Source organism: Thunnus maccoyii, chromosome 17, assembly GCF_910596095.1.
Source record: "Thunnus maccoyii chromosome 17, fThuMac1.1, whole genome shotgun sequence".
Classification (NCBI taxonomy): Eukaryota; Metazoa; Chordata; class Actinopteri; order Scombriformes; family Scombridae; genus Thunnus; species Thunnus maccoyii.
The window spans coordinates 6,323,191-6,610,820 of NC_056549.1; the positions used below are offsets into that span (position 1 = coordinate 6,323,191).

At 38.9% G+C, this 287,630-nt stretch overlaps 4 protein-coding genes and 4 long non-coding RNA genes across 17 annotated transcripts; 4 read left to right on the forward strand and 4 right to left on the reverse strand.

Moving 5' to 3' along the window:
• Positions 1 to 4,412: 4,412 nt before the first annotated feature.
• On the reverse strand, positions 4,413 to 82,123 carry vta1 (vesicle (multivesicular body) trafficking 1). 2 transcript variants are annotated; one of them, XM_042389613.1, is made up of 8 exons: positions 81,912 to 82,123; positions 60,713 to 60,807; positions 48,824 to 48,951; positions 40,712 to 40,787; positions 36,471 to 36,585; positions 24,673 to 24,921; positions 21,938 to 22,012; positions 4,413 to 6,317 (listed from the first exon to the last, which is right to left on the reverse strand). In XM_042389613.1, exons 1-8 carry the CDS (start codon positions 82,000 to 82,002, stop codon positions 6,172 to 6,174), a joined length of 975 nt encoding a protein of 324 aa, XP_042245547.1. In that variant the 5' UTR covers positions 82,003 to 82,123; the 3' UTR covers positions 4,413 to 6,171. The 2 variants fall into 2 exon arrangements, with proteins under 2 accessions (XP_042245547.1, XP_042245546.1); XM_042389612.1 differs by having other exon boundaries at positions 21,938 to 22,015; positions 81,912 to 82,122.
• A 9,910-nt stretch (positions 82,124 to 92,033) lies between these two features.
• Positions 92,034 to 99,041, reverse strand: gje1 (gap junction protein epsilon 1). 2 transcript variants are annotated; one of them, XM_042389617.1, is made up of 5 exons: positions 98,716 to 99,041; positions 98,543 to 98,614; positions 96,947 to 97,129; positions 95,022 to 95,219; positions 92,034 to 93,695 (listed from the first exon to the last, which is right to left on the reverse strand). In XM_042389617.1, the coding sequence occupies exons 2-5, from the start codon at positions 98,570 to 98,572 to the stop codon at positions 93,498 to 93,500; spliced, it is 609 nt and encodes a 202-aa protein (XP_042245551.1). In that variant the 5' UTR covers positions 98,573 to 98,614; positions 98,716 to 99,041; the 3' UTR covers positions 92,034 to 93,497. The 2 variants fall into 2 exon arrangements, with proteins under 2 accessions (XP_042245551.1, XP_042245550.1); XM_042389616.1 differs by lacking the exon at positions 98,543 to 98,614 and having other exon boundaries at positions 98,716 to 99,039.
• A 5,904-nt stretch (positions 99,042 to 104,945) lies between these two features.
• Positions 104,946 to 180,444, forward strand: nmbr (neuromedin B receptor). The gene is made up of 5 exons (XM_042389611.1): positions 104,946 to 105,676; positions 143,692 to 143,833; positions 146,006 to 146,221; positions 175,554 to 175,792; positions 180,189 to 180,444. Exons 1-5 carry the CDS (start codon positions 105,249 to 105,251, stop codon positions 180,352 to 180,354), a joined length of 1,191 nt encoding a protein of 396 aa, XP_042245545.1. The 5' UTR covers positions 104,946 to 105,248; the 3' UTR covers positions 180,355 to 180,444.
• On the forward strand, positions 113,301 to 116,267 carry LOC121881864. Its single transcript, XR_006091944.1, has 3 exons — positions 113,301 to 114,124; positions 114,816 to 114,966; positions 115,725 to 116,267. It is a non-coding gene; the product is annotated as an uncharacterized LOC121881864 (long non-coding RNA).
• Positions 180,445 to 191,306: 10,862 nt separating the features above from the next.
• Positions 191,307 to 201,198, forward strand: LOC121881857. Of its 4 annotated transcripts, XM_042389615.1 has the most exons (5): positions 192,243 to 192,655; positions 197,500 to 197,540; positions 198,391 to 198,477; positions 198,917 to 199,034; positions 200,520 to 201,198. In XM_042389615.1, the coding sequence occupies exons 1-5, from the start codon at positions 192,613 to 192,615 to the stop codon at positions 200,657 to 200,659; spliced, it is 429 nt and encodes a 142-aa protein (XP_042245549.1). In that variant the 5' UTR covers positions 192,243 to 192,612; the 3' UTR covers positions 200,660 to 201,198. The 4 variants fall into 4 exon arrangements, 2 of the variants coding, with proteins under 2 accessions (XP_042245549.1, XP_042245548.1); XR_006091933.1 differs by lacking the exons at positions 192,243 to 192,655; positions 200,520 to 201,198 and adding an exon at positions 191,307 to 191,420 and having other exon boundaries at positions 197,500 to 198,477; positions 198,917 to 199,490; XR_006091932.1 differs by lacking the exons at positions 192,243 to 192,655; positions 200,520 to 201,198 and adding an exon at positions 199,430 to 199,495 and having other exon boundaries at positions 196,488 to 198,477.
• A 10,891-nt stretch (positions 201,199 to 212,089) lies between these two features.
• LOC121881863 lies at positions 212,090 to 216,628 on the reverse strand. 3 transcript variants are annotated; one of them, XR_006091943.1, is made up of 5 exons: positions 215,004 to 216,628; positions 214,444 to 214,492; positions 214,077 to 214,307; positions 213,263 to 213,428; positions 212,090 to 213,120 (listed from the first exon to the last, which is right to left on the reverse strand). It is a non-coding gene; the product is annotated as an uncharacterized LOC121881863 (long non-coding RNA). The 3 variants fall into 3 exon arrangements; XR_006091942.1 differs by having other exon boundaries at positions 212,090 to 213,174; XR_006091941.1 differs by having other exon boundaries at positions 212,090 to 213,428.
• Positions 216,629 to 217,334: 706 nt separating this feature from the next.
• On the reverse strand, positions 217,335 to 232,533 carry LOC121881860. 3 transcript variants are annotated; one of them, XR_006091934.1, is made up of 7 exons: positions 232,442 to 232,533; positions 232,205 to 232,326; positions 230,151 to 230,406; positions 224,942 to 225,199; positions 218,831 to 219,276; positions 218,469 to 218,601; positions 217,335 to 218,153 (listed from the first exon to the last, which is right to left on the reverse strand). It is a non-coding gene; the product is annotated as an uncharacterized LOC121881860 (long non-coding RNA). The 3 variants fall into 3 exon arrangements; XR_006091935.1 differs by lacking the exon at positions 232,442 to 232,533 and having other exon boundaries at positions 230,151 to 230,338; positions 232,205 to 232,292; XR_006091936.1 differs by lacking the exon at positions 232,442 to 232,533 and having other exon boundaries at positions 218,469 to 218,562; positions 232,205 to 232,281.
• A 25,251-nt stretch (positions 232,534 to 257,784) lies between these two features.
• On the forward strand, positions 257,785 to 265,120 carry LOC121881862. The gene is made up of 4 exons (XR_006091940.1): positions 257,785 to 257,875; positions 258,184 to 258,342; positions 263,222 to 263,348; positions 263,534 to 265,120. It is a non-coding gene; the product is annotated as an uncharacterized LOC121881862 (long non-coding RNA).
• The last annotated feature ends 22,510 nt before the right edge of the window (positions 265,121 to 287,630 follow it).

Here is a 287,630-nt window from a genome sequence, read left to right on the forward strand (position 1 = left end):
TTTCTTTTTTCTTTTTTTTTTTTTTTTTTGGGTGAAATCGGCGCTCACAACAACAACAACGTCACACGGTTCAGTGTCCACTCTGCAGATGTTGATTTAGAAACGTGCGCGCGCTTTTTTTTTTGCAGATTATCACGTAGACGTCCGAGCTGCGTGAAGACAGGTTTTTATATGAAAACACAGCTGCTGTTGCGTCAGAGAGAGAGAGAGAGAGAGAGAGAGAGAGAGAGAGAGAGAGAGAGAGGAGCTTCTTCAGGTGATGCTCACATTGGAAGTGACAGTTATTTACATTTCAAATTAGAAAGCCAGTCAGAGGTAGAAAACGTCCTGATCTCATCTCTGATGGGGCTTTTTTTTAAACTCAGGCTTCAGTAAACCTACATTAGAATGAGTAAAGCTGTTTAAACATGTGTGATAGTAGAGAGACAGAGTGATATTTTGTGTAGTAAGCTGCAATATTGAGTGTTTTCAGAATGTTAGCAGTCAAAAAAACCCACCAGAAAGATGCAGAATGAGTGAGTGATGTGCGGTAAAGGGGCCTTTACATGTTTATTGTGCCCCCGGGGGCCCATTATCTCACAAGCCACCGTGTCTTGAGTGTCACAGACGCTCCAGCTGACTCAAAAAGTCTCAACTTCTCCCTAGAAACACTGAGTCATCACTGTTTTTTAATGAGTCATTCTGGTCTTAATCTCTGATGAATGTGTTGGTGGTCATTTTGGAAGTTATTGCTCCGTTAGCTCCATACGGAAAAGATGGACACCGACCATAAGGAAGTTAGCAATCATGCAAAGTTAGCAAATGAAACTTTACAGGAAAAAAACAGACAGATTGAAAAGTAGATTTACTGTTACAAACACAAAAAACCTAGAAGTTATTTTAAAAAAATGTCATTAAAATGCTTTTAACTGACGTCTAACTTAATGATGATGAAAAAATGTGTCATATTTCTCTCCAGATAATAAACCTGCAGTCTGTTATTGAACAATGATGTAAATGTTTTCTGGACTGTGACGCTGCCACTAACTGTGAGTCTGCTGCAGGTTTTTATATGTGATCACCTCACATTCATGACTTAAATCAACCCCCTTTTATAAATAAATAAATAAATAAGGGATTAAGGGATAGAAGATTGCATAATATGCATAAAAAAAAGAAAACTTTTTGTTCCTGGCAGATTTTCTCACAAACAAAATCAGTTTTTTTTTTGTTTTTTTTTGACAGAGGAGGAGAGGAGGACTGAACACGACGTACAGCGACCAGAGTCAGAGCACAAAAATGTCCCCGAGGTAGAAAAATCTGTAAAAGGACTGTGTGTGTGTGTGTGTGTGTGTGTGTGTGTGTGTGTGTGTGTGTGTTTAAAATCTAAAAATAGAAGAAAAAAAAGAAAACTGACCAAGAGACACAGAGAACACTACTCTGAAACAGAAAAAGCAGATAATGGAAAAGACAGACAGGTGAGGAATTTGGACGACGGACTCTTACTCCTTACTAATAAATCTTCATCTGAGGATAAAAAAAAAAAAAAAAACATATTTCAGATTCAGAAGAAGAGTTTCACAAAGTCACATTGTTTTGTTTTGTTTTGTTTTCAAAGAAATCTGCTGATGATCTGAAACATTTCTCTGATTTAACTCTCTCTATGGGAATAGATGTTTTTATATTTTTCAGGAAAATGTTTTTTATGCTTAAAAAGCCATTATGACTTCAACATTAGAATCTGAACAATCATGTCATTAAATATCATTCAACTACAGTATTTTTGTCCTTAACCTTCAATCTGAACTTTGATTATACATTTACTTTAAGACTTTCATCAAAGAAGAAACACTGGAAAAAAAACAGATGAAGAAGAATCTTTGGACAAAAGAAACTGTTCCTGATGTCAAATATATTATTATAATGAGACAGTTTACTCTCTATAAGAAGATGTTTGTTCATGTTCAAACATTGTCTTGTTATAATATAATAAGAGAAAGATGTTGGTTTTGTTTCATGCATGTGATTTATGTATATGTGCTCATTGCTGGGATATGATTAGAAGTGTGTTTTTCTGTTCTGCAGGGAAAGAAAGAAAGATGTTTGAAACGTTCGTCTGTATCTCATAAAAACTGCTGCTGAAATGATCTGACTTTCTTTTAGTGTGAAGACATAATGACGTTCTGCTCTTATTAAGCAGCCTGGATGTTATCAGCATGCAGACAGTATGAAGGATGTTGTCACTCGGTATCTCCTACTGAAGCAGCCTATAGGATGTTTGTCACAACAAGCACCGACTATCAGCTGTTAACTTTATCAGTATGATCAGAAAGTTATTTTGTAATAATGACGACAGCTTTCTGAATAATGAAATACTTTTCCCGTTATAGTTTTCTCAATTTGATGAATTTCATTCCACAGATGGAGAACCAAACAATGAGGATTTGTGTTCTTGATGATCTGATATCTGTCACAACTTGAGAGACTCTTCACGTCTTGGTTCACCATCACATGACTGCAGGTGTTTTTACGGATTTGTGTCTGAAGCTCAAAGTGTTGATGTGTTTAAAGAGAAGTTGAGACACTTTGAACTTTAAGTTCCTAACTTCCTCTTCCTCCTCTCACCACCGCCGGCTGCTTCATCATTACGAAACAAACTGGAACCACATGTCCCTCCTGCACTGTTTCTACTCTCCTATCAGATATATGACGCTGGCTACAGGCCCGTTCTCTTATTTGCTCCTCGTTCAGCCTGGAAATCGTTCCGCTCCGCCGTCATGAAGGATGTTCCAACGCTCTTATTTCTTGTTTGGAGGATCTCGATGTATATGTGCAGATATAAACTGCATCCAAAGTCTCTCCAGAGCTGTTAAAGCAACAGCTGCCGTCATCAGAAACCGACGTCTCCATGACAGTTCACACAAAACAACGTGTCATTTCTCGTTTCCTCTCTTCTGATTTTTGGGAAGTATTATAATAACTCCATCAACTTCTCAAATCAAACGTCAATGTATTAAAGGGAGGGTTCACAATTTTTCAAGTGTGTCTTATAATAATAACAGTCAAGTGTCCACACAGTTATTTTGGGCATAAATGTAAAAGTTGATGTGAAGCTTATATGAGGCTTCATCAGTCTGAGTTAGTCATATCAAGTGGATATCTGACACATTTACAGTCTTTATAGCATCAGATTCTCTCTTTGTGTTTCCCTGTTGAGCTGCGGTGGAAGTATAGAAACAAAAAGAGGAACTTTGACACTAAACTGACTCATTTGGGCGACTGAAGCTTCATTTTAGCCTCAGATAAACTTTTGAATACATTTTTGCACAGAAGGACTGTGGATTTTGTCTCCCATCACTTACATTGTAAGTGCATTATGAAGAGATCTTCTAATGGTCAGTATGAACAGGAGGAATGATTACAGCAAGAAAAACATGTTTCAGTGTTCATTTGGGCTCCTGACTGTTGTTTTAAAACAGACTTTAAGGTGCTTCGGTAGCCTCTGGGACTGAAAAATGAAGCCAACGCCAAAATACCAAAAACTGCACTTCCTAAATGGCCTCTTGAGGCTTTCTCCAAAAGCGAGTCAATCCCCATAGACCTCCATGTTAAAATGCCAACTTTACAGCAGAAATAATCATGTTAACAGCCTGGTACAAAAAATGGTTTTGGTCTTTATAGCTAATTTCTCCGTTCATGACAACTGTAATGTCATTAAGGCTTAAAGTTATGCATAATTAAGGGCGTGGCTGCTTTGAGTGACAGGTGGAAGCTTCATATTAGCTTCAGATAAACTTTTAAAAACATTTCTGCACAGAAGGAGGACTGTGGATTTTGTCCCCCATCACTTACATTGTAAGTGCGTCATGAAGGGATCTTCTAATGGTCAGTATGAAAAGGAGGAATGATTACAGCAAGAAAAACAGGTTTCAATGTTTATTTGGGCTCCTGACTGTTTTTTTAACTGAACCCGTCCTTTAAAAGCCAGTTTTAGTATGTATTTAGACACCTTGAAACTTAATCAGAACAGTAAAGCCATAAAAACTATATCTAAATGTGAAAAACTGTGTTTCATATGAGCTAAAACCTCAAGCACCAATTTGTTTTTTACTTTTTGTGGCATCTGAATCAGCTTTTATCCTGATTTCTCTGCATCCTTGTTAATTCAGTTTTGTCAATAAATTTATATATTTAAAAAAAAAAATCTTCTCCTCACATCTTTTCCTGCATCTGTCAGTACACATGACTCCATGTAACAGCTACAGGACCGTGACGACACACTGATCACTCCGTCTGTGTTTCTGAAGCTCAAAAGACTCGGTCGTCACTATCGTTTTAAATATCGCCACAGCAATGACAAAAATAAACCTCCCAGCTGCAGATATCATCAAGTTACAGCCCAAAAACAAAAAAAAAACACACATCAGTCAACATCGTTTCAAATATTTTATTCAAACCGAATCATTCTGGCGGATTATGAGATCTTCTTCTTCTTCTACGTGCAACTTTGTGAAAACCTTTAAAGCCCCGCTAAAACAAGTTCTGAGAAACAATAAAGTTAAATAACCAGAAAGAATCACTGCCCCTCCCCATCATCATCATCATCATCATCATCATCATCATCATCCTCACATACAGAGAAAGTGATATGTTAAAGCCATTAAAATAAATGTTTTCAAGAAACAAAAAGAGGACAGTCAGAGTATAATATCGCCCCCTGTTGACACTCCAACAGCAGTTTATTTACTCTCATCTGTCTGTGTACGTGCGACACAAACAAGACGCACTTTTATCTCCTAAAACAGTAAACATGTAGTTCAATGAGTTATGACTGTAACAAAAAAAAAAAGGTATAAGTTTAGATGGTCAAATACATTCTGAGTTTTAGTTTCACACGTGACAAAAGACAGAAAAAAGGTTTAAATGATTATTATAGAAGAGACTCGGCTGTCAGCTGTTAGCTGGAGAGAAAATCATCTGGAGAATATTCAGCGCTTGTTAACAAACCGATTAATCGACGAGTCGCACAGTGAACGATTTAAACCTTCGGTAGGCAGCGAGTAGTGAGTCCGTCTGTTGTCGTTTAGTCTCCTGGTTAGTTATTAATCACGTCAGCTGAGCAGTTATTATCCCGTTATTTCATTATCGATGATTCTGATCATTATTTTCTTGATTAATTATTAATTAGGTTTATCAAATTTCAGAAAACTGCAAATGCGCATCACAATTTCTAGAAGTTCAAGGTGATGTCATCGGATGTGTTGTTTTGTTTAACAAACAGTCCAAAAGAAATTATATTTACTAAAAGATAAGACGAGGAAAAACAGGAAGCAGGAACCTGAGAACAGTTTTACATTTTTGTTTGAACAATTATTTTTCTGTTAATCACTTTACTGACGGTCGGAGCTCTATTTACATCGCGCAGGTTCTCAGTGGTGACTTGAAGACAAAATATAATCTGAGCTGTAATTAGAGCCTGAATATTTAGGGCTTAAATCCAGTATTTGTCAGTATTAAAAGCAATAATAATGATAAACTGTAAATTCTCTTATAAAAGTCAATATTCAGATAATAGCCAAGTCTTAATAAAGTGGCTAATAGAGGTCGGGTGAAAGAAAACGTTTATTTTCACTATTTTTAAAGCAAAAAATGACAAACTTGCTGCTTTTCTTTTGTCATATATGAAAGCAAACTGCATATTTTTGTGTTCTGGACTGTTTGTCGGACAAAATAAAACATCTGAATACGTCTGTCTGAGCTGTGTGAAGCTACAGTGAAGCATTTTTCACCACTTTACGACAATTTCAGTGATAAAATGATTGATTTACTAACCGAGAAAATAACAGGCAGATAAATCGATAATGTCAATAACCGCTAGTCGCGGCCGTGAGACAGTGAACATGTTCTGCAGTCAGTCGGTCGGTTATCCAGTCAATCAGTGGACACAGTGTCGGACACAGGCAGCCATTGTTGCGACTGATTTCCATCATGTCCTCGTCTGACGGCGAGCTGAACGGCTCTCTTCACAGGGCGGCCTCAGTGTGTGTGTGTGTGTGTGTGTGTGTGTGTGTGTGTGTGTGTGAACTGCATCCTCAGCTCGCTGTGGGCCAGATCAGTGACAGATAGAGCGGAGCTGCTGCGGAGAGCAAAAAAAGGGGGGATGGAGGGATTTGAAGGAGGAGGACAAAGGCTTCATTCTTTGCCTGTGGTGAGGAGTTTGAGGGCTTTCTGGAGGTTCTGGACGGCGGTGGAGACGTCCTCGTACTGCAGCGCGCTGCCGGCGTACTTGCAGTACTTCTGGGCCTTGGTGTAGTCCTCCGGGGTGAGATGGACACCGCCTGCAGGGAGGGAAGGAAGGAGGGAGGAGGCAGATTGGAAGATAATGAAAGGAGACAGCAGAAGAGAGAGAGAGAGGAAACACAAAGACAAGAAAGAGTCAGATATCAGTTAATGTGGATCAACTATGAGCCACTTAGAGGAACAAAGAAGACGAATCAGTCTGGATTACTGACTCAATGAGGCTGTAAAGAGACACACAAAGACGTGAAATGATGCTCAAGTCACAGCACTGAACCGCAGACACACGTCAGCGAATCTTTAAAACTTTCAGACACAGAGAACAACATTTATCTGTTAAAGGAGACTTTAACGTCAGTTTTCCTTTACAGCTTTATGCAGACATGACACCCATTTATTTTTCTATGCAGTTTGGAAAAGCAGCTTTCTCTGTCTGAGATTTACGACAGACAAGTCGCACGGAAACTCGAATCCAGACCATCCTCTCTTTAAGGAATTTGACTTCCTGCTCTCTGCTCGGTGCAACAGGTTCAACTTTTCATTCATCACCATCGTGTGCGATAAGTGAAACGTTATAAACTCGGTTCCTCGCACAGCCCGGCTCGTTATTTTGCTGGTTTTATTACAGTTTGTCTTGCTTTTAATATTCATCCTTATTGTCTGTATCAGTACCGACACTTTTAATGTCTTTTGTTTGTGTTTTTATGCTTTGCTGCAAAATAATTTCCTCTTGTGGGACAATATTAATCTGAGCTGAACTGTGTAAAGTGCTGCAGTGTGTGTTGGTCAGCTGAAGTACGGAATAAATAATAATTATCTTTACAAGACAAAGTAAGTTATTAAATCCAAAATACACCCAAGAAACTACAAGAGAACTTGTCCGTGTGCTGCGTTGACCTCACAGCTGAGTTCAACGATAGTTTTATCTAATTAGATAAGACTTGTAGTTTATTTTTCCACCTGTTCCTGCCAGGAAAGTCGTGTGTTTTCAAAGCAAACACTCCGACTTCTTCTTCTGGTTATTGATACTCGGCAAATGATGCATCTCTTCATGATGTGGCAGGTGTCGACTACACGTTGAGGTGGCTGAATACTCCTTCAGACATGCTTTTCAGACGTTCAGCCCCATTAAATCCCAACAGCGGATAAATTATTTCTGTAACTTTCTGACACAAATGAGCCGACATTTGTTCCCACTTCACGCAGTGATCGGTCAGCCGTGTGGAGATCTTTCCATTCATGACACAACTATTTATTCAGTGACTGGCTGAAAATATGCGCTATTATCTTTGTATTTAAATGATATCACCCCCCTGTCCCCCTCTCCCTAGAGCGACTATAAAGACATTTATATTCCTGGACAAAATGTTGTAAGAACTCTGTTCTGAGGACCATAAATTGATGCGTCCACCGCTCAACCAGGAGAGAATATCTTTTGTGGTGGAAAATTCAATGTTGATTCTACTTTTCATGAATAATTTAAAGTTTAAAGCCCCACTCCAGCCGCTGTTACTTCCTGTATAACGGTTCATATTCTTTCTCAAACAGAGAACAGGGGGGTGTAGTTAACAGTCGGACGTGATCCGTTACCATGACGTACCCAAACCACTTTCCTATTCACTTGAATGTTAAAGTGGTCTCAGACTTTTGGACTCTACTGTGTGTGAAACCAGACGATGGCTTCTTTATCCTAACCAGTGACATCTTGCTTTGTTTTATAGTGAACGTCTGTACATTTACCTCCTCAGCCGTCGGTTCTACGAGGCTGCAAAAGCATCGATCACACCCTCGGTTTAATATTTTGCACCCTCAGTCGAAATATGAATAATAAATGCCGAGCACAGAGAGGTGCAGAGGACTGTTTGGACGTCTCCATGTGCGCCTGCTATTTTGGTTCATGTGAGTAGCAGTGAAACGTGAAAAAGGGCTGGGTGAAGGTGAATATAGACCAGGACCACGAGATAGAGAATGGAAGAGCTGTCAGGGCTGCTAATTTATAACTACAGATCCTAATAATGTGGAGTAAACGTGGGCTTCTGGGCAGTTGCTGCAGACAACTTCTGGTCCAAAATTCAGAATATTCTGGATAGAAAAGACTTCAGTTCTCCTCCTCGTGAGACGAACAGTATAACTGCAGGAAAACCTCCCGTTAAAACAGCCGAAGGTCCGTTGTGACCTGAGTCATGGAAAGTCATAGCCACCAGCGCATAATCGCCTGTCAGCACTGAGGGGTTGTGGGTAATTTATGATGGAGAACTACCTGCTGCAGAGCTCAGAGGTCGCTGTTATCTGAGCTGTTTAAAGACAGAAGTCTGATGATGGGAGACAGTGTGTGTGTGTGGTTTCCCTTTGATCAACTGTCATAAGTGTAGTGTTTAATAAAGACAGACAAGAGTTATCCCTCTGAGACGAACCGCTCCCTGTGAGCTCATCAGGTCACGTCTCCCCCCCCGTCCCCCTCCCTCCCTTTCTCTCTTCAAACCTACAACTTTAGCAATAAGTCTTTTATTCATGAACGCAATATCTGATTACTGCAACACAAATGAAAAGTGAGCAGATAGTTTTATTTTAAAGCTGCAAATAATGATTATTTTCATTATCATTCATCTGTCAGTCTATAAAATGTCAGAAAATGGTGAAAAATGTTGATCATTGTGTCCCAAAAGACAAGAAGACATCCTCAAATGTCTTTAGTCCCGACTAACCCAAAGATATTCAGTTTACTGTCATAGACGACTAAAGAAACCAGAAAATATTCACATTTGAGAAGCTGAAATCAGACGTTTTTCTTAAAAAAATGACTCAAAACGATTCATAAATGATCAAAATAGTTGACGATTAACTTTCTGTTGATCGACAAATCCATTAACGGTTGCAGCTGTACTTTGGTTTGTTCATCAAACTTGAACTTGACCATCAATGAACTATAAAATCTACTAAAAACAACTATCTTTCTTTCATTAAGACATTAAAGTCTTGAGCCCCGTTCAGACAGAGATAAACATCACAGCAGGAAGGCGGAGAGTGAAATAGTTGAACTGGTTCTTCTGGACGGTATTTTAACTGTGGGGGAAACGACAGGATCTGGTCTGTAACGGACATGAACATTCAGCAGGACGAAGCCAAAAGACTTGAAGGAGGTGAGGCGAAGATCCTGCGTGAGGTGAAGAAGAGTCAGAAACTCTTCTTGGAGTCGTAACTCAGTCAAATCTTCACACACGGACATAAAACACAGATTGATATCGTTCAGCGTGACTTCCCGAGGAAATCATCATCTTTGATGTGCGTCGCCAATAAACCTCCATAAATCCACTTAGAAGGCTGCAGGACTCGCCTGAGTAACCTGATGCATCATCTTAAGAGAAACTTTTCCATCGTGACCTAAATACAACATTTAAGGTCAAGTTGCTACCTTCTCCTGAGAGAGAATAAGATATTTCTGACTTGATTTTCACTACAATGCCTTGGTAAGTACTTGTTTCGTCTTGCTTTTTTCAAAGATTTGGGTAAAACCGGTAGATCAGCGGCACCTGATGGTTTTATTTTTATGCCGTTGTCATATTGGTTGGTATTATGTTGGTGTTAGCATGTTTCCATCCATCAGATTAGCAAAAATATGTGTAGTAGAAGAAAAAAAACCTCAAAGATCCACTTTAAAATACAAAGACGTCGCTCTGGAAAAACAGTCATTATACTTATTACTGGTTTTTACTGGTTATTACTGGTTTTGGGGGGTGAAAAATGACCAGCGGGTAATCACAACACTTCCCTTACAGACGGAGATCCAGTCCAAAATGGGTCTTTAGTGAAATCCAGACAGTCTCTTTATGCGAGTGATGCAACTCTGACAGATTTTGAAATTCTTATAAATATGATCCTGGCTTTACTTGTTACAAGTCTCCCAGGATACACGGCAAAATATTTATTTATTTATTTTTTTTACATATCAGATAAAACCACCTCGCGCTGCCAAAGAACATCCTCTCCTGTTCTCCGGTTTGTGTTGCTTCCTGGTGTTTAACATCACCGTATCAATGTGTTACATCATGTTTTAAGGTAGATTATTGATTAGCTCGGTTTTCTTTCTCTAATTTTTCATAATCTTTGCACAAATGCATGAACCTAAACTTAAAATATAAGCTGTTTTTTTTTCCCCTCTCTGGGTCTCTGCAGCTTATTACGCTCTCAGCTCTCCACCCATCAGAGTCTCTGGGGGACTACAGCTCAGCCTGAAGGAAACACAACATCTTATAGTGGGTGTAACACTATAGAATACATATCCACCCTCTCTCTCACACATACAGGACTCCAGTGTACGCTTCAGGAATGCAGGACTCGTCAAGTGTGAAGCTCAAGCAAACCCCCCTCGTAAAGATCCATCTTACAGAAAGCCTTCGTCTTCCTTCGTTATCCCTCTGTCATCTACGCTCCGAAAGTATGCGGACGCCTAAACACGTCCTGGTCGAACCTGGCTGCAGGGATTTGCTCCCGTTCAACCACAAAAGCATCAGTGAATTCATTAAAATATTAGTATGATGCATAAAAGTGCAAGTGGGAGATTCTTCTAGGAATTGACGGAACATGATGCAGCACAGACAGTCATCAGCGGCATCACGTCTCTAGTGACCACTCTTGTTGATTAGGCAATCCACATACAAGCGTCACATATGAAACACATCTGCTTCCATTTTGTAAGATGCATCAATACACTGACTCTGAGGATACGCTCTGAATCTATTTCTGTCCCCTCTGCTGCATTTAGTTTAGTGTAATTGCCACAGACAACTGTTTAAAAAATCACACAAAAACTTATTAACAGTTTCTGTGTTGATTGATCACAGCTTAAGGATGCCGTAGCTGGCAGGCGGATTTCTTCCTGTGAATCCTACATGATCAATATTTTTGTTTGGCATATATATCTGCTGTCAGTCACTCGTCAGGAGCTGCAGCTGACAGCTGTTTCTGTGGACAGAGACGCTGTACAAACACAACACTTTAATAGCTGCTCGTGTGCCGCTAGCTCTGGCTTTTGATGTGGTTTCCCAGTAAGAGACCGTGAACGTCTGCGCCGAATTTCATGGCAATCCATCCGACAGCGATCAGAAGTCGAAGCTAGTCACGTTGAAACAGGAAAGGCTCCCCAAACTGTCGATGCAAAGTTGGAAGCACAGGATTATCTAAAATATCACTGTATGCTGTCACGTTAAGATTTCCCTTCGTTAGAACTGAGAGGCCTTGACTAAACCATATGGACAGGTGTGTCCGCATACTTTTGGCCATACGGTGTATCTCTATCCAGCATCTTTCATCCTTCTCTCCTTGTATCCCTTCCTTTGCTGTTTCCTCTTCCCCTCTATATTTTGTCTTCTCTTGTAACCATCCCCCCCCCCCCCATTGTCTGTTTTCTAATGTTTTCTCTTCATCTTTCATTTCTTTCTCTCACATCTCTCTCTTCCTCGCTGCCTCATCTCTCCCCTTTACTACCTCTTATTTCCAGTTCTCGTCACATTTCTCCTCTTTTCTCATCTCATCCTTTTTTAAATTTAATTCTGCTCACACAGCAGCTGCTTTATTGGCCATGTCTGTCAAAGCTGCACAGTAAAAGCTCTAAAATATATATATATATATATATATATATATATATATATATATATATATTCAGGGATTAAAGCAAGAAAAAGATTTGTGAGCCCTGAAAAGTTGTCCAGGAGGAAACGTGTACAATGTATTGAATTAAGTATTATATGAATTTAAAACCGCTCCGTGCCTGAGAACTTTAACCGTTGTATATTAACATGGTAATAAAAACGCTGGAGTCGCTTTAACAGTGTAAATAAAGTGATTGTGAATTGGAAAAGGGGTGAAATGTTTACAGTGGATATTTATCATTTCTTACACTGTATCTTTTCAGGTGTTTCATATTTAAAATGACGAAATGCAACAGTGTCGTCTGAATGACCTGCAACACATTTCTCTTTCTTTTCCCTCTTATTCTCATCCTCCATATAAACCTTTGCTCTTTTTTTCCCCTCCTCTACCTCCCCCCTCCTCTCTAATTGTTCAATCTCTTCCCCTCCCTCGGTCCGTCCTCTCCTCCCCAGAGGACCCTCTTAACTGGAACCAGAACGCCTCCCATCCCACCATGCTCTGCTCTGCAAACAGAACATGAGACCCTCTCCAGGGCAGGGCACGCTCTCCATATCAAACACATTCATTCATACAAGCTGTGGATTCACGTCCGAGCCATGAGAAGACTGACAGCACAAACTCAAAACTTATTACCGCACTTTTCAAAACTTTGCAAATCTGTTTCATGCATGACAAAAGGAGAACGGTTTAACAGAAGTGCTTAGCTTTTCTCTCCCCTCCACGATAAACACGCGTGTCTCTATATATCTGAAAACTACACAGTAAAAATCTCATTTTTAAGTATCTTTCCAGACACAATGCCCAGGTCACTCCGGACGATCCGCAGACGTCGCTGTCAACAGTTTTCATTGGAACTGCGTCCTACTGAAGAAATACTCTGTGGATGTTCGGCCCCACGAATGTGGCCAAGTAAAACCAAAAGCCATTTGCATGGTTCGGTAGCAACAGTGTGAATGAGAAAAAATGTTTTTTTTTCCCCCTTGTAATTTTGGGTGAACCGACCATTTTAAGATTTACAACATCTTTAGTTTGATTTAAAATCGTTAGCAACCACAATTACAACATTTTGAAACCAGTGACATCTGTAGTTAGATGATGATTAGTTTTAGAAAGTCCACCATCGCATGACTGAGGTGTTTATGAATCTGACAAATCAGTGTTTCAGGCCGGTTTTAATGCTCTATCAATGAGCTTAAAGACTCATATGATCAAACACCACACAGCTGATGATGATACTATAACCTCTTTCAGACGTGCACCAGTTCGGACTTTTAATAGATGAGTTAAATTAAATTAAATTAAACACTACAGAAGCACACAGTTAAATAGACACAGAGATTAAAGGCACATCTTGTTGCGGTGCACAGAATAAATACATCATTTAACTATCATCTCTTATGCACAAAGAATATAAAATCTGTTTAATAAAGCAGGAAACACTGAATGAGAATCAGCCTTTACTCCTGATAGTTTTTATACAACGGTCCTGTCATGTTCGAATAAAAAAAGAGCACCTGCATCAGATCAGTACTTGGTATCCGTTAGTACTCTGGGTTTGAGTATTGGAATTCGTATTGGAAGAGAAAAAGTCAAAAGTCTGCATCTCTAGAGGAGAATGAAGTTAAAAGATTCGGGTTAGAAGAGAGGAGTCAAATGAGAATTTGTGTCATTTCAGAATCTGCTAATAATTAAAAAGATGAAGCCAATATGAGTATCTATTAACGGTTAATCCTTTCATTATAAATTAAGAACCAAAATCTTCTCATGTGGACTCTGCAGGACAGAATATTGATTGATGAGATTCAATAGCAAAAAAATCCACTGTGGAAACTTGACATGAAAACCTTTTGATGATGTGGAAACAGGCTATTTTTTTCCATTTACTACCATATTTAAAGGAAGAAGGTATCATTCCTCTTACTGAACTTTCACAATTGAATATTTTATATATTTTATTTAAACACTGGACACCTTGAATGTTGTCTTCATGTAAGACTAGGGGCAAAAGTTCCTCACTTTAAGTGTTTTACAGAATAAATGGTAATCAAAGTTATATTTATCTCCCTTTTCTTTTGCTGATCCAAAAAAAAGATCCATGATTCAAAACCGTGATACGATCCGAACTGCGAGTTTTGTGATCCGATGCACCGCTGACATCTACCCTGCTGGAAACTTACAACACGAATGAGTCACGGCAGCAGACAGCAAATAAAAAACACACCCAGAAGAACCGAGAGGACCCCGGTGCTGACCCGGTACAGTGACCCGGCTGCAGGGAGAGTCTGCTGTTCTGTCGGTCTGCTGCTGGAGCTAACGGAGTTAACTAACGGACAGCAGACTGTCAGCTGTTACCAACCGGGTCTAATGGGCTCAATGACAGGCCGCTGGCTCACTACGCTGCAGTGCAGAGCAGTAATACAGAGGGAAATTCTCTTCTTCCCTTCTGCTGCAGCATGCATGCCTTTTTTCTACTCTGTTTCTACACACAGTTGCATTGAGGCTGAAAACCTGCGTAGGCGTACTTTTTCCAACACAGACAATTCATCTGGAAGCCATAAGGGAATCGATAAAGAATCAGACAATAAAGAGAATCAATAATGGCGTCGGTATCAATAAAATCTTATCAATTCCCTATTTAAGCGTGAAGTCGCTGGTGTATTTTGGGAACTTTTCTTCCACGCAGCAGAGGATATAAATCTGAAGATCCTCCTCTAACGTCTAGCATGTGAAATAATAACAACACCGAATTGTTCATCTACTTTCACGTTAACATGGTGATACCCTGTAAAAGGTCCTCTAAAAAGGTCCCTGGACCCCACTTTGAGAAACTGCCTGCCTGACTGAAGGAAGAGGGCAGCAGATAATGTCTCTTTTGGCTTAGTAACACTCATAAAACATGGTCATCTGCTCTTAAAAATGTCTCAGAGAAGAGGAGGAAAAATGATTGAGTAATGTTGCACCATAAGACTTTAATCCCTGTGCTGATTTCTCTTCTCCTGCAAAGAGCTGGGAAAGACTCGCAAATATGCTGACTGTATACTCCCAAGGATGGGAAGAGTTTGAGAAGAAGAGGAGGAGGAGGAGGAGGGAGGAGGGGGGGATAGCGGAAAAATTAAAGAAAAAAAAAAGAGAGATGAGAGACGGCTAAAAACCACAGTGCTCGACAAAGGGAGAGATTTAGAGTCGGTTAGTAAAAAAGGTGGTAATAATAAAAAATGATTTGAACATTTTACCAAAACCAAACATCATTTAAAAAAAAGAATACAGGATTTATTGAGAGAACTCAATCGGCACAATTAACAGAATGAATTGATAGATTACAGTGACTATTTTAATACAATATCAAATTGAAATACTCAAGTAAAATACCTGAAAATTGTACTTAACTACAGTATTTGAGTAAACGTACTTTCCACCACTGCTCTTGTCTGATTGGTCATTTAAAAAAAAAAGAAAAAAATCCAGTTGTAAAAACAATCCAGGTACAAGTATACAACAGTACAATTTAAAAAGCAGTCTGGCGGACCAATGATCCAACTTAATCATAAGGATCTAACTCTAAATGGTTGTTTTAAAGGGTAAAAGATTGATGGTAGAATTAAATACTTTCTTTCTTTTCAGTTGCTCCGCATTACGTCACACGGGGACGAGAAGAAAAGTAAACAAAAGAGGCTGAGAGAGGGACTGCTGACTGAACGATTTATAAAAAGTTTCGTCCCTTCTTCTCATGAATACAAAACACAGAGGAGAAAAAAACACAGAAAAGTTCACAGAAAATGATTCACCTCTTCTTTTCAGCTGAGAGCAACATTATTCTTCATTTATCCGCTTAAATGTGTCCCTCCGACGGGGCTTTCTTCATTTTCATTGTAACGGCGATCGGACGACGGTGTAATTATCTGAATCACACGGTTTATCGGACATGACTGAACTCACCCTGAGAAGAGAAAAACAGTCCCTTTACCCTTCAATGACTTTGCACTTAAGTCTGAATCGATTCTTGAAAAGAGTTTGAATTATTCGTTTGATGCATTGTGTTTATTCTGTTAAGAGTTCTGCTGAGTGTGCAAACTAATTCTCATAGTAAAATAAATGTTTCTTACTGTATCTGCAATATTCAGTTAAGGAGCAACAATATAATTTTACCATCATTTCTGCATGAAAGGCTGAATGAGCAAACACGCTTAGTCTTTATTAAAAACTCTCTAATCTACTTTATGCAGATAAATACATTCATGATAAATGGACTACATTTACAGAGTGAACACACAGCTCGTCTGGAGCGGTTTGGATTCAATATTTTGCTCAAGGACGCTTCGACATGCGTCCAGGAGGAGCTGGAGGTCAAACCACTACAATTAACAGATGAGCTGAGCCGCTGTTTAACACCTGACTTGTATTTTAATTGAGTTACAGAGGAACTACACACTCAAATTCTTTTAGCTCCCTCCATCCCACCATATTTAAAAAAAATGAACCAGAGGACCACACAGGACGACTGTAGGAGGCGTGGCCTTGTCAGCAAAGGCATGTATAGGTTCACAGTTTTTTTTAAAGGTTTATCTTGAAGCTAATATGAAGCTTCAGTCGTCCAAATGAGTCAAATCAAGTAGATATCTTTCAACGTTACAGTCTTTTTAGTGCTAAAGTCCCTCTTTCTGTTACTATACTTCAGGGAAACACAAAGAGGGAATTTGATGTTAAAAAGACTGTAAATGTGTCAGATATCCACTTGATATGACTAACTCAGACTGCAGAAGCCTCATATAAGCTTCACATCAACTTTTAAATGACTGTGTGGACACATTGTGGATTTTGGCCTCCATCACTTACACTGAAAGCACATTTGAAGGGGATCTTTTAATAGCCAGTATGAACAAGAGGAATGATTACAGGAAGGAGAAAATAAGCAAATTTTGAGCAGAAAGAGCATTTTTTTCCACAAAATATGTGTATTGCATTGTATTCTGACCACACCACAGCACTGAGACTGCTCTTGTTAAAGTCTTCAATGACATACACTTAAACACCAACAGTGGCAGAATTACAGTTTTAGTATTACTAGATCTCAATGCCGCATTTGACACAATCGACCACAACACATTACTAGACAGACTGGAAAACTGGTTGGGACTTTCTGGCACAGCCCTAAACTGGTTTGAATCCTACTTAAAGGACAGGGACTACTTTGTGTCTATAGGTAATTACACATCTGAGTGGATAAATAATGACCTGTGGAGTTCCCCAAGGCTCCATTCTGGGGCCTCTTCTGTTCAACATCTACATGCTCCCACTAGCTCAAATTATGGGAAACAATACAATATGCTACAACAGTTACGCGGATGACACACAAATTTTCATAACTATATCACCAGGGGACTATGGTCCAATACAAGCACTGAGTAAGTGCATTGAACAAATCAATCATTGGATGTGCCAGAATTTTCTTCAGTTAAACAAATACAAAACTGAAGTAATTGTTTATGGAGCCATGGAAGAACGTTTAAGAGTCAGCCCTCAGCGTCAATCAATAATGTTAAAAACCACAAACTGAGCCAGAAATCTTGGTGTAGTCATGGACTCAGACCTGAATTTCAACAGCCACATTAAGACAATTACAAAGTCAGCCTACTATCACCTGAAGAATATATCAAGAATTAACGGACTTATGTCTCAGCAGGATTTGGAAAAACTTGTCCATGCATTTATCTTCAGTAGACTTGACTACTGTAACGCTGTCTTCACAGGTCTCCCTAAAAAATCAATCAGACAGCTGCAGCTGATTCAGAACGCTGCTGCTCGAGTCCTCACTAAGACCAAGAAAGTGGCTCACATCACTCCAGTTCTCAGATCTTTACACTGACTGCCTGTCTGTCAAAGAATTGACTTTAAGATATTGCTGTTGGTTTATAAAGCACTAAATGGTTTAGGGACAAAATACATTTCTGATCTGCTGCTACATTATGAACCATCTAGACCTCTCAGGTCGTCTGGATCAGGTCTGCTTTCTGTCCCCAGAGTAAAAACTAAACATGGAGAAGCAGCGTTCAGTTTTTATGCTCCACATATCTGGAACAAACTCCCAGAAAACTGTAGATCTGCTGCGACTCTCAGCTCTTTTAAATCACAGCTGAAGACTTTTCCAAATCTGACACTTTTTAATTGTTTTTATATGTCTTTTTACTTGTGTTGCTTTTATATTCTGTTTTAATGCCTTTTTTGCTCTATGTAAAGCACTTTGAATTGCCTTGTTGTTGAAATGTGCTATACAAATAAACTTGCTTTGCCTATTGTTGGAAAAATCACATGTATTAATATCATATGCTGATATACAGTAAGCAGCACTTTATTAGGAACACCTGTGCAATCTAATGCAATCCAATACAACAGCTCTGCCATTAATTCTACTTTTAAGAAGCTTAAACATTTTCAGTTTTTGTTGACATTGTCAGAAAGGTGATAATTCCACTTTATGGTTATTGTTGAGGTCGTAGTGGGGTTGGTGGTGTACTGGAGTAATATTTTGCCTCCATCATGTATGTTAATGGGGTGGATAAAATATTAGGAACACTTTTAGCAAAATAGATACTTAATCAGTTCTCTAACTGGGTTTTGACATGTGTGCATGTGTGGTGGGATGAAAGGAAAAATCATTACTATATATTCTTGCATCCAATATTATATTATATTTGGCCGTAACTGAAACTAAAACTAATATAAACAAGCCTGAGTGAGTAACTTGGCTTCTCCTGGTGTTCTTTGCATGTAAATATACTGTGGTGGTTGTCAAAGGGAGGGTGGGGGGGGGGGGGGCACACTTAGCAAAGAGTGAATTATGGGAAAAAGGACCATCGGCTCTGCACAAGTCCTGGCTTTCTTTCTCTCGTTCTCACTCTCTCTGCGGCGAACCACCAGCGGCTAATGATAGTCTAGACAGCGGCGAAGTGGCGGTGGTGTGGCTGTAATGATAGGTTAGATAGCAGACAGACGGCTGGTGCGGGGGACCAAATCACCGCCATCTCCTCCTCTGTCACTTTTTCAGCACCGGTTATTTTATCCTCTGGTGTTCAGAAGAAGGGAGAGAGGAAAGAGCTATTTTCATCAAGACTCCCGCTGTGCTGTGCAGCTTGGTAATGGAAGCCATGTTACCATCATTTCAGTCTTTTCCTCAGACTCACTACTGTCGATCAGTTGCCTTCATCTCCTCTGTGAAGAACACAATCACTAAATCTGGCTCTATAGCAAACCTGACGTATCTTATACCAAATTAAATATTCACTTATTGAACAGTTCAACATTTTGGGAAATACATTTTTTTCTTTCCTAGCATGAGATGTTAAGAAGGATATAAACCTTGTGTGTGTACTAAGTACAACTAAAGCTCACAAATTAACACATTGTATGTTTAATCTCAGAGACGTAAAAACTAGGTGACATCCCGGAACTATTTCTTAAGGAACAACAGCGTATTAATCCGCCGACGTACTTCTATGCAGCACCTCCAGCCACAGAACGGGTAGCAGAGGTTTTAGTATCTGTGTTTCTAGTCATTTTTTCTAGCAAAAATACCAAACATTGATTGTTTTACGGATTTTAAATTGTGAATATTTGTTGCTGTATCTGCGTGATACCTGCTGGACTCACAGGATGTTTTAGAGGAGCAGAAAGAGGCAGAGTTGTGTGTCTTTTCTTTAAAATAACTGATCAGTCATTTATGCATACGGACCTGATACACTGATATCAGTCAGTGTGAAACATGTCCTAGCGGTGATTTTCGCTGTAATTGTATTTACGCTTTTAGCAATTTGTGTTTTGTGCAATTTGTGTGCATGTAACAATATTATATTGTATATATTATACGATAAATTATTATCACACACATTTTGATTTAATATTAGGATTTATAGCTGTGTTATCGAGAGCAATATGATATGACCCACCGCTTGTTTTTGTACATATACGCACAAACACACAACATGAAGACTGAAAAACTGAAAGAAATCTTTGCATTTAGTGATTCATGTTAATGATACAACTGAACACAGATGATGAGCAACACATAGAAAGACAGAGATGATGTGAAGATAATGTATTTAGTAATTTAACTAATAAAAACATGTTTGATAGCTTAGTGTGTAAAGCAGGGTGAAACAGAAACAGAAATAAAAAGAAAACTTAAGAGTAAAAGAAATAAAAATAAAATAGGTTAATGTTTAATGAAGCACAAACGGAAAAATCTGAATCTAAATGCAGACAGAGTTCGGGTTCGGTTCAGTTTTTACTTCTAAGGACAGTTCTTAGTAAACTAGTTTCAAACTAGTGATTTACTAAATCTGGTTGCACCATTAAAACTTAAGAATATCATTTCTAATTTACACGTAAATAATATGTAAATCAGTCTCTAGGAAACGTCTTTGTCGTTATCCAATCAGAAGCAATCAACTATGTAACCAGGAGGTGACTGTTACATCACTTCCCAAAATAACAGTTTTATGGTCCAAAAGATAAAATAAAGTGAACTGCGAATCCTTTGTGAACGTAGGTGTGACTTTGTTTTATTTCTATCTACATACCTGGAGAAATACGCGTGTTTTATGCTAAGCTAACCGACGTTATTTGGTCATTTAGTGTAACGTTTTTGGTTTAGTAATTTGAGGTATACTGTGTTTTTTATGTGAAATGTAAAGTGTCAGGTCAGATATGTCGACCATATTCCATATTACTTCTTTTATTCTTCAATCTAAACAGCTCAGATATTAGCGCGCTAATGTTAGCTTTGTCAGTTGATTCATTCAGCAGTTAGTTGCTGTAAATATTCAGTAACAAATCATCTCTACGTTTGTGGAGCAACCTGTTTTAATTTATGAACAGCTGCTGCAACCAGCTTCTGAGATTTGTATGAAATGTATTTTGGCCCTAAACTACTGAGACATTTTTAAATATGCAGTAGTGTTTTTAAATCAAGTCTTTAACAGACTGGAAACCACTGCAGAACTGAACAGGTGCAGCATGTTAATCTTTTCTACAGCTTCTGTGTTCTGAGTTGTCTTTTCGTTTTTTTGTAGGGATTAAAAACAAAGGGAAGACAAAGAGGAGGAAAGTGAAGGAGAATCCAGTATTTATGTGTACACTGGAGGGTGAGAGGTGAGTGTTGTTAGGCCTGTCACAATAATTACCGTCTTATCGTATGATAACATTATTATCAACATTATCATGTCCATATATCGTCTTATCGTACGACATATGGACATGACCTGGATCCTTTTGGTCACCTCGATACTGCCCATTGTGTTTATACATAAACATTTTAGCCAATATGATGCCAGAATAAACAGCATAAGTTATTGTGTGTCGTCTCTTTGAGGCAAATAATCTGTCTTCCTGTTTCAGCAGGTTGTTTCCAGAAGATTTTGATAAATCGAGTTTTTGCTCCTGCTGTTAATATTAAAAAAAGGGGAAAGTGGTGCGTTGAGGCCCTTTCTTCCTCGGCCTCCACAGGCAGATCTCCCACTCTATGCATTATCAGTCAATCAATTTTAATTTATATAGCACCAAATCACAACAAAACTCATCTCACGGCACTTCTCACATAGAGCAGGTCTAGACTGTACTCTTTAATTTACAGAGACCCAACAATTCCCCCCATGAGCAGCACTTGGCCACAGCGGTAAGGAAAAACTCCCCTTTAATGGGTAGAAACCTCAAGCAGAACCCGGCTCTTGGTGGGCGGCCATCTGCTTTGACCGGTTGGGTTGAGAGAGAGATTAGCGGTTAACAGGCTATTTATGTCACTCTGGCTAAGTAAGTAGTCGCCGCCATTCCTCACTGCGCACGTCCCAAACGGGGAATGTGCAAGCGAGCAGCACCGCTCATATGGCATTAACCGTAAAATGGTCTTAAAATGACAATAATATCATTTATCACAATTATTTCTGGGACAATATATCGTCCAACAAGAGTAGTTATCATGACAGTTTCTATTTAGTCTGTATTGGTGTGTGTGTGTTCTTACCCTGCTGCTGGGCGTTGAGCAGTGTGGGGTCAACAGTGGGCACTGATCGGGGCAAAGGCACTGGTTTAACTGCTTCTGCTGGTCAACAAAAACACTTCAAATTATGATAAATACTCTAAATAATAAATTCTAAAAACTCATGTAGTGAGTCTAAATACTGTATGCCCATTAGCTCGGCCACAGGAACTCAAAATAGTGCACAAAAAAAATAAAAGTAAAATTTCAAAATAGGTGACAAACTTTTTTACAGTGTAAATTTGATTCAGCATCACTTAGACTAGAAGAGTCTGGCATTCACATTATTACTTATTTACTTACTTAAATGACTTTTAATTGCATGTTTTCATCCAGACTTTTTGACATTCTCACACATGATTTACTACTTGAATCGAATTCCAATAAATACCTTTATTTCTTATAATAAAACCCCAAATAACCACATTTTTAAATTGAGTGAATGAAGAGCAGAAATTACAACATTAAAAGTGGGATCAACCACACTGTCTCTGTTTCGGTGTCTTTCCCACACGCTGAAGCCAACAGATATCATGTAGCTCTCGTGTGATTAATAACAGTCCGTTTACTATCAGCAGCGTTCACAGGGAGTGAACTCGCACCTCGTCCGTCAGCGGCGCTTTCAGTGATTGGACGAGCACCAAGGTCAACCTCTGTCGCTCATTTCGTCGAATCACTTCTTCCTCGCGGCCGTGACTAAATGCCAGCCAGAATGTGTTTGTGTTTCTCTCTCTGCCAACTCTTTGTGCAGCTCAGCTTGTGTAATCTATAATCAAGTGTAAATGTCTTCTTTTCTAAGCGTACCAGCACTCTTTGAGTGATTGTTGGGTCCGTCGCTCGAGATGGGAAACAAAAACAAAACGTCCTCTCACCCATGTGCCTTCAGAAACTGTTACATAACCCTTTGTCTTGTACGCACTGATTTGCCACAGGGGTAAAATTAGGTCTTCTTGTGTGAATGTGTACAGACACTCACTCAATATCTTTTTTTATGTCAACCTCCCAATAACTGCAACTCTTGCAGAACTTAAACTCCTCATGGAGGTAGAATCTGGCCACATACTGTAAGATAAGATCCTAAACTGCTCACTTTTTCCTCAACATTATACGCTTCATATGAGTACAACAGCCCAAACACACACACACACACAGCACTTGAGTATGTGAGGGAGTTTCTCCGGGAGGTGTGTTACCAAATGCAGTGCCAGATTATTGTAAGGCTGTCAACCACTCAGTGTTATCAAGGGAAATTAGTGAGAAAGACGGATTACAATTCCCGATGATAAGACTGCTGAGTAAAAGATGATCCAACGCCTCAGTTTAGACAATCAATCATCAGAGAATAATGTGATGCTGTACACACCTTTCCAGTAATACTCATACCGTTATGGCGCATCACCAGGTTCGATAGTGGTATAATTTTTTCCAATAGTTTTCACAGATCCTTCCTTTTTCCAGTAAGTCCAGTAAATGCTTCAGAGCTGGATGTGTAGCTGCTTGGCTTCATTCGCTGAGGAACTGCTGAAGTTGATCCAATTAGGCCAATAGGTAACATCTGAACTACAGAGTCTCCACTCAGCTGGTTTATCTCATTTAAATGAGAGGAACTGCTGTTTTCAATCAATCAGCATCCATTTCTGTGATGACTTTGAGTTAATTCAGGCTGCAAAAGTTCGCAAAAAAGCTGCAAAAGCTCAAAAGATAATTTGAATCAAGTTTTAAATGAATTATGTCTATTTGGAAACCACATGGAAAGCCTGATAATTATTGAAGAGGAACGTTTGGAAGAAAGACGTGACAACTGAAGAAAATTCTGGCTTTTACTCTTTTGAATGTTACTAAAAGTGGGTCCAAGACTCATTTCAGCTTTTCCTTTTTAAAAGAATTTCTTATTAGGTGTTAAGTTAAGTGTTTTGACATCATTGGGACGCTGCAAGAATATCAATGAATAAAAACTGAATCCATGAGTTCAAGATGTAACCCCAAACAAGACTAAGAGTACAACCATGTCAGAAACTGTCAGTCAGTTCTTACTGTGGGTGCAGCGATATTTCTGCAGCATTCGTTGCAACTTGTAGACGTTATGAGTCATTAACTTTCACACCTCTACCATCCATCCCATATGATGTAAATGTGGCATTTCAGTTGAGTGCAAATGTCAGCATGCAACATTTTAACATGCAGATGTTTAGCAGTAATATTATTTGCTATGCTAACCATCTTATTTTAGTGCGTTAGCATGCTAGCATTTCCTAATTTGCATTAAACAGCCATAGATGATGGTACTGTCTTCGGTTTTGCAGGTGTTTGGCCATAAATAAAAGTATTGGACAAATTGGATTAAGATGTGTACCATGTAGTGCCAATCCATCCATTATTTTCTATTTATATATTTTACTCTGAATCGATGTCAACCTGCTAGTGGTGCAAGAAGAAAAGTCTGTAGAAATTTTGTCAGTCCATGTTGTAAATTTTTAGATATTTCGTTTAATATGTGAAACATTTGGACGTGCCAGTGCAGCTCTAGATGCAAAATCAGGATATGATCAAAGTCAGAGTATCTGTACCAAATTTCAGGGCAGTTCATCCAAATTTGTCAAGACGTTTCAGTCTGGATCAACCTAGAAACATCCTTTCAGCATGGCTAATAATATGGAAAAACTCGTGGGTGTTGATTATCTGACAGTGTTGTGGAGATGAATCATCTCTGTGCATCATACCTGAGGGAGGTGGCAGCTCAGCCGGAGTGTTGGCTGGTGCGTGGGCCCCTGGTGGGATGTGGATGTTGTTGTAGTTGGTGGTGGGAGGACCAGTTGGCCCGGTTTCAGGACTCGGGGTAAAGCCAATCCCTGGGGCTGGACCTGGACCCAAACTCGGGTCGTGGTCCTCGAACTGGGAAGGAGGACCTCCCCTGAAGGAACCTCCGTGGGAGAGACCCTGGCCTGAGAAACCTTCAGCTCCGTATTCATCTACCAGAGACACAGTGAGAGAAGAAAAAAAGACAAAGAGCTTGATGAGACTGTTGGACTTCATGTTACTGACTGACAGTATAAATGGTTTGTGTAGTTTCAAACAGCCAAATTTAAGACACTTCAAAACATTAAACACTTCATTAAATGTCTCTGAGTAATGCTCAGAGGGACTATTTCTTTGGTAGAAAGTAGTTCCACCAAAAACTGTTGACAGCGTGTCCTGGAACATCTTTTCTAGAAATCCACATTTCTGTAACTTGGATCCAGACTGCTGAATCATCAGCCACATCTTAAAGTTTTATAGAGAATCAAACAGGTCTTATGTTGTGCTCGTTGACTGCTGTTTCCCCGTTTGGAGAGACAACCGAGCCGATCAGAACTGAAAATGGCCACAAAAATGGTGATGAGTGTGGAGACCAACCAGTTATACACATTGTAGTAAGGCCACATTCAACATTAGCAGGGTCATCCAGCTAAAAGGTTTAACTAGACTCAATTTGTGCCACAACGAAACATAAGAGCACATTCCTTTTAGAGGTGAAATGATTCGTTGATTGACAGAAACTGAATAATCGTTTTAGTAATTTTTGAGCAAAAATACCAAAGATTTGCTGGTTGTAGCTTCTCAAATGTGAGAAACATGATAGTTGATTCATCCAGGAAATAACAAGCATTGTGTGCTTGTGTTGTACACAGTTATACTTCTGCTGCACACACCTGTTTCCTGCAAGATAATCAATACGGTGTTATTCCCGTGTTGTACAACTTCCAGTTCTAGCATTTACTTCCTCCTCTTTCAACAATCACCTCTTAGAATTGGGGTCACCGCGTATCATGAACTTCATATAACCTTTTCTGTTTCTTCTTTGCCAACAAACTAGTCATTAATATTCTTACACAATCAAGGTGCAAGAGATCTTACTTAGAAACAGAACAATGTGATTACAACATATCAAGGTCAAATAGACAGAGTCAAGAGTACATTGTGTTCTTTGAATAGAAAAACTGATCAGTTGAATAAACTTCTACATTGGTTTATAATCATCAAAACATTAATATCATAATACAGTGTTTCCTCCCATAGTACACTTCTAATTATCATAATTTCCACCATAAGTGTTTTTATGTCTCGCCAATACCTGAAGCAACACACGCCCACCAACGCAGCCCCCTACATTGTTGTAATGCAAAAAAACAACTACTCTTAAATCAACACCTGAAATCTATCGTTTAAAAAGAAATATAATCTGGATGGAAAACCTTTCACGAAAAGTGGAATAAACTAACCAACATGAACATAATATCAAAACTAAATGAATGAAGTGAAGCAAAATGGCAATTAAGTCTGATCAGTCTGAGTTTTTACATTACAAGCATTTTTTAAAATCCTTTTAGAAGCAGAAACAAACTTCACTTTCTTGAACCAGAGTGATTACACAATTACATTATAAAAACAGACATTTTACAACTTGGGCATATAAAATTGAAACTTTCTGCATGGCTTAATACCATGAGGGTTAAGTGCATGGATGTATACAGAGAACTGGATACAGGAAGAGCGCCAGGTTTTGAAGCCAATTTGACATAGCGGCCAGACCGTGTAATTACAACGTCACGTGATGCACACTGGCCCAAAAAGACTTTCTCCCATAGACTTACATTGTGAAAGAGAGACGTCACAACCCCCGCAAAATGACTCGTCTCACTATCAGAATTAAATCCGTTCGGTCTGATCACATTTCAAAAGCTTTGAAGAGCTGCATGATTGAACTGTTTTATCCCCATTCAAGTTAGCCAGAGGCCTAAACTGGAAGTAGCCGACTCGGCCAGCGAAAGTCACTAGTGCGCATGCTCTATGGGCCGCACAATGAGGAGGTCTTCCTCATTCCTGGTACTTTCATACCAGGAAGTTGATTTTTTATTGCTTCATGAGCCACTGAGCAACTTTCATAGGAATGAATGGGGCCCCGCCTCTGACGCTGTATCCTTTATACATCTTTATTTTGACATCTTTATACATCCATGGTTAAGTGGGGTAAGATTTTTTTTGTTATGAGGGTAATCATTAACAGTCAATGTTAAATAAACAGTCGATGTAAAGATGATCAAACACAGTTCATATGCTCTGAAACTGACAAATGACAGCAATAAATTAAACTTGTCATGACATTATGTCCGATATGTTGTGATATAACCAAGTTTTGTTGGTCAAATATACACTGAACTACAAGCGTCAGTGATGCAATACATCATAAGAAAATAATATTACAATCTATGCAAATCACATCTCTCAGAGAAACCGCACAATTATAGCATCGCCCTGAAGCATCCATCGCCAATTTTGATGTTTTCATCCAAATTCCTTCACCTTAGCCTACACAAAAGGTGTCTGTGCTCACAAAGAGACCAGATACTAAGCTGTAGAAATGAAATCCTGCTGCTACAGAAGCCTTCGGCAGATTGGTGGTTAATGGAGGGGCTTCGAGCCCTTGGCCCCGCTCGATTTCAATTATCTCACGCTAAAAATTGTTTCTTCATCAAAAGCACATCAGGTGACAGGGCATTTAAAATGGGTTTAGGTGGGATGATGAGAATTCAGGAGAGTGAGATTAAACTGTAGTGCCAGAAAAGTGTGTAAATCACATTCATGGATGCTAAATCCGAAATTGGTTTTGGGTGATGTTGATGACTTTCTCATTGCATCTTAACTGTGTCTAATAGGACTGTAGAGAACTGAATCAGCCCTGCATGACTTTATATGCTTTTGTTGTTACGCTACAGCGTTTCTTTTGAACCTTTTTTTGTGTTCTGGACCTAAAAGTGAAGGCTATATACTTCGTCAAGGTATAAAAGTTAAGAAGTCTTTACACAGCCATCAATGAGTAACAATAAAGTGACTATTTGAATTGGTGAGAGAGAGAGAGAGAGAAAAAAGCAGGCTAAAGAGTTGCACATGCAAACAGCATTTTAAAAATCTGGTCCAAAGCAGCAGGAGGTTGACAACAATGTGTACTGTTTTTTTGGTTTTTTTTGAAAAGGAAATGAATTTTCACAAATGCAAATTTTGTGCAGCAGATTATTTTTACATGTTTGGCAGTAAAATGGTGTTTTGTGAAGCAAGCTGAGATCTACTAAAGCCCAAACCTTTACATCTCTGTCTCTACATACCTATAGCCCAATTTTAGATTAAGTTTTAAATTTAAGGTGAGAATCAAGTTTAAAGCATACGGCTGGTGATTTTCTATATTTTTCTCATGTTTGGATCCAAACCAACGATGAACTGAACTACTAACAAGTACTGTGTATGTATCCAAAGCCTGATATATCTTATTCTTGTGTGCTGTAGACCTCCGTTATTGTCCAAAAAAAACATCAAAAACACATCTGTGAGCCACACCGCTGTACTGGGTGACATGTTCTTTCATCATGAAGAGTTTAGTCACATTAGTGTGTTGAGAAACGGCTCCAAGGACAAACAACAGCGAACACGTTTTCAGTCTCAGCTAGCTTTTTGTGCTACATACTGGAAAGTCTTGACTTTGGACTCAACTCCTTTGAGAAATTCACAATGCCTGAGTCAGTCTGATATGACAAGCGTGAAAAATGATTGTTTACTGGAAAGAGAGCCACGTCCTGGTGCATGCACAGTGGCAACTTCCTGTCACGGAAATTCTAAGTCCACAGACTTAAAAAGTAAGCGCCGTTATGAGTCTTTGGAACCGTTTCTAAACAAACTAACATGACCAAAACTCTTCATGATGAAGGAACATGTGACCCGGTGCAACGGTGTGGCTCACTGATATGTTTTTAATAGTTTTTGGAAAACAACAGAGGTCTACGGCACAGAGGAATGAGATATATCAGGCTTTGGATACACGAACAATACTTTGGATCCAAACATGGGATTTATTGACAATAAGAAAAACATAGAAAAATCACCAGACATATGGTTTAAGATGACAAATTAACTGGTACAATCAATGAAAGATTTCTGATTCAGACTTCCACATGTCCTAATAAACATGAAAGGTAAAAAACCTGTTAAAGAGATTAGTAGAGATAGTAATGCTAAGACACAGAAAAACGGTTCAAAACAAAGATTTGCTTCACAGAAAACACACAACAAAAAGACCAAAATCAACAGATGCTTGCGAAGAGAAAAAAAAAAAAAAAGCAAAAGAACGAAAGAAACAGCCTGCTGTGTTTTCATCTTCCCAACATGAGCCTCACACTGGAGACTTTGCCTCTCTCAGCAAACCACACCTAACACAAAGAAAACATTTCTGGACAGCCAGAAGATATTTTGACAGATTAAAAACGTTAGGCTGGATTTGCAGACACAGGCTGTATTTGACACCATGTTAAACCCAAACCTCTGTCATTACTGCATTATAGGCAGGAAGGCGAGACGCGCATTAAGAGGCGATCTGACACTTCACAAACGTTTTGCTGGAACATTTTCTTTCATTAAGTTGTTAAACTGTGTTGATCCAGAGAAAGTTAAGTGAGCGTTCACACTTTTTTTTTTCAGGGTTCATTTCTTCATACTCACATATGGACGCACAATATTACTACATTCCTTTACTGTTAAAATGTTGTCAGTAAGCAATATGAGCACATCTGCACACTAGAAATGTGTGCATTTGGAAATTTATGTTTCTATAATTAATTTTTTATAAAACAAGCAGGCCTAGCTTGTTATTTAAAGTGTTGAGTGTCAGGAAAGATGCATTATTGTCGTTTTGCATTATGAGTATGTGGTCATGCAACTGTTTGTATGAGACAAGAGTGGGAACAAACAATAACACCATTTGAGTATTAAATATTTTGTGCGAGAGTTCATTCCTCTGGAGTCAGACTAAAGAGTTGAATGCTGTGAGTTTAGGAAACTGCAGAAACAATAAAATAATAATCACAGATCATTTATCAATGGTGTTGAATCACTGGAACGAGTACATGGTGAGCTTTGAGGGTTGGGTTGTTTTTTTTTCCCAATAGATTTTACAGTAAAACTAAGGCAAATGTGAAAATGATTACCGAAACTGCCCTCAAAGATCAACTTCCTGTTTCAGCTTTAACTTACTGTACTTACTGTTGTTGTACACAGTTTTCTTGTGCATTGAAGGATTATTATTGACATGTGTGACAGGTGTGCTCACGTTCAGTTTGACCTCCGAATGAAGTGGTATAGCTCTTGTGGATAAACTGTAGCTTTGTTTCCAACCTGTGTGATCGTTCGACTGCTCTGACTGATGGGTGTAATGTTATTATTACTGATGGAAATGATGGAAAACACTGTGTGAAATGGGTCTACTTTTAATCTTGTTTTAATTTCAGTGTTCAGAGTGGATTTGGTAGTTTTAAATGTATGTTTTAAATTCATTTACTGCAAAAACCAACTTTCATTTCAGTTTCAGTTCTAATTTGAGTCATTTTGGTAGTGTTTTATTTCCCGTTAGTTATACAGATTAAAGTGATTAACTAATATTTTGTATAAACTACAAATTCTTTTAAAGTATTTTAAAAGTATTTTTAATGCAGCCTCAACTGATTTTAAGTGGGAAAATTGTAATTCCTTAGTCCAAATACATTTTTATTTTCACTTGGGACAAAATATCTAATACCTTAGGATGCATTTTTACTTTTTGCATGGAAAATAGTGTCTCAAATTGTAAAGTCGTATAAGATCGTATTAGTTAAGGTGAAAAAAATGTTTTTTATTCTTATTTTCACCACTTCTTTAGAGATAATAATCTTGTTGTGAATAGCAGAGGATCTTGAAAGGCAAATTTTCCCACACTGCTATTAAGATAAAGGGAAGCATGTGCCACGAATGAATGAAATATGGCCTAAAGGTTTGGGAGAGAATGGACGGATAATCTCTATCTGCTCTCTGCCAACGCGAGCTGGAACAGTAACAGAGCTGGAAATGGATGGAAGTAAACGCTCATTAAAAGATAATTAATATCAGACTTATTAAAGATGGCTGGTTAACAGATGACGCGTCCATATGTGTGTGCATCGTCACGATAAATGTGCTATCATCACTTACCTGTTCAAGTATGACTGAGAAACATCCCTTTTTGCAACTTTCAGTCACGCTAATGACAGAATATGTGTTAAGTGCAAACACACACCAACAGAATAATAACAACCTACCATCTGAACGTCCCAACCACCTCGTTTATAGCAGGTTAGAGCGCAGATTTGTACCAAAAAAAAAGCACAAAACCAGAAATGGAAACTACCAGCAGCCAACTCATGAAAGCTGTAGATTCTGGTATGTTGGTGTAGTAACCACTGTAGAGGTAAAAACCATCATTTAGAGGTTTTATACCACTCTTAAAATCTCATTTAGTTGATATAACACCCAAAGTAGCTGGTGAAAAAAAGTCAACTTCCTGTCTTCTTTGTTTACAGCAGCAGCAGGAAGGATGATTCACAGTACGACTGTTGAACTGCTGGACATTGAGCAGCTTCTCGGGAACAGTTAGTGGCCGCGCGTCTTGCCAAAGGGCACTTTAAACAATGACTTCTGAGCTCTGGTTAGTTCTGTTCTTTCAGTTTGTCAGTCAGGAGCTAATCAGCTGCTATTTGGAGGGTCAAAAACAAATGATGTTAGTTGGAAAACGTTGCCAATGTAGAAAGAATATCTTGGAATTTATGTAACTAACTTTTACTGCACATTTCTTTACGCACTACACACTTTAGAAGTCTTATGTTTTTATGTCCTACATTTTATTTATTTGTATATTACCTGGTCCTGTGAGGAACGGCATGTATTTTTATGGATATGGTGGAATGAATGACACCAAATCCAAAACACCAACAAAAGCATCCTTACTAATCGTCCACTTCTTCCTGAACTAACATTCATTCACCAAATAAGTTGCCAAATTAAAAAGGTCTCTGTATGGTATTTAAACTCCAAATTCATTCAGATTAGTGTTTTTCCCCTGCGGAGAAAGTCAGACTGTCTGTTCATTACTTGTACATCAGGTCTGGATCACTTGTGTATTTAGTTCATACCTAAAGAGAGAAAAAAGTCTGAGAAGTAAGTTTGTTGAAAGCCATAAATGATCTTAAACCACCTGTACAGACTGTTCGTACTCTCATATTTAAGTTCAAAATTAATCCAGATTAAAGCATTATGTTTTTATGTCAAATTAGTGGTTTTGGCCCTGTGCAGTTCATTCGACTGGTCTTCATACCTCAAAGAAAATTCTAAGTATGACATAATTGGCGAATGCCACAAAGTCTATTAAATCTCTTGTATTTGCTAATAAAGGTTCTGTTCTTGAATGAGGCCCATTTAGTTTGGTTTGTCAGTCAGCCAGTTAGTTTTTTATTCACTGGTCAGCCAGAATTTAATCAACAAGCTTCACAGTAACTAAATTAAATGATGTTTATGAAGCACTCTTTAGCTAAAAGGCTTGATTGCATTCAAACTCATTTGTCTCTCTTGCGTTTTCATGCTCTCAATACATCTGACTGCAACGTTTGCAAGATTTAAGATGCCTTTTAATACGTTTTCCTGACTTCTGGGTCACAAAACACATCCTTTACATTTTTACAACTCACCAGTGGAAGCTGTTTTCTCTCTCTGCCCCCCCCTCCCTTCCTCCCTCCCCAACACCACTGCTCTCCACCCTCCACCCTTCCCTCCCTACATCCATTCCTTTCCTCTTGCTAAACACGTCCCCCTCCCAGTCGATGGAAAGTCAAGCCAGAGCTTCTGTGAGACAATGGTCTTTCTGTAACTACCACTGGTATATTTGTGTGGTGGTGAGTGTGAAACTGTGTGTGTCATACTGCTCTCCAGAGGTTAATTAACCTACTTCAACTGGTATCACTGCAGTGTCCAGTGCCTGCTGCGAAAAAGCAGCAACCAGCTGACGGAGGCCGGTCCAACAGAACAGTGTGCTGCTGACAAAAAGTTAAAAATGTGATGATGTACTTATGGAAAGTAGAAACAGAGAGTGGCAGGTTGACCTAATTATTCAATAAGAATGTGTTTTTACACTTTGTTCAATCAGCATGTGGGTTTTTGGAGTAATAACGAACGGTTCGTTGATCTAAAACGTCTGCTTGTCAAATAAAATCTAAACAAACAAGGAAGTCTGGTTACGCCACTGATTTTAGTTAGTGAATCAGTCAGTCAGTCAGGGAGTTGGTCAGTAAGTTAGTCAGACAGTCAGTGAATCAGTTCGTCAGTAAGTGAGCTAGTCAGTTAATGAATTAGTTAGTGAGTTAGTGAGTTCGTCAGTTAGTAAATATAACATTTTTTAACATGTGCCAGTTGAGAAATTGACCTTGAAGTGTCCTGGAGACTTTTTGCAGCAGGGAAAATTCACCGTTGGTCCATAAAAATGACCTGGACCTACCTGAATACTGTTGTGTCTACAGGATTAACAACAACAACAAACAGTGTGAAGTAATCATGTCAGAGAGGAATGCTCTCTGATGGATGTACAGATGTGCTCTCTCTCTATCACACATGACAAATCAAAAGAGAAAACATCTGGGATTTTAATTTAAGACAGAAAAAACAAACACACACACTCTCTCTGAGCCTTTGGTGTTTAACTGACAAGGGGTTGAAACGCTGATAAAATCCTGCTGCAGACAAACACACACGTGCTGGGTGGATGACATCAGCTGAGCGCTGGCGGTGCTATCATGATTTCATCACTGACACAGAGACCCCAATGCACACTGGGAGAAGGGAGCGTGTGCAAGCGAACACATGGTGTGAGAGTATGTGAGAGACATGAGAGGGAAAGAATAAAAGGACGGAGTTAAGGGGGAGAGAAAATGTGTTTAATGAACATGCATGTGCAGCTGAGGGCTCCTCGAGGTGATGTCATGGGTTAGCAGGCAACGTTTGGGTCAAACAAACACACATGTATGGAGCGGAGTGAGTGGGCGTGGTCCAGCAGATGTCCTTTATTTCAGCGAGGAATTTATCAACATCAGTTCACTGACATGAAAAATACGTGTAGAGTTTCCTCTACGGGGAACAGAAACATACTGTAGGTGTTCATGTCGGAGTACATTCTTGTTTGGTCGTGTGTCTTCCCGATCGGCCCTTGACGCAATTTCTAGCGCTCACGGTGCAATCTGAAAGAGTCCAGATGCTGTGCGGTCCCATGAGGCCCAGCATCATTTCTACTTGTAGCTGAAGACGCTCGAGTGATGGAATTACGACAATAATCCCTTGATTTACTGGTGTGCCGATGACTGACGAACTGTAATGCTCCAGCAGGTTCGCTTTATCTTTCAGAGTCATGATACTAAGGTGCAGTCTCTTTTGCACAATCCACATTCCACTCGTGTCTAAAGTTGAAATTCTCTGACTCCTCATTAGAGATTAGAAGTGATGTAATGAAGGAAATCGATCAAGGATAACGTCTTCTCCTGGGGGATTCGGCGTAATTCTAAATCAGGGAGTATTCCTAATATTTTTTTTAAGTTATCAAAACAGATGTCAACGAACACTCGAATCCGAAGACAAACTCTAAAAAGCATAAGAAGAGACAACTTTCTCCAGCTTCCAACCAAAACAATGGCATTCAAACACTGGACAGCATCCAAGAAGTCTGTTTTTTCTTCAGATTTTTTTTGTCTTTGTACTAGGGCTGAGAATTGTTTAGAGTTGCAACAACTGGTAGGTCAACAGAAAATTAATTGGCAACTATTTTGATAATAATCATTTTAGCCATTTTCCAGGAAAAATACCAAATACTTGTGTTAAAGCCTCTCAGATGTGACAATGTTAAACTTTTTTGTGTCATACATGATAATAAACTGAATCTTTGTATTTTGGACTGTTGGTCAGACAAAACATGACATTTGAGCATGTGACCTTGGGCTTTGAGAAATTACAATGGGCATTTTTCACCATTTCATAGTCAAATTGCTTAATCAAGAAAATACCTAAATGATACTTGTCTCAATACTCTCTGATGTCAAGTGAAAAACTCTGCCAGAGTTCTTGCAAACCATCAAGTCTTCAATGACAAGTTCATAAGACCCAAATGTTTTTGATATCCAAAGAAAAAATGAAGCAACCCAACCTCATCACCCACACAAACCTGTAACAATCTAAACCACATTGGCAGAAATGTTTACGACAAAATACCCAAGTCTCTCATGCTATACTGACAATGAGTTCCAGAGCAAGACTTATTCATATTTTAATAACCTGAATCTCTAAGTAACACTATGTATCTGACCAAACAGTCGATAGCACTTTTATACTTTACAGTTTTTCGATACTCGATGCTACAAAAGCATTTCGGTCGATACTCAGACAACTATTGGTGTTTGAAAACCAGCCTGACTCTGCACAGGAAGTTAGAGCTTGAAAAAGCAAGCATGGGAATGTAATTAAAATATATAATACGCACAAATTACGTAGGAATGCTCACTCTTTCCACATATCTGGTTTTGTATGGTTAAACCATAAAAACACCTAAAAATTTTTTTACATTGATAATATAAAGCCCTTGGCAGTGGGTTTTATGCTATGAATCATAGTATCACTGTAAGAAGATGGAAAGGTCAGACTTGCCTGTGTAGCTATCAGAGACAGCAGGTGTAAGTTTAGGGTTATGGTTAGGGTTATGGTTAGGGTTATGGTTAGGGTTATGGTAAGGGTAGTGATTTCAATGGACTTCAGGTTTTAACTCATCAAACTGAATTACCACCTGCCAAAAGATAAATGCTGGTATGCTTTAAGGATGGTCGGTAAATTAGGCCACTGAGGCAGCCACTCGAGCAGAAAACCATCTTTTGGAGGTCCTAATCTATTGCAAATCTCCCGTCGGCTCCTGAAATGCTGAATTTTAGGAGGACACGGCCCCTGTGTCGGCCCTATTTTTTTCCCACCACATGCTTCCCAGAGCGCGTTGAACTTTTAAAAGGCTGCAATGGCCGTTCTGTTGTCTAATTAATTCAGTCAATCTCCTTGGGATCAAGTGGTGTTTTCCCATGCTTTCTTCCTCCGAAAGGTTATGTTTTATGGCGTTAGCCTGGCATCCGAGGCCAGAGCTTTTCAATGTAACAAAGGTCAGGGAGTCAGAGTTGATTCGTGCTGGATATGAGGGGAACGGAGAAGAATAAAATAAATATCAGCCCAATCTCACACACATTAATACACATGGAGGTCTTAGACACACATAAAAAGGCCGATTTCTAAGTCAGATTTGAATATTTTCACTCTTTCTCTCTCTCACACATAAGCACAAACTTACTTTGGACGTCAGAGCAAATTACATGACTAATCTACTCTCCACACACTCCTAATCTCCCAGCGTCTCCGGTTTGTACTGCAGGGCTTTCCTGCAACAGCCTCAGAACTGATAAGGCATACAATACAAAGCTGAGAATCACACACACACACACACACACACACACACATAGAGACAGACAAAACCATGTCAACAAAGGAAGTTAGCCTCATGTTCTCTAAAGAGCAAGCTCAGGAGAGAAAGCGGTGGGTTTAACATCGATGTGCGTGCGTGTGCCATATCAGTGCGTCCCACCTGCTCTCTCATCCTCGTCCATGCCGATGGGCCCGGCCTGTGGCGTCTCCCCGTTTTTCAGACAGTTGTGAATGTAGGTGGCCTTCCAGCGGGCATACTTCCTGTGCTGGATGTTCTGGTAGAGGTGTGGAGGTACAGTGGAAGGTGGAATAAAGAACAGGGAAGGGGAAAGAGACATAAAGGTTACTATTAATCGAACTGGACGGCGGTTTGTAGAGAGATGGGGTGATAAACAAAAGTATGTAAAAAGGTCAGTGGGTGGGAAATGGGTACATAGTGGACTTGACAAAGGCCACAAGCCAAAACATGGTCTAACAATGAAGTTGTTTTAACCTACAAGTGCTGCTTGAGTTTTGACCTCGTCAGACTATTTCCCTTCTCCTTGGAAGTAGGTGAACTTGTTTCGGAAATCCATAATCTACATATGGACAGGGGGCAGGTGTTGTAGTGGATAAGGTTAAGGGGTATTTGATGAAGAGTAGTTGTTGTAAGTTGTAAGGGTGACACAGAGTAGGCATCAATAAAGAGGAGGCAAAAAATAGGTGTTAGTTGATGGTTATTACCCAGTCAGTTGATGGGGACATTAAAAATAGGATATATAGGAGTGTTGGATTGGGTGTTAGAAGGGGGGTAACTGAAAAAGAGGTTAGGGGACGTCAACATAGAGCATGATATCAGAAGGTAGGTTTAAGAAGAAATCATTTGGGACGGGTTAAATAGAAGAATCCTTTTTAGGGTTAGGTTTTGAAAAACCTATTATTTGTTGAGTACATGAAGAGTGAATATCATTATGGATTTATAGCCGATTATTTTTTCCAACCAACAGTCCAGAAGCAAAAAAAAAAAGCAGTTTACTGTCGTACATGACAAAGAAAAGCAACAAATCTACCAATTTGAGAAGCAGGAACCAGTGAGTTTTTGCATGGAGTAAGACTAAAACACACAATCGATTATGAAAGTAGTTGCCAATTAATTTTCTATCCATTGACTAATCGATTAATCAACTAATCGTTGCAGCTCCAAGTTGTTTGTTGAGGTTATAAGAATTGGAAGCAAATGTTATGGATTGATTGATTGAAATTGAAACAACATGACATGTATAAATAAATAATATATGCAGAGCCTCAACCAGGAGGCATCAGTATTTGTCAAAAGGATAAAACACAACACATATAACATACAACACAAGAGCTTATTTCCATTGCGGTCCTTTGGATGTAGGTGTGTAGAGGGGGGGCAGCAGAGGGAAGGCAGCAGTACAATACGTATTCAGTACAAAGTATCCTACCAATTCAATAATTAATACATGAGTCAGTACTACAATATGCAGCATAAAACTATAGGTATGCACAAACGGTTTAACCTATACCTACATTAGTCAAAATTAATCAGGCTTAAAAACCGTAGGGACAGGAAAAAGCTAAAGATTTGAGAAAAAATCCAAAAACTGAATACAGATTTGTGTATCAGAACCTTGTTTTTTCTCACGATTCCTCAGATTTATCTGGTGACCCTTCTTAGGGGGCCGACCCCTAGGTTGGAAACCTTGGAAGAACTTTTTCTTAAGTAGGATTTTTCATGCAGGACTTTTACTTGTAATGGAGTACTTTTACACTGCTGTATTGGTACTTAAGTAAAGGATCTGAGTACTTCTTCCACCACTGGTGACAGGGTAAGGGAAGAAGTGGTAGGGGTAGAGGTAGTAGGGGGTTAATTGGGGTAATGGTGGTAAAGGGTAACTCTGAGTGGGTTGAAGAGGCAGGATGTTTTAAAGCTGAAAAGAGCTGAAAAGGCAAAGCGAGGTGGGGGAACCAGATGTATGCTGACATGAGGCTGATAAGAATGAATAGAGAAATTCCTGGTTGTGCCAGATAAGTGCCATGTTTTCAGCAGCAACATAGAACAATGACACACTGGAGTGCTGAGGTGTGTTCTGAGGCAAGGCTATGTTTGTATGGGCTCAGTCTCATTGTAAAAACAAGTGGCTAGTGGCTCGTCATCTCTAATCAGTGAATGACTTGGCTGTGATATTACTCCGTGCCTTGGAAGGACAAGAGGTTTAATGTCACAATAACAAAATTTCACAAGAAAAGTGACTCGCTGTAAAGCTATTTAATGAAAAAAAAAAGAGGACATGATTTCTGCCAGGAAAGGGAGGACAGGGAGAGCCTCATAATGTAATAGGGTATAGAAAAAACCCACAGTCCAGTTTCTCAAATGTGAATCTTTCCTAGTTTTCATACTATTCTGTGATAAAACTGATTATCTTTAAGATTTGTACTGTTGGTCAGACAAAACAACACACTTTGGAAAGTGACCACGGACTCTAGAAACTTGTGATGGAGACATTTTTCTCAATTTACCAACATTTCACAGACCACAAGAATAATCGAATAATTGAGAAAATAAATGGTAGATTATATAATAATATAATATTGATATATTTTTTCTAAACTGTAAAGAGTGGAGAGTGAATATAGATTCACTATAAATATTTTGCCATTCAAATTTGGAAAAAAATGTAAAAAAATGCCCTTGATGTTTTATGCTATAGCCCTACCAATACTGAATTTTCGAGGCCGATACCAGTATTAATATCAGGGTTCGTACAGCTTTTAACGAGTAAAATTCTGGCACTTTTCAAGCACTTTCAAGATACATGAACCAACAATTTTCAGGCTCTCGAAGCCTTTTTCATCATATCTAAATTGTTACTATGATGCAACTGTAAAAAATAAAGTTCCTTTATATCCACGGCAATCAATGTGTATCGTCACTTTGTTTATTTTACCAGCTGTTCATATTTACTTTGACTGTATTTTTTGATCATGATTATTTAATGCTTGCTAACTTCCAGAGTAAGGGATCAACAGAGGACTTACCTAGCTATGAATGACGAGTGAATACGAGAAAAGACTCAAAGATGGCACCCGTTTGCCCCGCCTGCACATTCCCGCTTGGCCCACAGACTTAACATTCGTATGACGTCACACACTGAGAAATGGCTTTTCTAGGCTCTGGGAAAGTTTTACAAATATAAAACCTCCAGGGATTCAAAATTCATAATACAAAGAGTAATGATTGACCTTGGTTTCATTTCGAGATGTCTCTTTTATAATGGCGGTCTATGGGGAAAATGCTCTTTGGGCCCCAAAGGATTCTGTCGCTGCAATATGGCAAATCGCCACTGGGGGAAACTGACAGCTGCGTCTTATCAGCTCTCTTACATCCATGGGATAGCTGCTAGCAAGTGCTGATTTCACTCATTAGCATCCCAGCATGCAAAGCACACCAGTTTGGAACCTTGTAGTCAGTCAGATGGAGGTCAGATCAGGTTCTCACCCTAAACAAACCACTCCAGAACTCATTCATGGGTGGACGGAGACCACTTTCTATAAAGGGTCTCTGTCTGGTTGTTATGGTCGAGGAGTAAAACCAACCAGAATCCCATTCAACCCCAGTTTCTCCTAGTGGTTAGACCAGTGCCTTGCATGGTAGCTTACACCATCATATATTTCATTTCTGCATGTTTGATGTCATGTCCGTAATTTAGTTTTACTATGTGTGTCTATGCATCTTATTTTTTCATCCTGTGAAGCACTTTGTTGACTTTGTGTCTTAAAAAGTGCTATACAAATAAAGCTATTATTATTATTATCGCTGTGTGAGCTTGTACACGGGTGAATGTGAGGCTATTGTAAAGTTCTTTGAATAAGTACAGTCCATTTACCAGGTTTCACTGAAATATTGATATTGGTATCAGACTCTAAAATTCAGTATCAGTCAGACTACAGTATAAACCATCAAGGGCAGAGATGCACTTGAGACAATGAATGATGTTCAATAAGTCTTCAGTGTGTCTTTTTCCAGAAACAGTTGTTGGAAGAGGAAAGCCGTCTCAAATGCAGGCCAATACGCTATGTTGGTCTCTCTTTTCTGTTTTAGTGTCAGTTCTTTAGCACAGATACATAATTGTTATCAGGCTTTGGCCACACAGACAAAACCTGTTACCGGGATGAATGTTATGCTGGTTTTGGGTGTCTTCAGGGGATTTTTAGATCATTTTAAAAAGATAGAACAAAGCCAGCTGTATCCTTTAATAAGTTATCTACCTTCCTGCCTTATCTGGACCCCTTACAGTAATCTATGTTTTGTTCTAAATCTGTTTTTGGTTGATTTTTATCTCTTAAGAACGTTTGCAGAGATCAGACTGGTGATTCCCGACCAGGCCTTTATCTTACCTCCTCTGACAACTCCCCGAACACAGACAAGACATCCAGCAGCAGACTGGCTGTGTAGAAGGACTTGATCATGTTCCTGTGGGAAGAAAAGAGGAGGAGGAGGACAGAAAGAATCAAAGATGGTAGATGAGAGGGTGGAAACGGAGTTATAGAGGTGAAGATGGAGGGAGGGTTTAGAAATTTAGAGGGATAGAAGAAGTGAAAGATGGAGAGAGGGAGGAGAAAGAAGGAAACACAAAACTTTTAGTTCATCAGTTCAGTGTTTCAGCAAGGTATGATGCAACATGTCAATAAGTCACACTTTACACTGAGCTCATAAAATACAGTAGAGGGAAAGCTCCAGCTTAAAATATCATTTAGGATGGGATTTTCTGTAATTATTACTGGGGTATGGGTGAGAAATGAGCCACATACAGAGAGGGACTGGATTAAAATCACTGATTGAAGTAATCTCCCCAACAGACACAAATCTAGTCCGAATGATGCTCCAGTTTTATCTAAATATTATGATAACCAAGTCGCAGATTACATTAAAAGTTATATTACATAACATTATATTGAATTAGTGCCCTGCTCTTTCCCCATTATAACAGCTGAATGTGTAATTATTAAAGGGAAACTTTGCCAATTTTCATTCAGAATTGTATACAATGTGAATAGTATATGCAAATGAACATTGTTTAACTTCCTTCCATGTTGCCTGCACCCAGAGCTCTCCACTCACTTGGTGGCAAAAGTCCACCAGGTGACGCAAAACACGTCATCCAGCGGCCTTTGGAAATCTGCCTTAGAATACTGACTACGTTTCCTCATTTTCTGGAGTGGTGCCTTCAAGGACTGTCAAAGGTGGGTCTCCCAAAACACTCCATCTACCATGTTATGCTAGTGATACATATAAGCAGACACTAAAATATCATACTGCTAAATACTTTAAAATATCAGCATATTTGAAAGAAAACTTGTTTTATGATATAAGGCAGAATATGTGCTGTGGAATCAGATACAACAGACTGTGGAGGAGGAAGCTACCGCCACCGGAGCTACATTACATTGGCAGCCAAAAGACAGGCACTGCAGCCAGGGTAGCTTTGCAGCATCTACCGGTGACCAATGAGGATCGTCAGAGAGAATGGAGACGGACTTAAAAACCCCGTGCTTGAACAAACTTTGCGGTGCTTTGGTAAACCTTTAAACTTATTATGCTTTTCCTTATTTTCAGTCATATATATATAATGTTACAATGTTGGATGTTCATATTAAACGTGGCCAAAGTGTCAAATAATGAGGTAAAAGTATGTAGAAGTCATCCCTGTTAGCAAAAAGCACTGGCTTCAGACTGCTCTGAATGTTTCCAACAGTTTTTTCTTTCAGTCCGAGCCGACGTTGGCTTGTGACAGATTTCTTTATGTGGTCATCTGCTCCACGCACAGCGCGTGAGTTCACTGCTCTGCTCCGCTAACGTTATGGCATTTTTCCATTGTTTTGGAGGTAGTCACGCCGAGGCATGAATCGAGTTGAGCTGGAATGCTGTGAGTGTTTTTCTGTTACACAGCAGGACAAAGTAAAATAAGCTGTTGTTTTAATTTGAAACAGCAAAGCAGGAAATGTTGGGTTTGCATCGGCGGTAACTTAACACGACTTTGATACGGCTGTGAATCATGCAAAGTTACTCTAGTGGAGTCCAAAAATAAAAGTATAGAGCTGTAAATGTGCATAATAGGTCTCCTTTAAGTCAATACAGAACAGCAAAAAGCGACTGTGTTGAGTTACCTGTAAGTTAACTTTTGCAGCTGCATCCAGCTTGAGCACAATCCGGGTTCGGCTCCTCAGCATCAAAAATAGGTAAAAGAAACAGTGTTTGGTTGCAGTTTTTCATCCCTTCATCCATGATTGTTTCCGCAAACAAGCTCAAATAGAGATGGCAGACTCAAGGGTGTTTGACTGTCCGTCAGCAGCTCTGGCTTGAGTGCAGCCGTGCAGCTTTTGGTAAGTTTGCAATTATCGTCATAACTGACTCCAGCGTGTCGTTTGTTTTATGATCCTTGCACACTGGTACGATATATTTAGACTCAATAAAGAAGAACGTATTGTAAATGAAAATAAGCCTCAGTGAAAATATATAACGCTGCTCAGTCTTTGCTAAACGGCTGCTCTGCTGGCTGTGAACACAACGTCAGTAGAGTCTGTCTGATTGGACGGGACATGCGATATGCATAATGGTTGTTGTAGGATTCCCCCTTAAGAGCGGTTTGGGGAATCTACAGCCTTTTTCTCAGTCTTCTCTAGTCATAGAGCACCAATTTCAAAATAATTGCACATTTCTACTACAAAGGTGACTTAGTTTTAAGAAATCATCATGATCACGGCAGTGAACTTTCCCTTTAAGTAAGATTCAGTAAATTAGTTGAACTACTGAATGATGTTTTCTGGTTTTAACATTAAAAAACTGAGCAACCACAGCCCAGATTTACCGGCACTTGGTTAGAGGTCATTTCCGATCATGGCACACACACAAACACACACACACATACAGTGAAGGTAAGGAATAAGAAAGGGTTCCTTGTGTCCTGCTGTGTGAGCTACTTAGCAGTGGCCTCAACATGTTGGAGGAAGTTTCTTATTCCACCAAAGTTTCCCATAAACATTCACCACTGTGCTTCAACATGTGTGTGTCAGAGTCTTTGAATGTGTATGTATGTGCCTACATGTATACTTGTTGTTATTTGTATGTGACTGTGTGTTCACTATGTTTTTATGCATGTGTGTGTTTATATAGTGGTGATATAACACCCCGCTGAAGCCTGGGTCCTGTTAGCGCAGACTGTTGCTTCTCGTAAAACCGCAGGCTGTTTGTGTTCCCCCTTCAGCGGAACAGAAATATTACCCAATCCTGCTTAATGTACCTGCTGGAAACAGAAAGCTTCTGAGCTGTTATTTACACCACAAACATCTCCAGAGAACCTGTCGCCTGCATCCATTCATCCTCCACAACCTGCTGCAAGCTGCTCACACTTAGTGACAGGGAGGGAAACTAATTTTCCTGTTGTGATACCTGTTAATCCCAAAATAAAATATAACTCCTCATGTCCACAGGATGCAGCTCACTTGTAGCAGTGACATTTTCTAATATACTGTAGTTCAGAGTTGTTTTTATGACATTTTTCTTGTTTTACAGCCCATTGAATACATGTTTACAGCTGGTTTAGACGGTGACAGATGCTTTCTAAGCCACTTGAGCTGAAAAGTACATCTCTTTAATAAGACAGGTGTGCAGGAAAGCGACGAATGGATCAAAAGTTGCAAACAAACTTTCGCACACTGTCTAACTTGCAATGATACATTTGGTGTTTTTGGTGTGTTTTGGTGCTAGACCTTCATCAGGAAAATAGTTTGTGACAATGAGAAGCCATCTTAAATAATGCAGGCGGGGAAAACCCACATCCAAGCACCGGACTCTGGCTGTAGACAAACAGCAACTCAAGGACACAGTAATTATTTCCTCTAAGGAAATAGCCAATGATTAGATATCACCCTTTCGAAAGGGCTGTCTTTTTGTACCCAACAGCACAACAACAATGTGCACTGTTGCACAATTCTAATGATCTCTCTGTAAAGGCAGATAGTGGAGACATTATAATCGTTCACCATCTAATATCACACACCCTTATTCTTGAGAATGAAGTTTAGCCTTTGGGGCCTTAAGCATTTATTGCATATTAATATACACATTTAATGTAAGCATTTTTGAGGTACATTTATGATTGTTACGATACAGAGTGTTTTACTTTTCTTGCTCCATGTTTGTATGTCATATAGTAAATTGATGTTTGGCATTTATGCCTTCCTATTGCAATGGAGAATGCAATTGGTTGCAGGCTTACAGTCAGTCTATTTGCCTGATGAAGATCTGGCACCGAAATGTAAAGTGTATCATTACAAGTTAATAGTGTGCAGGTTTGTTTGCAACAGATGCTTTTTGTCTGTACTTGAATATGACAACCCATCATCATTCATAAACCCATAAATGTCAGCCAGTCAATGATTTCGCGTAAAAGTCAAGCAGCCCGAGTTGACTCACATTTTGTCAGTTGAATCCTTGATGAATGACAGCTAATAAAAAGACTCTAAATGACATAAATACATAACTTTGAAAAGTGAAGGCAGTGCAATGCAGAGCATCTGACTCTGACGCTCTCAGCTCTGATGCTGAATGTTAGTGAAGTTTGCTAAACTAAATTTGAAGCGGCTCTTCAGCTGACAGGGCTGTCAGCATCATCAGAGAGATGCTCCGGCGCATCTTGTTATAACTCGACTAATAACAGGATGCACACCTTTTATTCTTCTGATTGTGTGAAAAGCTGAGGAAAAAACAACTCCTACAGGTGTCATAAGAAACTCATGTGGGCTGTTAAATGTCGGTGTGTGGCGTTGGATTGTACTGAAACTGGACGGAGGTGTAATTAACATTTCCCATGATTATTGGGAGGTGGTGTTGAGAAGATGAAACATAGGTGCAAGACAAACTTTCTCTCATTACACTCTAATTATAGACATGGAAATCTAGTTTTGCTGTACATGTGCTCAGAAAAAAGTCAGTAACAAATGAAATGCATCATTAAAAATTAATCTTAAGTCAACAATCAATAAATACAGCCATTTATATACATTCACAAGTGAATTTAACGTTTCAGAGACGCAAATCGGTCCAGCAAAAACAATCCCACTGTGTAAAGATACTCGTACCAGCTTTGACAAAGGTTACAAAGACAAAGATACATTTGATGATTTTACTGCAAAATGAAAGTGTATTTGTTTCAAATAATAGTAAATATATATACCTCAGGTTGTTGTGTACCCATGGAAATTAAAACAAGTTATCTAATTATTATGGTTTTGGAACAATGACCCACCAAAAAAAGTTAGTCCCCAAGGTAGAGCTAAAATGAGCATGGGGATGGGGTAAATTGAGTGCTCTATGGGTAATAAGTGCTACCATTAAATACTGATATAAAATTACACAAAATCAAACAAATTTGAGATAATTTTGAACTTTATTAATGCCATCATTGCCATTTTTTTGTTTATACAGACAGGTGACAAATTAAAGGAAAAACTGGTCCAGGTCTGAATGCTGGACCCCTACAGTGAGAGGGTCTGGTGGCTCTGTTATGCTTTGGGGGGCATTTTGCTGGCATGGTTTGGGTTCACTTGTCCCCTTAGAGGGAAGGGTCACTGCAAATCAATACAAAGTTGTTCTGAGTCATCACCTTTATCCTATGAGCAAACGTTTCTATCTTGATGGGAGTTGTTTCTTCCAGGATGACTGTAGTGGAAATTTAAGATGAATTCACAGAGAGCAAGTTCTTTCAGAGTTTTATTGCAATATCCAGAATACATATTTGCAAGTCCAGATCTCCCGGTTTGCTAGGCTGAAGAGATATTGAATGACAGTTCAGTGTTGGTACTTGCATATACAGCCACATGCATCACAATCATCCCATCACCCTAACAGTTATTTTTAATTAATTCACCATATCTCTAGGGAATTTCTTTCGATCTCTGCTGAGAATTAAGAGTTGAAGGCCAAATCCTTATCTGCCTTTCCTCCCTGGACATTCCCTCTAAAGTTACAGTGACCAAGTCCCACACCTCACCTTTGATACTATCTGTTAAAAACATTTTCATACGGGAAGCAGAGATCATAAAGTCTCACAATGAGCTTTTGATTATAAGGCAGTGTAACATAATCTTAAGACAATAACATAAGTGTATATGTTTCCATTTTAATGACAATGCCCCCACTCACAGGGCACAAGGAGTCACTGACTGGGTTGATGAGTATGAAAATGATGTGAATCATATGCTATGGCCTTCACAGTCACCAGATCTCAACCTATTTGAACACAGCGCTCTCCACCACCATCATCAAAACACCAAATGAGGGAATATCTTTTGGATGGATGGTGTTCATCTCTCTAGAAGAGTTCAGAGACTTGTAGAATCAATGCCAAGGTGTATTGATGCTGTTCTGGTGGTCAAACACCTTACTGAGACACGTTATGTCGGCTTTTCCTTTTATTTGTCACCCGTCTGTATGTACAGCATGTTTGTGTGTGGCTTAAACTTAACATCTCAACAGTCTCTAGAATATCAGAAAATAATTTTTGGGGGTAAAGTGAACCATTGACTCAACATCACTGGCACGTTTTACCCCACTACCTCCATTTTGACAAAACTGTTTCATACAGCGGCTCAGATCCACAGTTATGCTAAGTTTATGACCTTGTTTTGTAGCTTACACTGACTTAAATTAACATGCAATAATGTCCAAAACTTATCTTTTTTAATTAAGATACAAGACTGATAACTTTAGTAACATGATGATGATTTTTTGCTCTGTTTTGCTGACTGCTCTCTCCATGTGCTTGAGTCTGAGATGGATTGAGTGATGTGAACTGTACTTTCTTAATTTGTGATCACGTGATTACTTTTGCTCATGGTTACCTAGATAAAGGGGTTGGCTCTATTTACCCCGTTCTCCCCTATATTTTCCTGTAGTCAAAAGCCAAAAGAATGAAAAATGTTGATTTAACAACAAATGACAACCTGTATCTTTCCATCGTCACTCGACTTTAGAAAAAGAAAAGAACATAAAAGTGAAAAAAAAAAAATGGAGAAACCTCAGGAAGAAGAACAGGGAACAGATCTTTCTTGGAGGACACCATGTGCAAGACATATAAAAATTCTTTCTCCTATGAGGATTTATTTTGTTCCCAGATGTTTCCTGTCTGGAAAAGACCCCTTCATAAAAATCCACATATCATATTCCAGAAGTACAGTGATAAGTGGAATGAAATGAATGAATGAACAGTGAATTATCCAGTGAAACTAATCCTTTAATTCAAATTGTCCAATTACTTAAATCTAGTCTCATAATATGGCCTGCCTCTTTAAATAGGATCATTCAAAGAGCTCCAGATGGATTTATTAATGATTACAAACACTCCAATTATCAAATTAGAAAGATGAATTAAGTTTGACGTGGAAAATCAGGTGCAGCTTTACTTTATTATGAGTTTTATCTCACATAAGCAGCAGAGTGTAGAAGCTAAAACTGAAATTATTTGGAAATGCATAGTGGGACAATGTGTCCACTTTTCTTATTTTTTTACCCTTCCTCTTGGCTTCTCTTCATACGTCTTCTTAAAAAATTCCCTATTTCCGGTGAAAGGGAAGAGCTGATTGTGGAGAAAGCACTTGAAAAGGTTAAAAGGTCTGTTTCTTGGTATTTTCCAAAAGTGCAGCATTAACATGATGTAAACCACACCCAGTCCAGAGGAAAAACACTCCTGCTTTCAGTTAATTCCTGTCAAAACACTCTTATCACACTTTTTGATATCAAATATTGGAACACACACACATACAACTAAATCAACAGGCTGAAATCAAGCTGGGTGAGGTGGTTTCCTGACCTAAATAAGAACCAGCAACATTTTCTTCTTCTTCTTCTATGGAGGAAAAAGTGACCTGCTGCCCCTGTGACTGTCTGGGACTGCTTGTACGGATTGTTAAACCCTCTGAGACGAATAACTGATTTTAGGCTATGCAAATAAAACTGACTTGACCCAAGAGATTAGAGATGCGAGTTTTAGTTCCCTCGACGGTCTGGGAAAATGTAGGTGAAGACCTTTTGGGCACGCACACACACACAGAGCGAGAGGCGGGCTGGTGGAGTTTTCTCACATTTTCGTTTTCTTCTTCTAAACCTTTGACTTTTCTCTTTTTCTCTATGAGGTCTGTTCTTCCAACAAACTCTCTTAACGCCGCAAACTTGCAGTAAATCTCTGGTTTCAGCCTGATGAATGTCACCTGTTCAGGAGGAGGTTCCTGAGATTTCATCATTAGCTTCATTGATGCCCCCTAAAATGTCCATATAAGGCAACATGTTCCTCACCAGGTTAGAAATCAGCAGACACATTTATCAGTGTCAGTAGTCGTGTTAAGAGGAGCAGAAACACTCCATGACTAAGGTGGTCATGTGATCAGGAAGTGGTCATGTGATCAGGAGGTGGTCATGTGAGGAGAGGAGAGGAGAGGTTTCGTGTTTCTTACTTGTGGAATCGACCTGCTCGGTCCTCGTTGTCGGCATAGAGGAACATCTTTAAGGCGTAGTTTTCAATGTGGGCGTTTCCGACGACCTCCTGACTGATGGAGTCATTATCACTCAACTCCTTCTTCATCTGGAACACAAACGCACAAATAATCATCTAAAACCAGTAGGGTAACATTCAATTTGGTTAAGGGAACATAATGATTTGATTAGGACTTGCAGGAAAATTCCACTTTATTTCAACCTGATGTATTTCCCATAAATGTTGCAACTGTGGCTTTATGTGTCATGCTAACTTTGCTCTCTCCAGCTCCGTTATAGAGATTCCTGCTATTCACAAAAAAGATGTCTATCGCACACAACGCCAAGCATCACGGCGAGCTGCCAAGACTCCTACAGCTTTCCAAATAAATAGCTTTCCTCATGCAGTTAGCTATAATGGCTGCTACAGGCAGCTAGTTTCTGTGTACTGGAATCTCTGTAACAGAGCTGGAGGGAGCGAAATTAGCGTGACACAAAGAGCCACAATGGCCACATTTATGGGAAATACATCAGGTTGAAATAAACCGGATTTTTCCTTTAATGCATAAAGTTAAAGACTTGGACTTGAGTCAGGAGTTGTTGGTTTTGATCAGAGACAGCCAAGATCAAGATTTCATCATTTTATGAGTCATACATGATAGTAAACTGAACATCTTTGAGTTTTGGGCTGTTGATCAGACAAAACAGAACATTTTAAGACGTCACCTTGGGCTCGTAGAAATTATAACAGGCATTTTGTTGGAATTTTTTTGACATTTATAGACGAGACGATTAATCAGGAAATGAATCAAAGCCCTTGGTGGGAACACTTGTCACCCTAGTAGCTAGTTGCTTTATGTTTAGATAAAGTGAACTGACAGTTGTTTTATTTTACTTTTCAATAGATCAAGTGAGCCGCTGTTACAAAGTCTGGCAATAAGTGACAGCTCCAGTTTTTTATGGCGTAAATTAATTGTTTAAACTGACGTTATTTGTGAAAATGAATGCAAAACAGACAAAAACAAGTCTGGTTTCCAAGATGAAGTGTCTTTAAGATTCCACAGAGATTTACATTATTGCTGTGACCCAGCTTGACCCAATGATTCAGGGTTATGATATACTGAAGGTACTAAAAATCCAGTTTCACGTTTTGGGAACATTTATTGATATCAGTTTTTTTCTGGTAGGGTAACAGTCAGATAAATGTTGTAAATGTAAATAATTGGAATGAATGAAATGGACTCTTAGCCTGTGTGCAAATAATAAAAACATAATTAATCGATAATTAAAATAATCTTTAGTTGCAGCCCTTATCTTGATCTTACATGCATTTTCTTATGCTCAATGTGTCTTGGCAGCATAAACCTGTACACTGTCAGTGGATGTCTTCTTAAAAGATTTTGGTTTTGTGTGTTGTCTCATTAAAGTAGATCATCATAACTCAAGCAAACATGTCCTTGCTTCAGTAGGAGGCATGTAATGTCTCTCCATCTCTCTCCCTCTCTCTCTCACAGGGCTTCAGGTTTCTTGTAAAACCACTAAAGCAAACACGCTGGCTCCTTTCCAACAGGTGGACCCTGACCGGCCTGAATAGACACACTGTTCACTGACTTCATCAGCATGTGTGTGTGTGCGTGCGTGTGTTGCAGCAGAGCAGGGAACTGTAAAACCACTGTGGCTGAGTGAAAGAAGTGCAGAGTGCAGAATGAAAGAAGACAACTGGTCAGGGAATATAAAGAATCTGGGATCAAAGGGGAAAACTCACCACACTGAACACCGTCTTCTCAGGCTTCAGCTCACTCTGAGGTGTCCATTTAACCCAACTTTAAGTGGATTTCAGCAACTTTTAAAATGTTAAAAATTAGGCTGACATCTAGAGCTGCTACGATTAGGTGATTAATCGATGGACAGATATTAATCAATCGCCAAATATTTTAAGTCATTTCAAAGAAAGAAATGCTGCATTTCCCTGGTTCCAGCAGGTTTATTTAGCCTTCTATCTTATTTAGATATATATTGTAGTATAATGCACATATAATACATTTTTCTTATGATTTCTCTTTGCTTATATAAATATATTTCTCTTCTAGAATGTGAGTTACTGTAAGATGACCCTATTTCTCGTCAGGGATCAATTAAGTATTTCTAATTCTGATGACAATAAACTGAATATGTTTGATTTGTGGACTGTTGGTTGGGAAAAAACATCTTGGACTTTAGGAAACTGTGATTGAAATGTTTCACCGTTTTCTGACATTTTATAGATTTGAACAACTAATGGATTAAATCAGGAAAATAATCAACACATTGATCGATAATGAAAATAATCTTTAGTTGCAATTGTGTTTTAATCATCAAACATCAAGCTCGGTCTTTAAATTCAACTAGAGCTGCAACAATTAGTTGATTGATTGATTAATCTGTTTACAGAAAATTAATCAGAAACTATTTTGATAGTTGAGTAATCATTGAATTTATTTTTCTACCAAAACTTCCACACATTGTCTTGTTCCAGTTTCTGAAATGTGAAGATTTGCTGCTTTTTTTCTGTTTTATGTTATTGCAAACTGAATATCTTTGAGTTTAAGACTGTTAGACATGTAATAATGACATTTGTCCAATATTTTCTGACATTATAGAGGAAATAATTAATTGCAAAAAGTATCATTCTATAATGAAAATAACTGCAAGCTGAAAGACATAGTTTAGTATTAGTATTGGAAACCCCGGTGGATCCTTCTGGATAGAGCAAAGTGACTTTTGATTCGACTTAACTACTGTATGTTTTCATAAACCAACAAATCACAAGTAAGACGAAGCAGGCTCCACGCTACAAAAGCCATGTGGCAGGTTTTGACCTGAAAAAGCCACATAAAGATGGAAAAAAAATAGCACTGAATGGTGTTATCTAATATCAAATCAGCATGAATCACAGCAGCGAGAGTGTGTCTGACAGCCAGACATCATTCCTGCTGATACTAACAGCTAGCTGCTGTGCAAAGTTTGCTTTTAAATGGACATACTAAAAAAAAGTGAGTTCCTACTGTTCATGGATTATTTTACTTGATCATTTCTAGTGTAAAACACTATTTGTCTAAATTGCCTATTCTCAAACACGCTGTGACGATAGAATTGTCATCAATCACAATAATAACAAATAAATTCCTTAAAAGGCATTTATCATGTATTAAGAATTATGTGTGTGATTGTGATGCTCAAGAAATGTGTGTTATTAGCTGACCACTGTCTCTGGTTCATCCCTGCACGACCTTCGTCCACAATCCCATTAATGTATTTTTAGACTGTAACCTCCGTGGCTTGTGGAGCAGACGAGCCTCTAAATTTAGCAACATCTGCCAGGTAGCTGCTTGTGATTTCCTACTCTGCAACATATGAAACTGATTTTGAAACAAGTGATTTTCCATCGTCCCAGAGAGAGTGAAGCCTCAGAGAGTTGAGCCAGTGGAAAAATAGAACTAATGAGTCCAACATGTATTGTGTGTACGAGCCAGGTCATCAGGGAAAGAGAAAGAGGTTGTGGTTTGTGTCCTCGCTCGTTCGTTCACTCGCTCTGTAGAGATGAGTCACAACTACCAGCTACGGTTCATAAAGGAGTGGAACATAGAAAAAAAAAACAACTCAAGGTATCCCCATGTTTTCGAGAGCTGCACTGAGAAAGTCTGGAGAACATCATATCATCGCTGAATCATTTAGGTAAATTTTTTAAGCAAAAATGCCAAACAATTGATAGTTCCAGGTTCTCCAATATGAGGATTTGATGCTTATCTTCCTCATAGTAAACTGAATATCTTTCTATCTTGACTGTTGGTCAAACAAAACAAGACATTTGATGAAGTCATCTTGCACTCTAGGATATAGAGAGCCTGAATGAAACTGGAACAGTTTTGTTCCAGAAGTAAGAAAACCACATTCATCCCATTGACATTTGTAACTACACTAATAACTTAGAATCCAGCCTTAGAACAGAACCTTTGTTGTTTATTCAATATTTATGTTTTTAGCGGCCTTCGACAAACATCCTTTTCCCATAAGTCCTAGATGTTTGTGGGCTCGACAGAAGAGACAGGTTCATGAGTGAGTGGAGGGGTCATGGTGAGTTCAGACATGTCTGTAATAACAGCAGGACAGAGAGGAGCGATCGCTGTACAAATCTTTACACAGCACAGACTACAGCTAGAGAGATGAACAATGACTTTAGAGGAAAGAGTTTTTGGATTTCTATAGATATGGACAAAACCAAACCATCTAGAACCCATTTTTATAGATATGGACAAAACCAAACCATCTAGAACCCATTTTTATAGATATGGACAAAACCAAACCATCTAGAACCCTCCTCACTGACCTGCTGGAACTGCCACCCAATATTTAAGAATGTTCCTCATTGATACGCTGAAACTGTCATCCAACATTTAAGAACGTTCCTCACTGAAGCGCTGGACCTGTCACCCAATATTTTAGAACGTTCTTCACTGATACACTGGAACTGTCATCAAACATTTTAGAACGTTCCTCACTGACATGCTGGACCTGTCACCCAACATTTTAGAACGTTCCTCACCGATGTGCTGGACCTGCCACCCAACATTTTAGAACGTTCCTCACGCTGGACCTGTCACTCAACATTTAAGAACGTTCCTCACTGATGTGCTGGAGCTGTCATCCAACATTTTAGAACGTTCCTCACCGATGTGCTAGACCTGTCACCCAACATTTTAGAACATTCCTCACTGACACGCTGGAACTGTCACCCAACATTTTAGAACATTCCTCACTGACATGCTGGAACTGTCACCCAACATTTAAGAACGTTCCTCACTGACATGCTGGAACTGTCACCCAACATTTAAGAACGTTCCTCACTGACATGCTGGAACTGTCACCCAACATTTTAGAACATTCCTCACTGACACGCTGGAACTGTCACCCAACATTTTAGAACGTTCCTCACTGACATGCTGGAACTGTCACCCAACATTTTAGAACGTTCCTCACTGAAGCGCTGGACCTGCCACCCAACGTTTTAGAACGTTCCTCACTGAAGCGCTGGACCTGTCACCTGACATTTTAGAACGTTCCTCACTGAAGCGCTGGACCTGCCACCCAACATTTTAGAACGTTCCTCACTGAAGCGCTGGACCTGTCATCCAACATTTTAGAACGTTCCTCACTGATGCGCTGGAGCTGTCACCCAACATTTTAGAACGTTCCTCACTAACATGCTGGACCTGTCATCCAACATTTAATAATGTTCCTCACTGACATGCTGGAGCTGTCATCCAACATTTAATAACGTTCCTCACTGACATACTGGAGCTGTCACCCAAGATTTTAGAACGTTCCTCACTGACATGCTGGAGCTGTCATCCAACATTTTAGAACGTTCCTCACTGACATGCTGGAGCTGTCACCCAAGATTTCAGAACGTTCCTCACTGAAGCGCTGGACCTGTCACCCAACATTTTAGAACGTTCCTCACTGAAGCGCTGGACCTGCCACCCAACGTTTTAGAACGTTCCTCACTGAAGCGCTGGACCTGTCACCTGACATTTTAGAACGTTCCTCACTGAAGCGCTGGACCTGCCACCCAACATTTTAGAACGTTCCTCACTGATGCGCTGGAGCTGTCACCCAACATTTTAGAACGTTCCTCACTGACATGCTGGACCTGTCATCCAACATTTAATAACGTTCCTCACTGACATACTGGAGCTGTCACCCAAGATTTTAGAACGTTCCTCACTGACATGCTGGAGCTGTCATCCAACATTTTAGAACGTTCCTCACTGACATGCTGGAGCTGTCACCCAAGATTTCAGAACGTTCCTCACTGAAGCGCTGGACCTGCCACCCAACATTTTAGAACGTTCCTCACTGAAGCGCTGGACCTGCCACCCAACGTTTTAGAACGTTCCTCACTGAAGCGCTGGACCTGTCACCTGACATTTTAGAACGTTCCTCACTGAAGCGCTGGACCTGCCACCCAACATTTTAGAACGTTCCTCACTGATGCGCTGGAGCTGTCACCCAACATTTTAGAACGTTCCTCACTGACATGCTGGACCTGTCATCCAACATTTAATAACGTTCCTCACTGACATACTGGAGCTGTCATCCAACATTTAATAACGTTCCTCACTGACATACTGGAGCTGTCACCCAAGATTTTAGAACGTTCCTCACTGACATGCTGGAACTGTCATCCAACATTTTAGAACGTTCCTCACTGACATGCTGGAGCTGTCACCCAAGATTTCAGAACGTTCCTCACTGAAGCGCTGGACTTGCCACCCAACATTTTAGAACTTTCCTCATTGAAGCGCTGGACCTGTCACCCAACGTTTTAGAACGTTCCTCACTGACATGCTGGAGCTGTCACCCAAGATTTCAGAACGTTCCTCACTGAAGCGCTGGACCTGCCACCCAACATTTTAGAACGTTCCTCACTGACACGCTGGAGCTGTCATCCAACATTTTAGGACGTTCCTCACTGACACGCTGGAGCTGTCATCCAACATTTTAGAACGTTCCTCACTGAAGCGCTGGACCTGCCACCCAACATTTTAGAACCTCTGTGTGATTTTTTTTTTTTTTTATAAGGATCCTTTAAATTTTAAAAAAACTAAAAATCTTAGTAAGACAAACTAATTAATGGAGATATCATTTATCATATCTTTGGCATTTTTCTTAAGTGGGTTCTTCTGACTAACAGGCCAACATATGTATATGCTAATATTGGTATATCTGCGGCAGGCAGAAACCAAACCTTTTTAAGTGTAAAGTCCACTGTAGCAGAAAGGAAGAATATATCAAGAAAAATGAGATATGTTTTGCTTTGAAAAATAATATACTTCTGGAGGGAAACAAATTATAACACACAGAAATACACTCAAGCACACAAACATAAAGACATTTACGCAAATACAAACACCAGTAACACCTATAACAAGAACACACACATCAAAGCAACGGATGTGTGTCCCGTTGGGAGAAGCATCCTGAATGTGTGACAGTAATGACGATCCCTGGAGCTTCTGTAAAAGCTGGCTCAAGGGGGCAGCTGTGAGTGAGTGTGTGTGTTCCCATGTTTTCATCTCCGTCCACTGCTGCCTTTAATTGGCTCTGAGCGATCAATAAAAGCGATTCCTGCCTCTCTGCGGGACTTCCCACCTCCTCCTCCCCTCCATAAAGACCCCGACCTGCTCTCATTCACCTCCTCTTTTCTCCTCTTAACTCCTCTCCTCGCCGCTTTATATCTGATTTGTTAAACCCCTCGGTCTGAACATGGGGACATTTATTCTCTCAGTGCTACAAATCTTAAGACCGTACATGCTCAGAAATTGCTGTGCGAGTAGAAACAAAAGATATAATTTCACACACTATTTGCCAGTTGGGAATATGGCATCACAGCATCAAAATGACTTTAAAAGTTGTGACTTGCGGTAGTCAAGACACTCTCTGTCTTCTCTCCTTCTGTTCCTCTCAGTCTCATGATTAAAGGCTCATTTGTTTGACCCCCGTTGAGATGCTCCGAGCCCATTCACCTCCTCTTATCTCATCTCCTGCCCTCCCCCGTCATAACAACTCTGTAAAATCTAATTAGTTCGGCCCCCGTTGACAATCCAGAGAGTAGCCTCCTTCGCGTAAATTTGTGTCAAATGAAAGCAGAAACCTCGTCAGAGCTCTGTGACTTCAAGCTTTAACAAGAAAAACCGGAATTGTGAGGTTGGTGAACAAAGGCAGACAAACTGAACCTGTCTTATTGCACGCAGTGATATTTGTTGATGTAATACATACATTTAAAAGATGAAAAAAAACATGTGTATTCATGTTTTCACAAGTGACGTGTTGGAAAACTATATGTGACGGGATTATGTGACTTTTATATATTTTAAATGTCCAACAAGCATTCCTATCCATGTGAATTTATCACAAATAAAACACGGTCTCATGTGTGACATTACATGTGTCACATATACATAAGTCTCACCTGTGAACATGTGAAATATCTTACATGAACATGTATGTGAGGTTTTAACCTGTAAAACGTTTTTTCACATGAGATTAAAATATGCTTCACAGTCTCGGTCTCGACCGAGCAGCAGCTGCTGCAAATCAAGGTCCACTTACTCTCTTGTTCCAGAGCTTCTGACCGTGTCAAACCTGATTAAAGTGAATTATTTTTTATTATTTTTACACTTTATTATACAGATAAGAATATAGCTTTAACATTCTATGCCGGTGTCTGTTTATTTAGCTTTTAAATAAGCTCTTAGATAATTAATTTTCATTTCAGTTCTAGTTTTTACACTGTATTAGGCCGGGCTGCTATCAGTAAAGCTTCTGAATACTGTAACATGGCAGGATATGGGGGGAAAAAATGTGATGTATAATGAGCTGACGCTGCCATACAGCAGTTGGCAGTACAATCTAATTTTGCCTGTAATTGTAAACACTGCAAGTACAGAAAATGAATATACTGTGTTGGTAATTGTTCAGAACTTCCATTTCATTTTAGGAAAATACAGATCTGCTCTCTTTACCAGCAGTGTTAGGGCATTTTTTCTGACAATTTGGACTGTGAAACAAATTTTATGTTTCAATATAATATCTGTTGATGTTGTCAAACAACTGCTCATCTATGAAAAAGTGATTCAGTATAAGGCTCTGATAGCTAGTTTCATTACCAATCTACCCATTGTTATCTTGATTAATGGTTTCAGTAGAATTTTTTTCAGGCCCGGTGGTACGCACCGAAAAAAACCCTAGAGACGAGGCACTCACATCAACGACACAGAGGTTGACTCACCTTTCAGAATAGTGCCACACAGAGGCTCCCAAACACAATGATTATTGATTTCCAAATGAAGGGATATTTGGCATTAAAGATAAGATTCTTTTGGCTCAATGGGGCCTCTCGTTGACCCGGTGGCCCTCCAGGCCTGTACAATTATAGGGGAAACACTGGGTTTTATCTATAAAAAGTCAGACAGTAGTGAAAAATACTCTTTATAATTCACTCCCAGTCCAACATCATGTCTTAAAAAGGTCTTAGTTTGTCCGACCAGCAGTTTAAAACCCAAAGATATTCACGTTTACTATCATGTATGGCCCAAAAAAGCATCAAATCTTCACATCTGAGACAATGGAAGTAGCAAATCTTTGGGATTTCTGCTTAAAAAAAAAGGCACTTGGCATTTGCTTAAAATGCCAAAAATGATTATTTGATTATCAAAATAGTTGCTGATTAATTTTCTGTTGAGAAAGTAATCGTTTCGATGCAGCTGCCTTGAAATGCTAAGATCCCAAACTAACATATACACTTTGACAGAAAAAAGTCTAATTGTACAGAAGGATTACCGACTAACAGATTTTTAGATCAGTGATTACAGTGTGTGTGCTGATGTGAGAGAGACACAGATTTGAATCTGACACCTGAAAGACTGTTAAGTTATTTTTTTATAAAAGGGTCTCTCTATTATGACTTTATTTCTTATCTCTGTGCAGCAGGGTTGGAAATTGCCATGCAGCAGAATGTTCATTTTATCTAAAACCTGCAAAAGTCTCCACCTTGGTTGATGCTTTTTTTTTGCATTAAATAAGATGCTTTTCAAGTCATCATCCTGCTCTGTTTTATATCCAAACTGTAGGGGGTGTACTACACACTTTCAGAGAAACTGATCCCCTCTGAGGTGATGGTAGCTCTCCTGTAGTTCACATCTCTGAGGAAGGAAACCTCAAACCAGCTACTGTCGAACAACACCAAACAAATGTCAAGCCTTTTAATGTGTGTGTGTGTATTCATTACCGCAGCATCACAGCTCTGCAGTGTGTTTTATAAGAATAGAGCCATTCATCCGTGTACTGCTGCAGTAAAGGTGATATTTGAGTCCTGCGTGTTGCAGCTTCTCTGCAGCGTTTTCCATTTTATAAACCAAGCTTGTGGTCACTTCCTGGTGATGTATGCTGATAGGAGTAATAAGGCTGTCAGCTGAGCCGCGTGCCTCTACAGCGGGGCGTCATTCTTCATGTAGCGTTTTCTGTTATGTCACCTGACACTCGGTCTAATGTGTATAAATGAATGTACAACAGAACAAGAACACCTCAGCAAGTTTTCTTTCCCAGACTTCTCTTCATATTTATTTTCACCTCCTTTCAAACTGTTGAGGAGCTGCACAGTTCATCAGACTCATTATTAATACCGTAACAAGTTCTCTCAGCCCCAGCCGGCAGTACTCACATAAGATTACACACGTATCGAGGTGTTAAAATCAAAATATAAAAAGGAAAAGTCCTCCTCAAGTCAAAAACATGTTTTTTCCTCTTGTTCCTTCAGTTGGATGTTGTTCTCTTCTCTGTGCAGAATGATGTTTGTTTTCATCCGCTGAAGGAGGAAAGGTTCTCGGAGCTCACCTTAAATGTCAGTCTAACACGTGTAGCTACCAGCTACCAGTGACATCACGGCTTGTTTGGAGCCAATCATGGTCCAGTATGCAACTTACACAAGTGTGATGTGGAAACTTGAAGCCTCCGGCTCACATACGCTGAGAGTGAACTTAACAGTGAAGTGTATCACAGCCCGACCTCTTTTCTGTTTACTGCTGTCTTTTTAAAGTATATTTGGGATTATTTATCCATATCTTGCACTGAACCATAGCTGCATATCTGCCTATTATTTTCTCGATTAGTCATACTTCCCATATCATGTCAGAAAACAGTGAAACATTAATTATACATATAATTATATACATAATTTCATAGAACCCAAGGTGACGTCTTCAAATGTTTTGTTTTTGTTTGATCAAAAACTAAAGATATTCAGTTTACTATCATGTACAACATATAAAAGCTTCAAATTCTCACATTACTGTAACATTTATTCTCCTGTTTTTTCTGTTTTTTTATAATTAGGTTTGTATTTACTTTCCATCTATTTTTTAACTCTGATATTCTATTTAAATGTGTCTTTTTATAATGTCTTGTGTACATCTCATCTTAATGTCTTTTATGTTTTATGTAAAGCACTTTGAACGTCCTTATTGTTGAAAGCTGCTACATAAATAAACTTGCATTCCCAATACCGATATTGATATTTGATATTTATGCTCAGTTTTTTGTTGGTTTTGATGTTTTGGTTGGTTTTTTTGGATATTAGGTTTATTGCGACCCGTAAATGTGCTGGACAGGACGTTTACAGCTGAAAAATAAACTCGTCACTACTCTTTTGTGGACAAAATATAAAATAGTGACGATTATCTTATTTTTTAAACATATCTTTGACATTTCCGTACCTCAGTTTCATCATCATTTACACCAACTGATACCAACATTTACTGTACCCAGGCCCTTTGGTATATGGTAGATTTGGTATCTTTTCCCTTTAGGATCTCATGTTACTTTAGGCCATTAATGGCAACGTTGCAAACCGAATAAGCAGGGCTCATTTATGCAAATATTGAGTTTATAGGATTTATGTATCAACGTGATGAAATGGCTTTGTTTGTCAGGTCTTTAATACACTGGATCAGTCAGAAACAAACAACCCCATCTGGTTATTTGATCATGAGATAAGATCAAAAGCTCCAGACCTGCTATAATATGGATGCTGTGCTGTTAAAAATCCACTTTCAAATCTAAACTTTTAAGACATTTTATTCTCAGAAAAAAGGACATTTGAGCAACTCCATGGTAACCGTTTCCTAGTATCAGTATAATGATATTCTGTATAACACTGTTATGGAGAAATGATGTGTACTGTGATAGAGGATTTTCTCCTCAGGCCTCCTGGGCACCGTGGGAATCCACACAGGGGAAAAAAAACGTACTGAAGTGCTGTAGGTCAAACTTACCGTCTCCAGCTGGTCCATGAGTTTGACCAGGAACTTTCTGCACTCTGGTGTTTTACTGTCCAGCTTCATTCCTGTCTGCATCGCGTAGAGACGACCTGCAGCAGAGACGAGGAGCAGAGATGAAAGGTGGACAGAATTAAAACATCTTTTTTTACTGCACAGTAAACTCCATCCCTCCACAGCATTGTTCAAAAGGTCAGCCCGAGTCATGTGGAAGACTCGTTAGAGAAAAGTCGGGATGAATTTTTCACAACGGCGGCTTCCTGACGAGCCGCTGATGTTTTCTTTTCCTCTGCAGCTGATGTGAACTCGAAAGCACACCGGGCCGGGAGGAAGGTCAAAAAGATGTCCACCTGAGTCAGGACAGGTCTGATCGCTCAGAGAAGATTCTCTGTCAGAACTCCAACTCCCACAATCCCTCATCTGTCAATTAGTTCTGTGGTTAGATTCTTCTCTTCGCATGATAACACCTTAAATCTTGCAGGCGGATGACCTGAGCACCAGCAGAGGACCTGCAGGGACAACTGACTGACTGTCTGGTTTTATTAGCAAACATTTTACAAATACTACCAACTTTCTGCAGCCTAAACCCAGTCATGACATAGTACATACACCTGGTTTACCTGGAAGTGTTATTACAGTTATTATGGACATTCTCGTATTTATAAAGTATAATTAAAGTATTGCAAAAAGTTCAATAGGTTAAAAAAAATCCGTTATGGAGTAATTATAGTAGACACATTTGTAGTGCATGTTCTACTGTTCATGTTGCTGGTTATATAAAGTGTGTAATGCACCTTTACAAGCTCACATTTGAGTTTTAGACACACAATGAGGACATTTTTTAAAAGTCTCGTCCTCAGCTCTTCAAAGGGCTGTTTGATAGAGCTGGGCGAAAAAAATATATATATAGTATATTGTCAATGAGTTAAATGCTTGACGATGTGCTGAAATGACAATATTGACATAGAAATGAAGCCATTTTTGTCCAATCACGTGCAGTCTTTTTTGAGTTCTCTCTCGCTGCTGTAGATAAACAAGGTAACAATAACTTGCTGTGGTGTGGCAACTCTGGTTGATGTTTGGTCACAGAGTGGATGAGACGGAGCCAGGCGAACATTACTTAGAGGATAACTCCATCAATTTCCCACATCAGCATGTGATTCCAGGTGTTGAAAACAGCCTTTTTTCCTGAATTTGCTCTGAGGAACATAGTAGTATAAAGCTTGTTGCTAAGAAAATAAGTAAATTGGTCTTGTCTTATCTATTGATAACCAATTTACATTGTTTATTTTCTGTTTGCAGCTTCCGAAATTTGACTTTTTTTCTGTTTCTCTCTGAGTTAAAGGGGAAATCCACCAATTTTCTACATCAGAGTGTGTTTCCAGGTGTTATATGGGACAAAAGTAGTATAACACCTTTTGTGTCTCCTAAGGGAGCTGATGATGTCACTTGAGTCAGCACCGGTTGGGGCTGAGGACTTTTGAGGAAGTTTGAAAGGTAAAAAAAAAAATCTGGGAGTGTGGAGTTTGAAGAAGAAGAAGAAGAAGAAGAAGAAGAAGAAGAAGAAGAAGAAGAAGAAGTGAGGTTACCAGACCTCTGCAGCCTGCACCGTGTTCTGACAAGGAAGAAGAATGTGTGGAATAAAAGAGGACGACATCTCTGGATCTGCTGCATCGATTTGTTTTTTTCTATCCATTGAGAGTCCAACAACATTATAGGAGTGCAGTGCTAAATCTGTGGAGGAGTCTTTTTTAAAGTAAGACACGACGAGTGTTTCCATCTCTCACCAGTAATTAGACCCCTCCCTTGGATCGAGTAGCAAGGCTCTTTAAGAAATGATTCATTATGTCTTGTCCGTCCCCATGACAACGGGCAAGTGACCATTCAGACCAGGTAGACAACACTTTTTTTTAATGAAGCGGTTCATTTGAAGCCTTCTGGGGTTAGAGATCAAATTATATGTCAATGAAGGTCCTGAGAAGTGTTTTGTCTAGTCTCGCATTAAGCTGTGCAACCACGTGAGAAAGATCTATTACAGATAGAAAAGAGCTGCACAGTAGAATAGGGCTACAACAAAGGATTATTTTATTATTAATTAATCTGTTGATTATTTTTTGCGATTAATCAATTAGTTATTCAGTCTATAAAATGTCAGGAAATGGTGAAAAATGTTGATCAAGATGCAACCTGAACTGTCTTGTTTTGACCCGACCAACAGTCCACAACCCAAAGATATATGAATCTGATATATGAAAATGTGAATATTTTCTTCTTAAAAAATAACCCAAAACAATTAATCAATTATGAAAATAGCTGGAAATTAATCGATTAATCACTGCAGCTCTACAGTAAAATATTTTACTATCAATATCATACATGCAGCATACATACACACACACACACACACACACACACACACACACACACACACACACACACACACACACACACACACACACACACACACACACACACAGCTTCTCTTTCCATCAGCATAAATGATCAAATGTTCCTTACGGTTGAATAAAAGCTACTAAGTCAGCCAGGTGGAACCAACAGGCTTTCACAGTCCTGAGCCTCACACACACACACACACACACACACACACACACACACACACACACATAAACACACACACACACACACACACACACACACACACACACACATAAACACACACACACACACAGATTTTGAGTAAGCACAGGAGAATCACAAGATAAATATACTCAGCTGAGGAAAATCTAGTGCCAGTCAAATACACACTACAGACAAACAAGTGTGTGTGTGTGTATGTGACTGTTTGTGTGTGTGTGTGTGTGCCAAAAAGCAAAAGTTAGCGCTGCAGTGTAGCGGTCTGAAGTGAGACAAACAGTCAGTGAGGATGCTGGGAGGATTATCAGTTGACATGGAGACAGATTAGATTACCTCAACACTATTTGTTACACGGACCGGAGCGGCGCTACGTGAGACGAGCCAAAAGCATCAACGGCCGGACTCTCCGCTGAACCTGCGGTCTACACAGGACAGCGGGTCAACACATCTCTCACAGCTTTTTTTTTTTTTTTTATAGAGGACCTGCTCTTCTGCCGACGCCAGACGAGTTGCTTAACATGATGTATGGAGAGAAGTGATTGTTAATGTGTTGTCTAGTTCGTTTTTGTTTCTGTGGTGTGTCAACATCTGGCCCATCCTGCATACATCAGACAAGATAACACGATTTTACAAAAACATGTGTCTCCCAGTACGGAAGTGCACTGCGTTCACCAGAAGAAAAAAACATCGGATTACAAGAAAAGATCTCATAATTGTGAGAATTTTCTTGTAATTATGAGATAAGGCCTCTATTTTTTTTTTCATTGGTGAATGTGATGCACTTCCATATTCCAGTAATACATATATTATAATACATATTGGAAGACAGGAAGTATACTGATCAAAAGATGAGATGTGTCGGGATCACAGCTCAGCAGATGACAGCGATTGATCCAAAGCTGCAACTATTAGCGGGTTAATCGATAAGCCGATGGAAAGAAAATTTGTTTGCAACTGATTTGATGATCGATTAATTGTTTTGAGTCATATTTTAAGAAAAAAAATGTGAGGATTATCTGCTTTTCTCTGTTTTCTATCTCTGTAATTTGAATATCTTTGGGTTTTGGACAGTTGGTCGGACAAAAAGACCTTTGAAGATGTCACTTTGGACTCTTATTACTATTTTCTGATATTTTATAAAGTTTATTTTCAAGTTTCAAGTTGATTTGTAAAGCAAAATATCATACAAAAGCTATTTAAAGCTATTTAAAGTGCTTTACAGAGTGATAGAACAGTTGAAAATAAAGACAAACAGCATGCATACATAAATACCCATATACACACACACAACACTAATTAAAATCTAAATTAAAAATGTCTGAAGCTTATTTTTAAAAAGAAGACAGCGCTCGTGCAAACCTCAATTTTAAACTTTTATTGAACAGAGAAATAAACAGATATATCGGTTTTGAATATAATCATTGACTGCAGCCCTTGTCTGAATTATGAATCATGGTCAAATTAATATTAATTGCCATATTGAACCTGAGCATTGCCAGAAAGCGATGACAGTTTGCCACCACATTTTTATTGGCTCTTATGCAACAATCTGCTGGGATCTCTTGCTTACCAGTTTCCCCTAGAATCTACCAAATGTAAGAAAATGTCAGATTCTGTTGACTTTTCAGAGGTTAAAAGTGTAACCAGAACTTCCAAAGTTATCCTGATGAAGTGTCCTTCAACTGTCTGCTGCAGCATGAAGAGAAAAAACTCATTTTAACAATTATATTCAGCTTCTCTTACACTCAGGTTTGTCATGTGGGGGAGTCTGTTAACCAGACAGGCATCCTAATTTTGCTGTTTCTGCACACTGCGCATGGCGAACCGTCTGTTTCGACCTCATGTTTGGCGATTGAGTCACAGCAGAGCGTCACTGTCTCGCAGGGCATCACCAGAACAATGTCCCATTTCACAGGGCGGATCGGTGGGGGCCTGTACCGCTCGACATTTCCTAAATAACACCAGTACGACACACATGTACTCATGTTGTTAACCGGTCGGTGCAGCGAGTCTTCAGCTACCGAAGCAGCTATGAAGCAAGTTTGTCCGTCACAAAGTGTTTTATTTACCCTTTATTTAACCAGATACGTCCCACTGGGATACAATATCTCTACTGCCAGGGAGTCCTGGAAGTGACAAAGAAACGCTCTGTGCTGTAACGCCCAACATCCACTTTGGTTGTTCAGACAATGAAATGCAACACAGAAGTCTTTGACAGCAGAGAGGATGTAAGGCCTCAGAAACTGAGCAACTACAACCGAGCCAAGAGCCCCCCCCCCCTTCCCCCCCGCCCTCTCAGATTTATAGACCTGTTCCTCAGACGCTTGAGCCCTCTGCTGATCATTAAAGGTACCTTGTGTTTGTTCTCATTGTAAAAAAAAAAAACAGCTTTGTGTTTATTCTAGGGCTGCAAATAATGATTATTTGCTGGTTATTTGCTTGATTAGTAATGAAAAATGCCCATTTTCGTCTTCAAATGTCTTGTTTTGTCCTATCCACGCTCTGAAATCCAAAGATATTCTGTTTACTATCATATATATGACACATAAAAGCATCCAATCCTCACATCTGTTTGGCATTTTGCTTTAAAAAAAAAAAAAAAAAGACTAAAACGATTGTTCAAATATCACAATAGTTGCCGATTAACTTCCTGTCGATCAACTAATCGATTAGACGTTATTCTTCATTTCTCACCGAAATCTATCGCGTGTCCTCGAGGTCTTACAAACATGTGGAACTCGTTCCCTTCCTCGTAAAACATTCGCCCTGAGCTCTGCAGGGTAGGGATGTGCAATATTTTACCGTTCGTGATATTACACGCATAAATCTTTAAGAGGAACATTCATATAATCTTCATAGTATCAATATCTCAACTGGCTGACAAATTCAAATCATGGACGTGGCAGCAACAAGCATGGAGGGCTAGAGTAACGTTCTGCTGTGAAGGATTTCAGTAGTGTGGGAGGGTTTAAATTAACCTACAGGCTCCAAATCACACAATAAAGATCACATTATTATTATTGTGTATTTAAATTGGGGTGATGCGTTTGTGGATTTCAGGATTTTTGGGACCATGTTGGAAATGTTATCCCTTGGATTTTGTGTCTGTAATCCAAAAATAAATCATATTATATCATAAAGCCCAGTAATTTCACTTTTTAAAGGTGATGGGATTGTTGGTTTTTTTTTGGAATAATGCTTGTGGCAAGCCTGCAATGTTTCTCCTGATCCTCTGTGATTTATGTCCCTTACTATAAAGGAAACAGCTCACGAGTGTTTTGTGACCTGTGAAAATGTCCCTAATAACCTTTCAGCCTGTTATTCTCTCAGATAACAGGGTCTTCAGAGGTGCTTTCCATTCTGCTGCACCTCTCTTCTGCTTGTCATGCATAATTACGCTAAAAAGATGCTTTTTACTGGCAGTGTTTTTGCTGCCTCGTATTCCATTTTACATCATTCATCACTCGAAAACGATAAGCTTCAGATGGAGGAGCGCTGGTGCTGCTGCTGCTGCTGCCAATGCACACAAAGAGGAAAAGTAAGGTGGCTTTGCGCTCTGGTGCTGATGAGGAAGGATGTAAATGCCTGAACCACACGCAGCATTTTGTTGATGACACATCCCGTAAACTCGCTTTCCTGTCTCATATGGACATTTTCAACCAAAGGGCAGAAACAACTGAAAAAACCCTGAAAACAGGGAAAAAGTGCCATGAAAAACATGTCTCGATCCAAGCTTTTAAACCGAAACATAAACCTGAAGTTGCTTAGTTCCTGATTAAAGGGAGGTTTTTCAGGAACATCAGCTACAACTGGCCGATGTTACAGGTGATTAATTATGACAGTGGATTCGTTGGGTTGCATAATACCCATCTGAGCATGTCAGATCAATCAATTATTGCACAGACGAGTCAAAACACAAAAAAAATGATATACAGTGCCGTGCAAAGCTTTTAGGCACTTTAGATGTTTATATTCTTCTCCATTAACACTATCAGGGAGGCGTCGACCACCAGAGGCTGCCAAACTTCTCACCAGCTGTTTAAAGTAATGATACAAAAAGGGCTGCAACTAAACCGATTAATCATTTCCTCCATAACATCTCAGAAAATAGTGAAAAATGGCCGTTATAATTTCCCGTAGGAACAGGTCACATCCTCAAATGTCTTATTTTCAGTCCAAGAATACAGTTTACTGTCATAACAAAGAAAAGCATTGAATCACCACATGGAGAGGCTGAAACTTGGCATATTTGCAAAAAAAAAAAAAATTCTGATGATCAGAATAGTTTCAAATTTTTCTGTTGATTGACTGCTTGATTTATCGACTAATTGTTGCAGCTCTGGGTACAAATTTTCTCAAAACTGTGGCAATTATGGTTTTAGGGTTGCAACTAACCATTACCAAACATCTTTGATTAATCTGTTGATTATTTTCTTGATTAAGCGACTAGTTGTTTGGTCTTTAAAACATCAGAAAATGGTGAAAAATAATGATCACCGTATCTCAAAGCCCAAGATGACGTCTTCAAATGTCTTGTTTTGTCCACAACCCAAATATATTCAGTTTACTGTAATAGAGGACTAAAGAAACTAGAAAATATTCATATTTCAGACGCTGGAACCAGAGGATTCTAGCGTTTTTTCTTTAAAAAATGACCCAAAATAATTAATCAATTATCAAAATAGTATGCAGTTAGTTATCTATCAATCAACTAATCAATTAATCGACTCACTGTTGCAGCTCTAAATGATTTAGTGGTGTTGTTTAAGTGCTAAATGCAGAGACTTCTGTTTTAAAACTGTTTCAGACAGTGTTAGTCCTCCCGTCAGAGTTTCTTTGCAAACAAAAGATTAAACTCTACTTTTAAAAAAATCTGTGTGTTTAGATTCGGTCCTTCAACTGGAAATAGTGGCAGCTGTCATATGAAAATATGTTCAGCAGGGGGAGAATTAACACCAGTGTAAAGCGCGCTGGCGGAGCGCCACAGCCTCCGAGCATATCTGACGTCGGTCATGAAGAATCTGTGCCAACGTAGTCTGTCACATAAATGACAAGGACGTTATTATGGAGGAGACTCTCTACAGTGAAAGCTGTAACAAGTGTTTTATTACGCCGCAAAACGTCCCCGTTAGTCATCCGCATAAACCCGTACAGAGTCTTAATATGATCGATATAAAACATCGGAGGGAAATACTGATGATTCCAATCAAATTCATGTGGCAAGAAACAGCTGGTCACAAACTGGCTCTGACACGATGGATAAAAAAAAAAAAAACCTCACTCCTCCCTCAGCTGCTCCATCATGACTGTAATAAAACATGAGAATATGTTCTGCTGTTTCCTGTAATTTACTGTAGAAACTGTGGAGCAGAGCGCTGCATCGGTCAGTCATGTTCTAGCTGGCACTTTAGATTCAAAATCTGAACTATTTTCATTATCGATGTCTTGATGTTGATGATCTTGATGTCTTTACTGTCATAGATGACTAAAGAAACCAGAAAATATTCACATTTAAGAAGCTGGAATCAGAGAATTTGTGCGTTTTTCTTCTTTTTTCTTTCCTCTGTGGATTCCTGACATTTTATAGACTCAAACGATTCATCGTTAAGTTCGAGAAAATCAGACGAATTCATCGAAAATTATCTTTAGCGGCAGCCCTCGTTGATGTCTCTTTTTTTAATGCGAGGCCTTTCAAGGATGAGCAACTTTATTCCCAGTGATCCCAAATTGCTCGGAAGAAATATTCATATTCGTCTCATCCACATGAGATCAAAAAAGAGGAAACAGTCCAAAAAAGTGCCAAGCATTCAGACTTGTAAACAAATAGATTTAAAATAAATTAAAATAAAGTAAACAGACTCTGTGTAGAGATAAAGGTAAAGTACCTGTGCTCAGCCGGAGCTCCGCAGCACATTTATAATGTCAATGATCCAATCTGTGTGAAACGGCGGTTGTAACGCAGCCAAACGCTGTCAGCCGGGGGGGGGGGGGGGGGGGGCTGCTGCTGCTGCTGCTGCTTGGTGAATTACGCCGCTTCATTACAGCTAAACAAATCATGGCTTTGACTCAACCCGTTATTGATCGGCCTGTTGCGGGGTGGAGGTGACGTAAAATATTGGCCGGCATTAGCAGGCTAATTTAGATAGACCTGCTGATGTAGGGCTCGAGGCCGAGCGATGGAGAGAATGCATCAAAAGTCGGACGGGAAAAAAAAAAAAGGACGGCGGCGATCAGACCCGTGTGCTGAAGGTTTTAATAAACTTTAATAAACTTGTTTTCAATGTTAAATGTCTCCTCGCTTAATAAATGAGCAGCAATTAACTCTTTCATTCACTCAGAAACACTACTTTAACGTTCATCTGATGGGAGGTTTTGATTAGTCTATCAAAATAAAACTAGTCGCCAACTATTTTGATGATTGATTAATTGTTTTAAGTCATTTTTAAAGAGAAAAAATGTCCAAATTCTATGGTTTCAAAGTGTAGTATCTATATTTTCTGTTTTCTTTAGTCTTCTGTGTCAGTAAACAGTAAATATCTTTGTGTTAATGGGCTTTTTTCACCATTTTCAGACATTTTATACACTGAACAATCACTCAATTAATCAAGAAAATAATACAGATTAACAGATAATAAAAATAATCATTAGTTGCAGCTGTAGACCAGAGCAGCATAGAGTCAAACACATTCTAACAACACTATAACAAACTTCATATCTCATTATATCATCATCTCTTCTGCACAAAACCTGTTTAATAAAGTAGGAAACACTGTGTGTGTGAGAGAGAGAGAGGGGTATTTTAAGGTGTTGAGATCAACATCAAACTGATGTGAAAATGTATCAGAAGTGATGGAGAGCGACGCTCGTTCGTTAAGACTGTCTTCTTCCTCTTCATCAGAGCATTTTTAACTCACTGCTTTCTGTAAACGTCCTGTCATGTCTAAATAAAGCTGTACGGAACATTCAAGACATCTCTGTCTGAGTAGAGTTGACTTCTCTACCCTGCAGCTCCGAGCTCACTGGTTCCCTCTGAAGACAAAAGTCTTTAAAAAAAAAAAAAAAAAAAAAAAAAAAAAAAACAGCTCACAAATATATAGTTTCATTTTTAAAAAAGGCTCAGTCAGTAGTTTCCTAAAAACAGCTGGCCTCTGTAGTTTCTAACAAACAAACAACAGGAAATACGTCAATTGTTGGGGACTATTTTCAGCGGTGGATGAATCCACATATGGTGTTCTTGTGAGTATCTCTTGTAGCAGAACAGTGTGTGTGTGTGTGTGTGTGTGTGTGTGTGTGTGTGTGTGGGATTGAGTGAAAATAAATTATAGTGTGTGTGTGTTCGTGGTGATGAAGGAACGTGTCATCCGCTGCACCGAGGGATAAGATATATCACGGTGATTGTTAGCGGATCGACTCGTTGTTGGTTTTGAAGGAGAAAACTACAGAATATCATCAAAGTTTTGCTTTAATATAATATTCAACACTCTCTCACTCACACTTAGACATTTACAATCTGTTCAACACGGACTTCTCTGCTTGGACACATTTGTCACCATCTGTTTAACTAATTAGCTTTACTCTTAAAATTTGTTTTGGGATGAGTCACGCTTAAAGTGTAAGTAGAGAAAGCTGGGTCTGATTTTTTATATCTTATAGTCAGTCAATCATTCTCCAAAGCAACACACAGAAACATCTGTCAAAACTTCTCTATGTCTTCTGATGCTTCAAAACACACATACAGCCTTATTCACAAGCTTCCTGCAGTCATGTCAACATATGCCCTCACACACACACACACACACATACACACACACACATACATATACACACAGCTAGGCTCCGAGGCCCAGACACATGGTGCTGCTGACCTCCAGTGGTCTGGCTGGATCACCTCAGCAACACAGCAAACACTGTGGCTGCATGCCAAACATCCATCCTGCACACTACACAGGAGCTTAAATCACCTGTCACCACCTGAGCTTAAATCCTATTTTCCATTCTTTTTTTTTTTTCCATTTTTTTAAGCAAACAAACGTCATTTTACCTCCCAGTTCCCCAAACTCCTGGATGAGTTTGCTCAGTCAACAGTCAACACGACGGAAGGATTTAATCTTCTCGATTAATCATTTGGTTTATAAAATGTCAGAAAATAGTGAAAAATGTCCTTAAAATGTCTTGTTTTGACCACAACCTAAAAATATTCAGTTTACTGTCATAAAGGACTGAGAGAAACCAGAAAATATTCACATTTGAGAAGCTGGAATAGAGAATTTGCAAATTTTTTCTTAAGGAGTAACTATTTACACTGCACACATATGCATAGATCTACGCTGGCATGTGGTGTTAATGTTAATTCTTCCAATAATACAAATATTGTGTGTAAAAAAACTACTTTTTCTGCTCAAAATCAGCTTATTTCTGTCAATCCAGTTCAGCCGAATTCTCTAATTGTGACGTAACGGGCAAGACTCAGAGATATATTTCATATCAGCTGCCGCCAAGCATAAATATCACAACGCTGATAAATGTAACCTCAGATTGTATAAATATCACAGGGCTGATAACCGCGGCCTCTCTCACAGAGCTGCTGGTAGCGAGTCAGATAGGAAGGACGGCAGAGAGGCGACGGCGTGCCGCTCAGACGAGAGAACTGCGGTTTATACAAATAACCCGAAGATTTATTCCTTCTCTGTGGCAGTAAACACAACATGCAGCCCCGCCGATAACTGACTGTGCTATATTCAGAGCTTTACAAGATATTCAGGGTTGACGACAACCACAATAACAAAACAATAAACAGCAGGGCTACAGCTACACACACACTGACACACACACACTACAACACAGGAACCACACAGAAACTCTTACAAAAGTGCCGTGAATGTGCTTCTAGTGACTGTCAAAGCTCCAGCGGACTCTGTGTGTTTCCAGCGCAGACACGGAGAGTCTGACGGTAGCTGATCATGGCTGGTTAGCTCTGAATACCGGCTCTACATCGCCGTTCCTGTCACGCTGAGCGGAGGTCAGTCGCTCCGGCAGGCGTACCCTTTACCTGCCTCGTCACACACACGCGCTACGTAGCCACGAGGCCGTGACCATTACTGTCGTTGCCCTGCGGTCCTCTGCTGCTTTTTTTTAAGATTATGCTGGGATGAAGGGAGCTAGCAGAATGACTCAAAACGATTGATTCATCATCCTAATACCTGGCAATTAATTAATCATTGCAGCTCTAATGTCCATTCATGCACGTATACACGCCAACAAACTACTTGCAGCAATGCAATGTTCACACTAGCTGCTTTTATGGCCACAGATTCTCTATTAGAAGCCATATTTTCAATACTTCCTCTTTTTTTGACATTAAATGAGCTGCAACAATTAGTTGATCAAAAATATGAATCTGCAGCTATACTAGAGTTATTGTTTTAGTCGTCTTCCAAGCAAAAAATAGTTTTAGTTTCTCAAATGTGATGATTTAATGCTTTTCTTTGTCATACAAGATAAGAAACTGAAAATGTCACCATGATTACTAAGAAATTATAACAAAACAATTAGTGGATTGGTTGAGACAATAATTGAAATTGAAAATATTAATTAGTTGCAGCTCTATTACAGCAATGCTCAAATCAGACACTTTCATACTAGCTGACTTTGTTGGTTGTAAATTGTATATATGGGAGCCACATTTTTACAAAGTCCTCTTTTCTACAATTCTGCGTTGATTATTTGATTGACAGAAAATTTACCGGCAACTATTTTCATAATCTTTCAAGCAAAAATGCCAAATATTAGTTGTTTTCAGCTCCTCGATCAGTAAACTGAATATCTTTGGGTTTTGGACTGTTGGTCAGACAAAAGAAGGCGTTTGAAGACGTCATCTTTGACTTTTCATTTTTTTTCTGACATTTCATAGACAAAATGATTGAGAAAGTAACTGTCAGATTAATTGATAAAGAAAGTAAAGTGTTAGTTGCAGCCATAAGCAATCACTTGTGTAACAGACTGCTGGCAAACAAAAGTCAGGGAGAGCTGTAACCTTTATTTTCTGACAGATTCACTTTTCTACTGACTCAGACAGGTTTATGCAACCGAGAATCAAAACATCTGATGAGTTAATTTATTCTATTAGAGAGTCATAGTGTTGATTTTGATCACTTTTTGATTCATTATCTGGCCGTACTTGGTTAGATATGAATTTTCAAACAGAAAAGGATCATTTCTTAAGCTAAGCTCTTATGACGTATTCACAGTATTGTGATAAAAACAGCTTTTGCGTGCAACTTTATTGTGTATGAGACGACAACTCTGCATGATGATGGTTCTACTGGAATATCTTTGCATGATTTACAGTTAAAAACTCCCTATTTATCTTATTCTGGTCTTATATGCAGCCCCTCAGTTCAGCCTCTGTCTCAAACAGGCTGTTTTAGCTCCTGTCTCTTTAAGGCCCGCCTCCCAATGAGCATGCTCTGTTCTGATTGGTCAGCTTCAGGAAGCTTCCTCCGGCTCCCGAGGCTGCGTAAACAAACTATAGTGGCAGGACTTTACTCCTTTTTCTCCTTCTTTACTCAAAATATAAACTTCTCAAATACATCCGTACATGTTGGAGCTGAATCCGATCCAAAATATGAGAGTGGACAACGTTAGCAACAACTTTAGCATCTGAGGCTACAGAATAGACCGATGTTTATGGGCGAGTTGACGTCAGAAAAAAACGCTACAAACTAGACGTCCAGAGCAGGTTGCAGCCCTGACTTTTCACTTGCAGGCAGTATCTGTCATAAATTCACCTCAAGTTTTTGGAACTTTGCCCATGTTTAACATCATGAGAGGATATAAATGACAGAAAATCACTAAAAGCGTAATATGCTCCTTTTAAAAAGGGGTCTGATGTGTTAGCGGTTAAACTAGAAAAAGGAGAAAAACAGATCTACAGAGAAGTAACAGCTTGCTCATGCTTGTCATGATGGCTCATTTCACCACCAACAGATTTGTAAAAATGTGTTTAAGCATATTTTTAAACACACGCAGTCAAAATACTGCAAGCACACAGACACACAAACATCATCCAGCAGCTTAGAAACAGACAGCTTCATTCACTCCAGAAAAACTGGAATATGAATGATCTCTTGAAGCATGTTATTAACACACACACAGAGTCAGCAGGGCTTAATCCATCACAGAAAAGCATATTTCTATGCATTTCACCACCAAACACACACATATACATCATCTGATCCCAACAGGCTCTCTGTTATAACAACATATATATATATATATATATATATATATATATATATATATATATATATATATATATATATATATATATATATGTTGTATAGTGTTCTTGTGTTTAATATGTTACTAAGCTAGAAGGCAACATGTTGAATTCTCTGTATCAATAATAGAAGCATTATATTGTTTCTCACAATGACATTTATCACATCATTTCCTGTATTTTCTCTATTTCTAGAGACACATCAGCATAAACTTCTTGATTAGAGCTGCAATGATTAGTCAAGGGACAGAAAATTAATCTGCAGCTATTCTGATAATCAGTTAATTATTTAAATCATTTTTTTCTGGCAAAAATGCCCAAAATTCATTGTTTCCAGTTTCTTAATTGTGAAGATTTGCTGCTTTTCTTTGTCATATCTGATAGTAAATTGAATATATTTGGGTTTAAGACTGTTATTTGAAGATTATTGAGACTATTTTCTGGCATTTTATAGACCAAACAATTTATCTAGAAAATAATTGAAGGTTTAAATTCGTGGTGTGACGACAATCACATAACCGCGGTCATGTGTTGCCTACCGTAGGTTTGAGTTCCTTACCGTCATCACCACATTTTTATTTTTTTTTTTAAATGTCAACCGGTAGTCTAATGTGCTTGCTCCTATACTGTGTGATATGCGGTAATACAGTGGAGACATAGGAGGCTACATGATACGTTGGAGAATGCAAATCGCAGGGATAGAAAAATACCACACCATCACAGGCCTCATTTAAATTATCATTATTTGCAGCCCTATTTCTGATTCCTCTTTAGTTTTATGCGATTACTTCTGATTATAAGCATGTTCTCATTTCCAATGATCACAAATTAGTCAATGGAAACTAAATTATTCTGAAACTATTTTGATAATCAAACAATCTTTTAAGTCATTTTTTTCAAGCAAAAGCACCAACACATTTGATGGCTCCAGGTTCTGAAATGTCAGAATTTGCTGCTTTTCTTGGTAGTTTTATTATAGTAAATTGAATATTTTGGAATTTTGGACTGTTTGTTGGACAAAACAGGACATTTGGAGACATCATCTTGTGCTCTAGGATACTGTGATGGATGTTTTCTGCTGTTTTCTGATGTTTTATAAAGCAAATGATCAATTGATTAATCAAGAAAATAATCTGCAGATTAGTCATGAATGGAAATAATTGTTAGTTGCAGCCCTTATATGATATTAAATCTACTTGGCTGAAAGATAAACACGACAGTAAGTGGAGCTTTTGTTCAGATTTGTTATTTTCAAGTTCTCTTGCTGCCGTCTGTGTAATAATCCATTATTTTCAGAACACGTCTGCATTCAATAAACTGGTGTTTCTATGGTGATTATTATAGTTTCATCTCGTTCTACGTCACTGATGCTGAATCCCACGCAGCAGGTCCGCTTCAGATAAAAAAGACACATTATTAACTTAAAATAAAGAACTCTTTTCATTCCGCTAACATCCTGTGTCCTGGTTTATCATTTCTTCCTCCTGTCTGTGTATTTATCTTGTCTTTTTTTTTTCTGTGTTTTCATCGTTTCTGCATACAATTTTAAAGGTTAAATTGGCTTAACAAGCATACTGGTAGGTGGCCGTCGCTCTCGCCGCAGGGAGGTACCGAGGGATAGGTGAGGGATAATATCCCCGCAATTTCTGCAATGATGATGATGACGACAATGATGACGACAGAGCGCAGAGCCCTTAGGACTTAAAAGTGTCGGCAGCATCTCTACAAGCACAGAACATCATGCTTGATGTGCCCTCCTGGAAAACACAGCTGTCCAAATGCACTTTAAAGCAATAGAGTCATGGAGTTCTGAGGCGTAGTGAGTCAGAAGGCACTACACAAGTGAAGCATCCAGGTTCAAGCCCCCGAGGCAGCAAGCATCGACTGCGCTGAAGTGTTCTTGAGCAAGACGCTGGATCCTAAATGTCTCAGTAAGTTAGATGGCGAGGCCTCGTATATGAAAGCAAGCGTATGCTGGTGTCTTCAACCCAAAGACATTCAGTTTACTGTCTAAAGAAACCAGAAAATATTCACATTTAAGAAGCTGGAATCAGAGAATTTGGATGTTTTCTTTAATCTATTATCAAAATAGTTGGTGATTAATTTAATAGTTGGTAACCAATCGATTAATCAACTAATTGTTGTAGCTTTTTATCTGGTTTGAAGTAAAATACCTCTAAATGACAGGTGATTTAACAACAGGTGAAGAGATGTTTTCCTTTATAATGTTAATCTAATCATCTCTTTTCCTCTTTGCTCGGCACAACATCTTACATAACACCTGTCTCTCCCTTTTAGTTTCATTTTTGGTCACATGACCCACTGCCTACATTCACAGGTGATTAGTCAGCCGTGCTTAATAAAGACTCCCACACTAGGACTTACAGGTGCAACTGGAAATTAAACAAACACCTCAGATACTACCGAGTTAGGACGCAGCATCATCAGCTGAAACAAATCATAATGTCTGGTTACTGTATGTGTGATTCATAATGCAAACATATCCTGTACAAATACAAACAGAACTTGCTGGCAGTGTTCATTTTGTCAACAAAAACTATGATGAAAAATATTTGTTGACCTTTTTTCCGAGACGAAACGAGACTAAAACTAAATAAAAACTAAACGATAACGTGACAGACGGACGAACGGACGAATGAACCGATGACTCTCACACACCGTAGCTCCTGATTGGTCAAGCTGTCTCCTCCAGCAGCCAATAATATCTCGTGTTCAGAAGTTGATTTAGCTGTTTGACCTGTTTAACTCGTTAATAAGAGGCGTCTTCATTCGGTAATGTTATCTGACATATTTATGGATTAAATTAATCTACAATCCACCAAGAATCAGACAAGAAGCACCAGCAAAACAGCTGACAAACTGTTCAAACATGGCCAAACATCAAAATTAAAAATGCGACTATAGTGTCAATGAGGAAAACTAGACTGGAATGTCTTTGGTTTAGACATGAAACTAAAAATTATTTTCAATCCTCCATTAATCGATTAGTCATTTGTGCTATAAAATGCTCATCATCATTACCTAAAACGGTTTTGTCCCAACTAGCAGTCGACAACCCAAAGATATTCAGGTTACCCTCAAAGAAACCAGAAAATATTCATATTTAAGAAGTTGGTGCTGGAAATTTTTCAGTGTTTTTCCTCAAAAAACAACTCAAAACGATTAATAGATTATTAAAATACTTGCAGATTAATTTTCTAGCGATAGACTAATCGATTAATTGACTAATCGTTGCAGCTTCACTTTAGTTCCGTTGACTAAAAATAACAAAAATTAGTAGAGTAAAATTTGCCTAAAAGCTAATATTCATTTTTGTCAAAAGATTGAAATCAAGTGCCAAAATTAACACTGCTTGCTGGTAAAAAGATGAGACAGAGTTCATTTTTGGGAGCCACCAACTGGTTTCCAGTCACGCCTGATGACACCAAACAGTCATGATAAGACGCCGTGTAATTGGCTCATTATAACTTGATATCAAAAAGGCCGAACGCTGCGACAAAAGTGAAAACGTCTCAACTCTTCCAGTAAGAGAAGCTTTCCCTCAGCTGTCAGAAGAAGCAGTCGCAGAGTGTACGACTGTCAGCGCTCTCCGTTTTCATCTGACAGGTTTTCTGTTTCCGTACCTCTTCATGTGCGTCTCGCCCACAGCAGCTCAACTAGGTCAGCTGCAGACCCCTGCTGCAGTGAAGCCTGAGCACTCTGTAATATCAATCAAAAGTCATCACAGATAGTCTGCCCTACTTCATGGAGAACTGGGCTGTGCTTCAGGATACTCGATACACCAAATAATGTTACAGTAATGACACTTATTAAGGCTGCAGCTAGTGATTATTTTTTGATTATTAAGTTTGTGCAAGACCTGATGACCCACGTTATCCCAACGTGATGTGACAATGCTCCCCAGAGCTTTTTGAGATGCCTACAGAGAGCTCAGCTTTCTCAGTCTTCAAGTGCCCCCATAAATGTTCAACGGGGTTGAAGTCAGGTGACTGTGGAGGAGTTGACGTTGCTCTTCAAGAAATTCTTGTAAAGCTTTGAGGTGTATTTGGAGTCATTATCCTGCTGCGCTATGAGTCCTTCTTCACAAAGATGCAAACCAGAGGGTCCAGCATGTCTCTGAAGACTGGAGTGGTACTTCTCCTCGGTCAGGGTGGAGTCAAATCGATGCAGGTGTACAACTCCAGAGGAGGCAAAACACTCCAAAACTTGAATATTCCCACCACCATGTTTCACTCTCTCTTCTGTTCGTCTCCTCACATGCATCCTTCTGTTACTGCCATAAATCTCAAACTTGGATTCATTAGTAAACTTTTTTTTCCAGTCATCCACTGTGACATGCTGGTATTTCTTAGCCCAACCCTGAGCTTTTGGCCTTGTTTCCCCTCCTGAGAAGTGGTTTAGAAACTGCTCCTCGTCCTCTGAGACCGCTATGAGACAGCCTTCTTTCGACAGCACTTCTGCTGATTAGAGTCTTGAGTTCTTCATTTAGCAATTTCTGTATCTGTGATGAAGTTGCTTTTCTATCTCTCAGGGAATTAAACTTGATGTATTGATCTTCTGATGATGTTGTCACTTTTGGTCCGCCTGATCATGCTTTGGATACAACTGATCCAGTTTCTGCAAAGCGTTGCAGAGTTCCAAGCACTGCCCCCTTCGTCTAGCCATTACGCTGAGAAAGCTGCTCTTTGCTATGAATAACAATCTGATTTCTGACACTTTCACTCAGTTCTGATGCCGTGTTTCCCACTATCACAATGCTACTAGTGAGCGATGATCTGCTGCAAACTTGAGGCACAGCCGTGTTTATAACAGGTGAACACTGGCTGCAAGTTGAGTTACTTAACGAGCCTCTGATGAGTAGATCAAAATCCACCTGAGTGTCACCTGAACGCTTCAATGACCATTTGTACAAAGGAGTTAACTTGGTCAGTGCCACAGATTTGCTTAAATTTGATTTCTGACCTATAAAAAGTGCAGAATCTTCACTAATTCTGCCTCATCTTACATGACATGTTTTTAAATGTTTCCAAATCCTCAAACTTTCTGATCATTTCCTGGTTTATGTGAAAATATTATTTAGTCTCAGACTTTTGGACTCCACTGTAGTTAGTTTGCATATGCGTTTCTTCTTGTACATTATTCATTTTCCTTATTGTTATTCAATTATATATTTTTTTTCTTATTTGTATGATTTTGTTTTGTGTAGCATGAACACTCTACAACTCTTGTATATGCAATACTGTTTTGTATAGTGACAATAAAGCTGAACTTTGAACGTTGTATTTTCTCAAATTTAAAAAAAAGATGTCACAATATAATTTAAACAGACATACACTCACTGAACTCTTTATTAGGAACACTTGTGTAACAGTTCTGCCATAAATTTTATGAAGCTTATACATTTTCAGTTTATGCTGACATTGTCAAAAAAGGTGATAATTCTACTTTATGTTTATTACTGAGGTCGTACTTTTCTGAGCTTTCGCATCGTGAATAAAGGCATCGATCATTCATGTGCAGAACAGACGTCACGTCACAACTCCTACTGACAACAGTGGACCTGCTGATTGTTTGTGTTTCTCATCACCTTGTGTTGAATGACAAAGGACACAAAAATGATAAAGACAATGAACTCAAGGACAACGTGTAGGAGGAGCATCTCCAAACTTATAAATTTTAAGTTTAAAGTTTAGAGTTTATGCCTTTACTTAATAATTTCTACATATTAATAGCTGACGTCTATATATTTGATGGTTTAGGTGCTGTGCGTCATGAGTAGTTGCCGTGTCCTGAAAATGATGGTGGAGTGAGCGAGGAGGTCCTGTTCGATGAATTAAATTCCTCCATCCTCGCGTCTCTCTCTCACATCGTCGCTGGGAGGATCTTTTTTTCTGAAGAATGAGCTGTCACAAATTCATGCTTCTGTCAAAAATTTGTATCACTGCCGGTATGAATAGTTTTTATGCAAAACATTCGCAGGCCACTGTTTTGCTTTTTCGTCACGTCACCGTTGTGTAAAGGCCTTTGGAGCTGAGCCAGACATGCCTGAGAGACATGAGACTCATGACTATCTGTTAACCAACACACGAGAAACAAGCTGGACGAGGAATTCTCATCAGATATCAGTCCGATGCTGGCTGTGACTGTCTTTCTACTGACTCTACCTCTGTGGCAGGTAGCTAACAATGACTGAAAACCAGTGGTGGAAGTAAGCAAGTACATTTATTCAAACACTCAAGTGCAAATTTGAGGTAATTTTACTTCACTTGAGCATTTCCATGTGATGCTACTTTATACTTCCACTCCACTACATTTCAGAGGGAAATATTGTACTTTCTACTCCACTACATTTAAAGATGAAACCGGTAGTTTTCAACCGTTTTGGCTTTTGACGTCTGACAAAAAGCAGTGTGTAGTCGGGGTCACATTTCAGATGTCTATGAGTTGTTAACAGCTCCACCAAATAGTGATTTTTCCCTCTAAACTTCTCACATGGTTTCATTTCAATAAACGTTCAAATGATCCAATATTTCAGCAAAAATTAGAGAATTTAGAATTAGAGAAAAAAGTCCAAAAACTGAAAACAGATTTGTGTATCAGAACTTTTTTCTTCTTTCCTCTCCCATTAATCATCTCATGACACCTCAGATTTATCTGGTGACCCTTTGGAGGGGCCCGACCCCTAGGTTGGGAACCACTGGACTACACTAGCTAACTGTATATAAAGTAGTTGAAACTAGCTCCACCTCCCGCAGCTACAACAGTAACATGCTGCTCTAACACTGATGTTTCAGTATTAATAATCTAATGATGTCATATATAATAATATATCAGGAAGGATCTGAATACATCTTCCATCACTGCTGTACAACTTCTGTACATTTGGATGACGAAGAGTAGACACAACTGACTTCTGTTAGTAATTAATAGCGAAGTAACGAAGCCTTACAAACATCAGAATATACAGTACAAGTCCCCAAATAATGTCTGCCACAGTGACTGAAGGAAATAAATACAGCTTTCAGTTAGCCGGCTAATGAAGTTTGAACTGTCAAAGCTAACATTAGCGTTATGGTTAACTTAGCTAACGTCACAATCCATACATATTTAAACAGGCAGTTTAACGGTATTTTAATGATTTATGAATGAGTTGTTGTCTGACAGCAGTTTATGTGTAACGTCCCGGTTCAAATAAAAGTTAGTTTAAAGGCTAAGCTAACAAACTGTCAGTGGTCGACTGAGGTAAACAAAGCTGGGATGCTACATCAGCTCCGGCTAACGCTAGCCGGCACACACACTCACAGTAGTAAGCCACGACAGGGTCCCGCTTCTCGTGTTCATTCGCGGTCCGCAGGTGGTGCTGGATGGCTCTCAGCTGAGCCGGTAAAGCCATGGCTGTTAAAACCCCTCCAGGAGACAAAAACACATCAATGGAAGAAGTGAGAACAGGCTCCTTGATGTTAGCAAAAGTGTTCCTTTCACTTCCGCGTGTATATCCAATAGGAGCGGCCGCCTACGCGGGACAGATGACGTCACCGGCCGTGCAGGTGCCCCTCCTAGATTCATGACAATACCTCCAAAAATGTGAAAGCAATGAAAACTGCGATGTTATTTACAACGCTTCTGAAAGATCTGTGTTGATATATACTAATTTAAAATCTATCTATCTATCTGTTATTACTATTTTTCAATATATGCTCCCATAGCTCCTTTTATTTTTGTATGTGTATTATTGATCTGTGATTGATGTCATGTCTGTGTCCCCTGGTTTTAAGTTGTATGTCGTTTTATAATATGTGATTAGATTAAGAAAGGCTGGGGTTCATGTCAGCTTTCAACTTTATTGTCCACATTTTTAGCACAAAAGTCAAAATTCCTCTTCAGCTTGCAGCATGACAATCAACATCCGTATCACATCATTCATATCATGTGTTACAAAAAAAATAAGAAAAGAACATTTTAGCAGAACCAGAATTAGAATCAGAGCCAGGTTTATTGCCAAGTAGGTTTGCACATATGAGGAATTTGCCTTGATGCTGTTGTGCATAACCTATTTCACCATTTAAAGAAGTCAAGTGCCAGGTACATGGGATTCATGTCCATTAATTACCGGTTTAACTGATTTATGGCATGTGGGATGAATTATCTTTTATAGATATTTTTCTTTGCACAGGAGACTCTCTACCATGTCCCTGAAGACAGGAGCTGAAAGTGATGATTCAGGAGATGGCATCAATCCTCCTTTGTTCTACTGCTTTGTCATGGTGATAGGCTAACAAGTGTTGTTTACAGCCTGATATTGCCATTGACAGTTTGTCCTTGTTTCTGACAGTCAGGTATTCAAACCAGGACACAATGTTGAAGGCAAGAATACTTTCTATGAGGGACTGATACACTCTGTTTAAGATGTGTTGACTAACCTCAAAACTCTTAGAAATATAACCCCATGCTCAGAAAAGTTGTTTTAAATTAAAAAAAAAACAAAAATGTTATAAACAAATACTGAATATCCTTCCCCCAATGTAAATATTCTGGTTTTCTGTTTTTGGTGACTTGAATTAGAAATAGGCATGGAGATATTCTCCAAACAAATAATGTATTAACAGTTAAACTTTCATTTAAAATGTTACATAGAATATATCCTGTAATGCAGGAAAGGTGGAAAGGTTTAAACTGAATGTTAATTATTCTTGTTTTTGTCATGTAAACAAAGAAACAATTTTCACTTATTTTTCCATCATATGTATTCCAAAATATTTTGGATAGATATGCAAAACTTTCTAGGAAAACTGGTCAAATGGTCAGTAGACAAGAATATATGCTTTTTAATTCAACTATTTATAATTCTGGCAAATTCCACGTACATAAAATGAAAACAAAAACTGAACTTTACACTGTTTCTAAATGATATTGAGCTCTATTACAACTCTCTAGTTAAGCTGCTAAATAAAAAAGCAACAAAGACCCAAACAATCTTTAAAACCTATGAAATTATTGACAAATATTACTTGAATATTAATCTGTAGCCTTTTATTTTTTTATTTCTTATCTTGTTTTTTATATACTTTTTATTATGTCCTAACTGAATTCCTTGGCAGTTTGTTCCCTCTTTTTGTTCTTTATACTTGTTTTTATTTTACTGTTTCTTTAATTTGACTGTTTCAATTTTTTTCAAGTTGAAAAAAGGATTCATGACAGTTTCGATCCATTTCTTTTTTCAGTGTGAAATGACATTTTAGTCTGATTTAATTGTGTTTTCAATACAGTAACTAACTGTTTTAACTTGTATGTATGTATGTATGTATTTCTTGATTAATCAATTAGTTGTTTGGTCTATAAAATGTTAGAAAATGGTGAAAAATGATGATCACTGTTTCCCAAAACCCAAACTGACATCCTCAGATGTCTTGTTTTGTACCAACCAACAGTCCACAACTCAAAGACTAAAGAAACCAGAAAATATTCACATCTGAGAAGTTGGAATCAGAGAATTTGGACATTTTCTTCTTAAAAAAATGACTCAAAATGATTAATTGATTATCAAAGTTGCTAAAAGTTGGTGATTAATTTAATAGTATATCATATAAGGTACAATCACAGTGAATTGTAATCTCGCCACATCCTTCAATTTGTGCATTAAAAAGAGTTAAATAGAATAGGAATAGTAATAAATATATGTGTATTATCCTTTTCTTTAACCTCAATAAAGTTAAGGAAAAGGATTCATTAAGTCAGTTTTGATCCTCACAGTTATCTGAAATGCTTTCCTATGGCCATTCAGGAAATATTTGTGAAAATATGAATGGATTATGGGATGAAAGTGAAACTAATGATTGGATAAACCTTGAAAAAAGGACTATAATGATGATTTTATTTGTTGATGCTAAAGAAAAACTTATGACTCCCTAAAACTTGAATTATCTTGAATTATCTTGAACTATAAATGTATCACGGGCAAAATATGAATAATTTAATCATTAGATTGTTGCTGTCAGATTTCTCATTGCAACCCTAAATGGTTTGATCTAATGTGTTTGGGAGAAAACATAATTGCAGTTCATTGAAAACATTTTTTTCTTGTCAACAAACTCTTATCCAAAAGTTTAACTGCTGCACACAAAAATCCATCTCGCAGGGTTTGTGCAGCGAAGTCTTTGACAAAAAAAGCTCTGTCTGCACACACATCACTCTGCACAGTGAAGCATCCAACTGAAGAAACAAGAAGCAAAAGATGTTTTTGAGCGGAGGGAGCTTTAATTTATGCTTGATTTTAGGTATTCAAATAGAAACATGTAAAAAGTAAGAGATTCATAAAACATTATTTAGTTTTCCCCCCATAATTTAAAATTCATTTGCAAACCCATGCAACAAAATAATCGAAAGTGACTGCTTTGCCAAACAATAATTACTGAAAAAAAAAAGCTAAATCCACTCCATCATGAGGCAGTAATTGACTTTTTATCAGCTATAGCAGAGCTGGATTGAGATTAAGCGGAGCTTGGATCAGTCAGGATCAGACTCAAAGTTCCACTCAGGACTTTCAGGTTTGAGGTCAAGTTAAAGCCATGAGTCCTCCAATTGAGTTTGCAGTCAGGCATACAAGCCAAAACATATTCACAATAAACAAAATGAAGACATACTGGACAAAGTACATCAAAACGACCACTGTAATTTTGCAAAATTGCATTACCAAGAAAGTGGGTGGGCTTGGAGAGGAGAGGTCATCTGTAGAGAGAGTAAAAAAGAGTTTATGGCCCGTGGTAAAACTCAGAACTTCGATCTGTTTGGTTTAGGAAAGACTTTAACAATCTGACATTCTTTGGGCTTTTCATAAAGCCTGTCATATTTAGATTTTAGTAAGGCCTGTCCGTTGGGTGCCAATGTTTTCTTTGGTCCAAACCACAGTGGAAAACTTTGTTGTATGTTTGTATGTGGTTCGTTTAGGTTCACACTGCCTGACTTCAAGGGAACCATGACTTGGAAACAAAAAGTCACACGAGGTTTGGAAAGTGGTCATCCTGCCAGGCTGGAGATGTGGTGAGGGTTTGGGTCGGGATGTTGGGAGAGTCCACAGGCTGATGGATGAACTCTCTGCTCCAAGGCCACACACTTCCTTGGTGATTCATTGTTGTACTTTTTGGCTCCCGCTATAGCAGATCTTATCCCTGTTTTTCATGGGATCAATGGAGCTGGCTTGGTTTTGGCCTGGGCCTACACAGCTGCTATTATGCACTAATCCTCTCCTTGAAATTATATTTATACACTACTAAATTGTTTTCCCAATTCTTTTGCATGGACAAACATAATTGCTGCCTAGGATTATGTTCACGAGCAACGTTTTTTGAGAAACTTAAGCGCTATATACGCAGTATGTACCACACTGAATTCTTACGCAGGTGGTCGGGTGGATGGTGGGTGTGCAAAACGTAGGTTGACACCAATCATTTCAATTAATGAGATTTACTATTAAAGTAAGTAATCCATGTGTACAAATTATTAAATCAAGACCACGAATTATTAAATTGAGAGCATGGAATAGTCTTTTTTTTTTCTCCGTGGCTTCTCCCTAGCTCCATAGCTATGATGTGATGTGGGACTTCGAGGCTCTGACTTGGCTTTATGCCTGCTTTCAGAAAGATAAAGGTTCTATTCTACCTCCTGTAACAAAACACACCAGACTTTATTACTACGGGAGCACCGATGAGCCTCAGAGCTTTTCAGATTGTTCATCACTTCACCGTCAGCAGCAACAGAACCAGTGAAGCAGCTAAATATGCTGCTGCTGTTTTATCTGAAGCCACTTCTTTAAGTCCTCTTATGATTCTGTTGTAGAAGGCAGAGGTATGATCACGAGGTGTGACAGATTGTGTTCACGAATCATTTATTCTGTACACCTGTAGCATACCGCTAACTCTCACAGACAGTGGAAAGGAATAACCAGACCCATAATTCACACAATGTATCACGGGGCTAGGAATAAGGTGGACTGATGTAGAGGTTTGATGTGTCATGGATGTAATCATTTGCATTTGTTTCTTGTAGTCAGCACAGATAGGCAAAATTTTGATTTCATTCAGGTAAAAAAAAATATTACCACCAACAATGTGAGGATCCTCAGCTGAGTCTTTCATGTGAATATGATATTAGTAGTGTTGATACTCATGTGAAGGGACAGTTTTACTGTGTGTATCACTCAAAAACAACCTATAGTTACGTTTGAGTGACAGATGCCATCTAGCGGCCATAGTAATTATGACCTGGAGCAGTGTTGCAGTTCAGATACTGTATATATGGACAGATTTCTCTTATTCAGAAGAGGAAATCTGGAGCCATTAACCCAACGGTAGACTTTGTCGTTTCCTGTTTCCACTTGCGAGTCGGGACAGTTTTTTAAAAAGCGTAACTACGATCATCCCTGAATCTTAACTCAGTGGTTGTTATTGTTGCCATGACAACATAGTTGGCCTAACTTTAAGGAAATAGTAATTTTAACCCACAACATGTCATATCATTACTTTTCAACAGTGATTAAATTGTTCTGGAAAGCACAGACAAATGATGTTGTCCTGCCGATTAATACCGATAGGGGCGCCAGATTAGAAAACACTGCTGTGTCATTCAGGAGTCACATAGTCAAACAAGGTATTTGGAGGACTTTTGATATCTTTTTTTGTGAAGCAGCAAATCCTGAACATCTTGCATGAACTGGAATCATTCAGAAACATACTTGACATTTATATCCATGAAACGTCCTGTCTCGTAGCTCATTTTATCCCCTCGCAGACTTGATGTGATGACGGTGACCATGTGACAGTAAGTGTGACCAAAGTCTGCCAGGCCTCAGTCCACAAGTCCAGAGGGTAGACATTTTGATTGATCCAGAGAGAGAGAGAGACACCATATTGCAAATGTCCGGAAATGTGTCTCTTTCCTTTCACCTACACTAACTTTGTGTCCTGTCTTTGCCTTCAATCAAGCTTGTTTTGAGTAAAGCACTATATAAATTAATGTAATTTGATTTATGAGACCTGTCAGTTAAAATGAGGCTGGGCCTTGTTTACTGCTCAGCAGAGGCAATATGGAGTACGTCCCCAATGACTTTGGCTTTCTCCTGCTTTCCACAAGAACAAATCTGTCTCTCCATTTATCTAATCCTCTACTGTATGAACGGAGAACTGTTTTTGCTAATTAGTAATTAGTTCATTAACTAAAAATCAAGTTATTTATTATATCTCTGATTATTTTTCGATAATTCTTTAATCAAAAAAAATTTGATCAATTGTTTAAACAGCAAATGTTCGCATTTTTTCTATATGAATGATGATCGATCAAAAAAGGTGTCAATGGACTAATCTAATTAAATTATTCAATCTTTTTAGCTCTAAACTTAAAGCTTCTATAATCAATATTTCTATAATACCAATGCATGAGCTGTCAGTGTGTCATGTGTTGTGTGGGACTCATAGTGATGAACCTACAGAGAATTATCAGCGACTCTGTAGCTCCCATCGGCTTTATACAGCTTTAGTTTACAGGTCATTGTTCAGCTGTCCGGCTGTCCGGAGACAGGGTTGGTGTTGATGATGTGCTGCGTCCATGTCTGGTGTTTCAGCTTTGTGCTCTAAACTAGCTGGTGAACATAATAGAGCATTTAGCAGCAAAAGAGCCAGATATTTCCCTCAGGAGTTGGTAGAGATCAAAAACAGAGCTAAAAGAGAGAGAATATTGGACTTACGTTCACCAGGTGGACAGAAACACGACTCCAAATGAATGATAATGTTGCTCTGTAACTGCTGGAGCAACTATTAGCTAACAAGTTCAACATATCAACTTAAAAGGTGATGATATGCCAGTGTTCACTACTTGTTTCTGATGAAAACAACTGTCAAAAAATTAAATAATGCAGGTTTAAGTTACAATATTTAATTTGTAAATAAATGATGAGTAAATTAAGAAAATTCTATTAAATAAAATTACTGAGAGAATAAAAATTTTGTTATTATATATAATACTATATAGCTAATGAGGCAAAAATGTATAGTTTGTCCTGAGGGTGCTATCTGATGAAGATCACATTGTTACCTAAATCAGCTTGGTTTATCCTCTGTATGGTGGCCATTTTAGGACATCTCAGACTCACAGTTTTCATCTTGGCTCAATTTAAGCTGTACTCTGTCATATCTGCTGTATTTTGATGCCTTAATGCTATCAATACCATCATATTGCACTCATGTTACCATTCATACAGTGCATCCTGTAATGTTTAAATGCTAAACATTTGTAAACATGCTAACTTGGCATGCTAACGTTAGCATTCCGCTCAAAGTATGGCTGAGGCTGACAGGAAATACTTTTTGAAGAAACGTCTCCCAAACAAATGGAAATGTTGACTTGTTGGTGACATTACATGAAAAATAAATCACCAGCATCATTAGGATTATCAATCATTTCCAAGTTAAATTTCAATTCATCCAACAGATCATAAATACATGTTGCTATTGCATTGCTAAAAACAGTTAATGCATGAAAAACAAAAGATAATTGGTAAAATTATTTGATGTCATGTTTCAACAAAGTTATTATTTTATTTGAATTCCCTCTAAAGCACTTATCAAATAAAGTCAACAACTAAATCAAAAATGAAGCAAAGACAATTGTAGGACATTTTTAATCAATCATCTCAAGACAAAACAGGTAGGAGAATTACAGTCACCTACAGTAAACGTAGCACTCAAACAGACAGAATTTTGTTTCAATATGTATGCGTTGGTCATAAAGTGTGCCTCTTTTTCTTTGACATAGCTGTGAGGTTGTAGACATTCGTAAAGGGCAAAATTAGTTTAACACACAGACAGACCACAGTTGATGAAAAATGAAAAATAAGTCTTGGCTTCCTTTTCACAACTAAGTAAAGCTACATTTAACAACATTATTAAAAATCAAAGATATAAAAATTGAAGATGTATTTTCAATGTATGTGTGCTGTGTGATGCAGCACATTGCTGAATCCTTGGAAATTTCCACAAATGACCCTGATATTAGTGGTCAAAAGAAGCCTCAAGACATGTTTAAGATGCACTGATTTTGTCAATTGTGCTCAACAGTACCCCAAAACCCCCAACATACTGTATCTCCAAGCTCATTGTTGATATTTTACAACGCAATACAGTTTACAGTTGAGTCGCAGTTTGGGATTTGTTGGTGCTATTAAAAAATCAGAGGTGTAAGTTTTGCATAAGACCCAAAAATTTCCAATCACCAGAATCTAATCAATGACTCAAACTTGTCAAGATACACCATCTGCTTTCCAAATAACTAACTATAAGTCAATCATTCAAAGACAATCAATCACAGCGTCATGTACAAATTCAAACACGCTCTTTACCAAGACTAGCCTGTAGGTTTAAGCCTGTAGAAAAACTTTTATCATTAGCCAAAAAAGAAAACCTGAACCTTGGCCAACCTGAGCAAAATGTTGTCTAATTTTAAATGGTTAGCTCTTAGTTAGAGATGCTGTAATGTAATGGCCTGGTCACACCAGAAAATGGCACAGCAAAGTTCATCGCACATATTTGCAAAATAGGTGGTACTGGAAGTGTGACTACTCACAGGGCGAGCTGGCAAATTACTGCTAACACTCTAGCTACCCGGAAACATGCTAGCCCTTCAGTCACAATAGCTCTCCAAGCTAGCTGGAGAGAGACCTAGCTAGATCAGTCAATAACTTTGCACAGTCTTTTCCAGAGATATATTTGTACCATTGACCTTTGTCTGCAAACCATGCCTCTTTTATGGAGCAGTTTGTACTCTAGCAGAGCAGGGTTATATAAAAGTGAAAGGCACAACAAAGCTAATATGCTATGATAGCTTCCTCCATTTTAGTCTATCCTTCTCTACGTTTCTTCAAAGGTCAGCACTGTCAAGATGGTTTTATGTTGGTCAACTGTGCACAGAACGGATTAGCTTATTGTGGTGATTACTTTGAAATTAACTGATTTTGCTCTAAATGTCACTGTTTTAAATGTTGGTGTGACCAGGCCATGAGACCAACGCAGTCAATGCAGGAAAACAAGGCGAGTGATAAGTCATGTAATGAACTCTCAGACTGCAGGCTGACCTGTGGAGGTTGAAGAGGCCATCCAGTTAGCAGAAGTCAGAAATGTTTCTGACAAATTCCAACCAATTAAATATACTTTTTAACAATACTGTGTACTGTCCTTCCAATCCTTTCCAAACCTTTCTCTTTATCCAATTGGTTTCCACTACTGAGTAACTCATAAAATTTGTTATGGTAAAAACTTTGAAAATATGCCTGATTTAGTTTTTTCTCATCTTATAATTTTCTAGGAAGATTGCCTAACATCTGGTGAGTATCCAGGACTGATAACATGACAATCCTGGATCAGGGCTATATTTCCACCAAACAACCCCAGATTTTATCAAAACCATTAACATGCCTCATTCTCCTACTTGAACTGAACAGTACAGATGTGGATTTCTACATTTTTTATTTAATGTAAACATGGCCTAAGTCTTGGTGACAGAACTTTTAGAGGCAAAATTTACAACCATCCTCCACTCACAGATACCAGAACGCAGACGAACCCAAACCACAGGAGTCACATACCTGTTTCAAGTCCTCTTAAACCCTGTCAGACTAACCAGGCTGTTGGTACTGTAGGTTGGGAGCAATTTGAGTGGTCCCTTAGTACTGGAAAAGCTTATTTAAGGGTTTAAAAAGATTTGAAATAAGGGTTTGATCCACTTTTGTCTGGTAATGCAATTTTGTACCTGAGATGATAAACAGATTGCTGAAAACTTCATAACAAAAGTTGGATGGATGTCTGATCAAGAAAAAAAAAAAAAAAACATTACAAAACATGAGAGGTAATCATTTTCAAAGAACATTGACACTGACACTGTAGGCAAAATTACAGATAGCATTATAATACTACAAGCTAGGAAAAGGTAATAGAAAAAGAGTGGGGGGTAGAGGACACCCTTGATGAGGTCCACTGTAGATATGGTTGAGAATCAGACATGGACAAAACGTAACCATCGTTTCAAATATATCTGAACTTAGTTTTGCTTTTAAGCCGTAAAAATAATTATTACATTCTATATGAGACCAAAAGGGTCTTGAAACTCTTAAAACTTCAAAATTTGATGCTGATTTTGTCCATGTCTATTAAAAACTACACTACACAGTGATATTTTTTAACACTAGCTGAGACCTCATCAGTCTCACCTCAGATGTTTGGACAAATTAGCAGTGGCTGTTCAGTGACATTGCCCAGAACTTCCTCCCAACAATTTATCATTGGATGTCGACCAATTTTTTTATATGATTGTTTTAGGGCACAAAAGTGGCGGTATTTCTTCTCATTGGTATTTTTATATTTTTTATACTTAAATTATTACAAATTGTACTACTGTTATATATTTTAAATATTTTCATTCCAACACATGTGTATACCCAAATTTAAATATTTTTTGTGTAAGTCAATCATCCTTAAATTTCAAAATCTAAGTGAGTGTTTGATTCCTTGCTTTTTTAAGATTATTACATCACACCCATTTTTCATTAATTTTATTTCTTTGGGGAGGTGTTTACCCACAAAGAATAAAACACTACATTTATACCATTTTTAGTGATGGCATCATTGTCAAGATACATCATAGATTGAAGATGCCTTTACATCACATGGAAGTAAACTGAGCCATTTGTTTTAGTTTTTCTGGCGCCTGAGATTGGCAGCATGTTTCAGACAGCCTTTTCTCATTCTACAAGTCACGTTAAAGGTTGTTCAAGACCCACCAATCTGAAACAGATATTTGAAAAGGCAGACAACCCCATCAAAAGACCATAACAAAATTTTGGCGCTAATGTTGATGGAGATAAAGGTCAGAATGGGCTGGAAGCGATAGCAGACACATATTGGAAGCGATAACTATCACACATGGAAGTGTCAGGAGCAATGGCACCTGCAATTCACTCGCCCATGGGTAAAGTTACTGGATGACAGCTTCCCAAGAATGACACAAGTGATAATCCATGGCCAGCTCTATAGTCTGCCTGTCATATTTGATCAGCACCTGGTAGACAAGCTAGACTGTAGTGTTTATATGCACTTTTATACAGGATTATGCAACTAGCTAAATTATTTGCATTGTTGTTATCACATGACATGAAGACTTCATGCCTTTTGATCAAAGCTTTCTACAACTTTAGAAATCTCCTGAAACTGAGCTTTTTAGGTCCATTGTTGGAACACTATAGGTGAACAAAGTTCAGAGAAGATGAATCAAGTTGGTCTGATGAACTTCAATGCATTTAGTGCACCCCAGGCCATAAAGCAAATGTCAAAAATGTGTGCAGCTAATACTCCCAGGGTGTTCCTTCCAGGGCTTTCCTTGTGCTCTAATTCAACAATGGTCACAGTTTTTAGTAGCACCATGAAGTCAGTTGACGCCTGTCTTTCAGTCATCTTGTGGTAAAAAAGAAAACCGGAAATCTTTCTATTTCACCCCCAACAGTTCAGAGTCAGAGGTGCATATTCTCTGGCCGTCATGTCCATACAAGACCTCTGGACTGAGCCAGTACAGACCCGCTGATATCTGAAATACAATCAGGGATGATCACTCTATCGTTAAGGGCAAAAAACACCTAGAGAATATTTCAGACTTGCCAGCTCTGGCACTGTTGCACATTCTCAAATCTCTTGGTGCAACTCACTCACGATGGACCACAGGTGAGGCTTTGCTCTTACGTTAGCTTCCTGTTTTATGAAAGTCCAGCAGCAGCTAACCAAGAGCCCGATAAAAACTGGCAGAAATAGTGTCATATATTTTCACCCTTAGTCATTTTATGTGTGTGTGTAGAATGTGTCATTGGTTGTTGAGATAGCCAAGCCGTCGGCAGAGTATCTCAAATATCTCAGCAATACAGAGGAGTATGGTGATCACAGTAAAGGTGTACATGGCACTGAGGAAGATGGTTTTTTCAAAGTGTTCGGGCACCATGCACTTGGTCACATTAAAGGCCTTTTCCAAAGCACTAGCATCACACATGTACAGCGGGTGGACCTAGGAGAAAGAAAGAAAACATTAGACAGTGATACTTCAACTATTCTCTTTACCTTGCAAGCATATGATGACACTGTGTAATTTTGCTAACTAATATTCTCGATCTTATTACTGATTGATACACAAATTGGGCCCTACCAAATACTTGCTAGATTTACCTAGCATGTCCAACTAACAAGGAGTACCTTACATGTACTGGGCAGAACCAACAACTCCAGAACAGTCAAAGTTGAATTTAAAATAAAAATGAAAATGATCCACAGGAATCTTTATCCATGCTGATATAGCAGTGATTGTGACACAGTTTTGACAGATTTTTCATCAGTGCAGTCATTCTGCAAACTGCAACTCATTCCCGAAGGCACTATATTGTGTTGTAATATAGGGTAAGGTTCCAGATGTTGCAGGAAAATCATTTCACTGTCATATTCTAGGAACTAATTTGAGCCTTTGTGATCTGGTACACCATGCTGCTGGCAGAATAACCATGTAAAAGATCAGACCATGGCCATTTTCTGTCACCACCAGCTGGAATCATTGGCACCAAGTAGGGTGGATGCATGGATTAATGCTGCTGGATTGATGCATGGATTAATGCTGCAGCAATGTTGGACCGTACTGACAGCACTCTTCAATCAACCCCTTCTGTTGACCACATGTCTTTCAAACTTCTTGTTCATTGCTGACAGAAGTAGAACCCAGTGATCTTTCACTGCTGACCTACTTGGATGTTTATTCCATCGTTTTTAAAATGTTATTTTGGGACTATGTCTTCATTAAGTTGTGGATGTTGTTCTGTAGTTTCTTATCTCAAAACTTTGTGAATAGATTTACACAAATCTTTGTTGGCCATTGGGCAAGGATGTGGAACCATCTTGGTAACTCGACAACTGCTTTGATTGGTGGTTCTCCAAAGTGGTGACTTACCTTACAGAGTTTAATATTTTGAGGAGTTTGACAATATTGGAGCGACTTTTGAGCTTCTGTTCCATTGCACTTAAGAGAAGCCAGTTGTTGTGGTTCGGGCAACTAGTAAGGTTGTCCCCTGGTTGCATTCCTTTAGAGGTGTTCCTGGTATGATGAATTAGGAAGGGAACCCTTTGCAACATGGGACAAGCTGGAAGGATTATATCTCCTGGCTGGTCTGGGTTTAACTTGGGTTTATCCTCCAGAAGAAACTGAAGGAATTTACTGTAAAGGATGTATTGAGTACTCTGCATGACATTTTGCCACCACAACACTAACCATGAAAAGCAACTTGAAAATGGATGCATGGATGCATAGCTATGACATAGACACAAACTCAGTAATTCCAAATTGACTGACCTGGAAGCCAAAGAGGTGACTCTGTAGCCAGAAGGCGATGACCTCCAGAATGATGCGTAGGAGAACAGAAATGATGTAGAAGACGGTGTAGATGGGTCGTTCGAGGATCTCTTCCTGGTCAATATTCTTACAAGCTGCATAGAGGTGGAACACTGCCCCAGGAACAAGCACTGTTACCAGTTGTAATGCCCAGAAGACCTGGAGAAAGGGTGTAAGGGGGAAATGAGACAAGCCCATGGAAACAGACAAGAGGAGATATATGTCAGAAGACAGCAAGAAAGAAGAAAACCTTAATTCATTTCTCATCCTACTTTACTATAATTTAGCTTAGGTACTGTCAGTTGCACATGATATGTTATGGGTTTGAAACTACTAATACAATTTAGTATAATTTAGTTGCACCTACAATAATGAATTGATTATTATGACATTTTGATTTACAGTACAGTTTGTTTATCTCACTAGGGCAATATTATTGGTCAGGTTATGAGTTTTCAATAGTTTAGCTACAATTTCTGTAGCCTAAGCTTTTTTTTCCTTTAGCATGAGTTAGTTTTGCTGGACTCAAACAGTCCAACAATTTTGTTAAAGTTAAACCTGCTGTGATATCGTTGTATTAGTTAGTTTACTTAGTAAGCAAAGTAGTTGTAACTGCAGTATTAAAGTTAAATAATTACATGTAATTTACCTTGTCATATTTCAAAGTAGCCTAATTTAGCTTAGCTGAATTATATACTGCACATTATGTGACTCTACTTGGGTCCGTAAGTACGTACGTAGATTCACAGTATGTAAGTACGTAAACATCATATATGTGGCAACATTCCTGTTTAAATTGTCTTTTATTTTGTTCAGTTAAGTTTAGTTTAGTTTAATTTAGCTAGCCACTAGAGGTGGGTAAATCACAGTGTTATGGGTCTGACTTTTATAGATGTCAGGTCTAAAATAGTTCTAAAACTGTGAGTAGTTATACCTGTGGATGTGACTGTTGTAGCAATGGGACCTGTGTAATTTAGTTTAGTTATTCATATAGGAACAGCATCTGTGCTGCTGTATGTAGCTAGCTAGTAGTTTAGATTCTCATATTGTACCAGTTTAGCTTAGTTTACCTTAGCTATATAGATTATGTGATATTAGAGGATTGAAATGGTTGCACCAGCGGGCTGCATTACTGTTTAATTTAGCTGTATCTTTTAGTTTAAGTTGGTTTGGTTTACATAATTTAGCTGGTCACCAGGTAAACTGTGGTATTATGGCTCTGACTTTTAAAACTGTAGTTGTAGTTAGGTTAGCTTAAATTTACAAGAGCATAATTTAGTTTGGCTGACATTATGGGTCTAAAATGGCTCTAAAATTTTGCTTCGCTATACCTGCTGTGATTTTGTAACAGTACCACCTGATCTGTTAGTTCTGCATGCAGTACTGCTGTTGTAGCTATATAGTGTAGCCCAACAGTTACTGGGATGTTGAGATCAATGTAAAAGCAATACTTAACTATTTAAAAATTGAGATGTATTTGTCAGTATTTTTTACATGCACCAATAATGTAAAACATTTTCTCTTTAAAGATTTGTGAACAAGATATGTACGCTGTGGGCCTTTTTACAGTTGGAAAATAAACTTGTCAGTGCTCCCTGCTGGACAAATTCCATTATGGCATCATTTTTAAAAAATGACCTAAAACAAATCTTTGTCATTTCTCCACAATTTCTTTTGTTACTTATGAGCCAACATATATGCAGAGACAGATTGCAGTATGTGGAATTAGCTAATATCGGCGGATACCGCCACTGAAGTTTAGTTGATCTTATTTTAGCTTACCTTAGTGCTCTACATTATGTGATATTAGAGGACTCAAATGGGTGCACCAGTAGAATACGACCCCATGTCATTTTGTTGGACCTTTTAGTTTAGTTTAGTCCTACCTGAGGTGTTATGGGTCTGAACTGGTTGTAGCAGTACAGATTGAGTTCTCTGCGATCAGGGTCGCAGCTGAAGTGCAGTGCCTCATTCCCGTAGACAGCGAAGCCAAGAACGCCCAGGAAGAACATCCGCACCGAGCCGAAGAACAAGGTGTGGAACTGGCCTATCACCGTAGGAGGCCTGAGCTGGAACACACACACACACACACACAAGTGCACAGGTAAGGGAGCATGCACCACACACACACACACACACAGAGCACATAATTATACAATGCAATGCACATGCATTTATTAATGTGGGCATGGAAACACCCACAGACACTCATATGTACAGAAACATACATGATGAGTACAAAAAAAGCATTTTTATGGCAAAGATATGCAACACAAATGTGCATAGACACACAGGCGCGTGCACACACAGACACACACACATGCACAGAGAGAGAGAGAGAGAGAGAGAGAGAGAGAGTCAGAGACAAAGAGAAAACACCTTTTGTCAGCCAGATAAATGCAGCTGCAACAGCTGAAGCCCTGAGCTCTGAAGGCTAAAACAAAACCCATTCAGAGGAGACATTTCCCATATCTGACACTAACACTGATATTTACCAGGGGGGAAAAAAAGCCTAAATGACACTCTGACAAAGCAAAGAGCCATTTGGCCGACAAATATGTCACTTGGGTACATAAAGGCAGAGGTAAAAGGATTTGGATTAAAAAGCTAAGAATGAAAAAACAGATCAATGTCTTTTCAGTTTAAGCCTCGAGAGGGATAATTTGTTCAACGCGGCTCCTCTGTAACTGTCAAATCTTTAAAAGTTAAAATATGTCAGCAAGGTGGGCCTGGATGAAAGTAACAATAAAGGCCTTTATGATCTACTTACGCATCCTTCATAGAAGTTTTTGATGTAGTTTAAAGACATGGTTTGCCTGTCGATCACCCTCGATTTTTAATTCCAGGGCAGCTCTGGGCCCTCATGGCCGGTTTGCTGCTGGCACCAGTTAAAGGCCACCAACAGTAGGGCTTCAAAATCACCAACCTCTCTCCCTCCCTCTCTGCCCTGAAAGCCCATGTCAATGCATATTTTTTTTGCCTTTTATCCCTCCATCAATTGACTCACTCAGTAGAAAAAAGACAACAGAGACAGAGGGGCCAACAATGGCCTGGGAGGGCATGTGGTCCCTGCATTATAATCCCTATAGAACTATGTCAGCAAAAAAAACAACCTCCTGTCACACACAATGCAGAGAGAGAGATGGCAAACATGCAACAAAAATACAATACACCTTAGGTAAAGAACCATGGGAGCTCAGCTGAACTTCATGGCTTTTTTTTTTTTTAAAGAAACATTTTGAATATTTACAGCAATATCTTGAAAAATACCATTCTTAGCTGAATTAAATTTGGTCATTTTAATAAAAAATGAAACTTAAATGTGATTAATAAAACATTTATGATCACTTTAACACTTTTTAAAAAACTTATTCATAGCTTTCTTTTTGGTTTTGTGGAGTTTTGTTTTTTTACGTGGACACATGACTAAATCACTATCAGCAAAATCCAAAAAGTCAAAAACAAGAGTGATGACAACACACCCTGCACTGCAAATACTTCTGGAAGAGCATTCACGGAGCCGCTGTTGTCCCAAATACAGTCCCTTTGGCGAGCTACGAGCGACCAGCCGCCAACACAGAAAGAAAACCCGATCAAAACTTAAATCCCAAAAGCCAAAACTGGACAAAGTGAAATAAAATGGAAGTCCACACACCAACCGTAATCCTGGCGGCGTGTTGTTCATTCCCCCCTCTTTTTTCCACTCAGAGATCCTAAACTCATGCCAGTTGCGGGACCTTGCGGGACAGAGACCAGAGTCAAGCCAGACCGAATTAACTAGGCGCCTTTCCGGTCACAGCTTTCAACATAAACACAGGCGCTTGGAGAGAATAGTCAACAAACAGAGAGGAGGCTGCAGAGAAATAATACCTTCACACAAGAAATTGACCATTACTAAAAGTAATATCCGAAATAAATACATAGTAAAAGATCCTTGAGGGAATATCAATACAGAAGAAAAGGAAAAAAAGTGATGTAGGCACTGGACCCAGCAGAACTAATATCCAGACTTTGGCTGTATTGAACTGTGTAGAAATATATTACAGTGTGTGTATTACAGCAGGTATGCAAGGTGTACAGTTTGCTCACTGAAAATAGAACACAAATAGGAAAAATAGATGATTTTTTTGAGGAAAATTATATAATAAAACTTTTTTTTTTTTAAATTTATATAGCGCCAAATTACAACAGAAATGATCTCAGGGCACTTTTCACATAGAGCAGGTAGACTGTACTATATAATTTACAGAGATCCAACATTCCCCCCATGAGCAAGCACCATAAAACTCCCCTTTAACAGGAAGAAACCTCGAGCAGAACCAGGCTCTAGGTGGGTGGCCATCTGCCTTGACTGGTTGGGTTGTGAGATAAAGAGGGAGAGAGGGGGAGAGGGGAGAGAGAGACACAGAGAAGCACAACAACAACAACAACAATAATAATAGAAATGAAGATAAATGTGAAGTTATAACATAACGACTATATAAAAGCTAAATAGGCTTATAATAATAAATGAAAAATCCTCAAACTGATTGGTATTTTAAAACAATAAATAAATAATCACAGACAGATTAATTTATTTATGAATATATTTAGACTATGTGTCCACATGAGGATGATGAGGGTTTGAACTTCATGTGTGTTGAGAAGCTTTCGTCTCAAAATGTCCTTTAATCAGACACTTTGTATATTTAGCAGCTGTCATATCTAATGTTTGTTACATGGAAGCGCTTTTATGCTTTTATGTTGAAGGTCCGCTGGTATAGCTTCCGGTGTTTCCTGCACTAAGTATGTTTCACTTGACACAACAAATGACAGCCAACTTCTGCTGGCTCGTAGCGGCAGTGCGCACCGGGAGCCGCGGACCAAACTCCGTGCGTAAACGCGCCTTCATCAGACTGCAGCTGTCAGGTAGAAGTGAAGAGAAGTCACAAACACAACATGGCTGACAGATTATGATCAGAGGGCACCTTTTAACTAAATGTTTTGGTGACAAACGTGCAAAACATTAAACCTTACATACTGATCTGGGTCAATTTTGACCCATATTATATATTATAAATATTTCATATTTCTTAAAAACATATGTGTGCAGCTGATAGACATTTTTGTAGAGTTTTTGACTCATATTTATTCAAAAATTCCAAAAAATACACTTGCATTCTTCACATTTAATATAATTCATTTAACATGTTCCACTGTGTTATGTAGCACAGCATTATATAGTGCAACTGTAAATGTTTTCTCTCCATCTCTGTAAGCTCTCTGAAAAGATTCATCACACATTTATCTGTGACTGATGAAGTATCCATGAATGATTTATTGTGGATACATTTGAAACAGAGACTAATTATGAAGGGATATTGTGAAGGGTCTGAATATAAACAGTATGTTAGGGTTAAACATTTAAAAACCCAATAAAGACAAAGCATCTTGCAGGGAGCGCATGGCAACACACTGGAAAATTTCAGTTTATTAAGGGACTAAGAGGATACTTTTCATATATGATATTTCTCATTACTGTTTTTTCTGTTTAATTAAAGTATTAAACTCTGATCCTGAAATTCTCCTGATGTTATTTTTTATCCTCTAAACGCTTCAACATAGTCCAACAAACCATGAAGGAGGTGTTTAATAAACTGGAACATGCTGTCAATCCCAAATTAACTAATTATCATGTGTTATAATACAAAGATAATCACTGAGCTTTAACTAAACCACAGTTATTAATATTTTCTGGTGCTGAAAGTCTGATCATAGAGCAGAACAACAGGCCTGTTGGTTGAATCATGATCATCAGTTAAATACTGACTTCTTATAACTCCCACTTTCTCAGTTATGTATCAGAACAAGTTTATGTGGCTTTTTGAAGAAAAGAACTTCCAAGTTGATCAAATTTCAACTCATGTAGTGCCATCCTTTACACCGCCATCTGTGACTGTCAACAACACAGAAAGACATGAAGTCCATTTGTCCATTTGTGCTCACTGAAGCAGCAGAATCACAACCTGCAGATCGCAAACTTCACACATAGGGACAAAAGTTTTTACTAAGTAAAACCCAAAAAACTTCATGAATTCCAGCCTGCTGTATGATTAGACTGTGAGCCAGTTTTTCCTTATCTTTGCCAAACTACCAAACCGTTCGGCTTTATGTTTCTTTTGATTCAGATTTAAGTTGCTAAGAAGCACTTCTGAGAAACAGACTGACCTCAGAGCTGTTAGAGCTGTGACTTAATCCCTGAACCTGCCACCGTCCCCCCTGTTGTTTCTCATAAAGCACATTCATCTTATTTTTAACCGAATCTGTTGATCAAGGACAGAGCCTCCTGGTGGAAAAGAGTTTTCTGAATATGTCGCGGTAAAAAACCAATTAAAGTTATAGGGATTTAAATGTGGAAAAGATCAACATCATTCAATAAAATTTCTGAACACAAAACAGATTTTTTATTTGTGTGTTTGTCGGTTTTTATTCACCTGTACGTCCCAGATAGCGAAGGAAATGTAGAGGATTAGAGGAAGTACTCTGATAGTATTTAAAACATGTAGCAAAGCCGGACATTTAATGATATGCTGAATTAGTCCACACAAAGTAAACATGCAGCTGTTAGTCGATGATAAGCCCATGAATGTATTTTATCCCACTCTGCTGTGGATTTTCATGCTTCTTCTGGACTCCTAGATGTCTGTTAAATCTCATTCGTCGCCTACCTGCAGATTTTAACCCCAATCACTGACAGGGGTTTTCGTGCAAAAAAAACTTGAAAAATGCATCTCAGGCTTTTGCAGAATCTATTGGGGAGGTGTATCTGAAGTGAAACGAAGATGTCACATCACAGAGAGACATGAGATCAATGTTCCCTCTAAGCTACTCATTTATCACACTGATAGTGTGTGTTGTTACTGTCGCTTATTGCTCGTTATACTGCAGGTTTTACAAGATTTTTTGGTAAATTATGTTCAGTACAGGAGTTTTTCTTTAAACAGCTTATCTGCAGGTTTTGAAAATTCTGCTTCAAAAAAGGCCTTAGAATAGTAGTGTTAAAATGTATTGAATTTAACTGACAAAGTCGTGTATATTTATATTCTGGGGCTCTACTGGAATATCTTTGCATGATTTACAGTTAAAAACTCCTTATTTATCTTCTACTGGTCCTTTATGCAGCCCCTCAGTTCAGCCTCTGTCTGAAACAGGCCATTTTAGCTCCTGTCTCTTTAAGGCCCGCCTCCAGATGAGCCCACTCTGTTCTGATTGGTCAGCTTCAGGAAGCTTCCTCCAGCTCTGGAGGCTACATAAACAAACTATAGTAGCAGGATTTCACTTCTTTTTCTCCTTCTTTACTCCAAATATCAACTTCTCAAATACATCCGTACATGTTGGAGCTGAATCCGATCTGAAATATGAGAGTAGACAACGTGAACAACACGTGGAAAAACCTTAGCAACAACCTTAGCAACCAACGCTACAGAACAGACAGCCATCTATGGGCAATGTCAGCTCATCGGCAAGGTAGAAAAAAACATTGCAAACAAAGTGTTCAGAGCAGGTTGAAGCCCTGGATTTTGACTTACAGGGAGAATTTCTACATACGTTCACCTCAAGTTTGGGAACTTTGACCATGTTTAACATCTGACATCAGAACAGGATATAAATAACAGTTAAATACTTCTTCTGCCATAGACAGTTATGCACATCTCACTCCTGAAAAGAAAGTGTATATTTCCCAAAATGTTGAACTGTTCCTAAAAAAGATATACAGATCAAAAATGGATAGCTTAAAATTATTTATTGACCTATTTATTGATATTTTGATGTATGGTTGATATGTTGATGTCTTATCTTTGCACCTGTGCCCTTTGAAATGCACCTTTTTCTAAATTCTTTGACCTGACGAAGAGCCGACTTGGATCAAAACAACGTCTATTTAAATTAAAATTGTGGCTTCGGAGTAAGTGTTGCAGCGTTATTGGTTTTCCATTCAGAAGAAAAATACACAAAAACGATTAACAGTAATACTGATCAGTTATCAAGTAAACTGGAGTCTTTAAATGTGAATAAAAGACGTATTTAGAGAAAACCACTTAAAATCCCTATACTGATGATTGCATCCAAGTTTTCCCGACATCCTGCAGTTCCTCCACTGACCTGTAGAGGCTCACAGTCCTCTGAGTTTATGGTAATAATATCAGAATATGCTTAATGCCACATAAAGCAAATATAAAAGGAAATATGTGGAACATTTACTTTTGATTAAGAGGAGCAGGTGATTTCCTGACATGCAATTATAATAAAACTTTTAGGGATTGTATGATTGGATTATTTCAGATGGATGTCACAGACAAAAAACCCTGAAACTCTCTCACTCTCACACACACACACATGCCATTCAATTATTATAAAAAATTAAAACAGTTTTGATGGCAGCATTTATTCTACAGCAGCCTCCGGTCCCCTCTCTCTCTCTCTCCATCATGGCCAGTATCTCTCTGTCAGCCTCCCAGTTTCTCTCTTTCATTATCTCATTATGTCCACAGCAGCCCATCTGTCTTGATCACATCTCTCTCTCTGTCTCATCTACATTCTCTGTTCCTCTCTCCCCAACCTCGTCCATATAGACAAAAGTATGTGGAAACACGAACATTACAGCCGTACAATATGTAATAGATGAACATGTGATTCTGACACCGTGTGCATTAATCTAATAAAAGTCTCCTCTCCTCAGACGCTGGAGCGTGGCTGCACGGTTTTTCTCCCATTCGGCCACCAGGACGTCAGTGAGGTCCAACACTGATGTTGGATGTCATTGCAAAGGTGTTGGTTTATCATGATGAAACAGAAAAAGACGAACACAAACTGTTGCAGAAGTGTGTAATGATTTACGTCTTATAGAGCCTTGTGACTTTATACTCGACAGAACTGGTGACTAGGTTTGGACCTTTTGACTTGATATTCTTCCCAAAAACCCAAAGATGAATCTTTTCATAGTGACCCTTCACAGTCATAATTCGTCTCTATACCAAAGTTCTGAAACATAAAGCTATTTTTCATTCTTAAATATATTATCGATCATTAAAAATTGGTGATTAATCCTAAATGAGGCTTTCAGAGAGCAGAGAGAGTGTATTCTTCAGGTTTATGGAGAAAAAACATTCACAATCACACTATAATATGGACCTATGTTACCTGAAAGAGGAAAACAAAACAGCCATTATGATTTCAATGGATGTCTTTCTTTTTCTTTCTTTCTTTCTTTTTCTATCTTTCATTCTGTTTGCCCATTTTAAATGTTTTTCTCTTCATTGTCTTTGCTCCCTTTTCTCAATCCTGTTGCACTCTTGCCGCTTGTTTCCTCACTCTATCCATCCATCTATCTATCTATCTATCTATCTATCTATCTATCTATCTATCTATGTGCCCTCTACTTCCTCCCTCTCCTCTCAGTCTCTCTCAGTCTCTCTCTCTCTCTCTCTCTCTCTCTCTCTCTCACACACACACACACACACACACACACACACACACACACACACACACACACACACACACACACACACACACACACACACACGTTGTCCTAGGACCCTTTTGGCGACATTACATAGACTTACATTAATTTCTTGGAGACTTACCCCAACCCCGACTTACCTAACCTTAACCTAACCTTAACCTAACCTTAACCTTAACCACTGACCCAAAAATCAACGTTTTACCAATTAGGGACATGATTTGTGTCCCCAGTTGGACAAGCCGTCCCCAATTAACTGGTTTGAAGTCAGAAATTTGTCCCCGAAAGTAGCCTATGACAGACCCACCCACACACACACACACACACACACACACACACACACACACACACATACACACACACATAGAGAGAGAGGGAGAGAGAGAGAGAGAGAGAGAGAGTCTGTGTTGTCAAAGATGTGTCTCCTCTTTACGCATCAGTCGCCTCTCACCCTTCAGTCAGTCAGATAACAGTCTTCAGTCAGATAGACGATTCTCAGGAAATAAATAAAGTTTTCCTCTTTTGGCAGGTTGTCTCGGAGTGAAAACCTCCGCTCTCATTGCGCTTTTACGCGCGGAGCATCCCGTTGCGCGCCTGGCAGCGCTGCCTCTCTCCCGCTCTGTCACCGCCGGCCGGAGCGCCTCTGTGGATATTCTCCGCGCTCCGCGCAGGAAAAGCGCATCGTGGCGATGGACGACGAGTTCCTCTCTAACTTACCCCCGGCTCTGGCTGGAGACTCCGACGCTCTGAGCCCCAACTCTACTGAAGAGCCTGGCTGGTGGGCGTCCGGGGACGGTGGGGAGACGGTCCATCTCGCCGTGCGCTGCGTCATGACCTCGGTGTACATCCTGATCATCACCGTGGGTCTGCTAGGAAACATCACCCTGGTGAAGATCTTCATCACCAACAGCGCCATGCGGAGCGTGCCCAACATCTTCATCTCCAGCCTGGCGGCGGGAGACCTGCTGCTGCTGGTCACCTGCGTGCCGGTTGACGCTTTCCGCTACTTCTCCGAGGAGTGGGTGTTCGGCGAGGCGGCGTGCAAACTCATCCCCGTCATCCAGCTCACCTCGGTCGGCGTGTCCGTCTTCACGCTCACCGCGCTCAGCGCGGACAGGTAGGAGGAGGACGATCAGTCTGGAGTCTGTCTTCATTTTCTTATTCATGCATTTAACTCTCAAATGACTTTTTAAGATATATGCTGTAATTTTCCTTTTTATAGTTGTCCGGCAACATTTCCCATTTAAAATGAACGACATCCTAGTGATCTTCCCATAAGTGCTGGCACATAGCTGTCAGTTTTTCATTTTTCTTCTCCATCTTATCTTTCACTTGATGATTCAGTGAATATTCCCTGATGACAAAACCTTATAATATTCCTATAATATTCTCATATAGTGTCTGTTGCGCTCAAAAGGTGACTTGAGACGGTGGTATGATCCTGAGCATCATGCTTGTTTTTCAGCGATGGTAAAACTGTAACTAATTACTTTTATTGAACTGCAGTACAAATATGATGTAGTTTACTTGAGTATTTCAGATACTTAATACTCCGCTGCAATTCAGATGGAAATGTTGGTACTTTCTCCTCCACAGGATTTATTATTATAATGAAGATGAAAACATTCAGTGTGGTTACCTTATAAAATATATATTATGTTTATATAATAGTTGAAGCAGCTTCACTTTGACCAACTACAACATAAAAATGCTGCTTACACATTTCTGCAATGTTCATGATTATTATAACACTCATTTTCTGCACTTTTACTTTATTAGCCAGAAATACTTTTTCTTGTAGCATAATATTTCTACTGTGTGGGGTAGTTCCTGGGTAGTAAATGTTATTTCCTGATTGCTTATGACTAAAAAGTACAGAAAACGGCTGTTATTCCCTTCAAACTTTGCTTTTGTGGACAATGATATTTTGAAATTTACCAATTTCCAATGGGAACACGGGTGAATATGCGCATGTTCATTCGCATAAAGTCAGAAAAAACAACATAAGCATGAGGACATTAATATGTATTTATACTGATGTTATACAAAAGTGACCACAAAAGATATAGGCGTGAGTAGTTTTTTGAGATTTACGATTATACTGTAAGTCACTTTCACGAATCAGCCCCCAAATATAGTCTCCCATCATCGTATCTGGTGATTCATATGTTGTTTTTTCTGACTTTATTCTGAGTGAAAATGTGCAAAATTTGCCTGTAAGCAATTAGGAAATAACATTTACCACCCAGGAACAGAAATTTGTTACACGGTATAAGATTTGGTTTCTTCTCTGACCACTGATCTCCAGCAAACTACATGATTCATACCGTGTTTGAAGTCTGGATATGTAGCGATCTGAATCACATCTCCAGTCATCTTCATCTTCCTTTACAACTAAAATGTTCCCTCTCATGTTTGTGCTGCAAACGAACTTCTACTAAGTACAAAACTTAAGTCCAATTTGTAGATACTCGTACTGAAATATTTCATTTTATGCTGCTTTATGCTTCAGAAATATTGTGCATTTTACTCCACAACATTTACCCTTCTACAATGATTTGTCAGTTTTAACATATGATGACATGTTACAGTACATAAAGTAGTTAAAGATGGAGTGCGGGGCTTTTGTCTCCCCCTGCTGGCAGTGAGAGTAAAGGGGGGAGCTCAGCTGTGATTGCCTGACATGGTCATGAAGCAGCTCTCATGCAGACCCCGAATGACAGCAACACAGATATGTGTAAAAACAGATATGTTTTGACAGTCCACCGGCCCACTGGGATTTGTCCCAGTATGCCCGATAGCCAGTACACCACTGGCTGGTAATCTACTGTTGTAGTTGTAAAACGGTGGATAAATTGTTTTGAGCGTCACGCGACCTCTGCAAAATGACTCCATCAGGATTTGATCCATTCAGTCTCATAACATGTGGATAGTCTAGAAGATGTTAAACATGATCAAAGCTTAAAAAACTTGAGGTGAACGTATGTAAAAATGCTCCCTGCAAGTCAAAATCCAGGGCTTCAACCTGCTCTGAACACTTCATTCTCAACATCTTTTTTCTACCTTGCTGACACGCTGAGGTCGGCTTGTCACACATGCCCATAAACCGCCGCCTGCTCTGTAGTCTTTGTTGCTGAGGTTGTTCATGTCGTCCGCTCTCATATGTTGGATCTGATTCAGCTCCAACATGTATGGATGCATTTGAGAAGTTTCCATTTGAAGTAAAGAAGGAGAAGAAGAAGTGAGATCCTGCTACTGTAGTTTGTTTATGTAGCCTCCGGAGCCTGAGGAAGCTTCCGGAAGCTTCCGGAAGCTGACCAATCAGAACAGAGTGGGCTCATCGAGAGGGGAGGGGGCCTTAAAGAGACAGGAGCCTGTTTCAAACAGAGGCTGAACTGAGGAGCTGCATAAAGGACCAGTATAAGATAAATAAGGAGTTTTTAACTGTAAATCATGCAAAGATATTCCAGTAGAGCCCCAGAATATAAATATAGACCTGGAAATGTCACTCAGTGATCAGATATTTCTTGCCAAAATGCACCCTGGGAGTCGTAGTTAACTTCTGCCCCAAAGTTTTTATGTCCACAGGCTTGTAGCTTCAACTTTTTATCAAAGAACCAGATATTTTCCAAAACACTTGTTCATCTTTTGCACTGACGATTTAACCAGGAGGGTTTCATGTTGATCCGAACTGTAGAAGAGAGAGAACTGTGAAATATTTAACATCATCTATGGGAAAAATTTACTTTTACTTCCAGAACCAGGGGCAACCGAAATATCTCCTCCTGTTTCATAACTCTATACTTATCTTGAATTAAATGTATTGTATTTCTTTATCGGGGCAGTGTGCAGTTTTTAACATAAATGATGCGCTGAACCACATTTAGCTTCAAGCTCATTCTCATCTGCAGTCCCTTACAATTAAAACATATAACAGCACAATAACAAACAAAAAATACAAAGCCACACACAACAGCACGTCACATACACCCACAATATCAACCAGAAATCAACAATGCAAGCATGTCAAACCAAAAAGCAAGATTATTTGAGAAGACCATGAGATCACATCCAGACTCAGTGCTATTTTTAAGATATTTTTAATCTCCTAATTTGAATAGTATCCCTCCTCCCTCCCTCCCTCCCTCCTCGTCGTGGACATCCAGTACTCACAGCAGGACTCTCAGCTCTGACTGTGGTCATGAAGATGAATTGAACTGCAGCTCATTACTCCTTCTTGACTGCCTGTAACTGGCTCACCGTGGAGCAGCTGAGTGGCTCTACCATAAAGTCTAACGCACATTTTCTCACGGTGAGAATATATCAGAGGGACGTCCAATTAGGATGAGGGATTCAGTCGTCCGGCAGGCGTGATTATTCTGGACGTTCTGTGCAGTCATATGTAAATTCAAACTAAAGGTAAAGACACTTAATTCGGAATATGTCTTAAACATGGAGCTGGGTTTTATGTGTGATTTACTCGGAGCTGCAGACAGACAGTCCCTGGAGTCTTGTAGTATGCAGCGTAATTACGGCAGATGAAGCTGATTTGTGGCGGAGCATTGATTAGTATTGGATAATGACCATTCCTGTCTGAATGAAGGGGAGGAGAGTATGATAATGCATGCAGAGTAAAACAGCCGAGAGCAGTGATGCAAGAGGAAGCTTTGCAGGATGAAGAACACAACAGAATAGAGTGTAAATCAATAAAATATGATTGATATAAGACACACTTTCATACTCTCGTCCCTTTACACTTTGAAAGATGACAGAAGTGTTTATTGGTGTATATATATCTTTATGAAGACCAATTTGAGTTTTAGATCAAATAATGTCCTCACATGTATAGAAATATAATTCTCGGTGCCCTCGCAGCAGCTCACTCATGTCCCTGAACATATTAAATATTTACCATCTCTGACATATTTAAGGGTCTCTGTCTAGCTCCGAGACCATTCAGGGTTTAACACTTAATGCAGAGAAGATGTGTGTGTGTGTAAAGAGAGAGAGTGTTTGCTTATGGAAAAGAAAGAGGAGGAAGGAGAGAGAGAGAGACGGAGCAGCCAGGATACGAGAGATGAACTGATTACGGTGAGGAAAATATATAATGACAGAATGATGAGATAGAAAATTGAACAATTGAATCTGATAGAGACAAAGAGAGAACGCATGTGATTAGTTACCCCCCTCCCCTTCCTCCCACCCTCTCAGGATAGATAGTATTATGACTAGTTGGAGCCTACAGGTGGATGCTGGGTGCAGGTGGGACTTATTGCAAGTACATGATTAAAAGTGTGAGTTGGAGATAAGTGGCAGTGAGAAGAGTTTGTCATGTGAGCGGAGGACTGGAGTTGACTGTCTAAACTACCTTTTGAACTACGCTTTCCTTCAGTTTATAATTCGGTTTAATTTAGATTTACTGCTACTGGCAACTGTGAAGTTCCTTTGGACAAATCTTTGATTAATAACCAGATTTCAGGAGTTCTGTGTTCCTGTTAAAGGCAAATATCAGCCACTATGAGTTACTTTTAAAAAGTTATCGTTAAAGCGGCTATAATCTCTGTTTTTTTATAATAATAATGTATAAAATGACGTCTTTACGGAGCTTTATAGCGAGTTTCAGCTCATTGTTTATCTGTCCGGCTGCAACTTTACTCTTTTGGTTCACTCTCACTGCTCTCATAGTGTCATTTTCAGCCGCAGCAGGCAGCTGTTATCAGAGAAAAAGCTCTAAAAAACCCATTGTGCACTATCTGCTCAGCACCACAGACACAGGACACAGTTAGCTGTAGACTAGCTGGTGAACATAGTGGAGCGTTTAGCAGCTAAAGAGCCAGATATTTCCCTCAGGAGTTGGTAGAGAGTAAAAACAGCTAAAAGAGAGTGAATATTGGACTTAAATGAATGATAATGTTGCTCCGTAACTGCTGGATGTGGAAATAAGCAACTGTTTGCCAACAAGTTCAACATATCAACTTAAAAGATGATGATACGTCAACACTTGTAGCTTTTCTATAACTAAAATTGACTTTACAGTTAATATGTTGAAGCTTTGATGCAGGTGTTCATCATCCACGTGTAGAATAACCGCCCCTAATATTGTAAATACTTCAGCATCGTCTTTCACCTTCTATACTCAGGCTTTTTACTCTTGTTCATCTCCGTCCTCTCTCTCTCTCACTCTCACTCTTTTATTGATAGTCTCTCAGCCCCGAGCTCCACCGCAGTCTCTTCATCTGTTATCGGCAGTCAGCTGGAGTGAAAAATGCAGCCAGAGAGAGTTTCTGTTGAATTTCTCTGCGGTGCAGTCAAAGCTGCAGCTGTTAAGTATGCTTCACATACACACCACACGTAGCACTTCATCCCGACGCGTAGCATCAGATGACTTCCTGTTCAGACGTTAACAGACGCAGCGCTGCTCACCACGCATCCGCCTGACCCTCAGCGACTCTTCACGCACTCCGCTCTCCTGAGCAGCAGCTCAGGTGTTTCAAATGGAATCTTTTTATTCAGCAGAAGTGGGAGACGTTTTTGATTTTTTTTATACGTTTCTAACACTTTTTATTAATTTCTAAGTAACGTATAAGCCGGCGAACACACATGATAGATGCTCAAAATGTTGCAAAACAGGAAGAGTTCATGTTGTTATAATATTTTCAGGAGGTGACACATGAATTAGGCTTAATGAGCGTGTCATGACTCAAGTCCTGATCCGCTACACAACCTCATTAACAACTATTTCAGATGTCATATCAGACTGTGGGAACATGAGGTGGACACTTTTCACTATTTTCTGACATTTTATAGACCAAATGCTCACAGTTTTTTTTTTTTTTTACAATGATTTACCTGCATGGTTCAATACTGAGTGCGCATCTTCAAAACTCCACACACAGTCAACACAACAGCAACAAATTATGGAGCAAACTGTGACACATTTGCATTGTTTACACACGAAAAGCATTCAGTGACTACAGTCTTCAGATTTCCTGAATCCTTTTCTTACTCAGACGCAAACAACCAACAAAACTCTGCGGATCTGCAGCACATTTTTACAAATGTTTACATCCTCACTTCAAAAAATCTTCAGTATATGTTCACTAACACACTAACATGCATTCATATGGACAGCAATCTGCCAAATACGTCTATATTCAACCAAAAAAAACAATCACAGGTGATTCCCATTTTAGTTGAAGACCCATCCAGATGTTTCCAGTCTGGGGGCATTTTTGGGAAGTGGGAACATTGCTGGGAGGTAAGGCCAGTTTCGGAAAGTAAGGAAATTTTTTAGAAATAGAGAAAGCTTTTGGAAAGTGCACAGTTTTTTAGAAAGTGAGGACATTTTAGAAAGCTGGGACAGTTTGGAAAGAGAGGGCATTTATGGAAATTGAGGAAATTTTTGAAAAGAGAGGACATTTATGTAAAGTTAGGACATTTTTGTAGGTATTAAGCAGGGATCTATTTGGTAAGTGAGGATATTTTTTAGAAAGGAGGGACAGTTTTGGACAGAGAAGACTTCTTTGTGTGGCTGTTTATGGCTGAAGACTTGGTTTTAGGGTCGAGGTCATGATCAGGATGAAGTTAAGGCTTTCAACCCTACAGCAATATTCTACTTCATACTATATATCACAGTATTATAAAGTTCTGTATTCTGTATTTACTTTGTGACAGATTGTCATAAATAAAGCCCACTGAAAGCTTTCCTGCTCCTCTAGATCCACTCTAGTATACAAGATACACATTTCTTACACTGTCAACCATTAAAAAACAACATAAAAAGTGATTTTGTGTGGACTCACTACTGAACTGTGCATGTAACCAATCATAACAGCCGACTTTAAATCACATGCTTGTTGAACTTTTCATCTCTGGAAAAACAAGATCTTAGCTTGTTATATGAATTTGACTTTGTAAACTTTATTATCAGCTATTTCAAAAACCCAAATTTTCCTCTCATGCCCACCCGCGGTGTCGTTGGTACACATTATGGGATGTTACGGTGGGTTATCTGGTTTGCAAATGGCGTGGCCAAATCGAATTCAGGCACAGAAGCTGATTAATCCGCACGCCGCCCTGCAGGGAGATCTGGCTGTCAGCTCCGTTTCTCGTCCCCGAAAACACAACGAGATTGTGGCGTTTTTCATTTTCTCTCCTCCTGTTTGTGTTCTTTTCTCACAGTTACCAGACAGAACTGACTTTGGATTTAAAGCAAGGAAAGGAAAAGTCTGAACCACAACTCCCCTGCTTTATTTTAAGAGGTGAGACAGAGGGTGTCTCGGGCTAAATATTTCATAGAGAATTAGGCTGCTAATTGCTAATTAAGGGAGCGTTTCATGCGTCATCAGACTGTTTCATTGGTTAGGAAGGATTAGTCACTGCTGATTTTGAGCGCTGGTCAGGAGTAATGACATGACGAGCAGACAGGAAATAACATCTTTCACGGTGCCGACAGTAGAAGGAGATCTCACACGCCGAGACCCAGGAGGGAACACACACACACACACACACACACACACACACACACACTCGGCTCCCCCGCTCGGAGGTGAATTATAAACCTCTGTGCATCTTAAGTGTTTGTTGAGTGTCAGCCGGTGAGTTGTTGGCGCCTGCGGAGCCTGAGTCAGCCTCGCAGGCCACACCTCCACATCGCTGAGAGCATAAATTAAAAAAAAAAAGTTGTCCTGCTGTAAAACGCTCCTGGGACACCAGCGGCTCGACTCCACCTGACAGAAGCAGCAGTCTGTTCTCTCTGTAGTGAAGCTACAGTGAGTCCAAAATCAAATCTTCTTTATAGTCCTTCTGCAAGCTGTTTCAGGATTTGCTGTTCAATGTACTGACAATCCAGACCGTCCTCCCATGAAAAAACAAAAAAATCAGATGTTTCAGTAAATCCCCCAAAACATCTGCTTACATACGAGTAACAGCGCCCTCTAGCAGCCGTAGTAATTATGACGGGAACAAAGGATTCATTTATCTTGTTTTCTCGGGAAAACAAAAGGCCGATCTCTCAAGCTAACGTAATTTATCACAAGATCTCGTTTGTTCGTTCCTGTCTTTTCCTCTCCACGTCTCCCTCAGCTCAACTATTTAGATCAAGCACAAGAAGCCTTCAGGTGGCTTTTAAGGACATGGATATCTCCACTCTGCTTTCCTTTCTCTCATAATAAAGTGTCTAATAAAGTGAAGGTATTGTTCTGTACTTCCTCTACATGCATCATCCCATCATATTCTGAGCAGGAGTTAATCAACCCGCCGTTTGGATGCGAAACAGACGTCGTTAATAAAGGTGCTGATGATAATAATGGCTTCAGCCTAAATCACTTGCTACAGCTGTCAGGATGCCATCTACGCATGTTGGCATGGCGCTCCTCATCTCTGGTAAACATTATAAGTAACGAGAGGAAACGACCTTTTATTTTCTCGTGTCAATGGGTTGATTATCTCGTTATCTCCAGCTAACGAAGCTTGTTTTCTGGAGATGATGAAATAATTCGCTCGTGATCTTGAGATAACGGCATTAAAAGACAAATGACTGCGAGCGCGGCTGTTCTCGGCTTCCGTAAGTTATGTCCACTTGTTTTCATTAGAAACAAGTAGTGAACACAACACTGACATATCACCTTTTATGTTGAACTTGTTGGCAAACAGTTGCTTATTTCTACATCCAGCAGTTATGGAGCAACATTATCAATCATTTGGAGTCGTGTTTCTGTCCAATATTCACTCTCTTTTAGCTCTGTTTTTACTCTCTACCAACTCCTGAGGGAAATATCTGGCTCTTTAGCTGCTAAATGCTCCACTATGTTCACCAGCTAGTCTACAGCTAACTGTGTTTGTTTGCCGTTTGCTGCTGAGCAGGTTGTGTATGGTGGCTTTTTAGAGCTTTTTCTCTGAAAACAGCTGCCTGCTGCGGCTGAAAACGACGCTATGAGAGCGCTGAGTGAACCAAAACAGTAAAGTAGCAGCCGGACAGCTAAACAATGAGCTCTGTAAAGCCGAGCTGCAGAGTCGCTGATAATTCTCTGTAGGTTCATCCACTATGAGCCACACACAACACATTATACACTGACAGCTCATACACTTTAAACATATTGATTCTAGCAGCTTTAACTGTCTACTGTGTGACTTGTGTTGAAGAAGCACCTGTGCATGTACATACTGATTATAAGTCAGAATACATGCAGGGTATTTGCACGTTAACACAGTGAGTTATGGTTATTCATGTCTCTGTAAACATGATTTGTACACAGCATCCGGAGCAAATGAGCTGCAGCGTCACAAAATGCTGCAGCCAGCAGTTTAACATCAATGACATGACAACCAACATCAGAAACTGTCTCCCTACAGACTCCTCTCCAAGCTGCCAAGCTCACCTAATGATGATTGGCTCCTGAGGGTTAAGTAAGAGCAGTGCTGTTTTATATGCTGACAAATGTATTGCAGACTACAACTGAAAGTGTCAGTTTTTCTTTCACTGGTAAAATCAATGAGCAAGTTTAGCTATTCATAAATCATTTTGCATGTGAGTAGTGCTATACGTCATGTAGGAGACTTTTTATGGAACAAAAACTAAATTGAAATGTAGCTATTTATGTATTTATGTCTACATATATGAAAGGATAGAGGAGATTACAATTGAATTATGTTAATGTGACATTATGAGCCTCAGTGATGTCTAAACATGTACTGATCGTGCAAAACCAAACATTTTCACTGATTTGATCACTCTGATTGATTTGCTGATTATAATTGTTCTGTATCAGCCAGCAGGGATCAATATGTTTCGTGACATCAGAGTTTCATCCTGCCTTTGCTTCTCCAAAACTTCTGGTTTCCACACATCAATGCATGAATGTAGCTGTAAAAAACTTTTACTGGAGAAAAAAGTCAGAAATTTGATGATTATGATCTAAGATCTCGAGCTATAAGGAGCATCTTTTGTCTCTGATTTCAAAGTGGAGTACTGATGCTGATCCTGAACAGATCACACAGAAAAAAACATCTTTGCAAAGAGGAAGTTCTGCTGATTTTTACACTGTGTGTATGATGAATATGCATTCTGCTTTTAAAGAGTCATGGTTTTGACATTAAGGGGAACAAAGTTTGACACAAATTGCATCCCTGGGGCAAAAACCCGTCTCTTCATATTCGTCCAACAGATCCTTCAGAAGGCCTTTCTCAATGCAGAGTATGCCAAGTTCAGACTTGCATACTTGGGAGTTCGAACTTGGCAGCTTCAAAACTTGGGAGTCCAAACTCTGGAGGACGGGACGACACAGTACGATCATTTGCAAGTGGAACGACAGTGTTCTTGACAACAGAAAACTCAACCTCAACACTCCAGACTGTACTGTGACAAAATCATCTCAACTCAGAGGTCCACTAACAGAAGAAAAAATAAGCTAATTGACAGTGAGATGCAGTCTGTTATTTTATTTAGGCTGAAATGTAGCTATAAAATAAATATGTATATGAAAAAAGACAAGGTCAAAACCTGGTACATTTTTAAGATGTTTGTTTTTATGTAAGTTTAAGTTTATTTATTTGTTCAGCACTTTTCATACAGTAGTTGTAACTCAAGGTGTTGTACACATAAGAAAAACATTAAAAAATACATTGCACCACATTTTGGGTGGAGACTATATGGAGCTTTTGTAAGAAGGGTTGAGTTAAGATTTAGGCAGTTTTAATGCAGTAACTATCAAGTTAGGATTAGATTAGCAGCCACACATTTCTCCGTTCTCTATTTCTGTCTTTAGCATCGTCAGGTTAGGCTAACCCATTGTTGCTAACTGCAGAGCTAACCCCCTTCACTTTTCCAGCAGTTGGGGAAACAACAGACGTGACTTTTCTTGGTCTTGACAAGCTGCAGCATTTATTAACTGACACACTGTAGTCTGTACTCTACATTTACCGCCAGACCGACAACTTACTGCTAACCTTTTCCTCTGCTCTGCTCGCATTCACCTTCACTTTTCTGACATTCACTCTCTCGCTCACTCGCTTACGCACTGCCCTATTCTTTAAAAGGAGTTGCGCTACCTGCAGTTTCCCAGGCAACGACATAGACGCTGACTCACGCTTTGAAACAGAACTGCTCAGCGGCTCCCAAACACTATTGATTTCCGAATTAATGGATGTTTGGCATTATTTTTGGCATTTAAAAAAAAATGTTTTTGGCCTGGCGGGGATTTTTGTTGGCCTTGGCCATTTATAGATTTGTATTGAAATGTGGTGATATCTGAACATACTGTATAAGGAGCCCAAAGTCCACAGAGGCAGCACTGAAGCTTCCCTTTAATTAAAAATAAACTAATGTGGCAGCAACAAATATTATATTTAATCTCTGAGACCAACATTCATCTTCCAAAAGGAATTATCATGTATATCATATATCAAAACTACAGAGACAACAGAGCCAGCAGTTAATTACAAAAGCTGCTGAGATTAGATTTTTCTCCCCGGGATGACAACAGACTTTGTGTGATTCTTGGCTTTCCCAAGTCCACACAAATCAGCTCCTGTAGTATAAATCCAAGAACACTTCCGGTCATTTGGACTGTTCTTGGCCAGATGCAGACTTTGAAATGGAACAATAGTTGGGTTGTGACTGATGACGATTCACAAGAACACAAGTGCAGACAAGAACGCAGATTGAGAAAGATCTGCTGTCTCAATTCATCTTCAGCCTCCATCTCCCTCTTCTGGCATCCCACAAGGTTCTGTACTGGGTCCAATTCTCTTCTTCATCTATATGTTCCTGTTAGGTCACATTATTGAAAAACACAACCTTCCTTATCACTCTTTTACCTCCCCCTAAAGTCTAATATCTGTAATGACCTTTGGACAGAACTAGGCTAGCTGTTTGCTCTTGTTTTTAGTCTTTGTGCTAAGCTAGGCTAAGCTAAGCTAACCAGCTACTGGTGATAGCTTCATATTTACTGTATACACATGAGTGGTATCAATCTTCTTGTCTAACTCTTGGCAAGAAAGCAAACAAGTGCATTTTCCAAAATGTCAAACTTTTCCTTTAAATAAGTTTGGAAACTATTACACTACATGATCACAACCTGAAACAAAACAGACTGCTTTTTCTCTCTTGTGTGTCTGAAACATCCGATCAGGGTTTCAGGACAGAGTGAGGTTGGGTTGAGCTCTGGACAAAATCTCAGCTCCATTATTCTCTAATGGAAGTATTTGTTATTCATTTATCCTGATCATGCTGGTTGTGTGAATGTACATGACAGGGTTTACAAAATCTGTTTGCACAAGACACGGGTCAACAAAACAAAACAAAACAAGACAGAGACGCTTCTGCTCTGACTCAAGGTCAGACAGCAGAGACGTCAGGGGACAAACACACACAAACGTACAGTTGTGTAGCTCCTAGTGACTCAGGGTGCGGTGTGTGTGTGTTCTGCTGTTAACATGAAAGTCAGTATATTATGTGGAGCAGCTGAAATCTTCAGAACGTTAATAAATCTGAGGCTTGATCTCAAAGAAAATGAAACAAAACACAACCAGTTTTACATTTAAACACCAGCTGGACATCTGTTTGTCTGTCTGTGTTTTGGTTTTTAACATCTGGGGAGCATGTTGGAAATAAGTGAAATCACTTTAACGTGTTTTGCGTATGTATAAATAAATAAATCAAATGATCACAGAGATTCAGCGAAGAGCAGTGAAGATGTCAAAAAGAGATTTCAACTGCGATAAAATTCCCACCAATCAACTTTTTCAAACATGGAATTGAACACTAAATCATTTTTTTTATTTGCTACACTGATGTTTATCTTGTAAGATGCTGTTTGCCTCGATTATTTTAGTTGTCAGAATCAACTGGCTGCTGTTTTTTTCAGCTATTTTATCAGCTAAAACTTGTTGTCTGACGCTGCGATCAAATGGATCTGGAGGGTTCCAGCTCGGCTTCTTACTGGTTTTAACAGACAACATCACATCACCGCGATTCTGGCTTCTCTCCATTGGCTCCCTGTTTGTTTTAGAATTGATTTTAAGATTTTACTGATCACTTTTAAAGCACGTCTGGGTCTGGCTCCAAGCTACATAACAGATATGCTGACCCCGTATGAGCCAGGTTGGGCCCTTCTGGCTGCTCCAAAGTCGAGGCTTAAATCTAAAGGTTTTCCATCAAGGCCCCTCGGCTTTGAACGACCTGCCTGAGGAGATAAGATAAGATAAGGCTCGCAGAATCAGTAACCTCTTCTTAAAACCCATTTTTACAGACTTGCTTTTATGTAATGTTGTCTTAGGGATCATCTTTCTTTTAAACTTTTTATCATCTCTTTATTGTCTTTCTTTGCCTTCGGCCGCCATCTTTGTAAGGTCAGATCTGTTATTGTTTTCTGTTTCATGTCTTTGCTTTGCATTGTACTGCTTTTGCTTTGTCTGTCAAGCATTTCGTAAAGTTTGTTTTTAAAAGGTGCTATATAAATAAAGTTATTATTATTATTATTATTATTAAAAAGCATCCATACATCTTAATGTCCAATGTCCATTAAAGCAGTAAACACAAGGCCATTAAAACCTGATAATATCAACAGTAAAGTCTGTTTTTCTAGTTATTTTTTTCACTCAGTTTGGTCTAGGATCACAGCGTTTAACGGTGTTTCCAGATTCAGCTGGTTTAGCGTCGCTGTAGCATGTGTGCTACTGTTCACTCACAATAAATGCCAGTAACTTGGATTAATGTGGACATCTTAACTTAATTGTAAGATTTCATAAATAAGTTATGAAGACTGAATTTTTTTAATTTGAATTTAATTTTACTGACTTAATCTGACTCACATCAGAGTTCAGTCGTCACTTCCCAGAATCCCTGGCAGGATATGAGCCGCAGCACACAGAGACCCCGCTGCTAAAACATTTGTCCAATTAAGACCGAGCTCTGAAGAAACAAATAAAAACTGAGAATCGCAAACCAAAAACATAAAATGCAAATCAAAAGGCAGCTAATAAAGTCACACTGAAGCTGAGGTCTCTTTGAAAACACTTTTGGGTTGCAGTTATTTTCTCCCACTTTTCACATTGTGTTTTTATTAACAGACAGAATTAATCCCATAGACATCATTTGTCAGTGCTTTTGAAAACAGTTACAAATTACAAAAATAAAACAGTTTTCTGCTCTTGCACAGCTATGGTTGAGGTTTGTTTAGTCTTGGGCATGAAAACGGCTCGGTTAGGCACAAGGGTAAGATTGTTGTTTGGGGGAAATAACTCCTTAATTAAGGAAAACACTGTGGTCATGCATTAAAAGAATCCAATTTCGACTGCTTATTTTGACATCACACAATTTCCTCCTTTCAGCGTAAACGTATGTCATTATTAGGCATTTGTTGAAATAATAGAATAGAATAGAATAATAGTTTTAATTTCTTAGCTCTGCTGTGTGAAATGACTGGAAGCCGCAGAGCTCGGAAGCACCGCTGGGTCTCCTGTTCCCGCTCTGTGAGACAATGTGTTTACCGCGTCGTCGTCCCTCTAAAATGCTGTGATATCAGAGCTTCTTAACGGGAAACTCATTTCCTGATCGCACAGCTCTGGGCGGCGATCCGGCTGTGTGTCTGACCCTGATAGCCCCTAATGAGCCCCTAACGATACTGAAGGCCTCTAACGAGCCCATAACGCCTCCTAACTTGCCTGAAGGTCCTTGACGAGCATAACTAATGGATAATTAGCATAATGATTAGAGAGGCTACTGGAGCCCCGATCGCTTCCCATCATGATGATGCACACAGATACCCTGTTTAGCTGAATATGTACACTATCACAGGAGCCGATGGCTGCTGGGTGGTCAGTCGTCCTGTAATGAGGTTGTGAAACAGTGACAGTATGCCAGAGAATTCACTGTAGAGATGAAAAAACATGACAAAATGTGTCAGGGCTGCTGTCCTACACTGAGATTGGCTGTGTTTTGTCCCTGGTAGCTGTCCAGTCCAAACTGGGACCCTGAGATTGCCAGTTTGGAAATGGACAGACAGCAAGATCTGTTCCAAATCCGGCAAAATTGAGAAACTGGGGGATTAAACCAGCCTGTTGCTAATAAAAAAGATTTAAAAAACATTCAAAAAGAAAATTCTTCAATCATATTCATTACAACTCTCTTTATTCCCATAAAAGTAAGTGACTGTGTGACTCCAGAACGACACATAGGAGAGTCAGTAATCAGCAAGACAACATCATTTGTCTGTGCTTTCCAAAACTGTTAGACATCACTGTTAAAAAGTTATGTTGTGACAACACTGTGGTTAAGCTCTGGTTTGTTTAAGGCACAAAAACCACTTGATTAGGTTTGGGTTCAGATGGTCACTTTGTTAAGGCTAGAGAAACGTGGTGTGGGTTTAAGTTACTACGTCCTTAAAGTTAGGCCATCTTTGTCGCTATGGTTACAATAGTTACCACTGGGTTAAGGTTAGGGGAAGATCGTAGTTATGCTTTTTAAAAACTGTCCTGACTCGCGGTTGGCAACAGGAAACGAACAGCGGAAGTCAACCATTGGGTAAAAGGATAGGTTTGCAATTTTTCAAGTGTGTCTTAAAACAGCAGTCAGGTGTCCATATGAACAGTGAAAGAGGTTTTCCTCGCTGTAATCTTCCTCCTGTTCATACTGGCTGTTAAAAGATCCCCTTCATAATGTACTTAAAATTGTAAGTGATGGGGGACAAAATCCACAGTCCTCCTTCTGTGCAAAAATGCATTTAAAAGTTTATCTGAAGCTAATATGAGGCTTCAGCAGTCTGAGTTAGTCATATCAAGTGGATATCTGACACATTTACAGTCTTTTTAGCATCAAATTCCCTCTTTGTGTTCTTTGTGTTTCAGACAGTGTTTGGCACTAAAAAGACTGTAACATTGAAAGATATCTACTTGAAATGACTCATTTGGATGACTGAAGCTTCATATTAGCTTCAGATAAACCTTTAAATTAATTTTTGTACAGAAGGAGGACTGTGGATTTGTCCTCCATCACTTACACTGTAAGTACATGATGGAGGGATCTTCTAATGGTCAGTATGAACAGGAGGAATAATTACAGCAAGAAAAACATGTTTTCAGTGTTTATTTGGGCTCCTGACTGTTGATTTAAGACACACTTGAAAAATTGATGTTTTTTAATGCCTCCATCCGCCTCTCCTCCTCTGACTGAGGAAATTTACATCATCGATGTAAATCATGTCCACTGCTGCGGGTAATAATGACTACAGCTGCTAGATGGCATCTGCCACTCAAATGTAACTATATGTTGTTTTTGACTGACATTATGAGTTATTGTGTTGTTTTTCTTGGGAGGACAATCTCAAAGGAATACATGCAGCGGCTTGTAATCTAGTAAAGTATTTTATATTCCATACATTCTTCTCACTTGTCAAAGGAGAGATTGTGGTGTGTTATGCTAGTAGCGGCTAATATAGCCTGGAGCTGTTAGCCTCCAGCAGAGATGAGGAGCAAGTTCCAGAGATCTTGTAACCTAATTTCTTTCTAACTTCCACACCCCCAGATTTATTTATTTTTTAAACTTATTGTCTTCAGCCCCAACTGATGACTCAAGTGACATCACTTGTTAATTCTGATAATTCGGAGGCCACGACTCGTCCTTAGATCACCAGCAGTGCAATCAACCGGTGTAGAAATCAAGGGTCTGAGGCCACATCATCCTCAAAACTGAAAGAATCGGCAGGAAAAGGAATCAAAGCTGAGACGGAAAGAGAGAAAAAAGGATTCCTTTCCAGCTTTGTTCGCAGAATCGATTTTTTCTTTCAGCTTTCTGCCATTAAAGCATCGACAGTGGGAGACGAGCAGATAGAGAGAGAGAGAGAGAGAGAGAGAGAGATAGAGAGAGAGAGAGAGAGAGAGAGAGAGAAAAGAAACAAATCTGCTGCTCTGCCTTTTGGAGTGATGATGAAGTCTGGAAATCACTTGATGAAGGTATGTGATAGCAGAAAATGGCTTATTCAGAAAGAGGAGGAGAGGATTTGAGGGGGTGAGAATCCAAAGAAGAAGAAAAAAAAAGATGTAAAAGAAAGTTGAGAGTGAGGAGGGGAAGAGATTAAACAAGAAGAAGAGACTGAACTAGAGCGAGAAGAAGCAATTGGATGCATCTTTTTCTTCTTCTGTTTCTATTTCTGTTACATCAAAACAAAACCTGCTAGACTAAAGTGAGAAAAGCCGGAGACTTCATGGTGAAGCCGCTCCGCTGAGACACACTGTCATTGTTCAGGCTGCGCGTCCACAGGTTGATCCGTGACTCACCAGCCGTGGCGTTACATCAGCAGGGCTGCGGATTCAAGAAAATGACTTTCTCCACATGCTGAGACGCAGGCATTCTGAGCTGCAATTATAGCTCAGAGACAAAAAAACCTTTCTTTTTTAAAAAAAAAAAAGAAAAAGACAACTTTTTAACATTTGCACCAGAGTGGTAGCTATGGTAACAGATGTTGGTTTTAGTGGGCGGGACCAGGTGAACGCTGGATAACAAAGCCTCTAAATGGAACATATAGACAAGTCTCAGAGGAGCTGTGGGTGAGTTTATGTTGTGTAGGATATTATAAAGCCTCAGGCTGTCAGTGAATGAAGACACTGTAGCTACTGGAGGTGTAATGGTACATAAAATTCACCGTTTGGTATGCACCTCGGCTTTGGGGTCACAGTTTACTACAATTTCAGTGCAGCAGAAAAAAAAGAAAGATAGAAGATAATATTTTTGTCTTTAATTTGGAAAAATATAAACATCCAGTAACGGCTAAATAACTATTACCAAAACCACCAGACCGTCACATTTAAGAAACAGTTAGCTCACTGTGGCACTGTGCAATAACCCTGGACCTGAATATAAATGACAGCAAAACGCATTAGAGACTATGTTTATTTATGATATTTACCCAATTTATGTGCACTTATTTCATTTCAGGCCAGTGTGCAGGTGGAGCTGCCCCTCCACACACATACAGAGTTCAGCAGAGCAGAGGAGAGACAGGGAAGTAGTCGAGTTGACGACGATACTCGTTACGTTACTGTTACATAGTTGTTGGTTTACTCGGCCTACTTTTGAGTCACTTTGTTCGAGGCGATCGCTGTGTCTGGCTCGCCGCGGTCAGGAGGGGAGCACTTGTTTTACAAATTTTTGGCACCATCTGTTGTTGTGTATGTATATTGACATTTAAAAATCTACACTCCACTTTTTTCAGGTGTATTTCCTAGAAAAAACAAAACAAAACGTCTTTTATTCAGACCAATACAGTATATATCTATTTTAGTCTAAAATACCTTCCACTCTCTACTGTATAACCACTGACTGTATGTAAAGAGCTCCCCAAAAGTGAAGCCAAAACATCTTGATTGCTCCCTGATAAATCCCGCCCCCTCCTTGTTAGCAGATGGGACATGAGCCAAACTGAAAAAATCAAAGTACACATCAGATTAATTTTTCCCAAAGATGGTTTTTGTCATTTTAGGTAGTTCTTACCATGCTGATGTTTGTTCAAGTGCTCATTTTTCTTATAAGTTTGTTTTTAATTTGTTATTTGATGATATAAAAAGGGGGTGTGTTGTCATGATTGACAGCTACAACAGCCGCTCTCAAACCTCCGTCAGGCGGCAGGATGGCTGAGGGGGCATGTCCCACGGGCTGTCAACACGCCGTCCGACTCTACCGCACAGACTCTGGCTCCAAATGACGTCATACAAACAAGATGGCAGCTCCTGGAAAGGAGATATTTTGGTTCAGATTCACCACCGTTCATCACAGACTCTGCTACTACTGCCGCTATGGGGCAGCTAGTCGACAATGTGTGGACAGTTTGAAGTTGAGGGTTGCCAGATCATCAAGTCGAGTATCCTGCAATTCCATCTATTTCACTCTTTGTCATTATATCTGTAAAACTATTGGAAGGGAAGAATTCAACATTTCATTTCATTTTGGTAGGTACACGCCCCACACTCACGTGATCAAATGCCTATCCTTTCATTACTGTACTGTGTTCACCTCAGCTTTTGCTCATACACACTACTGCTTGAAAGTTTATGAACCCTTTAGAATTTGCTCTATTTCTACATCTAAAATTCTAAATATTCATTCATTCATTCTAAAAATTACCTGAAACGTGATCAGATTTCCATGCAAGTCCTAACACTAGATTAAGAGACATCAATTAAACAAATGAGACAAAAATCTTACACTTGTTTGTTTATTTACCGAGGAAAATGATCCAATGTTATATATTTGTGCATGGCAAAAGTATGTGAACCTCTAGGATTATCAATTCATTTGAAGGGGAAATTAGAGTCAGGTGTTTCAATCAATGTGATGACAATCAATTGTGAGGCCCTGCCTATTTAAAGAAGAGAAATCTGGGTCTTCTCTATCAAAGTCTGAGCTTTACAACACAGGTTTGTGGAAGTGTGTCATGGCTCAAACAAAGGACACTTCTGATGACCTTAGAAGAAGAGTTACTGATACTGACGAGGCTGGAAAGGGTTACAAAACCATTTCTAAAGAATTTGGACTGTTACCCTCCCCAGGAGTGGTCAAACAACAAAAATCACACCAAGAGCAGGTGTGTAATAGTCCGGAAAACCACAAGGAGGGACCCCAGTGTAACATCTAGGAAATTAAAGGTCTCTCTTGCAGTGGCTACAGTCGATGTTAATGAGTCCACCATCAGGAGATCATTGAACATCAATGGTATGCATGGCAGAGTTGCAAGGAGAAACTTCTCTCCAAAAAGAACATAGCTGCTGTTTATGGTTTGCTCAAGACCACGTGGATGAGCCAGAAGGTGATTGGAAAAATGTTCTGTGGATGGATGAGACCAAAATCGAACTTTCCAGCTTGAATGAGAAGCATTATGTTTGGAGATGAGCAAACACTGCATTCCAGCATAAGAACCTTTTCCCATATGTGAAACATGGTGGTGGTAATATCATGGTTTGGGCTGCTTTGCTGCCTCTGGACCAGGACGGCTTGCAATCATTGAAGGAGCTATGAGTTCTGACTTGTACCAGCAAATTCTACAGGAAAATGTCAAGGTATCCGTCTTTGAACCGAAGCTCAACAGAAAGTGGGTCATGCAGTAAGACAAAGACCCTAAACACATAAGTCGCTCTACCAAAGAATGGTTAGAACAAAAGGAAGATAATATTTTGGAATAGCCGAGTCCAAGTCCTGACCTTAATCCTATAAAAATGCTGTGGAAGGACTTGAAGTAGGCAGTTCATGCAAAGAAGCCCACCAACATCCCTGAGTTGAGACTGTTCTGTGAGGAGGAATGGGCTAAAATTCCTCCAAGCCAATGTGCAGAGCTGATAAACGGTTACTGGAAATGTTTGGTTATTGCTGCAAAAGGGGGTCACACCACCAACTGAAAGCAAGGGTTTACATACTTTTGCCTCACACAAATATGTAAGATTTGACACTTTTCCTCAAGAAATAAATGAATAAGTTGAATGTTGTTGTCTAATTTGTTTAATTGGATTCCCTTTATCTAGTTTTAGGACTTGTGTAAAAATCTATTCATGTTAGGCAGAAATAGAGAAAACTTACACAAACTTTTAAGCAGCACTGTATGGAAGTGAAACGCTGAGGTGTGTTAAGACACTGAGGTTGGCAAAATGCATGTATTCGCTACTCAGACACTAATTATCATTAGAAAAGAACAGTGTACAAAACATTCAGGTACCAGCTTCTCATTTTTAGTCGCTTTCACCAGTTAAAGTGACGTTGAGGTCATATCATCTGTTGCTAATTAAGAAGAATTATTAAGAATCCAAATAATTAAGAATGAAAAATATTCTGCTTTCTTGTGGATTTAAAAGCTTGGTGGGCAGATGATCTAGATTACAATCACAACAGAAACCCAGTATGTGCCATGAGGAATCCCTTCAAAATCCGTTCATGGACTCTCTTTTTATACTGGACGGTTCTCCATGGAACCCATTAAGTTTTATTTATTTGTTCAGGAAATCTCAAGATCTCTTTTGCAAGAGAAACCTGAGAACAGGTTACATATACACAGGATCACAATAAGACAGTTCATTCTCATCATGAACTAACTTTAGGCTGTGTTGTAGTTTATTTCAGTAGTAAGGCGCATACTACCTGAAACCAGTCTTCTCTGTTCTGACTTTTTGCCATTACAGCTGCCATGCTGGCTTAGTGTCTTTCTCAAGGATATTTTGAAAGGTGGACACTAGCCAACCCTGCGATTAATGGACCACAGTTGATGTTTTCCTGGCAAGTGACCCTTTGTGGTCATCCAGATAATGACTGTTGCCTCTTAGTAGCAAATCAGGAAATAGTGTGATGTTAAAAACGCCTCTTCTGGAGGAGGTTGAGGTGGATGGTTGGGCGTATAAAAGTGTGATTTTTAGACCCTGCAATCCACAGTTTGTGGTGGTCTTTTCCTAACCTCGACCAAGTAGTGTTAACCAGACCTTAACCATAATTTCTTAAGACAATTTTGGAATTTTTTGCATTTAAAGAGAGCCCAATCTCCATGAATCCATGTTAAAAAAGCCTCTTTTAACTTTCATAAGATCTCTGCTTTTGCCAAATAGTAGGGGTGTGCCCGAATACAAAAACATTATCCAGCAAAGCACAGATAGTGGGTTTTATATGAATATTTGTTTCATACAAATATTTAAAAAATTATTTGTTGGGGATGTTCCCCAGAGATAAAGCTGAGCTACTGACACAAGCAAAGTGCTCCAAAGGGACTCTCCAAACCTGTTGTCCCCCTTCTCCTTTCCACAAAGTTAGGATATAGAAAATAGGCAATAAATGAAAAGTGCAAAGCAATAATTGCCTTTGAAGTTCTTCCTTACATGTTACATGGTGTGTTGTCTCCGTGTTATGGGTGTATAAATAGGTAGAGGTGTGTCTGCAATGAGGTGATGAGTAAAGTTTTAGCTCAGTAATCAGCACAGTCGTCTATGATTTGGGAGACTCCAGTTCAAGACCCGATGTGGGGACCTCCTTTATAAGGTGGTTTATTCATGAACACTTATTGTAAGACTTTAATTTTCTAAAATTAAAAGTGTCATAAAAACAAAAACAGGATTTTTAAGCCTCTTTCCACTTTTATTTGAATACAAATACAGATACAAATAATTTTGCTGCCTCAACAAATACAAATACAAATACTGGGATATCTACACATCCCTAGTACCTACCAATGCAAGTACTGATGTGAATTACCAATAATTTTGCTGCCTCAACAAATACAGATACAAATACAAATACTGGGATCTCTGTACATCCCTACCAAATAGTACCAGCTACTACAGTGTAATCTGCGTTTGAAAACTATGAGTCTCCTTTGTCAATAACTTAGATAACAGAATTATTACTTATTACCTACCCTATCAACAATCAAGGACTGGTGGTCTAGAGGGGAGTAACATCAAACCAGATGAAGAATATGAGTACTCAGTTTGTTCAGAATTTATATCTTTTATCATTGGTTACTGAAGCATAAGTTTAACTTTAGGGAGAGTCAAAAATAACAAACCAAACCAGCCCTAAGTAGAAACAAAACCACAATGCTAAACAGACTACCCCCAAAAGAAAAGGCTGCAATACTAAAACTACCTTCCTATCAACACAAAAAACAATGGAGAGAATGGAGAATGAAACAAAAATGGCAGCTCTCCCTAATAGAGCTTCTTGGCGAGGACTTGAAGGAAGAAATTAAGGATACATTAAGATAACAATACATCAAGATACCAATCTACAGTCTGGAGGTATTTAACAAGGACATTCTGGCTTCAAAGACACAACCTCTGTCCTCTGTATCTGCTGTGATTCACAAGCAAACCGACACTCATCTACACACCAAATAATTTCTGACCTCATCACCAATTTCAGCCTCAGTCGATGATGATTAAACTGAGCACATGAAAACAGTCTCCTCAGCACCTCTGAGACCGAACTGTAACAGCTGGCGTCCACATTTTCTGTGAAACGAAACGACAATTCAGCTGCACTCGTAAAGACATCATGGTAGTATTTTCAGTTGTGATTTGATGTTCCCGCTGAACATTTTCAGTGAAAGTTTTCTCCTGAGGAATGGCGACTAAATCATGCCTCAGAGAGTCTGTTATTGTGACTTTCTCTGCTCTGCTGGCACCACAGCGAGACGATGACGATGTCAGTGAGACGGTTCGTCAGTCTGACTTTTTAACACTTTGGTTCAGAACAAAATATCCACAAAGTCAAGTTAAGTCAATTTTATTTTTATAGCCCAGTATCACAAATCACAAATTTGCCTCAGGGGGCTTTACAGTCTATACAGCAATACAACAACCTCTGTCCTTAGACCCTTGATACGATTAAGGAAAAACTCCCTTAAAAACCTCTTTAACAGGGAAAAAAGGGAGAAATCACATCCACAATCTCAGTATACAAATCACACACAGTATACAGCAGTTCAATGAACAAGATAATGTGATAAAGAAGACGCCAAGCGGCTTCAAGGTGCCACCAGAACAGAATAGAACCTGAGCCAAACGACCTTAATCACCATGGAGACCTGGCAGGAGGACAGAATACACATGCACACGGGAGAGTCTCACCTCACGCCGTTCACATACACGAGAGAAGAAAAGGCATTATTCACAGAGGAGAGGGAGAAGGATAAAGACATCATTCAGAAAGAGAGACATGAGGTGAGGCTGAACTCCCGCAGGACGGGGAACCGGATCCAAAACCTCAGGAAATGGCAACGACAGCCAGGGAAGCAGAGCGCTTCCAGGATGGGTGCTGGTCCAGATCTTGGCAACTGTTGGCTACAGTGCTGTGAGATTTTGCTGTTGTTATTCATGGAGTAATCTGAATATTTTGTCTAGTGTCAACATTTTGGTCCATGGTGAGGTATTCTGAAAACTAATGTCTAAGTTCCCATTACATTTGTTGCGGATGTGCAAGACTGTTCTCCCAAGAGGTGAAACAACAGCATCAGCATTTGCCGAAGCAACTCTGTCTCCTAGACATTACATTTATACACAACAACTAAATTGCAACAACAAATGTGTTTTGCTAGAAATGTAATGTTGACTGAACTGCATTTTCTCTCAATGTAATGATGCTAATGTTGCAATGTTGTTAATTAATACACATACAGAGAGCAAATTAAATGTCATTTCCTGTCGTATCAACACTGACCATGAAGAATTTTATGAGCATGTTTATGCTCTTCTGAGGATGTGACTTTTCTCAAGTCAGATTTTATATGTTGTGATGTGAACCATTGATCTGATTGTGTTGTTTTTGTAATTTAATGTTTAGTTTGGACCTTGCGTTCATGGTTGTGTTAATGTTTATCTTGATATTTTGATGTGTGGGCGCCAAGAAGACTAGCAACTGCTGACAAAAGCTAATGAGGATCCAATTAGATAAACAAATAAATACAAATAAACAGATTGTCGACTTGTGCAGCTGACATCAAAAACATAGAAATTTCCAACATTTGTTTTCCTAGAAATATCTGCTTGTAGCAACTAAAGCAAGATTTAAAAAAAAACAATGTTAAGGCTTGGTTAGAAATTGAAAAACTGTTTTAGATTAACTTCGACAAAGTGCTTTTGATACCTCAACTGGTATCAAAATCTTGTACTTTGGACATTTTTTTGACATTTCCCTCAAAATGTTGTGTGTACACATTAATGATATATGAATGTTATTTGTAGCAGACCAAAACCTTGTAATAATAACTAATAAATAGTCCAGTAGTAAGTGAGACAGTGTGCAGGTGTTTTTATTTCTATTCAAGCTGTGCATCCTTTTTCTGACATACCCGTCACTCAGGTGTGCAGAAACTCTTTCAGTTTGAGGAGAGTTTGAGGGTTGTACAAGCATAAAGCATTAGTCAAACCTCAGTTGTTATGCAGCCAGATGTAGTTTTTATTAAAAGTGAATCATCAGAGAACGTAGCTGAAATGAATCCAGCCTGTAAGGATTTCGGCACACCTCTGATTCCTCTTCTAACACCACCTTAAGGCTGAAACTTTAATTTGTACACATGAAATATCAACATCTGACATGCAGATTGACCTGAAGTTCATTGAGTACACTAATGATACGTCCACAAGACAAACTTCACTTCACGGAGCAAATGCTTGGAAGAAGAATAGCTGGGGTGAGAAGAGAAATTACCGACTGTGTCACAGGTTTGTGAGAAACCTGTAATCAGTGATCCACCTGACTATTATTGCAAATTCGCTCTTTTGTTGCCTTTGAATGGTCTCTATTTAACGAGGGAACATGCGGCCACCATGCTGAGGTCGGTACTTACTGCCTACAGTAGAAGCAGCTGGCAAAATAAGATTATCCAGACACTGATATATGTATGTATTCATTCAGGATGAGTGCGAACAGATAATCCAAGAGTTCCCCTACTGCAGCTGAGAGTTTTTACTTTCTTTTAAAAGTGTCCAACAGTGCAGAGTGACAGGATAAAAACTGTCAATAATCATTTTGAATCACAGTGCTCGTGTCAATAATTGCAGGAAAACACAGTTTATTCTAAAGGAGAAATTATTTGACATGATGTTCCTTCTTTATTTGAAGAAAAATAAGCAAAACTAACTAATATCACCATCAATCAGCCTCTATTCTACGTAGTTTGAAGCCTTTCTACTGTATTTTAATTTATTGACCTCCTGGCCCAGCTGACCCTTTCCTGTCTGAGTTCTTACCTTCAGTTATAAAGTTGGACAAAGTTTTAATCGTTGGTGATTTTAAACTTTCACATATAAGGTTGCATCTGACTTTCTTGATATTACTGAGTCTTTTAACTTTATACTCACACATAAAGTGGGGCATGCTTAGTTTTTTCACACGGTCTAACTATTGATAATGTTCACTTGGAGGATTTCAGCGATCATAAGCGGGTTATTTCGGATGTTTGTGGTCATTTTTGGATCCGCCGCCCCATAAACACACGTCTCGTAGGCGCATCATTAACCAGAGCACAGCCGAAAACTTAATTTGACCCCGATGTGCTGTTAAGCCGTAATGATGTGGGGACCTTGGTTCAGTTATTTAATGAACAGTGCTCCTCTGTATTGGATATAGTGGCTCCTTTTTAAATTTAGACAATTCTCCTCTGTCAAATCCTCACCACGGATTAATGAGTCAATCCGCAATTTTAGGCAGAAACGCAGGAAGACAGAACGCTTATGGAAAGCTACCAAACTAGAGGTCCATCGGCTGCAGATTAAAGAGGTTTTAATCAGTTTGAATGAAATGATGAGGGATGGTAGGACGGCCTATTTTGCCAACTTTACGTCAATTAACGAAAGAAATTCAAAAGTTCTCTTTGGGACTATAAACACTATCGTCTCTCCGACTGCTCCACAAGTGTCTGTCTTCTCTAACACTTATGCAATAATCTTCTTAAATGTTGACAAAGTCGGTGATATCAGAGCAAATATTCCTCCATCATCACACCAAAATACAATCCAGAACTCATTTTCTCCTGTTTCCTTAGAGGACATCACTAAATTGTTGCAGAAAATTAAATCTTCGTCTGGCCTCCTTGACATTCTTGCTTCATCCTTGTTTTTAAATGTTTTTAATTAAATTGGCTCCTCTATTGTAGCCATGATCAATCTCTCCCCTTCAACTGGCTCCATCCCAAACCAGTTTAAACATCCTATTGTTCAGCCTTCGCTTGTTTTAATATCGCCTTTTTTTTCTCATTAATATAAAGTACTTTGTGATTTTGTATCTGTGGAAGCTGCTATACAAATAACCTTTACTTACTTACTTAAAAGGTTAAAATTAGCAGCATCTGTACCAACTACAACACTACTTACTCATTAATGCAGCAGAAATTATAATCCAATAACAGAATATCAAAGAGGCTGTTTTCATTACTGCCTACGTCACTTCCGTCAGAAGGTCAAAGGGCGCCGCACACAGTTATTACATCAGTCTGTCGCCAAACAAGCACAGGCTGAACAAGATGTTTCAAGAACTAAAATACATATACGGGCTGTTCCAACTGCTGAGATTGGCAGGACGAAGTCATTTGGCGTTGGCGCACAGTCACTAAAACAACCGCCATGTCCTGCATTGATGATGTATTTGCCTGTTACGTCCTTGTCGGGGACGCATTAGCGTTTACGCTACAAAGGATATGTAGTCAAATGCGTCCCAGACCACCTCAGCAAGTTGTTTGAGTGATCAGATCACAATACGTCATGCCCTTCTTCTCATTTCTCAGTTTGTACATCCTCGATTCCTTTCCTCGCCTCCTCTCCTCACGTCTTAGTCCCTCCCACCTGAGGAGGCGAGGAGGAGACACGAGGAGAGAGGAATCAAGGCAACAGGCGTTTAACAAAATGAGACGTCCTCGCTTCGGAGCCGTCATGTCAATTAAATATAACATGCGGCAGAGCTGCGTCATCTGTCCATGGTTTTGTTACAGCCTGTCGCTTTATTCTATGATCTCTGACAGATGAGCAGAACAGTGTTCATGACAATTTATATATTTACTTTACTAATTCAAATCACAATGTGGCGTAATATGACAAGAATGTAGAGATGTCATACATTGTTATATTTTATTTAACACACACACACACACACACACACATCCTTTATATGTTTTATTGTGTGAAGCACTACAAATGGTTTGTATATTCCAGCTGTGCGTCACGCCTCTTCTATACGTCACGAGTGCAGAAAAGATACACCTGTGTATCCTCACTCATAGCTCCTCTGGCAAGCCTCCTCTCTCCTCCAGATGCATTTTAGGAACTGAGACATCCTTAAACGTGATGCGCTGAGATAGATTTCCGGGTCACAGGCAGGAGGACGGATGAGAGAGGAGACGAGGAGGCAGGAAATAAAGAAATGAGAAGAGTCCTCAGTGGTCTCTGTCCACTTGTGATCCGATCACTCATGATACATTTTAAAACCAAGTGTAAACAGGGTCTAAGAGGTTAACACGTACAAGAGGACTTGAATTATGAGTCACATACCTTTTGGTACTTTGAGCACATTTTGCTAATACTGAGGTATTTTTACTTAACTGAGATTTTCAATAAAGGACTTTTACTTTTATGGAGTATTTTTATATTGCAGTATTGCTTGTAGTTGTAATATTACTTCTACATACATCTGAGTGACCCACTTCCTCCACTGTGGAACAACACAAAAAAGTTATTTATATATATATAATGTGATGTATTATTTGATTAGTAAATAAAGAGAGGGATAATTGAAGTATTATTCATGTTAATAAGAAGTAATTAATCATAATTAGTTGTTTCTTTCTGAACTGGCCTTGAGCTCTGTCTTTAATTTCTCTGAACAGACATCCTAGTTGGTTTTCTGCTAATAGAACGATGATGAAACAGGAAAGTAACTTAAACTGAAGGATCCTTAAATGTGTTTTTCTAAACTCTGATGAACTGGAAGTCACGTTGCATGAATATTCATAACGAGTATGTCATATTTTGGAGGGAGTTTGGCTGCTACAAGTGTTTAGTTTGTTTCTCATTGTTTAAACATTTTGTAAATGTTTTGCATTGGTCTAGTTTGTCAAAACTAAACAAGTGAAAGATCAAATAAACACATCAGATCGATGAACAGACTTCACTGTTTTTCTCTTTGCTGTGACAGTTGTTTTGTGTTCTTCTTCACTGATCGTTATTACCTCATTTACACCTGGCGTTAACACGTGATCTGTATCTGGATACGTTATCTGGACAAAGAAAAAACACGTCAATGCAGGTGTAAATTCACTCAGAACAGCCAGACCACATCTGGATGTGATCAGGCTCTCAACGTGATCTGATCTGTACAGCGTGACCACATTCATAAGGAACAATCGGCCCAGTAGGTTCCCTCTGTTGCCTGGAAGGAGGCTTTGCCTTAAAGACTAAAATCAGGGAACAATATCTCATTCATGTGCAATAAACACCACAGATTACATTAAAAAAAACATGATTGGCTGCAACTTTGCTCTGCAAGATGGACAGTAATACATATGTGTGTCTGTTTTTAGGCAGGTATATGATAAATATGTCTGCTCAGAGGTGCGTATACCTGCACACACACACCTCTACACGTCTGATGTTAATGCTACTGAGGTGCAAGGCCGGCGGAGCTGCTCTGTGGGTGTAAAGCAGAAAACCGTTGACCAGCTTCCTCTAGTGTGTGTGAGTGTGTGTGTATGTGTGACTGAATGAAAGGGCAGCAGGAGGCGTCACCTTTCCTTGAATAAATAAAGGTTAGAAAACAGGTTTGAATCCAGCGAGTGTGATTAATGGACAGTTTCATATGCGGAGGGTGACTCACACAGACGGAGACGCTCTTCAGTCTGTTTCTTTTTTTTTTCACAAACCTTGAAGATAAACAGTCGAGGCTCTGACAGTTGTGCTGATTTCACAGCTCCACTGAATCACATCATGACACAGCAGAGTTTGATTTATGAGTGCATGTATATAAACGCGCTATTATACGTTACTTTTTTATTACGCTATAACTTTTCTTCCTGTAAGTTTTATATCTGTTTGGAAATGTAAACGAGCCGCTCGCATCATTTTTAGTAGAGAAAATAAAATGCAGTGTTGGAATCAAAAAACTGGAATAAAGACGTAATTTTATGGTGTTTTTCAGTCCATTCGTGTTTTTTAACAGTAACAAATGAGATTAAAGGACTGATCTATCATCCATACAAACAGAACACTCTTAATACAGCACTGCTGACCAAAAAAAAGAAAATAATAATATCTCATAATTAGAAGATTTTGAGACCTGGAGCTTTTCTATTCTAACAAGTCAGAGGAACTGATGTTGTAGGAAAGTTTTAGCCAAATGCTAACAGCTGTGACAAAAGTATCTCTTCCTTAAGTTTTATCTGTAACACTATGGGCACACGAGTTATCAGGACAAATGAATTCATGCAATACCTCACGAACTGTACAAGAATAAACAGCATCTTATGGCAGCACATCACTTAATCATTAAAACACAAAACTCATTATTTCATGAAGTAAATGTATCTCATTAAAACAAACTTTTCTCGCTATAACATGATCAGTTGATAAGTTGGTAAGTTGTTATGCACAGAAACTTCCATGTGTCATTAAAACTAGAAAATGATCCACTCGGTGCCTAAAGAGACGACGTTCTAGGCGAGATTTTGGAATTGAGCCCCCGAGTTTTATTCATTTTAGCAGACTGGTTGTCAGGAGATAAAAACTAGAAACCGGCTGGTGTTGCTCACACAGACGACTGAAGGGTTTGTTCCAACCAATCTGTTTAAAACATATTGGTTCTTATGCAGCTATGAGTTGGGTTTAATACCAAAAATGCCACATGTGATGGACAGTAAAAGATTCAAGGCTTTGCTGAAAACATGTGGGGCTGATATGGTTTAAAAAGTGAAAATGATGGTTTATATGGTTTGAGAAACTTTTATTTCACACTTAGCCTGTTTCACACAACAGTACGCTGCCTTAGTATCTCATTCAGGCCTTAAAGGGTAGTTTCAAGTCCATCTTAAAACAAAAGTGAAGGTTTTTCTTCCTATAATCATTCCTCCTGCTCATAATGCCCATTAGAAGACATAATGCATTTACAATGTAAGTGATGGAGGACAAAATCCACCGTCCTTGTTTTGTGAAAAAAAAAAAGTATCTAAAAGTTTATCTGAAGCTGAAATAATGAGGCTGCAGTTTGATCTGTTGTCTCTTCCTCTTTAACTAAAGTGGAAGAGACAACAGATCGATACCTTCCCAAAACCACAAACACAGGAGGAGGAAATGTTTTTGCAGCAGCACGGTTTGATATTTACGCTCCATGTTCCAGCTTTTAGAGGCCTGCAAATAAAAGATCACAAGCAATAACTTAATTTATTTGCAAGGGCATGCACCCTCTCTCATATTCAGAACATTTGGACAGATTCAGACAGATGATACTGACCCTGGACCTGAAGTACAGCTTCTCAGTAACAAATACATCCTCAGGGACTGTTAGGCTGTAGAGCACTGCCAACTGTTTAGTGGCTGTGTAGAACATTTTTAGTTTTACTACTTTGGGCCTATTTGTTCCAATGAAGGGAAGTCTTAATGCTCCGGCGTTTAATATATTAAACTTTGTGTCAACAGGTTGTGTTTGTCCCTTTCTGTCCTGGTTTTCCTGGTTCGGTGTGCTCAGAGTCCTGACCTAAACCTCTTCTAACAGCTTTGGGATGAACTGGAACGTTGACTGTGAGCCAGGTTTTATCAGCCAACATCAATACTGGACCTCGCCAAGACCCAAAATATGTTCCACACAAGTACACACACACACTTCGAACAATGCAAGAAAGATTTTACACGTCAATTTTGTCTGTTCATTCATTCGCTCCTATTGTGTCAACTGAAAATATAAAAATGAAAATAAAGCTGACTCTTTTCGTTTGGGTTTACTTCCTCTCAAAACTCAACAAAAGTCACTTTGAGCTGTTGGATGAAGTTCTCGCTGAACTTTCTCTCCTCTTCACTCAGACAGGAATTCTCCGTCCTTCCTCCCTGAGCGATTCAAAAGTCGCATCTTCTGTTTTCTTTTTGTCTTTCTTCCGTACAGTAATTACAGCACCACACATTCCTCCACGTATGTCTTTGTGTTTGTTTACTACTGTATTTATGGAAAAGTTTATATTTAAAACTTTATCTGAAGCTAATGTGAAGCTTCAGTCGTCCAAATGAGTCAAATCAAGTAGATATCTTTCAATGTTACAGTCTTTTTAGTGCCAAAGTCCCTCTTTATGTTACCATACTTCCACCGCAGCTCAACAAGGAAACACAAAGAGGGAATATGATGCTAAAAAGACTGTAAATGTGTCAGATATCCACCTGATATGACTAACTCAGACTGCTGAAGCCTCATATAAGCTTCACATCAACTTTTAAATGTAATTTTGCACTAAATGATTGTGTGTCCTCCATCACTTCCATTGAAAGCACACTTGAAGGGGATCTTTTAACAGCCAGTAGGAACAGGAAGAATGATTACAGCGAGGAAAAACCTCTTTCACTGACTGTTGATTTAAGACACTTGAAAAATTGTCCTTTAATGCTCTTTTGGTTGAATTAGAGGAAATCCTTGCAGCCAGGTTTAAACATCTGGTGGAAAGCAGAAGAGGCTGTTCCAGCAGCAGATTAATGAATGTGGTGTTAAAATCACATGTTCAACCATCACATAGTGGTGTAATATCTGGGTGACCACATTTCCCAGGGAAATAAAATACATTTTCATGCTTTTTACATCATGAGATGGTGAACAGTGTTTCCACATCTTTCTCCTTTTGTTGCTCATACAGACTTTCCATTGTTGGCATTATTACTAAAGCTTGACTGATAAATCCGCCAGTATCAGTTCGTTGCAGATACCGTATATCTGTATTGTTGTATATGTCAGCTGATAAATGACTAGAAATTGCAGTACAGAAATGTCAAAGGTACATTTTCAAACAGTGTCACTGTTCTATAATTTCTTGGACTTAAAAAAAACTCATCAACAATGTTTATTTATGTCACAGGTTGTGTAAACACAGTATCAATATCAGTATCAGCCTCAAAAATCTATATTTAGACTATAATCATTACATTTACATTGATTGCATTGGTCATTTTTCAGTCTTTTGATGTTTTTTTTCCTCTTGATTTGTTAATTATTCAACTAGTTTTTAAAGCATTTCATGGTCTTGCAGCAGCCCACTTGTCTGACATGCTTGCAAAGTATAAACCATGATCCTCAGGTCCTCTGGCACAAGTCTCTTTTTTGTTCTAAAGTGCCGTTCAAAAGCAGTTAGTTGTTAGTTTTTATGCTGTGAGCTGTTTAAACAGTCTGATGAAGATCTAACAGCAGCTGAAAGTGTTGATGTCTTTAAAATTCAAACCTCTTGAGCCTCTTGTTTGATTCGGATGTTTTACTCCATCTGATCTTTTATATTTGTCATTGTCTTTTATCAAATTTACTGCTGTTTTTTTTCAATTTGCACCTCTTTTATTGGTTTTATTTTCCTTATTTTCATGTCTTGTGTGCATTAGTCTCTAATAATAATCTAATTATCAGCTGGTCAGTCATCTGTGAAGCACATTTGAATTGCACTGACCTGTAAGTTTCATTTGATTTGAACATTTGCTCCATTTTTAACACTTACTGCTTTAATATCACCTGCAACTCTGACTCACCTCGGACTTCGTCCGCCAAAATTTAAAGCCCCCGGGGACAAAACTGAAAACCTGCTCCCACATGACATTAATAATCAATAAACCACCACATCAATAAAACATAAAGTACAGCACATTGATGTAAGATTTATGGGTGAGAAGTGTATGACACAGTCTGAATGAATCATTCTCAATGAAACACCGGACCGATCCGACCTCACTGTGACCCTGTTTGTGTCTCTGAATAAAATACAGCAGGAAGAGAGAGGGGGAAAAACTGTGTTTTTTAAGAATATGCTTGAGTCTTGAGTTATTAAAATAGGATCCAACAGAACAGCAGTGTGCGATATTCTGGTGGAAATACAAACTCCGGTCATGAAAGCAGCTCTGGAAACAGTCAGAGAGGCATAAACACACTTTAACTTCCTGACAGTCGAGTACAAGCATCACAAGGCTGAGAAACACATTCTACAGTATTTTATGTTAACTTTGTCTTGCAATGTACTTTATATTACTGTGTAACTACTTTATATACAGTTAGTTTAGTCCGCTGGTGCCCAACCTCGGGGTCGGGCCCCTCCGAAGGGTCACCAGATAAATCCGAGGAGTTGTGAGATGAAAAATCAGAGAAGCAACAAGTAAATGTTAAAAAAAAAGTAAAATAAATGTAGTGACGAGGTATTTACCTGAACTAACTCCTGTTAATGCTTGTTTGTTGTTTTCCATGTGAACTTTATCTTTGAGCTCGACAACAATGTATAAATAATAAAAGGAAGATATGAATATAACAAACAGAAACTAATTACCTTTATTTTTTTTAATTATTTAATTTTTCTTATTATTTGAATTTCACTGATTATTTTATTAATTATATTTACTAATTATTTGTTTTTCAATTTATTATTGTTCTGTTATTATCTTCCAAATGTCTGGCATGTGAGGGAAAGCTTAATTTCAATGTTGGACAATAATCTATTTGCTTTTTTATATTTCTCTTGCTGGATGAAAACATATTTCTTTGTTGTTGGAAGCAATTTTAAAATTTAAATAAAGATATTGCTGGAAAAAAAAAATGTAGTGGAGTAAAAAGTACACTATTTGCCTCTGAATTGGCATAAATTGAAAATAGTACAAGAAAATACAGGTACAAGTACCTCAAAATTGTGCTTAAGTACAACACTTGAGTTGAGCTACGATTCACCACACATTCATCACGTAATCTGACAGCCTCAAAATGACATCGTAAAGCAATGTGACATGTGATAAACTCACATGACTGTTGCTGTCGAAGACACACAGTCACTGTGTGAAAATCCTGAATATAAACAATAAAGCAAAAAAAAAAAAAAGCCTGAGTTAACCATTTCATAACTTTTTCCTTATTTGGATGTTTCAGGCTAAATTCATAAATGCATCTTCTTCTCTCCCTTTCGGCCCCCCATCTAGACTGAAACAGCATTTTTCTCCCCCAAAAACATAAATTTTCCAAAACATCCTCCAGAATTTGTAACTGTTAAAACGCCGACTTGCTGTCGTAGTGTGAACGAGAAAAACGGAGCTTTGTAGAAATGCTGTCATATTGCTGAAAAAATAGATGGTGGTCGTCTGCACATGCCCAGTAGGAGGAGAATTACCTGTTTTGGTGTTGTAATGTGGACGAAGGTATTTGCAGAAACAAACTAAAACTCCTTGTCGTTTTTGTTCAAAAACAGCGTTTTAGACTTAAGCTGGCTTAAATGCAGCTTCAGCTCCGTTAAATCAACAGATGGCTGTCAGTCAGCGCTATAAACGAGTCCTGTTCTGTGTCTCTGTCCTGCTGAATCACAGATTTTCTGCCTAATGAGGAGTTTAAAATGCAGCTCCATGATTACACATAAAGAATAATTATGAATATAGTGTTTCCTCTCCTTGTCCTCTGGTCTGCAGCCGTCCAATGGCTGATGGAGTTTCTCATTAACTAACATCTGGAGCCGCTAACGCTGTCAAAAGAGAAATTATATAATTATTCAATGATTTATGTTTGGACCAGAAAATCTGAAGAGGGATGATGGGTTCATTTCATAATGGTTTTTATGATTTTATTAATGTGGATATTTACAGTGGCAGCTTTTTGAGGTCTAATTTAATCTGTTTATTCGTAGATCCATGTTGAAGTTCAGCCAAAATGTCTTTTTATTATTCTGTGTGAGCTGCTGAATAATAAAAGTGTGGAGCTGTTGTGAGAGGAGGTTTGTTGAAGCCTGCAGTCACTCAGCGACGTGAAGAAAACTGAAGGAGCTGCTTGTCTGTGTTATTAATACTAACGTACTATTCATACTAATTACGACGTCAAATTGAGTATGTAGTGCGTTCCAAATGCATAGTATGATCTTGTGTATGTGAGAAATGCCTGGATGTATACTAGCTTAGCAAGAATTTATGAGTATGCAGCGTGAGCTTACTGGAAGTGCTCAACTGCCCAAAAATACGTTGCATATCTTCAGACTGTGCAATGGCGGACTGCGATATCGTCATGTGACTGCATTGCTTGAGTATACTTCAGTGTGAACAGTTGGCTGGTAATGGCATTCCTAATAGTTCATGTAGTAGGTAGTATGCAGTTTGTATGTGATTTGGAACACAGCCCTTGTATTTCTCCTCATAGCTTTAGAAGGTAAAAGGTCAAAGAGAGTGGATGATCAGGATTTATTGTTGCTGCTGTGCACCACAGCAGTGCACCATGGGAACTGACCTGCACTGCAGGAGCAGCACTGCTGCAAGGCATCACACCTGTGTGTGTGTGTTTGTGTGTGTGTCACCCACATGCCCATAGGCTATGAGAACGGGAATGGACACGCCAACAAATGCCAGCAAATTAACATTTATTATAATAAAGAGAATGAACCGGGATGTGAGGTGTGGTGGTCAGTAGCCTGACTGAATACTGAGGTTTTTATAGCCTATGGGAGCACTGGGCCCAGGTGCTCCAGATCAGGTTAGCCACCACAATCAAGCTTCTCAGGCACCTAAAAGACATCACAGGTTAATACACACACACCAGGGTAGTATCACACTCACAGGCAGACTGGGCAGAGGCCATCACCCCCACCCATAAAGACAAGGGTCCCAGTGGGATCACAGCACACTACCGACCCTGATAAACCCCAAATTCACTTGATTACTAAAGAAACACACACAAAACCAACGTACACATGCTGTTCAGGATGTTGGTTTGTGTCTCATGAAGACGTCTAACAGCAGTCAGATGTCATGTGGAAACACTGAACTCTTTTTCAGTAGAAAGAATTAATTTTGTTCTCATATATGCTGATGATAACGTTTTATTCATCAACAAACTAAAACGATTGGGGATATACTGCTCAAGGATGCTGTGCTGTACATTTTACATGCTTTATTTTCTATATATCATAGTTAAATCCCTTCTTACTACACTACTCCATTGGTTTATTGTTCATTTTGTGCATTCACTTGTCTTTATAAAGCATTTTTCTGCATGCACTGCAATCTAAAACAATATTAAAGAGTACATACACCTAAAACCTATTTATTACTTGTCTTGTAAAGAATTAAACATTTCTTGTCATTTTGTCAACAGTTAGTCACATGCAGGATGTGCTGGTAGATGAATTTACTTCAAAAAATTAGGCTCAATGTGTCATCTAAAGGAAGATGAGAGTACAGGCTGTTGATGTTGAAATATTTGTGTGTGTGTTGTCATCAGAGAAAAAAACAAGTGCTCTGTATTAAATCAGTGTAGTGAGGGAGTTCCCAGTCACTTTGTAAAGTCATGATTCACTCTTATTTTCAAATGTCACACTGAGAGGGATCAGATTTGAGAGCAGGAGAGTCAGAAGTGATTTACTGTAGTTTCAGTAGGTGGTGTTTTCCATTTATTATTTGTTAGTTTTGAGGTTTTCGGCTTTTGTAAAGTTAATTGTGATTTAGAGTGAAACGTGGATTGGATGGATTATCGTGCGATTTGGTGATGATGGCTTGATATTTATGTTTTTTGTGAGCTTAGGTCAAAATTAAGGGACAGGTTCACAGTTTTTGAAGTCTTTCTTAAAATAATCGTCAAGTTTTTCTCTGTTTAATCATTCATCCTGTTCATGTTGGCTATTAAATGATCCCTTCATGAGGCACTTATGACAAAATCCACAGTCTTCATTTGTGCAAAAATGCATTTAGAAGTTGATGTGAAGCTTATATGAGGCTTCAGCAGTCTGAGTTAGTCATATCAAGTGGATATCTATTTGGATGTGGATATATATTTTTTAGCATCAAATTCCCTGTTTGTGTTTCCTCGGACAGTGTTTCCCTGTTGAGCTGCGGTGGAAGTATAGTAACAAAAAGAGGGACTTTTCCTTCATACTATCTTCAGATAAACTTTTAAATACATGTTAAATACAGTTTTAAATACACTGACTGTTGTTTTAGGACAGACATTAAAAATTGTGAACACCGTCCTTTAAAACTTGTCCAATATTTTACAGTTTGCTCAAAAACTTCAGTGTTTATGCACCTAAAGATGGGAACATCCACTGCTCCATCACTCTGTAAAGCACTTTGTAATGCTTTTGTATGATATTGTGTTATACAAATAAACTTGAACCTGAACTTTTCTTTACATTGTCCATCACAGCCTCACAGAGCTGCTGGCACACCTGTAGACTCTTCTGCAAATAACCACCACAGGATCATATGAATATACTGAAACTTTATCGATGACAGATCTCAGTTCTCATGTTAATTATTCACCGTAATTTAAAGCAGAACACTGTAGGAGTCAAACTATCAAATGTTGCAGCACAGTGTTACATCATCACACTGTTCGGTGGTTGTTTCCAGATTACACAATGAGTTGAGATCATTTACTGTGACGTTTACCTGTTGCTCTGTTTGGCTTTTAGATGCTTTATTGACACTTCTGTCTGTCTCTGTCAGGTACAAGGCCATAGTGAACCCCATGGACATCCAGACATCCAGCGCTGTCTTCTGGACGTGTCTCAAGGCCGTTTCTATCTGGCTGCTGTCTGTCCTGCTGGCTGTTCCTGAGGCCATTTTCTCACAAGTCGTCTCCATGCAGGTAAAACGCCAAAAATACAACAAATATTACTGTATAATGATAATATAGTTAAGATTTCCAGGCAAATCTTCCCCTTTTAACCATCTATAACCTGAAGTTGGACAAATTTGTTCGTTATTCGTCCAAAGCTGTGTTCAACTTGTGTGATAACAGGATAAATATTCTTTGGACGGAGGGTCCGGTGTCTAGTCTGCCGGAAAATAGAGGACGTCAGTTGAGTAGGTGGTCCTCCAATGTGGCCCAGGACGCATTTGCGTTTACACTACTAAAAGAATGTGGCCACATGCGACCCAGACCACCTCCGAATGTGGTCTGAGTGATCGGATCTCAATCTGTCCTCAATGCGTCTGTGGGTGCGTTTACACCTGTACTTAGAGCTGTCCACTTGTGATCGGATCACTCCAGATGGATGTTAATACCAGGTGTAAACAGGGTCTTTGATTTCAACTACAGATTGTTTCAACTATAGATGTTGTTACTCTGGAGACTCAATATGGAAAGTCAATGTTTCAAGTTGGTTTTGTTTTAATTTCTTGACATTTTAACATATTCATAAAAACATAGCGGACTTTGTTAGAGACAGAACACTATTACCTGCATCTCTGCACTCTCTCCTACCAAACAAAGGCTGAAAATAATAATTATTTAAAAGGAAACAGGAACAAAAAAAACTAGATAATTGAAACGTCCTCTGTTGTTGTCCAAAAACTATTAAAAACACATCAATGAGTCACACCGCTGCACTGGGTGACATGTTCCTGTGACCCTGCAGACGGCGGCGAGTGAAGCTCTGTACGCAGAACCACGTTCACACACATGAGCAGCGGCGAATAATCTCAACGCTATTGTTGCTTTTTATCATTGTTTCTAAACAAACTAACGCGACCAAACTCTTCACGATGAAGGAAGGTGTCACCCAGTGCAGCGGTGTGACTCGTTAATGTGTTTTTAATAGTTTTGCACAACAACAGAGGTCTACAGCACAGAGGAATGAGATATAACAGGCTTTAGATACACACACAGTACTTGTTAGTAGATCAGTTCATTGTTGGTTTGACTCCAAACATGAGTTTTGTTGACAAGAAGAAAAATATAGAAAATTGCCTTTAAGAAAACACATAAGAAAAAAACAAGCAGATGAGGAAAACAACATCAATTTGACAACATGTGCACAGCAGGCAAAAAGGGGAAAACACAAATAAAAACATAAAAATCACATTTTATTACATTGCTTAACGATTATTTTTTAATTACTAATTATGTTTACATGGAGTGCCAGCACTCAAATGAATCAGTCACACCTCACAGAGCTTTCAAAGTATGAACTTAAAGGATGAAATCAATGATTCGCTCCATTGTGACTCAACAATCCACCAAACGGTATCTAGATATGAGCGTAATCGGATGCTAACAGCTTTTTGCCGGCAGATGTTTTGACCTCCTGTACATTCAGACTGAATGTTTGCTGTTCATCACTTCCTGCTGAAAGCTCATCACCGACAGAGAGGATGAAACTGCAGCGAGCGTCTCAGCGGGGTTTCCCACCAGACGAACAAACATCACCCCCGACGGCTATTAACTCTTTTATCATCAGATTTATGAATGACAAGTGCCTCCGTTTTACTCGTCAATCTGCTTTACGAGCTTTACTGATGTGTTGTAATGTCTGTCCTCTATCTCTCCTCTCCTCTTTCACTTTTCTCTCCTTTTTTCTTCTCGTATAATCTGTTTTTTTGTTTCCTAATTGTCCTCTCCTTTTATTTTTGTGCATTGTTTCTCCTCCTCATCCCTTCCCACTTGATTCCTTTCTTATTTTGTTTGTTCACTCCTCCTCCTCCTTTCCCATCATTCATCTTTTATTATCTTCTTCTCCCCTTCTTTCCTCCATCCTCTCATTCACTGTATGTCTTCATTTTTTGCATTTTCTCTTCAATTTCTTCCTTCCTCCTCTTTGTTGTCGCTCCTCTCTATCTCCTCTCTCCTCTTCTTTCTCCCTTTCTCACCCCTTTTTCCATTGCCATCATCTTCTTCTTTCCTCTTATCTACCCCATTTATCCTCTCCCACATCCTTCTTTTCATCATCTCCTCTCCTTTCCCTCCCTCTTCTATTCTCTACACCTGTCCTCTTCTCCTCTCCTCCTCCTCTTCCTCTTCCTCTCCTCTGCTCCTCAGGGTCACAGGGACGACACTAACGTGACCTTCGTGAACTGCGTGCCGTACCCGTTGTCTAATCAGATGCATCCTAAGATCCACTCGGTGATGATCTTCTTGGTTTACTTCCTGATCCCTCTGGCCATCATCTCGGTGTATTACTACCACATCGCCCGCACGCTCATCAAGAGTGCCCACGACATGCCGGGAGAAGTCAGCGAACACACCAAGAGACAGGTGACCGCTGGATGGATGAATGAATGAATGAATTTTTTGCATGCGTCACACAAGATTCTGCATGTTTTCAACCAAACAACAGTTAATTTAACTGATTTCGCTTCTTTTCACTGAAGAATACAGATATTTTAATAGTAACAGATTGCTACAAACTGATCCTCACATAAATTTTATGTATACATGCAACCAAAAGTGGTTGGTTCCTGATGCAAAACAACTGTTAACTGCAGTTAATGAAATGAAAAATGGAGAGAAATGCACTTCAGCTGCTGTTCAACTACAGAGTTTGTGCTTCTGATAGTGTTTTATTCTGCATTTGTCTTCCCTGAACTATAAAACATTTCAAGCTGTTTCAACTTAGAAACAGAAAAAGTTTCCCTGCTGCCATAAAAATGCGAGTTTATTGAACCTCAGCTGAATAATCAGTTTAAAGTCATCTGATGAGTTGTGAAAATGTAAATTAACTGACTTTAGTTAACTCAACTAGAGATAATAAGTTCAATAAACTTTAAGTTGAATCAGCTGTCCACACTGAGAAGCTGAGAATTTTTACTCAATCAGCAACAAAGTTTTATTGAAAATAAATAAAATGTTAATTGAAGCAAACCAGCAGCTGAAGTTGTGTTTACAGAGGACATGTTTCAGCCTTGTTTATCAGTCGTTCATCTCATCTGACTGAACGGATACAGTGATGTGTAACAGTTTTCGAAAGCACAAACAATTGATGTCGTCCTGCTGATTACTGCCGATAGGGGCAGCAGATTAGAAAATGCTCCTATGTGTCGCTCTGGAGTCACATGGTCAAATCATAGCTGGTCGTTTAAATTGGAGGACTTGTTGGATTTGGAAGGTGCGCATGTTGGCTCCACTTCAACCAGCGATTGACCATAACACCCGTTTCTCCGTAGGTTTGCAGAGAATATCTTCAGAGAGGCATCATTCCAGTTTTCATTTTATGTGTGTAACTACAGCGATTGTGTGTCAAACTCTGAGTGCTGCCAAAACACAGGTGACCTACACTCAACATTGTACCTGAACGCGTCCTGTTTAGACACTGGTGGAAGCTGCGGCTCTGCTGATATGCTGCCACTGTAAACTTTGTGTAATAAAGGAGAAACTCAGAGCAGCACTGACTCTGCTGCTGTACTGACAGAATTCATCCTGTGGAAGTTTACGTTATACTGAAATCACCATGTGAAGTAAGAACGACAACGGTAATCCCCAGAGATACAGTAGTGATTCCCAGCTGTGCCCCTCCATCATTGATCATGTACACCTGATCTGACCTGCTGCTGTCCGGTCTTTAATAATTCAGCTCCCCCACTCCCTCTGACCTCTTCTCCATCTGTGAAGATCAAGCTGGTGTTAAGTCATTACTCACTCCGGCTGACACAGTCCTCCACTAAACCTCCCTCATGGCTGAAATATTTACCGAGGCCTCTGAGGCCGTGGGAGTGGGAGGTGTGGGTGCAAAAAGCTTCGATCGGCATTAGACGAAACTTCAAGGCTGTTTATCTTTTGCAAAAGTAAGAGATCAGAGTGCACTTTACTGATTTTGTTATTATTTGTATAATTTCTTTTTTCCTTCCCTTGATTTAAGTTTAAGTTTATGAGTTCCATCAGATGTGTGTAAGACAGATGACTGAAAAATGCAGCTGAAACACTTTCGGTGTAGACAAGCTGTTACAAAATACAGTTTTTATTGACTAATTATTTTCAGGTGTTTCCAATTGACTGTTTTTTTAAATACTGCTAACATATAATCAATGAAACTTGGCACTACCTCCATATTGCTCTTCACATTTTCAGACATAATTTTTTTTTTTCTTAAGGACTTGAGGACTTAAGATTTGACCTGGATTTTTTGTGAGACTTGACACCTTGAAGATTTGACTTTACTTGAGACTTGAACACAAAAACATTAAAGTCTCAAGTTTTTATCTGGTAAAATCCCAGAATAACAAAAGAAATCCATTCTCAGGTCTGTGCGAAGACTTAATTTGTTTCAAATGACTTGAAACTTCCCAGTTATTTTAAATTGGTTCAGACTTCAACCTGCCTAAAAGATTTTACTTGAAATTAGGGAAAGACTTGACTTTCCCTAAAGCACTTCACACTTGACTCAAACCAGAGATTTGATTTGGACTTTTGGACGTTTCAATGAAGTACAACTTGACTTTGATTTGTCTTTGCAGTTTGTCTGTGGTTGATTGACAGCAGCTGGAGGGTGTGTCATTGTCTGTGTTTGATTGACAGCAGCTGGAGGGGCGTGTCAGTGTCTGTGGTTGATTGACAGCATCTGGAAGGGCGTGTCAGTGTCTGTGTTTGATTGACAGTAGCTGGAGGGGTGTGTCAGTGTCTGTGGTTGATTGACAGCATCTGGAAGGGCGTATCAGTGTCTGTGTTTGATTGACAGTAGCAGGAGGGGCGTGTCAGTGTCTGTGTTTGATTGACAGTAGCTGGAGGGGCGTGTCAGTGTCTGTGTTTGATTGACAGCAGCTGGAAGGGCGTGTCAGTGTCTGTGGTTGATTGACAGTAGCTGGAGGGGCGTGTCAGTGTCTGTGGTTGATTGACAGCATCTGGAAGGGCGTATCAGTGTCTGTGTTTGATTGACAGTAGCTGGAAGGGCGTGTCAGTGTCTGTGTTTGATTGACAGCAGCTGGAAGGGCGTGTCAGTGTCTGTGGTTGATTGACAGCAGCTGGAGGGGCGTGTCAGTGTCTGTGGTTGATTGACAGCATCTGGAAGGGCGTGTCAGTGTCTGTGTTTGATTGACAGCATCTAGAAGGGCGTGTCAGTGTCTGTGTTTGATTGACAGTAGCTGGAGGGGCGTCTCAGTGTCTGTGTTTGATTGACAGCAGCTGGAAGGGCGTGTCAGTGTCTGTGTTTGATTGACAGCAGCTGGAAGGGCGTGTCAGTGTCTGTGGTTGATTGACAGCAGCTGGAGGGGCGTGTCAGTGTCTGTGGTTGATTGACAGCATCTGGAAGGGCGTGTCAGTGTCTGTGTTTGATTGACAGCATCTGGAAGGGCGTGTCAGTGTCTGTGTTTGATTGACAGCAGCTGGAAGGGCGTGTCAGTGTCTGTGGTTGATTGACAGCAGCTGGAGGGGTGTGTCAGTGTCTGTGTTTGATTGACAGCAGCTGGCAGGCTACGGAGACAAAGTAAACAAACTGCTGTAATTACAAGTCACGGACAGACAGTGTGACGTTAAGGGATTTTGAAGAGCAATGGTTTGATTTGATATATGGAAATAAGGATTCCAGCTACATAAGTAGATGATTGAAATTGAAAATTGAAATAATGTAAAACTTGGATGAGCCATCAGGAAATCAAAACACTTAAAACATAAATTTCTCCCTTTTGGTTTATGATTTCTTTCTCAAAGAAGAACACATGTTGCTGTAGTAGACAAAAAAAGTAATTTCATTTCAGTTGGACTTTAAAGTTATAATCCTTAAGATCTGTGACACAAACACACAGGTGGTAACATCAAGTGTGAGTTAACACTGCAGCTGCTCTCTTTGTCAGAAATATAACAGAAGAGCAGCTGGTGTTTCTGTCTACAGAGCAGCAACACATTGTTTTGATAAAGAAGTCGGTCAATAATAATTACAACATGGATCTGATTTCATGCTGCACATGTTGCAAGTAGTTTTCCACACAACAACAGGACACAATAAGAGGTGTGCAGCTCACCATCTAACAGCTCACTGTGGCTGCCCCTGACTGCTCATTATTTCCTGCAATATTTGAATAAAAATGAGGAACCTCCGCACATAGTCTAGCATACCTCTGAAATATTGATTAGTTTGCAACTTTTCTGTTCAGGTATATATTATATATTCCAGCAGCGAGTGTATAGATAGTATGCAGGAGGTTCCTCATTTTTATTCAAGTTGTGCTTTCCTCTGAAATATATTCAGGTGTACAGACACTTTTTAAATTTCTTTGAGGATCCCTGCAATATTTTAAACTGATCCGCTGTGAAAAAATGACAGAAATCTCATCTTATTTATCATCTTATTTTGTAGCAGCATTAGGAAATGTGTTAGCATAACAGTAACTTAAAACAGCTCAACAGAATGGCAGACTTCGCCATTAGCATTATAGCATTATAGAGTGATAATTACAGAATATTAAATACACTGAATGCCCCACAGAACAGGATTTGATTTCAGACTGCTAATAGATGTAATAGGTTGTTGTATTATGTTGTTTTGTTTTATCAGTCTTTGTTTTCTTTTTCATATTCTCTGTGGAGCCCATTAACTGGAGACTTCCCCCTAAAAACACATAAATACTGATGTGGAAGACATCTCAGTGACATAAAAAAGAAGAGCACTGCTGCAGCCCCGTGAGACTCTGCAGGTCTGAGGAACACTTTGCAGTGATGTTGACCTCGACACACTCAGGGTTAATGGAGAGTCGCTGACTAACAAACAGTGAATCAACTCCAGGCGCTGAGAACTGAGAGAGAAGGAGGATCATATGAGGCGCTCACTGAAACGTGAAAAACACAGCCTGATGGTTTTCAAGCTCTCTAGCTTTAGATAAAACCCTCATATGTGTTTGGTTCCTCAGTGTAGATTTACACAAGCAGTCAATAGCAGACTCTAAGGATCAGACGTCTTAGAGAAATTACCCAAAATATTCCTGTGAGTCTGTGACGATCATTTAGAACAAAGTTTCCCAATGAGAGGTATAAAAGTACAGTACAGGGCTAAAATAGTTAAGTCTTTGACCTTTCCTCATACTTGTGCTGCTGGATGTTGATTGATTTATTGATCCATGCATCAAAGCTTCAATATGTGGTTAACAGTATGCAGACCCCCCGGTCTACACACTTTTGGTCTGGGTATTTTAGTTGCAATGAAGGGAAATCTTAATGCTCCAGCATACAAACATATTTTACATTAATCTTCTTTCAACAGCTCATGTTTGTCTGTTTCCACTTTTGATATGACAATACTCCTGTACACAAAGACACCTCCATAAAAATATCAATTTATGAATCCTTAAATTCCTAAAAAAAAATTTCATGGAAATTTCGTGAAAGAGCCATGTAATTTTGCAAAAATAATGATCGTTCAACAGGTGCAATTCCAATTAATTGATTCCAATTAACTGCTAAAAGAGGCATCCATCAGTTTAACACTGTATACTCCGATAACACTGTAAGACTCACGATGGATAGTTAAAAAAAAAAACCGATGTAACAAAACCAGAGATATCGTCATTTTATCGCACATATCTTTCTTGTTAAAACCTGGTGCCTACGTTACCCACAATACAACTCAATCAACATCAGTTAAGAAGAGAGCCAGCTGTCAATCACAGCTGTCCATCAACGCCCACACAGCAGACATCAAAGCTACTATAAGTCTTCAGATCTTATCAACAGAACAATAACTTCCAAAATGACCACCAGCACACTTATTAGAGGGCCCGAATTTAAAGATTGACACCATAATGACTCGTTGAAAAAATGTATTTACTTAGTATTTCATGACAGAAGTTGATGCCTTTTGAATGGGAGTCTATTGGAGCATCTAACGACCATCAGTGGCACTTTAAGGTACTTCAGCCTCACGCTTTTTAACTCAACACAATTATTCACAAGCAAATATGACAGCAACTATTATCTGTATTTTCTCCATAATTCACAGATTACACAGTAGGTTGCAGTTTCCAGTTTACAATAAATTATTAGGAAATTGTTGGGAAATATCAGACCCATAAAACCAGATAACTGGAAGTTGCTACAGAAGCAGATTAATGCCCATTAATTTGGAAAAGAAGCCATTAAAACAGACATTCTCATGTTCCTTGAGGTCAGACCTGCCTGAGAAAATACCGTAACATTCAATTTCCATCGTCTCCCTCCCTCAGTGTCTCGGCCCTGCGTATCACTTCATGCATGTGGTCTAATTCAACTCATTACAGTCGAGTCCATCCCTGCCTTACTTGCGGGGGAGCGATGATATCAGCACCTTCTTAAATGGGAAAAGCCTCTTCACACGTCCGCTCGTATCTTCACATCTAGAAGGTTGGACGCCAATTGCTGCATTAACTGCAAACGCCCACATCAATACTGAACACGGCTGTATCTTATCTGAGAGCAGAGCTAATTCATTATGTTCCCTGAGATAAGAAATACATTAGCGGGTACACACACACCCACTCACACATACACACACACACACACACACACACACACACACACACACAGACATATACACACCAGAGCTGGAAAGCTAAACTCCAGACCACATTATTGATCAGAAAATGCTAATATGGGTTGTTTTGGAAGCTGATGACAAAAGTGATTTAGTTAGGAGGACTTATTGAAGAAAGGACACTAAAAAAAAAAGAAAACATTTAAAGCAAAACACAAGGAAGATAGAAATTTTATTAAAAGAGTGGAATAGTAAAATTAAATCACAGATGCCTTCTTACAAAATTTTAGAACCGTTAAATGGACAAACACTATAAATTCGTCAGTTTGCAGTTACACAGTAGATGCTTTATTAATCTTACTGGTAAACTAACATATGTATATATTTTCTCCCTTTTTATTAGTGCAACATGACATAACATCAGTGAACAAGATGGCGTCACAAACAACAGAGCAGTGTCTGGTATTGTCTGGGTAAACAATTAGTATATAAAGTATATGAAGTATATGTGAGCATATATGCACATGTAGGTGGGAGTAGTTGGGTAAAAAGTAAATAAATAAAAATAAGTAAAAAAGAATATAACAATACTTTGGTGTTGATATACAAAGACACACAAATATATATAATAAAATCATAAAATGTCATTTGTTGAGCACTTTGCTTAATAACATTACAGAGTGCTCTCACTCTCTGCTGGTATATTAATTAGTTTTTCCACATAAATAAAAATGATTTGATTAGATGAATAACGTAGCAGTTTGTAGTGTGAATGAACAGTAAATATGTTTTGCTCTGATGAAAACTTTTAACCAACACTTCTGTACTTCAGAAGTGTGAGTTGTAATTCAACAGAGCAACTTGCATTTCTGTCAATTCTGTCATTTGTCATTGACTCGCCGCTCCAGCAGCAGACTTGACTCTTATTGTAAGCGGAAGCTGAGTGACAGCTACAAAATAACAAAATAATTGCGAGCTCAAGCTTTGACAGAAAACATCAAAACTATCATCATTTTCTCTGAGATTAAGCCGCAGGATCAATCGGACCTGAGGCCATTACGGCAATCGAACACTCTGACACCGCACAGCGTCTAAAACAAACAGAAAATATCTTTGCTTCACCCCACAGGAGGTCTAAGAAATGTTAAAAACAAAGCAGCAGATAATGAACAGTGAAAAAGAAGCAGGCAGAAGGCGTGAGGTGCAATTGATTTTATATACGAGTCAGCGTTTTAGTGTGCAGGCCTTCACGAAATCCAAATAATTGCTACTGATGAATCCATTTACCTTCACCTCCAGCAGCACTGCTGAGATTGTTTTTTCTGTGACTTAAACTTTCATTTACTACAGTTTTTACTTTTTTGTTGGGGATTCAGGGACACAATTTGATACTTTTATTTTTGCCATCTCAGATGGAGGAAAATGAATGGAAGAAGGTAAAAAGTCACACCAATTAAGCCTTCATGGTCCAACAATAATATAGTTTAAAGAAACGAAACAACAGCTGACTCTGAGACGCCGTCTGCTTTACTCCACCAGTAACTTCATCGGCTTCAGCTCTCTGTTTGTTACTGGAGATTAGCTACATTTTTCTGTTATCACTGTTTGTTGTTGTGATTCAGTATCCTAATGTTTGGAGGGTAACAGCTATAAAGTACGCTAATTTTACAGTTAGTGTTACATGGTTCCACTAAATAAAACTAAGACCACGTTCACACTAAGCCGACTAAATTCATAAACGCATCTTTTTTTCTTTCATTTGACCCTCCGCTCAGATATCAACAGAATTAAATGTGCCGGCGTCCTGTAGTGAACACTAGCGGCAGCAGAGGGTGCTGTTGCTGCTGCTCAGTGAAAGTTACATAGTCGCGCTTTAACTAAATGAGGATATTTTTCCCTTTCAGATGGAAGAAGGTACCTGTATTTATCGAGTCATTAACAGTTTATGAAAATTTCAATAGTTGAGCTTTAATTTAAGTACTTGCATCACACAGTGTAAAGAATTCTTTAACATATTTGGCCTGTATGTGAGGAAAAACTGTAATTAAATTGACATTTGCTTCACTTAAACACCGCTGTGCAACAGAACAACAATCTAGACTTCAGTTTCTGTTCACTCGCCCTCACTGAGTGGACAGAGCAGCAGCAGCAGCAGCAGCAGCAGCAGCAGTATGGATTGAATCATTTCAAGTGACAGCTGACTGACAGCTACAGGATTCGACAAAATGATTGCACAAGCAGATGGGTGACAGAAACTGCCTGAAACCTTTTGTCAGTGTCTGTGTGGTTTAGCTGCAGGTGATGTAGAGTGCAGGGCATGACCCAGGCTATGACTGGCATCACAAAAATAAAAAAAAATAAAAAAATTACAGCATTTCAGACCTACAAACACCCGAGGAGAGCTGGAGGGAGAAATTCAGGAGGCGTAGACGATGTTTTAAGCAACATTTTGGGCTGCAGAAAGTTTTCAAACCAGGAAAAAATGACCCAGACTAAAAGTACACCATAGAATCTACCAGACATCCTCTTTTCTTGCCTTATAGTCACCATAAGATTGCCTACGATGCAGGTGAGTTGGTGTTTTCAACATTTTGTAACAAACTTTATAAGCCGCTTAGTGACCCAAGTGTTAGAGCGTGATCAGGGCTTATAGTATAGATGTTTAAAGAAGCAGACTGGGTCACTTCTGCAGCCATATCGACAGACAAGAATGTCAATGTCGGACAATTCTGCAAATCCTTGAATTACATCCAAAGCCGACGTTTTTTAAATTCTTTCTTTCTACAGTATTTGTGCAAATAAAAAGGCAAATGTATATTGCAGGTCTGTGACAGACACTTGTATCGGTACTGAAAACTCAAAACGTTTGTATCATGGTATGGTATGTATGATGACAAAATTGGTCAAGTAAGGGTTCAAATACTGTGCACTGATAGCGTAACATCATATCTAGTAAATGTGGGTTTAATCACCTTAAACAGCAGTCTTTAGGTGACGTGAGGCGTCCATGTTCACTTGACTTTCAGACCCTTCTGTATCATGAAGCACCAAGTTGGATATATTGGAGCATTCAGAAAATCAGTTTCCTGGTCATAACTGTGACTTGGATGATAATTCTGATGTGACATGAATGCAGCATATAATCAGTAAAGGGATTGCTGAGCTAGCACTACTGCTAAGTAGTGCTCCATCTCTGCTGTTTTGTCTGGTGACTTATTGTATACATAGGAAGTGTGAATATGTTGTGTTGTGTAGGCTGACTTTTCCAGCTTGTGCCTACATACTGCCTTTATTCTACAGCACATACATCGAGCACTACTTATACATTTTTTTAAATTTAAAATGATGTTTGTTCTTCATTGACTGCCTTCTTACAGGCAGACAAGCTAGAGTCATGTGAGCTTCACCTCCTGTCTTCCCATTGGCATCAGATTAAACGGTGAGAGAATCTTTCAATATGGATGTAACTCTTGGGATACTGTGCTGAATTCTGATATACAGAATGTGAAAAAGGAAGACTTTCAAAATACTGTCAAAGTGCCCTTAAGGAAAGCACCAAACCCAAAACTATTCATTTGGAGCTTGTCACTGTCCAGCAGATGAAAGTGTTTTTTGTAGGTTTCAGGTGTTTTGGGGCCAAAACAAGCTTGCAACCAAAGCCAAGAAAAGCTGATTTATAAAGCACATGTCAGCAACAAGGCAATTCAAGGTGCTTTACATGAAACATTAAAAGCTTTGTGACAAACACATCAAAAAAGGACATTTAAATACTATTAAAACAGTCATTAAAGAGCTAAGGGAATAGAAAATAAAAGCAAGATAAAATAAGACAGTTACAGTGCAGGGTAAGAAATTAATAATTATTTGATTTAATCAAAGGCAGCAGCACACAGGAAGGTCTTCAGCCTTGATTTAAAAGAACTGAGAGTTGCAGCAGACCTGCAGGTTTTTCAGTGAGTTTGTTCCAGATATGTGGAGCATAAAAACTGAACTCTGCTTCTCCATGTTTAGTTTTGACTCTGAGGACAGAAAACAGACCTGTCCCAGATGACCTGAGAGGTCTGGATGGTTCATAACGTAGCAGAAGAGGAATTTATTTTGGCCCTGAACCATTCAGTGCTTTATAAACCAACAGCAGTATTTTAAAATCAAAAGATGATCTGAGAACTGGAGTGATGTGATCCACTTTCTGGGCTTAGTGAGGACTCAAGCAGCAGCTTTCTGAATCAGCTACAGTCCCACGCAGTTTTCCAGTTGGTCTAGTAATATGTTGCGGTCGACTGTGTCGAATGCAGCACTGAGATCCACTAATGCTAAGACTGAAATTCTGCCACTGTCTGTGTTTAAGTGGATGTTATTGAAGACCTTAACAAGAGCAGTCTCAGTGCTGCCATGTGGTTGAAATCCTGACTGGAAGACATCAAAACAGTTGTTTAGTGCCAAGAAGTTGTTCAGCTGTTGATTTTACTTAAAAACGGGAGGTTTGATATGGACCTATAATTGTTCATTAGTGACATGTGTAGATTGTTCTTTTTTAAGAGTGGCTTGATGACGGCAGTTTTCAGGGCCTATGAGAAGAAACCTGAGAGAAGAGACATGTTGACGATGTGTAGAAGATCTGAGGCTATGCAATCTGAAACATTTTTGAATATCAAGGCAGCAGCAGGATTTCAGATGTTGTATAATATCCTCCAGGTTTTTATGGTTGATCACATAAAATTGTGTCATACTACTTGAATTGATTTTAAGTGGACACAGGAACAACACATACCCTGTACTTGATATGGAGGCACTGACTGTTTGTCTAATCTTCTGAATTTTGTCAGTGAAGAAGGAGACAAATTCCTTGCAGGCCCTGGTGGATAGAAGTCCAGGGGCTGTTGACACGGGAGGGTTTGTTAGCCTGTCGACAGTAGCAAACAAGGCACGTGTATTATTATTGTTTGTGGCAATGATGTCAGAGAAGAAGGACCGCCTTGCATCTCTCAGTTCCAAATTATAAATGTGAAGTCTCTCTTTATAGATGTCATAATGAACCTGGAGATTTGTCTTTCACCACCTGCGTTCAGCTTTTCAACACTCTCTTTTCTCTATTCTGACCAGCCTCATTTCTCCATGGAGATCTTTTCTGACAACCTTCACCTTCGTGGGTGCAACGGCATCAATAACACCTGTCATCTTAGAACTGAAATTATCTACATCTCATTGACTGAGACCCAAAAGAGGGGCGGGTGTGGATGAGAAAGTCTGAATAAAGATTTCACTGGTGTGTTCAGTGATATACCGTTGCGTTTTCTGATTACGTCCGTTTGAACATTTGCTTGCACAGAGATAGCAAGAAAACACAGGAATGATCAGAGAGAGCAACATCAGTCACCACAACCTTAGATACATTCAGATCCTTGGAGATGATTAAGTCCAGAGTGTGCTCAGTCAGCTTCCACCAGAGAAAACTAAAAGTTTGCAGAGATAACTTCTCGCTTCATTAAACACTTTGATTTCTACTTCAGAGAATTGAGGTCCCCTTTACAACCCGAGATCTTTTCAAACTGTCACACATTGCTCCCTGACTGATGATACTGAAAATCAATGTGGAGATATTACTGGCTGCAGACACTCAGAACCAGACTGCCTCCTCCTCCTCCTCCTGTGAGATGTAATACATGACCTCAACAGGCCTCATCACTTCTCTGCTCACCTATCAGCTAACATCATCCTCACCATCGTCCACGTCCTCTGCTGACGGAGGCTGTTTCACCACAACCTCCGACTGTTGAGAAAAAGACGAGTCAACAGTGACTTCCAGCGCCTTCATACAAGCAAGTTTAACTCTACACTGCATGAGATTTCTGCAAATTGAGGTGATTCAGTTTGTTATTGGTTTAATAACTGATATTTTTAGTATTTAACTTAAAATTTCAAGAGTAACTTCAAAGCACCACAGTTCAAAAGGCTGCTGGATGGAAAAAGTAGTGGATAAAGACTGAGATCACACATAAAGATGGTTTCTACCAACTGGCAGGGAGGAACATAAATCTTATGATTGAATAATCACTCAGACAGCAGACTGAACAGCTGCTCAATGACGTCTGGAGGTCTTGAGGTGGACGACCTGTAAATCCTCTGAGAACATCAATTATTGCGTCCTTGTACCAAAACAAACATTGGTGACAATCAGCTTCTTTATTATCATTATTTACATGCAGTGCAGTTTGTCCTGAAAAGGCAAAAAAAAGAAAGAAAAAAACATCTTGTTTGGTTTGAGTTTGGTTGAGATCCTGGATGGAGAGGTGTGGGTAATGTAACTGGAAGTGAGTGAAAAAAAAGACAACTTCTGGTCAGCTGTGGTGTTGTAGAGACATTCATTCCTTTTACAGCTCAATCAGCTTTTTCTCCATTTCAGTCGTCCAGTGCTCTCTCACACTACAAACCTTTCTTCTTCTTTGGTTTATTTACTGGTACATCCCCCTCAGGTGGCACACAAGTGACGTCATTGGTCGCAAATATCAAACATGTCTTTATGAGAACGACTGGCAGCGACCTCAGATTAGGATCTCTACATATCACACACTTAATGATTTTATCAACACCAGCTGAGCCAGACTGGAACAGACGTCGCTCCTGTCATTCAAACGAGGGTTGACACAAATGCCACAAGTTGACGCCATCTGACAAGGTGCTGCGTTGGCCAAGCAAATACGTTAACATGTACATTCCTTATTCCTTTTGCCTTATCTCATCATTGTTGCAACAAAACATAAAGTAATTCCCTCAGTGATAACTTCCAGAGGTGTAAAATCCTCTCTCACAGGATTATAAACTGCTGTGCAGTGTTTTGACATCTGATAAATCTTCAAACTCACTGATCTGCAACTCAAACTGGACTTCCTGCATCGTATATCATGTCTCACCTGTACCTGAAACAACACGTCCACACCAGCAACAGCCCTTTGCTTTGTTTAAACGCTGCCTGAACGCCTGCTAAGTAACACTGACCTTTGTCAAACAAGACCTTTTTAAAGTCCAAACCACTTAAGAATATTCAACAGTATTATGTAATAATATTCTTACTCTTTTTTACATGTTTATCTTCAAAAAATAACGACCAAAATGTAGAGAAAACAGAGAGGAACATACAGGAATACAATCTTGTCAGCGTCCAAATACAACAATGAATACAAAGCAAAACAAATCAAGAAACAACAGTCATATAAATAAAAGCTTCAGACGCTTTTAAAAAAAGCATCTTGTTCTGCTCTTTCCAGGATTTGGTGTTTCAATTTTAATTTCCTTGAAAAATATCAATAAAGTTGCGTTATGAGTCGACATTATCAGGGAAAATCACGCCCCCGGGGCTCTAAAAGAGAACACCGCTTCACTAATGCTTTACTTATTTGTTCAAATTAAAGTGAAAAAAACAGCAGCGATTGAATTCTCCCTCCTCAGAGAGCCGGCCGGGCTCTCTGATATTATATCATCACTCTTTCCTCTCGTCTCTCTGGTGTCCTTAAGGATAAAAACATCAACACTCTGACAGTTTACTGTCTGCATGTTGCTGCAGGTGAATCTATCACCTCATCCTTCATAACTCACTGCTCCTTCCTCTCGCTGATATACAACATCATCATCAGTCCACACAACTTAAAGGTTCTGACATAACAAGTAGTAATATCAAATATATAGACTGTGTTTTTAAAAGTCTAACCCTTTTTCCTGTAAAGCTGCTCCGAGATGAATCTTCATGAGTTACCTTGAATATAACATTTCCGTGTGAACGCTGTGAGCTGTGAGGTGAATACAAGGGGCAGAACTGCAGGCTGAAATATGATTGTTGTTTTGCTTGCATCGTGCGTGCTGTTGTGCAGCCTATAAACGGTGCAGATTACCGACAAATGTTTGCAGCGTCTGAAGCAGACAGCTCCGGATCGACACATCAGCTCTGCTTGTGGTTCAAGGCTTTTCTTATCCTTAGATATTTTTCAAAGCGTAGTTACAGTAATCCAGCTCACCTGCAGAGCAGCAGCAGCACCGACCTCGACTCCTTTCATAGCACACGTGAGTCTCGTTCTTCATGACTTGTGTTTTAATGTCTTTGTTCACCATCTGTGATATGAAAATGTAAATTTTTCCACTTTCAGCAGTCAAAGCATGTTTACATTTACGTTGATTCATTTGGCAGATGCTTTTGTCCAAAGCGATGCACGAATGAGGGTCAAACCAAGTTACAGTATCAATGAGAAGCCTGCGAGAATAAGAACATTCCTGATACAAGGCTGCAGGTGCATGAAGCAACATATACTGCTACTTGTTTTTTTTTTTTGAAGAAAGAGCATTCTCGGTGAGTAAATACTCTCGGAGGAAGTGATGATTGATCTTGAGTTTTTAGCAGAGGTCTTTGTATAAGAATTTAGCTCCCTACCTCGCCTGCACAAGCATTCACTTTGAATTCATGTGCAGCTCAATTTGTCAGGAAACTTGTCAGGAGGCGAGTTTGGAAAGTTGAGCATTGGTTGCTGTGAAAGTGTGTGTCCTGGTGATAGTTCAGTTATTGAATCCTCCTGCCTGGCAGCTGACAGCTGAGTCAATCACACTGGAGGACGTTGTTCCACCGTCTGCATCAAAAGTATTTTAGTCGACCTCGCTAACGCTCAACACCGGAGCTCAGAGCGTCGGAGAAACATGCTGCTCTGCAACACTATGCTCTGTGTTTCCATCACAGATATGTAGTTATGTAGGACTGTTTGTAAAAGTCATGCTGTTATCCAGTGTTACTTGGTGGACAATGACACACCTGAAACCCCCCCCCCCAAAGCAATTCATATGCAAGGAAAAGACACGGTGCTCACATAAAAGTTTAACAGAAAAGCATTTTTTAAAATCCAGTTTTATCACAAGTCTGTCAGAAAGTAGCAGTAATGTGTTAAAACAGAGTTGAGAGGAACGTGACTGACTGATCTGCTGCACAATCTCTCTCTTTTTACATTCAGGTTAATACTTTTACTGTAAATCACCGATTTGTGCTGCAGAGATGAGAGGATGAGAGTCCCGCCCCTCCAAACCGAAGCTGGAGCAGAATCACCTCTTGAGATTCAGGCATTTAACCCCCCATGTCTGGGCTTCCCTCTGTGCATTCAACCAGATAATCAAAGTCTTAACTTGATTTTACTGACCTACAGATTTGTTTCAATCAGCCTCCATGCTGTGGAGTTTAACCCTTGTGTTGTCTTAAAGGTCAAAGATGTCCCACCGCTATGTTTAACAGCAGAGAAAACCTCCAAAATGATCAACTTGAAATCTGATGACTTTTCTTTAGTGACCCCAACATACATTAGAAAAGTGAAACATCGCCTTTGTTCATATTTCCATGGAAGCTGTACACCACCAGGGTACAAAGATAGCTTTAGGGTCATTGGCCCAGCAAATCATTTACACACCATTAGTAAACCAATTGTTTACTAACGGGGAATGCAGTCAGAGGCAGGAGGAGGTGTCTGAAGAAGAAGATGATGGGGAAGAAAACTACCCACACAGCACGATGCATCATCTTCAGATGAAGAAGAAATCCCCCAAGCTGAAAGAGAGAGATTTTTTTTTCAAAGAGCAGCAAAAATACATGATCCTTGTAACAACTGGAGAAGGATGGCAGCACAAAAATGTCATAAAGAGGACTCCAGGGCTCACAAGACATTCAGTTCCCCATGCCCAGGACATCACCTCAAATATTCTACATGTTCATCACACCAGCTATCACAAAAATCATCCTGGAATATGGACACAATTGGAAAAGTATGGATGCAATTGATCTGTGTGCCTACATAAGGCTGCTAATCTTAGCGGGTGTGTATAGGCCCTGAGGCAGAGCTACGTCTAGTCTCTGGGATGCAGAGGGCGATTTTGCGTGACACGATGCCGCTGAAAGTTCTCAAGAAAGTTTCTCAAAAACGCTACAATTTGACAACCGTAAGTCAAGACCTGCAAGACGTGTACGAGACAAATTGGCGGCCATATATCTGTGTCCATATATCTGTATATGACACAGATATAAAATCTGTCAGAATAAAAATTGTCTGATGCACAGATCTCTAAACTAAAAAGAAGTTTTTTCACTGTCTCTGTTTAATATAAATGTTAATGAGTCAGCAGCAGCTGGACCATAAAGTTTACCTCCAAACCAAAAGAAGAAGAATCTGTGCACTGAGGTTTACTTTCTCTTAAAAGGTGGAAAACAGAATTAAATCTGAAAACTAGAAAGTGGAAGAAAACAGATTCTGCATGCAAAGGGAGTATGTCCAACTGCCCCAAAAACAAGAGCATCCATCATTACAGCAAATGCCAAGAATGTAGAATTTCAATCAGAAGAGACTAATTGTCTAATTAGTCTCATTAAGTCTGGACACTGGTGGTGGTGAAAAAGTGAAGAACAATAGCTGAAGATCTGGATGGATGTGATGTGGAGCAGGACCGTATGGATCTGACAGCAGCAGACAAAGGAACAGTTTTAAAGTTTGACAGCAACAACATGATTGGCTCACTGATTGTGGAAAAATCTGACTGGTTGAAGTGAAAAGTGTGAACAACCTTAATCAGACAGAAATCTAAATAAATAGTGTGTAACTTATGCAATATAGTGATCTTGTTGAGCTTTGTGGGGGTCTCTAAAATAACTAACATTAATGAATCAGTAATAGCCTAACAGTGTGTGGCGGATCCACATTCAGCAGCATCAGGTCTGGTAGCAGAGCTAGCATCCTCTGTAGCAGCAAAGCTAGTGCTAGCTGTAACACTAGCAGGTGAACGTGTGTCCAAGTAACATCTTGTTAATATCCTGTTAATATCTTAATAATATATGTGCCCAAGTTAATATCTCGTGCAAACAAGATAACATCTTGTTAATATGTGCCCAATAATATCTTGTTCATTTATTGTTCGCATTTTGTTAATATGTTGTTTGCACAAGATAATAACTTGTGCACACAAGACATGGATCTTGTGCTAACAAGGTCGTTTGCAGAAGATACAAAAATATCATCTTTCAGAACTTGTGGGGTTTCATACAGATCACTGAACTGATTTTCAGGCTTATTTTATGTCGCTTGCAGCCAAAAGTTACTGCAAATGAGGTTCTCCTGAGAAAACAGCAACTCAACACCGACTGAGGAGACACATTTCACTCCAGAATCTCTCAAAGTAATACTTTTAAAAACTCATTATGCTTGATGAAAAGATGAATATTAATCTCATGTCTGTGTGTAAAGTATGAAGCTGGAGTCAGGATGTGATTAGCCCAGTTTAGCATGAAGACAGGACAGTCTTGTTCATCTTATAGACATTTACAGCGTTTTTTTTTTAAGACGCCATTGATGCTGTTAAGACTCGCTGAATGGGACTGACAATCACCAGAGACCTCGGAGGAAGAGAGCGAGGGGGAGAGAGAGAGATGTTGTAGGCGAGTGAGGTGAATGTTCACAGGAGGGAAAAAGAGCAGCGAGACAGAATAATACAGAGAGAGAGAGATGAAGGGGAGACACGTTTAAAGAGGGAGGTGAGGAGAGATGGCAGGAGGAGCACTGAATGGCATCTGAGAGAGAGAGTAAAAGAAGAAACAGAAAAAATGTGCAGGTGAGAAAATCAGCAGCAGCAGCAGCTTGTGAGAGTCACTCAGGTTCAGGTTATGATTAATAAGTATTCAGCGCAGACGTTTTCTGTTCTAAAAACACGTTTAGAATTTAAATTAAAAGTCTAATTTATGTATGAGAAGAAATTCAATATATATTTCAATAAAAACTGGCATCATGATGGACATTTTTTTATGCATAGCGTAACGTCGGTTTGTTGTCCCGCAGCTGAGTTTCACTTACTGAGCATGAAATTGTATGAAATGAAAACAAAAATAAACATTAAACACCTCATCCTCCCCCACAAAAAAAATATATGCATATTATATTTTGTGGGTCAGTAACCAGAAAACTTAATATAGTTTAATATAAAAGAGAATGTGTCAGTATGAAGCAGTGGCACAAATCATTCAATGACATTTTCTCAAAGGCCAGGTCAGGATGGATATAAATAGAAAAACCCCCCAGAAACCATCTGTTCGTTCCACTCTCACTGGAATATCACCTGATTCCACATGTGGATGGTAAATTTATTAAAAGCAAAACAATACTGGGAATATGGGGCAATGAACCTGGAGCTTTCTGGTACCCCTGAAGGTGTGTGACCTTGACGCTTTGCCCAGTTGGTAAACCAGTTTTAAAGATGTTTTTTTGAGAGAAATATACAGTAATCCCCCTTGAATTTTATCAACATAATGAAGAAACGTTTTTGTTTTCCAGATCGCAACTACATCATAAGTTATTTATGCTTCTGTTTAAGGCAGTCGCAGCGTTTAGAGGATCATCGTCTGAACGTGAACGTCTGAAATTTCAGATCAAATTTTAATGTTTTTTTTTAAAAAAGAAAAAAACTCCTTGCTGTTGTGCATTCGCATAAACTCTGACATCCGAGACCTCAGAGGCAGAGCTAAACAGCAACATTTAATGCAACGAGGACAAAAAAAAATACATTATTTATTAGATGATCCTCATCACGGTGCCACACATGCTTTAAAAGGATATATACATACGGCTCTAACTTTATGGAAATTCCCTGCAACATGATGATAAGCTGATGTTACTCGTGCATTCATTATACGTTGTTCTGGGTGGATGAGCTGAGTGCCTAAAACGTAACGATACATCCCGTCTGACAGCCTAAATATAGACGGCAGAGTACACAAATAACTCTGCCGTTTGTACCGTATTCAATCACATGCGTGTTCAACAACAGCAACACAAACAGAAACAGCAAAAATCCACAAAAGCAGCAACATCAAAACAACGTGTTGCAGCAACAGCAGCAGCAGCAGTTTAACTCAGACTTCTCTCTTTTTCTGCTTCTTTTATGAAAAACAATAACAAGAGTTCATGTTTATTCATGAAATCACGGCAAAAGAAAAGCCAGAAAAACACTCCAGCTACAGAAATACACAACGCTGTGTGTGTGTGTGTGTGTGTGTGTGTTTGTGTGTACAGTGAGACAATAACTGTCTTTCAGATTGATGTCTCACATTGTGAATGAAATCAGACAGTTCTTCATTTCCTCTCGAGGTTTTTTTTTTTTTTCACATGCAATTGTTCAAACTGTGTGTGTGTGTGTGTGTGTGTGTGTTATGTCACAGCAGGCGCTCTGCTGTCCCATTATTACACCAAGATTACCAAACAAACATTGATGCCTCATTTCAACCAAAATCTGTTGTTCAATGTAATTAAACCTACATTTAATGGATGATGATAATGTATCATATTGTACCATAAATCCTTCTTTTGATGTCAGATGACGTTAACACTAACAAGTCCTGAACATGGGAATCGTTCCGATCCTTTCCATCCATCCGACACAGCGTGAATGCAGCGTTAGCCTCGTTAGCAAGACTACCAAAACGTAGCCTCTGCTGTCATGTGACCCTCTTTTTACATGTGGCAGCTGCAACATGTTCCTTGACAAACTGCCAGATCCGCCCACCTCATTTGCATATTGAGATCCTGATAATAAACTAAAGGTATCAATGTTGGCAAGAAACTCTTGATTAATCTGTTGATTAATCGATAATGACAATAATAATTAGTTGCAAGTCCACTTTATTTAGATCAATACTGAGCATAATGAGACATTCATGTTCATCAGGGGAATATTGAGCTCATCTTTCAATCTGTAAAACATGCAACTTGTGATTTCTGCGACTTTCTCCAACAAAGAAATATTTGCATTCATGTAGAGAGCAACTGACCTGAAATGAATAAATTGAAAATAATTTACATAACTCATTATTTTAGAGCAAATCACAACACATCAGGAGAAAACAGATAGATTGATTTTTCCTTTTTACGCTGCAGTGATCAGAAAACCCTGCACTTAAATGCATCACCACAAACTTGATCAGGAGAAATTAGATTTTTTTTTGTGGAAGAAGTTTTTTTTGGAGAAAACTTCTGTCTTCACAACTTCAAACAGTTTATAAATAAGAGAGGGAACACATCCAAGTCGCTGCTTTGAACCTCCACATATAGATATTACCATGTCACATAAAGACAGCATACAAAGTGTTTGATTCGCAGCTTGGAGGGTTAAAAAAAACACAACACCTCTCCTTAATCTGATTGGAGATGTCTTCTTCTGCAGCTCTTCAGTATCCAGTGAAGTACTTTGATGTGTGCGTGGATAAATGTTCTAATTAGCCCTTCAAAGCAGCATCAGAACACTTCCAGATATATAAGAAGCATGCCGACATTTTGAGCCTTAGGTGTGTCAAATTAATAATATAATAATAATAATAAAAAGGTTTATTTAGTAGAGCACCTTTCACAGAATTCACAAAGTGCTTCACAAGAATAAAAGTTAAAAATAAGACCATAAAACATACAAACAATAAAAACATAAGCCACAAGATAAACAAACAACACACAGCACAACAGGGAACTGCAAAGGAAACAAAAGAACAATCACTAGATAATAAAGACATGTAAGACTAAGGCCTGTTTGAAGAGATGGGTCCTCAGTTGCTTTTTAAAAGCTTCTACAGAGACCGCAGCGTTGGAGCCACAACTTCAAAGGTACAATCGCCTTTTGTTTTCAGTCTCGAGAGCGAGGGGACAGCCAGTAGTCCTTGATCAGAAGACCTAAGTGACCTCCTGGCGATACAAGGATAGAGAAGATCACACATGTACTCAGGTGCCTGTCCATGCAGGGCTCTATACGTGAAAACAAGGACCTTTAAATGAATCCTAAACCTGTTTTGGTAGTGTTAAATCAACATGAGAATGTTGTGCTAGTATTTACACAATGTACCTAATAGGGGTATGCCCGAATACAAATACATTATTCGGCAAAGCACAAATAGAGGATTTTATAAGAATATTTGTTTCATACAAATATTTAAAAAATGATTTGTTGGGGGTGTTCCCCAGAGATAAAGCTGAGCTACTGACACAAGCAAAATACTCCCAAGGGACTCTCCAAACCTGTTGTTCCCCTTCTCCTTTCAACAAAGTTAGGTTGTAAAAAATAGGCAATAAATGAAAAATGCAAAGCAAGAATCACCTTTGAAGTTCCTCCCTACATGTCACATGGTGTGCTGTCTCTGTGTTATTGGTGTATAAATAGGTAGAGGTCTGTCTGCAAAGAGGTGATGAGTAAAGTTTTAGCTCAGTAATCAGCTCAGTCGTCTATGATCTGGAAGACTCCAGTTAGAGACCTGGTGTGGGGACCTGCTTCGTAAGGTGGTTTATTCATGAACACTTATTGTAACACTTTAATTTTCTAAAATTAAAAGTGTAATAAAAACAAAAACAGGATTTTTAAGCCTCTTTCCACTTTTATTCGAATACAAATACAGATACAAATAATTTTGCTGCCTCAACAAATACAGATACAAATACAAATACAAATACTGGGATCTCTGCACATCCCTAGTACCTAACAATGCAAGTACCAACGTGAATTACCACTTTAAGATTAACAGGGTGATATATTCTGCACATTTCCAGGTCTACATTTATATCCTGTGGCTTTACTGGAATATCTTAGACGAAGAGGGTGTACAATATAAACATCCAAAAAGACTTTCACATGTGCTTGATCAAAAATCACACTAAAGGCAAAAATCAGAAAAAAGATCTGCACACTGTACTAGTAGCTCCCACCAATTTTTATTGAGCAATGTTTCGATCTACCAGGGATCTTCGTCAGGCATTGTCAAATCACCATCACAGAGCAAGACAAACAATGTGTAGGCACAAACACATTCAGCACTCAGGTTTACTGGAATATCTTTGCATGATTTACAGTTAAAAACTCTTTATTTATCTTATACTGGCCCTTTATGCAGCCCCTCAGTTCAGCCTCTGTCTGAAGCAGGCAGTTTTAGCTCCTGTCTCTTTAAGGCCCCCCTCCTGATGAGCCCACTCTGTTCTGATTGGTCGGCTTCAGGAAGCCTCCTCCAGCTCCAGAGGCTACATAAACAAACTATAGTAGCAGGATTTCACTTTTTTTTTCTCCTTCGTTACTTGAAATGTCATCATCAGTAGGAGGTAGAGGGTAACTAAGTGTTCAGAGCAGGTTGAAGCCCTGGTTTCTTACTTGCTGGGAGCATTTTTACACTTATTCACCTCAAGTTTTAGAACTTTGACCATGTTTAACATCCAACATCAGAACAGGATATAAATAACAGAAAACCACAAAAAGCTGATATGTCCCCTTCGAGTGTCATTTTTAAGGAGAAAGAGTTGCTCATTGCTCTGTTTCATACATTAAAATCTAAGATTCAGCCTCGAGATGGTGCTGGAGCAACATTTAAGATGTTTATGAACAACATTAGGGTTCATTCTCTGTGAACTATGACTATAAACAGCTAATGTGATGGAAATGTAGCTATTGGTTTTTCAAATATCCTGTCATGGGGGTTTTGGACAAGTGAAATTTTATATTTCATGCTGTCCTAACATGTGTTTCTGCAACTGTAGATGAGGCACATGGATGAAATGTTTGGAGGTTAACTTTAATACCGGCTCAGCATGTGAGTCACATGTGTGTTATATAGCCACACCAGCCAACAATAGCTGCCAGTTCTTTACATCTGTATCATCGCTGTCTCATCTGTAATCACAGTAAATAACAGCCTCTTGGACGGACGCTTCCCGTCATCCTGTCATTGTTACCGAGCAGCGTGTGCAAACTGAAGTAGAATCTCATTTTCATCTTTTTGTTTAGACGTTATGGAGACCCAACGGTCATGTTGTCCATAGTAACACATTCTCACCCTCTCTCTGAAACTGAAACACTACCATGAAAACACATTTCCCAGAACTCACACTTCACCCTCCTTCCCACTTCTATCTCTAAATGCATCACAGCTACTTACATTGATGTGTTTTTAAGTATTTTTTTTCCAGCCTTCTCCCTGTTTTCGAGCAGGTTATGTTGTATTTTTCAGTTGACTTTATTTCTACTTTCCTTTCTATTACTGTTTGCAAGCTTTGGATACAAGGTAGTTATCTTTAATAAGGTAGTTATCTTTTCAGCCGCAACAGGGTTCCCCACACATCTTCCAGCAAAATGCAGCTGGATCAGGTGCTTCTCAGTTGGAGGACAGCAGATTTCCAGAGAACAAAAGGGACTGGAGCACACTGATTAATTCACAGCCTTTAATTGGGTAAACAGACTAACATTTCACTACTGTGTCTTCATCAGAGTCAAAGGGGTGTGGCACTTGGACACTGATTATGGCAACTTCCACCCTTGGATTCATCATCCAACAGATTTGAAAACCTGTTCAACCAATTATCTAATGACGACTGCACATCTTTATCTTTCAAGCCATCAGAAGTTGAAAGGAATGGATCAGTAATATTTCTTAATTGCATGATGGATGCAGAATAATGAAGAATGGTGCCTTTTAAGCCTCAAGTGCATGATGGGAGACTTCATCAGCCGCTGCATTTCATCTACAAACCTGGCAGGATAACAAGTGCACAAATGAAGAACTGTTGGCTGTGGATTTCGACATTTTTCAACATTTGGAGCGTAATAGAAAAGTGACAACTTGACGGCTCGCTGCACCGCAGTCACCTCAGGTGTCGATCGCTCTCAAATGTGCCTATAATGGGAGCTGGCAGCTGGAAACTCCCAGATGGCTTTGCAGGCTTCTTCCTTGGTGACAAAGGGAGGCTCTGCCGGGGAGCTCTGAACATTTATCATCACTGAGCTGAGAAGAAACTCTATTACAGAGACCTGGATATACTACTGAAGCAGCTGCAGGTGTGTGTGTGTGTGTGTGTACTGAATACACACATGCACAGACAGGTACACACATGAAGAGGAATACATGCAAGGAAATACAAGCAAAATAAGAACATTCATACCTCTGAAAATGCATAAATTTATGTAAACAAATTCACATAATCCACCCTTCCAGATGAGTTGTGGCCCAGAGCTTTTCTTGGGAAAATCACCAGACTCTGCCCAACCGCTGGCAGCAAATCAGAGCAAACTAAAATCAGTAGCAGCCTGGAGGACAGAGACGATCCCTGCTCTGTAATCAGTTGAGTTTGGTGTTGGTTACGTTTTATTTTTTTAAATTTCTTAATTTACTGTCTCTCAGTTTATCTTTAGGAGGCAAATCAAGGTGAGATGCCGCCAGGTGCTGTTAAACTTAATGATGATAAGCTGGAACCGTTGAAAAAAGAGAGAGAGATCCACACACCAAATAGCTCCTGATTACAGGACTTTTATCTTCTGCTGCGTGACATCTCGAGCACAAGGCTCAGACTGTTTCTGATACATAAAATACCCAAAGTTTACAAAACCGTGTGACATAACACACCAGGTATAGATTGCCGTCATTAAAGTTGTAGCAAACCTTACAATATTTTACATATACATTTTAAAATACACAGAAATGTATAAATAGGCTACATATGTATACAAATATATACAAAAGATACAAAAAAGAAATACAATACATCTACCCCCAATGGTTTGTACTCCACTCAGGCTAGATAGCTGTCATATATACTACCGATTAGAGGTGACTGTCTATTTATAAAATATAATTTTGACATAGGGAAAAAAAACTGTGAAACCATATGTAAACCAGAACACATACAGACAGGCAATATTATTGTTCAAGAGATGATACATAGGCTATGTAATCACAAAAATGGTCTAATGTCAAAGTCCACATTAAGGCCTTTTGGGGCCAAAGTGCCCAGTATGTGTATCCAGAAGAGTTCATATTTTAGGAGCATAGAGTTATTATCTCCCTATCCCCTGTAGGGGTGTTTTAAAGCTTCAGTCCCCACATATCTGAGGGTGGATGTGTTGTGTTTTGCCTTGGAAAAATGTACACCCACAGGACTAGATGTTACATTATTGCTGATAGCGCTGCGGTGTTCAGCAATTCAAATTTTTAGAGGTCTGGTGGTCTTATCAATGTAGGCCAGTCCACATTGGCATTTAAGCATGTATATGACATTGGCAGTAGAACATGAAATAACACCTTTGATGTTGTATTTTCGTCCTGTGTGAGGGTGGTTGAATGAGTAAGTTTTTGGTGTGAAATGGCATTGTCGGCAATGGCCATATGGGTAATTTCAAGAGGGGACTGAGCTAAGAAAATATGAGGATGATGGAGGGGGAAGATCTGCCTCACCAGCATGTTATGCAGATTAGAAGGTCTCTTATAGACCACTTGAGGGGGTTTGGAAAAGCATTGCTGAAGTACTGGATCTGTCTCAACGATATGCCAATGTTCTTTGATTGCACTCTCTATTTCCTTGGATACAGGTGAGTACTGAATGGCACAAACAACTCTATAGAACTAGTAAGACATTAAGTTTGCTGTTGATGTGTTTTTTTAACTTTATTTCTAGAGCACCTTTTGTACACGTTAGTGCAATTCAAAGTGTTTCACAGATGGCTAATAATAAGACAGAACAAATAAAACTGTGAAACAATTTGAGACTAAACCACACGAGAAATATAAATTATGAAACTGTAATAACAAAACCAATAAAAACAGACTTAATTGGAAAAAAAAACAAACTGTATGATGGTAAGAGGTTATATTATGGAGCACAATACGCTAGCAAAGCTGTAAACAGAATAAAGTAAAAGCAAAATCTTGCACATTCTCAATGGTGTCTGCCTTACACAGAACTACTCTCCTGAGACTGAAAATGTGATCACTGTTATTAGTCTTTGGAGACGTTTCTGAACAAACTAACGTAACCAAACTCTTCATAATGAAGGAACATGTCACCCAGTGCAGCAGTGTGGCTTATTGACATGTTTTTAATAGTTTTCGGACAACAATGGAGGTCTACTGCACAGAAAAATAAGACATATCAGGCTTTGGATACACACACAATACTTGTTAGCAGATCAATTCATTGTTGGTTTGAGTCTAAACATGAGATATAGATGTGCATTTGTGTTCCTGTTCTTGTCATCTTCAGTTGGCATTAGGGATTTAATTACCTGATACATCCAATTAGCAGTTTGTCAGATAATCTTGGTAGGTGGTTCAGATTTTGTTGTCAAAATGTTTCATGAATGAACTTTCACACTCAACCCAATATCAATTTTGGATGAATCGCGCTGATAAGAAGCAGTGTTTTATCTAACTTAGTTCAGATAATGTCTGACTGACAAAATTGTGTTTTCAGTGCATGTTTGAGATCAAATATGTGTAAAAGGGATTCACATGACTCTTAAAGACTGTTCTCCCAAGAAAAACGACACAACAGGTCATTATGTCAGTTGCCCAAAAACTGCATAGTTACCTTTGAGTGACAGATGCCATCTAGTGGCCATAGTAATTCTGACCAGGAGCAGTGGTGCAGTTCATTTGATATATGTATATAAATTGACAAATTTCCTCATTCGGAGGTGGTGGGTTGGGTGGATGGAGGCATTAACCCAACAGTGGACTTTGCCACAGGAGGCCGCTGTTTGTTTTCTGTTTCGGACCTGCCAACACTCCTGTTTTTCCCGGGTTTCTCATGTATTTTCACCCCCTCTCCCGCTGTGCTCGTGTTTTGTCGTTTCTCCCAGGAAACTTTCGTGATTTGCATAGCCCTCAATTAATAATCACCATACACATGGATCCATGAGTTTTGGATGTTTCTCTGATGTTACCCAAATTGCCAGATCGCCTATGAAACACAGTCTACACATGACATACAATTTCAACCCATCTGTCACCAAAACCCGATTCAACAGGTGTGTGCACAGCTGCTCTCAGCGCAGGCAATCTTTCCTCCTCCCTCTGCCGTTGATGTGATTCACTACCTGCAGATACTGTCGGCAGAGCCAGCAGCCAAGTTTTACAATTATTCGCCAAATTTGAAGATGGCAAACTCAGATCAACAGTTAGGCCACATGCAGACAGCTTTTGTGTTATTAGCTTAACCAGCGTGCTGTGGTTGTGTAACACATACTGGTGGTGGATGGAACGCTGCTTTTCTACATGTTTATGCTTGTCGAACAGTTGGGTTGATAAATAACTTATTGTATTTTTACCTCCTGTAGTTTTGTTGCACCTACAGTAATAAGCGTAGTTGTCGTCAACTCAAGTAAAACATTATCTTTCACTTCATCCCAAACCCCCAAAAAATCTACTGTATTTTGAAACCTAAATGTCATAACTACAATCGTCCCCTAACATTAACCTTGTGGTTCTTATTTTTGCCATGACAAGAAAGGTGGCCTAACTTTAAGGAAGTAGTAACTTTAACCCACACCACATGTTTATCTCAGCTTAAAGTGATCATTTTAACCCAAACCATGATTCCCTAAACCTAACCAGACCTTAACCACAGCGTTGTCACGTCATAAAACATAATTATTTTTTAACAGTGATTTGTAACGGTTTTGGAAAGCACAGACAAAAGATGTCCCACTGATTACTGCTGATACAGGCTTTAGATTATAAAATGCTCCTGTGTGTCGTTCTGGAGTCACATGGTCAAACCACATATCTGGTTTCTTTTAGAGGACTTGTTCGACTCTTAAGGCAGCAAAAAACTGTGCAGCGTTGACTCGGTCTGAACAACACAGATCCCTGATGTCCTCGACACCAAAGACACACCGCTACTGACAAACTACAGTATGTATCTGTTTCCAGTCCTCTACAGTGCAGTCGGGTTCACAGTGATTCATCTCACAGAAAAACTGCCTGCACCCGAGGGAAATAAATATCCTCCGCCAGGCGCTCTGTGTGGTCCAACGTGTCAGCAACATACTGTATGAGCTGATTTTCTGTTTCTCTGCGTTCAGGGTGAGGAAGTCTAATGAGGTCCTGAGAGTTTAATGTGCGCACATAAACTTTAATGTATTTGGAAGCATGTAAAAAGGAAAGAGAAAAGTTGCTTTGCTTTTTGAGATCCTTCAGTTCAGACATCAGGAGCATCAGACGGTCTGATGTGTTTAATGTCAGAGATACACAGAGAAGCACTTTGACATACACTGTTGACATTTTTATGTTTGTGTTGACTCGAATCCCTCCGTGCAGAGATGGTTGGCCGGTGTAACATGCGTTTGACTGACATAACTGACCTTTTTTTTTTGTAAGTCTCCGACCAGCCTCAAGCATCCATCTGACAAGGTCGAACTCCTTGTAAGATTTACACGTAATGTCACATTTTGTGATGATTCCAAATCCGTTCTCTATGCCGTGCACTTACTTTTCTGTCTCAGTCCATGTCATCATATGTAAGACATTTGGAGGGAGCTTTTAGCCGCATGTCCAAGTGGATTTCAAACCTTCACTCCTGTCAAGCATGATAAAAGTTTTCCACTAAAATACGACATTATGGGTGCTTGTTATTATTGTTTTTTTGCTTTCAAGCAGTCCTACAACATCCATGATGGATTTTGAAGCTGCTGTAATAAAAAAAGCCATTTTTTTGCTTAGCATTTTAGCATTTCATGGTTTTGGCAAACTAGACAGAATGGTATGTTGTGAAAGTCCTGCACTTTGTACACGAGCAACTTAACAACTCCATATAATTTACAATCAACAAGCACTTATTAGGAACACCTTTGCAATCTAATGCAATCCAATACAACAGCTCTAACATAAATTGTACTTTTACAAAGCTTATACATTTTCAGTTTTTGTTGACATTGACATAAAGGTGATAATTTTACTTATGTTTATTATTGAGGTCATAATGGGTGGTGCTGGTGGTGTACTGGACTGCATTATAATGAAAAATGTTCCTCATACTTTGCCTCCCTCATGTATGTTAATAGGCTGCACGAAATATTAGAAAGGTGACACTTCCTTGACTGGAAAAAGCATTGCAAGTGAACATTAATCACATAGTAATTACTTTCCCACCAAGATCTATCCTACAGAATAATTTAGTGGTATAACCTTATTTTCAACTGACAGGGTTGTTTATCTCCCTTAAATATACAGTAAAATCAAATGAAACCCATGAAGTCTTGTTACTGTTGTGCTCAAATGAGTGAGCTGTAGAATCTCATCCCTCCATCCTCTTTGGGACCCGGTTGATTGTCTCTCTCATTGTGTCTTTTTTATCTCCGTTCCTCCAGATGGAGACGAGGAAGCGTCTGGCCAAGATCGTGCTGGTGTTCGTGGGTCTGTTCGCGCTGTGCTGGTTCCCCAACCATGTGCTCTACATGTACCGCTCCTTCCACTACCACCAGATGGACCTGTCGCTGGCCCACCTTGTCATCACGTTGCTGGCCAGAGTCCTCAGCTTCTCCTCTTCCTGCGTCAACCCCTTTGCTCTCTATCTGCTCAGCGAGAGTTTCCGCCGGCACTTCAACAGGTCTGATCTATTTTATGGCATTTATTACTTCTTTAGGGAAATGATTTTTTACCAACGATGGCAAGTTTCAGGCATTACTCATCCTCCATATTCTCCACAGGTACAGTGGTGAATAACTGCAGTATAATATTTTCAGTCCAAATAAGACTTTCTGGATCAGAAAGCATATTTCAGTCTAGCCTTTGAATACACAGCTGTGCAAATAACAATAAAAATGTAAACAGAACAACAACAGTTCTTTACCAGACAAAGTATTTCCTTCTATGTAACCCTGTACATCTCTTAGGTTTTGTGCAAGGAGAACTAGCCTATCAATAGCCTCAGGCTGCTTACTTAAGACAGGAAGTGAGTGGGAAGAGAAACAGTTCAGTAAAACACCTGTCTGCCAGCTGCAAGCTAGTTGGCTTGCATGACTCCATTCACAAGTAACGCTGCTGTTTATTATAACCTATTGATAAAAAAACAAAACAAAACAACACTGTTGCTGAACCCAGGCTCTCTGCCTGGACTGGGACTGTGTCTCCCTCCTATTGCAGGAGAACTTGTGAGCGAGTGGGTGTGGGGTTGCGTGGAGAGTGTGAGAGAAGAGAGATGCAAACAGTGGCACGGCTTCAATGAAGAAACGGTTCATGTATTTTAACGCGACATCAAACTATATCGATACAAATGGTATTATCTCATCCTATCTCTCAGTCTCGTTGGGGGGCGGGCGGAGCCGAATACAGTATTTGGAAAAGCACAAATAGTGGGTGTTATTTATTTCATAAAAATATCTTAAAAAACATGTCAAACAACAGCATGCAGGTCAGGACTCGGTTACATGGCTGTATCTGTTTCTCCTCTGCTCCGCTCTGCTGTCAGTCAAGGATGTATAACTAGCTGCAGGTCTGAACAGAGCTGAGCTTTGGTTGAGTGATCAGCGCAGTCGTCTGAGGTCTGGGAGACCCAGAGTGGGAACCCTCATTTGAAAAAAACAGTTTATTGAGGAACTCTTATTTTAATACTTCAATATCCTGAAATTATAAGTGCAATAAAAACAAAATCAAAAAAATATAAATAATTTTACTGCCTCAACAAATCAACAAATTAATCGATCAACTAATTGATTAATCAACTTATGGTTGCAGCTCTAACATAATAACATGATATATGATAATATACTGTATATTTGCCATATATTGCTTTATATTTGTGGCAAAATATGGCTCCACATTTCAGCATGACGGTTCAGTTTTTATTATTGCTGCATGGAAAACATGCATTGGGTTAACAATAATTTATTTATTGGTTCTGTCTATAAAATGCAAATAAATAAGAGCTATTGACAGCAGGAGGATTCAGGCTGCTGCTCAGTATTGGCAGGGTGTTGCTGATGTTCTGTTCTCTGTGTACAGAGCACGGTAAATTGCAATTGTAGACTAATCAAAACTTTCCAGAAGGCTGAGCATTTGTAAAACTGCGAGCACTCAGGAATAGATTCGGGGAAACGAATAGATGGCAAGTGCTTCATTTTTCAAAATGAATGGACTCTGTAACCTCGGTGCGAAATGAAGTTATCATGGCATCGTCATTTTCTAAATCTGCTTTTGAGTGTTCCCACTTCCACTAAACATCCCGCAACTTATTATTCTACCTCGGCAGGATGGAAACGCTCTTCAGAACTCTCCTACCTCCAACTCTGGCACAATCCTCTCAAAAATTTGACTGCCACAGTAGTGAGAAACAGTAACCCGGGGAAGGCTTTGTGTTCTCATTTGGCTCCGATTTGCAGGCAAATCCTGACAGCAGCAGAGACTATGCATGAAAAGTAAAATGTGCCTTTGGGAAGCAATTATAATGGTCTGTAGCATGAAGCGCACACTATAATTCACCTGTCTTTGGATTTATTTCTCATTATTCAAAAGGAGGGTTTAATCTGAATGATGTTATTGGTCGAAGTGTGATCATTTCCATAAAATATAGAAATGTTAAAGCTTTACTTTTTGCATCCAAGGAGCTAGTTAATCTTTATTTTCCTGTTTCTTAGGATTACAAATCATATACAACCACATAAACACCCAATGCAGATTTCTGTTAAGTCTGGTTTTGTTTTAAAAGTTAACATCTTTACCAACTTTCTGTGGATACCTGTGCAGTGTTGTATCATGACCAGTCAGTTGTTTTATGAATGCAAAAAGAATGATAGTAAAAAGTGTTATTTGTCCATACTGTAATTAGAAAATATCACCTGCATCTCTTTTTGTAAACATTTAAAACTAATTTGCAACAAAAAAGCACCAAACAATGTTTTAATATTGATATAAACCAATCTTTCCACCACATCTTCAAAATAACATGCAAATTAAAGCATGTTTCCATCCACTTCTGTTGTGTGAATATCAGGAGATAATCAGCTGGTAGCACTAATTCTTCCATTGGTGACATTAAACCACTGCAGAGGAAGAGGACGTAATGCGATAACGTTATTAAAAGAACGTCAGTCAAAGCTCAAACGATGTATTAATTTGAGGAAGGTTACAGTCTCCTCATCGCTCCACACAGATCTGATGTTTTGTCTCTTCAGTGACGTTTGAGTCACATGTTTCATGAACGTCATCATTTATTCACTAAGTCTGTTTACATTTGCTTTTTATCCATTCAACAACTTTCACACCTCAGACAACAAACACTTTTTTTGTGATATATTCATTGTGTTTTGGACCGCTAGTAGAGCTATGGAGTAATGTTTTTATGAGCATATGCCTGTTTTGTGTTTATCTTGTGCACATGGGATTAAAAGACAAAGAAAACTGCAAGCTGATAGAAACATACTGTCGATGTAAACAATGCAGCTTTTGAAATATTAAACAAATCAGCTTTGTAAATGTTTTATGGGGAAGGAAATGAATTCAGCATGTTTGTTTTTGTCGCAAGGACACACAGGATTCATTCTGGTTTGAAACACTGACTGTAAACATGACTTTGTTTACAAGAAACCACAGGATATTTTTAATGTAGTAGTACAGCTCAGTCGAGGGTGGGGGACCGTCACCAGTTTGTCAGGTCATATCGAGGGTCACCATGGTTACCTCCGGCTGTGAGGCTCATATGTTCATGGCTCAGCTGCTCGGTTTATGCAGCTTAGGGCTCTTCTCCGCTGAGTTTCAAACAGCCTGGGGCCACACGCTGTATATAAAGACGGACGTATCGAGGTGTGATGTTTGCATTGGTTACATTAAACTTTAACTAAAATATTGTGATAATAGTCTGACTCAGTGTGAGTCCCGGAGCCGAGGAGAGCAGCAGGTGAGCCAACTGTCAATCACAGCTGTCAATCAACAACCTCACGACAGACATCAAAGCTAATATAAATCATCAACTCTTATTAACAAGCAATTATTTCCAAATTGACCACCAGCACACTTATTAGAGGGCCTGTATTTAGAGATTGAGACCATAATGACTTCTTAAAAAAATTAGTATTTCTAGAGAGAAGTTGAGGCTTTTTGAATTGGAGTCAGTTGGAGCATCTAGCAGCCGTCTGTGGCACTTTAAGGTGCTCCAGCCTGAAGACATGGTAGTCTCTGCTTGACACAGTAACACAGACTGTTGTTTTCTGAATGCACAGTATATCAAATAACATGTTTCTACTCTGTACAAGTTTATTAAATAATTTACGTTCTTTCCATTTGCCAACTCTAGTGCAGCATTATGTTGCATTGTAGTTCACTGTATTCTAGACTAAATGATGATGACTGATGATGTGTATTTTCAAGTCATTTTTATTTGTATAACCTAATACCACAAATCACATTTTTTGCCTCAGGGAGCTTTACAAACTGTACAGCAACACAACATCCACTGTGTTAGATCCCTGATTCGAATAAGGAAAAACTCCTTTAACAGGGAAAAAATGGAAGAAACTTCAGGAAGAGAAGCAGAGAGAGGATCCCTTCTCCAGGACAGGCAGACAGAAAAAAGATGTTGTGTGCACAGAACAGACCAAGAAAGCTAAATTACAATCAGTTTAATGTTGTTGTAGTCATTTGTCAAAACCAAAATATTGGATCAAATGGTACAAAACAAGATGTCAGTTTATGAAAATGGAAATCAATAACATCAGTTGTCCATGTAACACTTAGCAGTTACAATTTCCATATATATAAAAAAATCAATAATAGACAACTGGAAAATTGAATTCATTTTTTTATTGTATACTTGTGTTTATCAAATTCAGTTCTTCAATTTTCCATTATGACCATTGGCTTATTAAATGGAAACTTAAAAATTTTGTTGGATCTAATTTGCCTGCAAAAAGTCAGTTAATACTACGTTGTGATTCAGTTAAATGATTTGTACATTTATTATTCTGTTACAACCCTTGTGCACTCATTAACTCTTCCTTCTTCTCCCTCAGTCAGCTGCGATGTGGTCGAGGTCCGCGGCCCGAGCGCCAGGCCAGCTACGTGCAGAGCACCTCCCACATTCGCCTCACCTCCATCAAAAAGACCACGCCCACTGCCGCCGTCGTCGCCGCCCCCGCCGCCAACGGCAACTCCAGCAGACAAGAGGTGGCTCTGTGAGGGGGGGGGGGGGGCTAATTTTCAGTCCTGCCAACTGCAGCTACAAGACCAGGAGAGGTACTGTCATGACTGTGTGGAGGCCTTACACCAGTTGAATGATTGTACCAGTTGCTCCTGTCACACTGGACTTCATCGTCTTCATCCTCAACTTGGCCACCAAACATAAAGTGCCTCTTGGATATACGAGGTCAGATGTCAAAGGGAAAAGCAAAAAAATGATAAAACTGCTTTACTTTTCTACAACTTTCCAAATTCATTGAAAGACTGTATCATAATTAAGATGTTGGAGGAAATTGTGAGGAAAGATTTAACAAACCACCCGGCTGAGAGGACGGCATGGTGACCACACTAGCATGTCTACTGTAAAAGCTTGTTTCTCTGTGCTCATCTTGGATTGATCTGAAATCCCATTCTTATCTATTTTGTGACACCGTATCGATCCACAGAGAGAGGGCAAAGTCTTTTGTCTGCTACCTCTCGGTGAGGAGGATCAGACACGGAGCGACATCTGAGTGAATCCACGTCTCGCCCGAGCACATTTCTGTGAATGATTGGGTCCACTGAAGGACTGAACGTCGGTGTCACTCTCTCTCTGAACTCCTGCTACTAATATTTTGGAGATGGATGGAACACTGTTGTGGCAGTTAAACACAAACTGAAGCCTTGAAACCAAAATATCTCATTTGTGGAGGAATTCTGTTTGGTTTTGTTACTCTCTGTGTCCATCAGGAATCACTCTGTGGGATGAGCTACTGTAACTGCAGCTCCTGTTGTTCATAAAGTCATCTTAGCAGGACGGGAGCACATACAAGAAATAATTGAACCTGTGCCATAACCCAGTAAGCACTGATTTGGTGATTTGCAGGTCAAAAGAGGTCTCCATCACAGCCAGGCTTTGATTGAAAAGTGAAAGTATTTCTGAACTGTTGGGTTACGTTTTATGGGACCCTCTTACCACCCATTACGGCATTACATGTTTTGAGCAATGGTCTGCTGGAAATATGAAAATAATAATACATAAGTGTGAGAGGACAACATACAAACCTCTAATATAAACACAGCAATGCCTTTGTAATAGGCTTAAGCTGAAATTATGCTTCTGCAAAGATACATGTTATGGGTAACCACAGGCTGCAGAGGAGCTGACGTGCACACCTTCCAAATCTCAACGATGCGACATGCTGACCTCCATGTCAAGCAAGTTGATTGGTTGATTCAGTTCCAATCAGGAGATGGGTCTGAAGCAGAGTCAAAAACAAACGTAAATGTATTATAAACAGATATAAAAGAAAACCCTGCGAATGTCTCCGAGCGATCTACACGCATGTGCAGCCCGGAGAGTCACGTCATGGGAAGATTACCAAGTTTACAACATGCATGCAAGTTGGTCGTGTGGGGGTTTAACATACTGTGCATTGACAAAATTACACATCCATTAAATTTGGGTTTAATTTTGTTGAACGGTAAACTTTGGCTGATGTGTCTGTGTGTGTTTGGTTTTCAGGCACTTTCTTCTGCTTTATTAAGTGCTGAGTCGGATATATTGGAGCTTTAAATAAAATCCCAGTTTCCCAGTTGTAATTGCAACTCAGAGGTTGACATGAACACTATTTAAAAGTCAGAAATTTGTAATTACAGTAACTCTGATATGACATGAACGCATAATTAGACCCATGATTCTCTCCAAGTATAGAGAGAATGCTGCCCATCAGCGAGATGGATCTCCTGCATCCCTGGGAGGTCCCAAGGTCAAATGGATGTAACTGGAGGGATGGATGCACACTTTTAGACAGTCTTCACACTAAATTGTTCACATGAAAAGTGGTTGTGTGAAGAATGAAAAAAGAGAGCCTGAAAGAGAAGTTTAAAACTCTCCGACCCAACAGGCACTTTGTTTGAAGCGTAGTGAAACCTTGAAGGTGAACTCAAGCAATTTTCCACCTCAGCGTGTTTCCAGGTGTTCTCTGTATGAAAAGTAGTATAAAGCCTTTTGTGTCTCCAGAGGGAGCTGATGATGTCACTTGAGTCAGTGTCGGTCAGGGCTGAAGACTACAGGTATTACAAAGTAAAAAAATCTGGGAGTGTGAAGTTAGAAAGAAGTGAGGTTACCAGACCTCTGTAGCCTGCTCCTCATCTCTGCAGGAGGCTAGCAGCTGGAGGCTTCATTAGCAGCTACTAGCATCACACACGACCATCTCCGACAGTACTGTTGGCAGGCAAGTTGCATTGTGGGTAATGCAGGCAGCAAGTGGGGAATAAAAAGACAATATCTCTGGGTCCGTTGCATTGATTTAGATTCTTTTTTTTAAAAATGTTATCAAGGTGCAATGCTAAACTGGTGGTGTGCTCTTCTAACTACAATCAGGTAACCCTCATTTTGGACATATTCTTTAAATCATGTCACCTTTATTGGGTTCCAACCAGAGTGAAATCACCTTGTGTATCTTTTTGTTCCAAGATGCCAATCACAAAAAGACTGTTAAACTCTTGAGACCTGCTGTAAACATGCAGCAGCATAAAGAGAGGTTCCTGGTGGATGCATAGACGAACAGAGCCGAGCGTACGATTAGTGTCAGTGCTTTGTGTTGCTGCTTTGGCATCACCTGACAGGTGATGAAGTATGTGTGCACAGATCGATATATTTAAAACAAGCGCTTTCAGAAAACAATGATGCTGTGACATACTTTTGATTGCATTTTGATGTTGGTTTTTGTTTTTCTGTCCTCTTTAAAATGTTTGATGTGTTTTTTGGTGCCTGGCATGCTTCACCTTTCTGTGTTAGAAAAGTATGCTTGAATCCCAAACACTCATATACCAAATGTTCCTATTCGGGCACACATACACACCAACTCCCAGACTGTGGCAATTTTCCCATACTTTGATAGAAATCAATGTTTTTTTTAAATTTTTTTTAAAGAGGCAACATTAAAGGTTGAGACAGGACATGTTTTAGGACAGCCTAACCACTGGCTGTCACCTCAAGCTCTTAGATCTTCAAAGAGACAATCAGATGTAAGTGGAGCTGAAATTACAGCGAGTAGGTGGGTGTCGGAGCGTCTGAATGCACCTGTTGGTGGTTGTCATTATGCCCATAGAGATAGAGAGAGCGGTGGAGCGGTGGGTGGACGAAGCAGCTGTTGGTCCCTAAAAACTTCTGACATGTCATTAACTGGAGGGAAGTTGAATAACAAGGATGATTTTTCTTCTCCTGCCGTTTTACAGACATTACCGAGACAGACTCATTAAAAGTGAGGCCACTCATCCACTTTGAAATGATTCACAGCAGGGCTTGAACCTGTTACAGACCTCCAGGTCACTCCGGTCTTCTGATGTAATCTACTGGGAGCTGCTGAAGAGAATCAATTCTTGATTTAATCCACCAGGAGCTGCCCAGTGTTATCAGTATTAAGGGTTAAGGTCTTGTCTTGAGGAAGCAAAGGAATGCTTGGAAGCACTTTCAAATAAGGAACTCTTTATTAGGGTTGTAACTAAGGACTTTTTAATACTTAATAAACCATTTATTTATGGATTGCCAGATTGTGAAACAGTATATAAACTTATATTTAATGGATTATGACACACTATGCAGGAATATTTGTTTTTCATGTCAAATCTCTTAAATCAGGATAGATCCCTTGAGATTTATAACCTTGATCTCAAGGAGACTTAAAGGATATGGCTGCTGTAGACCACCATTGTTGTCCAAAAACTACTGAAAACACTACTGAAGTTCTACTACTGAGAAATTTATAATGTGGTACAAAGTCACGAGGTTGTAACATGTCGCACAACATGCTAGCAAAGCTGTAAACAGGACTGTGTCTGCCTTACACAGAACTACTCTCCAGAGACTGAAAACCTGATCACTGCTATTAGTCTTTGGAGCCGTTTCCAAACAAACTAACGTGACCAAACTCTTCATGATGAAGGAACATGTCACCCAGTGCAGCGGTGTGGCTCCTTTACATGTTTTTAACATTTAATAATGAATGACAATATAGTAAAACACAGCTGTAATAACTTAAACTTGACTTAAAAAGACATCATATATGTTTATAACTACATTATAGTGTTAGAAATCATTTATTAAATGTTCATATAGATTTATAAATGCTAAATAATGAGACTTAAAGTAAAGCGTTGCAAAAATCTCTCTGGCTCGTAAACTGTTAATAAAGTGGTACATAAAAGGGTCAAGAGGCTCTACTATATCAACAGAAAAAAGTTAAATCAACTGTAAAAACTATTTAATTGTAAATGTAAAATACTTGGATTGGATGGATTGAGGTTCAGATGCTCTACAGCACTTTCCCAGTCAGTAAGAGGTCAAACGGTCAATTAGATGTCTTACTGATCAACTAAAGAACCAAAAGATCTAGAAAGTATAAACACCAGTTAATGACACTGATTAATGGCTCATCACTAATTTAGAAAGAATTTGTGAATCATTTATTAACAAGTAATAAAGCTTTTAGAAATGGTGCTTTATTAGAAAGTGATACCAAATGCTCAAACTTACTAATCTGATGCTGGCTAAAGTGCACATTAATACCTAAATCACCGTCTTTAAATGTTTAAAATTGGGTTGTAATCGGGCTTATTTGTTTCACTAACAGCAGGATATCTCAACAACTACATAACAGATGTAAACTAAATTTGATTCATCATTACTTCATGAAAAAAACGGACAGGTTTTCGGCGCATCTCTGGATTCACTGTTGCCGGTGTTTGCTCGTAAAGCATCTCAAGTTTTGGTTTATAATTCCTGAATTGGTGAAGACAGACGCAATTTTTCCTGCTACAAGACAAATTTATCACTATAGGGCACACCCATTTTTTTATGATATGTGATTTAAAACGTTTTTCACCTCTCCTGCTAAAGAAGTTCAACTAATTTTTAAACACGTCGTAATTAACATGGTCGCATGATCCCAAAAAAAAAGGTTTATGAATTGTTTTACGATATGCCAAACTGTTCCTGCAGCAGACATTTAAATGATCACAGCAGCAAAAGTTAAGCTGTAACTACAGTCATTAATTACTGTTGTTTTTACGAGTTAAAAAGTGACAGGTCGCCTGTAAACTTATATTATTATATGTATTCTTTATGTTCAAACCATCTAAGAAGCAGCAGTTACTTTGTGACCTGAGTTCCTCCAAACTAAAACTGAGATATATCTGGATTGAGGGCTGCTGTGCATGCATGTTATTATTATATATTATAAATGGGACAGGCAGTAACCACTATTTATTTCATTTGATCATCTGAGCATAAAATTAGCTGAGCACTTATTATGCTAAAAATTATAATTCACTATTTAACGGCTGCCTTCCTTCCCTGCATCCAAACACACTAATCTATCTCTTACTGTTGCCGTGACAAAAATAATGAGAAAACATCATGCCGGAGCTTAAATCTCATGCTTTCCTTCTGTTTCACCTTTCTGACTTTTTTCACTCTCTGCAGTGTTTCTTTCTTTCTTCACTCAAACTACTTTTGTCACTGTCAGTCTGCCTGAGCAACACTTTGATCCAGACTGAAATATCTCAGCAGCTATTAGATGGGTGAAATTGCAAGTCGTTTGTGTTCTCGCCTCGCTGCCTCTCTGTTCTGCCTCTCTCCTTCAGTTTTTATTTTTTTTATAATCACTCTCTCTTCTCCATCTCTTGTCCACTTACCTCAATCCCTCTCCTCTCTCTCTCCTTATCTACGCACCTCCTGTAGCATCTCTGTCTGGCCCATCCCCCCCGAGAATGTTTTGCATACAGACATGAGATTTTCTCATTTAACTCTTGGCAAAACATCAAACTTTTTCTTTAAATGTATACCATGAAATTTGGCTCACTGGTTTCCTTAATTAATGACGAATATCTGCTGTTGATAGAGACATTCTGTCTGTTACACCTGCTAACGTTTTAATTTAAAGTATATAAAAGTAACATTAGGCTATTATTACTATTGGAATTGAATTTAAGAACTGCAGTGTTGGTAGTTTTTATCTCTTATCCTTGAAACATTAGAGAACAAATTGTAATACTGTTAAAAAACTTACAATCAGAACTCTGGATTGAGTTACTGTGGAAAGTATATTACCACTGTGCTCCAGTAACAACACTGCAGCTGATACTGACATGGTTTTAATAACTGAGAATACGGGCAGCTTCTCGGTGTGAATGAACTGTTCAAATGTGAATGTGGGAAAAAAGGAGGTGCATGCTAGCAACATTTCATAATAAAGTGTAAAATATAAAAAAATAAAGTGTTTAAGTAGTCTAGTTATACTCAATCATGGCTATTTCCATCAAGTGGAAAAACGACTGTATTATGGCTGTATTATGAATTGTGGATTTAGAAAAATAGCCACAAAAAGACGAGAAGTGTGGATTAGATGGATGCTGCTGCACGGGCTGCTGTCAAATTACAGAAATAACAGGTTATAAATCCACATATTTCTTTTATCACCGTGAAAAAACGCTATCGCATCTTCTTTGGTGACTGAAAATGACGCCTGCAGGAAGAAAATGTAACTGTCTAGTGACTGACTAGAGCAAAAATAATAATCATCATAAACAACAAGCCCTCCCAAACTGAAACTTGTTAACATGAACATGTCTGGCTGAATAATGAAGTGAAGTTTAGTTTCCACCTGCAGAGTGGATGAATTAAAGGGGAGGAAATAATTAATGAAGATTACAAGTTTAACAATTATACAGGAAGAAATCTTCTTAATTATACACCACAGTTTAATTCACTGAGCAACTCTCAATGTTTCTTCAGTCTTTCTTACTCTGACATGTTAAAAGGAAATAATAAATAAATCCCATAAAAAAATCTAAACCAACACTGAATCTTATGAATGAATCTTATTCATCTGTGCTGTAGGGCTCCATAGTTGTCCAAAAACTATTAAAATCACAATAAACATAACACTGTAGTTTATTTTGATTCAGTCTTGCACACACCTTCCTGCTGCCAGAAGGACTCACTAGAGCAACAAATGTGGATTAATCCGCCACTGAAAGTAGTCCCCAACAAATGCACTTCTTCCTCCTGGTTGTTTGTTAAAAACTCAACCCAGTCGCCAGAAGAAAACGTTGGCATTGAACGTTTCTGCAAGCCACAGAAACATTGAATACATATGTTTCAACACATGAAATAAGTAGCATATTAACATTTCTACCCGTTGAATAATGATGTTTTATGGTGTGATAACGCTGTGGTTAAGGTCTGGTTAGGTTTAGGCACAAAGACCACTTGGTTAGGGTTAGGGAAAGATCATGGTTTGGATTCAAATTAAAATTAATAATAAATAAAAACGGCCGACACACCCGGTTTTCTCGCCAGAAGAACGACTACAAATGTCCTGATGTCTCACTAAAAACACCTGCTTTTGTTGGTTGAAACGGGAAACGGACATTGTTTTCAAGGTGGTCTCGACTGTGCTCTCTGCTGATTTCCAACTTACTGCCAAGAAACTTCCTGACCATCCACCAACCCTTCCTCCTCCTCTTCCTAATAGGAAAGTCAGCTCATATAGATTGCACGTGAACTACGTCACTTTGGAAATGTTGATATGATACGTTTTGTAGAAATGTTAATTAGCTACGTATTTCATGTGTTGAAATGAGGATATTCAACATTTTTGTGGTTTGCAGAAACGTAAACTGCCAACGTTTTATTCAGCTGGTCACTTTTATTCTAGTGACCAGCTGTTTTAGGAAATTACTGAGCCTTTTAAAAACGTGAAAGAAGATATTTATGAGTTAGGATTTACTTCTTCAGGAACCAGTGGGCTTGGAGCTGGGAGTCGGGTAGGGAAGTCAGTAAAGCTGTAACAATCAGTCAAATAATTGATCAGTTGATTGAGAGTAAATTAATCAGGAACTATTTTGACAACTGATTAATTCAGCCTTTCAGTCATCATTAATTAAGTCATTTTTCAAGCAAAAATGAACATTTGCTGCTTCCTTCTTTTCAGATGTAAGGGTTTACTGCTTGTTTTTATCATATATGCGAGTAAATTAAATATATATTCTTTGTTTTTTGACTGTTGGTCTGATTAAACATAGTGTCAGGTGCGAAAAAACAACAAGGCCAAAAATAGTCCCATTTCATAAACAGATCATCCGCACTCTTACAAAAAAAGTAGAATTTTGTAGATTGTAGTATTTCATGTTCAAAAAGTGACAGTAAACAAAAAATCTGACAGCATTTGACAGAACGACAGCAGCATGTTTTATGAAATCATCTGATCATCTTGGACTCTTGTGATGTTTCATAGACTAAACAATTAATCAATTAGTCGAGAAAATAATTGGCAATGAAAATGACCAGTAGCTGCAGCCCTTGAAGTCATAAAGTACTGAGACGGGCTAACACGTGGTTAGTTTTGGTCTTTCAATGGGATTTGTCCACAATAAGAAAAATATAGAATAACACCAGCCTTATCCTTTATCCCACATCTGAATGTACGTAAGCTCTGATGAGATGCATTCTGGGAAATGTAGGAAATAAACTATGCAGAGGCAGACATTAAGAACAGTCAGTACAGCAAATAACTTGCAGCTCAAACTGATCATCGCTTATGAGAGCCTAACATTATCTGACGGTTATTTCCACCTTTTAAAATAAGGAGGGATGGATATGAGTATACTGTATCACTTGGGATTTTTAAAATGGTCTCGTCAGTCATCGGTTTAATTAGACCCATCACGGCTAAATGAGAGGCTCTTTGTTGAGAAACAGGAACCAATAATCCCTGGACAAATAAGATAAAGAAAATGAGTGTAAGCCGTGTTAACTACTCATCCAATCTGTGGCAAACATGGGAACAGGGCTGCTGATGCGACCAAGAGGACCAACATAGAATTAACACAGGGATCAAAAGGATCTGTTCTCCTCGAGAAACATACTTCAAAAGGTAAAAGATGACTGGTGAGAATTTGACTGTTAGACTTGTATCTTTTATGACTGCAGACGGCTGTCCAGGACGAAGTAAACTGCAGGTTAAACTGAATTACTGAACATTTGAGGGAAGATCTGAGGTAATGTCCCTGAAAAAACTTGAATGATGAAACTTGAATGAACTTGAATGAAACTACCTGAGAAAACTTTCTTGTGAAACTTTCTGATACTGCACGAACATGACATTTATTCACGCATTTAACAAAAGAAGAGAAAAAAGTTTGAATTTAAAAACATAGTGAAAAAATAATTCTGTTAAACAAATTTGGCTACATAAAGTGAAACAAAAGTAAATGTTAAAACATGGAAATGAAGAAAAACTAATGTTTCGGTTGGAGGAACGTGATGAAACGAATGAATTGTTATGAATTATATCTTGTGTGTAAAGTTACATCATGGTGTTATTATATGTGGGTTTTGGTTTTAAATGCTGTCTGAATTAAGTTTTCCCTGTTTCTGCTTTGCTTAACTGTATTAATTGTGTATTCTTGATGCTTTGACATGCAAACAATTGTTATGTTTCTGAATGTGTTGCCACCACATTGATGCATATTGTAACGTGCTCTTAATAAAGTAAAATGACAGGTTTCCAGCTCTGTGTTTGTATGGGAAAGTGAAGCTTTAAAGCCCCTGTATGTGTAGGATCCCTTTCTCTTTAATATATAGACCCACATCTTGTACACATTCACATTCACATAAAGGGCTAACAGCTTATTGTAATCCTCATTTGTCTAAAAATGACTGGTATTTGAGTACATCTCCCGTGTTGCACTTGGAGACCAAAGACATACTTTATTGGTCATCCACACACGACAAACAGCAGCCTGTTTCATTTACGGTTGGCATCAACCATACAAGTTTGACATTTGATAAAACACAGCTTTACAACAAATGAGCTCAACAGAAACTAAAGCTATTAAAGTCTTCAAACTAGTCAAGTCCCTCCTCAAGATCAGGACCACAGGATGAAAGATGGAGGATCAGTCAGAGTTCAGATTGGACTTCATTAATCAGGTTATGTAGACCCAAATTATGTGGAATAAACCTGAACTTTTGGGGGCCCTGGGCAGTTGGGTGACAGATCTTATGAAGTGTTCGTCCATTCAATGTAAAGTCATATTTCTATTACAGCATCCCCAGAAATTATTGATCTGTTCAGTTTTCAAATAGACTACATTCATTTAAAGCAAGGAAACAAGTGTTGTGCTTATTTATTGATTCTCTGCAGCTCTTTGTGGCCACAAACCACAAAGCTCATAGTGACAGCGGGGGTCCCTTATCGATTACTATTAATGTAGGTCATGAGTTCACAGCTTACAAACAGCAGGAGATTTGTTGAAAGACTATGAGCATTAGAAAACGCTGGAGGTCATATTTTAATATGGGCTGATTCATAATGGAAGCGTATCAGTTCTGTGAGACGAACATCATAAACGCTCTAGAAGCACTTCAGAAAATAAAGGCAGCATGAATTGCCCTCAAGGCAATCAAAGTGAATATTAAATAAAATTAAGAGGAGAAGAAAAATCTATATCTAATTTGTCAGGATCGTTGAGCATTAAATATTAAATCCAAGGCATGCTTTGAAACACTCCTCAGGTTTCTCGTTGCCTGTACGTGTGTGTGAGAGTCAGTAAGAAAGAGAGAGAGTATGTATTTTTCAGATGAAACACTAGATGAGTTTGTTCATTCAAATGTTTGAAACTGACAAGGCTGTGAATTAAAGTGGGAAAGGTGATAAGAATATGAAGTGAAAAATAAATCCTTCTTAGAATATTATATTTAGGAATGTCAGCCGTCTAAATGCACGTAGGACTGGATTCAATCATATGTTGTGTCTCAAATCGCATACTTCTGTACTTACACTTAACATTTTGAGTGCATAAGTGCGTTCACACTGAGAAGTATGGAAAAATGCAGTGCATCGTGAGTACCCAGATGGTGCACTCAAAACGGTCAAAAAGTTGAGTGTGGAACTATGAAGACTTCTTGCCCTCAATGGTCGCCATCTTGGCTCCATAGCGGAAGTGGAGGGAACACTTTTCATACTGGAAATGGCGTTACGTTGTAACTACGGTGAACATCACCACATTGTACAAATGTAAGTTATACATGTGTTTTTTAGCACTAATCACCACGGATATAAGCCATCAGTATGTTTTTTGGGTTAATTTAGCAGTCTGTAATGATTTGGTAGCGCTAATGATAACGCGAACGATAACGCTAGCCAATGCTAATTTACGATCGTCATTTCCGGTAAATGCACAACAGCTGTTTGATTTGAGACAACACTACCCTGTCAAAATTCACGCACTACGCCAGTAAGTACATAGTGCACACAGTGTACCACACAAAAGTGTACTAACAGAAGTGTGTGATTTGAGACACAGTCATAGACTGTATATAAAGATGGACTTAGCAAGGTGTGATGTCACCCATTGGTTTGCTTTGGAGCTGGTTTGAGGCCCAGAGTTGCAGATTGTGGTCGGCGCCATCTTTCCGTTTGAAGCCAGGACCTTAGAAGTGCGGGGTGTTGCCTCTCATGCTCTGGAAACATGCCCCGCTAGCTCTGACCAAAGCTAACGTTAGCTTACCGGAAACACTGAACACTGCTTGGGTTAACGTTAGCGTCTTCAGCTAAATTGTGCCAACAGGGCAGATATCTTAATCAAATAAATTAGCGAAATATTGTGACAATAGTCCAACTCAGTACGAGTCCAGGAGCTAGAGAGAGCAGCAGGTGAGCCAACTGTCAATCACAGCTGTCAGTCAACACCCACACGGCAGACATCAATGCTACTATGTCTTCAAATCTTATTAACGGAACAATAATTTCCAAAATGACCACCAGCACACCTATTAGAGGGCCTGAATTTAGAGACCAGAATGACTCGTTGAAAACAATGATTGACTTAGTATTTCTAGAGAGAAGTTGAGGATTTTTGAATGGGAGTGAGTTGGAGCATCTAGCGGCTGTTGGTGGCACTTCAAACTCAAGACGTGCTGCTTTGATTCATCCACGCTCCGTTAATAAGGAAGGTATTTGGAAGGTCCTGTCACCAAACAGGAAAAAAATGGCACTGACCAGAAGCTGCAACTCTGTAGTAAAACACCAGTTAGCTGGGAGCACTCTAGCATTAGCTAGTTACAATACCTCTCCGAGCTACAAGTTCACACAGTTAATTTAAAAGACATGTTTGTGGAGTAGTTTATACTCACAAAGAAGAGGGTTAAAATTTGATGGTGTGACAAAAGCTTCCTCTGTTTTGGACTCTTCAGCGCTCAGTTCAGTAATGTCAAAACAGCTTGCTATTGATCAATGGCACAAATTAATAGGTAAGTTATGTAAAATGTGCACGTATTTACTTCTCCCCCCCTGAGGAAATCAACTGTGAAATTTTGCTGTGAAATCAAAACCTTTCAATCAAATCACCATTTAAATACAGAGGGTAACAGGTTCAACAGGTACAGGTTTTCTATCATATATAATCAATATGTTAAGCTTGCTAATGTAATAGCTGTAAATCAGAACCATCAAGCTTTCGATAACATTAGTTAATCATTTAGTGGCCAGTCAGGTACCATATATAAATCAGCTTTACATTGCCAGATGTAAATTAAAGGGTACTTTGTCCTTTTCACCAGAAGGATTCAGATTCAATAAGTTGATCTGATTCTAGATTCTAATTCAAATAAATGCCATTGAGTCCCAAACCTACATTGATTGACAGTTAGGAGCAGTTATCAAACAAAAACAATGAATTTTAACTACAACTTCAAACAAATACTCTATTAGGACTTGAATTGTGCAGAGATATGTTAAAAATGAGTGAGTGAAATACAAATACATCATTAATTCAACAAATAACTGAATTTAACAACCTTTCAATTCACCCTTTGGTTGCAAACAAACTGGATGTAGCGTGCTCCTAAAAAACCTCCACTAATTGGTTGCTGTACTAATAAACCACAGGGAGAAACATGTTGCTGCATAACCATTTACACAGCACTAATCAACATTATTGATCCAGTGTGTAATACAGGAGGCAGAGAGAGTGGATAACTGGCACACTTTGTTAATAGCTTTTCAGTTTCAAACCCTTTGTGGTCTGTTTCTGATCAATACTTCCTATTTAAACTGTCTCTGATGTATTTATCATTGAGTTCAAACGACGCTACTTTATATTAAACTCCTCGCGATCAGCACTTCTAAAGAGCTGAGATAAGAAGACAGATGCTGTATTCATATGAAAATACACCAGAAATAAAGTGTTTGTCAGCGTACCTGTGAGATGTTTGTGATTTGTGTTAAAATGGAGACAAGCCAAGGTGAGCAACTTTAGAACAGAGTACTTAATTTTTCATGGATTAGTTCACACATTAACATACTGGAATAAAGCCCATTTGATTTTTTTTTTTTGTCTTTAAAGGATTTGGCTGGCAATTTCCTATATTTTTCTTACTGTCAAGAACTCATGCAGAGCCAAACCAATAGTGAACTGATCTAGTATTGTGAGTGTATCCAAAGCCTGATATATCTTATTCCTCTGTGCTGTAGACGCCTGTTTTTGTCCAGAATATTACAAACACTGGATGACATTTTCCTGAACAGAGTGGTTACTGTAGCTTGTTTAGAAATGTCTCCAAAGAGTAAAAACAGCAATAAAATAGATAGTAACCCCCACTGCGCATGGACAGAAACACAGTTACTTTTATAGCTTCACTAGCTTGATATGCTACATATCACAACCTCATGACTTTGTACTGAAATTCTTTGAGACATTTCTAATGTAGTGCAAGAGGTCAAGAGGTTGTGATATGTAGCACAACAAGCTAGCAAAGCTCTGTAGATGAAATTTTGGTTGTCTGTCTGCAGTATAAGCTGTGCTGAGATCAGATTTTTAAACATGGCTGCTATAAAAAGATACTTAATAAACTGTAGTGAGCTTGTTTTAATATGATTTGAGTATATGTGACATTTTGTGGTTAAACTGTTGTCCAACTGAAATGCTGTGATAGAAAACTGAACAGATCAGATTGTCTTCATCTTCCAGCCCTCTGTGGCACCAGATTTTTCTTCTAACTTTCCTTCCTTCCAACAGGGGGTTTAATGCTTACATTCAGTTTGACCTCCACATTATGGTCGCTCGGTTGATCTGTACAGTGTGAGCATAAAATTTGCATGTTCTGTTCATGCAGAAGCAAAGATTAAAACATCACAGTGTACAAGATTAATAAAAACAGAGGGTGAGCCAGTGTTTTGAAACGTGGAATCAGAAGCTGGTGTCAGTGGTCAACAATGGCTCCTAAAGAATAAAATCCAGTTATTTAATTCAGCTTTTGCCAGAGAGGAGATATAATCCAAAAAACATCACAAACTGTTGAACTCACAGTAACACATAAATACACTCCTCTCTCTTCTGTTTATCTTCAGTTGTCTAATTTGTCTTTCGTCTTATTATTATTCATTTTCAGTATTCTTTTGCATATTTGGCTCCTCTAATCCAATCAGCCAATAAAACCATGAATAGAAGTGGACGTGGCCAGACAGCGTCTGGCCTCTCTGAATGCTAATCTGTCACAGCAGCTTTATGTGATGAGCATCAAGGCCCGACTATTGACAGTAGGTCAGACTTCATAATGTTTGTTTTGATCTGTTTAGAAGCTCAAGTGGGTGGGGCTTAATATTTTTTAAATGTGACAGGGAGGTTGTCGGTCACACAAAGGTAAAGTGACTTCCAGTTCTCTTGTCATTAAGGTGTAATTTTCTCTATATTATCTGACGATGTTGTGAACCTGCATTACTGACTTTATATGTTGCTAAGCAGCTTGGTGATGACTACTGGTCAACATAGCCTTGTACTCAAATTGCATACTTGTTCTGTTATCTGACAACAGGAAAATATGTAATTGAGAACACCTATATTGTGAATTTAGCAGCATTAAAACACAGTGTAAGTGATCACAGGGAGATCAACAGAGGTTTAACAGGCCTCCTCTCCATCAAATGTGTATAGTTTATTAATCTGTTCCCTTGGTTTATCAATCCATACATACAGATTTCAACAACAATACTATTATCCACCACATGACCCCTGAGGGGCTTCTTAAAAACTAATTAGGGCCTGAACATGAAAGTGAGAGGAAACTATTGTTTTTGTAAAGATTATTATTATTATTATTATTATTATTATTTATTATTCGCCTACACCATTGCATTTTTGAGGGGCTTGGGATGCTGGAAAACACACGGAAATTGGCACACACTTCAAAACTGGTGAAAACGGCAAAGTTCTGCAGTGACTGGGCTTGGACATGGCCAGCAGGCTTCGTAGCACCCCAAAACGCAGGGTCATGTTGGGATAATATAGCTTGGATGTTCATGAAATTCAGTGGGATCATTGCTCTCATCGCTGTGGACATAAAACACATGTTTTGATTTTTTTTTTTAAAAAAAAAGCCATTTTGGATTTAATGCGACAATTCTAATTTTATTAGCACTTTTGAGGCCTTTAGGTAGCACAAAAACTCATGAAACTTTGCACATGCATAAGAAGTGGCATAACTTGATATCTGATATGATCTTGGGTTTGAGTGTGGCAAAATGGCTTGAGGGCGCCCCCTAGAAAATTACAAAGTCAAAGCCACCACTTTTAAATTTGATGTACTATATATATGAAATTTGGTAGGCTGATGCACCATCTCCAGACTTAAAAAAAAAAAAAAAAAAAAAAATGCTCTTGGAGCCAGACCCCAAGTCCAACAAGAATTCAGCCATTTTGAATGTACTGTGCATTATTTTTCACAAAGTGAAGCCATCTACAGGTGTTGTACTGCAACAAACTCCTCCTAGAATCTTGTAAGACCTGCCCCCTTCTCAAAATAATAACATCATAAATAATCATGAAAACACTCCTGATCTATCAGACTAAAAAAATCAATTATAATACAATATAGACGTAAACAAAGATATTGCAGTAACAGATGGTTTAAGTAAAAAGTGTTTTAGTGATGAGGTCTCATAACAAAATAAAAAAATAAATAAATATATATATATATATATATATATATATATATATATATATAGCTAAACTTGGAAATACTGTTCAACTGTACCAGTGTGGATCAGCCGTGTGCAGTTATGTAAGAATCGTGTGAGTTTTTTCTTTTTAAACCTCACCAGCTGATTTCATTTATTAAACCTGCCTGTATCTGCTTCCAGCCAAGTACTGTCAGTTGCTCTTGGTTGGACAGGCAGGTATGAAAGGCAGACAGAGGCATAAATGAAATACATTTTTAACTGGGAAAAAAAAAACCATGGGGAAAAAAGGGACTTGACATATGAAGCAATCTGGGATCTGACAGCCTGGGCTTTCATCAATTGAACCAAAGTGATGGCTATGGGTAGCAAACCATTTCCTGCTTTAGATTCAAGTGATAAGACCTGCCTGTGAGTCAGTATTGTTCAGATGAGGCATTTAAGAATCACTGGGTCGAAGATGATGTTCATTACCTACCGGGGAAAAACCTTATTGATCTGTCCGCAGCCTTTATGAAGCAGAATGGGACTTAAATCACCTGACCAGCTACATTGCGCTCAGCCCCAAGCCAGATGATTACTCTGTTTGTCCGTCCATGTTTATCTTTCACTGGTTCTTCCTCTTTTCCTCCACTCCCTCTGGCTTTGTGCCCATATCTCTGGCTCTCTGTGCCTCTTTGTTTAATTGTTTTGTTATATTTAGTGTCTCAATTTTAGACACTAAAATTTAGAGCTGTAGCAATTAGTGGATTAATCGACTACTTGATCGACAGAAGATTTTGATTATCACATAATCATTTAAGCTATTTTTGAAGCAAAAACGGCAAAAAATTGCTGGTTCCAGCTTCAAAAATGTGAATATTTTCTGGTTTTCAGGCAATTGATAATTGAAGTTGATAATGAACTAATTATCAGACTGACTCTAATCTGGACATCCAGTGATAACCAGATTTAGTTTATAAATGATTGCGGACCTGTTTTTTTATTTATTTTTTATAGCTGCAGTACTTTCAATACTATTGAATGTGTAATTAATGGAGATTGTATTGTTTTAAACATGTGCTATCAAAAAAGTACCAATATTTTTGACAACCTTACTACTGATCATGACTGACTGATGTTTCTATTTTCGGTTGCTCAGGTCCACCCAGGTCCACCCAGGTCCCTGGCCATGGAGAGCAGGTCCACTGTCACTTGTTTTGTCACTCAATGTAGAACGTAGCGCATCCACTCTAAATCCATTTAATAGCTACACCACACTTTTATTTGCTTAGATCTTAAGAATATTTCCATGTGACACCCAAACTAATGACTTTTTTTTTTTTTATTATACTGCGTTCTCCTTCTAACTATGTTTGGTAACTCAGTCTATACCAAAGTTCATCTTGTTGCCTTGGCACCGCACACCACAATGTGTTACACAAGGCATTAATGTCATTGTGCTGTGACACAGTCTAGGATTATCTCCTGATAACCTTGTTCTTACATGAAACGTCAAAGGATTTGTCAAATACAGAGTTAAAGTTTCCCTGTTAAATAAAGTGTTGAGTGTATGTGTATATGTGCGCACACACCTTCTGGTAAAAAGAGACAGAGGCAAAGGTGGCAGACGGAAAGCGAACTGATAAGATGGGGGTTGGAGGTGAGCACCGAGACACTGTATTACTCAAACAACATTCGCACAACAGTTTGTTGTTGGCAGCATGTCAAGTGTTGTATTGAAGTTCGTCATTTCAGAGTTTGTCGGGGGCGAGACAAAAGTTTGTAGAACTTGGCAAGCAGTCAACCTCCATATCACTAGCTGTTGTCCTTAGGTCTCTGTCTCTTAACCCACTAATATTGCTTCTCCTATAAGTGTTGCATTGTTACATGTAGGCTATGTATGCTATTTATGTATTAGTTAGCAAGTTAAAGGGCCAAAATGTTTATATCCCTAACAGGCAGGCATGATAATGTTAGTTTTATGTGTATGGTTCTTGTTTGTTAGTACATAAATGCTTTGATCCTCTGTCACTGCTTTCCTTGCGGTCAGAACAACTCAGCAACTCTAAGTGAGTTGCTAGGGAAAAGGAAGGGGCCAGATGTAAGGCATTTCTTTATGAAACAGCCTAAAAGACATGTGAGTTGCACAAACTGTCAGCATTGTTTAGGATGATTTCATTACCACATGGAATTGGCAAAGAGGGAAAGAATGCCCTTGCAGTTATAGATTATTAAAGGCAATTGTGCCGTATTATCTACATGCTAATGGTTCATTTACACTGATTCTTTTCATTCTCTATATTTGCCTTACTCGTCCTAATTACAAAACTGAAATAGATGATGAATAACTGTCCAATATAATGTGCATACCTGCAATTTATTGAGCAATCAGTAGATGCTCAAGTGAGTGAAAACTGACGTAAAATCTCAACATGAATTAACAACTTTGACTTAGCGTGCCTTTACCTATATGTGCATCTTAAGTTACACATTGGCTGCGGTAAAGATAATTGTGTTCATTTTAATCATGTGAGTCACATATCTATACCCGATGTGCAAATATTTCTCGGTCCTAGGGTGAACAGAATTGTATGGGAGAGTCTGGTAATGTAATTCATCTAGGGGAATCAGCATGTAGTCACAGGGCACAGCAAGGAGGAAAGGAATGGCAGGAACAGTGTAGCAGCGACAGAGGTGAGTTACCAAGTAAAATGAAAACAGTAACCTCCTTAACCCATGAAATGTCTTCTGTCGGCGTTTTCTGCAGTTTGGTTCATGTTAAATTTAACAGTTTTTGACACTCATCCTTTTTATTATTTTAGTTGCAGTTTGATGCTTTTTCATGTCATATGTTTATTGAATTGAAGCAAATAATAGTAATGTAACTGAAGTGGAGTGTCATGTAGTCTGGAAAACAGCAAGGTTCAACAACTGATTTACACTTCTCTTTTTTTGTGCTCTGTACATTTCACGAGTTCTTTGCTGTCCTCAAGTTTACTAATGTTGAACAGAATTGTAACTGAATGTCTACTGTGTCACTGCATCTCTAACTCAGTTGTATCTGGTGTTCCTGTGGGTATTGAATTTAGGACAATCACCGTGGTATATAGACAGGACACAGTGTGCAGGAAAGGGACAGCTTGGTGTTGACTGAGGTGAGAGATTAACTCTTGCAATGTTCCAATACCAAGTTAACAAAACATAGTAAACCTAAAAGTTGGTGATATTAGTGGATAGAGAATAACTCAAGTTAGTATAAATACTGAATACTGATACTTGGGTTCAAACATACAAGTCAGTTTTATTTATATAGCACCATACACATGAATTCTCTATCTTAATTTGAGAACCCTAAAATCAATATATCCTTGAAAGTTTTTGGCATTGTACAACTCGAAAGTGACAATTGAGAATTTCACAGAGTGAAAACTCAGAGATGATTTTCAAAGTCAAATATTTCAATGAAATAAATTCTGTGGTATTTACATTTCAACATCAAGTGTTCAGTAGTGATTAAATATCAAAATTTGATATTCAGTTGCTGATATATTTCCAATTATAATGGCAATTATTTGCTTCCATACACAACTGGATGTATTATCCTCAAACACACACACACACACTTTTTTATTTGCTCATTCACTCCCCACTCGTTCCCACCCAGAGTCTGACTGAGGTTTTCGCCCTTGCCTTGCTGTTATCAGAGAACGAGGATTACTGTGAGTGATTCAAGTTTCACTTTATTTGTCTCAGAAATAAAGTCCCAGAAAATCATTATTACGAAGCTAGTGACTCTACATGATAAGATAAAAAAGCTGCTGCAAACCTCACTCCACAAGTCAGATCAACAGGGTGGAGTCCTTAGAAGAGTTCGATGTTTCCGACCACTAATGAAATGCCAACTGAGCCAATTGTTTTCCTGTGGAGACTGCAGTGACACCGAAGCTAGGGGTGGGGGTATTGCTTGGAGACGTCAGGTGTCAGACAGGCTACCAGGCATAGTTTCCTATTCTGTGGTTCACAGCAAAGCCAAGGTAGCTACACTTATTTTCTATAGTGACAATGTATCTCCCAATGTCATCTCCCATTCCCTTTAAAAGCCAAGTGCGCTTGCACCTTGGCCGATTGCTATTATAATGGCGCATTTGCCAAGAAGTAAGAAGGAATGCTTCTCTGCAGAGGAAACGGATCCTGAATCCCCCGTGGCTCTGCCTTCTGAGTCTGCAGCATCCCTTGTGGACCTGCCTCCAGAGTTGGCTACACTCCCAGTGTTTAGACCTTCCAGACCTTCTATATCTCCAGTCAGCAGTCTCTGCTGACCCAGAGCCAGACCCTCCAGACACTCTAGATCTCGAGTTGGCTGTCTCTGCTAACCAACAGTCAAACCTCCCAGATCGTCAGTCAGCTATCTTCGCTGCCTCCAAGTCAGATCTCCAGCTGCCCATTTTCTGCTCTGCACTCCAGAGCGGTTCTGCCTTCGCCATCGGCCCCCTGCCCGACCTCCAGAGCGACTCCACCCGTCTGTCCTGCCTCCTGGTCGTCCTCCAGAACAGCTTTAGCCGTTGCCCCTGTCCTCTGTTTGCCCACCGGAGGTCCTCAGCTTGCCCTGCTCATCTAAGACTTTTAGCTCTGCCTCTGTCTGGCCCCTGGGCCGTTCCCCAGAACTTTCTGGCTCTGCCTCTGTCTAGCCCCCAGGCCGTCCACCTGAACTGTCTTGCTCCGCCCCTGTAGGAATCTTTGAGGGGTCTCCAGGGGGTTTACAAAAAATGATAAGCAGTTTGTCATTACAAGATAAGACTTGTGTCTTATATTCAGAATAAATTAGACTACTTCAAAATGCTATCAGTTTGCAAGTGAGTGGTATGATACAAGCTCAAGTTCAAACTATAATAGCAGAATTTCACTTCTTTTCTTCTTCCTTATTCCAAATGGAAATTTCTCAAATATATCTGTACATGTCGGAACTGAATCCAATCTGAAATATGAGAGTGGACAATGTGAACACATGGAAAAACCTTAGCAACAACCTTAGCAACCAAGCAACCACAGCTACGGAACAGATGGCCATTCATGGGCATGCACGACCAGCTCAGTGTAGAAAAAAAATATTGCAACCCAAGTCTTCAGAGCAGTTTGACTTGTAGGGAGTATTTCCACATATGTTCACCAAGTTATCAGTTATTTTTATACTGATATAATTATGTAACAGAAAATCACAAAAAGTATAAGATGTCTCTTGAAATGAAAGAATCTTCAAATGTATTTAAGAGTTGTTTTTTTCCCCAGTGGCTGACTGAAAAGAATCAGCAACATATAAAATTGTATTGTCTGCATAGAAATATATTTAACAATCAGGTAGGGAGGATAAAATATCATTTAAACAAATGGTGAAGAGTACAAATTCCTGTGGTACACCCTCAGCAATCTTGACTGGACCGAACAGGTTCAGATGAGATATGAGTTCATTATAAGTTTTGTGAGTTGCTTTAGTAGTTTTATTGGATTTACTCCCTCTATTTTGTGGTGCAATTTTCAATCAAGAGAACATCAAAAATCTAATATCTTTCTCTTTCACCCTGCTGTCCTTCCATCACTATGACACTGGTTGGCTGATGAATTATTTTACTTCAAAACATCAGTTACTTTTCATGAATATATCAAAAGGGACATATTACAAGGAAGCACACTGTGAATTAATCTTTGCCCACACCTGTCAAAAAATGAAAGAAAAAGCACTGAATTTAAAAAGGCCAAGATCTGGTTCTGATTCATTTAACACCATTTTCATGCTTTATCGGTCACTCACAAAAGCATTCAATTGTATATTCACACCGGGACACTTAGCAGTGCTTCAGCTCAACCTGCCAAAGCAAATATTAGAGATTAAGAGTGACTATCTTCTCTCTACACCTGAGGAGTGTAGAATTAAATGGAAAGTTTTTTTTCAGCTTGCTAAATACAGAATTTACATGGTTCCTGAATTATTTGCAATGACTCAATAGCTGTTCTTTCAAGCCACAATATCCATAACCAGAGGCAACATCAGCACATTTACAGCAGCATATCACAATGCTGGATGAAGGCAGAAATCTAATCTTTGTCATGCTTTCAATAAGTTAGATACACAGCCACACATCCATCTATGAGAGTGTGTTATATCTATGTGAGTATTTATTATTCTAATATAAAGAAATACATCATACAAAAATATGATCTGGTTTGTTATGGTTGCCAATTATAGTCTGGAAAAAGATATTTTCATAATTAACTTCTGTGATGAGCTTTTGGCACAGGCGAGGGACGACCTGTCCTTAATCTCCTAACAGGACATCCTGAGACTGGCTGAATTTGATTTTCAGCTTGTACTGACCCTCCTGCTCGAACCACTTTCATTTAGCTATTCAACATTTTCAGTCATTTTTCTATAAATCATGCAAAGATATTCCAGTAGAGCTTCAGAATATAAATATAGGAGTATTTTTCCATCTCCTTTCCCATTTATCTGTATCTGATAGAAATCATTGCTTGTCAAATCAAAATGTGATTCTTCAAACACTTATAATCCAAAAAAAAAAAATCTCATCTATTACTTCTTAATAACAGAAACACTTATCTGACAATTTAATGTTCAAACTTCATTCTTGATCTTGAAAACAAGCAGCTAACAAAACAAGCTCATCTCAAGATCCATTTAGTAGCTGTTCTGGAGCTTTCAAGCGTTCTTCATCTCCATCCAACAACTCCATCAGCTGAATAATAACTACAAAGAAATAAATGTTATTTTATGGTGAGGCTGCATGTACCCTTCGACCCACTGTGCACCAAATTACATTTTATATATTCATAAGACTTTACTTGACTTTATTGTTCCTTTGTTGCATTTTTAATGACTGCTGCAAGAAGTGTTTTTCTCAGACGCCATACAGTACATAAATACAAACAGAAGAAAAAAACATATAGACACTGAAAGCATATTTGAAGGGGATCCTTTAATAGCCAGTATGAACAAGAGGAATAATTACAACGAGGAAAACCTCTTTCAGTGTTCACATGGGCACCTGATTGTTTTAAAGCCACTGGAAACACAAATACACAATAGCCTTCTAACCATGTAATTTAGGGTCTTATGGACATAACAACAAGCATCTAAAAAGGTATTAGAAATTAATTTCAATCCAAATTCGAAATATTGTCAATTATGTTTTTGCAAATGTAGCACCCGAAAGGATATTTTATTTTATAGCACTTTGTTAATATCATTTATTCACATTTGGTTCAGTATTATCAGTAATATTCAGTTATTTTGATTTAGTATGTATATTTGTACCCGACAGCAGGGGGCAGAGTGAAGCCGTTTGTCGAAAGAGTACTGCTAGCTAAGTAACTGCAGAAGAAGTAGTTTGTCGTTGTGTTTTTTGCGCCCGGTGCTGCATCGACAGCTTGTTGTTTTATGTTTTACCAGCTCTGTCATGTACAATAAAAAGTGAACTTATTCTACACCATACCGTTGTATGTCGAGTGGTGTAATACAAACACATAAACAACATGACGTGCTGCAGTAAGTGTATTGTCTCCAGTTGCGGGCGTTTCTGTGTTATTGGTAGCATTTCTGCATCTCAACCCAGTTCATTTTGCTATATTCTTCATTACTGCGGCTTATTACCCACTGTAAATTTAAACGTACACTAGTTCTGCTCACTTTTAGCTCTCTTTAGCTGTTTAAGGGACTTTCTCGCAAGTCAAACAGTTGTTCACATGCTTTTCAGATCTGCTAGTTACTTTAGCTTAGCAGTTAGCAATGGCTTCTCTCTCTCACTCTCCTGCTCTCTCTTGCTCAGTGTGTCTTATGTTTAGCTATTCCCCTACTTTCTTTAGTGATAATGGTACATGTAATAAATGCAGTTATCATTTATTATATTAGATTACATTAGACTCAATTTAATTGTGCAGAGTACAAGTACACAGCCAACAAAATGCAACTTAGTAGTACACTATTATTCACAAGTCCAGTATAGTATTTTACTAGACTAAAGTTAGCAAGAACTAGATTATCTTTGTTAGGAGTATAGTGCATATGTACAGAATGTGTAGATGGCATATTTATAGGATTAAGCATGTTTTTATGTGCAAAGTATACATAGATAAGTGACAGTTTTCCAGTGTGCAGAATATAGAAAGTAAAGAAAGAATATGCACAGGTGTGATCTCAGAGTTGCACAGTCAAACTAAGTCTAAAATAGAGAGAATTTTAAGTTAGTTGAGAGTTTCAACAGGTGTGGCCAGGCTTGGTTGAAAGCCCACTCACCACATCAAGAAGCAGGCCATGTGTGGGGGAAAAAGGGAGGGTCAGCGTCCAGCCATAAGGGAGGGTGTGTTTGGGGCACTTAATCAGTGTCCAGCCACAAGGGAGGGTGAGGATGTGTGTGTGTGTGTGTGTGTGTGTGTGTGTGTGTGTGAGGCACTTAATCAGCGTCCGGACACAAGGGAGTGTGAGGGTTTGTACATGCAGAGTTGACTTTCAGGCTCTGCTGATCCCAACAGGCTGTGAGCAAAACCTCCATGTCCCCCGTGTTTTCAAACTCAGTGGTCATGCTGGTCCTCTTCATCCATACTCAGGAAGGTTGACTCTTTCACCTCCCCTGTGAACACCCCTGGGTTGCTGCAGACCCACTGCACAGCCAGGTGGAGGTCCTTTATGATTTTGGGCTCCTCCTTCGACAAAGAAAGATACTTGAGATTGGGATTAATTTATAACATCAGCTGTTGGTACACCAGGATACCAGTGAAACAGCAAGAAATAGGGAGTATGCTAGTGACACCAACTTGGCATTGACATGCTCTCCTGTTATTCGCCATATCTAGAGCAACAGCCATCTTAACCAACAAATCACAACCCCATCACACTCAACCCTGTTACTTGTTTGATCATAACAGGGTTGTGAGATTGTGACAGTAGTGTTTTTAACACTTTGGTTGTGAAGTTATCCAATTATTTAAATGAAATATTATATTTGATTGACATTCTTATACCACATGCATGTGTTGAATGTACTAATGTCCATGTTAAAGCTGTGTGTATGCAGTACCAGTGTGTGTGTGTGTGTGTGTGTGCGCGTTAGTGAAGCGTATCTTGTTATCCTGTTACAAATACAGTCATAATAAGCTTATTAGAATTACATGACTGAAAGGGTTCTCTATTCTTGTCAAAGTTTGCAGATCTCAGTCTTAAATAAATTGCTCTGAAAGAATGTTTGATTTAATGATCAATTTAAACATATACAGACATCTATGAGTCCATGATGGCACGAAAAACACCAGCAGAGGCAGTATTGTGCACACCTAAATGCCGATCCTGAAAGAAGGGAGAAATCCCTGCAGAGTGAATGCCAGAGATGGAGGGAAAAAAAGGAATCAATGACTTAAGTGAAAGAGAATAGTGGCAGAGGTATAAAAAGTGGAGAGCAGCTTACAAAACAAGCAAGGAAAGGAGAAAAGCACTGGAGAACTTAACCACTTCTTCACAATGTCCAGATCATGTATCCATGGCCAGGATTTTCAAGGTTAGAGCAATAAGCAGTTAAAAGTGTTAGAAAATGACTAGGTTGAGTGTAGAAAACTAGTAGAAAACAAGTACTATTAGTTGTTGAGGTTGCATGTGATACTTTTACTGGTTGATCCATTTTCCCGTGTTTTTTTCTGTTTTTACATCATATCTGTTTCTCATCATTATTTAATAAATTATATATTTTCACTTTAAACTTTGTACTATGTATATATATATATATATATATATATATATATATATTTCATATTATGGTTGAGAAAAATAATAGAAATATAATAATATTAAAAATAATAAAGTGAAAAATAATGATTTATTAAATAATGATGAGAAAATTAATATGTATAGAAAAAAACCACCAAGAAATGATGAAAAAAATCAGGACTGTGGATGGGTTAAAAGGTCTTTGAAAAAGGAATCCAATGGATGGCTGCTGTAACAGCCAAAAAAAAGTCTGGTACTACTCAGGACTGCAGCTGTCACAGAGGTGTTTACTAATTTATTGACTGTGTTTGAAGGCAACATGTGGTGAGGAAGAAAAAAAATAAGAAAGAGACCGGCTGAAGAAGAAGAAAATAAAAACGTCAGGAAAGACTGGACAAAGAAAACAAAAAGAAAAATACAAAAAGTAGCTGCCAACATCTAAAGAAGATTCCGATTCACTGCAGTCAAAGGTGAATGAGCTAATAGCAAAGTGCCCCGTAAACCCCAGAATAAGGAAGACGTTGCTGTTATCACCAATCACTGATTAAAAGTAAAAGACAACTAATTGTAAAAGTGACAACAGGGAGAACAGTCCAAAAATACAGGTTACAGAGATTCCCTGGGTTTTTCAAGGAAGCATTGGCAACATGAGGAGAGTCTTAACTTTGAACGGAAGAAGACCAACAGGTTCACTGATGAATTCAAGACCAGAGTGAAGGCGTTTGATGTAAGAGATGATGTCAGTAGGATCACAACACCGACCAAACAAAAAAAAAAAAATCTTAACAGAAGATTTTTATCATGGAACAGAGATGAAAAGATCTCATATTCTTTGTTTTGACATCTACGTTTTTGGGTCGTTAATCCAATGATGTCAGAACGAGACATGCATTTGTAAGCTGCATGGAAATCTGAGTTTTGTGGCTTGGAAGCTCAATCAACTAAAACTTATTGAGAATGCCAATTTTGATGTGCTGCAACTCATCCAATGAGCTGCATGTACAGAGAGTAGTAGTATATAACATATTAATACTATAACATAACATATGTTAGTATAGTACTGCTTCCCCTGCTGGCCCGCGAGTTCCCGCTTGGCCCATAAACTTTGCATTGTGATTCTCGGCTCAAGGAAAGGTTTATAAATATAAAACCTCCATGGATCAAAAATTCCTAAGAGAAAGAGTCATAATTGATGTTTGCAGTGCAAGGTGTAGTGTCAACAGTTTTGCAGACGTCTCTTTTACCGTGGTGGTCTGTAGGAAAAATGCTTTTTGGGCTACAGGGGGATTTTTCATTGCAATACCGCAAGACCACTGGGGAAAAATTGGCTGAACAGCAGTGCCCTATCCAGATCTTATTATACATCCATGCTTCTGCCGCGAGCTGAAGAGAAACATGTCAGGGGAAGAGGCCTTAATACATATTGACTTTTCAGTCAATATGTTGTAATGTAATATTTCAGCTCCCACATTCAAGCAGTCCACTTTGAGGCTTCATATCAACAGGCAACTCTGCATATGCAGGTGTTTTATGTTGGTGAAAAACCATCTCCCTCTGCAGACATAAAGGCCCTCCAGGGATATGGCAAGACATTTAGTCCACATATCCACAAGTGTCTGTGCTGCACTTTTTGGCCCCTGTATTCAGTACAAACAACGAGGCAACTTCTTCCTTTTCAGCATAGATTTAGACAGAAGAGGACTCCTCAGGGCTGGCTCTTGGAATATTTTCAAGGCTAGTCAAGGCAAAGTAGCACCGGATGGCGTCATGGGAGCCTCAAAAAGAATAGCTGACATGAAGGGTCGTGATATGCCGGATGCACACAAGCTGTTCAAGGCCTTGATGATTATTCGTGCTTTCTATCATCCAGGCTAGACAACTGCAATTCCCTTTTCACCTGCCTCAGCGATTCGTCCCTGTACCATCTACAAATGGTCATGGTCAATGGTTACACCCATCTTATCATTTTTACATTGACTTCCTATCAGGTTCAGGATTCATTTTAAGGTTCTTGTTTTCACATATAGAGCCCTCCATAGTCAGGCACCTGTGTACATCTCTGGCATGCTCCATCCTCTGACCAGGGCTTACTGGTTGTCCCTTGCACTTGACTGAAAACAAAAAAGGTGATTGCGCTTTTGAAGTGGTGGCTCCAACACTGTGGAATGGTCTTCATATTGTCACATCCTGCCAGGACATTCTGTTGTGTTTGGACTCTGTTTTTGTTCTTTTGGGTTTATGTGTTACCCTTATGTTGCCGGGTCATTTGGTTGAGTTTGTTTATGTTATTTGATTTTGGAGGACTTTTTTTCAGTTGGATTGTGTTGTGTGTTCTGAGATTTGGTTTTCTCTGATTCCTTTGTGTGTTCCTTTACTCCTCCTGTGTTAATGTGCTCCTCCTCTCACCTGCTCTGCATTATCCTCGTTAGCCCTGCCCTGCTCCCAGTGTCTCCCCCAGTCTATTAGCTCCCAGTCTGCCCTTGTGTTGTGTCACCTGTTCCTAGTAGTCTGATTATTTTAGTTCTTGTTTCATTTTGAAATGTTTTCTCCTTGTGTTTTGTTACCTTTACTTCCTGTGTTTTCCCGCCTTTGTTGATTGCCTCATGTATTTCACCTGTTTCTTGTTTCAAAAAGATATTATTACAGAATGCTGAGTAGATTGTTCAAAGAATGTCCCACCAAGACTTCTATGGTAGAGATTTTGTCATACTGTTCATACAAAGGCATTAATCTATAATATCTCTGGTTGTATAAGGCCATTCTGGGAAATGCTGTAAATGAACTGCATGGAAAGACTGCATGGGATTTCCAGGATTCGTACACCTTCATTTGTGAGGTTAATAATTTTCTAGATTATCCAAATAACGATAGTCCCATCTGGATATTAATTGACTTTCCAGAAAATTAAGTGTTATATTACAGTGACGAGATTATATCCATATTGCCCACCCCCATATTTAACCATTGTATAATGTGTGACACCTGCATATTGACATAATTTTAAAATATTAGTCAAAGACTCAAAAGATGGACAATACTTTAAAATGGTGAAAAAACAGAATGAAGCATGAGGGGAACAGCAATAATAACAGGAATGAACACATGTCAGAAAAAGAGGTAGACCATAAAACAGGCACTTGGTGTGTGGATTCAGTTTTTTTTTGGTTGTTATAGGACAAAACCCATACAGCAAATTGCTGTCCCCAAACACCACATGAGATGGAATGGACATTTCAGAGAGTATTGTCAGTGATCAGCTAGAGATTACTGGCAGTGACCTGATGGATTAATCTTCTCCCACTGAAGAGAATTTGTGTGTGAAATGGTAATTAGGGGTTTAATTACATAACCAGAGGTGGTTAAAAACTGCATATGATAACTTTGTATGAAAAAAAAGTAGTGTGTGCATGAATAATTAATGAATAGGTTACATTTCTTTATTTCAGACCACTGAAATAAAGATAAATCTGTCCACCAAATGCAGTGTGACTTTAAATTATTCATTCACTTTAAGTTTAAACATTTTTTTTCCACCCATGTGGTTTCAGGAAACTCCAAGGATGGACATTCTGAAGAAAGGGCTGCTATTCGAGACATTTATAAAAATCTTCATTGCCATCAAGTTAGAAGGGTGCGTTATTCCATCGACTCCTAAAGAATATCATGTACATGGAACATCTTGACATTTGTTGACAAGAATTGATGATCATTTCTCATTCATCTATGTATTCAGTTACTTACTTTATAGAGAAATCAGGAAGGCCCTGGTCAAAGACCGAGAGAAACTGTTGAAAATCATTTCAAGGACTTCCTGAAGGAAATGAAGATCCCTGGAAAAGTGGACTGTCATAGATGCTTAAATGAAAATCATACACTAAGGAATAATGGGAGAGACTGGAAAGCAGTGAAATCCTTTGTACACAACAAAATACTAACTATCAAGAGAAATTTGTGCCAACAGTATTAAGGCCAGTAACACTGGGAGGCAGGAGCCTGAGAGCTCACATTATGGAGCATCTATGTTAAGTGCTTGAATACTGGGAGCCTGCATTATGGGGTATCAGTGTCATGTGCCTGAATATTGGGAGCTCACATTATGGAGCATCAGTGCCAAGGGTCACAATATTGGTAATTCATGTAAATGGAGCATCAGTGTGTCATAACATTGGTAGTACATGTAAACACAGAATCACTGTGTCATAACGTTGAAATGATTGTTTTTGATAACTTGATTAATTTCTGTAACTACAACTGTTACTAGAAACACTGATGTGTTTGACCTCCAAAATGTCCCCTGTTGGCTTGGTGGTCCCTTGTTGGTGGGTGTGTAACAACACTGAGGTCCACTGTTGCATAGGTAGGCAAGTGCACACACACACACACACACACACACACACACACACACACATATTCCAAAAGCAAGTGTTATGTTTTATTTTAATGACCTATTCAGTCAGTTTACAATGTTTTAATGTGTGCTATGTTGGTGTTATCATTGTTTTTCCTGCAGTTGGTTTAATAAAACTCAATTTCAATGCATATCTACTGTCTTTCTCATATTGTTACTTAATGAAATACAATGTTTATAGAAAATCTTAAAGTGAATTTGAGAATAAAAACAACTACTTATGTTTTTAAAAAGGTTATGAAAAAGTAATTTAATGGTTTGTTGAACTCTTTTAGTTCAAATTCTGAAGTTGAGCTACATCTTTGAATAAAAAAAAAAAAAAAAAAAAAAGAGGGGGTCGCTGTCACAAAAAGTGCCCATTTCAGGCTTTGGTATAGCAAAAGTGAGATTTTCTGTAAATTTTTATATTTGCAATTGTTGAATTAATGTGAGGGACATCTGACTACTAGGAAAGTGTTGATTTCACTACAAATACATTTTAAAAATCATACTCGGCTTCCAAAGTGTCCATAACAGGGTTGAAGACTAGACTAAAAGTGCCTATATCATGGGCAATAATAATAGATGTGATGCCTGAGGTGTGAAAATATGTGTTTCTAGAAGTTAAAAATGGCCTTAATGTTGTGGGGTGTAATACAGCGAGAAATACATTTTGGTAAATAAATAAATAAATAAAAATCTAACAACGTCAAAGTCCAAATCGTACCAGTTTTGTGAAATAACTGTTTATTTTGTTACTCATAAAGCCACAACTCCCAAAATTCTCTCCAGCTCTATCACAACCAGCGCTGCCTGATATATTATTGATTGCTGTTTCATTAGTTGGTTATTTGCCTAATGATAACACCCACACTCACCCACAGTCTTACATACCACTATATCACTGTTTGTTTTCACAAAGTCAACAACAGGACAGGGTTGCTGTCTTTGTATTTTTTTTATTTTTTTAAAAAGGATGCAGCAACAGAGCGTGAAGCAGGCTGTCTGGGAAAATAAATCCTCTTATTTTCCATTATCCTCACCGACCTGGGTACCTCTCACACACACACACACACACACACACACACAAACACACAATGCACCACACCATCCACACCCATTTCACAGGGCTCCCATTAAGGGGCTCGAATTGTAATGAGACATCCATGAATAAAATAGCATTTCATTGGTAAAGGAACTCACACAGATTCAGTTGAACATGTATTTAAGAAGTTTGAGCTGTGCAACCCGGTGTCACAGCAGTTCGTGAAATAGTCACAAAATCTAATCTATAGATTCGTGTACATGGACACAAATTTTCCATTTTTTTCGTGACACTCAGCATGACTTTCAAAGTAATGCATTTGAATCCGAAGTATCTTTCGTACCTGCACTATGTTTTTCTTTCTGTCATTTGGGACTTGGGAGCATAGAGCTGTATTGTTTTTTTCCCCTAGCAATAGTTTGTTGTTTTTCACAACAGTAAAAGTGAAAATACACCAAATGCAGATTTGTCAAACAAGTCATAAGGCTGTAAGCACGATGTATAATCATAAAATATAAAAAAAATGTTTCTGAAAAACATCTGAAACTGGGTTGGATTAAGTACATTTTTATTTAGGCCTGGTACGTGGGGCTGAACAGATGAACCCAAGGATCAGCTGGCTGGAGGTTTGAGCTGAGGGCTGACAGGTGTACAGAGCTGAGGGATCCAGGACGGGGGGGGGGGGGCGCGAACAGGCAAGCAGAACAGACAAACTATGCACATGGAGACACAGAGCTACCGGCAGGTCAGGCATCAAAGCAAGCTAGGAAAACATGGCTAGAAAATATGCCAACAGCACAAGCCGAGACTAGGAATGATCTGGCGGGGACTGGCAGACTGAGCAGGGTATTTGTAGCAGGTAGTGATGACTGGATGCATGGCAGCTGTGCAGGTCTGGAATGAGTAGCAGGTGTGGAGGGAGAGAGAGACAGAGAACAGACACGCCTGAACACACACAGAGACAGACCGGGAGGCAGAGGGAAAAAGAGGACACAAGGGCTACGCTGGGATTGTGACAAGGCCTACTTGAGGTTAAACTCCATGTATCAACCTAATTGGACGTTTTCACCTTATCTCGACTAGCAAAAGATGAGATATGACCTCAATTATGACATTTTATTTCTGTGCATTAATTTAGAAAGAATCCTTTGGCTGCTGGGTATGGGTCCACTCGCCACTGAAAACAGAGGGGAATTTTCTTCTTTTACTGGTACTTGTTGAGTCCTTCCAGTAAACTTAAACCTTTTAACATGTGTCAAGCACATATCATTACCAAACATGTCTTTTATAAGTATAAGTGTTTAATTTTTCATCATTCATTTCAAGGAACACCACCATTTTGAAAAAGTGAACAAAGTACTGAGAATGATTGTAACCAGTTGTAACAAAACAAAAACAATAAAAAACAAACAAACAAAAAAACATTAACAAAGTTTAACCAAATTAATAAGTACAGATTCTGGGACGTTTTAACTGTAGCAATAGTGAAAGAATAGTACTGGTGGTGGGATAGCCCGCAGGTATGGACGGTTGTATCACATTTGTAAAATCTTCTGTGTTTGTTCTCCAGTTGAGGGCAGCCCTACAAGGACGTGAAGAGTTGATGACTGAATTTAAGTCTTCGGGTGAACCATCCCTTTAAGATTTAGAAACTGATCAAATCTTTTGCGTACCCAACACTAGTTGTGAACTGTGACTTTAAAAATACAGTGCATGCGTCTCACCTTCGCAAAGGTACTCATAAAATGAGCCAATCTTCTGAAGGTGGTCCTAGGCGTAGGCGGTAAGTGTGCAGCAAGGGGTTAATATTTCACATTTGGTTTTTTCGTTTCTGGTCTCCTTGCCAAGAAGCAGCACTGGCTTTTAGCCAATGACATGGATTTTCTCAAGCTGCAATGGCAACATAATTGCATAGATGGGAATGTGTAACCACTGTGCAAATGGACAGTTAACACTAACAATCTGTAGGTTTATTCAAAATAAAGGCAGAACCTTTGTGATTGTGTCACTGAATGGGCGAATGCTGCTGCACATAGATATACAGTAGACAATGTGCATACATTGTAAAGAGCTTTGAGTATGAGTGTCGTAGTATGAATGCATTCCATTTGTTATTTCCTATCTACTTGATAAGAACTTTTGATTATTATATTGCACCTGTGATTCTGTCATAATGTAGGCCTGTATTAGTTATGAACTTCTGATGAATTCCTGAGTATCAGTTAGATTTGCTGTGTGTTCCAATTATGCTGTAATAAATAATTTAGATGAGATTCTTGCAGAATCGTAATTACATCTATCTTCAAAGTTAACAGTTAAATTGTAACATAAATTAGTTCTGATGACACAGCCAGCACGAACAAATAAAATAATTGAAAAAATGATTAATTCAAATTTATCCTGGCCTATTATTTGGCAAAAAGGTCATAAATCCCTTTCCGACCTTGCAGTGGCATGCTCACATAATAACAAATGGTTCCACTGAATTTATTTCCCAGATTATCTGGATAGTTTAATGTCCTGTAAAAATGTACATACCATGACCATGGCTTCATCCCTGATGGATGCAATGCTGTGATTCACCCATTCCTCTTGCTTCTCATCAGACTTTTGAAGCTTCCTCTTAAGGCGCTGCTCCAGAGCCTGCTCCTTTTTACAATGTGAATAGATCTTCTGCACACAAAATAAAATGCCCCGACAAAAGGAACACGTCTTTTTTGTAGACGCCCCCTGGCATTATGACAAACTGACAGACTGATGACAGACAGACTGACAGAAAGACAAAGACAGACAAGTAGTCAGAAAGATGGAGAGAAAGATTGAGAAATAAATAAAGATATAGATAAAGATTAGAGAGATTGATAGAAGTATAGATAGATGGATAGAGGTTGGCTCTTAGAAGTACCTTTGGGTTTTATAAATCAGTTGTTTACAGTTGTTTGGTTTGACATGAGCTGCAGGGAGAACAGAAAAAGTTAATTATGTAGTGTAGGCTAGTTTACATTGAAAGGTTTAAAAAGTTTATTCAAATTGAGGAATTATGATTTCACATTTTGTTATAAAAACTTAAGATAAATTAATAAAAATTCACATCTTTCTTTTTCCTTTAACACTGTTAAAAGGCCGATACATTACTGTATGTGTGAACCAAAATGATATCACAATGTTTAGTGGAGCTCACACAATTACATACACATTTTTGTAGACGTGAAACCCATACTAATGCTCCATGCTACCCTTCAGCTCATAAACTAGTGTTAGCTTATGTTGAACGTTAGCTAGCCAGCCAGCAAGCCTAATTTCACAAGTTTTTTGGGTTTTTTTTTTGCTCTGATAAAGATGAAACAATTGGTCAGGCTTTAAATCACTGCCCTAATGTGTAAACCATGTGAGTAATGGCAAAGAAAGGCGTCACTTATAACATATAAGCAAAACATGTAGAAGACTATTAGCTACACAACTTACCTAGACAGTAGTTTGACCGTTGAAACCCTGTGGAAGCTAGATTCTTCTTCTTCTTTAGTGTTTACCAACTTAGAGGCGCATTAACTGGACTGGAGTGTGGAACAAGAGATTATGGAGGAAATCAAAAAATGTATTTTTTTTTTTTGGTTAATCAGTTTCTTTTAAAAATTGAATAACGTCACAATATATCTTGCCTTCTGTTTCCCCCAACAGGCCTGACAATGAAAAGTCATGATGTTTTGCCTTCCTTAGTGCCTGAAGGTGATTTTCTACAATGAAGTAGTACATGTTTGACTGTTTCTGGTTGGCTACAGTGTGTTCATTTTCCATTTGGGTGCTTCCCTATTTTATATAATGTATGATTGAGACCTGTGTGTTCTATTTTCAGACGAGCTCATTTCCCTCCACACCGACATGAGCAGGAAACCAAAGGAAGTGTGTAGATATAATATACAGGATGGAAATAAGGGGTATAAGGAATATTTAAATTATAATATCTGTTCTACATGACAATCTGCCAGATCTTATGCCGGTTAGTGCTGAAAAGCTGTCAGATACAATAACGGTGTTATTTATCTCCTTCTTCTCTATCCACTGCAGGGCCAATAATATTGCCAATAGCTCTGTGGTATATACTGACAAATGGTCTGATACCCTTTTCATAATATGACTCACTCACTGGGATATATACTGCTGCACCTGCACACCCTGTATCAGGATCTTTGGAGCCGTCTGTGAATATAAACACTGAGTCTGAAAAATGCTGATCAAAATAGTTCTGGACTATGAGCGATACTGGAAGTCGCTCTGACTTGTCCTTCAATTCCTGCCGTATGTTGAGGTCTATACTGGGCAAGAGGAGTAAGTTTTCTGCCTTTACATCACCAATCCACCCCAAACTTATGAAATTCGTCTCACTATGTTAACAGCAGTCTGTTAAAACACTCTAGACAGGATGTGTATCACTTTGCCCCTGGAGATAAACCCAGTATGTCAACATTAACTTCACTCTTCTGACCCTTAAAGGCATTTCTCCCATTTCCACCTGCATCGCTGATACTAGAGTTGTTTTGAATTATCCACTACAGATTCTCAGAGGCTTGAGTTTGTAATACATCTAACTTCTTGAGGTTTGATTCTGCTGCTGCTAAGTAAGCTACACACCCATAGTCAAGCATAGATCTCATGAGTGCCCTAGTATATATATTTTGTAGAGATCCTACTTGCTCCTCACTCCTGCCCTGATAAACAGTGAAGTATATTGATGACCTTTTTATATTTGATCTTAACTTCATCTAAATAAACATTCCATGCAAGCTTTTTGGCAAACCAAACCCCAAGAAATCTAATAGTAATCTAATCTTTTACTTGCTCAAGAGGTTGTTCATAGAATTTTAAGGAGACGGGTGCAATTTGATGCCGTCTTGAGAAACAAATTACTTTTGCTTTTTGCTACAGATAGTTTGAATCCCCATTTACTTGTCCATTTTTCCACTTCAACTATTGCAGCTTGCATTTTCTTATTAAATACACACATAAGATACACTGTGGTCCTTATCCACAGAGCTCCATCATCAGTGTACAAAGATTTTCCTCCGCTTTGTTCAACCTGAGAGATAGATTGATCGATAGATATCATCGATTGAATAACAACGGACTACATACGCTACCTTGTGGAGGTTCATTCTCCACCGTATATACACTTAAGCTTTCTGCACCTACTTTTGTATACACTACTTGTATTTTCCTGTCAAATAAAAAGTCCATAAACCAATTATATGCTCTACCGCCAATTCCTAATGACTTCGACTTAATAAGTAGCCCTTCTTTCCAGACCATCTCATATGACTTTTCCACATCAAAGAAGACAGCTATCACTACTTTCTTGTTGGTCTATTGTTTCCTGATGTCCGATTCTAAGCACAATACAAAATCCATTGTATTCTGACCCCTAAGGACCCCACCTTGATGGGGAAATTTCTTGGAAATATGTTAAACTCTCTGTGACCATTCGTTCCATGATTTTACATAAATGGGAGGTGAAGGCAACAGGTATGTAGCTAGAAGTGTCTGCGGGGTCTTTTCCTGGTTTTAGAACGGGCACTATTACTGCTTGTTTCCACACTGAAGGAAGTTGGCCAGTATCCCAAACTCTGTTAATCTCTTGGAAAGCAGCCCAATTAGCATTTCCCAGTTTCCATCTGGGAATTTTCTTTCTCTTATAATAAATCATTGTGCCAACTTTATTGTAAAGTTATATTCTCTCTATTGAGTTTGTTCTCCTAAGATATTGAATCAAAAACAGATAACACTTCTTTGTAAAAGATCACATAAATCAAAGCTTAACTTTATTTCTTCAAGGTTCAGTATCAGTTCCCTAGATAGATAGATAGACAGATGGATAATAATACATATGACATTAAATAAATAAATACATGATAAATGAATGAAATTATAAATTTATGGCTTTCTAACTTATTCCTCAAACAAATCCACAATCTTTTATTGTTTGCTTGCCCAGCCTGGAACTGTTATTCATGCTTTTCTGTCTCCTTTAAAAATGCCATTAATGTCCCTGTGGAGATATGTGGTCTCTTGGTGGGTGGGGGACAAGCAGAGGTGGATGGCTCATCATCCGCCTGTGCGGTGGAGCCGCTAGATGTGCCAGGTTGTGCAGTATCCTCTTCCTCCTCACATGCCTGGCCACAAGTAGCAGCTCCAGCTTCAGCAAATGATGAGCCACTGCCACCGGAGGCATGGTTTCCTCCTACACGAGTACATCAGGACTGGGGGATCATTTGAGGGCTGCATCCCGATGTCCTAATGCATCTGGGAAAACCACAGTGGCCTCCCCTCCATCAGTCCCCTACCATGCTAAAGGATTTTTGAGCTCCTGGAAGAAATCAAACAAGGGATTTTTTTCATGCAGACACACTGAAACAACAAGAATGTGATGCATTATGTAAAATAACAAAAGTCACAAATGCTTATATGGAAGTGCACTGAGCCTGTAATAAATACAAAATCTTATATTTCCTCTTTAAATTGTCAGATTCTTTGAATGGAGGTGAGTGGAGGTAAGTTTTCCCTCCATGCCCATGATCCTCATTACTTTCTTGTGGAGAACAAACATGTCATCTTATTGCATCCCTGCAATGATCCAAGACACAAGATATTTATGGTCAGTATTAGTAAAAGTCTCTCTCGTTATTACAGTAAGGTGACTATGCCTGAACATATTCAACTGTGGAACTGTATTATTCAGAGTCAGTCTATGTTATTAGCAAGGTTTATTTTCACATATGGCATTTGACTGATGATAGTCTCTCATACAAAGTGAGGGGAAGAACCTGTGTGATCACTTAACATGAGCGAGATACATAATAATTACAACAAACACTATTTAGTTGGCACGTGGACAATAGTGATAGCAATGAGAAAACAGACTTAAAACAGAAAACTCACCCCCAGGCTTTCTTGGCTGTATACCTCTTCATCGTGATGAGGTGGTCATTTCCCGACCTGTACAATATAAGCTTTGCCGTGTCTTCGTCTTTCCCTGTTAAATGAGGCATACTTCCTGTCAGTCAAGGACAACCTACAAACCATGAAACACATTATTTCACTCACATAACATGCAGAACAATTCATGATAGGCAAATGTGTATGGTTTTTATCAGTGAGTTTGTTTCTTAAAATGAGGAGCTAAACATAAAATTTGGCAGCCAAGTGAGTACTTGTAATTTTGTTACTGTCATAATGTAACAGTTTCTAACACGGGGTCTGATGAATAATAGTAATCAAAGATGTTACATTTACATACATACCTTAAGAGGGTGCTGTTAGTGAGACTTATTACATAACAGAACAGGTTGTGGATGAAATAAACTTAATTGAAACGTGACAATGTTTAGGATCCCCATCTTCTTGTATTAAATGTCATCGCTCTTTGGAGCCTTTAACAAAAAGAATATAACGGGCACTCATACTTGTACTGTTTCTTCACCGAACTCGTCCAATAGTGCCAGACGTAGAGAGTATTTACACATCGTGACATTGAGCTAAACGTCTTTCGGGAAGGCTGCTCTCGTGCATCCTCGCTCATGGCTCCTCAGAGATCCCTCCTCGCTCCTCAGAGCAGAAATAAGTGTATTGGGACGGCCTTCAGGATGACAGACCGGAATAATTTCCAGGTCTTTCCAGGAGTGAGGAACGATCAAATAAGAGGATTGAAATGCACCTGAAGTAACAGAAATTCCTCTTTGACACGGCTCTGTCAAAGACAAAGGTAGACAAACGTAACGATAAGAAAGTAGAAACAGTAAAAACATCACAATATGCTGCATTGAGCTGTAGTGACAACAACACAATTTTGTACCTAATCACATTTTGCCAATACAAAAGCATGAGTGCATTTGATAAAAGTTCTTAAGTTGTTCACACACACAAGTTCAGATCAAATCTGTGCGTACTGAGATTGGTGAGCAACACTGAATGTAAACAAGAAGAAAACTCCGCAGGCTGTCTTTATTAAATCATTAGCAACAAAGACACTCTGTGGGCTTTTTGCTGGTCAAACAGAAATAAAAAGATCTTCAGTTTGAGAGCAGGACCAACCGCAGAGATTTAAGTCAGATCGGAGTCAGTAATTGTTATCCCGTCAGGTTTAAAAACTTAATCTATCAGTTTGGTTTAATGAGCGAAGAAAGGCCGGCCTTTCCTGCCCGATTATCTGACCAGTAAAGCACAGATTGGCCTTTTCAGCTGCCTAATTAAACTGATTAAAAGTCAAGGAGTCTTAATCACACAGACAATGGATCCTCTGTGTGTGTGTGTGTGTGTGTGTGTGTGTGTGTGTGTGTGTGACTGTATCTGGTGCCTGCTCTGACAAGGCGTTACACGTTAATGCAACACCAGCCACCAGTTCTTACTTCACAGCTCTCATCTCGCCTCGGGGTTGATCCTCTGTGTGTGTGTGTGTGTGTGTGTGTGTGCGTGTGTGTGTGTGTGAGAGAGTGAGTGAGTGACAGCGAGAGGGGAAATATCCTTCACCCTATGCAGTGGTTATTTTTGAGATGCGAGTATGAATCCGAGTGTGAATCTAGATATCCGACAGCTCGTGTTTCATGTTTCCCACCTTATGACAGATTAGCATAATAGAATATGCGTGAGTTGTTATTGCTCATGCCGGGAAGTTCGACTGTTTGAATAGTGTCTGTATACTCAAGTGCAGGACACGCTAACAGGAAGTGTGGATGTCAAGTTGAAGAAAAGCATTTTTGCTTCATTATCCTCCCAAAATATGAGGCTATAGGCTAAATAAAGCTGATAATAGGTAAATTACTTTTTTATTTTACTTACTATGATAATTGTGTTGATGCTATGTGTGTATTATTTTTACAGTAAATAAAGACAAATCTACCAACTTGTTTGTATGTTGTATCATGACAGCAGCAGAAATAAGACGCAGGATTCAGACACCACAGACTCGGGTTCACATCCTGTGGATGAGTTTCTATATTTTTTTGTCAACAAATCTCATGTGCAGAGCCAAACCAACAATGAACGTGTCCTACTTATAAGTATTGTGTGTTTATCAAAGCCTGATATATCTTATTCTTCTGAGCTGTAGCCCTCTGTTGTTGTTCAAAACTCTTAAGAACACATCAATTATCCACATCGCTGAACTGGGTGACATGTTTCTCAGTACATACAGTACACAGCACTCTCTCTCTCTCTCTCCTTCCCTCTGGTCTCTCCTTGGTGTTTAGTGTATCAGGCTATGAGGCAGAAAGACCATTAAAATCTCCTTGAAGCAAAGTAGTGTTTTGGGGCTGTCAGAGTTCATTGGTCAGTTCAGCTATTAGCTGGAGAGAAAAAGACGCTTTAACATGCTCTAACACACACACACACACACACACACACACACACACACACACACACACACACACACACACACAGATCTTTGGCCCTGCAGGGCTAAAACACTTATGCAGTATATTCACAGAGATTTGTAAGTATGCACACGAGGATTCATTTTAGACAATAAAATGAAACTTTAGATGAGTAACCTGTAAAATATGAAACCCTCTCTCAACCATGGGGATTGTCCTCACCTTGAATTTAATTAGTTACAATGAATCATGATGGTGACACATTTTTATTAATTGAAAACTTCCAGCAAACAAACGACTCCTGCTGCATAAAGCTTTGTCTTTGCTCACGCGGACCTCCACGGAGGTTTCTATGATGAATGCATTCTCCGTAGCAGTATTCTCTGAAATGCCAGGGGGTGCAATCAAAATATTCAGTAAAGAAGCTAAGAGTCAGTGCATGTTAACGTAAGAATGTCAGAGACCAAACATGGCTGCTGTGTGTTTATGTGATTATGGCTAATCAACAAAAAAAAAATTGATGCAAGAAGAGTGATTGTCTTATTCACATTATTTTGTGTATTTTTGACACTTGTTGGAGATCAAAAATGAAAAATGCCTCTTATCTATTTTCTATATGAATATGTTTATTAGACAGTGATGATTAAGACATGACAGGAAACTAGAGGAGAGAGAAATGGGTTATGACATGCAACAAAGAAACCGGAATCAAACTGTGGACGTTGCAGTAACGTGGCGTGCATCTTAACCAGTAGGCTACCAGGGCGTGCCAAAAAAATATCTTTTATTTATGATTATGTTTTAGGAAGTCCCTCTCCACCTCAAAGAGTACCTGGTAGCTTTTAAATTTAACCTCTGGTTTACGCTCTGGGTCGACTTTAGCCAGCATTTCGGTCCAAGTGCTCCAGTCTTCCTTCACCTGTTAAACAACACTGTCCTGCCTGTGGGACACTTTAACCTTGTTGGTGCTATTTTTCAGGATCACTTATACTCATTCTGACTTTTTGGTTGTAAAATTTAAAGGGTTACCTTTTAAATCAAACCAGGGTGAAGAACAGTAACCTTCTTATTTCAGGTGCATTATTTTTTGGCTTGTGCACAAAAACGGTGGTGCCTGGTAAATTAAACTCTTTCCACAGTTTTAAGGGCATCTGACTCTCCCTGTGGTCACTCAAGGGTCATACAAATGTCCGTACGTGTCCCCTGTTCAGCCAGTCTACCTTTCAAGCTCATTCATCTCGAAACGAAAAGGGGCCGCGTGTGCAGAGGGGCACCTAGTCTCAAAAACTGGGAAGTGCATGACCAAACGCTGTGACAACTTGAAGAGCCTATGCGCTTGACGCAAGAGGTGCAATGACATCACTTTTGGCTCTTGCACCCTCACACCTGGCACATTGCGTCAAGCATAACAAGGCTTAATCCACTTCTCTGCTGTCAATTCATATGCTCAGTATGTTCCAAAAACTCAGAGTGCCACCAAAATATTGCTTCAGACGTCTGACCTTCAACATCCTCAAAAGCTCAACGCGCTTAATGAAGCATTACTTATGTTTTCATTAAGTTTGGAAAGAACTCTGACAGTTTCCTAAAATAAAACATGAATAAATGCACAACCTTCACTTCACCTGACTCTAATTCGACGTGGCGTTTTGTGTTATGTTACCCTGTGGTGTTTTTATTTATTGCTATGGTGATAGGGAGGAGGTGTGACACGCCACATGAAGTGGGGACTTTGCCTTTGTGTTCACCTCTACGCCCCCGACTCCTACATTTTCTTTGTTTTTTATTCTTCCAGTTGGAGCAGAGGCCTGTAGCACGTGTATCTGACTTGTCGTCAGCTTTTATTGACAGCTTTTCCACCTTGAAATGTTCATGTTGATAATGTCATTCAAAAACAAGCACATGCAGGATTATTGACATGAGGGAGGGATACCGAGGCCCCCTCCTCCCGTCCCCCGCCATAAAGTAGTCTTTTATTCTCTTGCTTATTCAACTGTTTCCTGAAGACAAATTGCGTCAGATCGATTGTGAACGATTGCCATAATGTTACCGACTTTACTCAGAGAGAAGCAGAAAAAAAGAAGACGTAAGCGCCAAATTGAGTGAGTCACATAATCATCACAAAGAAAGTGGCAGCGAGTAATATCAGAGATACAACTTGAGATCAGGAAAAAAAGCTCTCCACGTCCTCGACCGCTGCGCTACAAGCCATTATGGAGCCAATCACTTCTGCATTTTTCGTTGAAAGTGTGACCACAAATCAAAAGATCAAAAGGGTCGAGGGGACGAGTGATGAAAGCAGAGAGAGAGAGAGAGAAACGTTTGTCCAAGTGGCAGATGTGATGCCAGGAAATGCAGAGGCAGGATTGGACTGCAGGCGATAGAAAGAGACAATTTAACAATGAGTCAGAGCACATGTTGACCTCTGCATCAGCAAGAAACTCAGAGAGGAGCCCGGCTTCACCGCACGCAGCAGCGGAGATCTGGCAAATAGAAAGGACACCATGTGGTTGACTGGTAAGAGCTAAATAGAAGAGAGATGATGCATGTGCTGAAACTACAAATGATAGATGAGCATTAATGAACATTGACAAATTAACTGATTTTTTTTTTCTTTTTTGTTTAAGTGTTCTGCAACATTTGGTGCCCAGATCGAATGGACTTAAGCTGTCAGTGTACTCCACTGCCAATTCCCCGAAACCAACAATCAGACATTCACACCCACTTCATGCAGTGATTGGCCAGCTGTGCAGCAACCAAGCGGCAGCCACCATGTCTTGAGTCTGAGGCCTTGTCTGCACATATATGGATATTTTTCTAAACAGCTATTTTAAGGAAAAAAGAAAAAATTCTGTCCACATGACCATCGTTTTACAAAAAATCTCCATGTGCACAAGAACGCAAAAATGACTACAAACGCTCAAACAAGCATGCTGGGCCAGTAGGTGGCGATAAAGTCTACGATAAACACCAGAGAAGAACAGTCTGAACATGCGTAGTGAGCTTATTTTATTTTGGTGATAGTCTTAAAGCTTCGTTTTACATGTCAACACAGATACACAGAACTGCTCTTTTTAAAAATCTGCACTTTAGATGGCATTTAAAAAGAAAAAAAATCTGTTTTAGTTACCTAAAACACCGTTTGTGTATGGATAAGAGGCCAAAATATAGAGGAAAATGTCAGTTTTTGCAAAATATCCACATTAGTGTGGACAGAATCTGAATTACCTCCAAGTGCCATCAACAGCTGCTAGATGCTCCGATCACATTCAAAAAGTCTCTTTTCTCTAGAAATGCAAAGTTACTCATGTTTTTCAATAAGTCATTATGGTGTCAATCTCTAAATTCAGGCCCTCTAATAAGTGTGCTGGTGGTCATTTTGGAAATTATTGCTTGTTAATAAGATTTGAAGAATTATACTAGCTTTGATGTCTGTGCTGTGTGGGCGTTGATTGACAGCTGTGATTGGCAGTTGGCTCGGTTGCTGCTCTCCCCGGCCCTGGCACTCGCACTGAGTCGTGTTTCTACATACTGCTTGTGCATTTCCAACATACTGTAAGTGTTCTTGAAAACTCCTACAAATGTATCACAGGGAGATCTTAAAGTATAAATAAACACTACATCACACTCATAATGTAAATTAAATGTACAACTAATAGAGTACAAATACATTTAGATTTTTCCTCATATTTATTTTCTTTGTCCACTCATTCAAACACTCAAAACGCTACTGATGTTATTGATTTACATACTTTATATTGCCATTGGTCGCCTTATGTTTTGTTAGATTACTCTTTAGTCAAAAGTCATGTGCCATCCTCCCCTTGAGCAGAGCTGTGACACTCCCTGTGTGTGTGTGTGATTGTCTGCAGGTGTGCCGGCATCAGAGCAGAACCACGCCAGCTGCAACTCATCTCAGTAATCAAGCCTTATTCTACAAATGCTCAGCCGTGCCACTTCCACTCCGCCAGATCATAGACTCTGCTATCCATCAGTGTTTGTCAAGCCACTTCACCTGCATTTATCCTGTTTTGTTGTTGTTACCTGGTTTCCGTTGCCTAACCCGGTCTCCTGATCCCTGCAGTTCCATCTGCTCTGGCTCTGGTCCCTGTCTCCTGTCCCCGTCATTTCATCAGCCCCGCTTCCCTGCCCTGGACCCCCGCTCTCTCCAGCTTTCAGCACAAGCCTCAGCCCCACCTTCCCCAGACCCGCATTTCCCTTTACCCCCACCTTTTAAAATAAATACATTGTTCCTACTATATCCCTGCCTCCTCAACTTTGAGTGTCTGCACTTGGGTTCACCTGTTCGCCCCGTGTAACACAATTCAAAACACATTTGAAATATCATGTTTGTAACATGCTTCACATTTCAGCAGAGTAAATTTAAGCACATGTTAGTACAGTTTAAATTCTCACATGTAATACATTTTAGGAATATTAAGTTACACTTAAAGTGTACTGGGAGTGTTATACAGGTACATTTCCAATATATTGTCAATGTACTTGTACTCTATTAGTAAATTTGTACATTTCATGTAAATAAGTGTGATGTAGTATATATTTAAGAACATTGGTAGTACACTTTAAGTACACAAGCATACAGCTACAGATATATAGATATACACTTTGTCATAAAAGAGAAGTTGAGACAGAATCTCACTTCCTGTTATACTGTGAAGTTTTCTTTGAAAAAATAAATCATATATATATCCTGAATTTATCCACCTCCCTGATCTTCAGAAACTGTCCCGTCTGTGTGGGGAGAAAAGTCAATGTGCAGTAAAAGCTGCAAAATATATGAAGTCTTGTCATAATCTGAGAGAAATAAGCTCTGTAGTAAATGTTTCTGTGTGATTACATCTGTAAAAATGCCTTTTATTATATTGTATTTAATATTATTGTTTATATTTACATATTATTGTATAATTATTAATCATTTGTCAATGTTTATAATTTTCTGTACTGCTTTGGCAATATAGATTTCTGATCTGTCATGCCAATAAAGCTTGAATTTGATATATAGGTACCTATTTATTTTTTTATATTTGTTTATTTTGGCACATCGGCTCCATTAAAAGTCTGCTGAATTAGCTATTAGCAGCTCCTGTTTGCAATATATTCATGAATGTACAGACAAGTATCACTAGATTACTTTGATACTGAAGAAAACGTGATGATTCTCAGGCCTGAAGCCTCTTTTTTTCTCTGGTTTCTTGGCGGATTTATGGAGGTTTATTGGCGATAGACATCAAAGATAATTATATCCTCGGGAAGTGGAAGTCACACTGACTCAGATTTTGTGTTTCATGTCTGTATGTAAAGATTTGACTGAGTTATGACCCCTGAGAAGGATTTTTGACTCTTCACCTCACGCGCTATCTTTGCCTCCCCTTCAACTCTTTTGGCTTTGAATGTAGTTCCCAAAGTTCCCATTCAATTGGGCGATTAAGGGGACACAGAGATTGTAGTAGGAAAACCTGAAACTGTAAAGGGGGGAAACATTTAAGATATAACATGAACTCTACTGTGTCTGTAACCACGAGGACAGAACAACACAAAGGAGGAGCTGAACCATCTCACAGTTTGGGGTCTCAAGTCTCTGTGGTTCTTCTGGACAAGATGCTGGAGACAGATACAACATCAGATTATACACGAAAGGTTAAATTCCAATTTAGTGACAGCAGATAAGAGGTGGCTCCGATATCGATAAAAGAAATTGCATTTTGTTACGACAAGGACAGAAAGGACTCAGAGCCATGTCAACAAAAATGAATTTCCCGAAGGATTACAAAGGTTACCGAACACACAGAGGACGATGACGTCGCTTTCTGGACTCCAATCCCACCGTCGATGATGTTCGGCTACAGACAAATCCCAAAGCAAACACTGAGTTGCATCATGTGAAGACTGGGAGAATGATTATTTGAAGGCCAACTAAAATAAATAAAGCAGGAATAATCAGTATAAAAGAAAAATAAATTAAATTCTGTGGCACTTCAAAGCAGAACAGACACCAGATGAATCAAAGGGTGAAATAAGCTGCTGATTGAGACTCTTAAAGATGGAAAACAAAACAGCAAAACTTGTTCAATCAACTAACATAAATTCTAATAAGGATAATTCTCAGTTTTTAATGTTTTTTTTCCCATTTCTATCAGTAATATTGACATGCTCATTAAGTAAACAGATGACATCATCATCGTCAGTTTTCTTTGATAATTCAGTGCAGACCCTTATTTATAATTAGGGAGTTTAGAGCTGCAATGATTAGTCAAAGACAAAATATGAAATCGCCAGCTGTTCTGATAACTGACTAGTCATTTTTAAGCAAAAATGCCAAATATTTGCAGTTTCCAGCGTCTCAAATGTCACAACTTTATGCTTTTCTCTCTCATACATGTAAACTTGGACTGTTTGTCTGACAAAACAAGACATCTGAATACTCCACCTTGTGCTGCAGGAAATTATACACAGACAAAACCATATATCGAGTGGAAAAAAGCCGGCTTTTTTCTTTATTCTAACAATACTAATATATACACACACACACATAAAACATGTTTATTATTTTTGAGTGCAAAGAGAGGGATGATTAAATGGGATTTCAGTTGGATTTTGAATAAAACCACATAATACTCGTCTCTCTGGCCACTCATCTGCCCAACAACACTCGAGCTGATCATCTGTGCACGTGCTCTCTCTATTCTCTATTGTAATCTGCACTAATCAGAAGAGTGTCAGCAGGTGAAGTACCAAAGATCACAGAGGGAGAGTTTAGCAGAGCTTAGTGTCAGAGAGCAGGGTTGCATTCAAGAAGCATCAGTCTGTCACAACAGTCTTCAGGAAGTGAAAGTCAGCCTCATACATGTAAACAAACCAGTGTGCACGGATGAATATACAGCCAGACATAGATACTGATGTAGTTAACCATAATGGCTGTTCCAGGTTACTTTCTGTGTTTACTTTTGTTCAGATTCGAGACAAATGAAAGGATTCATGTAGAAATTATGTTTATTTGGAAAGCTGAGTACTTCATTTTGCATGAGTCCTTGTTTCCTTAAATCTCTTTATGGAGGTGGTAGGTTCAGAATTAGAAGTCAAGTTGAAATGAACCCAAATTTTCCTTTAAGAGCCTCAATTTTATTAAGAACAAACCTGGAAGAAATAGTAAACATTTTTATAGAACAATAAAGGGGAACTTTTTCAAACACTTCATACTAGAGCTGCAACAATTAGTCGACTGGTTGAATTAATCGGCAGAACTTAGAGAACTGAATAATCTTTTAAGCAATTTTTTAAGCAAAAAAGGGGGAAAACCTTCCCAGGATGATAAATCAATTGTCTTTTGGACTGTTAAACAAAACAAGACATCTGAAAGGTGATCATGGGCTCTAATTTGATGGAGAAAAAACGATTGTTAGCTGCAGCCCTACCTCATTGTGTTTTGCTTTTCTCTTTAATATAATTTTTGCTGCTGCAGAGACTCCACACGGGATCAATAAAGTTTCATCTCACTTCTTCTAAACTAAGAAAAAAGTGTTTTTCTTTCTCTCACACAAACACTATTTGCAGGCAACACAGAAAACCGAATAGCAAAAAACACCTTGTCAGAGAAGCTGGCTGAAATACAAACTCCCCCCCTCCAAAATAAAAGTAATCAATACTGCACTTTGAGTATTTTTTTCATTAGTCCTGTGCAGTCCTACCTCACACACACACACACACACACACACACACACACACACACACACACACCAGCCGTCCAGCTCCGGGCCCGTCTGAGCAAACAGCCCTTTCATCCATTCTCCGTCTGTGAATAATACATGCGCAGCAGAGAAGTTGACTCATCTTTCAACTGTATTAATGCATCTGTGGTTGCATTTTTGCATTTTTCTCCAGCCTGCATTTGCACACAGACTTTTAACATATTACATTTCCGAAGCCAGATGCGGTGGTGATGATGAAGCATCTCATTATGTGTTTTTTTTTTTTTACTTTCGCTGCAGTGAATTAAACTTGAACGTTGGGATTTCTTCACGACAGAAAGTCTGGGGGGCTACAAGCAAAATTTTAAGATAACATGAACAACAGAGCAGCAGATAGAGGACAGGTAACATAAAATATTCAAACAGGTGAATCATCACGACCAAAATATCCAACAAACAGTTTTTACTCACTTAATCTTCAGTGTGTGTTTTGTTTGTAAAAAGTTGGAGGTAAAAACATGTTTTTTATGGACTTTAAAATTCAGATTATATAACAAGGACATTTTTTTTGGGCTTGTGCATTATGTATCTCAACCAGTATTTACATAAAAGTTTGTTTCCAGGAGGCTGGAGGACTGATCCATATGAAAGCTCTCTAGCAGCAACTCTGTCTCCTAGAAATGATCTTTTATTATCTTATTATAGACAAATAGAGTTCCCAGTGTGTGAGGTATGTTTTAGTATTTCATTTTATTAAACTGCTTTGTTTACTGTCAAATTTGTGTTTGTATAATTGATACTTTTATATTGTTATTCCTTCATCTCTTATTGACAAGGAACTCTTGTCGACAAACCTTTTAAATCTTGAATATTGTCAATTACTGAGTTCTTTGTTCTCAAAAAATGTTCAAATTTATGTGAATACATTGTCTTTCTAATTGCTTGAACTGTGACAAGAATGTGATATCACAGTTCAGATGTGAGTAATAAACACTGAGCAGCTTGTTGCTCGGTTGTATGAGAGCAAAGCTTCCGTTTCTTTTAGTCCAGTTGTATAATATTGTACTAAAGATGTTAATGGTTGATTGTAAATGGAAAAAAGGTCATTTTTCTAGCAAAGTGCATCAAAACATAAAAATAAAATAAATTCAAAGGTTTTGCTTTCAAATTGTTACTTTTTTCATTATGGATAAATGTCCTTGGGGTCCTTTTATCACAACCAATTACTAACTTATTTTGCCGTCTGCATTTATATGATGGGACCACATTTGCATACTGAGAGCTAAATTGAAAAGTGGAATCATCTCTAAGTCAGGAAACTTTTTCCCTTTCCAGTTTGAAGGAAATTGATGTGCATTTGAGAGGAGGTTTTACCTACACACATTTTAAAAATCAAATTTAATGGAGGGACCTTCTAACGGATTGAGTCACCCAGTGTTAAGCCCATGTGGGAATTCCTTCAGTGTAAGCGGCCTAATGTGGCAGATCAATCATTCTCACTGTGTGGAGTGTTGTGTAGGTCATCTTTCCTTCAGTAATGAGCTCACCTGCTCTCCACTGCCATGAGTTTCCTCCTTCTCGCTCTTCTCGTCTAGTGTGTAGATTTTCTTTCTGCTGCCGTTAATTTCGTCTCTTTTTATGTTGCTTCACTTCTCTCTCTGCTGTCTCTTTCTTGCTTTGTCTGGTCGGATGATTTCAAACAAGCTAAAGACGGAGGACGACACAAACTGAAGACCTGGAAAAAGTTTTGAGAAGCAGAGTCTGCAAGGCTTATAGAGGGGGGTTGGTATCAGCTCCGAAAACCTACATGGAACAAAACAAGACTGATGATGGAGAAAATACATCATCAATATTTATTATTCAGGTGTACAACTGTGGTAAAGCAGGGAAAGTATAGACAGAAAAAATGTAACTTCACTCCTAATACGCAGCTTGTGGCTACAAAAGAGTTGAAACTGCTATAATGCAATATTTTTATAACACCATCTTAGCTGTCGGTGTGTGACGTGTTGGTCGTGGCGACTCTGCTGCTCCCCTCGGCTTTACAGAGCTTTATAGCGAGTTTCGGTTCACTGTTGAGCTGTCAGGTAACAAGATCATAATCTCAGGCCCCATCCCCACCCACCGCAGAGGATTCGAGAGGTGGTCCAGACTGTTCGCCCCTAAGCACCTGGCTGACAGACTATTGTTCTGCCCCCTACATCAACAGCGTCACGGACTCTAGCCTGATGGCACAGTAGCTGCCATCCCCTATTTCTGCACCCTGCTCAGCTCTCCTAAACGGGACTGGTATGCCTTCTTCTATATCCGCTCCTATTTCCTATCATGGACCCACTGCAGCATGCTCAGTATCAAACCCCTCTGCTGCTAATTATAACAAAATAATTCAAGTCCCTCGGCAACCTCTATTACCCTCTGCTCCTGATTGTAATCCTGTAAATTTTGGTCTTTTAAATATCACATCTCTAAATAATACATCTTTTTATGGTATGATTTTATTACTTTTAATAATTTGGACTTTTTTTTTATCATCACAGAGACATAGTTATCTCAGGGAGACTGTAGTCCTCTTATTGAAGCACCAACCTTAAAGCCCGTCTGTCAGGCAAAGGAAGGAGGGTTGCTGTTGTTTACAGAAAAGATTTTAAATGCTCCCCCATTTTGCATAGTAGTTTAACATCATTTGAATATTTTGGTTTTATATTAAATTCTAAAGATCCAGTGATGATTTTAATAATCTACAGACTGTTCAGGCCAAATAATGTTTTTATCCAAGAGTTTGCTGAGTGATTATCAGCCTGATCTCACAGAAATACGTAAAATGACCTCTTAACACCGCGTTACGTGGTGGTGGCTCATAATGTGTTAAAATTACATGGTCGTACCATGGAAGCAATGCAAATGGAAAGTCAATTAGGATCCTTTGTCGTGGTAGACAGACAAATATGACCCAGAGATGTGATGCAGTTCAGATGACGTCTATGTAAGGTGACAAATGTCCATATTCGGAGGTGGTACGTTGGGTCGATGGCTAGATTGATAGATGGCAAAAAGTGGATTTAGCTGCAGGAGACCGCTGGTGAATTCCTGCCTCCAGACGCTTTTCTGCACATAACTAACTTATTATGCATTCATATCCATGTGCAATCAGTGTTTTAAATTTTATTCTTATGGTCCCAACACCATTTATCTTACAATATACCACTTGTTTTCAATTTAAAAGGGTTTAAATTCACTCATTATATTTCCTATAGTGAAGAGAAGGGGTGATTGTGTTATCTGACTATAACAGACTAATATTAGAACATGTTTTCTAGAACAAATTGCTTGTGGGCTTTTTTAAACGTTATATTATTAATCATAGTGACATCTGTGGTGTTACGGGTCAGAATTGACCCATATGGATCTATGTCAGGAAAAAGGTAAAAACTTCAGTTTGTTCAAAATAAAAGATGCAAATTGAACTTGAACAGGAGGAAAGTGTTTCTCTCTCTTTCTCTGTGTGTGTTCATAATAACACGTTCAAACTGAACATTAACAAGATGGTTTGTGTGTGTGTGTGTTCTTGTTTTAGTGTGCTCCTTGCAGATGTGTTTCTCACATGTGTGGCTGGTTTTTCTGTCCTTGCTTGCAGGGCAGGACTGGCACCTCTTTCGCCAACATCATCCTCATCCTCAGACACATCCTCCTCAAATTTCAGACCACTCTCTGTCCTCCATATCACTGTCATGATCAAAGATATGATCAAAAGCTTCGTAGACAGTCCATCTCTTGCTCATGTTGAAATGGACTGATGCTGCTGCAGAATGAAACTCAAATAAGCCTTATTTATAGATACCAATGTAGCCAAATATCTGTGTTGTCATGTTGTTCATGCCACGCTGCCCAAAAGATGACACTGTGTTTGTCTGCAAGGGGAAAAAAAAGCTCCCATGTATGTAGACATAATATCATGAGGGGGAGGAGTTGTGATGACCATATACCAAATTCTTTAAATGTTGTCTCGATCGTTTTTGTAACATGGTTGGTATTTTTCTTATTGTTTATTGTGTCTAGATTATTATTCATCACAATATTAAAATCACCTCCACAGATTAATATTCCTCCCATTTTCAAAATCACATTCCCAAACAGAGTTTAAAAAAAAAAAAAAAGTTTTTAAAGGTGGGGCATAAACATTAACCATTGTCACTTTTTCATTTTCCAGTTTTCCTTTCACAATAAAATATCTTCCTTCCTTTTTTCATTGAGTTCTTTAGTACATTCAGATTTCACTGAGTTAGGAATGACTATGGTCACGCCTCTTCTACAACCACGGCGGAAGGAACTAAAGAATGTATTTGCAAAGCCAAACCTCTTAAGCTTCTCATTTTCCTGCCTAGATGTGTTTCCTGTAAGTATATAATCTGTGCTTTGTATTTCCTTGATTTGGTCATTATCTTCTGACATTTAACAGGGTTATTCAAACCATTCACATTTTGTTTTTGTGAGTATTGTAGCAATCCAAACTCAAACATAAAAAGAAGTTATAAACTATGAAACATCAGTCGAACATAAAACTTTGTGACTTCAAAAGAAAAGGACTCATCTTGCCATCCTTTAATTTCCCTATTGATGGGAGTAGGGTACCGTGCCTCTTTACTGTCAGGGCCTTCCCTAGTAGTGGAAAAAATACCCACAATCATAAACTTACATAAACCACTCCCACCAGTTTCATAACCTTGCTTGATTAAGTCATAAGTCTTTCTTAGTATGTGGCCCAGAATTTGCATATTTTTCAGATAGTAAAGACAGGAGAGAGAGAGAAAACAACCAACTACTATTTGTCATCTTCATCAGTGTTGCTAAAACTGCTAAGAGGCACATTCTTAAAATTTGTATTGTGTAAATAATAAGAGGATTGTAAAGCTCAATTCAGACTGAATAATAGTAATCAAGTTTAATTGCCGTAAGTAGTTCTAATAACTAAAAATGATACCTCTGTCTAAGCAGGTGCCTCTTCCAAAACTAGATGTATTCCCAAACTCTGTCATATAGAAATCTTGTTCTATCATGTTTATTATCTATCTGGATCACACTTATCTTTTTAGTCCCTCCAGTTTAAACACTTCGGGCTTCGTCTGAACTCCGTGAGCATCTCTCTTTCACGCTGGGCTACGTTGTCTGTCTTGTTGGTATGTTTCCATGGCATCAGTTTGTTCAGTCACTCCTCCACGGCCGTCACAGCACTCACCGACATCACCATCACCTTGATTCTGGCTGCCTCATCCGCACTCTGGTAGATTCACAGTCCGAAGTTCCAGCGCACTCGCATCTCTGTGTAGGGCGTCTGGTACTGGATCCCCCTTCTCCTTCAGTACTGCTTTAATTGGCCTGTACGCCTCATGTCTTTCCATGATGCCAGTTGCGTAGTCGTTGTCAAAGTAAAGTTTCCATTGAGTTCAATCCCCTTTCCCCAAACTTTCTTAAAGATTAGTTCTTTAACATGAAACTGCTGAAAGTTGACTATTATTGATCCTGAAGTTGAGGTCACAGCTGGCTTTGGGATCAATGCGCTGCGAACCCGCTGAATTTCGAGGTCCACTCCATCAGGTAGTGTGAGATGACTTTTAAATAGGTCACTTACAAATTCAGTGACTGATCTCCCCTTTTTATCTTCCAGTACTCCATAAATATGGAGATTATTTCTCCTAAAGTGGCTCTCCAAATCCACTACCTTGTCTTGCTCTGTATCCATGTTCTGTTTCAGTACTGTCAGCGCTGTCTTTCATCTCATGGCAGGCTGATTCCATGATGCTTGAGTTTTGACTCTGCAGCTCTTTCAAAACTATGTCCTTGAAACTCAGTAAGGTCTTCTTCTAAGTTTTCTTGACATAGTTTTTAAATTCACTAAGATCTCTTCTCATATCTTCTTTTTAAAGTCTTTTAACTCTTTAGAGAGTAACGTCAGACCCTCTAGCGGTGCATTACCTTCTTCTGCTGCTGTTTCTTCGTCGTCTCCAGTTTCGTTTTGTTCAGTGATCTCAGCCACATCCGAGTTTTCTTGTGTTTTATTCATTTTCTTGTCAGTCTTATGACTCCTTTGCAATTTCCCTCCTTTAATACTTAAATAGAGCTGTTTTGATGCTGTTTTATATTGATAGAAGGTACTTTTAAAAACCAACTCTGAGGGGCTCACCTCTACACATCCATCTTGTTGTAGTGCCACCAGAAGTCCACATCTGAGATTATTTTTATGTTGTCTGTGAACTTCAGTCGTATGGTTTCGTGGAGGGGAGATACTGCACAGTTTTGTCCGAGTTCAATCAGTTGCACACATAATCTCGATTTCTCATTGTGTGTATCATTGTTCATTTTTGACCCTTAAGACAACACAAGGGTTCTCTAACTTAATTTTAGCAAATCATTCAAACCCCAGAATTTTATTTAAGATAATAGATTCGGTCTTCATCCCCTCTCCCTGTTATTTTATGCAAGAAGGACTGTATTACACCTGTGTTTTTCACTGTAAGTTGCCGCAGCTCAGGTGTGTTTTTCCCTGCAAAAAGGACTGTGTTTCACCTGTGTTTTTCATCGCAAGTTGCAGAGGCTCGGGTGTTTTCTCATGGTTTTTGTGCCTAAACCTAACCAGACTTTAACCACAGCGTTGTCACACCATAAAACATCATTATGTTATAAAATAGTCCTGTGGGTCGTTTGTCTGGTCCCCATCTGTCCTCTAGAGGACAAACACTCATACATGTTGTTTTGAGAGTCATTGGAAATAGACCTGTTGTTTTGGTATGGCGATGCCATTTTAATTGACCGTCGTAACACCTGGATTGGCATTAAGGACTCTGCACTTAGTTGGTTTCATTCTTACCATTTTAAAAAGAACCTTCTTGGTCACCATAGGTAATTACACATCTTCTACAACTCACATTTTCTGTGGTGTACCACAAGGTTCAGATTTACATCCAATTTTATTCTGTATCTGTATGTTTCCACGTGGCCAAATCATCCAATGACACAGTGTATCTTTTCATTGCTACGCAGACAACACACAGATAAACCTTCCCCTGAGACCTGGTGACCCAAAAAGCCCAATCTCACTGACAGCGAGACTGACGACAAGGCAGCAACACAAACATGCCAGTCTTTACTATGTAGTTTGGCCTACAGTCACCTGTGTACTAACGACTGAAAAAAGTATTTCAATTATTTTTGTGACGTTAATAATGTCATGTTGTGAAATAGCTTTATTAAAGTAAAAGTCCTGCATTCAAAAAGTATGTAACAGTAAACACTTTATCAGTTACATGTTGTTAAATATCATCAGATAAAGTCTTCAAGTGTTTCCTACTGTTGGAGGAAAACCTGTGTTAACATATTGTGAAATTTAAAAATTTACTCCTTCTCATTCGGCAACCATTTAACATAATTTGGTATTAATTTTACTTCAACTGTCACGTCCTACCGGAAATGTTTCTGTTTTTTGGACTCTTTGTGTTTTTGTTCTTTTGACTCCCTTGGTTTTTGTTATCCTTCTGATGCCCTCAGACTTTTTCTGTTTTTAGTTGGACTTTTTGAGGGGCTCTTTCATTTGTGTTGCATTTGTTTCCTGGTTTTGGTTTTCCCTGTTCCCTTGTGTGTTCCTCCTGTGTTTTTTGTGTCACCTGTTTCTTTACTTTAGTTCCTGTTTTATTTTGTAATATTTCCTCCTCGTGTCTGGTCACTTTACTTCCTGTGTTTGATTATTTCATTTGTCTCACCTGTGTCTCATTTCCCTCACCTGTGTTTCATTTGCAATCACTCCCTGTATATTTGTAGTCCAGTTTTCAGTTCGGTCTTTGTCTGCTTTTGTTTGATGTTCCTGTGTCTCCTGCGTTCTGGTTTGTTCCAATGACTTTTTGCTTTTTCATTAAAAAATATCTGCATCGGATTGTCCCTGCCTACCGTCTCTGCATTTGGGTCCACCTGCTCCACTCACCCACCCTGACAGTAACAGGTTGTTTTAAGTTGACATAGTGGTTATTAGGTGTTAACTGCTCCTCTTTTTCCCCCAGAGATGTCCAGCTTTACGTTCATATATTTAACACATTCATTCACATCTGGAATCTATTTTGTACAAAAACAAACTGACCTGCAACCCCCCGAACAGCTGCACTGGAACAGTATGGCAATATTTACCATAAAATATATATATTCACTTTTACCTAATAAAACACTGACAAACGAAAAACAACACTTGATTTTCAGCAATGTGCACAAATATCATGATGTAAATTATGTCCTTCAATTAACCATTTTACCTCTGGTTGCCCGCTCATCTACTCTGCCAAAAGTGAACATGAAATGCAGCCGTTTCTTTCATTTTCCTTCTCAAAGTCAAAAGATCCAGGTCTGTCAAGGCTAGCAACCCCCGCAGAGGTTGTGCTATCTTTAAATGGGGCTCGTTATTATCATGTCATAGCCCAGACAACATGAAAAGTAAAAGACTCCCTTCTCATCAGTGCTCTGAAGGCTGACCGGCAGACAGAGTGACAGTCCAAAGTAGCAGGTCTATTATTTAGTTCAGTCGCTGAGCTTCAGGGTGAGCCGTGAAAAATAAACAAACTGGAGGTAAACCAAGGCTCTTCACTCCATGAGATGGCATCTTAACAGGATGAGCAACATGACAGGATGACAGTCCAAAGTAGTAGTTTTTTTTTTTTTTTTCTCTTCAGTCAAAGAGCTTCAGGGTGAGAAATGCCAAAATAAACTAACTGGAACTAAACCAAACCCTCCAATTTCCTACATATAAATAACATAGAAATACATGCTGCTAACACAAGCTCCCTTGAGCACAACAGAAGTAATCTAATTAACTACATTAAATGGCATAACATCCCAAAAGATGTAAAATATTTATAGTTTTGTCAAAATTATAAGGTACCATAGCTCAAGCTGTCTGATTTTACGTACACATTACAAATGTATGCATGTAACTATAACTACACACATTTTATTTAAATTCATACATGGGTAACACTTTACTTTAACCCCACTATTTTGACTTTATAAGCACCATATAAACATCTAAGAAATTTTTATAGCACACTATAATGTAGTTATAAGCAGATATAAGTACAGTATTTGTACTGTATTTGTCAACAATTATACCTTCTCCTACGAAGACATATTTTATATTATTACAACCATGTTTATTAACACTAAATACAGTTTTTACATGTACAGTCACTTTATTGCATTATCTATTGATCCTGGTCCCATGATAAATGTGTGTTATTATTTATTATGAAGTTATTTTCCTGTTTTACATACCTTTGTCTACTAACACCTGGACTACTGAAGAGGACTTTTAACAGGTGTAAACCAGAAATCACAGCCGCTATACTTTTAATTAAAACCAGGAAAAGGGAACATATTACTCTTGTAGTGGCTGCTTTAGAGTTGCTCTCCCTTTACCAGTTTGTGCTGTTTCAGTATTTGTTTTATGTAAAGTACTTTAAGTACTATACAAATAAGCTTTATTATGTTAGATTGGGAGGTGGATGGCAGGGATTTCCCCCCCTCTGATCTATATATCCCTGCTTCTGCTGAGTTATTTTTAATCACCAGTGAGGACAAAAATGTATCCCACTCAAAGTGATTTATGTTGCTTCACCATTAGACCAATATCTAAAATAAAAATAGGCTATTAAAAATTAAAAATCTAAGTAAAGCGCTGCAACATGAGAACAGTCATTAGTGCAAACAAAAATAAAATCAGACATGGACTTTCACTGTAAGCGCTAGTGTGACAGTAGTGATGACATCGCATCTAGGCTACATGGTGACGGAGTAAATGGACCAGAGAGTTGCCTCAGAGATTTGCAGAGATGTGGGTTTGATTGATTATGATTATTATTATTATTATTGATGTTGTTATTCATTTCCTCTTTTCCCCAGTCATTTGAACTATAGACAGGAACTCATGCAGCCTCAGACATTTACGAGTTGGATCAGCTGGGTTAATCACAATCAGCATACAAATAACACGAGTTTACACTTTGTGTACTTTGTGTGCATACACCAAAGTCGAAGGTGATACGCCAACTTAACGGTGAATTTTTAACCTTTTTGCATCTCATTTAACGCCATTGGTTAGGTTCAGGCACAAAAACTACTAGGTTAGGGTTAGGGAAAGATCATGGTTTGGGTTAAAACAGTAAAATGCGATAAAAACGTCCTGAGGTGATGCGAAAACTCTGTGGTTAAAATGCCCGTCGTGCATTGACGATGTCTGGTTGACGGTCTTGAACAGTGCTCTCCTGCTGCTTTTGCAACTTTTTGACAACAAGTTATCTAGCCATCCACCCAACCTGCTCCCTTCTAATAAGCCAAAAATCACCTTTTATAAAATAAAAGAATGTCACATTATGACATCACTTCTCTGGGAAGGATCGGCATATCGCCTGCATGCAAGATTGGACTTTGGCGTATGCACTGCACACAATTTCGAAAGTGTAAAGTCATGTTATTTATACACAGATTGAAGAGACTGGGCTGACTGTGCAGGTTGCAGATCACGTCGAGCCACAGACTTATCTTCTGCTTGATGCTGACACCAAAGTAATGAAGGCATTTCATGGTACATTGCTCGTGTTTGGTGAAGCTCGACCTAAACCCAGACTTTGGCCTTTTGCAGCAGCTGATTGCAGTTTTGTTCCTCTGGGACTTTTCCAGTGTTTCTACTTTTAAAAAAGAGATGGAAAGAAAATGATCTGCAACAAAACCATAACAATGATATACGATGTTGACATTTCTTATGTTTTCCCTGAAAGAAATTAGGTCACTAACCTGCTCGTATGATACGACTCATTACTTTAATATATTCTGAAGAGGCTTTCAAGCTAAACCATGTCTGCAGGTTTTTCTGCACTTATAATAACTGCAAAATGATAAAGACATAAGGTGATGTTTTAAACAACAACCAGACTTTGTCTCATTCTTTTTTGGAAAACAAACCTATTGAGTACTAATTATATTTCTTGAACCAACTATATCAGTCATTTTGCTACCTGATTTTGATTTAGTTTTAGTCTTGTGACCAAAATTTTAGCTTTAGTCTAGTTTTACAAATTGAAATTGAATTTTAGTCTCATTTTTGTGCTCACCACTGCAGAGCAGCATGATCATTTACAAGCTGTGTTTACTGACTTGTTCACTAAATTCTGTTCACTGTCTGGGTTCAGGGCGACTAAAAGCAAAAGTCTGGTAACATTAAAGGATGATTCTGGTTTATTTCAACCTGTTGTATTTCCCATAAATGAGGCCATTGTGGCTCTATGGGTCATGCTAACTTTGCACTCCACAGCTCTGTTAAGAGACTCTGGGAAATGAGGACGTGCTTAAAACAACGTATATCGGTGTGAACTTAGCAAGCCTCCTACATCTTTCGAAATAAACATGATTTTTACATGAATCATTTCAAACATTTGTCTCTGAGTCTGAAAAGTAAAATCATCCATTTATCCGTTCAAGATTAAAAGTAAAGTTAGGAAGAAACATGACGTTACTGAGGATATTTTGGGAGATGGAGGACATGTTTGGAGGACAATTTGACTGTTTCATATTATCATTTACTTTTATTGTATAATATCTGTTCATGGTCAGAAATGGTCTTTTTTTCATAGTTTTCATCTTCAAACTTTGCTTTTATAGTATAATCGTCATCTTGTTTTTATTGCAGAAAAAACCAAGATGATGAAAAATGTTGCAAAGAATAATTTTTGTTGTCGTGTTCAACAAAAACAACACTGATATGTGAGCTGCAGTGTACATAGTGAACAGGAAAGTGGAGGAGAGGCATCATTAATCCAATTTAACTAGACTCTTTACTTCCAATCAAAGACAGGGGCTCATGATGTTATTGCACATACTTTTCACTCAGAGTGCAGTTTTTATACTCGGAACTGCTCTCTCATGGTACATTACTTCACTGTCCCTGCCTGCACCCAAAGCAAAGTGATCTTCATCACTCTTATTATAGGAGCTTAGTGACAGAATATGGGTGGGGTTTCCAAAATCTGTCTGGCACAGTGCCAGCCTTGGATGGATGGATGGAGGTTCCACTCTTTTTAAAACGACATCACATGCTGCTTGTACTGACTGAACAACAACCCACATTACCTTCTTCTGTTAAAGTCTCCCTCTTTTCTAACTTATGCCCCTTTCACATATGCTCTGTAACCCTGAAATTTTCCGGATATTACCCAGAGGAGCTGCATGTGTGAACGCAAATGTCTGAATCAGTCGAACTGGACATTAAACAGACTTTACCCTGCCAGTTCCCTAGTACAAAGTCTGTGTAAAGTCCGATTGAGCCTATGTATGAATATAACAGTGAATTCTCCAGAGAATTAAACATTACATAAACATTAAACAGCATGTAAACATGCTTGCAAATGTCAGTTTGGACCCGTTAGATGCTGGTTTGTTTGTTGCAAAATCCCTGTTAGCGACATGCTGCCTGTCCATGACTTGTAGCTACAGCAGTTTGTTTACTTTGCTGCCAATCAAACACAGACACTGACACTTCCCTCTATAAGCTGTCAATCAAACACAGACACTTCCCTCTAAAAGCTGTCAATCAAACACAGACCCTGACACTTCCCTCTATAAGCTGTCAATCAAACACAGGCACTTCCCTCTATAAGCTGTCAATCAAACACAGACACTTCCCTCTAAAAGCTGCCAATCAAACACAGACACTGACACTTCCCTCTATAAGCTGTCAATCAAACACAGACACTTCCCTCTAAAAGCTGTCAATCAAACACAGACCCTGACACTTCCCTCTAAAAGCTGTCAATCAAACACAGACCCTGACACTTCCCTCTAAAAGCTGTCAATCAAACACAGACACTGACACTTCCCTCTAAAAGCTGTCAATCAAACACAGACACTGACACTTCCCTCTAAAAGCTGTCAATCAAACACAGACACTGACATTTCCCTCTATAAGCTGTCAATCAAACACAGACACAACAGCTGTTGTCAATCAAACACAGACACTGACACCTCCCTCTAAAAACTGTCAATCAAACACAGATACCGACCACAGCCACCCCAACAGCCAGCTGGGACAGAAGAGAGTATTTCTGATATTTCCCCAAAAATCCTTTTTCTTCCTAATAATAAAACAAAAAATTATTTGAACATATTGACATTATTTTTGACTGCAAAAAGAAATGACAAAGAAATAATATTTGCTTCCAGTTGGAATGAAGAGAGATTCTGATGTCAGTCTTCCTGCTCTGTTCAGTTAACTTTTACTCGCTCTGGATGGCAGCAGCTGTTAAATGCCTAAAATATAAAATGTAACAAGTGGGGAAATGAGCAGGGAGGACAGCTGTTCCCTTATCTATTGCAGCTAATTAGCTGTTAGCTGTATCTGTTGTGGGGCAGTGATAGAAAAACTGTCGGCTAATAGCTTTGTTCTTAGAAATCCCACATGTGATCATTGTGTGCTGTTCATATAATGATGGTTATAATGAACTTACATTTGGTTCACACTTCTATTTTAGGAGTTTAGCTGAAACTATTATCTTTATAATGTGGTGTTGAGTGCGACAGCTGAATGAGATCTAAATGCCTGCATCTAAATCTGCTCAGTTCAATAGAGCTGGGAATACTCAGGTGACACTGCGAGCCATCTGACAGCCATATTGCAGGATAATATGAAAAATTACATATACTGTAATTAAAATTGCACTTTTGCATGGTGACCAGGAGATGATTTAAGGGAACAGACGGTCCTGAGGGACTTTTCAGCAGAGAGGGGAGTCTTAAATGATCGATTATTTAATCATAACCAGCAAAGTTTATGTGGATATTTTGCAACAGTCTGGTCTGGTCAGTCTGTGCAACGTCACCCCAATTAGAGACCGCAGATGGGACAGATACCCGCCACCTTCAGATGGCTGTAAAGTGAGTCACCTGGGAGACCTTCAGCATTGCACAAATGGGGAGAAAACAAACAGTCTTGGCCTCAAGATTGCAGTGTGACGCTGGATCGGCACATCCTGTACTGCGCCTCTGCACTGCAACGCATGGAGAGTCACGAAAACACTAAACTGGCACTCGTTTATTCAATCTTTATTTAAACAGGACCTCTCTATCTTTATGAGGAAAACCTGGACAAATGGCAGTGTAAAAATTAGGTGTCACATAGTTACATCAAAACATACGTCATTCATTTGCAACACAACAAAACAGGACCCGAGAAACACGAGAAAGATCAAACTTTATTTACGTTCCTCGTTTTAACATTTAAATGTGATGCTTGAATGTTCGATATGAAGGCAGCGTTTCCAGAAGAAGTTTATCTTGTACATTTTACCAAGTCCAGGGTGCAGAATAGGAAAATACATGTTCAGAGTAGACTTTAACCATTATACATCTAGTCTGACAGCTGTTTACAGGGTGTCAACATAATCTAAAACAGATACAAATGTGGACTGAACAAGATTGTTCTCACTACAAAGGGAAAACATTTCTTAAAACAAAAGTAAAAATAAAAATTCACTTTCATTACAAGGTTTTCAATGTGAGTATGGAAAGTAATTTTTTCATCCAGCCTTTTTAAAGATAATTGTATGTAGAGACTTTTTCCAATTCAACCCCTTCTTCTTATGTCCGAAGCAACGTAGTTATAAGATGCATCTTTATTTTTAAATCGTTTTTGCATTTATTCCATGTTAGTTTTGTTTTATCTAGTAGAAGTATGAGTGACAGTTATTATTCTGTCCCCCCCCCTAAAAAAATCTTTTAAAATGTATTAACAGAGCACAATTCACAAGTATTCATATTCAAATTCGTAAATGTTTCACATAATGAACATGAAAATCAAGAGAAAAAATAAAATGGAATAAAAACAATACAGAATTAATGAATAATGATAAAAACAAGATAAAAACTGAAGCATTCATTAAAACATAATGTGTTTTTTGTAGTTTTTTTAAACAACACCACTGAAGCTGCCTGTTGGCTATTCCACAGTTTAGTGGCATGAATGGAAAAAGCTGCATCAGTGTAATAAATAATGATAAATCTAATTTTAAAAAATCCCTCAATGGTACAGAACAAGTGGTTATCATTTAAGCAATTTGTAAGTAATTCAACCATCCCCTATTAGAATCAGAAAGCCAACTAATCCACCTTCTTTCATGAAATCGCTGACAGAAAGTCCTTCCTGTTTTAACGCTGACTCGTTCACTAAATCACAGGCATCACAAACTAATAAATAAACACACAGGGGAAGTGTATGTCTTATATTTCTAAGTAAAATTACTCCTAAATTGGAGCACAGTAATTTGATGCAAATTGAAAGTGATATTCAGTGCAAACGATCCATGATCAAGTCATATTCACATTCTTACTGGAAGAATTAATTGTATTTCTGGCAACGCAACACTGAGCTCTAATTGGACATCTCATCACTGTGGCTAAATGCATTTCTTTGAAAACTGATTAAACTGAAAACAGCTTGTGTTACTTATTGATATGACAGCAAATGATGTGTACAATAGAAGAAAAAACAGGCCAGAGAAAAGACTCTGGGGACGCTGTGAAAGAGGAGGCAGATTATTGAATGAAAGATGATAATGACATCTAATTATCCTCTGTTGAAATAATACGCTGCTGCTGATGGAGATGAGAATGAATGAAAAGGCTAATTTGTTTGATGCGAGGAGTAGAGTGCAACAACCCGTCCCTGTGTCCATTAACCATCCGACCAATGAGTCACAAAAATGCCACATGTTCGCATGTTTATCCACCTCCACGTCTCACCGATCCACAAATGATCAAGCAGGTCAGCAATTAACACTGGCTCGGAATGAAAACTTCCCTTTGAAGTTCAACAAAGCACACCTGACAGAGGAGGAAAAGCACGCTGCTAATAATTAGTAACGTCAGCCTGTTCACATTCAATTTAGAGGAATATAAGGTGATTAACGGGAGCTGCAAAGCATGATGCTTTTACAGAGTGGCTGAGAAAAAGCGGAGTAACTGGATGTCACAACAATGTGTTGGATCAGAAACAAAGGGAGGATGTCAGCCTGAAGCTGCAGAAAACTACTTAGTCCAACTCTGGGTTCAGACAATAAATAGAAAACACAATAAATGTGTTATTTTAATAATAATAATCACATTTTTTGTATATTTTTCAAACATTTATTATTTGAAAGCAGCAGTGTAGAGTTGACAGGAAATCGACTTGATCCAGATTGTTAAAATATAATTAATAAACACGCATAAAGTCATTTTTACATTTTCTGTTTGCTGCTGCCTTTTAATAAATCAAATTTGGGGCTATTTATTCATATCGGGCACTACTCTGTAATTTGTATTCTCTAGTTTTATTGGTCTTATTCTGTTTTAGATTATTTTTTAGATTTTAGGTATTTTTATTTGATTTGATTTTTTTTTTTTTAACAATGTCTCATGTTTCTTTTATGTCTTGTCTGAATACCTTTTATGTTTTATGTAAAGGACTTTGCATTACCTTGTTGTTGGAAGGTGCTGCAGCAGGTAGTTTAAACCTATATATGATAACAAGACTAAGACCATAAACTAAGACTGTGTCTACATTAAGCCGGCTAAATTCTAAAATGCTGTTTTCAACCAAAACAACATGCGTCCACAGCAGAAGTTTCAGCTCGTTTCTGCAAATACCTCCATCCACATTAAATTCTCCTCCTACTGGGCATGTGTGGAGGACAGACAAGCTAGTCAGCCACAGAAAACCAGCGAAGAAGAAACGGTATACTATTTCCCTTTCCGCAGTGGCTTCCTGACATTTAGCTTATTGCGAGCACATTACAACAGTTTCAGCGGAGAAAGGTGGTGTATAGCTACAGTTAACTCTATAAAAGCTATCAAAATAGACAATAAAGACAACAACACTCACATGAAGCCATCCAACATTATTGTTGTTAATGTTGCTGCGTTTCTTCTTCCTCTTCCAGTGAGACACCACACTACTATAAGCATTGCAGTCGGTGTTCGTGGAAACATCTGTTTCTACCAAGGGGGTAACTCCTGGTCTGAAAAGTAAAGCCAATGAGGAAGTGATTTAAACCTGCATTCTTTGTAATGGCCAGCAGGGGGCGACTCCACAAGCTCCAAGAAGAAGTCTGAGAAAATTACCCTACTTCTCACTTGATTAGTTACCTCAGTAAACACTTTCCTAATGAGTTTATGGTCTCAATCACTAGTTTCAAATCTGTAATACAGCATGATGTTTATTTGGTAAGTTATGGTCCCATTTAGAGTAAAATAGACAATAAAGCAGGGTATGCTTTAGGTGTGGATACTTTGGTTAGTAGTTGTGGTTAGTATAGGCGAAGCTGTCGCTGTTTTCAGTCCATGAAAGTTCATTGTAACATTTTGATCATTTAAAAAAGTCTTGTTCAGCATTGGTTTTACTAAAAGACTCTCTTAAGGAGTCGGATGTTCAGTTTTTCTGGTAAGTACATTATGTTTTAATGGTTTTAAGCCTTTTTTTGTCAGAGAAAATTAGTATTAGCATTAGCATTATCACAGTTAACCATAGACTATAAATGCACCATGCTAGCCAAGCTAGCAGCTAGCATTAGGGTCAGCTCCACCCTGTCGTCCAAATATGGTAACTTCTGGCTCCAAAAATTCAAGATGGCGCTGGTCAAAATGCCAAACTCAAGGCTTCAAAACGGGAGTCCAGTCCACAAACCATTGGGTGACGTCACGGTGGCTACATCCTTTTTTTCTTTTTTTTAGTTTCTACGTCTGCACCTTTGTTTTTTCTTGACCTTCTTCCTGACTGTTGCCTCCTCAGCCATCAGTGTGACTTCATGCAGAGTCTCATTCTCACTCACTGAATCTGTGAATGAGCAGAAAAGGAAATGCACCAGCCCAGTTAAAGTTACCGTCTTTTACTTCAGAAGGTGTGAGGTTATAATGATGAAGACTGCAGCTGACATTCTGCAATCTGCCTCTGAAAGTAAAACCGGAAGGTAGAAGACAAGAAAGAGATGACTGACCGGTTTATCTGAAGTGGTTTTAGCGCATATAGCCTACTTCTTCCCGCTCCCCCTAAACCAAATCTCTAACTCTTCACTTCTGCTGCTCCCTTCATACTTGGAGAGTGGCCCACAGGATGAGGAAGATAACATACACAGACCTCTTTTTAGATGAATCCTTTTCCATTAAAAAATGATTCTGGTGATTTTTTTTTGTCAACAAATCTCATATTTGGGTCCAAACCAACATGATATAACTTATTCCTCTGTGCCGTAGACCTCCACTGTTGTCCAAAACAACTAAAAACATGTCAATGAGCCACACTGCTGCACTGGTTGACATGTTCCTTCATTATGAAGAGTTTGGTAATGTTTGTTGAAGAAGTGGCTCCAAAGACTAATAACAGAACTATTGAAAGTACTTTGAGAGATTAACAGTGTAGTACAAAGTCAAGAGGTTACGCAGAACTACTCTCCTGTAACTGAATACGTGATTGCTGTCATTAGTCTATGGAACCGTTTCTATATATAAATATGTTTACATGTCATATAAGGTGACATGAAACCATATCCCAGCTAACAGGGAACATCCAGGGAGGTGTGCTGGGTAGACTTCATGGTTTATAAATGAATATCATTTCAAATGCTCCAAATGTTCAGATGCTCCTTTTTTTGATCCCATACTGTTATCCCTTCCTGCAGATTGAGAACATTTTCCCAGTCTAAAGGTTTAAAAGTCTCATTTAGCAGCTATGTGTGTAGTGTGTATTGCATTAAAAGGAGGGTAACTGCCCTCCTGAAGTTTTGAACAGTGAGCATTCGTTCCTCTCCTGTTCGGATGCAGCTATAGTGTTATTCAGACCCGCAGTGCAGAACATTGTGTGAGCACATTGTCATCCCAGTAAAAGACCAGAGCTGGTGATTTCTCCTATTATTTCCTTTCTGTGCTCCTCTGTCTGAGTGCTAATCAGTGAAATCACCTGCTGTGATCTGTGGCTCAAATAACATCCTAAATAAACGGCTGAACAGACCTGCGCCGGTCCTTCTCTGATACTTTTATCCTTTCTTTTGTCCTCACACTTCTATCACACAGCGGAACGTGATTTCTGAGGCCAGTTTTCAAGACTTTTTGAGCTTAAAAAACAGCTCGGAAGTGGGATAAAAATGGTTGAGTAAAACCAGACTAAATTTCAACATTCACCCACTGGAACTGGATTTTGTTCTCAAGGGGAGGAAACATGCCGACACCAACATATAGGCCTATTTGGGATTCAGTAGACAACAGAAAAAAATGAAACTATTAGGAAAGGAACACCCCATAAAAGCCCAGCAAATGTAATGTCAGATACAGGTATAAAGGTTCTTATATTTGTTTACATTTTTTTCAAATAGTCTCCATTAAAAGTCTGTTGAATTATCTATTAGCAGCTCCTGTTTGCAGTGTAGCCTTGGATGTACAGATAACTACCACTGGATTACTCTGATACTGAAGAAAACTTAAAAATGTCATGATTCTCAGGCTCAAGTTCTGCAGCTTCTTTTGGTGATGGAGATAATGATATCCTCAGGAAGTATACGTCACACCTCACGCAGTATCTTTGTGTCACCTCCACCTCTCCAGCCTTTGTCCTGCTGATTGTCCGTGTCTTTTACAGACCAGAACCTTTTCATTTTTACATGGTTAAAATGCTGTCCAGAACCATAAGTTCAATTACCGAGGAGCACAGAGAGTAGTTAATGTCCCACCTCTTAAAACGGCACTCAATTAACTAAAACACAGCCTAAAATATTTAAAAAGACAAAATACTGAGCTGAAGTTTCTGATGGAAAGAAATGAACTGTTAGCAGGTTTAAAAAAAAGAGCAGACACTGTATGGATTAAGAGATTTTTAACGCCACATTGGTCATCCCCGACTAATTTTAGAATTGGGATGAATTTCTGTGAGATCGCTTGTCCTTTGATGTTCAGTTTGTGGTCACAACGTCTGATTAATAACTTGATTGATCGATCTGGCGTGACGGTCTGACTGCTGGACAATCGGTTGGATTTCAGGCAGGTCAAAATTTTGATCAGCTGTCTGCACTGAGCGGCTCTCTGAAAATTCAATTTAATGCACATCTCCATCCACAGCCGTTATGCAAATATTTGGAGTCGGGTCGTCATAATAAAGTGTGACGAAGTAAAAGAGCAGCAGTCAAAGCTCAAAAGATGGAAAACCATGTGGAAAACGTGATGGAAATATGACGTCTCTGTTTGTTTCATGTATTCATTTGAGGAACCTTACAGTCTCCACACAGATCTGATGTTTTCGTCTCTTCAGTGGAAGCTTGAGTGACGTTTACATGCTTCATGTACATCATCATTTATTCACTAAGTCTGTTTACATCACCCTTTGTTGCATTTTGCTTGATAAATACACCAACTTTTCCACCTCAGCCAAGTGTAAAACATTCTTATTTTTGAATTTACAGTGTTTCCACTCAAGTTTTTTTATGTGCAAATTGAAAATGCAAATAGAAACAAATGGATGGAAATATACTTAATGTCAAGGACGTATTTGTCTTATATGAACAGACTTTACTAGAATTGTCCCTGGACAAAACCAACCAGGGGTTTCATGCTTATGTTCAGTGTGACCTTTATGTTGCGGGTGCTCAGTTGACCCGTGCAGCGTGAGCATAAAAGTTGCAGGTTCTGTCCGTGCAGAAAGAAAGATGTGCAGCGTGAGTTTTAAGATGAATAAAAGTATCTGTCCAGCTTATGACATCATCATCAGCCTCACTTGAGTCCAATCAATCACCTGAGCAGAGTGTGTGTGTGTGTGTGTGTGAGAGTGACATACGACATGTGATTCATCTAAATCTTCACACCTGAGTCAGAAATATGAAATCATGCACGCTTCCTCTCTCCATTTTATGGACATGACAGGATTTAAGACCTGTTTATTAAAGCAATACCAGCTCAGGTGCACATTAACACGCCTATCAGACAGGGAGCAGGTGTGTCGCTCAGTTTGTTCAATAAAGAAAGAGGGCAGAAATGTCTGTTTATTTAATATAAGCGGGCGATTACGGTACAATTTTTTATTTTATTTGGTTGCCTGTCTGTCAGCACGGCGGTGTGTCTTTTTTTTACTGTAGTTCAGGGTGGAGACACACTGGCAGGAATTTAAATGTAAATGAGGATCTTCTTCTTTTCAACAGCAGCATATGGGAGTTAATATGGGAACAGATGATTCTTATGGATGTTTATGATCCTGATCTGTGGTAAGCCATACATTAAGATATATTAAAATATCCGTCTTGTGCGTGCTTGTTGAGCACGAATGTGTCTGAGTGTTTGTCACTTCATTTAATCGCTGCAGACAGATGGTTAAGAGTCTGTAAGAGCTAAGATTATGTGTTTTTATAGAGGATAAACACTAAGTTGTTATGAGTGTGAGTGTGTGTGGTCTCATATATCAGGAAACATCTGGAAGCATAAATACTGTAGTGGTAAATAAAGAAATAATTCAAATCTAATTTTCATTACCAAAAAGGGGAAATTTGTTTGGTCAGAGGTGCGTACAGGGGAAAACAGTACAAAAGGTAAAAAACAATACTTAAAGCTAAAACATTAATGACAATCCATAAAACACACATAAAACTAAACTCTTTGATAACAATAAAATGTATACAGATGTATGTCACTGTTTATAATGTGCTGTAGTTTGTTACAGTCATTATTCCTTCACTCAGAGAAATACTGACTGAAATGTTGAAGGACATGACCTTCTCCAAACTTATTACACCGAATCAAGTAAAACACTCTTCACCGCCTTAATTAGCTGCACAATCTGTCAATCTGTTTCAGATAAACCACTAAACTCATTATTTTTAATATACTAGGGACATGTTATGATTTACATGAAAAAAGTTGATCTGTTCTTAATTTTGCAGAATATCAAACTGCAACATTTTACACTTTTCTCCATATATTGCACCATCACATATTTCCAGCCCCTTGACCTCCCTCCGTTTCTGTAGTGTGATGGATTGTGGGACAAATGTCTGTCAACATCGCCTGCAAAAGACTGATCTTGGTGTGCATGCTGGCATGTTTACGTACATTTATACTTGATCATGTCATTTTTTTTCAGTGTAAATTTAAATTATAATAGTACATAAATGACCAAATTTGAATATGTAGATGATATTAACAGTTAAACCCAGACAGATTTGATGTCAGAAGTTTGATCTTGGTGCTAAAGTTAAAGAATCTCCATTGTGAAAAAACACAGCATTTTATACACTATGATGAAGATCAGACCAAAGAATTTGAAACGCTATGTAAATTACTGTATTATTATCCATATTAAAAGAGGAACTCCCTTATTATTTACAACTGTGGCAGCAGGTGCCGTGCCAAGTATATAAAGACAGACAGTTATAGTGAAGTGAGTTGACTAATGACTCTGTCATCAGCTGAGTTAAGGAGAACGAGCTTTAAACCGTCCCCTGACATCTCCTGACACGTCCTGTCCTCAGAGAATATTAACTGTAAATCAAAAATAAAGATTAAAGGGGACACAGTAATAAGTAAAGGTGACTCAGATGACTGTAACAACAGTTTTATCAGCTCCTCTCTTATCTAAACAAATGTCAAAATGCAAACATAAAGTTGAATTTCTCTTATGAATTTGAAAGCGTCTTGTAATGTAATGTAATCTAAGCATTTATTGTGTATTTGTGTATATTTACATACAGTATAAGCAGTTGATATAATGATATGAAGGAAGTGGCAGCTGAAGTTGCACATCGTCATGAAGTGTTGACAGACTTCTCCTCGCCCAACATCCTTCCATCCTGCTCTCCACTGTCTTCATCCATCAGTTCACCCATCAGTCTTTGTCTGTCAGGAGCTGGTCAATAACATGTGCGTGCTCACACTCACACACACACACACACACACACAATAACAGACATCAAAACACACAAACACAAAAGATACTATGGACACACACACACATAACCCATGAACACACACTTTGTTGCCATTATGCCTCCACCTCTTGGGAACATGTTGTTTGTCTCAGGGTCGTTTTATTGGCACAATCATTGACTGTGTCACAGCGGGGACAGGAGTGACCTGTAATGCACCAGGGCCGGGCCGGTGAACATGTTCTCACCTCCCCGGTGACGTCAGAGAAAATTAAACTAAAACTAAACTAAACTACATGTCATGGATTGTTTTTATGTGGCAGTTCATCCTGAGTTTAATCATGATTTGTGCATCTTTTCACCAGAGATGGAGAGGATATTTTTTCTAAAATATAAGTACTTTTACTATAAAAGACACATATTATGCACATTTCCATTTTTACATTTATTTTGTTAATTTATTTATTTTTATTTATTTTTCCGGAGGCTACATAAACAAACTATAGTAGCAGAATTTCACTTCTTTTTTTTTTTTTTCTTCTTTACTGCAAATGTCAATTTCTCAAATCCATCCGTACATGTTGGAGCTGACTCAGATCCGAAATATGAGAATGGACAGAACAACACATGGAAGAACCTTAGCAACAACCTTAGCAACCAAGGCTGCAGATTGGATATTTGTAAAGAGTAAAAGTGAAAAAAAACTTTGCAAACGAAGCAATCAGAGCAGCTGCTGGGAGCATTTCTACATACATTCACCTCAAGTTTTGGATCTTTAACATCCGACATCATAACTCACAAAAAGAAAATCACAAAAAAAACAGAACATGTCCCCTTTCAACAAATTTTCTTGAAGTAAAAGTAAAATCAGTTGTGTAAAAATGCATTTAGATAAAAGTATAAAGTGGATCAATTAAAATGTTAAATTTTTAAAAATGTGATGTGATTCTCAGACAAGTTCTGAAGCCTCTTATTTCTCTGATCTCTTCAGTGGATTTATGGAGGTTTATTGGCGATGGACATCACAGATAATGATATCCGCAGGAAGTTTAAGTCACTGAATGATATCAATATGTGTTTCATGTCTGCATGTTATGACTCCAGGAAGGACAATTTTTGACTCTTCTTCCCCTCACACAGTATCTTTGCCTCACATATAACTCTTTCCTTTGTTCACACTTTGTTCCGCTGAATGTCCATGTCTATTACTATTACAGACCAGCTCCCCATGTGTAAAGATGTCTCTCCTCTTGTTTTCTTCCTGTTCATTTCCCATTCACATTCCTTTCTTTCTTCTTACTTCTCATCACATTTTTTTCATTTAATTCAAAATGTTTCCTCTCCTTTCTCTTCCTTTCATCACCTTTTGATTTCCTTTTTTGCATGCTCCTATTCTAGCTGATCTTTGTCCTGCTTCTTCTCCAAAAATCTCCCTTTGCTCATGTTTTTCTTTCTCTTTTACACTCTCTTACCTCTCTCTACTCTTGTTTTTTCCTCTCACACTCTTCACCTTCTCCTCTTCTGTATCCTCATCCTCTCTTCTCATACTCCATCTCCTTGCTGTTGCTGCATCTGCGGACTGGTCCTGACTCTCTCTTTCATGCTCAGAACAGCTCACCTGTTGAAAACAAGTCACAGTTGGTAAAGTCATTAGACAAGATGGATGTGTTTGGAGCTGGATGAAAGGCCATTTGCTCCGATGGCTCCAGGGCCCTCGAGCCAAAACACCAGCATGACTCATTTCTCTGTCTTTATCTCTGCAAAGCTGTAAACACAACAAGACGAGGGGACGGAGGGCCTCCTAGAGGAGAAGCTACTCATTAAAGCATACAGGAGCAAAAATTATTTGAAACAACTGAGTTGCTGAGTGATCAGTGACGTTATACAGGTCTGAAAGCTTGAAGTAAAGTTGTGTATTTATTGCTGAAAAGCAGCAGTTTTCCGCAGAATTTAACATAATATGTGGACTGTGGGAGAGTCAAACCATCCATTACTACTGCTGCTATTATTAATATCACATAGGTTCAAATATAAGACAATTCTAAATTTGAAAAAGTGGGGGTCATCTAACATTCGAAGACTAGACATTTGCATGTTCACAACATCAGATATTCTTTTTCAATGAAGAGATTACTGCTGTAACACCAGCTCCTTCAGAGAGTGTTGTATTATGGGTAGCCTAAATGCTAGCATAGCAAGTTTCTTCCAGTCTGTTTATAGGGAGTCTGTCTGAGTCAGTCAGCAGTAAAAGTGTTGGAAAGTATTTGTACTGAATGCCAAGAAGACAAAATGTGGTTTATTTTCACAAACCCATATTCCAGTTTGCTTCTATCTGCCACCCACACACTTAACAGTACTGAAAATTATTCATAAGATCGGACAATACCTTATAAATACCAGCGAATTTGGCTTGATAGCGGTCTGGTGTTTAAACAACATGTGGAGCAACTAGCACAGAAAGATAAAAGTGGATTTCCAGTATTGAAATGGATGTTTCTGTCCCGAGGACAGAAAAATGATGATGATTGTACAGTCAAACATTATGTGTGACTGTGGAGATTTGCTTTATTCTCGTGCCGCTTGCTCTACCGTAAAACAGTCTGTTGCAGTTTATTATTGCAGGGGATAAATATTACACATCTCTCCATACAATATGAGAAAGTAGCAAGAAGAAGAGAACTACATTCTATCATTTTTATTTGGAAACGTCTCCTGCAGAAGCTGTTTCAGCACATCGCTTCTCTTTCTCTCTCACCAGAGCAGATATCAGCAGTGGCGGCTGGTTAATGTGAGGCACCGCCCTGTTCCAATTATCCAGAGAAGGCTATTATGTTAACCATAAATTAATAAAATATAATAATGAAATAACTATGAAATAAAAAATGTTTATTCTCTCTCTGTCTTGCAGTCATGCCAGCATTTATTAAAAAAAAAAAAAATTCAAATTGTATTTGGTTATTTTAGTGTAATACGCACATGTCCTGTGTGAGGGTGCCAGCTAAATGAGTGTGTATTTACCTCTATCAACTTTTGGCAAGCAGCTGACCTGAGGATGCTCTCTAATTGGTTGCTCTCTGTGCTCTGGACACACCCATTTTTATTGGTAGCCTATAGACACACAGGTTTCTGCAACAACATCGGTGAGATGTGAGCAGGCGGATTTTCAGTTTTTTAGAGTGCTAACGTTAAGACTGTTATGAATGTCTGTCCTGTACAGCAGTCAGACAGCAGGAATTATATGCAAAGATTACTTTGTCGTTTTTATGCTAACGTTACTTTATTGTTTTCATGTTAATGTTGTTTTCATGCTAACGTTACTTGCATGAAGGAAGCTTCTGTTCCTTTAACCCCGGGCTGCTGGTTGACAGTTTGGGACACACTCAGCTACGTTTTCACTACCTGTAAAGTTAACTTTGTGTAGTCTGTGTTAGCATTATCACTGCCTCTAGCTGCCGTTTCTTACTGGAACATGTGTCATATCTTATCTTTTTGTTTAAACATTGCTTTGTGTGGGTTTGCTGGTGTTTACATTTTAATATTGTTGATAATAAACCCACATAGAATTCAGATTCATTGATTTGCGTCATCTTATTGCTTTAACAGTATTAAATTGTCCATTTTTGCTGAGCTGAGCATTGGTGCTTCAGTGCACCCTAGTGGTGATACATGGTTATAGCGCTCGTCTCAAATGGATTTTTACAATTGTTGTACATTCAGTCTTGTGTTCCTGCATTAATGACGGAAGGAACATGTCACCCAGTGCAGCGATGTGGCTCATTGATGTGTTTTTAATAGGTTTTGGAAAACAACAGAGGTCTACGACACAGAGGAATGAGATATTTCAGACTTTGGATACACGCAGAATACTTTTTAGTAGAATAGTTCATTGCTGGTTTGGCTCTTCACAGGACATTTGTTGACAATAAGAAAAATATCAAAAATCACCAGCCAAATGCTTTAAGGAGGAAAGAGAAACACACAGAAGCAGCACAGGAGACTAGTAAGGTCTAATTTACAGCTGTATATAGATGAATTACTGTCCTAGTAAATGTTTTTAAAGACACAATCTGTTTTCCAAATGTAAACTAAAATGTTGTTGAGCTTAGTAATTGTTGTCTTGATTTGGCTTAAGTTTGAGCAAATTAATTCCCCTTGAGTCAGTTTTGTTATTTAGTTAATAAGGATCTATATTAAGGACCAAATAGACCAGAGGGCTTAAACTGCTGGCCCACGGGCCACATCCATCCCGCCAGACAATTTAATACAGCCCCGCACATGTTTCCAATTTATTGTTAGATGCGGCCCACAGATAATTTAATAAATGTAATCAGATTTTAGTTTTTATTTCTTGTTATTATTTTCACCAAATATTCTGTTATAGCAAGGTTGCAAAATGGTCGCATAAAAGTTGACAGTCACATTCACATTTAGCATTTATCAAGCCACATCTAAACTGCACAACATAAACATTTGAGCTTGGCAGGACTGAGAGCACTCAGATTTGCTGACTTCAAGTCTTACAGCGCCACTTTCCAGATGTTTACAGACACTTTTCTCCTTTGAAAAACTGCTCTCCACAATGACCTTCAGTAAATAAAGTAAACACAGATCCAGACTGACTGAGGTGTTCACTGCCAGTCTGTAAATGCAAATGTTTCATCTGTCCAGCAGAGGCGCTGCCAGGTGTCTGGCAATAGAAACTAAATGTGTTTAAGATACTGTATATAGTTAAAAGCTATTGCTAAAAAATTAACCTGAAGTTTTCCAGCTTCTTGTTCAAGCAGCCCCCCTCAGAAAGCTCGCTAGTAGCCAGTAAAAAAAAGACAAGAGACTGACTGGTCCATCTATCCATCCATAAGACCTTGCTTGCCTTGATGTACCTGTTGTGAGGTAGGGTTTACCCGAGCTTTTATGTAGCAATACAGCTCTGATCCAGAACAACCTTAGATAGAGCTCATCTTTTTTCAAATGGATGCTATCTTTTTTTTTTTAAATCAGCAAATCCCCTGAAAAGACCAGAACCAACAGTGAACTGATCCTGCTGAAAAACTAAAGGTGCTGCTGATTATGTGCAGCGCTCAGAATCAAACTGAGGGGTCACCACATCAGGAGAATAGTAAAATTACCCAGTTAAGGTTGATTAATGATTTACTGGTGTCAAGACAAAGACTGTTAATTGTGTGATAAAGCTGTCGTCTGACGTCTGACAAAGCTTGTCATTTTGCATTGAGTGTTGCTTTATTAGGATGGTAAAAATCATTTTGGGATAGTTTTAAGCTTCATTTTGTACCTTTTTGGCAACGAAAAGTTCAGCTATAGTCCAATAAAATTGGCCTCTCCAGTCGGCTCAGCTCAAAATGCAATAACCGATAACTGAAAGTTGAAATTGTATTCCCTATTTCAAATATTATTCTGTCATAGTTTCGCGATAAAACACCTATAACATCTGATCATAGGAGTGAAAACCTCCAATGTTTTGTGATTTTCTGTCACATATATACTGTTATAATATCAGATGTTAAGACTTGTTCTGATGGACACTGAAACATGTTTTCCTGGCTGTAATCATTCCTCTTGTTCATACTGAACATTAGAAGATCCTCTCTAAATGTGCTTGAAACGTAAGTGATGGGGGACAAAATCCACAGTCCTCCTTCTGTGCATAAATGTATTTAAAAGTTAATCTGAAGCTTATATGAGGCTGCTCTGATGGATTCATATTTTCCAGTTGTATCAGCTGCTCTAATACAACTACTGATACTGATCAATGTGTGTGCTGATTTCTGACAGCAGCAACCTTAAATTCTTTTTTTCACTCTTTGGAAAAATTTTTGTGAATAAAACTTGCCCATACATTAAGTGGAACAGGTTGCCTTGTGTGGACATTTTAGGAAATCCTCGTGAACAAGGTGACTTTTATCAGGCTGAAACCAGAGATTTACTACAAGTTTGGGCAGGTAAGAGAGATTGTTGAGTCTGAGTCATATGAACAAACCTCACAGTAAAAAAAGCAAGAGAGATTTAGGAGAAGAAAATGTTGAAAATGCATCGTCTACTTGTTGCTATTTTGTAACAAGTAAAATACAATGAATACAAACAGCACCGAGGATGAAGTGAAATGAAATATTCATCAGTAAGAGTGAGTTCTGTGTGTCTGTTTAAGAACAGGTGGATGTAAAGGAGACTTTGTGTGTCCAGTGTCCGAACAGTTTGTCCTCCCGGCCTCTCTCCCTCGCCGATGTTAAACCGACTCTCGGTGTGTTTGCTGACGTCGGTGGGATTAACGGACGCCGCTCAAGCGTTATATGAATCGACTCTGACATCTTGTAAGGTTGTTGCTTGTGTCTGGAGACGGGAGAGGTGGTGCATGTAAAAAGGTCTCTGTGCAGGGCCGCCTCTCCTCGGGGGCACTGTGGTGGAAAAAAAAAAAAAAGACAAAGTCAGATATCCATATATACACAATCCCACATGTATTCCCACAAGTCACGCAGTCACTAAAGAGCATAGACTGTAATGGTACATCCACACGCAACCAGCTTTAAATCTGAATTCATAGCATCAGTGTTTTTTGTGTTAACTCAATCAGAGCTTGACCGAGCAGATATTTGACTTCTCTGTTGCAATTCACATTCAGAAACTTAACAAGATTCACACCTGGGAGCAGCTCAGTGTAACCGCCGCTCCGTTTTAAGATGAAGTAGCCGTCTCTGCTGAAGGGCGACAGCAGTGAGCTGGACAGTGAAACCTGGAGATAAAGATGCTGAAGGATTCAGTTACAAGACAGAAGACCGAGGTGAGAGATGATTTGAATCAATGTCTGGAAAATAAGAGCAAATATTGCTTATAAAATGTCACAAAAGTGGTGAAAAATGCTCTGTAAACAGTCACAGGCACATCATTAAAAAAAAAAATCTAGTCTTTAAGAGCATATATTATAACAAAAAGTCAGATTGTATTTTGCCAGATCTCACACTCGTGTCCTATCCACTCCTGCTGGTTAGTAGAAGCACCGAAGTCCTCCAAACTAAATGACAAAATGTAACGTTTAGCGTTACACATCACTGTTGGAAATATGATTCACACAACACTGACGTATCATCAGCTTTTAAGTTCATATGTTAAACTTGTTAGCAAACAGTTGCTTATTTCCACATCCAGTAGTTATGGAGCAACATTATCCTTCATTTGGAGTCGTGTTTCTGTCCAATATTCACTCTCTTTTAGCTCTGTTTTTACTCTCTACCAACTCCTGAGGGAAATATCTGGCTCTTTAGCTGCTAAATGCTCCACTATGTTCACCAGCTAGTCTACAGCTAACTGTGTCTGTTTGCAGTTTGGTGCTGAGCAGATAGTGTACAGTGGCGTTTTAGAGCTTTTTTCTCTGATAAAAGCTGCCTGCTGTGGCTGAAAACGACGCTATGAGAGCGCTGAGAGTGAACCAAAACAGTAAAGCTGCAGCCGGACAGATAAACAATGAGCTGAAACTCACTATAAAGCTCCGTAAAGCCAAGAGGAGCTGCAGAGTCGCTGATAATTCTCTGTAGGTTCATCACTATGAGCGATGACCAACACATTACACACTGACAGCTCAGACATTATTATTGTACAAATATTGATTATAGTCACTCTGAGGTTTGGTTAGGTTCAGGGAAAAAAACTTTTTCAGTGGGAATGCTGGTTTTATTTCTTTACATATAGTGATTTTATGTTTCAGTGTTTTGACTGTCAGTGTGTGGTCACATGATCTCTTGGATTTCTAGTTACAACAAAATAAAATCCTAATCAACTGTGTTGAGATGGAAATAAAGTATCGAACATTCAATCTTGAACATCAGACAGGCGACATTAGAGCTCTAACACAAACTAAATCAGCGACGGCAGAATCATCGCAATCTGCCCAGAAGTGCCTGGAGGCATTAATTTAAACAAGAAATCAAGAATAAACTAGTTGTTGCAGCAATTTAAATTGAAATGTCGGTCATAATATTCATGTTTACCCTCCGCTGCTCTGAAACAGAAGCAACGTGCTGGCAATGGAAAATTTAGATATATAGAATTCAGCCAAACTCCCACTTCAATTACACATAATCTACAAGAATGTACATTATTTTCTTGAAAGTTTAGGAAATGTTAGGTAGAACTAAGATTCTGTGAGAAATGGAGCAGATGTGACTTTGCCTCTGGGTCTATAAAAGCTTTTTCTCCCCCCCCCCCCTCTCTTTTTCTCTTTTATTGATTTCCACCTCCATCTCTGCTCCTCAGCTTCTCTCTCCCTCTCTCTCTCATTTCACAATCTATCCTCCCTGAATTACCAGTCGCTCGTGGTTAGACTCAGACTCAGAATCAAATCTTTATTTTTTCATCTTTTACTTTAAGGCAATTGCAGTTGGCTGGATATGGAAAAACTTCAACAGACGCGATGAGAAACACTAAAGGTCCTACAGCGGTGATTAGATAAGAAAAACTACCAGAGTTTGGTTTGGAGTTTTGTCAGAGATGTACCAGCGTGGACAAAAATATAAAGCTTTTGAAGTTTTTCCAACACACACAGTTTTTTTAAAGATATTAAACTGAAGTGCAGTATAATCATATATAACATAAGTGCCGCTCAGTGAGCACATTCTTCAGATGGACTTATTCAGACGGGCGTCCAGTTTGCATCCAGAGTGTTTTTTGTCCAAGTCTCTCATGCGGATGATGATGAAGTGAAGTCTGGACGGAGCAGGTGGATTAGGGGAGATAGTGTTTCGTCATGGTTTGGGAGAATAGCTTCAGAAATTGCTTGGCGTGTGTTTGTGTGTGTGTGTGTGTGTGTGTGACACAAACAGAGAAATAGAGAAAAAAAAAATCTAATTTTCAAACTAAAGTTGTTCAGTGTGAACGACGACATGCAGCAGATACGACTGCTTTTTGTTTTTAATTTCACACTTAATAATACCTACACTGAACTGAAATCATTCTGATACACTTTACTGTCATCAAGACTTCTGAAGAGCTTTCACACTGCAGAACAAATAAGAATAAAATGAACTTCGGCCGCATGCCTGCAAATGTCAGATTTAACGAGTAAACAAAAAAACATTGTATGTGTCAGTTTGACGTCTTCTCAGTCATTTCTGCTTCATAATTTTGGTGCTGCTGCTAAATATAGCTGAATGTGACTCATAGTCTAAAATAAACTGTAAATGTGGCCGGACTGCTGAATTCTCATATAAGCTTTTGGCCTCCATCACGTCCATTGACAGCATATTTTAAGGGGATCTTTTAATAACCAGTATGAATAGGAGGAATGATTACAATGAGGAAAACTTCCTTCAGTGTTCATTTGGGCAAAACTGTGAACCTATCCTTTAAAAAAACACATCAATGGGCCACACCACTGCACTGGTTGACATGTTCCTCCATTATGAAGAGTTTGGTCATGTTAGTTTGTTTAGAAACGGCTCCAAAGACTAATAAGCGCCAATCACATTTCCAGTGTGAGCTTGTTTGCATTTAAGTGTGAAAATCAGTGACATGTAGCAGTATTCATGCAGGGTCCATAAACGTCTGTGATATGCGGCATGTTTCAGGACACGGCACTTAAACCTCAACATGTGCATCCAACCACAAGGCTGTAAATTGAATTTACCAGAAGACATACTTCAAAAATACACAGGGAGTTCGGGCACCCACAGGGAAATCATACTGTGATACCTTCAATGAAGATAAATAGACTGGACATGTTGTTAAAACAGTGAGTTTAAACTGTCAGCTCAATGTGTCCATTGCTACGTTTAACTTACTGGGTATTACCCAACAGTCCTGTGAATGGTTCAACGATAAGGCATGCCCAACGGCCCAGGGCAAGTAAAATGCCATGTCAGGCTAGTAAATCTAGCAACTCACTTGCCCAATTTGGCAAGTGGCAAAAAAATAAAACTAAAAAAGCATAGTCCCCTCCCCTTGCACACATCAGAGAATACTGGCATCCGCTGTTGGCCAATCAAGCATTGAGTAGGTGTGATGCGTTGCTGTCAGACTTGTTACTTGCCAGAAAATGGTAGTGGGTAAAGAAAAAATGTATGAGCTGAAGCGCAAGCGAGCATTTCAGTTATCCTGAAAACAGGAGTTTAGTTCAGTGGTGTTGGAAGATGCGGGTGAGACTCCAACTATGTATCATGCAGTTTGAGAGCAAGGCAGCATGTCAAGTTTCCAAATAGCATCACTGGAGTGCCTTAACAAGAGCAGACAGCATCTCGCTTGTATGGCAGCTAAGAGAAAATGCTACCAGTAACACAGAAACACTGGCAACCGGAAATAATGACAATACGCTTGCTGAAGCACAGTCAGGTCACAACTTCATCTGGACAGAGATGATATCTGCAGGCTTTTTATTGTGGTTGTTTTCATTTATATAATTTAGTTGGAATTTAAATGCTCATGTTATTGTGTCTTATTGGACATGCAACAACTTTGCAACATCTTACATGTGCGCTGAATCACACTGCAGCACTTCATTTTTCTATTGAGATATTTATTTTGTTGTGGAAAATGGATTTTACTTAATTTTACTCATTCATATTTTGATGTTGAAAAAAGATTTTATCATTATAATTGTTTTGAATGTTCTACCTCAGATTTGTGAAATGTCACGCTGTTGTGTATGTCATGTTTTGACCATAAAGAATCATTTAAAACCACAACTAACCATCTGGTTTCTTCAACTTTCACTCAGGAGCAAAAAAACAGCCTTTAAACTAGAGAAAAAAGAAGAAATAATGATTTGACATATATAGTGATAATTATCAATATCAAATCGATCATTTTTTGCCATATCGCCCAGCCCTAATCAAAACCATGAAAAGGTAATGGGCCTTAAACAACACGATATATACATGGTACTCACATAAATAATTAAAAGACAGAAAAAGGGCAGGGCGGGGGCTTAGACCTGGTCAACATCTGTACTATTCTATAAATATTGTATGGCTATGATTTAAAAACAAAGGTGGCTGAATGAATTTTGATTAAATGTTGTGAGTGACAGACAGGGAATTCTATTATGATTTATGAAATTCATTCGTCTCTATTAAGGGTTTCCATGGTCGTATTTGACGACCTTTGGGAACCATTCTTGGAGGACGTAAGGGCTGCCAAGTTCCTCAGTGTCCTGGCAGACTCCGCCACTGATGTGAGCATCCGTGACCTTGAGGGAGTTTTATGTCAGGATGCTGAAAGATGTGGGAGCCAAAGAATGTGTTCTTGGCAGTAAAAAAACTCCACCATGCCACTGCTGTCGGACAGTGTGCAGCTCTTAATGCTGATGAGTTAAGTTTAAAACTCGTTTGAAGAAACATTTGTTGATGAAATTTTGTTGTTATTTCGTAAATAGATGTTTGATAGTAGTTTAAAAAATGGACATAATAAACTTGTCACTCTGTAAGCAGTATTTCAGAAAGTTGGCCTCCCAGAGCGGAAGCAGAAGTTGGCTTCGGATCCAACGGAGCCTCAGTGATGGTCTGTTTTTGAACGTGGACTAGAACTGGTAGCCATGGATAAGAGAGAGAGATAAAAGAATATATAAGAGAGAGAGGAACAAAGTGTAACTGCGTGAATTAATTTTAAATTAATGTATGTTTAACCCAGTGATGTTTTATTGCCTATACTAATTTGTCCTTCTCTTCATACAGGTGACTGAGCTCCTCAAAGGCCTCTACAAACAGTCCCGCTACTTGACAAAGCCTGGAGAGAGCTCAAAGCACTAAGTGGGATCCTCCAGCAGAAGATCTGGAAGCAAACCAATCTGGGGGGAACAAGGTGGCTCCCGCATGTTCTTCATGTCCTCATGAACTACAATGCTTGGTGTTGGCACATGTGGAGAACACCACTGAAACCAGCCAAGTCATTGTTGTGGCAAAGATTCACCTGTTTTTCAATTTGCATTAGCATTACTGGGTTATATTCTCATTATTGAACAACTGTGATGTGTGTGCTTTGCCCAGATCTTCCAGTGCAGACGTGATCAGCAGAACCAAGCAGTTAGTCCAGATCTTGAAGGACCACAGCTGCCTCCTGTATGTGGTCCTGGTCCAGGATATCCTGAAAATTTTGAGCTGGTCATTTTTTGTGTGTTTTTTTCTCTGTATTGTTTTGACTGATTAGTTCAGTGTTACTAAGTCTAATAGTGACATTGATATTCTTTGCGGTCTAAGTCTGAAGCTTAGACTAAGTCTGAAGGACAGTGTTACACTCCCCAACACCTTACAGGTCTTTGAGATCGCACGGCTCATGCTCATGAGCATGCTCTCAACAACTAGAGAGAGCCTTGAAGACTTTCTTCAAGACTCCGCAGAGAGCCATTTCCATGCAGTGCAGCTCCAGAGCTTTAGCCAGGAGAGCAGGGATAGCTACGACAGGTCGCAAATGAAAAGGGAAAAATAAGAACATTAGTTGTAGTTGTGTTATAATTCAGTTATCCTGTTGTTCATAAAAGGGCTCACTCAATCCTGTTCACTGAGTGACATGTCTTAATTGCACATTGTCACTGCCTTTGAAAGAAACAATTTAAAATTTAATTTTATGTTGATAGTTTGAAGAGCCAGCTCCTTAATGCAGTCATCAAAATGGTGAGGAACCGTTTCAACAACCTGGAGAGTAACAAGATTCTTCAGGCGTCTGCAATGTTGGTGGACCTGAGGGAGTGGAGGATGCAGACCTGGCCAGTTACAGAGCACACCATCTCCATCTCATCACAGAAACACTTTACTGTTGTATCGTGTTTATTGGGACTATGTACAGTATTAAACATAAATGTTAACATTTGATGTACAGCAGTCCCTTACAATTAAAACATATAACAGCACATTGAAAAACAGTACAAAGCAAAAAACACACAGGGCACATTATATAAAATACAAAGCTACATACAATAGCATATCACATACAATACTGACGTACTGGACAGGGTGGGCTATGACAGGTCAAGCAAGGCACCAGAAGTGGCCAAGCGCAAAAGTGTTGATCAAAGCGCTGCCCCAGGTCCAACAAAGCAATGTATGGGCAGACTTTCTAACAGACTCTGAAAGGCTGCAGAGCTTCCACAACCTGCTGATGGTGGTTGAGCTGATCCTCGTGCTCCTACTATCCACCGCTGCCTGTGAGTGCTGCTTCAGTGCCATGAAGTGCATTAAAATGGATTGTCGGAGCAACCTTTCAGTTGAAATGCTGTGGAAACTGCTATACATTAGCATTGAGGGGCCAGCATTTGCCACTTTCAGTGCTGAGTGTGTTGTACAAAGACAGCTGTCAGCAGGGCAAACAGCATGGAGCATGTTAGGGGTAATTAAGATTTGTATTTGTATGGTTTCATTAGTTTTTTAGATGCGAAGAATCTGCTGTTTAGCCTGTACTTTCACTCCCTCACTCACTCACTCACTCACTCATAGTTAACGAGTCCATCTCTTGGGAGGAAGAGGGGATGGGATGGGTCCATTTTCGATATGCATTGATGTTCGTTGTTTCGCATGTATAACACTCTGTGTCCTTGTTCAGTTTCATTTACTTAAATAAAGATTAAACATGACAGTTAACTTGTTATTTGATAACTGCTAATAAATAAAACATTGTGTATAGGGGCAAGTAAAACTTTACTTCAGGCAAGTAAAGTTCTAAACCACTTGCAAGACCGCGCAAGTGAAAAAAACATCAATGTTGAACCATGCATTGAGGGACTGAACAAAAAATAAAATTAAATAAAATTTTATCAGTTTATATACAGTACTGTGCAAAAGTTTTAGGCACCCTAGATGTTTAGATTCTTATCCATTATGCAATACCATCAGGGAGGTGTCTGATTGGTCCCAAATTTATTCATGACAATGACCCCAAGCATACAGCTAGAGTCATAAAGAACTATCTTCAGCAACAAGAAGAATGATGAGTCCTGCAACAGATGGTATGGTATGGCCCCCATGGAGTCAGTCTGGGATTACACGAAGAAGCACCTGAGATGGTCTAAATAATAAATCCACAGAAGAACATTCTTTCCCCAGGATGGTTACAACAACCTGGCTGCAAGTCACCATGAAAAACTGTGTTAAAGTGAACCGAGGAGAAGCTGCTCACAGCAAATATTGATTTCATTTAGCTTTCTGCTGTTTACTCAACTTTGTAAGAAGTTAATTGATAAATTTAAACAATTCATAGCAATATTTTTGTAAGCATTCTCACTTTACTTTTAGTGCCTAAAACTTTTGCACAGTACTGTATTTTCTATCAAAAATCTTCATCTGCAAATGTAGCCTAAAGTACAAGTACTTCACTTGAGTAAATGAATTTAGTTATTTTTCAATGGCTGGTTCAGTGAGCAGTTCATGTCAGAGAAGCTGAGGAAGAACCTGGTAAATGATTGCAGTTGTGGAAATGATCAACCTCCTTATTGCCATATGTTGAAAAGTAACCATTTACTCAAGTATTACAGTTATGAGGTACATGTAATTTAATATTTCCATTTTATGCAGCTGTGTGCTTCTACTCCACGTTTACTAGGAGGGATTCAGTTCCTTCTATTTCAGAGGGAAACGCTGTACTTGTCATTCTCCTACATTTATGTGACAGTTTGTTACTGGTTACTTTACAGATTCAGGTTTTACACACAAAAAATATATGATCAACAAACAAAACGATGCTGCATCTTGTCCCTCTCCAGCACGTCTCAGACAGCTGAGGGTAAAGAGCAGATGGAAAGATTCACCGCTTTTCCTGCAGGTTATCGGAGCAGGAGAGAGTTATTAAAGGTCCCATGAAATGAAAAATAAATGTTTCCAGTTTTAATCCTGTGTCCCTGTGATAACTGTTCATTTATCTCTTGTTATATGCCAAATATATGTCAAAAAATCAGTATCAGAGTTTTCTCTTCCTGTTAAACAGTTTCAAATGTTTGATGACTCATCTTGCACCAGCCACACCGGTCATATAAAACAAGTAGCAAACAGAGCGATATGGAGAGAGACAGGAGGAGATGTGTGTTTGGATATAAGTGGGCAAGTACATGTTATGCAAATAAATGTTGTTCAAACTGGTAATAACTATAGATGTGTTTCATCCACATGTTTTTATGAACACTTTCAATTTGTGCATAAAAAAAGTTAATGGAAATGCTGGAAATTCAAAAAAATCTCAAAATATATTGCAAAAAAGGTATTTTGCTTGTCTGAGTTATAAAAGTAGCTGTGTGGATAAAAAGCAAATGCAAATAGACTTAAAGAGAATTTGGACATGTTTTCCTCCATTAATCGTTTGTCAAAATTGATGGTGATTAATTTAATCAATTAATTGACTAACCTCTAGTTATTTTATATTATGTTTTGTCTATGCATGTCCATGTTTCATGTTGGATTTAATCTGTTTCTTTTTGTTTGTTTTTAATTTGGACAAGTGTGTTGTGTGTAAATTAATTATGACTTTCATATTAAATCAAAATCAATCAAATTGATGGGAATAAAATATGCAAAGACTCTTATGATGTATAAATAAATGATTAGTCAAATAAGGCCTTTGTCTGTGTGAACGCTGACGACAAATATCAACTCCTTAAGCAATCTGTCGCAGTCGGATTCAACTCCTCCTGCGCTACATGTCAAGAGATGTGGGAACAACAGAAAGAAGAAGAGCTGTGGTTCCTGAGGTGCTTTGAATGTAATATCATCAGCACATGTAACATCTTGTTGCATCATGTTGCGATACTCTTTGTGAAGAAGGAGATGACTGATTACACACCAGGTGCCAAGAATAAGCGAGGGATTAAGTGCTCACTGCTCATGTTTCCAGTTGCATCATGTTTACTTCTCAGCTGCACTCGACAAATCTTCTCTGAGTCTTGAATTAACCAAGATTGTAGTCTACAGCTGTTCTTCCGATTCAGCACAGCCTCAAAGATGTCTGAGAGCTTTTAAAGAGAGGCCAGAAGGTGCGAACATCACTACTTTTGTGTCGCATGACATTAAAGCAGCATTAAATTGCAGGTTCATGGCTATTAAAAGATCCAAATGTGCTTTCAATGTAAGTGATGGAGGCCAAAATCCAGTGTTTCCACACAGTCGCTTTGTACAAAGTCTATCTGAAGCTTATATGAGGCTTCAGCAGTCTGAGTTAGTCACATCAAGTGGATATCTGACACATTTACAGTCTTTTTACCATCAAATTTCTTTGTGTTTCCTCGGACAGTGTTTCCCTGTTGAGCTGCAGTGGAAGTATAGTAACAAAAAGAGGAACTTTGGCACTAAAAACACTGTAACGTTGAAAGATATCTACTTGATTTGACTCATTTGGACGACTGAAGCTTCATATTAGCTTCAGATAAACTTTTAAATACATTTTTGTACAGAAGGAGGACTGATTTTGTCCCCCATCACTTACATTGTAAGTGCATTGTGAAGGGATCTTCTATTGGTCAGTATGAACAGAGGGATGATTACAGCAAGAAAAACATGTTTCAATGTTCATTTGGGCTCCTGAATGTTGTTTAAAACAGACTTGAAAAAATGTGAACTCGTCCTTTAAAACAGCAATTTTCAGATGCAGAAGAACTCCACAACAAGCTGACGAACACACAGCTCTGATATATTGTGGTGGCAGTTTCTGTAATAAAAGACTCACAAACCAGAAAATGTCTCGCAAATGGGTACAATACCAACAACAGATATAGAGAGCTGTCTTAGGTAAAGTACAAAGTCTCTTGCTCTGCTCTGAACAGTCTATTATTATACCTTCAGCAGATAGGTACAGCTGGCCTTCTCTTCAGTTATTTCCACACATACAATTTGCTATTGTTCCCTCAACAAACAGTGCAGTTGGCCTCCTTTTCCTTTCTCTACACACACACACACACACAGTCCGGCATTGTCCTTTCAACGGACAGGTGCGACTGACCGCTGTTTTCTCTACAAAGTAGTTTCACCACACACAAGATCATAGAACATCACCAAAGTATAAGTGGAACAATATCAGAATTAGTATAACATATTGTATTGAAGTATACATATTACATTTTTCCATTACATATATTATCACCATATAAAGTTGTTAAAGCCAGATTTACACATCCAGCAGACTCCCTCCCTTGCTGTGTAGATCAACAACTGATCTTGAAGCATTTCAGACTCACATCCTGATGTGTGCAAGCTCTTTTTCACAACACAAGTCTCTGCATGTGCTTCTGTTTGTGAACTTGCTTGCCTCAAATTGCCCCTTGAAGGCAGAATAAAGTATTTTGAACTGGATGAAAATTTGATCTCAACCCATCTCCAACTGCTGAAATTTATTATTAACAACATAATCGAGCTCTTTCTTATTTCACAGATCCTGCCTAAGGCTCCATCTTGGTAGAAATTGGCAAAACTTCCTCAAATAATAGGCCTAACTTTGAACTGGAGAATAACATTTGAAGGAGTGGAGTATTATGAATGTTTACCTTGGCACCATTTAAGACAAGCAGTATATTATTATGCATATTGATGAGCATCATTTTGAACACAGAAATGCAACTCAGTTAGTGGTTTTCACTGTTTTTCTGCAGATGAACAACTTGAATCAGACACAAAAGCTTCTGACTCAGGGGTCATGATTACTGTAACACACCAGGGGTCAGATGCATAAAACTCTTTGTAGATTCATGACTAAAACTGTGGGTACGCACAAAGCCAGAAACATGTATACTCATTCTTTTTGTCAGATTTAAAAAGCTGTGTGTACACATGGTTGTGTTTTTCTAAATCTCAGTCATTGAGGAACTGGGTGCACGTGCACAAGCCTCACTTTCACTCCCACAATGAGCCGTGAATGCATGAAGACACACCCTGAACCAGCTGTTTTCATATCAACATGTTGCACCAGTCTGTACAGCTGTCCATGAAACAAACTGGAAATAAAAAGTGGAAAAACTGGAAATAAAAAGTGCTGTTTCACCGATTGTGTTGCACCGGCAACGTTCTCCAACAGCAGAACAGCTGTCATTACGTGCAACCATTATTTACAACTGTGCACTTCTTTATACTGTCCATATCATTAATTCATCATATGGACTGTAAACCATTGTCAGCAGTGATATCTCAGAAATGTAATCATAGTTTGCCGCGCTCATATCTTAACCAACTTTACAAGGTGTGAAACAACTAAGGATAAAATAAAAAGAATATCAACAGAAAAATAAATGTTGACTCCTGTGTAAATTAAAAGAATTATAAAAATTAATCACACAAAGTAATTTAATCACTGTTACCGTAATAAATGTGCCTTTGGTTGGCATTTTACGAATCTCTGTGTAAACGCAAAAAACCAATCACACAATCAACCTAAACAAACAATGTTTTCTCTCAGCTATTATTTCACCTCATCACACCACCCTTAGGTCGCTTTAGAAAAACTTGTACGCCTGGTCTGAGGAATGCATGAGGTGCACACAGTCTGCTTTTATAAATACCAGTTTAAGTGTGGGAAATGGCGTATGCATGGTTTTTATGTGTATGCATCATTTATGCATCTGGCCCCAGGGTGCCAGACTTTCAAGAGTAAATTATTTTTTTGTGTGTTTGTACTCCGGCGTTTTACATTTTCTCTTAAACGGCTGTTTCCACAGAGAGAGCTCAAGGTCTACTGATTGCATTTTGTTCTCAGTGGAGCCACAATGTCGTGCAGCTTCCTTCAGGTTTAGTTAAGAAAAATAAAATCATCACAGGTAGTGAGGAGTAAGAACATTTTTTTCTGTTGCGTCACAGTTAAGATGATGCTGTTATATTTCAATATGTTTGGTGATGTTGCACCGATTGAACTCTGCCAAAGTGAGAAATATACAGGAAGCTCCAAATGCAACGGACATTGTGACAACCTTGAGTCTCCAAGTAATGAAAAGATGAAGACTTTGGTGGCACATCTGTGGGTGGGTTTGTGTGTGAAATCTATACTTTCTGAATTCTATTGCTTGTTGAGTCAGCATGTAGGAGGAAAACCACCACAATAGCGATGGCATCATAGCAGTGAAGCAGGTTTCAGACGAGGACATAGAGCTGTGTTTATGGGGTCACATTTCAAATATATGGTGTGGTATTCAAATAAAGTGAAGTACTCAAAAGATGTAATTCAAAAAGTAGAGAGTCTTTTGGCTGAATACTGTTACAGTGAACATGTTGCTTTAATACTTTGAACCCTCACTAATATTATTTACAAGGCTAAAAACTGAAATTCATTTAGCTACATTGTTATTTTTTGGGAAAAGTTTTAATGAAAATACAAAATTGTCTGCATATCAATAAACTGTAGGAGGGTATCAGTGTTACCTGCGATCAATGGACCATGGTGGTGGGATATTTTTAGTTAATGGAGACATTCTGCACAGTTCCTATGTTGCTAGCTGTCAGTAAATTAGCTTTGGGACATTTTTAGTGTATATTTTTCATCAATTAGGTTACTATATTTATTATTACTGTATAAATGTAAAACTTTATTTTTAATGCTCGTAACTCACTCACTAGCTAAATAGCTCATTCACTCCAGGTCATGGAAATGACATGTAGGTTCTTGCTCCTTTTTTTAAAAGTCATAATGTGTAATTTTGTATGAAAATAGGAAATTCTGTAAAGAAACATCAACATATACAAACTGATAATATATTTTACCAGCACAGCAACACAGATTCTTACATCATTGTTACTTGGTTTCTTCCATATCATCAAAATTCACCAACGCTTTCTGATAAAGTAATTATTCAACTTTCTAGCTGTGATCTGGGGTTAGTAACTATAATCTTATTGCCAAATTTCACATTGCAACCTGTACAGTACTTGTTACTGATACAAATAATTACTATACTTTGTAAAACATTACCCAACACTGACAATGATGTCAATGTGTCATAATGGAGGACATCAGCAGTGATGTCATACTAGTTGACATTATATAACATTGCCTGAAAAGTCTCACAGCAGCTGACGTATAAAATGTTTTTATATTTTTACTGTTCTGTGTTTATTCTTGTCGTCCCGTCCTGAGACGCTCTCTACGTCACATGAAAGCCTGCTGAGCCTAAAGACCAGATCATCCTTCACATTATGCCACCTATTTCTCTCGACTCTTTGTTCTATTCTTCTTTCTACCTTTTGAAAAGGACGTGTAGAGTCTGATGACTGATGGAGACTGTGCCAAAAGGAAGTGATTTCTATACATTTCTTGTGGAGCTCAATTAGCATCTTTACGTTGTGAAGGTGAGAGTTTCTATGGCTCAAAGGAATAATGTGTGTGTGTGTGTGTGTGTGTGTGTGTGAGAGAGAGAGCTCTCGCATCAGCAGATAAGCTCTGAGGAGTCAAGCTCAGCAGGTGACGGCGACACAAAAGGTGTTGATCAGCTTAAAATAAAACGACTCAAATTTGACACTGATCTTTGAAGCAATTAACTGTGAAAGATTTGACAATTTGATTAATTCAAATTGACTTTTCAGATATTTTAGCCTTTTACGTTGCTGCACAAATATGATTTATTGATTAAAGAGACACTATTTCTCAAAGCTAACAACATGTAATTAATTTTAGCAGTTTTTTCCTACATGGCCTAACTTTGTGTTTTAGTCGCAGCTAGATTACATACAAAGTCAATACAAAGACGTGAGTGGACACGAATTTGTCCGGGGCGATGCGAGTTGATGTGAATACGTGTCCACATGAGTTGAAAATGTCTCAACTTGCACGTATCGTCAGGATTTATGAATGTACTTCATAAACATACAGAGACGAGGAAAAAGGAGAATGGAGAGAAATAACAGAAGAGTTGCTGGTGAGTTCAGTCTATCTTCTCTCTAAATGATCTTATTGACAGGTTCTCTATTGTCATTGCTGTTTTGTGATTGTTGCCGAGAAGATATCACTTTACCGCTAACAAAGTTAATACTAGCTATCTGAGGCTAGGCCTTTACGTCTGCACAGCCAATAGACAATCAATAAACACTAATGGTTTGAATGGGCCTTCGTTGTGAGGGTATTTGTTTTTGATTCTCATGTAATATAACATTGCCTGAAAAGTCTCACAGCAACTGATGTATATAATGTTTTTATATTTTTACTGCTCTGTGTTTATTCTTGTCGTCCTGTCCTGAGACGCTCTCTACGTCACACGAAAGCCTGCTGAGCCTAAAGACTCTCATCATCCTCCACATTATGCCACCTATTTTTCCTCGACTCTTTGTTCTCTTTCTACCTTTCTACCCAGGACGTGTAGAGTCTATGAATGATGGAGACTGTGCCAAAAGGAAGTGATTTCTATACACTTCTTATGGGTGGTGGTAATGCTTTGACAGATGTACGCTGATGTGAACAACATGAGTGGAGCTCAATTAGCATCTTTATTTTGTCAAGGTCAGAGTTTCTACGGCTTAAAGGAATAATGTGTGTGTGTGTGTGTGTGTGTGTGTGTGTGTGTGTGTGTGTGTGTGTGTGTGAGAGAGAGAGAGAGAGAGAGCTCTTGTATCAGCAGACTCTGAGGAGTCAAACTCAGCAGGTGACGGCAACAAAAAAAGTGTTGATCAGCTGAAATTAAATGACACAAATTTGACACTTTGATCTTTGAAGCAATTAACTGTGAAAGGTTTGACAATTTGATTAATTCTAATTGACTTTGTAGACATTTTAGCCTTTTAAGTGGCTGCACAAACATGATTTCTTTATCAAAGAGACACTATTTCTTGCTCAAAGCTAACAACATATAATTTATTTTATCCCTAGTGGATTTTGATATTTGAATGAAAAGGCACAACTTTTCAGGTCCATCATTTCTGATGTTTCTGATTCTCCTTTTGAGATCTGTGTATTGCTATTTCTCTCTTTGGGATTCTTGACATGGTTTGTATTAATTATATATTTGTTATATGTGCAAACACACTAATATGAAGTTAATAAGTATGACAGAAATCTCAGCCATTTTATTAAACAATAAAATAAGGCAGTTTGAAATAAAATAAATAGTATACAGAATGATTAAATGGAACTGACTGATCATTTATCATATGTTTATAAAGTTTATAGAGTTTTTGCTCCCCAAAAAAATGCTTTTCACAGGTGTTGGGGACAGTTTTAGGGTTAAACTGAGAGGTGGATTTAACAGTAAGATCGTATAAGGTTGTGTACAAACTCACTCCCTATTTACCAGGTAGTGCAACATATTTACACTCCAACATTTTATTCTAGTGTCTGAATTAAGTGTGTAAATTAATTCACTATGTAGTGCCCGCAAAAATTCTACAATGGAACAAAAAAAACCCATGACTGTCACTTCCTATTTACCATATAGTGTACAACATTTGTGACGAATTCTGAGTAAATTTATCTTCTTAATAGATATACGTACATATAAATATATATATCAATGTATAACAGAATAAAAGAGTATGACATGACATGCACACTACCTCCATCTAACAATCTCACATTGCATTGCTCCACATGTTGTGTGACTGCTGACAGCGATGATGCAAAACAATGATGATTAGGGTGAACTGTCACTTTAGATGATGTCACTAGATCGATAAACAACCAGCAAACCCTGATCAGAGGACCTTAGAGACCTGCTGGTGACACGGGGCTGCAGCAGATCTGTAATGTAGGCAGGTGCCTGACCGTGCAGAGCTCTATAGGTGATCACAAGAACTTTGAATTGGATTCTGAATTTGAAGGGGAGCCAGTGAAGAGCAACCAGAATCGCATCACATGACACCTTTTGGAGGACCTGGTCAAGTCTAGCAGCAGCATTTTGGACCACTTGTAAATGTTCCAAGGATGTTTTGCAGAGGCAGGTGAAAAGAGAGTTATAGGAGTCAAGACGGGATGATATAAAAGCATGAATTAACATTTCCATCTCCACTTGGGACACAACAGGCCTGAGCTTTGCAATGTTTCTCAGCTGGAAAAAACGAGCGAATCAGAAACTTGACATGTCGGTCCAGAGTCAGACACTAGATTTCATATGGAGGATTTAATTGATGAGGTAAGAGACCCAAGACCATCCCCTATCTTAGGAGGGCCAATTTAGCTATGTTTTAAGGTTTAAAAGAGATGTATAATTGAATATCATCTGCATAGCAGTGATATGAGATACCTGTAAAGTGCCTTATTGTCTGTCCAAGGGGAAGCATATACAAGTCAAACAGAACAGGCATGGTGACAATAAGGGCTCCCTCACCAGACTGCACTGCAAGGAAGAAAGAGGACACCTTTGCCTTACTGACCGACTCAGCTGGAAGTCTTTACACATCTATAAGCTTTACTGTACAGAGGCTTAATCAACTGAATAACTTCTGGCCCAAATCCAAATTTCTCCAACATCAACCAGCGCCAATGTCAACTTTGTTGAACGCTTTCTCTAAATCAATTCCTAGGAGCAAGCCCCCCTGTGCTGACATAGTTCAGACTGTGTCCCTGATTGTGCCAATGGTATCTGCGATGTCCCTACCTGGTATGCTGTATGCCTGAGTTTTCAAGTCTGTTTCTTTCACCTTTGTTATCTGATTGAGTTCAATGCTATTATACAGTTCAAGCAACAAGGGGACAAGCTGATCTTTGAAAGCCACATAAAACTCTGCAGGTAAGCCATCAGAGCCTGGGATTTAGTCCTTATTCAGACTGTCAATAACATGCTCCACTTTTCCTAAGGAGAGTGGCATATCACACCATGCTCTATCTTCAGTTTCAAGTTGTTTGTCTATGCATGGTAGCATATTTTGAATTTGTTCTGGGCTATATCACCATTTATAAAGAGATTTTTATAAAAGTTCATTAGAATTTACAACATACTTTCCTGCTTTCCTGCATAGTTTAAACACTCCCGATCCCACCTTGCTTCTTGCAAACATAAAATTACTATTTTTAGAGTAGAAAAAACTGAGTCTATTTTGGTTTTAGTGCCATAGTACAGGGGCGTAGTGGACTCAGGGTACACGTAGGACATGTCCCCCGCACTTCCCATATCTGTGCCGTCTGTCCCCCACACTTTTTTTACAACAGTTCAATTCATTTTAACATGTCGTAACACGTTTTTCCAAGCTGTCTTGATACGCACCATAAATAGGCGGCGGCATACACACGCTGTCTTGTGATCACAATCAAAGAGTTGAGACGTGCGCTGGCAGTGCTGCTCTGCACAATGTTCAGCAAACCAGCCAACAAGAGGCAAAAAACCTTGCACACCTTCTTTCACACAAACCATGTAAGTTGAGTAACACTGTTGCCTGTTGACAATGAATACCAACTTTATTGTTACCTATGTTAGATGGCTGGCTAGCTAGCTTCATGCTAGGAATAGACCCATATTTTTTTAATGTTAATAGGAAAAGCAGGGAGGAGAAGGTGGACCAGAAGGCAACAGTCGTGCAGAGGCTTCACAGGTGAGGAGACATTATAACTGGCTGAGAAAATATCTATAGCATAAAAGTGACTTTGAGATTAATTTCCTAATATTATTAATATTATTAAATCTTTTTAAAAATACTGCTTTGCCCATTTTTTTAAAATCTGTATTATTGCAATAGACAGAGCAGGGAGAAAGCAGCGTGCAGCAGTCAGGACAGAGACAAGGCTGCAGCACTGGGAGTCAGGGAGAGGCTTCACAGGTGAGGAGAGATTATAACTGGCTAAGGAAATGTCTATAGGACAAGAGTGACTCTGAGATTAATTTCCACAGCTATTTCAGAACCGCTCTTCTTATTTCTACTCTAACATTTCTTTGCACATATTTTTTTTTATCTGTATTGCAATAGACAGAGCAGGGAGAAAGCAGCACACAGCAGTCAGGACAGAGACCAGGCAGTAGCTCAGGGAGAGGCTTCAGAGAGAGACACAGCAGAGGATGGATCTTCTGTGGCCGCTTTAAAACCACACCTGCTAAGACCATTATGTCTCAGAAGTTGACAGATAAAACTCTAAGGTTTCAGAGACAGTGGTATCAGGACTTCCCGTGGCTACATTTCATCCCAGGTGTTGAAGGAGCATTGTGCTTTTTACTGTCGCAAAGCAACTGAACAGAAAACATCACAGCTTGCAAAAAAACACATTTATTTCCACTGGTTTTAAAAACTGGAAGAAGGGCCATGAAAGATTTGTATTACATGCTAGATCAGAATGTCACAAGATGGCTTTAACAACACAAATCTATGAGACTAGATCAGTGGACGTGCAACTGTCTAATATACGGGCATCACAGCAAGAGGAGGCACAAACGTGTCTGTTAAAAATAATTAGTGCTTTGCAGCTCTTGGCGAGGCAGGGTTTAGAGGGCATGATAGCAGTGAGGGAAATTTTGACACAGCTACTGAAATATAAGTCTGAGGATGACTCTCATCTAAGGTTTATTGAGCCACATCAGATAACATCAGGTCACTACCACAACTGCAGTTTTCTGTGATTATGGATGGCACACAAGACGTGTCAGGAAAGGGGATGGAGGCAATATGTGTGAGATACACTGACCATGATCTAATACTTCATGATGTATGAAGTGTCTGTGACCACAGGAGAGAACCATGCAAAGGTTATTATGGATGTGTTGCTCCGTCTGAATTTGTCAATCACTGGGTTGAGAAGGCAGGCCTACGATTGTGCAGCTAACATGGCAGGAATATATTCAGGAGCAAAGGCCACCATCAAGGACCTCTTGCTCCTTATGTACATTGTGGGGCTCATAGTGTGAACCTAATCACAAAACATGCCTGCGTAGTCTCTCTTGTTGTTCGTGACTCTTTGCAGTGGGTTCATGAATTGGGAGTTTTGTTTGGCCAGTCAATGAAATTTAAATCTATATTCCAGGATATTGTAGAAGCAGAGAGCGGGCCAGTCCAGTCTATCAGGCCCTTGTGTCCCACAAGGTGGACTGTACGTACAGTTGCCATTCGTTCACTTTTGAACCAGTATCAGCCTGTATTGCTTGCTTTAGATGAAATGGCATCTGGGAAGTCACATTCAGCCAGCAGGGCAAACGGCTTGCTTGAAAGATTGCGAAAGGGCAACGTAGTTCTTGGTCTCCTGCTTGCCTTGGAGGTTACAGAGGAATTAGATTGCCTCAATAAGTCTCTTCAAAGTCGTACACAGACAGTTGATGATATGCTTGCTGCTGTCACTTGTGTAAAAGACAGCATAGCTGAAAAACGAACACATGAGAAATTTCAAGGTATCTACAACAAAGCATCACAAATGTGTGAAACACTCAACCTGTCTCCAATTGAAATACCTCGTATGTACCTCCCTCCTTGGTTGACTACTTCAGAACGGAATTTTTCAAGGTCCTGGACACCGTGAGTATGCAATTCAAAGAACTTTTTTGAAAATGAAGGGCTGCGTATGATCAGGAATCTACTCTTAACAGGAGTGACAGATGTCGATGTTTTGCTGCAACACCCAGAAGTGAACAGAGCTTCTCTTCAAGTGCAGTTTGCAATGTTCAAGTCCAAGTATGACTTTCAGTCAAGCAGTGACGCTGCTATCATTCTGTCACCAGAAGTCTGTGGCCTCTTTGAGCAAGTGGAAATATTTGTGCGGTTGCTTCTTAATGTGCCTGCTTCCTCTGCTGAGGCCGAAAGAAGCTTTGGTGGTCTTCAGAGGTTAAAAACCTGGCTCCGAAGCACAATGACACAGTCCAGGCTCAACAGTGTTGCTGTGTGTCACGTCCACAAAACTGGACAAACTAAATAGGAGACAGATTGCTCAGCAATTCATTGCGGCTAATGAAAGGCGCAGAAAGACGTTTAAGTGCTTAACTTAGGCTAGATCAGTGTACATACTTGTATTATATGTACGTGCTGCAGGAGGCTTCTCCTCTTAAACCTATATAGACAAAGAAATGCATGTTCCTCAGTGAGTTACAGACATTTATTTTTTTATCACCTCTGAAATATAAAAGTGTTACACATCACTTAAAAATAAGGAAAAACTTAATCTGTGAATACGTGGAAGACTGGAGTCATTTACTTTTTCAAATAACTTTTTTTTTAAATTTCTTTCTCCAAACTGAAAACAGCAAACACACACACTTAGAACTTATTGTAAAAATACTATAAAAAATGAGATGAGATGTTAGGTTGATCCTCTTGACCTAAAGTCTAAGAGTTATTTAATATTTTGTAAAACAAATCTCAGTGTTATATCGATGCCACACTAGGTTTTTATTCCTATGTGATAGGGATGCAGCGATTAACCGATTTTTCTGTTAATCGTGATTTAAAACGTCACAGTTATTTAACTGTAGATGATCAGCAACAACAGAGTTAATGTAGATGCTTGAGGGTCATTCTGTGTCGACTCAACCAGAGCTTGGCAGCTCAAACTTTTGATTTTGATCATTTTAAAGAACTCGAGTCGGTCCCCGGTTGCCGTACTGTGGCTGTTTGTGGTTATTTGGTTCTTTAGCTGCTAAGGAGAGGTGCGATTGAAAGCAAGAGGATGATAAATCAATCAATACAAGTCGGCTTACTCTTGAACAAATGATTGCTACGCTCCTGCCATAGTGAGTGCATTAACATTCAGGTATGCAATGTTGAGCATTAAAAGAGTGAAAATGAAAGTGAGAATAACAATCATTACTTGCTGTTTCTATCTTCATTCTTCCAACATTCATTTTCTTTTCTCCTTTCATTGTGCCTTTCTCTTGTCTGATTAAACTGTGTAAAGTCCATATCTGAGTCAGAGCCATCAGAAACAGGTAATAAGTGGGCTGAAGGCTGCAGCTGGGAGGGCTGCATCTGGGAGGACTCCAGCTGAGTGGACTCCGGCCGAGAGCATGACAACTGAGTGACTACAATTAGGTTAGTAACAGCGCCTGGCACGACAACAGGACTTTCTTTATTTGCTGGAGTAGGAGGTACAAGAGGTTCAGGTCCCAAGACAAGCCTCGTTCCTCCATTCCCCCCCCTCTGGTCTCAGTGTGAACCTGCTCACACTCATGCAGTCCATGCTGGAGCCTAGCTCTGGACCTTCTTTGCCTGTTTCTGCTGGGACTACTGTCGCAGCAGGCTGTTTCCCAGCCTCTGCATCTGTTTGTCCATCCTCAAACTCCAGGTCTCACTCAATTTCTTCATTCACACCCCCCCCACTCACCACCACCTGGAGGTCAGAGACGTTGCCACTGTTTTCTTTACTTTCATTGCTTATACAATCCTTAATTGGACTACAGCACAAAACACATTTTTTGGCACTCTCAGTACATTCCCTGGCAAAATGCCCCTGGACACCACACTTATGACAAAAGTAATCTGGACATTCATGCAGGACATGACCAGGTTGGATTTTTTACACTTTGACCTGTTTATCCTGAATAACTCTGAAGTATTCTGGGACCCAGAGCGGTGTTGAATTTGATTCAATATGGGAGAGATTGTACCTTTCATGAACCTTGTGCTGTCCACTATACTAGTCCCTGGCCTCATCCTGCGTTTGATCAGGGGAGATGGCACAAAAATCCCCAGCCGTGAAGTTTGTCCAGAATTTCACTGTTCTCAATGTAGGCCGGCAGGTTGAGGAACAAGACGACCAGCTCATCATTGCATCTTCCTGCACACTACCAAGCCATCGCACAGCTCCCGTCCACACTTCATTAGTTCATTTGTTGTTACTTTGTCCGTCCCATCAAACTCCACACAAACCGTCAAGTCATTCAGTCTGCTTATCATTTCTTCTTTAATTTCTTTACTATAAACTTGCTTTTTGGTCTGTTGTTCAGCTTCAGGAGAGGGAATGGAAAAGTCATAAATTAAAAAAAACACTATTGGGGGACAAAAAACTGATACATAAACTTAAATTCACCAAAAAACTTCAAACGTCTGCTGCTACAAAAAATTTCCCACAAGGCTCCTGCTGCTACATTAACATATCATGTGACACCACGTGCTGACGTGCTCAGGGTGGAATGGCCGTTAGCCACTCACAATTTCACATAAACACTCTTTATGTGTTCGTTAAGTGACCACAGCCGTTTGTTCATGTTGTCTTAAAGGTGTCTGAGTTGGAATGAAGCTCTATTTACACATAAACGATAAGTAGCCATTGTAGGAATAACACTACACTCGAAATTAATATTAAGCACTCGTAAATTATACGGGGCAATACTCTTTGCTTTGAAGAGAAAAATTAAATGAATCACTCTTATCTGAAAGTCGTAAATTCTCTGTCATAAAGGAATACGCAAATACAACGACTTGGTGATAAATCAAGATATTTATTGATCTACCAAGGGATAGGGATGAATGGGAACACTAGACTTTGCTTTTAAGAGAAAAATTAAATGAATCAGTCTTATATCTGAAAGTCATAAATTCTTAATACAGGGACCACCATCTCTGTTGTTAAGGAACACACGAACACAACGACGGGGCGATAAATCAAGATATTTATTGAACTACCGAGGGATGAATGGGAACACTGGGCAAGGCAAGTTTATTTATACGGCACATTTCACCAACAAAGCAATTCAAGGTGCTTTACATAAAACATTAAAAGCATCGAGATAGACACATAAATACAATTAAAAACAGTCATTAAAAAGCCAAGAGAACAGAAAATGAAAACAAGCTAAAAAGCATAAAGCATAAGCATGTATACATACAACTGGAATGAATGCTTGACTCAATCTGTAAATTAAATGAACAAGTTATTGCCAATGGAATTAATGAATGAATGTTATCAAAAGCGAGTCAAAGGTGCAACAAGGGGCAATTAACTCTAAGTAAAGATGGTTTTCCTACTGTTTCCATGAAGGGCTGATGATGAGGCGAACTTCCCGGAAAGCACCGAGCAAGGTCGCAAGAGTGACAGCCAGATGAGAACCGCTGCAGCAGGTTCAGTGAAGCACTTTGGTTCACTGCTTCTCAGGAAGGCAAATCCAGTCTCAGACTTGGTTGAGGCCACAAAGCAGGTGTGTGTGTTAGTTCAAGTCTTCTTGCGTTCAGCGGCAGGCTACATAGTTTGGATGCTGGAGCTCCAATGAACCAAAAGAGTCCTTGAAAAGTCTTTAAAAAGTTTAACTACACAATAAAAATAGATCACAAATAATATATATTCAAATGGAAAACAGCGTGGGTTGACTAATGGCTTTTGGCTTTTAGTTGGGAAAAAAAAGAAGCCAGACAAACAGTTGTAAACTTTTATAGTCTAGTGGGTGTGTTTTTTGAAAGAATTAGGATCCTTGGCGCTCTTTTGAGGGACACGCATTGGTACTAATTAACTCCTTTTGTGTGGAGAGAAAAACTGACCTTCAAATAAAAAGGGAGATAATTTAATTCCTATCGAATATCTGAAAATTACATGCTCACAAATTGAATATTCACTAATTTCTGTCACCAGTGCCAATTTCATCAACACATCATGAATCAGTGAGAAAACACTTAGTAATATTGATTAACCAAATAAAATACAGAATAAAATCAATAAACATTTGATTCCCTAATCTGTAATTAAATTGGCAATCGAACCAGAGCTAAATAACATGCTTACACTGGTTAATATCAAATTAATCAAAGACAATAATATGTATGACTTGTAATTAACAGATTTTGAGGCAGGCTTTGAATTTCCATAATATCAAACTAATTAAATCATTCATGGGAGTAAACGTCAACATCATCTAACATGGGTTAGACAAGTCAAGATACCTGTATATTTACACATTTAGTAGCATTTTCTGACCAATTCAGACACTTATTGTCTCCGTATAAATTACAACCCCAGAAAAAAGAAAACTCACACAAACAAAATCTTTACTTTATACTGATAAAACAATAAAGAAAGTCCTTCCTCCTGTGCTTCACTGAACTGAGTCATGTGCTTATTAAACATGTCCTTGTTCATTATGTGCAGCAGCCTCAGGTGATCTGAGGCTCTGTTCATACAGAGCACAGTTCTGTCTCATCCATGTTGCTTTCCTTGTATATGCATATATATCAGTGCATTATTGTTGTTTTCCGGGAGCTCATATAAACAGGTCATTCCCGTTCAGTTCTGTTTACTTCAGGAAGGCCACAGTGGTCTGCCAGGAGAGCCTTTACTGTCTCTCTGTGTTGAGACATGGCCCTGCACCTAAGGAGCTGTCCACCCTCTGGTACAGATCAATTTTGAATTTGGTGCAGGACAATACCAGTGAATACCCTCCTGTGCCTTATATTAAAGTCCAAATGAAATAATCCTTAACTTGGGAATTCAATGTTTTGAAAACCCTCTGCCAGGCTATTTCAGAGGCCGATCTCTTGGTGATTTTGGATATGAAGAGCTTGTGCCAGTCTTCAGTTTTGACAGTTGAAATATTAACAGTTTTATCTCCAAGGCACAGGAGGAAATTCAAAGCACTGTCCTGCACCTTACAGTATCTTCTTCTGAGCAGGCCATGCCACTCAGACGGTAGGTTCTGCTCAATCTTCCTACCTATCTCTGCTACTTGTCTCTTTCTGTACTTCACATGTTTTCCTTTAGGTTTTTCACACTTTCACTAAGTCAAAGTCCCCCTTAAAATCCACCACCTGTCCCACCTAGCTGCTAACGTGCTGCTGACCAAATGCCTCCCCTGAGAGGAAAGGTAAATGCAACACATGCTCTTTTTCACTGCATTCTGGCCTGAGGTGGTGCAGAATCTTGCCCCATGCCTCTAGCACCTCCTGGTAGAAGCCTGGTAGGTGGTTGTAGGCTTTTCTGGGGGAGGTGACAAAAAGATATATATATATGCTCCTCTCCCTGTACTCTGCCAAGCAGCTCACCAGCAAGTCCTCCCAGGGGTACTGCCAGGTCAAATCCAAAAACTTACTAATAAATTTCACCCTCAGTGCATCTGTTTTGGCACTTACATCAATTATGCCTAATCCCCCCCTCCCTTTTATTAGCAATTAACAGTCTGTGAGCGATCGAATTTCCTTTTACCCTCCAAAGAAAGGTGGAGACTGGACTATTTAGTGAATTTAGTGCCCAATTAGGCAGCTCACCGTTCCCCAAAACATGGTTAATTTTGGACGGTATCAGAGCATTAGATACAATTACTTTTCCATTCAGGTTGAGCCCTCTTGCCCTCCACAAATTCAGCTGAACCTGCACCCTGTTTAACAGACTCATTTCTCCCTCTTTCCCCTCAGCTCTCACCACAGCACAGAGGTTAGAGATGACCTCTGGCTCAGAGAAGACGCTGTTGTCCTCATCACTCTCATTACACATACACTCTGACATCAAATTATGGCACAAGGAGCACTTTTTCTCTGCTTTACTGTGACACTCTCTGGCATAATGCCCCCGGCCTCTGCACTTATGGCAGTCACGCAGGATGTGGCTGGGTTGAATACACAGTCTACACACTTTAACTTGTTTGTTGTGTATCACATGGATGGACTCTTCTCCTACAACAGTGTTAAACTTAGTTGAATACGGCAATGATTGTAACTGTTCCTTAAACTTCACTTTCAAGAAGCAAGTCTCGTCAGTGGTCCCAGTCCCCGACCAAATCCTGCGCTTTATGGGAAAGGTGGCTGAGACTCTCCAGCTTCTGAGTTTCTCCTGGATTTCATCATTGGTTATGTAGCTTGGCAGATTTAAACACCAGCTTATCATTACTCAGCTCTTCTGCCGTAACGCTGACGTCCCTATTGCTCCTGTTGTCTTAAAGCTGGCTGAGTTGGAATGAAGCTCAGTTTACACATGAATGACGAGTAGCCTTGCACAACCAACATTTCAAAACAATTCACACAGTCATTTTATGGTACGAGTGAAGTAGAAATATGGCTTAAGAACAGTTGACAGATGTGTGAAGAAACAGCATTCTGTCTGTCCAGAGGCTAAAGTGAAAAAGCACCTGGTATTTCCAGGTGGTCTCCCATTCGAGTACTAACCAGAACCGACCCTGCTCAGCTTCCAAAATCAGACTTGCCCAGAGTGGTATGACTATAAGCCACCCACAGTTTCACATACACACTCTTTATAGGTTTGTTAAGTGACCACAGGGCCAGGTGGACAGTAGATTAAAATACAGTAAAAAGGATTAGTACATCCAACTTAAATCATTTTAAGTTCGAAAGAGGAAAATGACCAAGTACTCCAAGTGACATATGAAGCAACTTGCTGAACATCGCAGCAAGTCCTCCAACCACGGCCAGAAATTCTGGGCGAGCTGATAAAAGTTGAATCCTTCAGGCAGAGCTTGATGACAGGGCCAATTTCCACATTCCTCTGCCAGGTTTCAGTCTGGAGCATAAAGTCTTATTTCTTAGACAAGACAAAATCATTTAGCACCCGGGCAGGGTGCGCAGATGACGGGGACTCTCACCACTGCGCAGGTAGGGGACAATCAGCTGAGAGTTGGGGAAGACAGGTTGGAGAAAGTCTGACATTCCCAACCACGGATAAGGGGAAGTCATTCCATAGAGTAACAGGATACACTGAGCCAAAGCTCACCAGAAGTGATTGGCACCGTTTTCCAATGACACCTCACCTCCTGAACTGTCTTAGCTTCATTTGGACCATTCTTGCCTTCTCCTCCTCTTGTATTTGCAAGAACTTCGGTGCTGCAAACCGTTACAGGCACCATGATCCACCATAGACACTCTGATGAACAGGAGAGCCTAGCGATCATAAACCTGAGTAGCAAGTCCATTGCTGACAAACAGGAGAACGAATAGAGCAACACACAGGACAGGTAGGGGACAACGGGATCTCCGGGCAGCAGCAAAGGCAAATACAGGCGCCATCGTACCCTAGATCCCAGCTCATGCAAGATAAAAACATCTCAATTTGAGTGAAAAAAATCGCACATACTGCAGGGCTTTATGATTGTACTTCATAAAAGCACAGAGATGAGAGGAAAAAGGAGACTGGAGGGAAATAACAGAAAGAACTGGAGTTGCTGGTGAGTTCTGACTTCAGTGTATCTCGTCTCTAAATGCTCTTATTGGACTGTTAGGTTCTCTATTGTTGTTGCTGTCGCTGACGAGATAGCAGTTTACTGCTAACCAAGCTTTTACTAGCTATGTGAGACTAGACCTTTACATCTACACAGCCAATAGATAGTAAACACTAATGGTTTGAATGGGTGCTCTGTCTTCATTGTGAGAGTAATTGTTTTTGATCTTCAGGTCAAACATTTGAGTTTCTGGGTTTTCACTCGACAGCTGTAATCATACTGACATATCTGCCCAAAGAGAAACACACACACAAACACTTAACACAGTCTGGTAAAAACATCGTTGATGTACCTGAGGGAGGTCATGCGGCTTCAACAGCAGGTGCAGCCAGATAAAGTGATTTCTCACTTAAGCTGGACGTCTGAGGATACTTCAGCTTTTTGCATATTGGTGTGACATGTTGGATTAAAAGGCCTTTTTTTCTTTTAAAGCCAAGAGAGTCTTAAAAACGGTACAGATGTAGATGTAGCAGAGGCAGAAGCATTGTCATGATATACTATAATGCTTAAGGCAAGGCAAGTTTATTTGTATAGCACATTTCAACAACAAGGCAATTCAAAGTGTTTTACATAGAGCATAAAAGGCATCAAAACAGAATATAAAAGCAACACAAGTAAAAAGACATTAAAACAATTAAAAAGTGTTAAATTTGGAAATAAAAAGAAGCTAAAAGGAAATAAAACAGATAAAACAAGAGAACAAAAGTTACAGTGCAGTGTGAAATATTAACTCTCAAATTGATTGTGATTTAAAAGAACTGAGAGTTGCAGCAGATCTACAGTTTTCTGGGAGTTTGTTCCAGATATGTGGAGCATAAAAACTGACCACAGCAGTGTTTTAAAATAAATTCTTTGACAGACAGGAAGCCAGTGTAAAGATCTGAGAGCTGGAGTTATATGATCCTCTTTTTTGGTCCTAGAGAGGACTCAAGCAGCAGCGTTCTTAATCAGCTGCAGCTGTTTGATCGATTTTTTAGGGAGACCTGTGAAGACACCGTTACAGTAGTCGAGTCTACTGAAGATAAATGTATGGACAACTTTTTCCAAATCCTGCTGAGACATAAGTCCGTTAATTCTTGATATATTCTTCACGGGATAGTAGGCTGACTTTGTAATTGTCTTAATGTGGCTGTTGAAATTCAGGTCTGAGTCCATGATTACACCAAGATTTCTGGCTTGGTTTGTAGTTTTTAACATTGTCGATTGAAGCTGAGCGCTGACTTTTAATTGTTCTTCCATGGCTCCAAAAACAATTACTTCAGTTTTGTCTTTGTTTAATTGAAGAAAACTAGAAGGTAGAAGTAGAAGGTCGGGGTGGATGGATGGGACAGCAGCCAGGTTTCCACCCAAATTTAGTTCAAATTTTAACAGAATTTTCAGAATATCGGCAAAAGAAATTTTGAATTAATGAGTGTTCCCATCCACTCTTGTTGTGTGACTATCAGGAGATAATCAGCAGGTGGTGCTAATTCTCCAGTCGTGCCATTAATTCATTGCAGAAGAAGAGAACACAACAAGAGGACGTCATTAAAAGAGCAGCAGTCAAAGCTCAAACGATAGAAAACCATGTTGGAAATGTGATGGAAATATGACATTTCTGGAAGGTTACAGTCTTCATTTATTCTCTAAGTTGGTTTCCATTTTATCCATTTATCAATATGCAAACTTTTCCACCTCAGCCAAGCATAAAAACTCACAACAACACAGGATGGGAACGGCAGGAGAAGAGGTTAGAAGATTCAGGGAAGGTGGGAGTGGTTGTCAGTGTTTGTAGTTTCCGTAATTACAAGTTCCGACTTGTAAATAGAGGTTCACGTCAACCTCCAAGTCATAATTACGACGGCGAAACTGGCATTTTTCTGAGAGCTCTGATATATCAGACTTGGTCTCCCCTCATCCTCCACTCAGAAATATGTTTTTCTTCTTGTGCTTCACTGTGCAAAATGATGCAGATGCAGAAATTGAAACTAGAAGGCTGTTTTCACAATTATCTGTTAAAACTGGAAAGTTTTGCTGTGCTCACTTAAAATCTAAATTTTAGGGTTAGACTTACGAGCATGATTTGTGACATCAAATGGGAGATAATTGTAGTCCAATATGCAAATTACACAGGTGTGATGTGGAAACTTGAAGCCTCCAGTGTACAAACACTG

Coding starts and splice junctions, on each gene's coding strand:
- vta1 (XM_042389612.1), bottom strand. CDS start 82,002: ATGGCTTTACCGGCTCAGCTGAGAGCCATCCAGCACCACCTGCGGACC. Junction 60,808..81,911: donor CCCTGTCGTGGCTTACTACT/GTGAGTGTGTGT, acceptor TCTCTGCTGCAG/GTCGTCTCTACGCGATGCAG. Junction 22,016..24,672: donor TGAGCTGCCACCTCCCTCAG/GTATGATGCACA, acceptor TTTGTTGACCAG/CAGAAGCAGTTAAACCAGTG.
- gje1 (XM_042389617.1), bottom strand. CDS start 98,572: ATGCTCTTCCAGAAGTATTTGCAGTGCAGG. Junction 97,130..98,542: donor AGAAGTATTTGCAGTGCAGG/GTGTGTTGTCAT, acceptor TGTGTGTTCCAG/CTCAGGCCTCCTACGGTGAT. Junction 95,220..96,946: donor TCAGACCCATAACACCTCAG/GTAGGACTAAAC, acceptor CCCTTTCTCCAG/GTCTTCTGGGCATTACAACT.
- nmbr (XM_042389611.1), top strand. CDS start 105,249: ATGGACGACGAGTTCCTCTCTAACTTACCCCCGGCTCTGGCTGGAGAC. Junction 143,834..146,005: donor CACAAGTCGTCTCCATGCAG/GTAAAACGCCAA, acceptor TCTGCTCCTCAG/GGTCACAGGGACGACACTAA. Junction 146,222..175,553: donor GCGAACACACCAAGAGACAG/GTGACCGCTGGA, acceptor CCGTTCCTCCAG/ATGGAGACGAGGAAGCGTCT.
- LOC121881857 (XM_042389614.1), top strand. CDS start 200,231: ATGAAATGCCAACTGAGCCAATTGTTTTCCTGTGGAGACTGCAGTGAC. Junction 200,375..200,519: donor TGGTTCACAGCAAAGCCAAG/GTAGCTACACTT, acceptor GCTTCTCTGCAG/AGGAAACGGATCCTGAATCC.